The sequence below is a fragment of the Plecotus auritus genome, assembly GCF_963455305.1.
Source record: "Plecotus auritus genome assembly, chromosome: 7".
Taxonomy (NCBI): Eukaryota; Metazoa; Chordata; class Mammalia; order Chiroptera; family Vespertilionidae; genus Plecotus; species Plecotus auritus.
In genome coordinates this window covers 121,271,497-121,559,854 of record NC_137774.1, presented here as the reverse complement: position 1 = coordinate 121,559,854, position 288,358 = coordinate 121,271,497, and the positions used below count along the sequence as shown (strand labels likewise).

The 288,358-nt window shown below is 38.9% G+C and overlaps 6 protein-coding genes and 1 pseudogene across 15 annotated transcripts; 5 read left to right on the top strand and 2 right to left on the bottom strand.

Annotated features, from left to right (window-relative positions):
* Positions 1 to 55,373: 55,373 nt before the first annotated feature.
* FAM81B (family with sequence similarity 81 member B) lies at positions 55,374 to 109,441 on the top strand (the record flags this gene model as incomplete). The annotated part of the gene is made up of 10 exons (XM_080681130.1): positions 55,374 to 55,416; positions 55,852 to 55,949; positions 59,035 to 59,099; positions 69,725 to 69,968; positions 75,912 to 76,030; positions 87,924 to 88,053; positions 97,235 to 97,341; positions 104,994 to 105,129; positions 106,878 to 107,073; positions 109,308 to 109,441. The coding sequence occupies exons 1-10, from the start codon at positions 55,407 to 55,409 to the stop codon at positions 109,439 to 109,441; spliced, it is 1,239 nt and encodes a 412-aa protein (XP_080537256.1). The 5' UTR covers positions 55,374 to 55,406.
* Positions 91,500 to 92,354, top strand: LOC308254484 (peroxisomal biogenesis factor 19-like; annotated as a pseudogene). The gene has a single exon. The product of its transcript is annotated as a peroxisomal biogenesis factor 19-like (transcript).
* A 7,807-nt stretch (positions 109,442 to 117,248) lies between the features above and the next one.
* Positions 117,249 to 191,614, bottom strand: SKIC3 (SKI3 subunit of superkiller complex). Of its 6 annotated transcripts, XM_080681658.1 has the most exons (44): positions 191,496 to 191,587; positions 190,901 to 191,030; positions 185,092 to 185,163; positions 181,462 to 181,616; positions 179,982 to 180,072; positions 178,575 to 178,718; positions 177,416 to 177,507; positions 176,924 to 176,999; positions 176,244 to 176,384; positions 173,357 to 173,455; positions 173,140 to 173,248; positions 169,863 to 170,003; positions 168,497 to 168,598; positions 167,513 to 167,652; positions 165,330 to 165,416; positions 165,140 to 165,243; positions 164,541 to 164,667; positions 163,782 to 163,961; positions 163,330 to 163,454; positions 162,173 to 162,426; positions 160,292 to 160,394; positions 157,198 to 157,374; positions 156,965 to 157,109; positions 156,721 to 156,799; positions 156,573 to 156,634; positions 156,398 to 156,454; positions 154,953 to 155,021; positions 153,011 to 153,085; positions 152,269 to 152,410; positions 149,702 to 149,795; positions 147,393 to 147,470; positions 145,040 to 145,164; positions 144,111 to 144,234; positions 140,545 to 140,766; positions 139,597 to 139,669; positions 136,872 to 136,925; positions 136,581 to 136,692; positions 132,240 to 132,368; positions 131,903 to 132,024; positions 130,051 to 130,209; positions 127,545 to 127,697; positions 123,353 to 123,483; positions 121,311 to 121,434; positions 117,249 to 119,422 (listed from the first exon to the last, which is right to left on the bottom strand). In XM_080681658.1, the coding sequence occupies exons 5-44, from the start codon at positions 180,069 to 180,071 to the stop codon at positions 119,351 to 119,353; spliced, it is 4,692 nt and encodes a 1,563-aa protein (XP_080537784.1). In that variant the 5' UTR covers position 180,072; positions 181,462 to 181,616; positions 185,092 to 185,163; positions 190,901 to 191,030; positions 191,496 to 191,587; the 3' UTR covers positions 117,249 to 119,350. The 6 variants fall into 6 exon arrangements, with proteins under 6 accessions (XP_080537784.1, XP_080537782.1, XP_080537783.1 ...); XM_080681656.1 differs by lacking the exon at positions 190,901 to 191,030 and having other exon boundaries at positions 191,537 to 191,614; XM_080681657.1 differs by having other exon boundaries at positions 190,901 to 191,564.
* A 112-nt stretch (positions 191,615 to 191,726) lies between these two features.
* Positions 191,727 to 223,928, top strand: ARSK (arylsulfatase family member K). The gene is made up of 8 exons (XM_080679476.1): positions 191,727 to 191,974; positions 193,852 to 193,981; positions 198,156 to 198,315; positions 212,002 to 212,284; positions 214,253 to 214,424; positions 218,063 to 218,287; positions 221,285 to 221,509; positions 222,779 to 223,928. Exons 1-8 carry the CDS (start codon positions 191,837 to 191,839, stop codon positions 223,126 to 223,128), a joined length of 1,683 nt encoding a protein of 560 aa, XP_080535602.1. The 5' UTR covers positions 191,727 to 191,836; the 3' UTR covers positions 223,129 to 223,928.
* Positions 223,929 to 228,451: 4,523 nt separating this feature from the next.
* On the top strand, positions 228,452 to 238,292 carry GPR150 (G protein-coupled receptor 150). The gene is made up of 2 exons (XM_080679477.1): positions 228,452 to 231,714; positions 238,214 to 238,292. The coding sequence occupies exon 1, from the start codon at positions 230,219 to 230,221 to the stop codon at positions 231,485 to 231,487; it is 1,269 nt and encodes a 422-aa protein (XP_080535603.1). The 5' UTR covers positions 228,452 to 230,218; the 3' UTR covers positions 231,488 to 231,714; positions 238,214 to 238,292.
* Positions 238,293 to 242,792: 4,500 nt separating this feature from the next.
* On the top strand, positions 242,793 to 252,054 carry RFESD (Rieske Fe-S domain containing). Of its 4 annotated transcripts, none has more exons than XM_080681665.1 (4): positions 242,793 to 242,905; positions 248,498 to 248,680; positions 248,790 to 248,824; positions 250,191 to 252,054. In XM_080681665.1, exons 2-4 carry the CDS (start codon positions 248,503 to 248,505, stop codon positions 250,452 to 250,454), a joined length of 477 nt encoding a protein of 158 aa, XP_080537791.1. In that variant the 5' UTR covers positions 242,793 to 242,905; positions 248,498 to 248,502; the 3' UTR covers positions 250,455 to 252,054. The 4 variants fall into 4 exon arrangements, with proteins under 4 accessions (XP_080537791.1, XP_080537792.1, XP_080537793.1 ...); XM_080681666.1 differs by lacking the exon at positions 242,793 to 242,905 and adding an exon at positions 242,997 to 243,417; XM_080681667.1 differs by lacking the exon at positions 242,793 to 242,905 and adding an exon at positions 243,795 to 244,570.
* Positions 252,055 to 252,481: 427 nt separating this feature from the next.
* On the bottom strand, positions 252,482 to 274,955 carry SPATA9 (spermatogenesis associated 9; the record flags this gene model as incomplete). The annotated part of the gene is made up of 5 exons (XM_080681664.1): positions 252,482 to 252,879; positions 257,232 to 257,327; positions 267,315 to 267,542; positions 274,628 to 274,716; positions 274,895 to 274,955. 5 exons carry the CDS (start codon positions 274,953 to 274,955, stop codon positions 252,601 to 252,603), a joined length of 753 nt encoding a protein of 250 aa, XP_080537790.1. The 3' UTR covers positions 252,482 to 252,600.
* Between the last annotated feature and the right edge of the window lie 13,403 nt (positions 274,956 to 288,358).

Below are 288,358 nucleotides of genomic sequence, written 5' to 3'. Positions count from 1 at the left end.
ATTTGAAAGGCTTTTGTACCTTTCCTTTGTTAGGCAATTTTATTTTGCCTTTGCCATCTTCAATATAAGATATGTTATTGTGCTATGATTCCTCCATTTTTTGAAGTTTCAAATTATAATAATTAGTGTTTACATTCTTCTTGTTAAAATGTTTGAAATGAATAAAACTATTGAAATAAAATAAAAAAAGACCGTACCCTTTTATGTAATGATGTTTACTTTGAATTTATATTAGTTCACACAAACACTCCATCCATGCTTTTGTTCCAGCCCTCCGGTCCAGTTTAAGAACCCATTGTGGCCCTCGAGTCAAAAAGTTTGCCCACCCCTGTTCTAGATCATGCAGGAAGAACAAAGGGTAAAATATTTAACTGCAGCAGTGTTTGATTATATTCTGTGCAGTGAGAAAACCTGAAGTCATTTTCAAGGTACACCATTTCTTACTTCTTTTCAGTTGGGTCAAGTTTCTAAGCTTTCTAAATCTCCATTTTCTGGCTAATGAAAATAGGATTCCACCAAGTCTTCTATCTACCTACTCCAGGACTTCTGTGAAGATCAAATGAGATGAGGCACAGGAAAATACTTCACAGACATTTTGTTAGTGTAAAACGTTTGCACCTGGCTATAAAGCAAGTCGTGTTCCTGGGCTGAAGAAACTCCAAGGAGGTTAGTCGCTAGGGAGAGGAGGCTGGGCGTTGCTACGTGATGTCATTACCTGGCGCCCACAGCCACCATTTCTGGGCTGGGCTGGACTGTGGGCCGCATTTTGCACCATGGGGTCTTGGCAGCGTTGGCTGTGATTTGGTGGGCTGTTGCTCTGGGATGGTGGCAGGGCCTGTGTCCCATGTGGGGGGAGCCAAGTGTTGCTTTGTCGGTGCCAGGTCTGCAGTGCCGTTTCTTTGTAAATGGCCAGTGAGCGCCATGGCAGCTCCTGTGTTGAGCATCGGCCCCCTGGTGGTCAGTGTGTGTCATAGCGACCCGTTGGACAGTCGGAGGGACACTTAGCATATTAGCCTTTTCTATATAGATACTAGCCTCTCCCAGTCCCAGATGCCAAAATCACTATGAAAAGGGAAGATCAGTATGGAAACAAGCACATAATTCATTCCTGCGGGGCACAAAGATAATCTCCCTCCCAGGTCTCCCTCTGGCTCTATCTTAGCCTTTGCTGTGTAAGTGCCAAACACCTCAGTTTAAAAGGAGCTAAATTATCCTAGTCCTTCACTAATTGATTTCACAAGGCTGAGACTTGGCCTTCACCTGTGAAATTCCCTTTTCTGCCCTTAAAGTTTATTATGTTTTCAAGTACAGGACGGAACTTTTCCCATAATTAATCTGCAACCATGTTATAGTTCTACATAACAGCACAAAGACAATGTTGATGGTTGCTAAAATTGTTCTTATAATTAATGAAGCAAACCCATATGAAGTTAAAAACTAAGTCCATACTCCCTTGCACTGGAGATTTCTCAATGATAAAAATTCCCAAATAATCCCAAGAGTTTTATTATACTTTTATCCTTCAGGTTTTTTTCTGCCATACTATTATGTCATCTCATGTACATTTTTTATCCTTTGAAACAGGACTTTTTCTATCTAGAGGAGCATGTGCAAGCTTTTTATTTTCTTTTGCTGAAGATCTATACAGGGTGCCTCTACTTCTGAGGAGATCACAAAAAGATGTTCAACTACACAATTCAGGATTAAACGTGCCAGAGAATACTGTTAATGGTGATGATCACCATTCTTTTCTCCAAACCTGTGCTTTACCATGGGATGGAAGAAGATGGTTAAACAAATAATGATACATCAACCAATGAAATGCAGTATCTTCATTAAAATAAAAAATCGGTAAGCTGTTAATATTGTAAATGGAAATATGTAATAAAATGGTGTTCATTTTTAAAGTGCAAAATATAATGTGCATCTGTTTAAAATTATTACAGTTTATTTATGTGAAGTCTGCTTTCTTCAAAATATATTTGGTCACTTTGAAAGATATATAAAACATGACATGATAATATAAATTAGAAGAAATTTTAAAAGTAAAAGGAAATAAATTATAACTATGAAAAACATTAATATCTAAGCTAATGAAATTCAGAAGTTAATTTAATGAAATAAAGTGTTATGTTCCCTGAGTTGTTTTTTCTGTAAAGTCCAGTGCAAAATAAAAATATTTTTCAGGTACAGTTCATAGAAAATGCTCCAAATAACTTTATGAAGGAAGTTGTTTCTCTGAGACAAAAGATGTGCTCTGAGCTCATAGGACTAGTGTTTCTGAGATATATGCTTTGAATATCAGAAAACTAAGGACATTGTTGTAAGCATGATTCTTTGGGTGTTGGTCCCTTCTTTTTTAATGTAAATTCTATCAATATAAATTAAACAAACATAAGAATCCAATATATTACATAAAACACTACTTCTGTCTTCCTCTCTTAAAAACAAAAACAAAAGAAAAAAACAAGCTTTAGTCTTGTCATTTTGGCTCTGTGGTTAGTGTGACGCCCTGTGGACTAAAGGGTCTTGGGTTTGATTCCCTATCAAGGGCATATTCCTTGGTTGCAGCTGCAATCCCTGGCCCTGGTCAGGGGAAGCAACCAATTGATGTGTCTCTCATCAATGCCTCTCTCTTTTTCTCCCTCTCTCTCCTCCCTCCTTTCGAGTCTCTCTAAAAAATCAATAGGAAAAATAGCCTCAGGTGAGGATTTTAAAAAAGCTCTCAATAATGATTAGTGTCTGCTTTGTACTTTGGGGATAATTATTCCCCCATTGCTGAAACAAGCTTTTTCTGGTTCTAACAAAGCACAGCACATTTAGAGGTAAATTACAATTGTCTCAGCAAATCACATTAAGTGCTAAATTTATCTGGATAATCCAAAACAACTAACAGGAAATAAATGTTTTTAGCTCTTAAGAAACTAGAATTCTCAATACCTCAGCAAAGTATTTTAACCCAATGAAAGTGTTCCAGAGAAGTGAGACTAAAATATATATCACTACAACTTGGCATATATTCCATACTAATTGCATTTTAGTCAAATTAACTATGAGAAGAAAATGACTCAAAGCTTCTAATATATTTAACTATCTACAAGATCACTAAGTCCCCTCATGTTTGTTTCTTGCTTTTAATAAATTAGTATCTTTTTTCTTGTAGAAGCAGTTTGGCTCCTGGGAGGCCTGAGGAGAGGACGAAGGCCAGTGAGAAAGTTGAGCATCTTCCATATATAAGTCCTCTGATGCCAAGGAAGCAACAAAGAAAGGAGAGCAGCTGTGGCTCAGGTCCAAACAAGGACTTCAGAGAGCGAACCCAGCAGGAAAGACAGGATGCACAGGTATGGCCCCATTCAGCTAGAGGTCAACCGGCCTCATGTAAGATGGTCTAATTTGCCTGATGACATAATCCCCAACCAGCATCCCTTGCAGTTCATTTCTAAATCACAAACACCATAGGAGAATGAATCCATTGAGACCAGTCTCAGGAATACCCCTGAATACCAACCTGTTAACCATTTATATCTGCTTGAGTTTCCTGGACTTTTTCAGTTGTAGTCTATCTCTTTTTTTCTTGTCTTTTAAGGGGCTTTTTTTTTTTTTTCTGGCATCAGATTAACAGCCTTCCTTTCCATGAAATTTTAAATATATGATGTCTACTATGGTTAATATGAAAAATGCTTATGGAGAAATCTATGGTTTAATTTCCAGCCTCTCTATAAAAGCACAGGTTGAATTCATTATTATTACTCTAAATGTTATCATTTAAAAAATTTTGTTAGAGTTTAATTTCCAGGAGGCCAGAACCAGGAGAGCAGGGACCATGTCTATTTTGTTCACCGCGGTATAGACATCACTTAACAGAGTGTTGATAGGACAGTGGCTCAACGTTTAGATTCCCCAGTGTTGGGTCCATTCCAGCCTGAGACATCAAGAGAGAATATGATACTGTGCAAATCAATGACCTGCCTTTCATCCTGTCAGCACAGTGCAGGCAACTGAGCAACGTGGATGGAACTAGGCTTTGGGGACAGCCAGAGCTGGCCTCAAGATTCTTCTGTCACACACTAATAAGATCAAAAAGTCCAAGACTCTCACTTTCTGGGACTAGCCTTTCTTTGACTATTTAAATAAAATGACATACTCTGAGAGAGGTCCAATACCTCCCCAGTATTTCTGAGGATTTTAGGAGAGACCTTCACGTTTCCATTCTTTCTTGCTTTAAATTCTTGCTCTGAGTTTGATTTTCAACCCCCACTCATATCTGCTCTCCTGTAACTGCTCTCTTTTCACCCTAAACATGAGCCACACAACCAAAACCCTATCAACACAAGACTCTGAAGTATAACAAGGTTTTACTACATTTTGACTTCAACCAAGAATAATCAAACATAGTGCAAAATACAGCTTTGAATTCAATGCAGATCTCACATGCTTTGACCAATCAGATGATCTTTTCTTCCTCATATTCTGATTTGCTACTGGGTGCCTGGCCATATTTGGTCTCCCTGCAGTCTTCCTTTCTCTTCATTTATCTGTCGTCCAGAAATCCTGTCTTCCTCTCCAGTCACTAGAGATCAACCTAAAAATGTGTTACTTTATTATGCAGAGCCACTCCATTTCTCAAAATTCATCTTAGACTGGTGGTTGGTTCCTCTACAACCAGAACAAGCTCTCTTCCCTAGAAATGAAATATATTGCTGTCTTGGAATGTTAATGCAATGACTGTAGTCATCTTTTTGAACAGCATTTTTTTTTCTTTCCATGACCTTAGCCACATGATTGTGTGCAAGCCAATTAATTTTTCTGAGCCTCAGTTTATTTTCCTACTTCGTTTAGTTGTTATGAAAATTAAATGTAAAAGCCCAGCCTGACACTTGCCAAGTGATAGCTGCTAACATTAGTAGTCATTGGGAATTTCCCTTGGAAAGGGTAATTAATAACGGTACCACTTGAGCAGTATTAGCCGATACCTCCAGCCAGGAGCTGATGTGCCAGGCTGAAGCTGAGGACACCACTCTCTGGCACCAGGGACTGCATTTCCTGGTCCCTTGGATGTCACATTTTCTGGCAAATACCTAGTTAGAAATTTTAGGCAAATCGGCACTTTCAAGAACTATAAATATCAACACCACCTCCCAACAGCAGGGATGGTGTTTTATCTTGCTTATGTTGTTTACTTCTTTCTCTCAGAGAAGAGAAGCGAGCTGGACAGAGGCCCAGCTATGTGATACACGCTTTTGCAATCCCCTGCCTACTATTGTATATCTGCTCCGAGAATAAACTGCAGTCACAGTTTAACAAGGATTTTAATTTCCCAACGAAACAAAAGTTATACCATAGATAATCTGCAAATCATTTCAGCTGACAGATTAGTTCATGTCAGTTAATGTCAATAAAAAAGGAGACAAATTTAAAGTGAATACCAGGGACTTGAATCAAGTCCCATCAGCCTGCTCTTTGTTCCAAGGTTATCCGCATATCACAGTGACCCAAGGTGTTCTTTAGACAAAGATGTTGTTCTCTCCCTCCCCCTCTTCCTTCCCTTCTCTTCTCCTTTTCCTTCTTTAGCTCCCTCTCTCTCTTATATCTTTTTTATACATCCCAGGATTATTTTTATTCTTATAGGCCTTTCTCTGAACCATAACATAGGCACTTACTTAAAAAGGAGATGACCTACATAGCTTTGGCTTTGTGGCACTGTCCTGGGCACCCAATACATGCCAGGCTCTCTGCTGTGTGCTTTACATGCATAATCACTTTACATGCATAATCTCAATTTCTTCCCCAGCAACACAAGGAGCTAGTCAGCCTTGGGCAAACTACGGCCCGTGGGCCGGATCCGGCTGTTCTATCCGGTTCTCTTGCTCTCCCCTCCGCTCCTTTACTTTGAATTTATATTAGTTCACACAAACACTCCATCCATGCTTTTGTTCCGGCCCTCCGGTCCAGTTTAAGAACCCATTGTGGCCCTCGAGTCAAAAAGTTTGACCACCCCTGATGGCCTACCCATTTTAAAGACAGGAGACAGAGAAGGTAAGGCACTTGAGTAGTGTCCAAGTCAAGTCCCCTGGTTTTCACCACATTCACTAGAACACCAGAGGCTGACATGACCTGAGCCTTTGCTCTACAATTTACAATGAATGTACATCTGCACATTAGCTCAAAGGAGATTCCTACTTATAATGAAAGAATTCTACACTTCTTAGTGTGAAACTGTTCACTAGTCTACATGTATTTCCAAATACATTAATCTCTACCTAACTAGGGATAGTGTGGCATTCTTGTGGAATGCTGGAATAATCCACCAATTCTGGCTAATTTGATAAATTATAAGGTGCTATCTGGTACTACATGGGCAATTAACATATTTAGAGTCCTAGCAACTACCTCAGCAATGTAGTAATCAATCATTCCCAGCCTCTGTTCTTTCCAGTTCAGCCTACATCACAGTGCCTTTTACTGTTTTAATTCCCTACTCAATTTCATGTCTTAAAAATTACCTTTCTCCCTCTGAAGTGCCTCTGCTTAACATTCAAGGCCATGTACAATCTAGTCGCAGTGCAATATTTCAGCTTCATCTTCCACCAGCCCCCACACCTGGATAGCTTTTCAGTCAAGTGAAACCATTCAAGGTGCCACTCACATGACCTTTGCTCTACAATTTACAATGAATGTCTGAGTTCAGGGTGGAATGGAGAGTACATTTATCTTGAATAAAAAGCAACAGAATGTTACCACTTATTCCTTTTAGGGTGGCTATGACAAAAAATGGTAAATAACAAGTGTTGGCAAGGATATAGAGAAACTGGAGCCCTCATGCATTGCTAGCAGGATAGTAAAATGGTATAGCCACTAGGAAAACAGTGTGGTGGTTTCTCAAATGGTTAAACATAGAACTACCATGTGATTCAGCAATTTTACTCTGAAATATATATACAAACTAGTTGAAAGGAGGGACTTGAACAGATATCTGTATATCAACATTCATAGCCGCATTACTCACAATAGCCAAATGATGGAAACAACCAAATGTCCATCAATAAATGAATGAATAAACAAAATGTGATATATACAAACAATGGAATTCAGCCATAAGAAAGAATGAAATTTGTGCTACAACATAGATGCACTTTAAAAGCATTACACTTACCTTAATAAAGAAAATAAATAAATAAATAAAAGCATTACACTTATTATAATAAGCCAGACATGAAAGGCCACATATTTAATGATTTAATTTTTATGAAATGTCTGGAATAAGCAAATCCATAGAGACATATACCAGGCTAGAGGCCCAGTGCACGACATTCGTGCACTTGGGGGGAAGGGGGGTGGTCCTTCAGCCCAGCCTGCGCCCTCTTGCAGTTCGAGAGCAGCCAGCATTCGGACATCCTTAGTGCTGCTGTGGAGGTGGGAGAGGCCAGCCATGAGCCTGGCTTCTGGCTGAGGGGCACTCCCCCTGTGGAAGCTCACTGACCACCAGGGAGCAGCTCCTACGTTGAGCATCTGCCCCCTGGTGATCAGTGCACGTCATAGCAACCGGTTGTTTCGCCATTTGGTTCATTTGCATATTAGCCTTTTATTATATAGGATTAGTGGTTTCCAGGGGCTGGGATCAGGGGAATGGAGAGTGACTGCTTAATGGGTATCAAGTTTCCTTTTGGGGTAATGAAAATGTTCTGGAACTAGTGCTGATGGGTGCACAACATTATAAATGTACAAAATGCTGCTGAATTGTACACTTTAAAATGGTTAAAATGATAAATTTTATGTGTATTTTATTACAATAAAAATTTTAAAAGTCTTCATAAATGACTTATAAACACTGCTCTATTTGCTCAGTAACTCATTTATCTAAGGATGCTTGCCTTGAGGAGAGATGCACTCCGAGCTAATGCAACTAATGTTTATTTGAAATTGATAAAAACAAAAAAGTACCATCAACTAATGTGAAAGCAAAAGAACTGGGTCCTCTTTTTTTGTTATTAAAACTCTAAGCAATCCCAGCTGACATGGCTCAGTGGTTGAACATCAACCTATGAACCAGGAGGTCACAGTTCGATTCCCAGTCAGGGCACATGCCCAGGTTGCAGGCTCAGTCCCCAATGTGGGTGTGCAGGAAGCAGCTGATCAATTATTCTCTCTCATCATTGATGTTTCTAGCTCTCTCTCCCTCTCCCTTTCTCTCTGAAATCAATTAAAAATATATATATGGCCTGGTGCATGAATTTGTGCATGGGTGGGGTCCCTCGACCTGGCCAGCGATCGGGGCCATCTCGCTCAGTCCCAATTGGGGCCGATGGGGGCCGACTGGCTGGGGAGGGACTGAGGGAGGTTAGCCCACCGGCCCCAATGGGGGTTGATTGGGACCTGCTGGCTGGGGAGGGACTGCAGGAGGGTTCTAGGGCATGTCTGGCCCTCTCACCCACTCCCGTGGGCCAGACCCCAGCAGCAAGCTAACCTACCAGTCAGAGCTTCTGCCCCCTGGTGGTCAGTGTGTGTCATAGCAACTGGTTGAGCAGTCAATTGAATGGTTGGCCAATGGGTCGGACATTTAGCATATTATGCTTTTATTATATAGGACTAGTGGCCCTGTGCATGAAATTCGTGCACATTAAAAGGGGATTAATTAGAGGAAATAATTTAATATTGCTATTTGCCCTTTCTGTATAATAGAAGTGTCAGAGATGAAAGAAAATTAGTAAAATGTATATGAAAACCTTCCTCCTGTCAGTCTGGGGCACACCATGGGACCCAGAGTCAAGTCCCCGCCCACCCACATGTGCCTCAAAATCTTGTGAGACCCAGACCCAGCCAGCACCCCCCCACCCCCACCCTCATTGGGATAGATCCAGACCTGGCTAGTCCCACCCTTGTCAAGCTCCGCCAGGCAGGGAACATAGCCTTAGGTCCCCTGGCCCAGTGCCAGGACAGGGGCGTGGCCTGAGGTCCCCCAGCCCAGACCAGGGTGGGAGGGCGAGCCTTGAGGTCCCCCATCAAGCCCTACCAGGTGTGGGACATGGCCTGTGATCCCCTGTCAAGCCCCGCTCGGGGGCATGGCCTGAGGTCCCCCGTCAAGCCCTGCCAGGCGGGAGGGGGGGGGAGAGGGGGTGCAGCCTCAGGTCCCCCTGGGCGGGAGGCACAGCCTGAGTTCCCTGACCCAGTACTGGGGGTGCACCTTGAGGTCCTCTGTCAAGCCCTGCCAGGCAGGGGAGCACAGCCTCAGGTCCTCTGGCTCAGTGCTGGGGTGGGGGGTGCAGCCTGAGGTCCCCTGGCCTGGTGCCGGGTTGGGGGGGCGTGGCCTGAGGTCCCCTGTCAAGCCCTGCCAGGTGGGGGGTGAGGCCTGAGGTCCCCCGGCCTGGCGCTGGGGCGGGGGGAGCAGCCTGAGGTCCCCTAGCCCAGCACCAGGATGGGAAGTGCACCTTGAGGTCCCCTGTCAAGCCCTTCTGGTTGGGGGGCATGGCCTGAGGTCCCCTGGCCTGTCACTGGGGTAGGAGGAGCAGCCTGAAGTCCCCTAGCCCAGCACCAGGAAGGGAAGCGCACCTTGAGGTCCCCTGTCAAGCCCCACGGGGGCGGGGGAGGGCGTAGCCTCAGGTCCCTGCTGATTGCTTGTTAAGGCTCCTTATGGGAACTTGGCCTCAGCTGGGGGTGCAGCCATCTTTGTGACGGAGTGATGGCTAATTAGCATATTCCCTCTTTATTAGATAGAACTAGTGGCCTGGTGCACGAAATTCATGCACATTAAAAGGGGGTTAATTAGAGGAAACAATTTAATATTGCTATTTGCCCTTTCTCTATAATAGAAGTGTCAGAGATGAAAGAAAATTAGTAAAATGTATATGAAAACCTTCCTCCTGTCAGAGTCTGGGGCACACCATGGGACCCAGAGTCAAGTCCCTGCCCACCCACATGTGCCTCAAAATCTTGTGAGACCCAGACCTGGCTGGCACCCCCCCTCATTGGGATAGATCCAGACCTGGCTAGTCCCACCCTTGTCAAGCCCCGCCAGGCAGGGAACGTAGCCTCAGGTCCCCTGGCCTGGCACCAGGACGGGGGGGCATGGCTTGAGGTCCCCCAGCCCAGACCGAGGTGGGGGGGCATGCCTTGAGGTCCCCCGTCAAGCCCCACCAGGTGTGGGACATGGCCTGAGATCCCGTCAAGGTCTTCCAGGTGTGGGGGAGGGGCGCACAGCCTCAGGTCCCCTGTCAAGCCCCATCGGCACGGGGTTGCAGCCTCAGGTGCCCCCTGGGTGGGGGGCACAGCCTGAGTTCCCCTGACCCAGCACTGGGAGTTCACCTTGAGGTCCCCTGTCAAGCCCCACCTGGTGGGGGGCATGGCCTGAGGTCCCCCGGCCTGGTGCTGGGGCTGGGGGAGCAGCCTGAGGTCCCTTAGCCCAGCACCAGGACGGGAAGCACACCTTGAGGTCCCCTATCATGCCCTGCCGGGTGTGGAAGGCGGCCTGAGGTCCCCTGTCAAGCCCCATGGGGGAGGGGAAGGGCGTAGCCTCAGGCCCCTGCTGATTGCTTGTTAAGGCTCCTTATGGGAACTTGGCCTCAGCTGTGGGTGCAGCCATCTTTGTGACGGAGTGATGGTTAATTAGCATATTCCCTCTTTATTAGATAGGATTATATAGGATTCTTGAGAAGCTTCATGACAGTGAGCTTGGGCCCAATCTCACCATGAATAGTAACATTTCAGACATTTATCCATTGCCACTAATTACCTATTAACCTATTAATCAGTAATAAGGAATGAAAAATACTTTGCAATCTATGCAAACTTAAAGGTAAGGACAGCCTTGGTACATTCACACTTTTCAGGAACTGGTAAACAACTACAAAAGTTGTTCAGCAAATCAAATCCAATTCAGCAGTTAGTTCCTATAAAAATGGATTTTCTTTCCAAACTTAGGGCAAATATAATCAAAAAAGAAAACATGCACTCCTTTTACCATTTGGAGTAATATGCTGCATAAAATTTACAATAATTAGAACTTCAGCCATTTATTAAGAGATATAATTGGTTGGAACAGAGAAGCAAAGAAAAACACTGTACAATTTAATGTTTGTCACTCTTCTCCGTTATGGTTATTGCTTTTTGAACATCTGACTCCAGGACCTTTCAAATTTATTCATTCAAATATTACCTGAAAGCATGGTGCTAGGAAAGATAGAGCACATATTGCATGGGAGAAATAGCCATGACTTTTTGAAACTAGAAGATTCAAATTAAAATCCTTCTTCTGCTTCTTTCTAGCTGGAGAAATGAATTCCTTAGTCCTGGTCCTACATGACCCCCATTTGTAAAATGGGAATGACAGAACAATCTGTCCTATCTACTTCACGAGGTTGCTCTGAAGATTAAAACGAGATTTATATAGAAGATTCTTGCAAAGTCTCAGGAATTAACAGCACCGGCACCTCTGGAATAGAGTAATGGGACCCTGTCAAGAGAAAGACTGCCTGGAAGTCTCCTTAAGAAGTTAGGGCTCCTGGTCTTCGCTTTCCCCATTCTACACAGGCCAGCTTCTCTATCTCTCACACACCAGCAGAAGGCAACGCAGAACCCACCCAGCAAACGGATAGTGAAAAGGCCTTGATGACATGGACACTAGACTCTACAGAATGCTACCTGTTTTATTGACAAGTATTTTATCACCTGTGCCTATAACAATGTCCGACACATAGGAGGCACTTGGTAAATATTTGAGCTTCAGATACAGCATTATCCCTAGGCTTTTCAATTACATGGGCCAATCGTTGTTGTTTTTTTAATGACTAAGCCATTTGGAGTCTAAAATCCCAACAAAATAAAACATTCCTGAGGTATTCCTTCCCCAGTAAAGCCTGTGCTCATAAGGTAGCACAATACTCCATCTGCCCTTGGACTAGGTGAAGTAAATCCAAGTGCAGTTGTCTGTGACTTAAATTAAAAATCAAATGATAGCTCTTTACTACCTTATCTTTACTTACAGCTAATCCAACACTCACTCTCTTCATACCTGCTTTCCTTATGATTATCCAATTGATTTTCTCAGGAGATTGTTAGAGGAAAAAATCTCACCCTACAAGATGAGCAGAGAGTTGATGTTCTTCTGATACTATAGGGGAGGGAGCAGAGACCACGTGTGGATGCCCAGCTCCATACAAAGGGCTGAAGAGTTCTTAAGAGCTGGGATGGGGGGGGGGGGGGGGGCGGGTCATAGGCCACCTGTGTTTGCTAATTGGCCTTACCCAAAGGAAAAGTAAAGTTTTCTCACATCTTCAAGATTGGAGCAAGATGCTAGAGAAAGTTAGGCTCCTGCCCTCCTGCAGAGACTGGGAGAGATGGGGTCTATCACATTCGGCAATTACATTTCAGAGGGAAGGCTCCCAGGTTCTTGAGAAAGGCATTCCTGGGCATAAAACTTTTAAGAGGCTTTTTAAAAGATTTACTTCTCAACGGGGCAGAGAAAGAATTTGCAATGACAAATTTTCTAAAGTAAATGCACTAGAAATAGGGAGGTCAGAGGCCTAGAGTCAGGAAGAAGCCTGTCTAACATTTGGTCAAGCTAAGGGAACTTTAAGGCCATCTTGGTTAAGGCCTATGAGAAAACAACAGCAAACTGATTTTTTTTTTACAACTTAAAAAACATCTGTCAAAGTGGTCCAGTTTCACTGGATTTCTTCCTAAGAGAAATAAAACACCTTAATTATTCAGGAAAAATTTATGGGCAGAGTTAACCTCATGTTCAGCAAAAGAACTTATATTCCCCTGCCTGATGCCATTAGTCTTCTTGGGATGCCGTGAAATCTGTTCTGAGTAGAGTAGACAACCTCTCACAGAAATTTCTCCTGAGTTCAAACACTGGCTGCTATGACCTGAATACAACAATTTTGGAGTCTTACCAACACAGAGGGAAAGATTCAGTAATAGAAATCAAATAAAGCCCTTTTACTGCAGTCATTTATAAACTTATTTGGTTGGGGGAGGGAGAGCTAATGAAATGTACAAGCCATATTAAAGAGAAAACAGAGGTAAGGAGTTGAAGGAAAATCTCACTCTTCCCTCAAGCTATGAAGCCCCTCCTGGATTTCCTTCCCTTCCTACCAGGCCCCTTGGTCAATCAACTCAATGATATCTTCCAGCTTCCTCAATGTACTTACCTACTTGACCTTGTACCTTAACCCTACCCTAAAAATCCCTAAACTTGGATCTTTTCAACAATTTACTTTCTCTGCCATTACTGCTGCCATGTTTAATTTTATTGGAGAGATCTCACAACTTTTATCTACTGGAAGCATTACATTTGTAAAGTTTCTACAGACAGAATAATGCCCCCCACAAAGATGCTCACATCCCAACCCCCAGAATCTGGGAATATGTGACCTTACTTTCAAGTGTTATTAAGTTAAGTCTTTTTTTTAAAAATATATTTTTATTGATTTCAGAGAGGAAGGGAGAGGGAGAGAGAGATAGAAACATCAATGATGAGAGAGAATCATCGATTGGCTGCCTCCCACATGCCCCCCACTGGGGATTGAGCCCAAAACCCAGGCACATGCCTGACTGGGAATCGAACCGGTGACCTCTTGGTTCCTGGGTCGACACTCAACCACTGAGCTACACCCAGCTGGGTGAGTTAAAAGTCTTAACACTGGGAGAATATCTTGGATTATCCAAGTGGTCCCAAGGGTCAAAATCAAAAGAAAAGATGTGACAACAGAAGCAAAGAGATGGAGTGGTGTGCTTTGAAGATGAAAGAAGGGGCCACAAGCCAAACAGTGCAGGTGTTTGCTAGAAGATGGAGAAAGCAAGGATGCAAATTCTCCCCTGGATCCTCCAGAAGAAACACAGCCCTGCAGATACCTTGAGTCTAGCCCCATAAAATTTAGCTCAGACTTCTGACATCTCGCACTGTAAGATAATAAATATGTGACTTTCCCAGGTAGCTGCCAAAGATGGCAGAAGGGTAGATCCCCCTGCTCAATGACTGATGCCATCTCCTGGCCACCAGGGGCCATCATAAGCAAGCAGGTACTTCTGGGCCAGAAGATGGTGGTCATGTACTATAAGGGCATCAACATTTCTGGCAATTTCTACAAAAACAAAGGTAGACCATTCAAGGTGTGCTGCCCCGCAAGACCCAGGGAAGCCAGGCAGCCCTGCACCCCCTGGGTGTCTGATGGGATCCTGTTGCCCTATGATGGGAAAAAAGCAGGTGGTGCTTTCTGGCGCCCTCAAGGTTGTGCACTTAAACACTTCGTACAAATTTGCATATCTGGGAAGCCACAAGGTTGGCTAGAATATCAGTTGGTGACAGCCACCCTAGAAGAGAAGAGGAAGAAGAAGGCCAAGATCCATTACTGGAAGAAAAAAACAGGTCATGAGACTATGGGAACAGAACAAAAAGAACATGGAGAAGAAAACTGACCTATACTCAGAGCCCCTGAAGACTCATAAACTCCTGGACTTCATCCAATAGACTTTTTTTTAAATATATTTTTATTGATATCAGAGAGGAAGGGAGAGGGAGAGAGAGATAGAAACATCAATGATGAGAGAGAATCATTGATCAGCTGCCTCCTGCATGCCCCCTATTGGGGATCAAGCCCACAACCCGGGCATGTGCCCTTGACTGGAATTGAACCCGGGATCTTTCAGTCCGCAGGCAGACGCTCCATCCACTGAGTCAAACCAGTTAGGGCCACCCAATAGACCTTTTATTCTGTATGCTTGGCCTGGCCTGGCCTTCCACAGTGAAGTGGAAAAAAATGAAGAGGGGAATGTGCCATGAAGTCATAGCAGAGTTAGGGAGAGAATAAATCTGTAAAGAGAAATACACTATACAGGCTGGATCAGAGTCCCAGGGGCACCACAGTGAGAGGATTCAGTCCAGGTCCAGAGCCGGATCCCCTATAACTCTGTCAAGTACAATTTCTCTTGCTCAGGTGAACAAACAGGCCATTCTCTCACAGCAGAACGTGGCTGGCCCCCCAGGCTTTCCATTCAGTGGCAAGGGCTCCGTCTGTCTACTTAATGGACTACATTCTGAAAATAGTTCATGCTTAGATGCCTACAACAAACCAACATTTCTAACTAAAGTAACAATGAGTTAACAATACCGAGTTAATTATTTCAAATGATTTTTCTCTTAAGATATATTCACTTTGGACCATATATAACCAAGAATCTGCAAACCATGTTTTCTAAAATTATGAATGCTAACATTTCTATATTCCACTTATAGGGTGAAACTGTTAAGGGCATGATCTTTGGAATAAAACTGTGTGGTATCCAGAATTGTGCCCCCCCGCAAAAAAAAATATTTGCTGATGAGAATTAACTTTGCTCATCAGTTGACCTTACAATACAGAGATCATCCTGAATTATGTTATCAGAAGGGCCCAGGAAAAGGACTCAGCTTGCCTTTGCTGGCTTTGAAGGTGGAAGAAGGGGGCCAGGAGTCAGGAAGGTAAGCAGCCTCTAGAAGCTGGAAAAGGCAAGGAAATGGAGTCTCCCCTTGAGCTTCCAGAAAGGAATGCAGCCCTGCTCTCCCTTGATTTTAATCCAGGGAAACCTTTGTCAGACTTGTGACCTAAATTGTTGTTGCTTAAGATGCTAAATTTGTGACCATTTATTTTGGCAGCAATAGAAAATTACATGGGTCAATTTCTGACTATCATTTAGCACCCATGGGAGTTTGAAAACGTTACTTAACATTTTTATTCCTATTTATCTGTAAAATGAGATTAATAATACTATCTACTTGAGGATGAAATAATATTTAAAACAATGCCAGATGCATATTAAGTACTCAATAAATGTTAAATGCTGTTATTGCAATTTTATTGTTGTTTTGTATTTACCTTCCTCTTTGATGTTTATCATGATTTGACCTGAGAATTATATGTCAAATGTCTGGGGTTTTTAAAAATTAATTTGAGCAGCACAAGAAAAATGCCTGCTAAGTTTTAATAGCTTTAAAGTCCTGAACTGCCTGGAGTACCTTCTTAGGATGTCTTATTTTTAGCTTTGAACACCTAAATCATCTTGCTTATTTCTAACTTGCTAGGACAAGCTGTTCTACACCATTTTTTAAAAGAACGTTTTTATTTCTTGAGGACTTAATTACAGTGCTCTGGTTGGTGAGCATGGTAAACTAAGACCTTGAAATAAACACAGTCATTTCAGTTCTTGATACAACGGAGTGAAAGTGCATTCTCTGATTAGCTTGTTGGCATAAGAGTGCACCATGACAATGGGATAAAATTAGTCACACTTGCCAATGACCTAATACTTAGTACAGATTTGGCCTTTTCTGAACCTTTCTTTTTGAAATATATTGTGTTGGATATATTTGGTGTGTTTATGGTACATCTAGCCATTTTATTTGGGAAATGTAATAAGTGTTGGCAGTATTTGATTAACTTAAATAATTTACATTGTCACAAGAGAAAAGTTTTGTTAGACACATAAAACATAAAGTCCTTTTATTTTTAATAGGTTCTGGGATTCTCTGAGAGATCCCAATTCTAAGCAACATTCATCTTCATGTATACAAAGAGTGAAGAGTCCTATATTATTAATAACTATACTCTCAATAGTTATTAATAATAGAAATGTCTTTTATTGTTACTGACAGCAATATACATTTGAAAGTATAAAAAAGCACTGTTTAGAAAAGAGGTTTTAGCAATTCACCACATCTGTATTAGTTTCAATAGCTGGCGAAAGGGTATAGATTGAGCTTCCTTATGTGCCACTCACTCATTGATTTATTCATTCTTCCAACAAATGTTTATTAAGCTGTGTAATGTTCTAGGAATTATGAAACTCCCTCAAAAATAAATCATGTAATGTTTAGGAATATAATATATATATGGTTTAATTGATTTTAAAACCCACAAAATTCACAATAGCGCTGCCTCTAGGGAAGGTAGAGAGGTGGGCTGGGAAAAGAATGTGCAGGTAGCTGCAATAGTGTGGGCAGTGTAGGATTTCTGTGCTGGGTGGTAAGTCTTCAGATGTTGGTTCTATTATAATCTTTTATAATATACATACACTTTATTTACAGTCATTTTATGTGTCAAATATTCATTTTAAAACAGAACAACCAATTTATGCCTTAAGGAGGTTGTAGTCTTGTATGCTCTCCAATAACTTGACTATTTCTTATATTTTGCAGTGTAACCATAGCCTCTCAGCCCTCAATTTCTAGGAGTGTTGCCTCTTTCTTTAGGGAAAACAAAAGCTATATACATCTAATTTTTTTTTAAAAAAAAATCCTTAACAGTATTATGAACTCACATGTAATTGCTCATCCGTATTCAAAGACCTGAGGATCATCACTGTGTAATGAGAGGAACAATGGGTGCACTTGCTTGCTTCCTGCCTGTTCCCTGCCAGTTGAGCTTAGGGCCAGGGAGTCAGCCCCAGCACATCTCATGTATAATTCAGTGTGAAATAGTCGAAAGTCAAGTTCTAAACCCAGTTCTACTAGTAAGTCATTGCATGACCTTATGTAAGTAACAAAATGCTCTGTATTTATTTGTTCATTTATATTATTTAATGTATTGCAGAGACGTTGGTTAATAAGGCTATATAGGTTTCAAGTGTGCATCTCTATGACACATGATTTGCATACTACATTGTGTGCCCACCACCCAAAGTCAAATCATCTTCTGTCACCATATATTTGGCCCCCTTTACCATCCTCCACCCTGCTTCCCTCAGGGAATACTGTTGTCTGCTATATATATTAGTTTTAATGTGCATGAAATATTACTATAAGTACTCACAAGGATCTACTACCCTGGTGACATCTGAGGAGGGGAAGTGGGAGACTCAAAGGCAGAGGGAGATTCCCTGGGAACCCTTCTGTACCTTTCAAATTTTGAACCATCAAACATATATCCTATTTGATAAAGAAATAATAGATGGATGAATGAATCACAATATCTGGCATAAAATAAGTGTTCAAAAATTCATAGCTTTCATCCCTGGCTGGTGTGGCTCACTTGGTTAGAGCCTTTTCCTGTGCACCAGAAAGTTGTGGGTTTGATTCCCAGTAAGGGCACATACCTGGGTTTTGTTTCAATCCCTGGTCAAAATGATCAATAGGTATATCTCTCTCACGTAGATGTCTCTCTCTCTCTCTCTCTCTCTCTCTCTCTCTCTCTCTCTCTCTCTCTCTCTCTCTCTAAAAATCAAACAAACAAAAATCCTTAAGTTTTTATTCTTTGCCAACCCCACCTAAATTATTTTAAAACTAAAATGTATACATTTTAAGCCTTTAATAATTAGTCAATAATTTCAAATATTTGATTTCCTAGTTTAAACAAAATAAACAGTAGCCCTAGCCGGTTTGGCTCAATGGATAGATCATCGGCCTGCGGACCCCAGGGTTGCGGGTTTGATTCCTGTCAAGGGCAGGTACCTCAGTTGCAGGTTCTTCCCTGGCCCGGGCCCTGGTCAGGGCATGCGCAGGAGGCAACCAATTGTTGTGTTTCTCTCACACTGATATTTCCCTCTGTCTTTTCCTCTCTCTTCCACTCTCTCTAAAAATCAATGGAAAAATATCCTCGGGTGAGGATTAAAAAATAATAATAAAATAAAATAAACAGTAAATCTACCAGTTTTTTAAATCCATATTTTTCTATGGCATCAATTGCAGAAAATAAAATAGAATCCTGTATCTTTCAGCAGGTTCTGAATACATATATATATATATATATATATATATATATATATCCCATTTCAGACCCAAACTGAACTCAAGGACATTAGAAATGAGAGAATAAGCTCAAGACACCTCTGTACTTCCCAAAGGAAACAAGGTGAACTCTCTGCCTGCAGAGCCCAGCCACGTCATCGTTTGGATTCAGCCTCCTCTCCCCATCTGACCTTTATGGTCACCTTCGAGCAGCACAGACATTCCTTAATTGAAGAGCCAACAAACAAGAAAATGTTCCAGGAAAGGGAAAAGGCCAACAATGCTACAAATCCAGTAATCCAAGCAGTTGGGCGTATGGACATAGTAATTCAATTTTATTATATTTTCAATTTTTACTCCAATTTTTCTATTGGATTAAGGCAATCTCCCTTTACCTCTGACCTACCATTCTTCACCTCCATTTCCTAGATCATTTTAGATTGTTAATATGCTGGAATAGTTTGAGCCATTTGGTATTTCCTATTTCTACTCTCAGGTTATCTGCCTTCTTAGTATTTTCCATCTTTACGAGTGTTGGTTCTTTTTTAAAAAGTAGATTGAGCACTGGCCGGTGCTGCTCAGTGGTTGGAATGTCAGCCTGCACACCAAAGGGTCACAGATTAGATTCCCAGTCAAGGGCACATACCTGGGTTATAAGTTCGCTCCCCACCCTGGTCTGGTCAGGATGGGTGCAGGAGGCAAGCAGTCGATGTGTCTCTTTCACATCGATGTTTCTCTCTCCCCAACTCCCTCCCTTCACTCTCTGAGAAGCAATGGAAAAAGTATCCTCATGTGAGGATTAACAAAAATAGATTGAGATATCACTGTTTTTATTTCCTTTTGACTTCATTTATCACATCTATCATGCTGCTTGATAAATATTTAGTCAACAAAATGTGTGCAGATATAGAGATTATATGATACAAGACAATGAAAAGTCAATAATAACCATAGAAAGGATATCGAAGGTGAAGCAGTGCAGTCTTGCTACAGGAAGCACATGCATGGGAGAAGAGGAGGAGCTGTGGGCCCAGAAAAGGAGGAAGCTCCTGTGGTCGGAGGAGGCTGGAAAGGTTTTGTTAAGAAAAGGGCCTTGTTGGGAGCTAAAGGATTGGATAAAGGAATGAAGAGAAGAGAACTTCCCAGGTAGGAGATTCAGGGTGGGTAACGATATGGAGAATGGAAAAATCTAAACCACATTCAGCCAGGAACTGTCAGCTTGAAGCAATATTTCCCAAAGTGCGGACCATGTAACATGAAAAGTACTAAATGATGTTAATTGATACAAGGAAAATTATTTCATATTTTTTCTTTATTGATTGAGAGAGAGAGAGAGAGAGGGAGGGAGGGAGAGAATGAATCATCAATTTGCTGTTCTGCTTATTTATGCATTCATTGGTTGATTCTTCTATGTGCCCTGACCGGGGATCAAACCTGCAACCTTGGAATATTGGGGACAATACTCTAACCATCTGAGCTACCTGGCCAGGGCTATTTCATATTTTAATAGTTGAAAACCACACATATAAAGAGAGGCTAGACTTATCTAAAACAAACAGAAGTAAGGAATCCTACTCGTGAGTTCCCACCTTTAGTCAGCATTACATCTGACACTTCAGGTTCCTCAGGAAGTTTCCCAGAGTCCTCAGCACCCATGTAAACTCCAGGACCAAGGACATTCTGATGGAGTGCAGCAATAAAAGAATCTCAGGACTAGAGCAACCATTGTAAGTTTCCCCCATACTGGAGACCCAATACCCCCATTGTACTCTGCCTGGGAGGGCCAGGTGGGGGCTGACACCCAGACTGAAGATATGGGATCCTGAAGGGGTTCCGCTATTTGAAGACTCAGGGTAGTAAATTTATTTCAATTTTTAAAGTGAGGTGTCTTGGCCAAAACCGGTTTGGCTCAGTGGATAGAGCGTCGGCCTGCGGACTGAAGGGTCCCAGGTTCGATTCCGGTCAAGGGCATGTAACTTGGTTGCGGGCACATCCCCAGTAGGGGGTGTGCAGGAGGCAGCTGATCGATGTTTCTCTCTCATCGATGTTTCTAACTCTCTATCCCTCTTCCTTCCTCTCTGTAAAAAAATCAATAAAATATATTAAAAAATAAATAAATAAAAATAAAAGTGAGGTGTCTTGGAGGAAAAGTGGTCAGTAGTAATTTATAAAATGAAGAAAATGAACGAGGTCAGTGGTTACCAAATTTTTGTGGATCTTATGCAGTACTAAATTTTCAAAGAACAAAAGAAGATATGACGAAAGTCCTAAAGGTTAATTTTGCCAAATATGGCAGGGGTTGGGTAATTTGTCACTAATCCTGCTTCTCCTTCCTCCTGAGCACACAGCTAACCTGTATGTCTCAGCCTCATTTGCTATTAAGTTTGGCCACATGGTGAATTCTGGCCAATGAAATGGGAATAGAAGTGATGTGCTCCACTTCCAGCCATGACCAATAAAATGCTCCCTCCTTAAATCTTCCTTCTCTTTCTACGCTTGCTGGCTGGATGGAGAAGACTTTGGGGACCTAGGTGAGGGCAGAGCCACAAGGTGGAAGGAGGCAGGTTCTCTGAGTTAACATAATACTCCCTGTATTCAGATTTCACTTGAGGAAAACAAGATATTTAAGAATTACAGAAGTTGTCATTATTTACCATAACATATATACCAAGTGAGGACATTTAAAAAGATACCATCTGCTATCACAAAGAAAGGACATTTTAAAATAAAAATTGTAGGAAGCATCCAATCTCTAGAAACAGGAGCAGTCCTTCAGATTGAAAAGCTAGTTCTCTGAAAAACTCATTGCCTTGAACCTGATTTTTCTTATTTCACCATGAATGAGTGATAACTTCATTGCAGACAGTCATTGGTCCATGAACCAACATTGAACCTCTGGGACACATGACTCTCCATTCAGTCAGAACTCAAGTGACAGGCTGAATTCACCTGCTCAAGTAAAGTTGCCAGGGGACAGCCTCTCTCTATCTCTGTGTTGCTTCATTTCCAGCAGGCTCTGTTTACATGGCAGCGTCCAGTCTCCAGGCTAACATGAGCATAGCTCCTTGAGAAGTCCCAGGGTCACTGAGTGCTCACCCTAACCAAACACTGCAGCCAGCAGGACAGGAGGTACAGTGTGGCCAGGCCTGGGTCACGTCCAGGGCTGATTCCCCAAAGAAAATGAGTGTGTTCTGTTACCCAAAGAAAGAAGAATGAGCCCCCTGGGGCCAAAACAGCAGCTCCCCACTACAGTTCCCAGTGCCCTTCCAGTTCTGAAGTCCTGTTTGTGACTGGGGCAACCTGACTTGGAGAAGCTGAGAGAAGATCACAGTACCACCTGGGATTCCTCACAGTTGGTGCCATAATGTGCAGAAGACCTTCAATGAAAATTCTGCCTGGCTTTTCAGTGGGATTTAAAACAAAGTGTGGGAGAAGAATTTTAGTTTGCAATGAAGCACTTTGAAGATGAGGGGCAAATGAATAATAACCAAGCAGGCAATATATATCAAATAAAATGTGTTCTTATCCATACCAAGATAGATGTAGATGCCAAATTCTTGGGCTTAAGCAGGCTTATTAATGTAAAATGTGACTTTGTTTATTCGTAGGAGCATAGAAGCAAATGAGATAAATTTGGGATAATTAAAAACGTGGTTTCTCCATCTATCATAACATTTCTACATACTATTAGTATCATTCCACCTGTAAGAAAAGATTCAAGCTAAAGATATCCAATACTTAGTATTATCGAGGCCACATAATTGTTTTCTCTCCTGAAATCTGTTGCCTTCCTTCATTCTTAACTTGCTGATTCTTGGTATAATTAAATGTGCTTTTTCTTTACCCAGATTAGTATAAAGTTTCAGACTTTCAATTCAAGTCCAATAGAATTTAGTATCTCTCCAATTCCTTTGAAAGACCTGCACTATCATTTTGGTTTCTTTCACTCTAATCACGCTAGGATACTGGATTTATTTTCCTATTTCCAACAATCTAGCCTGGACTCATAAAATGTAACCCAATATATACCTGCCAGAAATAATTAGACAATGAAGAATTTTCAAATCTAGTTCAGATAAAAACTACAATATTATTCTCCATTCAATGGTGTTCTTCAGGCTATATTTTCTTTTCATCTCTGCTGTCAGAATTCAGTTAAGAGCCCTTCAATACAAGTGCTCAATGTAGTAATAAATTTTTTTCTGCTTCTTCTGTTCATACTCTTTTCTCCCAGGCAAACATAAAGGCTAGGTCTTGTCTTTATTGCTTCAAGACTCTCTGCCTTAAATCACATGTGACATTGCACTTTTATATTTTCCCTCAAAAAGAGGGAAAAAATCTATAATACTACAATCTGCTTGCTATTTCTAATCAACCTGTTTTGGAAATCAAGTATTCATAATTATTAACTATGATGATCAAATATAAAGATAAAATTTGCAGATTTTTCTAAGATAATTTGACATTTCTAAAGTACTGTGAATTAATCAATTATTCATTCTTTTAACAGATGTCTTTTGAGACCCTGATTTTGCCAGGCATTACGGTCAAGGAGCTGAACACTAGATCCTGCCCTCATAGAGATTATATTCTAGAAAAGGAAGCAGGAAGTAAACACATGAACAACCACAACAAAATGTTTTGTGAGAAACAAACTGGGTAAAGAGGATGAGAGTAACTGATGGAGAATACCTAAGGAAGTCTTCTCCAAGGACATAACATCTGAACTGAGACCAAGGGGATGAGAAAAAGACAGCCACACTATGGAGCTGTGGGGGGACTATCTTCTACCAGTGGTTCTCAACCTTTCTAATGACGCAACCCTTTAATATAGTTCCTCATGTTGTGGTGACCCCCAACCATAAAATTACTTTCGTTGCTACTTCATAACTGTAATTTTGCTACTGTTATGAATCGTAATGTAAATATCTGTGTTTTCCAATGGTCGCGACCCACAGGTTGACAACCGCTAGCAGGGTCGCCTAAGACCATTGGAAAGCACAGATATTTACATTACGATTCATTAACAGTAGCAAAATTACAGTTATGAAGTAGCAACGAAAGTAATTTTATGGTTGGGGGTCACCACAACATGAGGAACTGTATTAAAGGGTTTCGGCATCAGAAAAGTTGAGAACCACTGTCTAGGCAAACAGAACACTTGAACAAAAGTCTAGAGGCTGGAAAGGGTTCACCAAAGTCAGGGGACAGAAAGCCAGTGTGGGTAGATCATCATCTTTGCTCATCTCCATGATCACCACAAAGTCCAAGTTAAAAATACTTTCCTTGTATCGAATGCATCGTTTTAATTTCCTGGAAAGTAACTTACTCCTTAACTTTAATAATGACTTACACCATGAGGTAGTTCTGAATTCTCTGATTGAGTCTGTCTTTAACACTAGAGAAGCCTTTTGAGAGTCAAGCTTTTGAAAGCGTCAGCTACCACTTCAGTGGTCAGAAAGAGTTAATACACCTCCTAAAATGCCCAGTTTACTGCCAGGAAATCCTATATGCCCTGAGACAATCTGCCTGGGTATTTGTCGTCATCTGGTATTTAAAACAAAACCCATTGTGCAGAACTGGCCAGTATTTTAAAAACTAATACAACCGATCTAGGTTTCAAATGCATACATCCGTTGAACTAGGCCTTTAAGTGCCCTGGTTTTAATACCATCCCATCCTAACAAAATGTCATGTAAAAAAGACTAAATGAGCAGGGCTTGACTGTCTCTTTTGAGCTCAGCAGGATCCTACTGTCTGCTCCATCTGCTTCCTATAAGTACTGGGCCAATCAGGAATCAGCCAGTTTGAAGAGGACAAATGCTGACTGCTTCCCCAGCTCTGCTCCAGTTCTGTAGCAACAGGCAGAAGATGCTTCCTGGGCAAGGAATGGGGTAATCATTAAGAGGATGAACTTTGACATCAGGGAGACTTGAGTGCAAATTCTAGGCTGGCACTTGCTGGCATTGAGAACTCAGTCCCCAGGTAACTTACCTGACTTCTCCAAGATTCACTTCTGGCAACTGTAGAAGGATAATAACTACGTATTTGATTTGTTGTGAGAATTAAGTGCAAGAATGTATATAAAGTATGTGGCATGTACTGGGTGGTCAACAATAGCAGGTATCATTTTTATTAGTCTTGATAATAAATTTTATTCTTCAGGAGAGTAGAGGAATACCTGCTAAGCAATTTCCATCTTCATAGATACAGCAGGTGTTGAGGGTATATAAGTCCACCAACTTACCAAGTCTTCCTTGTACTAGTTCAGTTGCTACATCTACCCTGTCCCCCTTTATCTAAGGCTAGTTTACCTCAGAAGGGCCACTGACCTAGGGCCCCCCAGTGTTGAGGGGCCTCAGATGTAGACACTTTAGAGAAATGCCCTGCAAGGTTATTCCAACATGACCTTCTTACTGCCCTGTGCCTTCTCTCCAAGGGTCACCTGGATTCCCCAGTGGGAGAAATTAGCAGCTAGTAGCAACTTCTCTTTACTCGCCAATTCTAACACAGCTCTGTTAAAGCACTGTCTCCTGAATATCTGGTGATCTCAAAGTTTAAGAGAAATTAAAAAATAGCTGCTTCTCTGAACAGATTGTTGAACCTCAGAGGGAAAGCAGGGGAGGGTGGGTGGGAAGAGATCAACCAATTAAGTTGTATGCATATATGCATAACCCATGGACACAGACAATGGGGTGGTGAGGGTCCGGGTGGTGGGGGGAGGGGAGAATAGGAGCGAGCTGGAAGAGGTTTATGGTGCGGGGGGGGGGGTGGGGGGGAGGAGGACCTATGTAATACTTTCAACAATAAAGATTTTTTAAAAATAGCTGCTTCTCACACATGACCTAGAACGTTCTACCCTGGATATAGAGGGGAACACTTGAAACTTACAAGTGATTTCAAATACTCATCACTTAATAGCACAACCTGCTATCCATAACTTAGTAACAGCCAATCAGCTTATGAACCACTCTGTTTCTTCAAATCAAAACAGGCTGTTAAAATGCCAAGTTGCCTATAAAGAAAGAATTCAGGACTTGAAACATTACTTTAAAGTAACAACCTGGAGAAAAACAATTCCCAGTCAATTCTGAAGATCCCTCTACTTGGTGCTGGCACCTTCCTCGACCACTGATAATGGGCTTCCAAAGGCCAGGATCCCAGCAATGGCCCCAGTGGGCTCTGCATCCATATCCAGCTGCCTCTACCTGGTGATGTGAACATCGACAGGAAGCTTTGAGGCTCTGTCTTCCAACCACTTGTGATGTCTTCTTGGCCCATAACCCAAGGCTTTAGCTCCATTTTAGTGATGCATTATCTGGAAAGCCCTCCACCTAAGAACTTCTTAGGGGAGTCATCCCTGTGCCACAGAAACACTTGAGTACATGGCAGTGACAGAGTCCACTCCCACAGCTGCCAGAGCTTCTGCCTCCCTCTGCCCTCACCTCTTGCCACTCTGCTCCTTACTCAGCCTTCCTGGCCTTCTTTCAATTCTCTCACACAACCTGTTCCACCCTGCCTCAAGGCTGGGAACATACTGTGTGTGTGTGTGTGTTTTTCTCATTGGAATGCTTTGCCACATACTGTGTGTGTGTGTGTGTTTTTCTCATTGGAATGCTTTTCTCATTGGATCTTTGCAGGATCCAGTGCAAACCTAAAATGCAGGCATTTTTCTTCAAACCTTATCAATAACTTAAAGATGGAGACAGTAGAGCTTCCCACCAGGCTCGGGACCCTTTGTTCAGGCTCAGAGCCCTGAGCAAATGCACAGGGCTTACCCCCCAACCGCTGGCCCTGCTTTTTCTTCTGCTCTTCACATGGCCAGCTCATCATCACTGAAGTCATCATGGCTAGCTATTCTCTTTCAGTTCCTTTTTATTTTCTTTATAGCATTTATCACACTTTTAAATATTAATGAATTAATTACTTTTGAGGGAGTCTATTCCCCCCGTTCAACATCTCTTTAGACTGCAAGTCCATAAGGACAGAGACTATGTGTAGCCTTGACCATGGATCCCTAATACCTAGAAATGTGTCTGGCATATGTAGACATTTAAACACATGATGCGTGAATGGGTTAATTTATGTCCCTCTTCTTTCAGCTTGAAGCTACTTGTAATATTGAAATTTCAGTGCATAAAAAAGCAGTCAGTGCTTATGTTCAGTCAGTGGAGTGGTATTCTCTCCTCATCTGAGAAACTGGTTCTTGTTTCCCAGCTATGGCTTGCTTTCTAGAATCATTTCATTGCTTTTATGATTTCCAGTTCACCAAAACTTTCGTATTTTTCTTGTATAAAGAACACATCCCAGTCTATATTATCATCATTTATTTTTCAGCAGTTTTACCATGAGTTTTTTAGGTGTGATTTTCTTTGTATTTAACTTGTTTGAGGTGTAATGCTTCTCGAAACTATGGCTTGATTTCTTTCATCAGTTTTAGAAAATTTTTCAGGCATTACCTCTTCAAATATTTCCTCTGCTCCACTCTTTTTCTCCTTCCCCTGGAATTTCGGTGGAACATATACTACCTTTCTCTGTATCTCCTCTGGGTCTTTCACTATCTTCAGTATTTCCAACCTTTTGCTCCTTTGTACTTCATTCTAGATATTTTCTTCTGATCTATCACTGTTCATTAATTCTCCCTTCCGTGGTATCTGCTCTTCTGTAAAGTCCAACCTTGGAGCCATTAATTTTATTTTTTTAACTTTATTTTTATTGTTGACACTTTTACAGATATCCCCATTTCCACCCCTTTGCCCACCTCCACCCTGCCCCTGCCCCTTTCCCTCTGGCCATCACCACACTGTTGTCTGTGTGTATGGGTTATGAATATGTGTTCTTTGGCTAATCTCTTCACCTTCTTTCACCCAGTCCCCCCTCCCACCTCTCCTCTGACAGCTGACAGTCTATTCCTTGTATCCATGCCTCTGTTTCTATTTTGTTCATCAATTTATTTTGTTCATTAGAGTCCATATATAAGTGAGATCACTGTATTTCTCATTTCATTTTATTTTTAGGTCTTTACAAAAGTTCTTAATATTGTGTTTTATTTCCTTAATAAAATTATGTAGTTTTGAATTATCTAGATCCAGTGAGGATCTATTTTAGTTTGTAGTTTTTAATCAAATTCTCTAGTTTCCTTTTATATCTTTTTTATTGAACGCCAGCTATTATAAATTTTAAATAATAGATGTAACTTGAGCCCTATTATATCATTATCTTTCTCCAAAAAGAATTTACCTTTACTTCTGGTTAGCACCATGAAGGATTTGCTTAAAACAATAAAGGGTTGAAATTATTTGAACCTGGGCTTCAGCACCTGAGAGCACTAGCCTAATTTCTACACACCCTTATTTGGGTAGTGGGTGGATCTGTGAAGTGCCAATTCAGTGCATACAGGTTTATCAGAGACTTGCTTCCTTTCATTTTTCTCCCAGCCACATGAGTCTGTTGAACTATCTGTCAGCTTTTCAGGTTCTCAACCAACATTTCTGGATTTTGCAGGTAATTTTGGAAAAGCAGACCAAAATTCCAAGCTCACCTCTCTGAGTTTACCTACCCTAGATCTTAGTCCCATAATTCTTTGCAGCATTGGTAGCTCTCTGATGCTTTCAAAAGATTATTTTCATATTTTGTTCAAACTTTTTTGTTGTTAATGGAAATTTTACCATTCTGCCTTTATTAGAAACTAAAGTGTGATGTCTATGCTTTTAGATTATCAGCATAGTTAGGGTAAAAGTTAATTAAAGCTATTCTCTCTGTGAACTAAGAGTATTCAAAAGTTTTAAATCTGAAAAATCTAGTAGTACCTGAAATTATTTTAGGTGGCAAACAAACTTTTTAATTTTAATATGTATGTATCGATTTTTATAATTGCCTTTCCTTTATGTAAAGTTAAAAAATTAGTTGACAAAAAATTAATGGGACAAAAGATGGTGCTTTAATTTTGCAGAAATCACTGATATCATTCACAAGTAACTGCAGTTTAAAAACACTGAACTTAAAAAATAATTGTGGGCAATTTAAAAGTGGGAGAGAGACTCCTTTCTTGGCTTTCCTCTAAATATACATTAATTATTCATCTTGGGCCCTAACTTTAAATCAGCTGGCCTCTCTATTATAAGAACACTGGTGACTACGCTGGGCCTGCCAAAATAATCCAGGATAATCGCCATTTCAAAATCCTTCACTTTCCTTGGTCAGGTGGCTCCGTTGGTTGGAGCATCATCCTGTGCACCAAAAGGCTGTGGGTTCACTTCCCAGTCAGGGCACATGCCTAGGCTGCAGGTTCGATCCCTGGTAGGGCACATATGGGAAGCAACTGATGGATGCTTCTCTCTCACAATGGTGTTTCTCTTACCCTTCTTCTCTAAAATCAATAAACATATACTCAGGTAAGGATAAAAAAAATATCTCAATCATATCTGCAAAGTCCCTTTTACGTTGTATGGTAACATAGTCACAGATGGCAGATATTCAGTCCACTACAGTGGGTCAATCTGAGCACTTATTCCCCTGACCACAGAGATTTTTCAAGCATGAGAATATAGCTCAATCAGAGACAATTAGGGGAATTTCTAAAGTTGGTATGTGGATGTTGAGAAATTTAATGTCTTTCTACCATTTTTGTTTGTCTAACACACAGTGAAGGACCATCTTGCCTGACCATGGATAGAGACTGAAGCAGACTCATCTCATTACCATCACGGGTTGATTCATTCTCTTTAATCTAATTTGATTTTTTAAATTTTTTTTTGCTTACTAATGAAATTGCTTATCTGTCAACTTATCTCTAATTTACAAATCAGATGCCAGGTTATTATATTATCCTGATTTAACTGATTCATAGGGAAAACCTTATTTTGTACTCACATTTTGTGATCAGAATTTCTGCTTTTCTTCACATGAGGAAAGAAAGAAAAAGAAAAAGCTACATGTGGCATCTTTGCAATGAGAATGTGGCCGCACCTTTCCTCTTTATGCCAAAGTTCTCTTCAGTAGCAGACTTCTTTTCCAATTATCTTTGCATTTTTAGCCTTAATTTCTTTTTCCAGAATGACTCATTTGTTTAATTATCCAGTAACATTCATTTCAGTAAACTGAGTTGAGATACTATCTACAAGGAGCCTAAGTGATTTTCTAAAAATACTATATCCTTTGTAGAAAACAGAACCCTGAACAAAATTTAAACATGGATTTTTTTTAAAAGCATCTAAATTGCTTTCATAATAAGAATCAACATTTCCCCCTTCTATTTAGAGATTTTCTTCACAGAATAGCTTACTCCATGGGAAAATAAATTGAAGTTTGGGTCAGTTATCAACATAGGTCCCTGAGACCTCCTCTCCCCCACAACACTCACAGACACAGACATAGACACACACACACACACACACACACACACACACACACCTTTAATTTATAAAGTTAATGTCTAATTCAGGATTACTTTCTACTTGTGATGTCTCAGGTTATTATGTACCAAGTCCCATACATTTACTTCAGACTTTAAAGCATCTTTGGTATGGCCAGCAGGTCCAGTCTGCCTTTCTGTGACCACCCTGGGAACCACTAGCCCAATCAACCAGTCACTGGCAACAGGAATTTTAGCTCTATTGCCAGCACATTTGCTGTTGACAACATTTTTATCTGACTTCTGCTAAAATTAACCTCACTTGGAATACAGTCTTTCTGTTTCATACATATAATTACTGGCCTTAGAATGCCTTCCCAAAGCTGTTGTTTATAATTACTCATGTAGCAGAAAATACACAACTTGCTTCTTGAGAGCAAAGCAATGACAATTCAATCCTGTGGCAGGATTGGGCTGAACCAAACAGCCAATCAGAACCAATAACCTTCAGATCAAGAACTTTCACTGGAACTGTTGGGAAGCTCTCTTTCTACTGAGATCGCTGAACTGATAAGATGAATGTCTAGATCTCTGAGTGGCCATCTGACCACTGATGGGAGGAGCTGCCTGAGAATGAAGCCAACCCAGAGGAAGCAGAACCAGGATGGAGAGAGCCAATCTTAACACCCTCCTATGACCGCTGGTTCTTGCCTAGCATGTTGCCTAGACTTTACAGTGCTGGGAGCTAGTAAGCTCTTTTGCGTGAGTCATTTTGAGTGAAATTATCTATAAAATTACAACAAAAAAGACTTCTGAATCATAGACAAGTAATGAGACCAAAATGGGTCGGTAAAATCCTTGGCTTTCAGGGTCAGATCTGTTATTACTGAGTGTTGTTGACTCAATAGGGGTAAGAGTTACTATATGCTATACAAAAGAAATTGAGATTCTCATAGTGTGTCAAGGTTAATGTCTTAGACTCCTGATTGTAGTTGTAAACAAAGAAGAGTTATATCTTCCATTGTGCCTGATTAATCTACAGTCCTTCTTTGCTAATTGAATTAATTTGAGCTAGATTAATGATACCATCCGTTAATTATCATTAACGGTCAACCTCCTATAGTAAAGCAACCTTCCATGAAAAACTTAGTTGACAGTTTTAAGTGGAAAGACACAGTTTTTTTGCAGCATTCTAATAAATTGGGTTTCTATATGTACAATAGTCACATTTGGAACTTATAACACAATTATTGAAACTACTCATATTGGCATCTCATATATTTTAAGGAAGCTGAATGCCCTTCATAGCAAACAGAGACAAATATTCTATTTTATGATGACAAGATATAGAGTAAGTTTATATTTAACTTATAGTAACTGTTCTGAAACTATTTGCCACAATGTAATGGCTGATTTAAGTCTTGTCTTCTCAAATATCATGTCAACAGACTGCCATTCTTTCCTGGTTCTTTATAAACAACTTCTAGTTGGAACTGAAAATCTACCAAATTCAGTTATACTTTCTAAACAAACTTGATTTATATAAAATAAGCTTATAATTTTTGGATATTCACTTGGAAATTCCTATAGGATGCTCTATCTCACAACGCATATTGTTATCTGAGCAGCATCAAAACCCCATAAAGTCATGCAGAAAAAAATGTAAAAGATTCTTTACCAAGCACATTTAGAACCACCACCCTTCACCATGTCTTACCTAGAGAACTCAGGTCCTGACCACCTTGTGCTCTACTTCTCATCCATGAGGTCACATGCCTTTTGGGGGGAAAGTTTGACAAACAGCATTGCTTTGGACTCATTCTAAAGACAGAACCACCTTGACTGACTGAAATAATTCCTTTCTTGATCCACCTGTAAGTGTCAGATTTCCTCCCCACAGAGGCTCCATGTACTGCAGACTGAGAGGGCACACAGGTCGGCTCAGCAGGAATTCCAGAGTCAAACTGCTATAAATAAATACAAGTCGCCTTTCTGCTCTGTGGTTTGGTAATTTGCATCTATGCATTTCTATGTTTGGGTATCTGAGTAACGGGACAGATAAATCCATATTGACATTCGATGAGGCATGTGATCTTCTAAACACTTACAGGGGCAGTACGCTCTTTCATTATTTTGGAACAGGAATTACAAAAATAATACATAAGAATCAATACTGACCAGGATAAAGAACAGTGTTTAAAAAGTCTTTTGAATCCAACTATCTAAACTATTTGTGACTAACCAGAGGTAAACATCATTTCAAATACTTTTCTATACATAACATACAAATGTAAGAATAGATAGCTACATAGATACATGGAAATACTCTTTCTTTTTTTAAAATCAAGAATAAAATCTAATGTAATATCAAACATCTCCAAGCTTCCTTTAAGCACCAAGTACTTTACCCACCATTTTATTTATCTGTGAAAATGTGGGGCTCTTTTTTCTCTAAGGAGAACAAAATGACAATGAAATCCCCTTTCAGAGATTGCACGGGAGCAGTCAGGTGAGAAACCCGAGGTGTTTGCTGAAACTTCCACAGAGCACTGGCAGATCCTGGAGCAGACGGAGACTGTGGGAAGCTGAGGGCTGAGAACATGTGGAAATAGAGGAGGCTTGCAGGCCTGTTAGTTTGAACAAGAAGGAAGTACAAAGATTTTGATCTTTCACACTTGGCTTACCTACTTTTGAGTTATGGTCTTGTTTGATAGATCCTTTTACGTATATTAAAGGTGAAATTTTGTCTTTGAATATCCATGACCCTATTTTGAACAGAAAACAAATACCAGATACTCTAATAGGTTCTGGAGATCCACAGCTGAATCCAAGACCAGCTGCACATTCAAGATATTTCCAGTTCCCTGGAAGAAACAGCACTCCATTGAAAAATGACAGTACGATAGGTAAGTGAAAGTCACTTAGAGGGGGTTCTTGGAACAAGAACAAAAAAAAAGTGGCTTAGTCCAAGGCACTTCAGGCAGACGGAGTGGTGTGTGCAAAAGACATGGGAAGTGGCAACACATGAGTCATTTCTGGAATGGGAACTAGTCCCTCAGGCAGAGGAGGCTGCCTCATCAGCATCCCTGTCTGGGTTTGCCAACTCATGTTCACACCTACAGGCTGACATTGATTTCCTAAATTGAGAAATAAGAAAGAGGAAATGTCTGTGAGGGCTTTACCCAGTACCAATCAAGTAACTGTGACATCCTGAAACCATCCTGGTATTCAGGTTAAATGTGCTCCACACACACACACACAAAAAGTCATCTCACTTTCTTTCTAATTCATCAAAGACTGGGTGTTTGCTACAGGCAAGAGACTCTAGTCAACTGAAGCAATACACTTTCTGGTCCCTGTCCCACGCTCAGACACAGGCCTCTCATTAATCTCTTGATTTGTCCTACTTAGAGCATCCAGAAGAATAATGTTTCAAATAAACTTACTTTTAAATTTTTAAAGGGGCTTTTAAGATATCCTTGAGTAATCTTCAGAACACTTACCTAATAATTTGGGGAAAGGGGGGAAAAAAAGACACAGGTTTTAGAAATTCCTTCCCCTTAACAGGGGTGGGCAAACTTTTTGACTCGAGGGCCACAATGGGTTCTTAAACTGGACCGGAGGGCCGGAACAAAAGCATGGATGGAGTGTTTGTGTGAACTAATATAAATTCAAAGTAAAGGAGCAGAGGGGAGAGCAAGAGAACCAGATAGAACAGCCAGATCCGGCCCGTGGACTGTAGTTTGCCCAAGGCTGCCTTACCAGGATATTTTCTTTAGGTTGGCTTCTTCCAGACCACCAGCATTAGCTGGAACTTGTTAGAAACAAAATTTCTCCAGCCCCATCCCAGCCCCACTGAATCAGAAACTTGTGGGCTGGGCCCAGTGGTCTAACAAGGCTCCAGGTGATTCTAATGCAGGCTCAAGTTAGAGAGCTGTTGTACCAACATATTAAGAAAGGGCCTGGAAAAGCTCACAAACCCACAGATTTTCTCATACAAGACTGCCACGTATGTTACAAAAATGTTTATCACTTATATATATTCCTTGAGATAAATGCACAAGCCCTTTAAAGCGACCATATCTTATTTGAGGGAGTCATGGCAATAGACTCATCAGAGAGGGGCCTCAGGGGTCATCTGTTGCCTCCAAGCTTCTTTCATTGATGAGAAGACTGAGGCCCAGAGAGGCCAGGGAACTTGTCCGAGGTCATAGCTGACAACAGAGGGCAAGGTCCAGTCTCCAGACTTTTTGACAGAAAAATCAAGGTCTACGCCACAAATATTAACATAATTGCACAAATAAATTCAGTTCCTCTAGCAAAAAACAGGGACTCAAAGAAATGGACCAATAGTTCTATTATTTTAAACAGTTTATTTTCTTATTAGGAAAGTAATGTGTGTTCATTGTAGGAAATTTGGAATTAATAAAATACATAAAGACAAAAATCAACTATAATTATACTGAGATAAGTGCCTTAACATTTCAGTGTGTGTGTGCATGTATGTGTAAATGTGTATATAGAGTACTCATGTAGAATATATATGTGTGTAGAGAATGTATATAAAGAATTTTTATATATGAATTATATAATACATATAATTTATATCTTTTTTTCACTTAATATTTCTTCTGTAAACAAAATCACCATTTCAATGATTTATTTGTATTTCACCAGAATCTATTTTTTAAATCTTCTTACTGTTCCATATTGGTGTGTTTTTTTCCAATGTTTTTCTCTTGTAAATAGGAAAGAGAGTAAAATGTGAAGTTTCAATAAGATTCAGGAAAGGTGCATTATATAAGCAGGCCAGCATGCAGTACCAAAGATGGGACCCTTGGCAGCTGGAGAACTGAAAGACTGGACCCCCAGGAGATACTAAGACGGGGGGGAGGAAATCCCCAAGAACAACTAATCATTCACAATTTTCCTGGGCATGTCCTGTGTATGAATGTGACAACCCCATAAAGAGCACATAGGTTCCCCAACCCCCCTCTGTCTCATTACCCTTAGGCAGAAACTATTTTTCCAGAATACTTGAGTCAAGTGATAACAAACCTCTTCAGTGTTTCATTTATCTTGGAATAGACAATTCAATCAAGACAAGTCTTCAGAATTCTTGAAAAATAGTACACATTTTTCCTCCTAACTATTCTTAATACCTATTGATAACTTTCATCTGAATAAAGCCTCCTATTTTTTTTAACTCAGTACAAAAAAAGGTGTTCTCAAATAATGATGGATAACCTACTTATATCATAAGAAAATAAGAGTATATTGCTTCTAGCCTAAAAGACTATGTCTAGGCTGCTCAGCTACAGTGTTCTCTAGTTATAAAATATTTATAAAAGTAATTTTCCTATGTTTTGCCCTTTCAACAGGTTGGCAATTATAAAGATAGTGTTTTGTGTAGGAACTACATTTGTATTTTACTAGTTCAGCCATTTTCCCAAGTAAACAGCAACCTTTTCCTCATGGGCCCTTACCCAACATCATGTTTTCAATTCCATCCAAATTTTAGAAAGAATTTTTACACCTGTTTCATGTAATAATGTTTTTAATTTTAAATACTATTCTGATCTTCAATTTTTATGTTTGCCTTTTTTACTCTTTTCTTGTTTGCAGCATTTCTAAAAGACTGGTGTGCTTTTAGATTTTGGATTTTGAATGTCTGTTAAAGAGAAGATGCACAGCCCTAACCAGTTTAGCTCAGTGGATAGAGTGTCGGCCTGTGGACTGAAGGGTCCCAGGTTCAATTCTGGTCAAGGGCATGTACCTTGGTTGCAGGCACATCCCCAGTAGGGGGTGTGCAGGAGGCAGCTGATTGATGTTTCTCTCCCATCGATGTTTCTAACTCTCTATTCCTCTCCCTTCCTCTCTGTAAAAAATCAATAAAATATATTTAAAAAAAAAGAAGATGCACAAAGATTCAATCATGCAGAGCACCAAGCCTTCCCTTCTGAAAGACTAGACAGATATTTCGGTGTCAAACTTGAGTCTTAGCAGAGGGACCAAGCTCCCCAGCAGTTGGTATTGATGCTGGTCCTATACCTCTGGTTGGGGAGAGGGTCCCATGGTGGAAGTCCACCAATGAAGATGCCATTGATCCCTAAGAGAATTTCCAGAAAATTCCTTTCTGAGCTTTTCACTGAGATTTTTCTCAAAACAAATTCTCTAAGGCAGTGTTTCTGAAAGTATTCTATGGTTCACTATTTCCCTGGGATGATAATAATTCTTTCTCAATTTAAAATAAATGAAAATTAGGTGGTTATGTAACTTTTGAAAATATGGTTAAGCAGTTTGACATGCTCAAGTACCTGCTGAAGAGGGAGCTAAGGGAAATGGTGTTTCCTAACTGAATTTGACCACAAAACTCTTCTTTCAAAGAAAAACTATTAAATGTCCCAATGAAGAAGTTTAAGCCGCCAAGACAGCTTCAAAGGTAAATTGGCTCTTCTTCTATGTCCTGCTCCACTCCCAGTTACCCTTTCCCACTATTCCCTGCACCCCTTCTTGCTGGCGAGTCTCCAGATTCCTTTACCCTTAGCTGTGTATCCTGCCTGGATTTGCATCACCAGGCGCTCACCCATGTGTTGCAAAGCCTTTTCTTAGTGAAAAAATGTAATTGTTTTATTCTCTTAAAGGACTGGTAGCTGCTTCTAACATGCTCTGTGGCACCGCTTTATCTCCTTATATATTTCCTCCAGGTGTCTTTCCCATGCACACACATGTCTTGGCTGAAATCAGTGGAATTTTTCCCCTCTTAATTGGATTGTCTCATCCATGTCTATGTTTCAATAGTGATGGCTTCTTTCAATAGGAGCTATGAAATGTGCTCTGCTTCCTGTCAGGAGAAAGAGTGAAGTTGAACAAACAGCCAGCTTCTCTCCGTGTCAGAGGTGGGGGTATAAGAAACGTCATAGCCAAGCCTCTACTACTAGCCCCTGCATCTCATATTTCTAATCCCTTCATCTCTGTCCCCTGAACCAAAACACTGGCTTCCTGCTACCTAAGTGTAGTCTGAAACCTCAACAGCATGACTTTGCTCTTTCTTTGGATCATCAAATTGAAATGAGAGAAAAGTAAATCTCCTATATGAACCATGCTGTTACACTTGCTCCCATTGCTCCTCCTTTGACCTGACCTGGCCAGTAATTCTGCCAAGAGAGCACCTGTCTGTAAGGTCTGAACCACCAGCCCCGCATCACATTCCAGAGGACTCTAGGGTGACTGACCTCTGAGGGGTTTCCTAAGACTTGGGACTCTCAGTGCAAAAAGCTGGACAGTCCTGGACAAACTGGAATTGGCCACTCTGTTCTCAAACCAATCACCTTTGACAGAGTCTTTCCTAGTAAAAGTACAAAATTAGGGCAGAATTCTTTTCATGAGATTCCTACTTGAAATTCTTGCTAGGAACCAGCTGGAGCTAGGCCAAGACCATGACTCAGTGGGGAGTCTGGCTCCTCCCTTCCTTTTCTCCTCCCTTTCAGCACCCCCAAAGTCCCCCCTCCCCCAAACCTCCTCTTTCCATCCCTATGTCCTTCAAATCTTGGTCTCAGAATGTCCCATCTTAGTTTATTGTTTCCTTTATCATGTCATAAACATGTCATTCTAATTAGGAGAGTCAGCCAGAGACTCTCCTTGGAGTACTACACACAGAGTCTGTGCTGTAAGATGTCCCTTGGGATCAGCTGGCACTTCCATCTCCTTGCAGTAAAGCTGATGTTCTTTCTTCCTAGTTGTCATTTGTGACCAATGGGGCTGATGAACTCTCCTGTACTGGTACAGTTCCTCCCAGAACTGCCTGGCTGACTCACTGCTTCCTGAATCCATCCTTCCTCATGTATACAGAGAGAAATACAGGTGCATACTGAATGGAGAGTACTGAATAAAGAACACTGAATGCATATGTGTCAATTTCTCTCTACCCATTTCTTCCTCTCTTACAGCAAGTCCCTAACAGAGAGACATACTACAAAAGTATGATTCTAATAGGACAAGCCACAGCTATTCAATAATGAGAAAACGAATCTTAAAGGTTAATGAAAGTTGCTGTAGGGAAAATGGATCTTGGCTCAAATACCCAGGACTGCTTCCTGTTTGGAGGTGAAAATTTACTAGTAAGCTTTCTAATGTTCAAATGGTCTGTAATTAAGTTGTTGTACTTGAAATGGCAAGGTTTTACCTATGTTCTCAGCCTAATCATACTTTTGTTACTAGGAACATTTTCATTCCGGAAGCTTTAAAAACCTGAATTATTATAAAAGGTACATAAAAAATTATTAAGTTTGCACTTTGGGGAAATTATTCCACATCTCTTAAACACCACAAGTCCATGAGTAGTTACTGAGGAATTCTGAAATGAATTTTCTACTGCAGAGAGAGAAGTTAATTGAAGTTTATCCAAGACTATATTTATCATGCTCTATCAGTATATGAAAAAAAATCTGTGAATATATAAAATTAAATTTGGAATTGAGACCTAAAAGTATTGCTAAGATGAGGTAATTTTTTATACTTTCTAATGTACAACTAACCATTCATAAAAGATATTTAAAACATTAAAAACTAGTCCACATCAAGTGATTCAATGCTTATATCACAAATAAAGTCAGTGGGCTGTTTTATACCTTGACTTGCTTACTCAAAGCTTTTAATAGCAAATATGACATTTACTTATTTGTACACCTAAGATCTAAACAGTATGATCTACAGATATGGTAATAATACACTTTTTATTATATCAATTAGGATATTTATATTGCAAGTGACAGACAATCCTATTCCAACTGATCTGTACAATAAAGGAATTGCACTGTTTCATAAAACTTGAAAGTCTAAAATAGAGAAGTTTCCAGAAGTTATCTTAGTACACAGTGAAGCCACCAAGGCTCTAATGTTTTTTCATTGTCTGCCCTGCTCTTCAAGGTTTTGCTTTACTGTAAGACTGGAGTCATTACCCCAAAAAGGTTTGTTTTTTACCAAAAGGTGGATGCTGTGAAATCCGCAGGGCTTCCTTCTTCATGCTCCTCTCTTATGTCCAGTGCCTACATCCATGTGCTTGGATCTCTGCCTCACCACATCAACCGGGCACAAAACCATGACTGTTCACTGGTTTCCAAAACAAACAGACAGAAATACCATTCTCCCCAAGTACTTAATGAATCTAGAAACCAAGATTTGAAGTCAAAGGTAGGGTCACCTCGAGCCCAAACTGGTCCATGCCTAGACGCTCTCTCCTCAATCTTTCGCACACATCCCCGCTGTTCTCTTCGCTCTGAGGAGCAGAGTCCTCCCCAGCTTCCAGAAGAGCGGCTTTCCCCACCATCCTCTCAGAATCCAGGTCACTACCAGGCACACTCCCCAGTGGTTAATGAAGGCATTACCCTTTAAAAAGTGGCTGGCTCCATCTGGAGGCATACCCCCCACACTAGTCATATAGGGGAAGGGCCCCTGCAGGGACTGAGACCTGGAGAGGCACAGTATCATGCCCCAAACCCCTGCTGTGTGGCAGCAGGTTCTAGGCCCTTCCACCCGAGCGTGCTGCCCAGAGAGATGGGAGAAAACAAACTCTTATTGGATATTTGGATGACTTTTGACAGTATTCATCATTTGGTCAGTACCATTATTATATGTATTTAAGTGTTATAACGTAAATATCTTTTATTCTCTTTCTCTCAATTTGGACAAATTGAAACTCTGCATTATTGAACAATTTTCTTTTGTTACCTAAACATAGTTTTATTTATTATTACTTAAACATAACAGGCTAACAAAGAAGTATCCAGTGGAATGCCCAAGGATTTTGTTGAAGAGATTTAAAAATAAGTAAATATATGTTTATACATGTACCAGACAGACATACACAAATCAATTCTTCTTACTTTCTTCAATATAGTTGAAGTATTTTCTCATAAGTATCTTCACTAACCCTCTTTAATTTTACTTACTTGTTAAATTATCTAGACTCTTGAGCTTTTTAAAAAGAGCTTACCAAAAATATTAGCAAAAACTTCAATCCAACCTCCATATTCCAGATGCTACTAAATAAACTTAAATTAGTCAAGTTTTACTCAATGTTATTTACATAATTTTACTTATTCTGTGTTAAACACCCAATATTAGATTACATTGTTGCATTGTTTCTCAAAACTGCCATTTTAAAACTAAACTTGCAAATATTAAAAATTAATTATGAAACATGTTTGAGAGGTGACTGGAGACATCTGATAGGTAGCCTGCTTTCCCGCATTCACCCAGGTGCTCCCACACACCTTACAACTCCCAGCCCAGCTCCCCTTCAGACCACTGGCTGCCACACTCTTTCCCTGCCTTCTGCACTTCCCAGGCCCACACCCTCTCCTTTCCAGTGAACACGCTCTGCCTCTTAGCTTTGCCTGAAGCCAGAATGATTGGACCCTCTGCGTGATTTAGCAACAATGAATGAAGAGCACAGGGAACCACATCTCTGTTGCTTTTGACATGAGCCAAGATGGAAGGCAGGGTCTCCCTGACAACATACAACTTCAAGAACAGTGTCCAATATTAGGCCAAAATGTTGGGAAGTAGGGGAAATGAGATTATCTGTTTCATACATTTTTATAGTCTGAATTTCACTGCTTCTGACAGCCTGCGTGGCTCAGCAGTTTAGCATCAACTTATGAACCAGGAGGTCACAGTTCGATTCCTGGTCAGGGAACATGCCTGGGTTTCGGGCTCAATCCCCAGTGTGGGGCGTGCAGGAGGCAGCCAATCAATGTTTCTCTCTCCCTCTCCATCTCCCTCTCCCTTCCTCTCTCGGAAATCAATAAAAATATTAAAAAATAAAAAAATAAATTTCACTGTTTCTAAAAAAGCACTTTAGAGTGAGATGCATTATAAAGCCATTCCTTGAAAAATAGTGTATTTTTGACCACAATTAAAGAAAATATAGAATAAAAAGCATAATTACGTTTAGCTAAAAACTGCCTTAAGAGATACTGTAGCAAGCAGTTTGAGAGATGCTTGGCTCAGAAATCATTATGTTTGTTTTATTAACTACTACCTATTTCTCTGCCAGCCTATGCTTATATAGTCATGAGAGAGAGAGAGAAGATAGAAATAGTAAGACAAAGAATCAGACTCTGTCTCCATGATACCAAAGCAAGGACTGCCTCCTTCTACCTCTTTCGCCACCACTGGGGAGCTGGTAGTAGGAGAGGCAAGAGCTGAGCGGCTCTGCGGCACCATGCAGGTGTGATGCAAGCAGCTCTGATGACACTTGTTTGAGTGACACCCTTACACCTGCGGGGCCACCTTTGCTTCTCCATCACTTTTCAGCCCTTAAACAGCCCCATGGAATACATCATCCGAAATCCACATGTTAATCAGATGGGGGAGGGGTGCGGACTGTAGTGAGAAAATTCTAAAAACCCGGAGTTTAAGTGAATTTATTTGGGTAGAGTTTACCTGCCACAAAATACACCCATTTTAAGTATATAATTCAATAGGGTTTGACTAATGCTATACACACCTCTGTAACCACCATTATAGTCAAAATATAAAATATTTCTATTGCTCCAGAAAGTTCCCTTGTGCACTTCCATGTAAATGCCCACAGGAAGATATTTTTTAAGTCATAGAACACTTATTTGAACATTTTTAAATTGAAGAAGCGAAGAATCTGGTCACTTGCCAGAAACAACATTTAGATCTTCAGTTCTTAACCTAAAATCGGATAACACTTCTCTGAGTACAGTTTTCACACAGACTAGCTACTAATCAGTAGCCGTTGCCACAGAGCTTGCAAACCTGGCTACAGTTGAAGTGTAACCTTCACCCAAACATCTGAGTGGAAAAGGGTGTTTAAACCTACTCAACATATTCTGAAGTTATAAAGGTCTCCTACTAAGGCTACATGGTAGGTAGTTAACATGGGTGAAGGGCTGGCGGGGGGGGGGGGGGAAGGAAGCAAAATGGAAAGGGAAAAAAAAGATTCCGTTAAAAATATGATATCACATTTATGCATTTATGTAAAATAATGTATATATGTATATATGTGTAAATTGAGTTTAAAATGTAAAAAATAAGCCCTAGCGGGTTTGCCTCAGTGGATGGAACATTGGCCCATGGACTGAAGGGTCTGGGTTCAATTCTGGTCAAGGGTACCTACCATGGTTGCAGGTTTGATCCCCAGCCCTGGTCAAAGAGTGTATGGGAGGCAACCAATCAATGTGTCTCTTTCACATAGATGTTTCTCTCTTTCCCCTCTTTCCACTCTCTCTAAAATTCAATGGGAAAATATCCTTGGGTGAGGATTAACAAAAATAAAAAATAAAATGTAAAAAATAATTACAGAGACACCTCAACTCTTACAAAAATGTTTAAAGTCTCCTAGTGAATCCCCTTCAAAACATTTCTTGTTTCATGTCTCATCAAATAATTTTCCCTCCCATACTAAAAAATAAAAGCAAACTAAAATCTACAGCAGTCAACAGAGGTGGGGCACAGACCCTCACCCCCACAACTTTGCAGGGGCCTGATCCCTCCCCCCTTCTGAGGGAGGTCTCCTGCCCCCATGGCTGCTTCGCTTCCCATGCCCAGCTCAAATCGGGACCCAGGTAACAGACAGAGACTTGGCTGACAGCAGCTGCCCTCTCACTGCAACAAGACTTGTTTGAGTTGTCTTGTACCCATGGTGTGGGGAATTGGGTTTTTGATATCTAAATCCAGCCTAGCACCAGGAATGCTCAGGGCCTACTCAAGAAGGCAAATAATCCTTCCCACTAATATTTACAGGGTAAAATAAGATTGTTGTTAGAGTATTAAATTTGACAGTAAAATAATAGTCAAGTTCTCAGACTAATTTAAATTGGCTAATTGAAATAAGCGAATATTCTAGAAAAATTAATGGTACTGGACAAAAAGCTGTTCCTAAAGTGTTAACTAAAATTTTTATTGGTAGTTCATCTCATGGTAAAATTGCATAACATGTAATGAACCTAAAACAGTCATATTTTAGTGCAAAAAATTAAAATTTAAAAGCTATCAAGACTACATTATAAAATTTCCAAAAGCCTCCTAATATTTAAATCAAAAAAGGGGGGATAGTTGAAGATTATCATGTAAGGAAAAATATCCTGTAAGTAAATTATATCTAGAAAATTTTTACTTTAGAAAATTAACTTTCATTTGTAATGCCAACAGCAAGACACCCATAAAAAACACATGGTGTCAAAACAAGCCAAAGGAAAATCATTTGGGCAAAAAATGAAAAAGGTTCCCAAGTCAAATTTATAGAAAAGATTCCTTTATTAACTTTTGGTCAAGAATATGTTTGTATATTTTCAGAAAACAACTCCAAGACCATGTGGATTCCTGCAACAGAGAGGAATTGACAGGACTGCTCCAGCCATGAAGAGAGAAGAGAAACAGTCCAGAGATGGAAGACACTGACAACGCCTTGCCATACTAGCAGTCAGCAGCTGTGGGTTGCTGCAGGTTGCCCAGGACCAAACCAGAGAGGGTCGGACCTGCATTACCACCATTTGTCCACCATCCAGAACTGAAATATCATTGCTGACATGTACACATAAGGAACTGTTTTACATTGAAATTGGTACTCAAAGAACTGTTGGCCCAGAAAGAAACTCACTACAAACTGATTCATTTGCCTCTCAGCATAACCATTGTTCCTTGTCTCATTTTTGGTTCTTATAAGTGTATTTCTAGTATCACATGATTTTGCTCATCTAGGGGAAATGATGAGCAACATAAACTGATGAACAAAAACAGACCCGGAGACAGGGAAGCATCGATCAGACTGTCAAACCTCAGAGGGAAGGTAGGGGAGGGTGGGGGCAAGGGGGAGAGATCAATCAAAGGACTTGTGCACATGCATATAAGCCTAACCAGTGGTCATGGACAACAGGGGGGTGGGGGCACGCATGGAAAGGGGTTTGGGATGGGAATGGGAGGATGAGGACAAATATGCGATACCTTAATCAATAAAGAAATTAAAAAAAATCTAAAGCAGATTATTGACTGATGGAAATCGAGTCTGAGATTTGAAGTGAAAAGTGCTTTGTCAGCCTGAAGCTGAACATATTGCTCCAAGAGTGCTTTGCCGCCTACTTATCCATTGATCAATAATAGATCAGACAAGAACTTTTCCTGCTACTACTTTCTAAGAGGGGCGGAGATTCCGGCAAGTAAGGAACCCAACCAAAATTCCCATTCTAAACCCCATGCCCATCTCTGTCGGGTGGAATCTTGAAACATTCTGGAACTAGCAGGCACGTTCAGCCTGCTTACTTCAAAGCAGCATGCAGCTAGCAAACGCTTTTGAGTTCTAGTATCATTTCTTTCAAAAATGTAAAAAGTGGTACACAGAATTAGAAAATGAAAATATGGCTGAAGTTTAATCACAAAGAGTCATTGGTAAGGAAATCACGGTAAATTGGAAAGAAGAAAAAGTTATTCATAATTCTACCTTCCCAAAACAATTAAAGCTTGATAAAAATCCTTTTGTAATGTTTCTGAACATATTTAAAATCAAACTGTATGTTACATTTTGCATCCCAGTTATCCACTTAATTATCCAAATTTTAATTAGGATAAATAATCCTATATAATGAAAGCCTAATATGCTAATGTCTGACCATTTGTTCAACAGTTTGACCAGTCACTATTACATACACTGACCACCAGGGGGAAGATGCTCTGACCGGTAGGTTAGCTTGCTGCTGGGGTCTGGATCAGGACTGGGCAAGATGGGCCAGATACACCCTGGAGCCCTCCCGTGGTCCCTCCCCATCCCCGATCATGCACCGGTGGGGTCCCTCAGCCTGGCCTGTGGGGATCGGGCTGAAACAGGCTCTGCGACAACCCCCAAGGGGTCCCGAATTTCGAGAGGGCGCAGACCAGGCTCAGGGACCCCACTGGTGCATGGCACTGGGCCTCTAGTTATTAATAAACATCATTGTTAATATTTGTAACAATTAAGTCATACAAAATAATACTCGGCATTTCCTTAGTGTTGAACAATTAAGACAAATAATTATTTTTTGGTTATTTTAACACTATGATAAACATGTTTGTTTGTCTTCTTCTGTATTTTGGGATAGTTCCCTAGAACATATTTCAATACGTGCAATTTTTGCATTAAAATGTTATGTCTCTTGCTACATATTTTCAATTTGCTTTGCAAAAATACAATAATTTTTAAGGCAACTTAACAGTGCGTATCAAGATGCTTACAAATATTCCTACTCTTTGATCCATTATTTTCTTAGAAAACAATCAGAGATATATAAAAATTTTTGTGTACAAAAATGTTGTGTACAATGATTATTACATCAGCAGAGGCCCGATGCACAAAATTCGTGCAAGGGGCTCAGCCCTCACAGCCCCAGATGCCTCAGCCCTCATAGCCCTGGCTTCATCCAGAAGGTCATCTGGAAGGCTGTCCGGATGGTCATTCTGCTATTTGATCTAATTAGCTTATTAGCTCTTTATTATATAGGACTAGAGGCCCGATGCATGAAATTCATGCAAGAGTAGGCCTTCCTTCCCCCGACTTCCCTCCGGCACCCGGGACCTGGGCTTCCCTCTGGCACCTGGGACCCGGGTTTCCCTCCAGCCACCAGCAGGCACCCGGGATCCAGGCTTCCCTCACAGCCCTGGCTTCCAGAAGGATGTCCAGTCTAATTAGCATATTATGCTTTTATTACTATAGATTATTTCCACTGCCAAAATATTTGGCCACAATCTAAATGTCCAAAAATTAAAAAGCAGTTGAATAATATTATGGTAGCCATAGAATGTACATTTTACAACCATTAAAATCCCATTTTCAAAAAATACACAATAATAGGTGAAATGTCAAAATACAGCATATCATAAAGTTACTCTCAGAGCAAGTTTAAATAAAAAGGTCAGGATGTAGAATTATATATGTATATATATATATATACATATATATGATCTCATGTATACATATATACGTATGTGTTCATAACAAAAAATGCTAAAAACACATTAAAATACTCACAATGATTATTTCAGTGATAATTTCAGAGGGGATGATTTTAAGTGTTTCTGCCTGTATGCTTTGTTATATATTTACATATTCAGTATATTAATCCTTTATGGTATTTCTACAATATATCATATTTATGCATTTATGTAAAATTACATATCTATGTTTATAAATGGAAATAGAATATAACATTTTAAACATAAAAGTAATTACAGAGATACCCCAATTCATACAAAATAATTTTTCAGGGTTTATTTTTTTGTGTCTTTATTTTGTTTTGGACAGAGAAGTTGATCACTTTACATGGGTAATTTTTCATGTTACAAATACAAAATCACCGTGCTGAGAGTTTCGTTAACAAAGTGCCATTGAACGCTTCAGCAATAATGTGGAATCAGAGGCTCAAGCTTCCAAATGGTTCAAATGGTTACAATGCAATTCTAGACACAAAAAGAAAAATTCAATACAGTTTTCCATGGGAACTAAAGATTTTAATCATAGTTTTTCATTATTGTCTTAAGTTTAAAAAAGAGTTCCTCCACAAGGAAGCAGAAACAGCATTCATACATTTGCCTGTGTTTACATTTCACCAGCCTCTTTGGGGGCTTTGTTCTAACCATCAGCACAACTACGGGACTCAAGGACCAGCCACTCAGCTCTTCATCTCCTGTAGGGTAAATGCTAAACTCCTTAGTTTATCTAAACAAGACTCAAGCCCCTTTGGGGTCTGGCCTCTACTCACTTTAACAGCCTCATCTGATTATCAACCCTCCTGTTCCTGACACTCTGCTCTACTTGCCATGGGGATGGGCATTCACTGAGTGAAAACGAGCTTCTTCTATTCTAGGGGGGGCAATTCCCACAGGGCCACGGGACTCCCCTCAGGTCACCTCTTCCAAGAAGTCTTCTTCCTTTCCTCCTCCCCTTTCCTTCCCACTGTAGGCTGCTGACTGCTCTCCCCTGGACTGCCAGAGTCTTTGCTTTCCTCTAAATTGCTTTTATCACACTTCATCTTGAAAGCCTGTGTACTTATTTTAATTCCCTTGTAAAATGTCAGAGAAGGCAGAGGCTTTTTCCTGTTTTGCTCATTGCTATATGCCCGGTGCCCAGAAAAGTACTTAGAAGGCAGCCAATAAAAGTTTGAAAGTGTGTAAGACTGACTGCCAGAATAAATGAGTGAATGACTGTGTGGATTCAGCAGAGAACTTGAGCATCTAACACACAAGGTGCCTGGCCAGGGGCAAAAGTGATGCCAAGAGGAAGGGGCAGAAAAGCATGAGGTTTTACAGAGACTTCAAACACAAGTAGCCTGGGAAAGAACACAGACTTTCGCCAGACACACTGCTGTATGATTTTTGAAACAGTTTCTCAATGGTATTTGTAAACTGGGATACTCAACTCATTCTGTTATTTTGAGAATTACCTGAACCATAAATATACAAATACATGCACACAGTGCTTTGTGGATAGTAGGCATTCAGTAAATGTTTGACTTTTTTTCTTATCCCTTTGTGTTATAGTTTGGTCTAGTTATTTCTATACCTATGAAAAGCTGATCACAAATTTCTAGAAAAAAAATGTACTGGACAAAATTATTTTTAATTTTTTAAAAGATAAACCATGCTATAAGGGCAAAGGGAAGGTACCCAAACTCCTGCAGGTCAGGCCTCCTGGCAAATAGATGTGGGTGTGTAGCACATGTTGAAGTAATGGGCCCCAGAGGGGGTTTTCAGGGGTGAGTTTTGTATGGCACAGAATCTCACATATTTTAATGGTGAGACATAAAGTTATTCTCAGAGCAAGGAAAACCTTCTCTCTTATGGATTTTATTACCCTTTCTCTTGATGGGACAAACACATACAATATTAAATTCTGTCCTAGAGCCACTTGGCTAAATGTGTGGATGCCTAGGGCCAAAAATACATTCATCGATTTGGGGATTAAGACCTACTTATATGCTTTTCAAACAGATATTTCTGTTCACCTCGAAGCACTTGTGCTTGTGTTAGGCTGGATGGCTGGGGGCACTGGTCTTCTACGCACAAAAATAGACTCCTCGCGATCATTAGAGCAGCAAGTAGGATTGCTGGCCGTGACCAGCCTGTGCCTGGCGAGCTGACATGCTCAGGGATGAGGAATGTAGGGTTTTTAGAGCAGACTGCTGGATCCACAGGCTCACTCAAGGCCTCCCTGGCAGAGCAAGGAACCTCGCCACAGCAGAGATTTTTGCAGAGAAATGAGGGAAATAAGTCATGGCACGAGAACAGCTAGAATAAATATTCCTGCTGCCAGTAGCATAGAGACTCTGTAAACTAATTTAACAAGCACAAGCTTTTATTGCCTCCACAGAATCTCATGGCTCCTATATCTGGTGGCAACACAATCAATCGCTACTGGAATTGTCATTGTCTTTGAATTATTAGCTTACCTACCATTGTATTGTATTATCAGCCAGGTGGAATTTTGTCAGTGTTTTTAGTTGTTGTATTTTTTGCTTATTTTGGACTTTGTTTGCCCATATGGATGTGTGACAGACTGTGTTCAAAGGTGGATCCACCTTTCTACTGTGTACTTTATCCTTCAGCATTTTCATTGTAAATGATAAACGTTATTATATTTTAATGCATCCCTCTTCTTCATTTGGTTAGTCAATGTATTTGGCTGATATTAACCAAAGCCAGATAGAGAGCAGTGGGTGTTGGAGGCAGGAAACACAGCTAAGGGAGGTGGGAATTCATCACAGTAGCTTGGCTACAATTCAGTGTCTGGGGACAGGCTGTTTGTTCAAAGGTGGGAGAGAGAGAAGTGGTAACAGGGAAGGAGAGAATGGAAACGAGAGCCTGGCTGACAGGTGGAGGAGGAGGAGAAGCTAGGTATAAACACAAGGTAGGAATGGCAGCAAATTGCTGCTTGGCACCCTAGGGGAGACTGCCGGGTAGCCTGTGGTTTGGCTCTGGGGGAGGGGCAGATGGTAATTAGGATAGAGGAGGTGGTTTGAAAGGAGAAAGCTTCTCCAGCACTGCTACCCTGTAGGAAAACTCACATCCACACAGAATCTAAGACACTGAGACACAGCTGGATGGCTGGATGGCTGGATGGCTGGATGCCTGGATAGATGGGTGGGCAGACAGACAAACAGATGATTGTTTATAAGAAGACAGTAGCAATTTGAGGAACACCAAAGAGGACCCTGACCAAAATTACGTTCGCTGTGGGCCTTCAGGGATGCCACCCTTACAAATTCTTTCCTTTGCGTGGTTCAGGGTGTGGTCCTTGGGTCTCTGGATCAACATGAGCTTGTTTAGAAACTCGTGGGAGAGGGGACTAAGAATCTGCAGTTCAAGAAACTCTCCAGGTAAGTGTTATACATACTGATGTTTGGAATGCCTGGGCTACAGCATCATCTTTTGTCAGGTGTGAAGTCCATACTGACATCAGATCTTTTTTAATGGGCCACTGGTTAAAAGTCAGACAGGAAGAGAATAGGATAATAAATATTTTCTGGTGGAGAGAAGGGCCTTTCTAAGTGTCAGTGGATGGTCCGAAGCAGTAAGAACTCCTGGAAGTATCCTCAAGGTTGTTATGGGGGGAGAGAAAAGTCAAATTACCCTGAGTGCCACTCGGGTGTTAGGGACTAATATATTTTCCAAGGTTCAAATAAAGTGCCCACTCCTTCACAACTCATGTCACAGTCACCCACCTAACCCCAGAGAGAAGTCACCTGTGCTTCTGATGTGTAGAATTTTGTCTACACATCTTTATGGACTTCACTTACTCATTCATTTAACAAATACTTATTGAGCACTTATCCAGTGCCAGACATGGTTGTAGGCATTGGGGCAGAGTTGTGAACAAAGGAGACAAAAAGGTCTGCCCTGTGGAGCTTAGATTCCAAAGTGGAAACACTTAGTAAGAAAAGTAAATACATGTCAGATAAATGCTAAGGGGGAAATACAGTAGGAAATAGTAATAGGAAGTGGGTGAATACAAAAGGAAGCTGTAATTATAGATAGCCCTGCAAGACCTCTTTGAGAAAGTTATGTTTAAATTAAGACCAGAAGGACTAACGGAAGTGAGCAGAGGGACTACCCAGGGAAAGTGGCATTTAAGCAGAGGCAACAGCAAGATTGAAGGCCCTGAGGCAGGGCCTGCCGGTATGTTCCCAGTACCCAGGTGGCCTTTTCGGCTGGAGGAGAGCAGGCAAGGGAGAGCCCTAGGAGATGAGGTCAGATGGCTCTGAGCGGACCCATCACCTGGGCCTCGGAAAGCTTTTGTAGATTTTAGAAACATTTTGTCCTTTACAAGATGGAAATTGGTGAAGAATTTTGACCTGGTGAGTTTTATGGTCACTGTTCACTTTGACAACATCCCTGGTTATTTTGTTGAGAATAACTGATGGGGGGAAAGTTTGATAGAAGAATATTTTTCAAAAGCTATTGCAATCATCCAAGGGAGAAATAATGGTAGCTTGGACCAGTGTGGCAGCAGAGAAGGTGGTGAGAGATGACCCACTCTGAATATATTTTGTAAGTTTGGCCAATAGGTAGCGTAAGAGAGCACAAGAGGCCCTGACGGGTTTGGCTCAGTGGATGGAGCATGGGCCTGTGGACTGAAGGGTCCCGGGTTCGATTCCGGTCAAGGGCATGTACCTTGGTTGCGGGCACATCCCCAGTGGGAGGTGTGCAAGAGGCAGCTGATTGATGTTTCTCTCCCATCAATGTTTCTAGCTCTCTATCCCTCTCCCTTCCTCTCTGTAAAAAAATCAATAAAATATTGTTTTTAAAAAAAGAGAGAGAGAGAGAGCACAAGAGGAATGAAGAAGAACTCTAAGGTTTGGGGCCTGAGCAACTGGAAAAGGGCTGTTGTCATTTGTTGCTATGGGAAAGGCTGTATGGAGAACAGCTTTGGGGGAAAAGGTAAACACTTACACACTCAGAGGTAGAGTGAGCAGCTCTGCTGGTTTGCCTGGGGCTGAGGGTTCCCAGCACACAGGACTTCTGAGAAAACTTGAAGCTGGCTGAGATGACTGACCACCTGCTCAGAGGTCCGGGAGATGAATGAGAACCCGGTGAAAAGGAATAGCAGAGCCACAGGAGACATGTTGCCCTGGGAGCCAAGTAAATAACAAGTTTCAAGTAGAAGACAGCTCTCAACTCTGCCGGGTGTTGCTGATGGGGCAGTAAGATAGGGGCTGATAGTTGACCACTGGATTTAGCAACAGAGAGGTCACAGGGAACCTTGCCAAGAGCAGTTTGAGTGAAAGGAGCGAGACTGAAAGCCTGATTTTAGTGATTCGAGACTATTTTAGTCAGCTCAGATGGCTCTAACAAAAACACCATAGACTGTAGCTTAAACAACAGAAATGTATTCTCACAGTTCTGGAGGTGGGAAGTCCAAGATCAAGGTGCCAACAGATTCAGTTCCTGGTGAGAGTCCTCCTTCTGGCTTATAGACAACTATCATCTTACTGCGAAATCACACTTTGTTCAGAGTGTGTATGTGTGTGTGTGTGTGTGTGTGTGTGTGTGTGTGTGTGTCTGTGTGTGTGTGTGTGTGTGAGAGAGAGAGAGAGAGAGAGAGAGAGAGAGAGAGAAAGAGATTGATTGCTTTTTCTTCTTATAAGGACACCAATCCTCAGTCCTATAAGATTAGGACCCCACTCTTAAAATCTCACCTAACCTTAATTACCTCCTAAAGATCCTATCTTCAAATACAGTCACACTCCAGGTTAGGGCTTCAGCATATGAATTTGGGGAGGGACACAATTCAGACTATAGCTAAGAGAGAAATTGGGAAGAGCAAACAACACCCTCGGGAAGTTTTCCTGCATAGAAAAGGAAAAAAGTGAGTGGTAGCTGAAGGATATATAGGATCAAAAGAAGGTTGTTATTTGCTTTAAGGTGGGTAGAAGGGGAAAAGGTATGTGTTATGATGATGGGAATAATCTGGTAAAGAGGGAATGGGGTCCCTAATTAGGTTAGAGGGAGTGGGACCTAAGGACAGCTGGGATGGACTGAACAAGGAGCAAAGATGGTTCATCTTCTGAAACAGGAGAAGACACAAAATGTGTGGACACAAATTCATATAGGTCCATAGATGTAGTAATTCCCTTCCAATTACTTCTGTGTTCTTGGTGAAATAGAAAAGAAAGGTCATCAGCTAAGAGTGATGATGATGAGAGGAGCTGACGGCAATTTGAGGTCAGAGGAAAGGGTAGCAGAGTCTGCTACAAAAGTAGGAGAGTGGTGGACCAAGGGAATGAAATATAAGTGCTAGGGAGCATTAGGGGCCCACTTAGCACTGAGCAGCCCTTTAGAATGGAAGTCAAACACTGGCACCTTAGCACAACTCATTACGATGCATCCCTGGAAGGAAGTTGCACAAAGAAGATGGGAAGACTTGGGATCTGGTCAGATTTTCACCATTTACTTATGCGAGTCCCTTAACTTCTCTGACTCCCCTTGTATTTTTATCTGTAAAATCAGGATATTCACATCTGCACTGCCTTCCTCAGAAAAATCATGAGGTGGAACATGAGGGATATCTTCAAAAAGATCAATTGCTAAACACATCAAGCTTACTTGGATACAATTAGAACAGCACAAAAAGGTGTGAGGCCCTAGGAGTTCCCAGGTCGAAATGTGGGAAAAGAGAAAGAAAAGGAAGTTGAAGCGGACACACTCTGCCAACAACTACAGGCTGCTGTGGCCCAGGGCTGGTTGAGGCTAGTTCAGCTGAGGACACAGCACTCAGCAGACACCCAAGGTGGGGGCTGCCACTGGCCCCTATACACTCTTTTCGTGAGTTAGAAATGGGTGCCCCTTCCTCAAGACCCTTTACTTCCACTTGTCAAAAACTTGTCCTGATATACCTACTTTCTTAGAATAAGATATTTTCTTGATCTATTCCTGATAAATTGTTGAAACAAATGTGAAAATCTAGTGTTATTGTGTGAATCATGCCCCCTAGGGTTGTGTAGTGCACAACACCACACAGCAGTTCTGTCTTGGTTGACCTTCAACACTAACCAGCCCCTTCACTGTACACCACCTCACGATGAGTCCTTCATGTCTATATATAAAATAATATAAAATATAATGTTTTTAAAATCAAAATTAAACATTATTGGTTTTTGTGCTTTAGACTATATATATACTCTTGGTATGCCTGGATTAGAAATGATCTTTGAAGATCACTGACTTCCAAAAAGAATTTTAACATGTACATTCAAGCAGGATGGAATTTAATGGTACATATATATTATTTGCACTGTTCTGTTAAAAACTAAGCAACCATTTAAAGAACTAACTAGACTCATTTCATTTGGGTCCATTTTTCTAGTCAAATCATATGGATTAGAAGCTGAATTTAAGGAAAGTTGTTCAGCAAGGTCAAATCCAGTTTTCCTTTCTCACACAGACTTTGTATCTATTTCTTGGATAATTGCCACCTTGTGAAATAATCACTAGTAATAGTTCTAGCTTAGTGAATTCCTGGTCTGGTACTCAGCTGAGAACTTTAAGTGTATTATTACACTTAATCCTATCAACCACCTTACGAGACCACTGTTATTCCCTCACCTTACAGATGAGAAAGCTGAAACTTGAAGAGGTAATCTTGCCCAAAGTAAATACCAGGAGTCAAGGTCTCACTCTTTCTCTTGGTATCCATAGCCACCTGTCCTCTGTCACAAGTGTGTCATTCTCCCTTGACACTTGATTAAATTATTATCAGGATAATTAAATGAGCCTTTTGGACTGCTTCAAGAATCATTAAATACCGTATCTCTTAAGTTTTTAAGGGCCTAGTTTAGCACTCGAAGACATACCATTGAAGCCAAAACCTATGGGTGGTATTTATCTGTGGAATAAAAGTTTAATTCAGCATCCTAAACACCATATATTCTCAGAGCAAGGCAAACAGAGCACCATAATTTGAAAAGTAACTCGGACAATAATATAATTTAAAGAAAATATTTCAGAGATGAAGTAATTCAAATCTTTTTTTTTTTCTTGGTCAAATAACTGAACAAAATTTCCCGTACAACGCCCTTCAATATTTTAATTTATTTAAAGCCCTGTCCCAGCTCACCTGTCATTCCTGCACTCTTTTATTTTTTTTAATATATTTTATTGATTTTTTACAGAGAGGAAGAGAGAGGGATAGAGAGTTAGAAACATCAATGAGAGAGAAACATCAATCAGCTGCCTCCTGCACACCCCCTACTGGGGATGTGCCCGCAACCCAGGTACATGCCCTTGACCGGAATCGAACCTGGGACCCTTCAGTCCGCAGGCCGAAGCTCTATCCACTGAGCCAAACCGGTTAGGGCTCCTGCACTCTTTTAGAAACTCCCCCTACTGGCCTAGAAGTGTTAACTTCCTTTTAACTAGCATACTAGAGGAAAATTTTGAAGTACTGCAGTAATTCATTTTCTTTGTCTACTTTTTTTTCTTTAACCCCTCTAGCTCATTATTTTGTTTTATTTTTTCAGGTACAGTGGATATTCAAAAGTGTTTTCTATTATTTTCAGGTGTACATAGTGGTTAGATAATTATATAATTTATAAAGTGATCCCCCCACCCCTGATAATTCAAGTACCCAGTTGGCATCATACCTAATTATTACATTATTGACTATTCCTTATGCTGAACTTTACACCCCATGACTATCTTGTAACTACCAATTTTCTTTGTCTACTTTGATGGAAACTATTCTTTTACTAAACTGTGAAGGTGAAATCAGAAGGAGAGTATGACATATCAGTTTTTAAATGGCCACATCCCATCCAATGAGACAAAGAAGTGAAGGACCCAGTGATTTTTTTTTAAATATATTTTATTGATTTTTTACAGAGAGGAAGGGAGAGGGATAGAGAATTAGAAACATCGATGAGAGAGAAACATTGATCAGCTGCCTCCTGCACACCCCCTACTGGGGACATGCCCGCAACCAAGGTACATGCCCTTGACCGGAATCGAACCTGGGACCTTTCAGTCCGCAGGCTGACGCTCTACCACTGAGCCAAACCAGTTTCGGCAAGACCCAGTGATTTTTAGGACAATGAGCATTAAGGAAGACACTTCAAGATCCTAAATTTCAGAAATTTACAGACTTTAAGTGTGAGGGCCAACCCCATTGACATCACAGATTCTTCCTGCAGTCACAATGCTGCTGAGCCATCCTGGAAAATACTCCAGAAATAGAAAGACTTTAGTCAGGATTCAATCAATATTCCTTAGTACTCTGGCTTTCAAAGAAAGAAAATTTTTTAAAGTCTCTGTTTCCCTTCAAAAAAAATCAAGTCAATAAAAAATAAAGCCAGGAAATCAAGCATCATGAGTTCAGGTATTTATCTCATGGATTACTCAAGGTCTCTGAATTTCTCATACTTTACTATCTGACTTATATTTCATATTATATATAAACAAGGTAATAAATCCCAAAGAAAACCATTGGATGGTTTGGGCACAATAGGGTGAGAAATCATTCCATATTATTTTAGAATAGTTTGATCTAAATGAGTGCATTTCAGCCAAGTTTTCTAAATGTATAATGGAAGTACCTGAGATGATAAGCTCTTCTAGCTGACTATAGATGTGAGTGGAGGGCCTTGGGGTGGGGCGATTGGGGTAGGTAAGCAGGAAAGAGGGGAGTATAAACCAAATTGGAAGACTCCCTTTAACCATTGCCATATGTACAATAATACAATTTAAAAAAATTACCACTGCAGAAATTCATGTGCCATAGTTCCTGATCTGACTCAGCATTCTGGTTGCCTAGATACAGATATAAACAAAAGTGTCTCTCCGACTGCAGAGGAACAGCCAGATGAACCTGATGGCCCCCTTCCTGGCTCATCCAGTGACCAGGAAAACAAAGTAAGTACTTTTAGCTAGTCTTATTAAAGATAGAATATTTTGTTCACCTTCTTTAAAGCTCAGCATTGCTTAGAGACTTCTAAGGAATCCTGGAAAAGTTGTTTTTATTTTCACTCTGCCCACATTTCCTGTTCGTTTGTTGTTGTTTTTTTTTTCTGCTTTGACAAAGTGACTAATGGCAACACAAGCTGAAAAAGCAAAAGGGGCTCCATTTTCAAATACATTCATTGGACTGACATTTAATATGTATGCTAAAAATTAACAAAATTATTTTTTAGTGAGATACAAAAGAAACTATGATAAAGTCAAGGTATAGATGGCATCTGTAACATGAAAAAGAGGTCAGCTAAATGGAATGTTTCTTTTATTGGTACTTGTCATAGCTTCCCCATTGGTGAAAAAGAACATTCAAAAAAAGAAGTGTTTTCAGATGTTGCTTTTTAATTCCCATGACACCTGACCAGTAGGTGCAGTTTCTTGTGACGGAAAGAGCACTGGGAAGATAGCACAATGTCAAGCACTGATATTTTGTTTCTAGTGGCTGTACCACACGATAGCTGTGTGACTTGCAGCAATGGTCTTAACGTCTCTGTTTCTTTTTCTGTGAAACGGGCTAATTAAGCCTGTCATTCAAAGAAGTAGGGTTTGATTGGGCCACTAAGGTAAAGAGCTTAGCGTGTAGGAAGGACTCAGTCAATAGCTATAATATAATTATTATCATTACCCATATGATCTTGAATAAGTCCATTACTTCTCTGCTCCTCAGATTCATTACCTATAAAAATAATCATCTTAAATTCTTTCTGTAATAAAGAAGGATTTCATTTACTTAAAATAACTGTTATTCTTTTGATAAAATCACATGACATATGGACGTATTTTTTAGGCAATTAAACCATAAAGGGCCACAACGTTTTCAAGTATTATTCTGCAAAAGTGAAAACTGATGCATGTAAAAATTCCCATAATAAGCATCAAGTTGTTTTATGTAATAACATTCTAGCTTGTAGGAATAGGGATGAAACAGAGCTGAAACAGAAACTCCCTACATGCAATTAGCAAAGTTATTAAATTTACTGTTAGATATATAAAAAAATTGCACAGAAATAAAGAGGAAATATATGCCATAAAGTTAACGACTTTTGCTCAAAGCAGAATTATAACTGAAAACATTTTTTCTGCATCTTTCATTTTTCTATATTCTTAAAAATTTCATCCTTTATCAGGTTTAACATATGTTTAAAAGTTTATGACTTGTAGGTGTGTTAAGAGGATGCTACTTATGGTTTTCCAAATAAGACTAAAAATTAATAAAATAAAAATAAAACATATGTAGCCAATTGTTTCACTTGAGAAGGAAAAAAGACGACAATAACCCAGTAATTTAGTGTCCTTGGACAAAATAGTCATCATTACTGTCTCATTCCACAAACACTTACCAAAGGGCTACTAGGTGCCACACTTATAGGGACCAGCCAGTTGCTGAGGAAATACCACAAACAGACTCCCGCAGGCCAGGGGCAGCAGTGGAGAGCTGAGGAGGAAACAGCTGGCATTAGTAAGTGAGGAACCCAGGGTCAGCACTGTTCCAGCAGAAAACTGGGGTGAAAACAAGAACAGGAGCAGGCCAGTCGTGGTCTCTAGGGTGTGAGGGTGGTTTGCACAATATGAACCTGGGCACCCAGTGGATCATTATATTCCTTCTGTAGGGAAAGACCAGGCTTCAGAGCAGCAGACCCATTGCAGACCCACTCAGCAATGGGGGGAGGGTCTAAAGCCTGTTCTGCTTGCCAGGCCAGGCCAGGCCAGGTCAGGAGAGCCTTTCTGTTGTTAGCTTCCTTGGTAATTGACTTTTTTTTTTTTTTTTTTTTTTTTTTGTCTCACTGGAGGAGCTAGATTTCCAATTAAGTTTCTTAGGCCTTAAATTGAGAATAAGTGGTAATTCCTTAAGCATTTGCAAAATGAACAATTTCTGTATGTGGGTCTCAACATATTCTGCTCACCATCGCATTATACAATAACATAAAGCAAGAAAAAATATCCTAGGGACATATTTTGTTTAAGTTTTAAAATGAGATGGGATTCCACTCTTCTCTCCTATTGAATCTAGTTCAGTGACAGGTTATTAAAATGAAGATAAAAATGTGTCCTGTTCTTAAACTTAAAATAAAAGAGCATTAGAGTTGAAAACAGTTTCATAGCATATGCAAACACAGTGAGTACATTTTGATCCTCTTTCTTCCTACAAATGCTGCAAAATTATGAACTTTAATGCAAATAGAACTTTCTAGTGATGCCATTTTTTAAAAATAGCTAAGCATTCATATGGTCAACTATGTTTAGTACTAGTAAGTTATGTACATAACTGTGCTCTGACTTTTTAAAATATATGTTTTAATTTATTTCAGAGAGAGGAAAGGAAAGGGAGAGACAACGAGAAACATCAATGATGAGAGAGAATCATTGATCGGCTGCCTTCTGCACGCCCCACACTAGAGATTGAGCCTGCAACCCCAGGCATGTGCCCTGACTGGGAATCGAACTGTGACTACCTAGTTCATAGGTCAATGCTCAACTACTGAGCCACACTGGCTGGGCAACTGTGCTCTAACTTTTATTTCTCATTGGCTATAATAAACTGGCACCCAGTTTTATTAGCAAACAAAACTGCCTCGATAGACTAGTTTTATCATTTTGGGCTTTTTTTTTTTTTTAGAAAATTAGCTGATTTCCCTTGGAATTCAGTATGTCAGGAATAATTCACTCTGTAAGGACTTCTTTAGTAACTCAGCCAATAATCACTGGATATTTCATTTAAAAAGTATCTAAGAATAATCTATTACTTTGACCTTTCCCAAAAGTTTTTCCTATGATACCAAATCTGTGAAATGCAGCTCCCCGATGTCTTCCCAGAACTTGACTTTAGTTTTGGTCTCTAGCAATACAAAAGGGGCCTGTGCAAGATTAACTGGGCTGATGGTCTATGATCTATAGTTTTTAGTTTAAAATTTAAAAATTTATGTAAGGATAAGATAGATAGGAATTTCCCCAATGGTACATTTTAAAGCCATGACCTTTGTTTTAGGTAAGATTATCTCCAGTCAAAATGTCAACCAAGAACTCTACAGATCTAGTTGAATATGTTGACAAGTAAGTCTAAATTATAACTAGTTTTAACTACTTACTGTATTTAATGATTCAGTTAGAGATTAAAGGGGTTGAAAAAGATCTTTAGTTCATCCAAACTAGTTTCTGATTTTGAAAGAGACTGCATTAAACCATCTGAAAAAGACAAGCCTCTCTATCCTATTCCTTTCTGACAGAGCAAGCTGATTTTACTGTCTGCTCTTTAATAACCTCCCTAGGTTCTCATATATTTATGAATGAAACTAGAGGCCCAGTGCACAAAATTTGTGCATGAGTAGGGTCCCTAGCAGCTGCCAGCTGCCAGCCGGGGCCTTCCTTCGTTCCGCGCCACCCTGATGGTCAGCACACGTCACAGTGAGCAATCGAACTCCCAGTCGATCGAACTCCCGAGGGGACACGTTGCATGTTAGGCTTTTATACAGATAGATAATACAGCATAGGCAATGTGTGACATACTAGTACAAGTTCTGACATATGTAACTATGACTTTACAAATAAACCAAATAAATCTTTTAACATTTCAAGATCAAAAGTCAGGAAAATTTGAAATATATTAAATTAATCATCAGAAAATTTTGATTGAGCTGTGTACAGTGCCTCACCTGGAGCTCATCCAGGGGAGGCCTACAGAAGAGGGACAACTCTGGGGAAGTGGAAACATAATCTGCTAATGACACATGTGCAATGTCCAAAAGATCCTAGAATTCCAGTTTGAAAAGGTGAGATCACAACAGGCAATGCATATTAATTCTGTTGTTTTCTATTCCATTTGTCAGAGGAGGATTTATTCTTTTTTTTTTTTAATATATTTTATTGATTTTTTTACAGAGAGGAAGGGAGAGGGACAGAGAGCTAGAAACATCGATGAGAGAGAAACATCGATCAGCTGCCTCCTGCACACCCCCCACTGGGGATGTGCCCGCAACCAAGGTACATGCCCCTGACCGGAATCGAACCTGGGACCCTTCAGTCCGCAGGCCGACGCTCTATCCACTGAGCCAAACCGGTTTCGGCAAGAGGATTTATTCTTATACATCAATTAATGTTTGCAGAGAACTTGGGATTTAGTATCGGGCTTTCTACAGTTTTCTGTGTGACCTCAGTCAGTCTCACAATGTCTTTGGGCTTTGGTGCTTTCATTTGCCAAATGAAGAGGTTAGATGAGACGCTCTCTAGGACCCACTGCAGCTTGTAAATAATTCTGGCTCTAAAACTATACATCAAACAACAGGTGACCTTGAGAAAAGTAAAAGTTCTTCTCTTTTCTGGGCAATCTCTGCCCCCTCTATAAAATGGAGTGAGGTTTTAAGGTGGATGGTGAGCAGCCTGAGCCCCAAGGGCTGTCTTATTCAAGGTAAGACCCAGATTTCATTTCCAGGATGTGGATTAGAAAGATGACTCTACTTTCTATTTCTCAGCTCTGCCCACAATTTCTCATAAATATTCTTTTATGTAGTAAAGTAAATGGCTAAGATTTAAGAACATACATTATTTGCCCAGGGGATTTAATTTTGAATGGAAAACAAATTCCACCCATAATTTTTTTTTTATTTTCTTCAATCGACACTCTTTAAAACATTTCTTACTATTGAATCAAATAATTTATAAGGTCTCTTCTGTCCTTAAGATTCTTTGGTCTTCAAGAATTGGTTATCACCATTTATTCACTTAACAAATATTTACTGAGTATCTACTAAGTGCCAGGCACTATGCTGGGCACTTGGAGAGCCATCAGTGAACAAAAGAGACAAAGATCCCTGCCCTCATGGAGCTTCTGTTCTGGCAGGAAGAAGGGAAACACATTGTAGAAAGTCTGACAAAGGTAGGCCTCATTGAGAAGTTGACATTTGAGTAGAGACCAGATGAGGAAGTTGGCCATGTGGACATCTTAAGGAAGAGCAAAGTTTCTAAGGCAGGAAATTCCTGTAGTGTGGCAGAAACATCAATGAGGTGAAGAGGGCTGGAATTAAAAGGAGAGAAGTATAAACTTGAACTGTGATGCTATCTTGATGAGGGGAAATGAAATTGCTTTGTAATGAGGAGCTGTCTGCACTGGGCTTTAGCCAATATGTACCTCAGGTATTCTCTCAGTAGTACGTTTTGGGAAGATGAAGGTCTGGCTGACATCCAAAGAATGGCATTTAAAATTTAGATACATAAAACTATCAGTAAGTCAAATGGGCAAAATAATCAATGATTAATGATTTCTCTTTGTGGTAGAATATGGCATTCAGGCTCTGGAAAGTATACATCTTCAAGATCTTCTTCTTAGTACCATGGCAGATATTTTATTAGACCGTGATGTATTGCTACATGATGGAGATGGATATTTCACATTACAGTACACAAGAAAGGAAGACAAAACGCTGTTGTTTGAGCTTTCTATGGGATAAGTCATGTTAGGTTGGAGATCTTTCAGGTTTTGTTTTGCAATATCATATCCTTCTTTGAGAGCAATTAACTCCCACCTGCTTGCCTCCATAAAAAAACAAATCCCAACAGGTACATCATTAATTCTGTAATTTTATTTTTTAAATATATTTTATTGATTTTTTACAGAGAGGAAGGGAGAGGGATAGAGAGTTAGAAACATTGATGAGTGAGAAACATCTGTCAGCTGCCTCCTGCACACTCCCTACTGGGTATGGGCCCACAACCATGGTACATGACCTTGACCAGAATCGAACCTGGGACCCCTGAGTCCCCAGGCCGACGCTCTATCCACTGAGCCAAACCGGTTAGGGCTCTGTAATTTTATACTTTAAATGTACTGAACAAGAGGAGTTTGCCTCATACAACTTTTCTCCATAAAACACCCCCAATCAGTCTTCTTATCCAGTCTCCTCCTGGCCTGGCCACTGTTTCGAGTCCTCTCCTTCCCAAGCCCCTCCATGAAGACCTCAGTGCTGGCCTAACCCTACCGGCCTTGGTCTACTTCCTCCCAGACTTCACCCACAGAAACACGAATTGCCTCCCTCACCTCCCTAGAGCATTCAGCCCTCTGTAAAACTAAGCAATGGAGGCTGCTGTAGCCATCAAAATCCATCTGCCAGGGGGTTATAAATAAGCAATGGAGAAACTTTATAAAACATATTTTCAACTTCATTGCTACACACACACACACACACACACACACACACACACACACAGAGTATCCCAAAAAATGTATACACACTTTGAATAATTATTCATTCCCATGGGTTAAATCTGAAAAGAAACAAACATCAAGTGAGCTATCAGCTGCTAAGTGTGTATACATTTTGGGGAACACTCTCTCTCTAGATAGATAGATGATGGAAAGATGATAGATAGATGATAGATAGATAGATAGATAGATAGATAGATAGATAGATAGAGATTTATACTATATAGACATTATATATGGCAGGACTCTGCACTGCTCATGTAACTAGTCATATATTAGATCTCACAAAAATGAAAGTTTTCATAAGTTATTATGCCCTTTTGTGTTCTGGAAAGGGGTTAAATTTTCAAAATTTTGTATTTTGAGAATTATGGGTTGCCAAAATGGTTCTCAGAATCTTCTAAGTAAATTTAGTTCTCTATTCGCAAGAACAGAACAGGCAGAGAAGTGAGAGGCTATATGCACCGGCGCATCTGCCAGCAACAGCACAGCTCGTGCAAGTCACACCGAACTACAGAGAAACAGAATTCAGAGTTTGTGGAAAATCTGTGCAGATTCAGTTGCCAGCTGCATCATCAATGATTTATGTAATTCCCAAATCTCTCTCTCTGAAAGTCCCCCAGGAATTCTTCCTCCTGTGGTTAGTAACTCCATCTGGACTCGTCTGGAATATTCAGTTAAATTTCCTTTCACAGTTAAAGTCACATATGAGTCCCACTGATGTAACACATATACAAAGGAATGAAGCAGTGGTTTTTATTTGGAAAAGAATCATGGTGGCCACATTGTGCTGCAGCAAAAGGCCTCAGCTTTAACCTTTGGGTGACCTGATGATTTGGACAATGGTATCATTGGGAATCTCTCTGAGAAAACTGAGACTTCACACATTTGTGCTTCCAGTTGTTGATTTAGAAAAAACTGACTGGGAAACAACATTCTCTTTTCTTCTGGTAAATGGAAATAGGGGGAAATATAAGCTCTGTGTTCCTCTTGTAGGAATCATGTAGATAGAACCAAACAGAGCATCATTAGATGCTTCATTAAGCATCATTAGTAAGTGGTAATAACACTCCAACTAATAGTAAATCTTAGGTATAAAAAGAAATTTCAAAGAGGAACACCCTCCACTTAAATGTAAGATAACTTTATAATACAAATTTTAAGGAAAAGAAATAACCACAGTCCAGAATTTATATGTCACTTAATGTCCTCATGATTTCAGGCAAATACATTTACATAGCACTAGGTGTGCCCTCCTTAGCGGCTTCCTTCAGGGTGCCCAATAGCAACAACATTGAACCAGCCATGACAGGCAGGACCACAGACTGGCATGCCTTATTTCACTGACCCGTCTGCTGCCTTAGGTCTGCTTCCTTATCTCTTTCCAGCACAATCTTGACACCAGCCAATAGCACATTGGAACAATGAGTGCACATGGGTCCCTCATAACCCTGGACAGCAGAGCAGCTGTGTGGCACATGCTTCTCACACGTCATCTCAGAATTTACAACTATACAGTGAAGTAGGCCCTGTTGGCCCTGGTTTAAGATGAAGTAACTAAAACACTTGGTTGGTAAGTGGTAGAACCTATATTCTACCCTCAGTCTATCTTGCCTTCCAACGTGCCAGGCTGCTTCTGAATCCTATATAATGGAAAGGTAATATGTAAATTGACCCTAACGGTGGAACAACCGGGCACTATAACGCACATTGACCACCAGGGGGCAGACGCTCAATGCAGGAGCTGCCCCCTGGTGGTCAGTGCACTCCCACAGGGGGAGCGCCACTCAGCCAGAAGCCAGCTCATGGCTGGCTGGCGCAGCGATGATGGCAAGAGCCTCTTTGCAGCAGCCTCTTTGCAGCAGCGCTAAGGATGTCAACTAAGCCATTAGTCGGACATACCCCGAGGGCTCCCGGCCTGCCAGAAGGATGTCTGACTGCCAGATTAGGCCTGATCCCCCAGGGAGTGGGCCTAAGCCAGAAGGTGGATATCCCCCAAGTGGTCCCAGACTGCGAGAGGGTGCAGGCTGGGCTGAGGGACCCTCCCAAGTGCACAAATTTTTGTTCACCGGGCCTCTAGTATCTATATAACTTGAGAGCTCATATTCCATCTTTCACACGTCAGCAATTAATTATATACCCTGCCTTTTCTTATTACTGATTCACACGACCAGCCTTACACCAGTGCTGTTCAGTCTTTAGAATACATTAGGATCACCTAAAAACTTATTTATTTTTTAAATCTTCACTTGAGGATATGTTTTTATTGGTTTTTAGAGTGAGAGGAAGGAGGGAGGGAGGGAGGGAAAGAGAAATATCGATGTGAGAGAGAAACATCAATCGGTTGCCTCCCGCATGTGCCCAACCAGGGATTGAACCAGCAACCTTTTGGTGTATGGGACAATACTCCAGCCATTGGAGCCACCTGGCCAGGGCACGTAAGTGCTTATTTAAAATACATATTCTTGCTCTCCCTTTCACACCCACAAGATTATGATTTAGTAGGTCTATGGTAGAGCCAATGAATCTGCATTTTAACAGCATTCCTCCCTTTCCCACCCCCATAATATTAATTCAAGTTTCTTTGTAGGAAACACTGAATTAGACTAATTTCCTTGGGGGATGGAACTATAGTATATTGTGTATGGACTAGAGTAGACATTCAGTAAATCTGACTAACTGATATATTTCTATTGCAACTGAAATTGTTATTGGTAAGTTATTGATATAGATACAGTGTTCTCAGCTGCACATAAAAAATAAACACCAGACAAACAAACAAATTCCAACCAAAATGGCTTAAATGTAAGGACACTGATTAGTTCACATAAAAAAAAAAATCTAGAGTTTGATTAATTTAAAGGTTTAGCAACCTCATCAAGAACCCAAGTGTTTTCTTTCCTTCCTCCCTGCCATCCTCCTTCCCTCATTACCAAGTGGCTTTAAGTTCCAGTTATCCAGCACAGACATGACAACATCCAGCAAAGAGAAGGACAGTTTCCTCCTGAGTGTCTCTTCTTGAAGGCAAAGAAACCTTACCCAGAAGCCCCACGGCAGGCTTCTCCTGGAGTCTCACTGGCTAGAGTTGCTTCACATACTCCTACCTAAACCAACTGCATCCCAGCCCAGAACAACAGGACCACCATGATTAGCTTGCCTCCCCTGAAAGACACAGGGGGCAGGAGGATGAAGCAAATCAGGCAGAAGGGAAGGATGACTATTGGCAAGGTAACCTACAGTGTCTGCCACACTGAGAACTCCTCAGAGAAAATCTAAATGAGAGGAATGCAGCATAATTTACAAGGCTCTGTATAGAACTGAAGACTGAAGATCAGATACACTTTCACTGGCAAATTCAGGCTGCACATTGTCTAGAGGCGAGAAAGAAGCACTTGCTCAAGAAAAATAATGAGTGAATTTGCAGTCCACCACTAAGCTATGTGTCACCATCAGCTGGGCCCGACATCCTCCTCCCTCGGCCTGTGATTCATACATCCAGGGTAGCACTGTCAGCACGCTGGGGTTTTTAAGAGAATGGATTTTATCTAGACAAGGCTCTATTTGGTAATTTTCCAGAAGAACATTTTGAGTCAAATCTGATTAATGAAACCCCTTAGCAAAGCCTTCTTCATTGCTCAGATGTGCAAGTGGTAGGGAAGAGGAATCTCACCCAGGCAAAGGTATTTTATGCTGCTTAAGAGAGGAAACTGTAATCCTTGAAGCTCTTAGAACCTGTAGCTTTATGAAACCATTTTTTCCTCCAATTTTCCAACAACTGAGCCTTAAGTGAACAAACAGTCCAGCTAGAGAAGTCAGTCAGTCAACAAACACTCACTGACCACCTACTATGTGTCAGGAACTCTTTTCAGTGTTGTGGAACAAGTTAGCGTGCCTGCGCAAAGGGAGCTTTCATTCTAGTAATGGAGGGAAGAATATAAACACAAATAAGAAGATAAGTTTGGGTAATGACAAATGCTATTGAGAGGATGAAATGGGTTATTATGATAGAAACTGACTGAGGGGAAGGCTTGTCTCAGGAGGAGACATTGGAGGTGAGACCTAAACAATGAGGAGGCAGCCAGGAGTGACTGCAGAGAAAAGCTTTCCAAGCAGAAGAAACAGCAGGTGCCAAATCTCTGAGCTTGGAGCTAGCTTGTTGTTCGAGGAACAGAAAGAGGGCCTGTGTGGCTGAATGAAAGGGAATGGAGGGAATAGTGGGAGGAGATGAGGTTGGAAAGGCAGGCAAAGATTGTATTCTCAGAGAATGGGTAAGCCACCAGAGGGTTTTCGTAGGCAAGTGCTGTCATGTGCACTTTAAGAAAGACCCCTTTAGCTGCTGTGTGGAGGATGCAGTCTTTGTCAGGAGGGAAAGTAGAGGAGATAATAGTGGCCAAAACCAAGAAAGGAAGAAGTAAAGAAAGAGTGGATATGGAGCTTGGGGACACGTCTGTCTGTCATTCTGCTACCACTATATTAGGTCACATGAGTAGTGTTAATCAAATTGTGTCCCCTGCTGCTGCTGATTATCTCCTAGAAAGACAGGAACATGAGAGTTAACATTTGATTTTGGAGTCAGACATGAGTTTCAAATTCTGACCTTGCTATCTCCAAACTGTGTGCCCATTCCTTTTTCTGCCTCATACATTTCCTTCATCTGATCTCCCAAGTCTCTAGTTTATTCTTCAGTTAATCCCTCTGTCATCTTTATCCCATGTTTAATTTTTCTTTATTTCAGTTATGTTTTTCATGCCTAATATTTCTACTGGCTTACTTTTTATGTTTTCTAGTTTCTTGTTTTTATTTTGCTAATATCTTCCCTTATCTTTTCTCTTAATACATTCATTAGCTTTTTAACAATTTCTTATTGTATATATTTTTTATTTATCTCCTGTAGGAATCTGCTGTCCAGGAGCTTGTTTCATTGTTGGCCAGTTTTTTAAAAGACTGTGCTCCTCAAATGTCCTGTTCTTTTGGCCTGGGAGTTCACTTGCTCCCAGGGATTTCAGCTAGATGTTGGTCTCCAGTGGAGTATTGTCAGCTGCAGTGAGCAGGTGCTTTCCTACCTTGGGGACTGTGGAGGTAGACCAGTGTAGAAACAGCTGCCCAAGGTCAGTTGTTCCCCAAATTGGTTGTTATTATTGTTTCAGTTTCTTACCAATACAGGCCTCTCTCTGCCTTGCCTGATCTTAGTCTGAAATTTGTCCCAAGGCCATAAGGGGAGAAGCAAAAGCAGAACTACAGTGGCCCCTCTTCCCATTTTATGCACTTACAACTACGTCTGTCTCAGGCACCTGACTGAGGTCGGGCTCTCCAGGAAACAGGCTCAGAGACAGAGATTGGTTTACTATGGAGTGCTCTGGGATGCATACCTGTGCAAGTGAAGGAAGGGGAACAATTGAGAAGAAAGAAAAGTGATGTGATGGAATGCAAGGAAGTATCAGCTGATCCCAGGAGCTCTGGAGCCGGGATGGTCCTCAACGTTGTTCTGAGATAGAGCAAGTGTGTCAGGCCTTTAGACCCAAACACTGCCCAACATGGAATTTGAGCTGCCCTAGGAAGTGGGCATGGCCTTTGGCACAGTGTCTTCTTCACCAAGGCAGTTTCCAAAGAAGGCTAACAGCTGAGGGCTGTCCGCTGGCAGCACTCCCAGAAGCTGGGGAGTAAGTCCCCCGTTCCTGGCATATGACAGTACCCACTACACCTCCCACAGTCACCGGTATAAATACCACCCACTACCCAAGGGGGTTTTCCCGTTTTCTCATTTTCCCCTTTCTAGGACCTCTGAGATTTTAAGAGGGAGGGGAAATGGGAGAGAGTGGTCATGCAAATTCAGCAATTTGGTCAGGACCATGGTGAGCCCAGGAACTTGAACTCCCCAGGAGCTGGAACCCATTTCCTTCCTTCCTGTGCTCTGCCTCACCAGCTGTCATGTTGTTCAGGGGCAGATTACTTTACTGACTTGTTCACTCTAGACCTCAGCTCTCACTTGCTGAGAGCTTCGATTTTCCTGGGGAGCTGGAGCTAAGAGGATCCCCCGAGAACCAACCAGGGCTGAGCAGAGGTGCACTGTGTCTGAATGAGCCTCACCCATGGGCTCTGAGTAGCCACAGGAAGCCCTGGCCACGGGGGATAGCAGCATATTCCACGGGCCCCAAGTTTGTCCTGTGAACCCCACAGAACCCCCATCACTTCTCAGGCCCTAGACCCTCACCTCAGAACGACTCCAGATTTGCTTTCTAGCAATATTGTACTGATGGCATTGGGAGAACGGGGTGCAGGGAAAGGAACAGCTAGAGACAGAAGCCATTTACATGATGGTGACAGTGTTGTTTTTTAAATGTCCGTAAATCCATTTTTTAAAAGGTTAAGCCCAATTCTACCACTGCCCCCACCCAAGAGTGTAGGCTGAACTTAGTGACCTGCTTCTAAGGAACACACTAAAGCAAAAATGCAGGTGTATGACTTCAGAGACTAGGTCACAAAACTAAGCAAAGTAAATTAAAGAAAAAGACACAACAAAAGTAGCTAGTCCTTCAAGAAGTTTATCTGTGAAAGGAAGGAGTAACACACTAATGACAATGGGGCTATCAGGATCTTATGTTCTTTACCTTATTACTAAACTAGTCCCCTGGTGCACAGATTCGTGCACATTGAAAGGAAATTAATTAGAAGGTGGCCGGTGGGGCAGGACTGGGCAAGACAGGCCAGACAGGCCCTTGGAGCCAACCTCCCATGGTCCCTCCCCAGCCAGCCACACCTGGGGCGGCACTGCAGCTCAAAGGGTGTCTGCTGAATGAGTGGGGTCCCTCTGAGAGATGGGGTACCTTGGTCTGGCCTGCGGGGATTGGGCTGAAACTGGCTCTCCGACATCCTCTGAGGGGTCCCGAGGACAGTTCTCGGGTGACGCACCCTGGAATTGGGCTCCCTCCTCTCTGGTTCCGGGGTGCGTCACCCAAGAACCACTGCTGCCAAGTCACACCAGCTCAGCAGCTTCTGCGTTGAGTGTCTGCCCCCTGGTGGTCATTGTACATCATAGCTACTGGTCAGATGGTCACTTAGCTTTTTATATATATAGATAGCCCTAGCTTTTGTCTTTTCCTCTTACTCTTCATTGAACTTCTGACTCATGTGTTAATCTTGGCCTTTGAGCTCTCATTTCTTACAGCTACAAGGAAGCAGCCCTGTTCACAATACAGAATTAACAAGTATTAAATTTATGTGGATTCAACTTGGCTTGTTAGAATAATAGGTAAGATATAGAACAATTCATGCTTGAAACATGAAAAATGCATGCTACAAGATCAAGGAGTAGGTCAGAACTGCTTTTTAGATGAGATATAAACCAAGATTCTAATCATGCAGGTGCTCAAGTCCTACTTCTCACAGGTGAGAAAATGCAGAAGTGAGCATACAGAGTACTGGTGCTGGCTCCTCCAAGCTCATTCTTATAACGGCCCTGGTGTTGTTTCCCTTTCCTGACCAGGGGTCATTCTTTCCTTCCTGTCATTCCAAACACCCAGAGAAGTCAGATAGAAGACAAACTGCACAGCCAGGAGCGCACCATAGCTTTCCTCCTTGAGCAAGCTTTCCGCATCAAAGAGGACATATCTGCTTGTCTTCAGGGGACCCAAGGCTTTCGAAAAGAGGAGCTGCTTGCTAGGAAGTTACTGGAAAACCATATCCAGACCATCACCAGCATCGTCAAAAATCTCAGCCAAAACATTGAGGTAGTTCTTTATTTCCCATATGTTGGCATCATTGCTTGTCAAAGACTATCAACCACCAATGTCATTTTTCAGCTATAGAAATCAGTTGCTATTTTTTAAGTTTAGGTGATTACAATTTAATTACCTCTGAGGAAAACAGTTCAATATTCCAACTGCTCATTTATGCCAAAAAGTAAAAGAAATTATATTCAAAAAATGTTTGTTGAACATCTATGTGACAACAAAGACAACTGTTTTTAACATTATGTCAAACATTATGCTAAGCTGCAGTGGTCGGCAAACTGCGACTCGCGAGCCACATGCGGCTCTTTGGCCCCTTGAGTGTAGCTCTTCCACAAAATACCATGGCCTGTGTGAGTCTATTTTGAAGAAGTGGCATTAGAAGAAGTTTAAGTTTAAAAAATTTGGCTCTCAAAAGAAATTTCAATCGTTTTACTGATGATATTTGGCTCTGTTGACTAATGAGTTTGCTGACCACTGTGCTAAGGTATTTACCTAAGGTGTAAATCTCCAAGATTATATTAATGCAATCATTTCAAATAGAGGTTTTTATAGTGTATTGTTATTGCTGGTTCATAGGCCCATTACAATCTGACCCCCAAAATCTCTCTACCCCATCTACCACTGCTCTCTCCTTCACTCTGCCCATATTGCCTCCCTGCTCTTCCTAGAACATACCAAACACTCTGGCTTCGTGGCATTTGCACTTGCTACTTATTCACTCTGGCTCGATCATCTTCCCCTCGAAATTCCAATGAAATGTTCTTCACTCCCTTCAGGTCCCTGCTCAAATATCTCCTTATCAGAAAGGATTTCCTTGACATGCTATGAAATAGCACGCAACCCTCCCTCCTCGCCCCCCGCAACAGTCACAATCTCCCTTAAGCCCTCTGTTATTTTTTTTTCTTTTTTGTATTTTTATTGATTTCAGAGAGGAAAGAAGAGGGAGAGAGAGAGAGAACTATCAATGATGAGAGAGAATCATTGATTGGCTGCCTCCTGCACACCCCACACTGGGGATCAAGCCTGCAACCCAGGCATGTGCCCTAACTGGGAATCGAACTGTGACCTCCTGGTTAATAGCTCGATGCTCAACCACTGAGCCATGCCAGCTGGGTAGAAGCAGAACTTTTTGAGGTTACCCAGAGTTAACAGAGGGACAGTTCTTAGCCAGTTTTTGTCTCCCAGGCTTTACTGGAATTGAGTGTTATTGTAGGTTAAGTGGAAGACTCCTTTGGCTGATTCTTCATTAAAATTGGATCTCAGGGGAGTGGTGATTGACATTAGTCACTAGGGAGAGACAATCTGATCACCGGAAATATGAAAGATGCTATCACATGTGACTTTGTTTGCAGAACTCCACTGAAAACAGCAGGAAGGAGATTTGAAGCAAAGCCATTTATTTCACAGAGAGGGAAGCCCACACCTGAATGCCAAGGAGAGACCATGGGGCCAGAATTAGAGTGAATAGTTTCCTGAGTGGTCAGAAGTGAAGCCCTCCGTTGTTTTTATCCGTAGCACTTATCGCAAACTACCACGGTCTATATTTGTTTATTGTTGCTTTTTCCCCTTCTACAATATAATGTCCATGAGGGCAGGGACTTCGTTTTGTCCACTGTTAAATCCCACACCAGATAATGAGAGTGCTGGTAGGTAGTCAGGACCGTAAATATCTCCTGAATAGCTGAATGAATGAGTGAATGAATGAATAAATGATGTTTAAGGTACTAAAGGTAAACTAGAGTTTCTGATCAAAAAAGAAAATGCTTGGGTTAAACCATGATAGACAGGTTTTAACTACAGATATTTCAGCCCTGTTTTTAAAGTGCTGATGGGCTTGACTAATCTGGGGTAGCAACTTTCAGACAAGGGTTTCATAGAATACAATTTAGAAAGCTGGCCAAACTGTGTGGAATTATCATGAGAATTGATAACAATTCTCTCCTATATGTCCTTTTATCAGAGCAAATGGGCTAAACAAACAAACAAAAAAAATGAGATTGACCCATCAATGACTTCCTTATGACACTGTATTTAAGACTAAGAATACTGTATTTATTAATTTGCTTTTAATCTACAGGGTGTGGAAAACCCCATAATGCACTTGGAAGTGTAGGAATTTAAAAAATCTTAGTGAACTTTTAAAAGGCACTTTATTGGTACTGAGCATATACTGAATTGACCCCAGGGCCTAAAAGTCAATGCCACTTGTAAAATTCCTGGAAGCTGTTCCCAGGCATAATAAAGTGTCATGAAAGTGACAAGAGAAACAGTGCCTTTGCGATGATGAGAAAATCAGGTAAGTACTAATATAAGATCCCAACTTAGCAGTCAAAACTTCTTGGTGATTAGAAAGAGAACAGCATTCTCAGAAATATCAAAATGCTTCTAGGATATTCTATATTTTGATCTGAGTACTGTAGCTGTTACATAGTTGATTATATTCATCAAAATTGTTTGATGAATTATATTCAAATTATCTTTATATGTACACTTTGATTTGTACATTTTAATACATATTAATTATACACCAATAAAACATCTTAGCGTTAAGAGAAGAAATGGTCCCAAATCTCTAGAAGTTTCGCTAAGAGCTTCTTTTTTCTATAATAATCATTTTAGATTAGCTCTGAAAAAAGACAAAGCTGAAACATTTTCCAAAAATTATGAAATCTCAAAATATTTACAATCCTATTAAAGGTTTGGCATATATAGGAAAAATGAGGAGGACTGCTCTGATTGTGCAGAAAACTGAATTAGAAAATGTTTTAAAGGCTGAAGACAATATAGTTAAAATATTATGAAGAAGAACCCCGCCTGCATGGCTCACTGGTTAAGTGTCGACTTATGAGCCAGGTCTCAGTTTGATTCCTGCTCAGGGCACATTCCTAGGTTTCGGGCTCAATCCCCAGTGGGGGGTGTGCAGGAGGCAGCAGATCGATGACTCTCTCTCATCATTAATGTTTCTATCTCTCTCTCCCTCTTCATTCCTCTCTAAAATCAATAAAAATATGTATTTTTAAAAAATATTATGAAGAAGAAATTATTAGGCTACCTTTAGTAAATAACTGACTATCAAGTAATAAGCATTTTGTAGAGGAATGAATGCTATTCAAGTATTTTAAAAGAATCTAAACTCATTAAGCAGATCAGCCTATTTTCGAATTAGCCAGCAAGATAGATCTAAGTATGAATGGAAAAATTTTATAATTAATCATAATTGCAGCCGTTAAGTTGCTTGTTCCTTTTTAAAATCGTTATTTATTTTTTAACCTGCCAGCTAATTATGTTTTAAAATGAACTTATTTTAAGTTTAATTAATTTAAAATTTTTAACTCGAGAAAAGAATTATATGTGTAACATTGCTTTATTGTGTTTTTCCCCAACTTACAAAAGTAATACTTGTTCATTGTAATTATTTTGAAAGTTTAAGAGAAAAAATTTAAAACTTGGGAAAAAATTTCTCACAATTCTAGCAACAAATTGTAATCTCTACACTCAGATGTATCTCCCTCTAGTCCTTCCAGACATTTCATTCAGGAAGCTGAGAATACTTTTGTAAGCACAATCTTGAATATAAAATTATGTCATAAACTCTTTTATATGTCATTAAAAGCTCTTTGCATGCTACATACACCACGACTTGCCTAATTATTCTCCTAATATTGAAATATATTTGTGCATAGATATGTGTCGGCATTTGGATTATTTCTATACTACATATTCTTAGAATTACCAGGGGATGAACACTGTGAAAACTTTTGATGCATTTTTCTAAGTTGGTTTCCAGAAAGTTTATCATTATTTATACTTCCATTAACATTATATGAATGTGCTTTCTTCACTGTGCTGATGCCAGCCTTGAGATTTATTGTTTCAATCTTTGCTAATATGATGGGATAGAAATGAGATCTTTTTTTCATTTCTTAAAAGTGACATAATTATTTGCATTTTCTCTGTCAATAATCTGTTAATGTCTTTAGTCAATTTATTTGGGGGAGAAGTTAGTGCTTTTTAATTTTTATTGACTTGATGTGCTTTTTTATTAATTAAGAATAATAACCAGTGGTGCATTAGTAAGTGTTTAACAATCAGCAATCAATTTTTTCTGGGTGATAAAAATATGATTTGCAGTGTTTGCCTGTTTGCATGGTGTAAATACTCTATGATTGATTTTGAATACCAACAGTATGTTACTGAACACAAAGATGAGAAGAGGTAAATGTGGTTGACTCTCGCAAACAGGTGCATGCTGATTGTAGCACAGCACTAAAACCTGCGGCATTGACAGTTGTTATGTTTTCCCAGTTTGTTGTTTTTATCTTAATTATATTTATAATGTTTTTATAAGCTTTTTATAAACTTAAACATTGAAATATTTGGTTTTGTGGTTGCTCTCATTACTTTTAAAAATACAAATTTCTTTATTCAAAGATAAAATAATCTCCTCTATTATCTGTCATTTTTATGGTTTAACATTTTATTTAGTTATATTTTTTCTAAAATCTACATTGATGTATGACATAAGGATCTAAATGGATTTTCTAAATAAGTTACCAGAGAGCCAAATACCATTTGTGAAATTCCTTCCTCACTGATTTGTGAGTCTCATATATAGCCTATTTCTTTCTTAAATTTACCAACAACTTAATTCCACTTATTTAGCTATACATATCTCTGTAGCTACACTGATTTATTATCCTTATTTTATAAAATTTAGTAGGGCAAGTTCCCTTTCATCACTGTTCTCTACCAAAACAAAGCATAACAACACCTATTGTTATGATCTGAATGTTTGTGTCCCCAAAATTCATATTTTGAAATCCTAATGTCCAATGTGGTGGTATTAGGAGGTGGGCCTTGGGGACGTGCTTAGGCTGTGGGGGTGGAATGTTGGTGAATGGGATTAGTATCCTTATTAGAGATCCCATTCACCAACATTCCACCCCCACAGCCTAAGCTCCCTAGGTGGTTGGCAGTCTGCAACCCAGAAGAGGGCGCTCACCAGAACCTGGCTGTGCTGGCACCCCGATCTTGGACTTCCAACCTCAAGAACTGTGAGCTACCCAGCTTGTGGTATTTTTATATGTATAGCAACCCAGACTACGACATCTACACACATGCAAAAACAAATAAAAACCAAAAAATAAAAAATTCTAGCTAGTGTTTTCGACACTTTTTTTATTTTCAATTAAAGCTTTATTTGCTCTCTAATTGTCTTGATCTGCCAGCTTATGATTCTGTATATGGTCTTTGAAATTTCTATAATTTGTTTGCTACAAAATGTCTTCTTTTCCTCAGAAAATTCTTAAATATAAGTTTAAATATAGTCCAGGCCTTGGTCATACACAGCAACTAAACTTGGATGTTTTTCCACACCACAAATTTGTTTTCCAAAGTCCCACACTCTCACTGTTTTCTGACTAAATATAAATTATTTTTATATATCCTGACTTTACACTGGAATTTGTTTAAGTGACATCATTTTATTTTCTATGGGCAAGCAAAATTTTTTCAATTATTAAATTAATATTTATATTATTAGTGCAAAAATTTTTCAAAAATTCTGTTCTTGGGACCTCCAATCTGGTGGTATAGAGCAGTCAGCTCCACTTCAGAACACCACAACATAATGAAGACATGACTAAGGGCGGAATCTGAGTAACATGTCAGTGTTTAAACACTGAGAGATTTAACATAAAATCTGGAGTTCTGGCTTCTGTTTAAACACTGTGAAACCATCATTCCCTCCTGGCAACAATCAGCCAGAATCAAGCCATCGCTGCCTCCCTGCGATAAAGCAGGGATCGCTTCTCTCTGACATTGGACTGTCACTATCAGCCTAACTAGGAAATGCATTCAATTGTTTAACCTCTGCTTTAAACAATATTTTCTTACCATGTGTGAAGAGAAATTAATAGGAATTTTGACTCAAACTTACAGATTTTAGAAGACCAAATAAGAGTCCGAGACCAGGCGGCCACAGGGACTAATTTTGCAGTACAGGAGCTAAACAGCAGACACCTTCAAGGAGTTGGAGACCTTCGAGGAAGAGTAGCCAGGTGAGAAGCAGCACATTAACTAATTAATGTTTACAGTCAGTTCTTGGCCACTGGATTCTCACTCCCAAATAAGTTCCATGTTGTGCCGAACAAGGTACTGTCTTTATATTAAGCTTAACTTAGGAGATGATAGTTGTAAAAGTGTGTCATAGAATTTGAAAACCTCATGCTTCCTTGTGAGATCCAAGGTTACAGAAAAGCGCCCTTAGACAGAATGTCTATCAGGAGTGGGCAAACTTTTTGACTCGAGGGCCACAATGGGTTCTTAAACTGGACCGGAGGGCCGGAACAAAAGCATGGATGGAGTGTTTGTGTGAACTAATATAAATTCAAAGTAAAGGAGCTGAGGGGAGAGCAAGAGAACCCTCCGCTCTTTTGGCTCCGCGGGCCGGATAGAACAGCCGAACGGGCCGGATCCGGCCCGTGGGCCGTAGTTTGCCCACGGCTGGCTAGTTCAATTCTTGTCTTTACAGCCCTCAGTGTCCAAATGCCAACATCCAAAGACAGACCTTCATAACCACATATAAAATCCCTAAAGGTATCAAATTCTGATTAAACATTTAAAATATATAAGAATTACATGTAAAATCTAATGAAAGGCATCTACTGCCAATGCATACAATTTTGAATAACATCTTATGTATGAGATTTCTAAATCAAAAGAATTAATGGTATACATTCAGTAAATACGTTAGGCATTTACAATGGCAGGACCACTCTGGTAGAAACATCAAAAATGGCTGACCATGAACACCTTCCCATCTCTACATCTTCTGCCAGCACCTCTTTCCTTACTCCTGGATTACCCCTACCTCCATCTTGTTCATCACTCTGAAGTGTTAATAACCAAATAAGAATTAGGTGATTAATACATAAGACAAACTTCTCCATCCAACTCAACAAAAATGTATTAAGCACTTATATGCCAGGCAGTGTGATAGGAGTTAGGGATTCAGCAACACAGTCCCCATTCCTATAGCTGTTTACTGTCTACCTGGGAAAACAAAGCCACAAATATAAGTAATGAGGTGAGCACTATAAATGAAAACCTGGTGCTCTGGGAATATCCAAATTAGATTGGGGTGCAGGGGAGGCTTCCTGGAGGAGGTGACACTTGAGATGAGTTGTGAATGATTTGGGTAGCAGTCAGCTAGACAAGGAAGGGTGGGAAAGGTACTTCACATAAGAGGAATAACAGGTTCAAAAGAACCAAGGATGACTTATTATGACATGTTCAAGGGCCTACCTGTGAGAAGAGTATTTTAGTTCTGATATTTTGGGATTTGCATTTAGGGAGAGATGGGAGATTGGGAGATAAAGCTAGAGAAGTGGTTCAGAATTAGATGATGAGGGACCTCATGAATTAAGCTAAAGAGTTTGAACTTTATGTAGAAGGTTATACATAGCCATGGGAAAATTTTAAGTAAATGGATGACATAATTTGTAGTGACATTCTAGTGTAACTTAATTGATGGGGTACAGGAAGAAGGAAGCCTATGGCAGCAAAAAAAAAAAAAAAGGTAAGGAATGTCAAGGGCCTAAACTAAGCCCTAGCCATGAAAGTTCAGGCCAGCTAACACAACACAGACTTTAGGGAAGCATAATCTACAGGATAATACCTGTGTGTATACATATATATATATATATACACACACACACACACTATATATACACATTATATATATACATTATATATATACATTATATATATACATTATATATATATACATACATATATGCATATATAATTAACTATACTATGTATAAAATATATCTTACTAGAGGCCCGGTGCATAAATTCATGCATGGATGGGTTCTGGTTGGCCCGCCCTGATCAGGGCCAATCAGGGGCAGGGCCAGCTGGGGGGGAGGGACCATGGGCGGTTGGCCAGCCAGCCTGCTCCCTGTTCGAACTCCCAGTCTAACTCCCAGTTGAGGGGACAATTTGCATATTAGCCTTTTATTATATAGGATATTTTTTAAATATATTAAATTCCTACTTTATTATATATATTTGATACGTACAAAAGAATTTATCATTTTTATGTAAGTTATGAAGCAAGATAATAAAACAAACACTCTACTTAGATGTGCCATAATTTTGCAAAGAAGATAAATACCAAACATCTGTTTTGAATGAAACTTGTGATTTGGCTCCATTTGGTGGTGTACTGATAACACTCCAACCATTTATTTCCTTCTGCAAACTATTTACAAACCTCTTATTTTACTCTTGCAAATCCTGTCTTATATACAAGACAAAATAACCAACAGATTTAATTGAAGCCAAGAGAGAAATGAAATACTATCAAGGAGAAGATGTACAATTTTCTTTGCTCGTTCTTTTGTGTTTTTTTTTCTTTTTTAAAATAAAAAGTGTGTATATTTAAGGTGTACAACCTGATGATATAATACACTTGTCCATCATGAAATATTTACTACAGTCAAGCTAATTAACTTTCTCCTCATATAGTGCCTTTTTTTGTGAACAGAGCCACTGAAATTTACTCTTAGTACATTTCCACTCTTCAATATAGTATTAAATACTAGTGGCCCGGTGCACAAATTTGTGCACATTGAAAGGAAATTAATTAGAAGAAACATTTTAACATTGCTATTTGTCCTTTCTCTAAAATAGAAGTGTCAACCAAATTCATGATCAACAGTGACAGATTGAAACACACACGTGCAATTGGTGCCAGTGAGAGCTTTATATGTATCGTGCATGTGCGAGTCAACTTGGCTATATATATATAAATTAAACTTTTGCTTAATTAGACCTGCTTTCTAATGTAGCTAAACTTTTTCCAGCCCAGTGAAGCACCCCAACTTCTCTTTCAGGTAATTGTCAGCAACACAGCAGTAAATTATCAATACAAAGCAGATTATTATTGTAGATCACGCAGGGAGAACAAAGGGTAAAATATTTAACTGCAGCAGTGTTTGACTATATTCTGCGCAGTGAGAAAACCTGAAGTCATTTTCAAGGTCCATCATTTCTTACTTCTTTTCAGTCAGGTCAAGTTTCTAAGCTTCCTAAAACTTCATTTTCCAGCTAATTAAAAGAAAATAGGATTCCACTGAGTCTCCTCTCTACCTACTCCAGACTTCTGTGAGGATCAAATGAGATGAGGCATGGGAAAATGCTTCACAGATATTTGGTTACAGTATAAAGTGTTTCCACCTGAGGCTAGTTGTCACTAGGGAGAGGAAGCCAGGTGTTGCTACTTGGCGTCATTACCCAGGTGGTCAGACCCTTAGCATATTAGCCTTTTATATCGATAGAAGATTAGGTAGTTATGATGCTGTAGACCAGTGGTCGGCAATCCGCAGCTCACGAGCCGCGGTTTGCCACTCTGTTGACTGAGTTTGCCGACCACTGTCATATACTACCCTTTACCTCTTTGCACACAATATGCCATAATTGCCTAATCCTCACAGCTTCCAACTACATGGTAACATTTAGTCTAGTCCAGTGGTCGGCAAACTCATTAGTCAACAAAGCGGCAAACCGCGGCTATATACTATAGGTCTCTAGACCAGTGGTCAGCAAACTGCAGCTCGCAAGCCACATGTGGCTGGTGAGACGCGGTTTGCTGCTCTGTTGACTAATGAGTTTGCTGACCACTGCCTTAGGGAAAAACACTTAAAAAGCATTTTAATAATGTACTAATGTCTTTAACCTGAAGTAAAAACTTCTGGGTAAGGGTAATGCCTTACAGCAGTGGTCAGCAAACTCATTAGTCGACAGAGCGGCAAACTGCTCTAGACTGATGAACCCTTAACTAAATTTTGTACACTTTGACCAACATCTTCCCATTTTTCCCACCTTTCATCCCTGATAACCACATTCCACTCTGTGCCTCTGTGTATTTGACTTCTTTAGATTCCACATATAAGTGAGATCATGGAGTTTTTGTGTTTCTGGGTCTAGCATATTTTACTTATAATGCCCTTCAGGTTAATACATGCCTCAAATGCTAATATCTCCTTCTTTTTTGAGGCTGAAAATATTTGTGTGTGTGTGTGTGTGTGTGTCACAATTTCTTTCCATTCATCCATCAACAGACACTTAGGCTGTTTCCATAGCTTGGCTATTGTGAATATTGCTGCAATGAACATGGAAGTACAGATATTTCTTCCAGGTACTGAATACATTTCCTTTGGGGGTATACTGTTATTCAAAAGAGGGATTGCTGGGTGTTATCTGTTTTCAGTTTTTTTGAGGAACCTACATACTGTTTTCTATAATGGCTGTCCCAATTTATGTTCCTGCCCACAGTGTACAAAGGTTCCCTTTGTTCCATATACTCAACATTTCTCTCTCTCTCTCTTTTTTTATATATAATAGCCATCCTAACAGGTCTGAAGTGATATCTTATCATGGTTTTGATTTTCATTTCACTGCTGATTAGTGATGTTGAGTATCTTTTCATGTACCTGTTGGCCATTTGTCTGTTGTCTTTGACAAATGTCTATTCGGGTCCTTTGCCCATTTTTAAAAAATATATTTTTATTGATTTCAGAGAGGAAGGGAGAGGGGAGAGAGATGGAAACATCAATGATGAGAGAGAATCATTGAATCATTGACTGGCTGCCTCCTGCAAGCCACCTACTGGGGATCAAGCCTGCAACCTGGGCATGTGCCCTGACTGGGAATCAAACTGGCGACCTTTTGGTTCATAGGTTGATGCTCAACCTCTGAGCCACACCGGCTAGGGCCAGTGGTCGGCAAACCCATTAGTCAACAGAGTGGCAAACCACGGCTCACGAGCCGCATGTGGCTCGCGAGCTGCAGTTTGCCGACCACTGGGCTAGGCCCTGTGCCCATTTTTTAAAATAATGTGGACATTTCAAAGCACCTCTTTGTTTTCTGTGGTCCCAGGGCATGCCCACATGAACCCCATCAGCTCTCAGAGAACTGGGAACCAGTCTGCCAGGTGGCAGCTACAAAAGGTGAAGTGTTTGATGTGTAGTTCAAACCCTCCACTCCTCAGGAAGAAGTTGGGATTTGGGGGCTCCCTTTCAATTGCAAGGCACTGTGCTAGGGATGGAGTTTGTGGGCATTAGTCTCAGCTTTTCCTATCCATTTCGATGTAGATATTTCCTTATTCATCCCATATGTAAAGAGTCTCTAAACTAGTTTCCATCTTTTTCTTCAGAGGGAATTGATCCACAGCAGCGGTTTATTTGGTGTGTCTGAGGGAAGAGTGAAAACCAGGAGGCTCCTATTCCTTCACCTGCCCCACAATTGCTTACTTACCTTGCCCTTCAACCTTAAGCAGTGGTTTGAAGACAAGGTCTTATTTTTCCTTGAAATGTCTTCCTTTTATGAAAGTTTCTTCTATCTATTTAACTAAATAGATTGTTAATTTTCATTTCCCTGCTGATTCTATTCTGCAACAGAATCTGGCTGAAAGCCCTAAGGCTTAAGTTCACTTTTCCTCTCCTCTTCCTTGTCTGTATTTTTGACATGCAATTGACTAATGGACAAACTGAGGCAGATTAATTACTATCTTTCCACATATATTGACCTTAATTTCAGTTAGCATTTTGGCACAAGTGAAATTAAGTTGATTTTTTAACATAATTCTTAGCAAACATTTTATTGCTTCATAAATCAAACTCTGTATTTGATATCTATAAAGTTTTACATTTGACACCATATTTTCCATCCCAATAAAGTGGCAGTCTAAAAGCCAGTACTTCCAATGAGATGGTGTGCTCAGAGTTGTCTGCCCTGCTTCTGAAGCCCTCTCCTCTATTCAATAGATTAGCTACATACGGAAGAGGAAAAGGCGAGCATGTAAAGGGATGGCTCTGACTTGCCCTCTGCAGCAGCAGCCAGAGGAGGCCAACCCGCTGGGGCCACCTTTGGCTATTTGGGACCCTGCGACAAATCCACATATGAAAAACATGACAAATTGTGTTCGTGTGAGATTAAAAGCAAAAGGCACCCCCCTCGAAGAAACAATATTATGGATATTGTCAACTTTTCAAAGGTAAAGAGTGGGGACTTCTAATTAAAGATAGTACAGATATGTTTACTCCACTCTTCTCACTTGAGATGTCTCAATGCAAGTTAAAAATAAAAGGAAAACAAAACCTCCGTCTTTAATATAGTATGGAAGGTGCCAGAACCGATGACCCCAGCAGAGCACACTTACCAAATGCTGGTATTTGGACTGATAGAGTCCTCCTCAGACCTAAATACAATGATTTCCTTCAAAACAAGGCTCATAATCTTGAAAAGTGTAGGCCAAATAATGTGAATAGAGCACCACTACTGAGGGGCTTGGGTGGCTTGCAGGAGAGATAAGAGATGCCCCTGTAGAGGTTCAGGTCAGCAACACAGAACGCTGGGGAGGGGTAGCTGAAGACGTTAAGCATACTACTCATCATCTAGGACCTACCTCCCTCTTTCCAATTTATGCCCGAGAGAAACTGGCTGAAGTGCAACAAGATGAGGAAGGAGAGGAGGCTAGTGTCACAACACAGAATCTATGACAATGATCTGTTGTGAGATACACAATCTGGTTTTTGAAGAGAAAATGGGGAGATGTGCCCTCCCCCGCCCCAAAAAAAACCACCTGACTAGGGAAAGAATATGATCCTGCATAGAGGATATGATCTGCTCTGCATCAAACCACATACTCGCTAATCTGCAGGTAGCTGGAACCATTTTAAAAAGTAAGAGTGGTAGTTAGGAAGAATCTAGCCTGTACATGAAAAATCACCACCACCAACATCGATGATATACAGATGATGATGATGATAGATAGATAGATAGATAGATAGATAGATAGATAGATAGATAGGTGATAAAGATTGATAGAAACATAAGGCTGATGAATACATCTTATAAGAGGAATTACCCAGAAAAACACAGGAAGGGTTCAAGGTTTCAAAGAAATTAAGACCAAAAGAAACATAACAGATTGCAGATTGAACAAGTACATGTAATTTTGCTTCTTCCAAAAGCCCCACAAATCTATAGTAAAAAGATTTTCTCTTTAAAACATCAATTCACAAAGACTGGGGATATCAGCACAGAAATATTAAAACCTAGAAAACAGATGGACATGTGGAAACTGACAGACATAATAAAACCAATTTTAAAGCTCTGAGGTAAGCTGAAAATGATTTCATTTTGCACCACAGAATTCTGAAAAGGTTTAGGAGTTGGCTGTCCCAGGAGCCTCTGAAACTAGGAGTAAAGGTGGCACTTGCCTCTAGGGAGCAGGATTGAGAGGCAGAGCAAGGAACCACTATAATTATTAGCCTGTTAGTTATTATTGACTTATAAACTTTAGGCATATTTTACTTTGATAAAAATATGAGGTAAAAGGGTTTCCCCAAAAAACAGATGATCAGATAAAAGGAGATAGGTAGACTAATTACTCAGGGATAAGGGGGAAAAAATAATTAAAATATTACAAAGATTAAATCTAGTTTAGAAGTCCCAAGATAGGAGAAACCAAGATGGCGGCATAGGTAAGCACTAAACTGCTGCCTTGCACAACAATTTCAAAACTACAACTAAAAGACAGAACGGACATCATCCAGAACCACAGGAAGGCTGGCTGAGTGGAAATTCTACAACTAGAAGGAAAGAGAAAAGCTCCGGAGAATCAGAGGAGCGGCAAAGGGCTGAGGTACAGAGACATGTGTGCAGAGAGGAAGGGCGGCTGAGTGCCTGGCTGACTTTCTCTGGTGGGAGGGGGAAGGAAGCCCCCAACTGCACTGAACCCCGGTTCCGGCTGCACTGAACCCCAGTTCTGGGCGAGCCCCTGGGGACCCACGCTCTTACGGGGGGGAATCTGGACTGTCAGGCGGAAACTCAGGGGAGCAGCAGAAGGCAGAGGTCTGGAGGCGCGTACGCAAGGGCAAGGCTGATGGAAAGCCAAGACTGTCTGCTCCACCCTGAGACTCCACCCCATCCAAGCTGAGCACAGAGGCTTTTGCAATTTTGCAAGTCTGATCCTATAAGGCTGTCTCCAGTACTGAACTTCTCCCAGCGTAAACATAGCTGATCCTCACAGCCAACTGGCCTGGAGGTCAATTCCTCCCAGTGATACCAACAACAGTCAAGACTTAACTACAACAAGGCTGTACACACAGTCCACAAAGGGGTGCACCAAGAGTGTCCACCTCAGGTTAACTGGGGAGGCCGACACACTGGGCCATATAGGAAACCTAGCACACAAAGCTACCCTACCAACTCAGGGAAGCAACGAAAATGTGGAGACAAAGAAACAGATCACAAATGAAAGAAATGGAGGAAAACAAATGACTAGATATAGAATTCAAAACCACAGTTATAAGGCTTTTCAAGAATGTCCTAGAAAAGGCCGATAAATTTAGCGAGACCCTCGAAGATATGAAAAAGGACCAACTAGAAATTAAACATATACTGACTGAAATAAAAAATATTATACAGAGACCCAACAGCAGACTAGAGGAACACAAGAATCAAGTCAAAGATTTGAAATACAAAGAAGCAAAAAACACTCAACCGGAAAAGCAAAAAGAAAAAAGAATCCAAAAAGTTGGCGATAGTGTAAGAAGCCTCTGGGACAACTTCAAGCGTACCAACATCAGAATTATGGGGGTGCCAGAAGAAGAGAGAGAGCAAGATACTGAAAACCTATGTGAAGAAATAATGACTGAAAACTTCCCCCACCTGGTGAAAGAAATAGACTTACAAGTCCAGGAAGCGCACAGGACCCCAAACAAAGGAATCCAAAGAGAACCACACCAAGACACATCATAATTAAAAATGCCAAGAGCAAAAGACAAAGAGAGAATATTAAAAGCAGCAAGAGAAAAACAGCTAGTTACCTACAAGGGAACACCCATACGACTGTCAGCTGATTTCTCAACAGAAACTATGCAGGCCAGAAGGGAGTGGCAAGAAATATTCAAAGTGATGAATAGCAAGAACCTACAACCAAGATTACACTACCCAGCAAAGTTATCATTCAGAATTGAAGGGCAGATAAAGAGCTTCACAGATAAGAAAAAGCTAAAGGAGTTCATCACCACCAAACCAGTATTATATGAAATGCTGAAAGGTATTCTTAAAGAAGAGGAAGAAGAAAAAAGTAAAGATAAAAAATATGAACAACAAATACATATCTATCAACAAGTGAACCTAAAAAACAAGTGAATTAAAAATCTGATTAACAGAATAAACTGGTGAATATAATAGAATCAGGGGCATGGAAAGGGAGTGGACTGATAATTCTCAGGGGGAAAGGGCTGTGGGGGGTGCAGGAAGAGACTGGACAAAAATCGTACACCTGTGGATGAGGACAGTGGGGAGGAGGTAAGGGCAGAGGGTGGGGTGGGAACCAGGTGGAGGGGAGCTATGGGGGGAAAAAGGAGAAACAATTGTAATAATCTGAATAAAGATTTATTAAATTTTAAAAAAAGAAGTCCCAAAATAGAATAAATACAAATAAAGGTAATAGAGTTATTTTTTAAAAAAGCATGAGCAAACCACACAAAATAAAGAGAAAATGTTTTTCAATATAAAAATACTTATAGAGAAATGATATTTATGGCAGACAAGTTAAATTCATTCCACATCTACCTGATAGGAGTTCCTGAGGAAACAACAAAACAAATTCTTGAGAAGAAAAATACTCAGGGATATAAGAAATTTGAATGTGTAGCTCGAAATAAAAAAAACTGTAACCCTGGAAAAATTAATATAAGAACAACTAAACCAAGATATCCTGGTTGAAGTTAATGAAAAAGAATCATTAGATATCTAGGTTGACAAAACAGATCACATGAAACAAGGAAAAAAATGTAGTCACCTCAGATTTCGCCACCGTAACCAATACCAGAAAAGAATGGAGCAAAACCCATCATGCTCTGAACAACAAGAAAAAAGTAACCCAGTAATGTTATGTTAATTGAGTTACCTTTCAAGGGTAAGAGAACAGATAGGCATTCTCAAGCACTCAAGAACTTGATGATTCCAACACTCCTAAGGCCTTCTTTTGAAATCTGGATGACAAAATCTGGCCATTCAAGGAATTAATCAATATAAGGATCTTAGGGGAAAAAATCATGTTTTAAGAAGACTGTCAATGAACACAGGATCTAAATGTAGAATGAAGATTAAATAACAGTGGGAAATCTAGTAACAGAACACTGTGTAAATGTCATATAACTTGACATTTTAAAATAGCAGATTATGAACAAAAACTTTTGAATAAACAAGTATATAAGCTTATTTCCTCAAGTTTTGGCATATGGTCAATAAATAATGTCTAAAGTTGAAAGGGTAGGTATAAAAAGTCTGAGTCCAATCTATGATAGCTTTTTATATAACATTTTTTAGAAAAAATATCTCTTATAGTGAAGGTGTGTGTGTGTGTGTGTGTGTGTGTGTGTGTGTATAATAAAAGCCTAATATGCAAATCAACCAAACGGCAGAACGACTGGTTGCTATGACATGCACTGACCACTGGGGGGCAGACGCTCAATGCAGGAGCTGCCCCCAGCCCACAGGCACCAGGCCAGCCAAGGCAGGTGCCAGCGAGGGGCCCCCCAATCACCCCGCCAGTCACCCCACAGATCAGCCCTGATCGCCAGCCAGGCCTAGGGACCCTACACATGCACGAATTTCATGCATTCATTGGGCCTCTAGTATATATATATATATATATATATATACACACACACACACCAGTATATATATATACATCTACAGGCAGTCCTCGGGTTACATTGGACTCGACTTACATTGTTTCATGGTTACATTGCCATCTCCCATTTACAGTATTTATAAAAAAAAAAAAAAGTTCCATCATTTCGATGTATGTACATATGTGCTTTATGTTTTTTATTATTTATTTACCACAAGTAAAGGTCAGAAATTGTTATCTTTCTTTTAAATTTTTTTTACTGTTTCACTTCATTACTGCCGTATATGTGCTCCATGTGAGTGACGTAGCTGCTTATGTAGATGGGTTCCAACTTACGGCGAAAATCGAGTTATGTCGCGCCATAGGAATGGATCTCTGACATAACCCGAGGACTGCCTATATATATACTAGAGGCCAGATGCACGAAAATTCGTGCAAGAGTAGGCCTTCGTTCCCCTGGCTACCGGCACCATCTTCCCTCTGGCACCCAGAACCCGAGTTTCTCTCCTCCGGCCGCCCACAAGCACCTGGGACCTAGGCTGCATCCCTCCTCTGGCCACCCGCAGGCACCCGAGACCTGGGCTGGCTTCCCTCTGGCCCTGGCTTCGTCAGGAAAAATGTCTGGAAGATGTCTGGTCCAATTAGCATATTACACTTTTATTATTGTAGATTTATAGATGTATATATATATATATATATATATATATATATATATATATATATATCTTAAGTTCAGCAATTTTTAACTTTTTTACTAGTTACCTTTTCTTACATTAAATTAAAATTCAATATAATATTTTAACTAAAATCGGCATATATACATAATATAAATATTCAAAATTTATTTGACTTATAGAATTTCTATCTTCTGTGTATATATATGTATGTATACAAACACACTCTCTCTATATATATATATAGGGAATATTCCCCAAATATAAAAACCTTTTGGAACTCCTATGACTGAGTTAACAATAGGTTGAAAAACCTAAAATTTCTCCCCTGTCTTCACCTAGTCCAACTCAGTTCTCTGGTTTGGCCCAGAGTATTATTATCTAGCCTGGTTTCTCTGCCATCAGGAAGAGAAGAGGAAAATTAAGAAGAGTCCTATTTATGCTCCTACATCTACCAACTCATTATTCAAAGAAGTTTAGAACTTTTGCCATCAAATGAATGCACAGATCCTACTGTAATATTTAAAATGTTATGACCAATGTCCATCTTGCCACCAGATGCGATGCCAGCATTGTGAAGCTTTCTGGAGACATTCATTGCATCAGGCACGAGTACCGGCAGATTGAAAAAACAATTCAAGAGCTCATATCTTCCCTAGAAACTGTTTCTAAGAACTTGGATATGAAGGTAACTGAAAATGATGGAATTCTTATATTATGTGTTACTGCCCGAAGATCATTATAGTTTATCAAAATACTCAGTCAAGTGGTAATTGTTCAAAAGAACTCTTTACTTCCAGAGGGTTTAACTATGACAGCTCGTGCCCACACACCATGAGTACTGTCAGTTCAATCAACAAGCATTTAATGAGTGTCCCCTATTGTATCACCGCATCCCCCATCAAATATGCCACTTGATTCCTTCCGCTCTGGGTTCCCCTCAAAGAGTGTAGAACTGAGAATTATAAAAAAAGAATTTCCCATGGCAGCTATTATTATTCAAGTCCCAACATAAATGTGAGTTGATTATGTTACATCCCTGCAATGGGTATTATCTCTTACATAATAATATACAAGATCACTGGCCTGGATGTTAAAGGCCATCTCTACACTGACCCCTGCTTATCTCTTTGGCTCACCCTCTGTGCCTCCTGGTTCACCTTTTATACCCAGAGATACTGAACTACCTGCAAGGAGGTCCCCGTTCCAGTACTGCACGGCCTCTATCTTCTTCTTGTTTGTTTCTGCCTAAAATGTCTCTCCCCTTTCGTGTGCAGTTAGTGGTCTGACCAAAAGAGCCAGTGCAGTCTCTGTGCCCCACTTTGCCACATGCCTGATGTGAAACAAGCACATCTCTTCTAAAGCTGTTTAAGCAGAACGAAGTGGAAGTTCTTTGGAAACTGGGGATGATGAAAGTTTGGTGTTTGATTATTTGCTTATTTGCTTCTGGGAGCCAGTTTATCAAGAGCAGAAGGTTCACAGGAGTACTCAGCATTAGGACTATGTGCAAGTTTACTCCAGTCCCCCGGGGATCCGCTTGTCCACCCCCCTATGCACCCATCTAATTATTCCTAATAGTTTTTTGTGTACTCTCTTCGTTTTTCAAGGTACTCAATTCTGTTAACAAATATGACAAATTTATCTCTGGTTTTCTGATTTAATACCTAATTACTTTTTTCTTAAGGCTTGACCAGAACTTCTAGAACATTGTTAAATAAAAGTTGTCATAGAAGGCAAACTTATTTGGTTCCTGATTATATTGGAAAGGTTTTTGCTGTTAGCTGTTGATTTGATATATTTTTAACCATGTTAAGAAAGTATCCATCAATTCCCACTTTGTTTTCATTAGGACTGAACATTTAATTTTACCAAATGCCTTTTAGACATCAACAAATATGTAAATCACCACATCGATTGTTTTTCAGTTTGGTTTGTTTACTTTTTTGGCCTTCTCATGTGCCGTGTCATTACATTTCCCAATACTAAAACACATTCCTGCATTTCCGTAATAAAATCTATGCAGTCCCTGTGTAATATTTGATTCTGTATCTAAGTTCAAAAGTGAAGTGACATTGGCCTGTAGTTTCTCTCCTTAGTTTTTTTTAAAACAGGTAATGCATACATATGGTCCAAAAATCAAAACCATATAAGATAATGTATCCCGAGAATTTTCACTCTTACCTCTGTCACCAATTATCACATTCTTTCATGCCTCTCATAGGTAATCATTTTTACCAATCTGTTGTGGTTCCTCTCAATATGCCTTTATGGAGATACAAGCAAATGCAAATACACATTCTTATTTTCCCCTTTATTACACAAGAGATAGCATATTATAAATATTACAATGCATCTATCTCTTTTTTCCCCTGAACAAATATATCTTGGAGGTCCACCATATCAGGACATGGAGAGCTTACTCATTCTTTGTAAACAAGTGCATACTCTTCCTTTGTATATACTAGTTCATTTCACTCTCATCAGGGACATTTGGGTCTTTTCAATATTTTGAAACAATGCAGGAATGTATAACCTGGCACTTAAGGCATTGTGTGTATATGTAGGTATGTCTGCGAGAAAATATCAGAAGTGGGATTGCTGGGTGAAAAGTACATGTGCTTGCTATTTTGAAAGATCTTGTTCCCTGCAGGAATTTTACCATATTGCACACCCACCAGCAATAAGTAAAATGTTCTATATTTCCATTGCCTCACCAATGACTATTGTTCGACTTTTCAATTTTGCCATTCTTATAGGAAAAAGAGAGCATCTCTGTGTTTTAATTGGCCTTTCTTATTATGAATGAGATTGAGCATCTTTTCATATATTTAAGAGCCATTTGTCTATTTTTTTCAGTAAGCAGTCTGTTCGTGTCTTTTATCCATTTCCCTATTGGCTTAGTTTTCTTCTCAGTTTCTAGGAGGTTTTATATATATATTGCAAATAGATTTTCCCAGTTTGTTGTCTTTTGACATGCATATGATCTCTATTTGTAGCTGAATTTACCCATCTTATCTATTGTGGTTTCTGGAATTTCAAGTCACAGAAAGAGTTTCCCTACACAAAGGCTTGAAAGGATTGCTCATATTTTCTTCTAGCATTTTCAGTGTTTTGTTTGCATTTAAATACTTGATCCATTTGGATTTTTCTTAGCATAGGATGTGTCTTTATTATTTTAATTATTGAAACCTTATAGTATTTTTAATGTCTGATAGGGCTAGTCCCTTCCATTGCTTTCTTTTTTCCCTTTTCTGGGTGATAATTGTTTTTGTACATGATTTTAAAAACCTAATTCCAGCAAATAATCAACAAATACACTTTAATTTTATTGAATCATAATAAATTTATAAATTAACTTAAGCATTGACAGTCATAATGCTGAGTGTTTTATCTAAAAACATAGAATGTTTCCCATTTGTTCAACTTTGCTCTTATACTCATCAGGAGGGGTTTCAAATTTTCCTCATATGATTTTGGTATCATTTCTTCTTAAATATATTTCAAAATTTTATTTATTTAGTTTATTGTAATGGGGTTTCATTATATCTTCTGACTAATTGTTAGTTTTATATTTGAAGGATATATTGATTTTATTATCCACTAATTTAGTGAATTCTCTTCTTGATATTAGTAATTTTTCAGTTGTTTTTTGTTTTCCCAGGCACACAATCATATAATTTTTAAAGAAATTTACCTCATCTTTTTCTATTTTCATACAAATAATTTCCCCCCTTTCCTAACTGCTTTTATTAATAACTCCAGTATAATATTAATAGAGCGGGGGGAAGGAGGGCTTACTGCTTTTGTTCCCAATTTTAACAGAAATTACTCCTCTGTTTCCTTTATGAAGGGAAAGTAAGTTTACTCTATAAACATGCTTAATACACAACTATTCCTATTTTATTAAGGTTGTTTATTTTTTAATCAAGAATTATAAATGTTGTTAATGGCCTCTTCAGCATTTGTGGAGATAATCATATGAGGTTTCTCCTCAGTTTTACTAGCATAATTATTCACGTTAATATATTTCCTATTATTAAACCATCTTTACTTTTTAAAAAATAAATTGCACTTGATTATATTTTTTATTCTGCTGCTGGATACTGTTTGCTGATATTTTATTTAAAAATCTTGGGGGACTGTGGGGTTGGGGCCGACGCGAGCCAGGAATTGGAAGAGCTTCTGGAAAGTGCTCTGGGTGATTTCTATAAGGCCTGACCCTCCCCAGACCCCCTCCTACCACCATGGCCCCTGATGCTTCAGGGCCCCAGAAGAGGTGGCCAGGAGACACTGCCAAAGATGCCCTCTTTGCCTCCCCAGAGCAGTTTTTCCAGGGACTACTGAGCTGGCTTCCCAAGCCACTGCAGAGTTAGAAAAGGCAATGAAGGAGTTGGCTGAGGAAGAGCCCCACCTGGTGGAGCAGCTCCAAAAGCTCTCAGGCTGCTGGAACAGAGCAGTGATGTAACTTCCCAACAAGAATTCACTTCTTGCCTAAAGGAGACACTACGTGGACTGGCCAAAAATGCCACTGATCTGCAGAACTCAGGCACGTCAGAAGAGGAGCTGCTGACCAAGGCCATGGAAGGGCTGGGCATGGAGGAAGAGGATGGTGAAAGAAACAGCCTCCCCATTATGCAGAGTATCATGCAGAATCTACTGTCCAAGGATGTGCTGTACCCATCCCGGAAGGAGATCACAGAAAAGTGTCCAGGATGGTTGCAGTCACCGGGAATCCCGACCTCCAGAACAGTTTGGAAAATATCAGGAACAGCACCGTGTTATGGGCAAGATACTTGAGCAGTTTGAAGCTGAGACCCCCAGAAGGCTTGTTTTGAGATAGTGCTGGACCTTATGCAGCAGCTACAGGATTTAGGCCATCCTCCAAAATAGCTGGCTGGGGAGAAGCCTCCTGGCCTCAACTTTGACCTGGATGCCCTCAATCTGTCAGGCCCACCAGGTGCCAATGGTGAACAGTGTCTGATCATGTGAAACACAACACATTCCCTCCCTGACTGCCAGTCATGGAGAGCGTCAGGAGAGCCACTGGGAGCTGAGGCAGAAGTGTTGTCGTGGGAGTGGTCTGCCCGCTGCCTTCTGTCTTCCCACCCAAGATGGTGCCATCTCAACTGAGGCTTTCCCTCTGACTTCCTAGGAATAAGACCTATTCTGCAGGCCATTTCTGGGAGCCCTTTTGATTGTGGTTCCTGCTGCTAGCAAAGGCCCAGCTACCTACCCGGTGAAGGAAGGCATCCCTTGTTATATATGGCCACACTGATGTTCACCGTTGTACCCAGGGTCTTTGTGCCTTGTCTCCACTCCCCTTTCTTGGAGCTGGGGAGCAGGGACAGAATCTTTACTCTTATTTCAGTAGTTCTCTTGGGCAGGGCCTTTGGAAATGAATGGGGAGAAACTTAGCCTGGGCTGGAGCCACAGGTCTGTCACCATGCCCTCTTGCCTTCAGGCAGACCTTTCTGAATTCCCTGAACGGAAAGGAAGCAGAACGTTTTGCCTCTCTTCACAGTGGGGTTGAAAAAGAAGCCCTGGGATTCTCCTCTCTCCAGGTGCTGAGTCCTCAACTCCCTGTTCCAGCCCCAGCACTCAAGTTGCTACCCTTTTTCTTTCTGCCACGCTATGTGATTAGGGTGAGCCAGCCCTCGACCTTCCTTTGCCTCTCCTCTTATCTCCCCTCTTCCAAAAATACCTGTTTATTTCAACCCTCCCCTGAGCCCAAACTGTGACAAAGAAGAGCCCATCCTATTTCCCCTCATCTAGTCCATCTACCATTCTCACTGGCCCCCTCCTCTCTCCTTGGCAAACACATGTAATTGTAATGTCAGGTCTCGGGAATGAATGATTGTTCTTCCCCAGATACATTTTGGCTTATTTGAAACAACTCCTTTGAGTCCGTCCCTTGATTCGGGAAGTGGTTTGGGAAAGGGTGGGGTGCAGCCTGGGTCCTTTTTGCAGACTAATAAATATTTTAAGTTAGGAGAAAAAAATAAAAATCTTGATCAATGTTTATAAATGAGATTAGTCTCTAGGGATTTTGTGTAGTATTTTCAGATTTTTGTAATTAATGTTGTACTGACTTTATAAAAATATTTTTTTCCTTTCCTGCAGTTTGCTTTGCTGTTCATTTCCTTACTTTTTGCCTTAGTGTATTTATATTCTTTCTTTTTTTACCGATATAATTATTTATGACTACAAATGTTCCCTGAGCATTCATTCATTCCTATATCCCTTGGGGTTTGCTATGTAATGTTCTCATTATTGTTTCCTAGAAAGTTTGCAATTGCATATTATGTTTTTTATTGAATAGTTTAGAACAGTGGTCGGCAAACTCATTAGTCAACAGAGCCAAATATCAACAGTACAACGATTGAAATTTCTTTTGAGAGCCAAATTTTTTAAACTTAAACTTCTTCTAATGCCACTTCTTCAAAATAGACTCGCCCAGGCCATAGTATTTTGTGGAAGAGCCACACTCAAGGGGCCAAAGAGCCGCATGTGGCTCGCGAGCCGCGGTTTGCCGACCACTGGTTTAGAGGAGTTATTGTTGGTTTTTTCGCTGAGTAAAGAATTTTCTGTTTTGTTATGTTAGTATTCATTTTTAATTGTACTTTGTTGTAATTAAAATTTGTTATATGATAGCTTTAGTTTTTCGAATATTTTGAGAGGTGTGTGTGTGTAGCTGGAGAGTAAAATTCTGTACATGTTCTAAAAGAATGTATGTTCAATACTTTTAGGGTGCAAAGTTCAGTTGAAACCTATAAAAAAATAGCTTATTTGTTAGGTCTTTTTAATCCTATACTAGAGGCCCAGTGCATGAAATTTGTGTGGGGGTGGGGTGGGAGGGTCCCTCAGCCTGGCCTGCAACAATGCCAGCATCCTGTGCCCCGGCCTCTGGCCAGAGGCCCCTCCCTCCCTCCGTGTGGCCGGGGCCCGGGATGCTGGGCTTGCGTCACCAGGGCGACACCGCCAGCATCCTGCCCTGGCCACTACAGGCGCCGCCATCTTTGTGACAGAGTGATGGTTAATTTGCATATTACCCTTTTATTAGATAGGATTTTTGTATCTCCTTTTTCTGTCTTAGATTGAGAAAGGAGAATTAAAGTATCTTATAATTATTGAGTTTCCATTTCATCTATAATTTCAGCTTTGTAAATATGTTTACTATGTTATTTGGATCATAAGATATTTATAACTATTTCATCTTTTCTTATTCCTAATTTTGATATTTTTGTTTTCTCTTTTCTTCATGTTTAGAATATAACAAACTTTGCCTAGTACATTTAAAAAAAAACAGCCCTTGAATTTACACATTAATCCCATAATCTTTTGTTTCTTAACTTTTTTAATGTTTGTATATTCATTTTATATTGCTGCCATAACAAATCAACCACACACCTAGTGGTTTATAATAAAACAAATCATCTCCACTTAGGCAAGACAGTATAGTCTCCCTATTTTAAGGTCTGCAACCTTAACCACAGCTGCAATTCCCCTTGGCCATCTAATATAACATAGTCTCAGGATCCACAGAGAGGGCATGGATGTCTTTGTGAGCCATTCTGCCTTCCACAATTTGTCCCTTTCTTCCTCCTGCTTTCCTTTGGTTAGGTTTATTATTCTCTTTTTAATTTTGTCGACTGAACAATTAGTTTATATAGCTTCATTCTGCCTTGTATAATTACGGAAACTTTTAATACCACACATTTACCTCTATAGATGTTCTGTGTCCTTTTGATATGCAATGTTCTCATTATTCTTTCCTAAATTACAATTGCAGGGTTGATTTATCCTTTGACACTTGTGTTAGTCCTGTGAGAAGTAAATACCATTAAAGAAGTACATGTGCAAGAGATTTATTGAGAGGGACAAGAAACTGAAGGGAAATGGGGAGGGAGCTGGAGGAGATGGAGCAAGACATCAGACTGCAATACAGGTCGGACTTCTGTGAAAAAGACGGGAAATGAAGGCCTTACACTGAAACCCTATGTTAACGAAGTTCCATCAGGTTCCTTGAGCCAATCACACATCAAAGGCATACTACTCAGGCATTGGCTGGAGCAGCCAGTGGGAATCGTACATGGTGATGAGTTTTAGGCTCAGCAGTCAAGGTCCTTGGCCAATTATGCTCCTTGTAATAGGATATCTGAGAGGCACATTTTCATGTGAAACACTGGAATTAAACAACATAATTAAGTGGGTGGTTTTATTCAGATTATTTGAATTTTGCTTCTTTTTACTTATTCAGTTCTAGTTTCAGTTCAGTATAGTTAGAGTTAATGTATGTGCTTTTTCTTCTTTTGGAATAATTTGAAAGTTTCTTTATAGCCACGTGTGCTTGGTTATTGCTAATGTTCAGTGGGCACTGGGAAAGAATAAATGTTTGCAAGTCAGATTGGTATGTAAATCTATTAAACAAACTTTTTATTTTTCCTATCTTTCTATATCCTTATTTATATTGTACTTATTTCACCAGTAAAGAGTTAAGAAAAGTCATTTAAGATCACTAGTATATCATTTCTGTTAGTTTATCCTTACAATTCTTCAACTGCTAGTTTTTAGTTCAAAATGTAAGGTAAATATAGGTTGAAAACTTTATTTTTCACTGTGGATTCTACTTTTAATCTATAAAAATGACCATCTTTGTCAGTTTAACATATTTTGCCTTGAATCATATTTTATCTAACAATATTGCCTGGCATGCTTTCTTTTTTCTTTGCTTCTGCCAGGCATGTACTTGCTTATTATTTTTACTGTTAAAATAATCCTGCCTTTACGTGTGCCTCCTATCAAAAGCCTGTTTTAAATGTGTCTCCTATAAATAGCCATTCATGTGCTATTGGTTTCCCACCCAACGTTTATCTCTTCCAGCCCTCCCATTGTTGCCCCTTTCTCTTCTGAGAGAACTCTGATTTTGTTAAGTGGCTCCTCTCCTCCAGGTGACCCTCTGTTGCAGGAGTGAAGTCTGTTTGGCCAAAGCCAATCATGGAGCTTCGTTCCCCTTAACAGTGATTACTTTAGGCATGATTATGTCTAGATTTTCCAATCCAGTCTTTTTACCTAAAGGAATGTCCTCAATGTTTCTGACATTGTAGAAGGTACTCCCATCCTGGCTTTACGTGCCCTACAGTCATTTCACTTGGGATTCACTTGTGCTCATGTCAGAATCCCACCTGGAAATTCCTGAGGCCTCATCTCAGGCCACTCATGTGTGTTTTTCTCAGACCCTGGTTGTACTTTTAAACACTTATTCAGTAAGTATTTAGTGAATATTTACCATTGGCCATCAAATGTGCACTGAGGATGTAGTGGTAAAGGACACCATGGTTTACATTGTAACTGGAAAGACAAAGTAAAGAAATAATCAAATTAACAAATAGCTAGCCAGTGTGGGTCAGTGGTTGAGCACCAACACAGGAACCAAGAGGTCACCAGTTCAATTCCCAGTCAGGGCATACACCCAGGTTGCAGGTTATGATCCCTAGTAGGGGGCATAATGATGTCTCTCTCTATATATCTTTCTCCCTTCCTCTCTCACTAAAAATCAATAAAAACATTATTTTTAAAAAACAACAAATAGCTAAACAAACTAATGTCAATAGTAAGCTTTTGTGTATCATTAGGCAGCCTCTTATCAAAAGAATATTAAAGACAGCAGAATGAATACTCCATTTTTCTTTCCCTGAAGATGGTTATATAATTATTGAATCATTCCTTTGGGAAAAAAAATCATTTTCAAATGAAAATGTGTTTTAGACTCAAGTCTGCTTCCTGGCTCCTTTAGGAATGAAGTATGATTAATGTAAGGGCTAGTGGTTTTGTTCACACACAAAAAAAGTTCCTTTTTGTACTTTCATTAGGTAATGCAGCTCTTAGGAAAAATAGAGGCTTCCAATTCTGAACAAACCTCAAATTTAAAGATGGTCCAAGGGGATTATCGCCTTGAAATGAACCTTTTGGAGTTCAAGTAAGTAAATGGAAGATATTTAATTCTGTTAAATGCATTCTAAAGCGTTTTGCCTAATGAAAGCATTGGCATTAAATAACAACCTACCCCAAAATATAAACCTGGTCAAGAAATAAAGCAACGAAACTGATACAGAGAATATTCTCACTAAAGTAGCTTATGCAATATTCATAATAAAAGAAAAAATATTAATTTCATCATTCTTTTTTTGTATCATCTCAACTGAATTGATATACTCACTCAGATCTTTCCTATAGAGAAATTTTAACGTATCATCAATTGTGTATTAAAATGCCTCAACGTAAAGCACTATTGAATAGACATCGATTGCACATGATTATCAATTAATTTTTAAGACAACTTTGATTACAAGAGCATTTTAAAAAGACTTTTCTAAGATTTTTTTCGAAGATCCTCTACTTGTTCCTTTACATTAGCCCTCTTGAAGTCCAGTCTCTATCCCATCTTAAATTGAGCTTTTTCCCTGTGTAATGGAGAAAGCAGTAAAGGAGACAAGAATCCACAAATATTCAAATTTCTGGCCTCCTTATCCTCAAATCTTTGCTTGTTTAAATGGCCACATTTCATGGGATTCTGGTGCAGGCAAAGGAGCATTCTAGTCACTCGACTGATGCTGCCTTACAGCCCCCCGCCCCCACTCTTGTTCTTTTTCCTATCTCACATCACTTGGATTTAATGCCTCGACCAAATCTAATAATCTAGTATTCTCATAATACTCAGCTTGCTCCATTTTCCCACCCCATCTCTACCATATTTCAAGAAATCTAAGTGCCACTGACTATAAGATGTACCATATATTTTTGCACCTCTGTGACATGAAGCTAACAATTAAACCATAGTACACCTAACTTTAAGTCACCTCACAATTTTAGAGATGTTAAATTGGGAAATGTGTCCTAGGAACAGTATTTATAACTAAAGCTCAGAGAAGAAAATGTCTTGAGTAAAGGGAAAACACCCACTTCATTCATACTCCAAAAAAGCATATTATGTTCTTAAGACCTAGCACACAATGATAATGCTCAATAAACATCTGTGTGGTGCTTCATCTAATTCCTTTCGCTTTAAATTAAGATAAAGAAAAATGTCCATAGAAAAGTAAACCATTTCTAGAAGTACAGTTTAAGAATTGATTTTACTGGGGGAGAATGGGACTTATAATCTGAAATGGAAGACTGGCTTAAAGAGATGAAGTGTATTAACAAATAGGAAAGGGGGAAAGGCAATGTTTGGATCTAAGGCTAACTGCTGTACTGGTGATGCTGTGTACTTTTTCTGTCTTTAGTCTTGTGGGAAATTGGCTTATAGACAAATAATCTAAGTAGTTAAATCTGAATGTCGGCAGTTTTTGTAATAGTATAAACTTGAATCTCTTTCTCACTTGAAATAATGAAGTTTTAAAATTTCATTAGTATTACTGTAGGTTATAGTGAGTTTATAAACCAGATTTTTCCCTAGGCAAATATTTATCAGTTCTAATGAGTCAATTACACAATTGACTCTTTTTTATTTAAACTTTCTCCATCATTTTTAAATTAAAAAGTAATCCCATTCAACCCAGTAATCCCACTTCTGGGAATATATCCCAAGAAACCAGAAACACCAATCATAGTGGCACAATTCACCATAGCTAAGATTTGGAAACAGCCTAAGTGCCCATCAGCAGATGAGTGGATTAAAAAACTGTGGTACATCTACACAATGGAATACTATGCTGCTATAAAAAAGAAGGAATTTTTACCATTTGTAACAGCATGGATGGACCTGGAGAGCATTATACTAAGCGAAATAAGCCAGTCAGAGAAAGATAAATATCACATGATCTCACTCATATGTGGGATATAATGAACAACATAAACTGATGAACAAAAATGGATCCAGAGACAAAGAAACACTGAACAGACCATCCAACCTCAGAGAGAAGGCAGAGGAGGGGAGGGGGAGAGATCAACCAAAGGACTTGTATGCATGCATATAAGCATAACCAGTGGACATGGACACTGAGATGGTGGGGGCTTGTCCTGGGGGGCAGGAGTGGCAGGGGGGGCAGGGTGTTAATCAGGGGGAAAGGAGACATATGTAATACTTTAAACAATAAAAAAAAGTAATATGCATTCATTATAACAAACACAATGAAACAAAAATAAAAAAAGAATTCACCATTTCAGCTTCTTAATGTAATCAATGCTAACACACCTTCCTCCTTTTTAATATAAATACAGGATGTCCCAAGAAATGTATACACACTTTGAATATTCATTCCAATGGGTTAAATCTGAAAAGAAAGAAGCATCAATTGAGCTATCATCTGTTAAGTGTGTATACACTTTTTGGGACACCCTGTATATAACAGAAAGAGGATGTTTTTTGTGTGTGTATTTATATTTATGTATAACATGTATATTATATGTAGATATATAAATTACTCATATATAGAGAGAAAGCATGGAGTTTTTTGTTTGTTTTTAAATATATTTTTATTGATTTCCAAAGGAAGGGAGAGGGAGAGATAACAACATCAATGATGAGAGAGAACCATTGATCAGCTGCCTCCTGCATGCCCCCTACTGGGGATTGAGCCTGAAACCCCAGCATGTGCCCTGACCTGGAATCAGTTCATAGGTCAACGCTCAACCACTGAACCACACTAGCCAGGCAAAAGCATGTGTTTTTTTTAATTAATTCTATACACATTACTCAATAATTTACTCCCAGTACATCTTGGATCTCTCTCTAGATCAATGAATATTATTTTTCAAAGCTGTATAATATTTTAACTTACAGATATGCCATAATTAATTCAATCATTTATTTTATTGATAGATTTTTTTTTCAATTTATGGTTACCATAAACCAGTGGTCAGCAAACACATTAGTCCACAGAGCCAAATATCAACAGTACAATGATTGAAATTTCTTTTGAGAGCCAAATTTTTTAAACTTAAACTTCTTCTAACACCACTTCTTCAAAATAGACTCGCCCAGGCCGTGGTATTTTGTGGAAGAGCCACACTCAAGGAGCCAAAGAGCCGCATGTGGCTCACGAGCCACGGTTTGCCGACCACTGCCATAAACAAACAGAAAATTATTGTGTGTATATATCCTTAGATAACCTTAGATATATGTGCTTTTGTTTCTACAAGCAACATTCCTAGGTCAAAGATATTATGTATTTATCAATTTTTATAAAAATGTAGCAATTTACACTCCCATCAGCAGAGTGTGAGATCTTTCTCAACATTCTTACCAACACTGGAATTTCTCTTTAATATTTGCCAATTAAAGAATGGAAAACAACATCTTCTGTTTCATTTGCATTCCCTTCACCGTTTGAATTTTCTTTGTGCATTACCCATTCTTATCATTTGTCAAATTTTGTATTGTGATTTTCATAATATTTAAATCAATTTATAGAATTCATTTACATCAGAGATATTCACCTTTAATGGAGATATGTATTGCAAATGCATTTTCCTCAACAAAAAGACAGAGATAGGCCTCTTTTTTTCAATCAGAGCACTTGTCAAATCAAAGTAGATGGTGCATAAAATTTGTTTTTCTTTTTTTTTAAGTGTTTCTGATCAAAGAGATTAAAAGCATTTTAATAACATTGAAGGGTAAATTTAATTTTCCCATTTAGAAAATTTAATAACAAATTCAAGTTTAATTGGTCAACTAAATATATTTTATATTGAATTTAAGTCACAGTATTGTCTAAGGGTTTGCTAGTGAATTCCTGGGACTTTGGCACTGATCACTAGACCTAACAAAGGTGACACACAGGCTCTGTAATTCGAACCCTGCATTGAGCCTCTTTTTTCCAGAAGGGTCTTAGATGGTCAGCTAAGTAATGACCTAAGTAAGCCAACAGCTTAGTGCTTACAGAGCAAGTCTGGGCCATCATCAAACACAGCTGTCTCTTAGTGCAGGTTTGGCAGAGGCGGCACCTACCAGTCACTCCTCTGCATGGCTCCTACTGCTGATGCTGTCTAGGTGATAGTGATTTATAGGAAAATAAATAGTATTTGACTGTTGAATCTCAGAGGGGTGGGTGGGTGGGAAGAGATCAACCAAAGAACTTGTATGCATACTAGTATATGCATAACCCATGGACATAGACAATAGTGTGGTGAAGGCCTGGGGCGGGGATGTAGGTGCGGGCTAGAAAGGGTCCATGGGGGAAAAGGGGGGGCGTCTGTAATACTTTCAACAATAAAGATAATTTTTTAAAAAAGAAACAGTATTTGGTCAATGAAACAAATGCATAGACTTGAATTTTATTGTACAACTTTGAAAATGCTAACACAGTGGAAAGTTACAAACTATCCAAGGCAAGGACACATCTCATTCATCTTTGTATCCTCAGCACCCCTTATGTAGACACAAATAGAAGCCAATGAATGAATGAATGAATGAATGAATGAATGAATGAATGGTTTTGAGCACCTATAATATGTGTTTTGGAATATCCAAAGACATAATCATAGCCACATACAATTGGAGAGAAAATGCATAGTGACAAGCTAAATACAGATAAAGCAAAAGTTAAGATAATGTTAAATGAAATATATCAGTAGGCAGAAATGTTCACCCAACTCTGTAGAGTGGGTCCCACCCCATTTTAAAGATGAGGAAACATAATTAAAGAGATTAAGAAATTTACCCAGCCATGCAGCTAGACCAGTGTCTGATGACAAATTTCAGGTTATTTTTGTTAAACTTTGATGCTTCCATCTCATAATTCCTCTTATTAGTAAACTAATCCTGTATGAAAATTTAGGGAAATAAAAGATCACATCTGCTTGAAACCAGAAAGGTATGACGCTGTGAACATACTGGGACTTAAGCTCAAGTACAATTTGGAATTACCAGGAAACAAGTCTGCTATCAGAGTGGAGTTGGAGTTACTTTTTAATTAATGTCACTAATCAGAAATCACAGAATACTAATAAGAAATTACTTTAAGGTGCATAAGTATACACTTAGCAGAAAAATTATTTCTGGAAATTAATTCCTTGCTTCTGACATGTCCTCATTTGTGTATGCCAACCATACTGGAGCGGTCACCAGGATGTTTGCTCCAAGCCTCACACTCTGCCCTCATCATTCATTCACTTTCCACACAGCTCTGCCCTGGGCTCTGCTGTGCCTATAGATCCCATTACATTTTCTTTTACTCTTTTGTAACTTCCCCCTTATAATTGCCTTTGGTATGTATTTTAACGTGTATAAAAATTAAGGAAAAAAACAACACCCAGCCAACATTATCCTAGTGAGGTTTCTGACCATAATTTAAAAATCTGACTTTTGTGTTTTGAGAAAAAATAAAGAAGAAGCTGTCTATCTAAATATCTATCTATACATACATACATCTACCCACCTATCTATCTATATATGTCGACATCTAATAGAAATATCCCCATAACCACTGGAATAGAGGCCTTAGGAACTAAAATGTGAAAACCATTCAAGATAACTCATCTTGTTGAGACTTTAACTGTAAGTTCTACAATTACAGAATAGTTATTTTCACATGGTAAATCATGTCTGTTATGTTAGGGAAAATCTAAGGAAAGAAAAAGATTTACATAAACTTTTACTTTATCCTTTTTGTCTTTCAAGGAGAATGCTATTTAAATAATGCTTTCGTAAACTACCGACAAGAGTCTGACTTCTGACTGTTACCAGGAAAATGAGTCTCCAATTACAGGCAAAATCTGTAATGAAAGGATCATAAGTAGTGATTCATTCTTTATGGCTTTATTTAAATTTCAGAATTTCAATTACTGACATGCCCTTCCAGAGATATTACTTGGGCACATTGGTTTTCAGAGGGATTTTAATATTGTATCTGTGATGAGAGTAAATGCTTTCATTTTATTTTCACACTAAAGGCTGAATTCTCAATTGTAAAGCTACACCTGGGTTACCTGAGGATTTACCACCCCTCCTTAACCATTACTATTAATTAATATTTCCAACAGAAACAGGGAAGGAAAGATGAAAATCAAAGATTAGATCTTTAAATAGCTTGGCAAGTCTATGATTTATTTGTGAACAGCCCTACTAAAAGGTATTGAATGAGGAAAGAATTACTCATTTGTTCATTTACTTAGCAACTCTTTATTGAGCACTTTCTATATTCTAGCCATTGTTCACAGCCGTGAACCAAGTAAAATTCTTGCCCTCGTGGAACTTAGGTTCTAAGGTGTCTTTTTCAGGAGAGCTAGAGAGGCATATACATGCAGTATATGTTCAGCATGTTTTAAGCAGTTTCCAGTGATAAATATCACACACTAAATTATCTGTGTAAATTTTTTCCTAAAGACATTAAAGCAACTGTTATTTCAAGCCACAGTAATCTGAATATTTCCAATATCAACATGCATTATTCCTGCCCATCTAATATTTTGCCTAGTCTAAAAGGGAATTCTAAATTGACATCTCACCAAGAGCAAGTCACATACAGAAACCACTCGCCAGACCCATCCTCATCCCACCTCTTCTCAGTCCTATATTTCTTAGTCATTCCAGATGTGGCTCCCCTTTCTGCTCACACCCTCAGCCACTCTACAGTGACTTTTACCACTTCCATTTTTTAAAATCCTCCATTTTCTATTATTTAATATTCCTGGGGCGCATCATCTGGATGCCAGCAGTCCCTCCTTGCACCTTTGCCTATTTCTTCTGTTTGTGCCCTCCAGGAGTAACTCAGCACCACTTCAAGCCCTCCCCCTACCCTGCCCCGAAAGAATCCACTCAGAGACCCATGGGTGGCAATGGGCACTTTACTGAAGATTTCACCAGGGACAGAAAAGACAAACAAGGAACACTCTGCTTCCCCAAAGTCCTCTGGGGCTCTGTTCCTTCTCCCTTCCTCCTTCCTACCTCTGCGTTTTCTCCGCTCACTTAAACAATGTCTGGCCCAGCTCCTCTCCCAGCCTCCTGGTGGCCTGTGTACAGGAGCGGTTCCCTCCATGTGCCCACAGCTAAGACTGTTTCCCACACTTTCTAATAAATTTTAAATAAAAAATTACATTTAATGACATGTGAAGAGAATAAGACATTTATATTTCAGCACATATAAAGTTAGATAAACTACAACCATGCTCCTTTGTTAATTTTTTTTTTTTTTTTTTTTTTTTTTTTTTTTTTTTTACAAATAAGCTGGTTTGTGTCATCCGTGGCTGCTTTCTGGCTGCAATGGCAGCAGCAAGAGCTCAGTGGTTGCAAAAGAGACGGACCAAAAAGCCTGAGATATTTACCGTGACCCTTTACAGAAGTTGGCAACCCCTCTCCCCAGCCCAGGTGCCTTAGCAAAGTGTTGCTTCCAGACACACCCATGCGCCCAGGGCTCGGGAGGACCCTGCCTAGGTGGCACGTGTTTCCGTCTCCTGTGCAGGTGTTTTAGGGCGCGTGGAGGGGGATGGGCAGCAGCTGGGCTGAACACCCGGCCCAGGACGGATCCACAGTGCGCTCCCCGGACCGCACACCACCCCTTCCGTACTTGCTACACACACTGACCCTCATCATCTGAAAACAAAACAACACACACGCAAAAGAAAACAACCTACAGATTTTCTTCAATACTAAAATGTACTTACTAAAATAAAACAAAATTTTCCCCTTAGACTGAATTCACTTTCAAATAATCTGTATGAGGAAGTTGAGAAAAATCAAAAAAAGACAGAAAGCCAGCTCATCAAATACGAGAAAGACCAGCTGGGCCACATGAACTCGTGTCTGAAGCTCCTGCAGGAGAAACTGGTAAGGAGCCCTTCCTCCGGAGCGGGGCTGCTGGCCGCTGCCTGGGGTCGGCCTCCGCGAGGTCCGGAGGCGCGTCCACGTTCGGGCAACCTGAGTGCCAGGAGCCTGCTCTGGGGGCGCACCAGGCTAGGAATCCAGACGCCTGTCTTGCGTCCCTGTTTGCTGTTCCCCAGGTCTGCTGAGAAGGTGCTCTACCGCTCGTCAAGGGACCAAAAGACGGTTTAAAAATCCAGATTCCGCGTCCCAGCCCAGAGCTGAGGCATCAGACATGCCTGGCAAGGCCTCCCCGCCAGCGCCCGGGCGGTGCTCAGACACAACGAAGCCTGGGACCTTGTGCCTGAGACAAGCCGTGGCACCTCTCCCGAGAGCCTGAGCGGATGGAAGGTTTTCAGAACCCCTTTTCCAGCTCAGACCTCGTGGAGACCGCTCTCCCCCTCCGCGTTGGGGGGAGGAGGTGCAGTCTAGGGGACACCCCCGCAGGGCTCCCTTCTCCCGCTCCCGCCAGCAGGCTGTCCACGCTGCTGCGCCCGCGGGAGAGCAGCGCAGGCCACCAGGGTGCTCAGTGGCTGCCAACCTTGCAAGCCATTCAAGTCAGATGTTCCTGGAACTTGGGGAGAAGGGCTTTAGGCAGCCCCGTAGATAATGCTCCTGCCACCTCCCCCGCCCTCACCCCCGGGTTTGTAAGTAATTGGTAGAGACAAGGTCAGAGAGAGGAGAGAGAGGAGAGAGAGGAGAGAGAGGAGAGAGAGGAGAGAGAGGAGAGAGAGGAGAGAGAGGAGAGAGAGGAGAGAGAGGAGAGAGAGGAGAGAGAGGAGAGAGAGGAGAGAGAGGAGAGAGAGAGAGAGAGAGAGAGAGAGAGAGAGAGAGAAGCATTACAGCTTTATCCCTGACCAGGCCAGGGAGCCAGGTGCGGCCACTCCTGCAGCCCGGTGGGCTCGGGGTTGTCCTACCTGAGTCGGGCAGATGCCTCCACCAGTTCTGGGCGGCACTGGGTGGCCACAGGATCACCTGCAGGCAGAAGCTCTGGACTCCACCCTCCAGAGGCAGGAGAACCAAAGGGGTCAAGCCTGTTCCTGCTCCCACATTCCTTCAGGGCAGAGGGGAGGAGCAGAGAAGCTACTTAGCCTCCGGCTGCTGCAGTTAGAATCACCTGGAGCACTCTTAACCTGGATCCATTGGGGGCTCCATCAGAGACCAATTAAACCAGAATGGGGGGGAGGGGCGGGGTAAGCCTATGGTCTAGATCAGTGGTCGGCAAACTGCGGCTCGCGAGCCACATGCGGCTCTTTGGCCCCTTGAGTGTGGCTCTTCCACAAAATACCACGGCCTGGGCGAGTCTATTTTGAAGAAGTGGCGTTAGAAGAAGTTTAGGTTTAAAAAAATTGGCTCTCAAAAGAAATTTCAATCGTTGTACTGTTGATATTTGGCTCTGTTGACTAATGAGTTTGCCGACCACTGCCTTAACACTAGACTGAAATTCCAAATCCCCCAGGTGTCTCAGCAAGGCCACAGCCCTTTCTTTCCTTTTCCTCCATAACATACGGCATTGCAGAAACTACAAACCAACCAGGCCAAACAAAGGGATGAACTCTTATACTTGGGAGCATAGTTTTAGATACAAGGGAACTTTGTTCGAATGTTCATGTTTCACATGGAAAAGTGATTTTGTTAAAAACATTCTCTAAGCTGAACTACGAAGCCGCATAGATTTTCTTGTCTGCAGTTTTATCATGTGTTATCTTTTCTAGGAAAAGTCTGAAAATAAAATGGGAGAAAAATTACTGCAGCTTTCAAGCAAATTAGAGAATTTCATTAACACACACAAACAGGATGCAGAACTAAGCAAAGTTAAGCACATAGAAAATAAACTGTATAAAAAGATGAGCCTACTGGAAAAGCACATCTGGGATGAATTAGAGAAAATGCAGAGTGAATATCAATCAGGTGAGCGGTACCTTTAATTAAGTTAAGAACAACAGCCCTTTCCTAGCCAGCCCCTCAGTTTTCTATGTTGTGCTAATGGCTGGCAATTGATTTTGTCATTAGTGACATCCTTTTGTATTAACCCAACTTTCTTAAATATCCCATAGAAATGCCAACATATTGAAGCATCCATCTTATATAAATACTGCTGTTTGAAATTTTAACCCTGCTATTTGGCTTCTGTAAATTCTTGCTTGCTAAGACTACTCCCACTTCAGAGAGGCCATTAAACCTTCCCCAGACAAGGTTATCAGTGCTGGCGCCAGGCCAGGCCTCTGGTTGAGGTCTCAAGGCCCCATCACATACAGGCTCTTTAAGAACTTGCAAAAGGGGCCAGGAACACTCCATATTTGGGAGACAAAGAAGGTAAAAATGTATAAATAGGGAAAATTCCTGCATGTTGGGGCCCAGAATTTGAGAGACATTCTCCTCTGGACCCGCCCGTAATAAATGTAACTCCATCTCTCTAAGTATTGCTTTGTTCTTCTTCGGTTTTCTGTAACAATATCATGGGAAGGTATATAAGTTGAGGTTTTTGTTTGTTTTTTTACTCTCTAAAATCATAGAATTGTTGGACCTGGAAGGTCCTTGGGGATCATCAAGACGTGGCTTGTGGGTATATCATAATACAGGGAGCCTAAATCCAATGCCCCGCATTGAACTTGCAGGTAATAAGCCTGGACAGATGTCAGGAGCCCTGACATTTAGACATAAGTAGGGAAGATAAATGAACAGAGTCCAGAATAATGGCTGTCTTTCTTCTTAAGGAGGCAGCAGTGTCAAGCTGAGCTAACATCAAAAAGGATTAATTTGAAAGGCTCATCTAATTTGTCAAAGCAAAGGACGTGGATAGGTGCTGTGGAGCAGCCATCTGCCTCCAGCCACAATTCTGAGGGAATTACCAGGATCCAGAAGTTTCCTTTTATTATAGAAAGCCCCACTCATTTTCTGTCCTCTAGATCTTAGAAAAGTGTATGTCACGTCTACCTAATTTTGATCCTGTATAGAGGTGCCTTGAAGGTATCGTAGAAAACCATCATGGTCTCAGTCTGCCAGATGTGGCTGGCATATAAGTGAAATTCTCTGTCTAGAAATCTGACCCTCGCCATCTCTATCTCCAACTCACACTGCCAAATCAAAATAATGAATTATCTGGTCAGAAATCATGTCCCAAACATAACTGACTCTTCTTTAGGGGTCTGCTTCCTACTTAATTACCAAAGGTTTAATTTTATTCATTCCAGTAGTACAACCACAACATGAGCTCAAGAGGGGTTTGCAATCTAAGTGTTTGCGATCTCTGCATGTTAATAAGTGGAAGTTTAGAAAACAGGGACTCCAAATTAATGGTTTGCTCCTTCATGCCTTTAATAAAAATGTGTTGAGAAATAGCTATGTGAAAGGCTCCGGTAAATAAGAAATGGGCTAGCCCTAACTGGTTTGGCTCAGTGGATAGAGCATCGGCCTGAGGACTCAAGGGTCCCAGGTTCAATTCCGGTCAAGGCCATGTACCTTGTTTGCAGGCACATCCCCAGTAGGAGGTGTGCAGGAGGCAGCTAATGGATGTTTCTCTCTCATTGATGTTTCTAACTCTTTATCCCTCTCCCTTCCTCTCTGTAAAAAATCAATAAAATATATTTAAAAAACAAAAAGAAATGGGCTATACCTAAGAAGCTTTATATCTGGTAGGTAATGACCATAAGAAATTAGACTTTAATAAGAAAGATATAAAGTGCTGGGGGAGGGGAGTGTGCAGCAGCTGGTGGCCACTCTTTAGGTCCCTCAAACAAGTTGATGTTAGAGAAAGTTTAAAATCTCATCTGAGATTTCAAAGGTCTTTACCTTCAATTTGGTAACAAGAATAAAAAAAAGATTATCCAAATCTCTTGTCAAAGTGTACAGAAAGAAAGCTATTTTAAACTCCTCTCTTGAAATATGGAATCATTTCATTCTGCAATATATTTGGGGGGAAGAAAACAAAGGAATTGAATTAAAATTCCACAATGAAGCAGATAAAAGTTGAAACACTATTACTAATGCATCTTCATGACATACAAGAAATGATTACACATTTTTAGACTAAATGTAATGTGCTTTGAATTAAAAGATGATCAATTATGGACTTCTGATTAACAACTTCTGTAAAAAACAAAAGTTCCAATGCATTGTTTAAGTATACTCATATCTTCTTCCAGGATTTAAATCAATTCATGACTCTCTCAGCTCCCTCCAACAAATACAGAAAACAAAGATGGATTTAGAGATACATAAAGTACACAAAGACCTAAAGAAATTACACCGTAAGATAGTTGATCTCCAGGAAGTGTGAAACTTCCCAGTCTTCTTTTTCACCAGCCAATGGAGTGGTTTGTTGATAAAAGTTGGGAAGAAGAAAGTTAATATCTAAGATGTTTATTGCTTCCTCTGTCTCTGTATTTCTTACCACCTTTTTAAAGGAGATGAATGTATTAAAGAAATCCAATAAAGCAAAGAAGCTTGATGAGGTTTTCATTAATTTATTAATTTAAAAATTAATGATTTTTTACATACATGCATTTTTATTTACCTACAAATAAAAAAGAGCAATCTACATAATGTAACTGAGTCAAGTAGGGCAGATGTGATACATTAAAGAATGGCAAGAGCCGAAACCGGTTTGGCTCAGTGGATGGAGCGTCAGCCTGCGGACTGAAAGGTCCCGGGTTCGATTCTGGTCAAGGGCACGTACCTTGGTTGCGGGCACATCCCCAGTAGGAGGTGTGCAGGAGGCAGCTGATCAATGTTTCTCTCTCATCGATGTTTCTAACTCTCTATCCCTCTCCTTTCCTCTCTGTAAAAAATCAATAAAATAAAAAAAAAAAGAATGGCAAGAACTGTGGCAAATTGGAGACCACTTGTCCTGTCTAAAAAGAATAGCCACTATGCAGTTCCTATTCATTATTAGCATATACATAATCCATTATTGCCCAAAATTTCATTTTTCAAGAGAAACCAGAAATCTGGGTTTTATAGATGTGGGAGCCCTGTCTAGAGTGCACCAGGCCTCTCTGAGCATGAGAATCCTAGTCAGGATGTTCAAGGCTAATTTGCTATACGCAGGTGCAAAAGCAAAGACCCAGCAAGCTATACACCATGCAGGCGTGCCTTTCTGTATTTGGCACAAAGCCTCTTTTGTTTGAGCTTGTTGTGAGCTTGTATATAAGTTGCCACTGACCAGCCTGTTGCCGGCTGCTTTGCTTGTAATAAAGCATGTCCCATTTGCCTGCTTGTACCTATGTGTTCTTTGTTTCCCGCACCCAGAAGAGCCAAGTCCCTGGTTGAAGAGCTTGCCTCTGACAATATGAAACCTCTCCATTTATAAGCATTAACAACAGTTGGCCCTCCATATCCATGGGTTTTGCATTGGTGGATTCAACTAAACTATGGGTGGAAAATAGCCCCCTCTCCCCCAAAAAAAGAAATTTCCCAAAATGTTCCAAAAGAGCAAAACTCGAATGTTCCATGCACCAATCACTATGCTGAATCCATGAGAATGAAGTAATGTGTAGGCATACCCTACTGTAGTCTATATACAAATATAGGTTACATGCAAATACTATACCATTTTATTTAAGGGACTTGAGCATCCTTGAATTTTAGTAACCTCCCGGCTAGGGGCTGGGAGGGTGGTCCTGGATCCAATCCTCCCTTTCCCACCCTGAGGGTACTGAGGGATAATTATACTCCCTAAACTACGAGGGAATGTCCGTGAGCAGATACAGTCCGTGGGTTGTCAGTTTGCAACTTCTGACCCAGAGATTTTTGTTTTCTAGCAATCCCAATATTTGTAGCAGGTAATATTGATTCATTGTACTCAATATGTATCAGAATTATGAGCAACTAAGAGCTAACTCATTAAAAAAAAAAAATACAGCAATTTCCATGAAAAACATCCAACATGATTTCATCTAGATGCTATATTTAAAGGCACTTCAAAAACACTAGTTTCCTATAAAATTAAATCATGTATAACTTCTAGATATATTCAATGTAGAGCCTGGTATTAGACAGTAAAATTGATAACAAAACTATTCATGTTCTGCACTATTCTCTAGAACAAGGAGTAATTTCTCACCTCAAAGTTTTTCGTAACCTTGGCAAGGGGACCTTTGCTTGCAGATATGTGGTCACGTAAAGGGTGTAATGGGAACACCTGGAAGAGCCATTTGGCATAAGAAAAGGATCTAACTGGAAGGCTCTATGTTATACGTAGGCATTAGCCAAGGGAAAGGGGCTAGATATCGGTAGATGTGGGGGCTCAGGTGGAGCAGCCTGAGCAAAGACCTGGTGGCCAAGACCACGGCGCACATGCCAGGAATGTCCCCAAGACTGTACACACACCCTTGGAATAATTACAAAGGTCGTGTTTATTAAAATACTTTCATCTTCACAATTGAGCTCTCAGCTGTTTAAGTGTATATACAATTTTGGGGGGATACCCTGTATGTGTCAGAGGGTGAAGTGTGTGTGGTGAGGGTTGGGGAAGAAGAATGGGGGAAGTACACAGTGAAAGAGAAGGCTGTGGAAGTTGGAGGTGAGCGTGGGGTGTCTATCACAACAGGCCTTGTAACTCATGTTGAAGAACATGGGCTTTATCTTCAGAGTTTAAAGGATTTTCAATAGGAGGATGACAACAGATTTGCATTTTAGAGAGATCTCTGGTTGTAATGTGAAGAAATATTACAGACACTGGGAGAAGCAAACCTGGTGGGAAAGGAGGGAGATGATACAGGAGGAAGAGGACAGTGAGCTCAGTTTTAAACTAATTGATTTTGAAGTGTCTTTGGGATGTCTACGTGGATATGATTAGTGGTGAGTGAGAGATAAACACCAGGAGCATGAGATCTGAACTGAGGATTTAGCACAGAAATGGTTGTTGGAGTTATGGGTGAGGAAGGGATTGTCTGGGGTTGGGCGACGGAAGGGGACATGAAGATTTCAGTGAACAACCGAGACTCGGGAAGAACTCCAGGGACACCAGACACTGACAGGACAGGCGGGAGAGGAGCCGTGAAGTCCCTAGGTGAGTATGTGTAGGCGGCACTGAAGAGGGAGCAGCGTCGTTTGAGGGTTTCAGTCTTCCGTGGGAGTTTCTGCTACCTGATGATGCCAATAACCAACTTGGAGTTCTACCAGTGATACTTTAAAACCTACTGACCCCGTAAACTCAAAAAGTTGGGTAAACCACACAACTCAGCGGGCAATGGTTGTAATACCTTCCTGAGTTCCTTTCCAAGCCGTAAAACAAGTGCATCTCCTCCCACAAAGAGAAGGTAGCAAGCCCTCCTGGGAGAAGCAGGACCATTGCCAGGAAAAATATTAGGTTGTTTTGGCCCCTACCCAGCTACGAATACAAAGTCATAAAATTTCCTAACTCCGTGAACTAAATTTCCATAACACCGCTTCCATCCTTGGCAGAATTCTGCTACTTCATTTTCTGAAGGTATTTACACATGATAAATGGTGTCAGTAAAAATTGATGTGCGCAGCAGTATGTCATAAACCAGGTTTTCTTTTACAGTCCAGTAGACAAACTGAGAAAACAGAAAAATAAACTAAACTTCTGTGCTTGGAAGTTTTGGAAGAGACTTGAGGTATGAAAGACTTGAGTTTAAAACCAGGGCCACCCAGTCACTGTCTGTGACTTTGTTATCTTCTTTAACTTCAGAGTCTTAGTTTCCTCATCTTAAAATGGGGGAGAGGGGGCTTGGTTAGAGCATCATCCCATACCCCAAAAGGTTGTGGATTTGATTCCCAGACAGGGCACATACCTAGATTGTGGGTTTGGTCCCAGGTCGGGTTGAATGCAGGAGGCAGCTGATGTTTCTCTCTCACATCAATGTTTCTCTCTCTCTCCCCTCCTCCCTTCCTCTCTCTCTAAAATCAATAAAAAAAAATCCTTGGGTAAGGATTAAAAAAATGTGGGGATAAAAATACCTACCTTGTACATTATTGGAAGAATTAAGAAAACATTGAGCTATTTCTAAGCACTGGATGAACTAATTTAATACTCCAGACAGATGTTAGAGACACAGAGACATTAGGTAATTATGCAAGGTTTCACTGCTAGTAGGAGATGGAGCCAGGATTTGAATTTAGCAATTCAGAGAATTACTCTTACTGGTGAACATTCTGCTATATTGTTTCTCTAAATATATGCACAGCATCTATGCAGTGTCTGATACCTAGTAGCTATTGCTCTTGATAAATTGTACTGATTAATGATCTATAATAATAAAAGCATAATATGCAAATCAACTGAACTGCTGAACAGCGAAATGACCATCCTGACATCCTTCTGGACGAAGCCAGGGCTGCAAGGGCTGAGGCAGCCAGGGCTGTGAAGGCCTACTCTTGCACTAATTTTGTGCATAGGGCCGCTAGTAATAAAGCTTTTGAGTTTTATGGGAAAGACAAGTTCCATGGTACTCTTCGTCCAACTCTAATTAAGATCAGTATCTAAAAATATTTGAGTTCAAAAGGTCCTTTTACTATATATGAGAAGAAATACCTTGGCTTGCAATAATTCTAGGAGTGGAGCAAAGCAGAAAGTGCAAAATATAGATTTCTCCTGGAACAAAATTAAAATGAGGAAATATCCCTCTACTTTAAAAGCACTTCTTTCTCTTGTCTCTGAGAAGGGAGGCTAACAGCTGATGAAACATTATGGTCATTGACTGGAGATGGGCAAGGTAAAAACCATTAGTATCCAACTCCCAGCTGCCTCTCCGAGAATAATGTACTCCATTCACAAGGGAAACCTTCAGAGATGGACTTCAAGTGGGAGGTGCCAACATGGAGGCGTGTGAATGGTGCTGAACAACTGACCCCTGCAACCCAAAACCACTCCTACACCAAGGGATCTAGCTAGTCTTTACGCCTAGATTCTATCACCTAGAACTTAAAGGCTTTTAAGTATTTACAACACCCACATAAAATCCTCAGAAACAAACACACACCCATGAGCTGTTATGAGAATGCCTCCATAGGGATTAATTGGAGGGCAAGGTCTTTCAAAACCAAGAAAGTGCTAGGTAGTCAAGACATGGGAGGGCAAAAGGGTCTACTTTCCTTCCCAGGGTCTTAGTTATTAGAGCTGATTCACTTTGTACAGTGGAGGTCTCATTGGAAAGGGGCTCTATACTAAGGTTTGTAAGCACAGGGATGCCCCCTGTGCAATGAAAACCAAAGTTGCTGCTTCTTAGGTTCTGCACCAAGCAGTTTATTTCAGTACTAGTGGCCCAGTGCATGAATTCGTGCACCAGTGGGGTCCCTCAGCCTGGCCTGTGGGATGGGGCTAAAACCGGCTCTCTGACATCCCCCAAGGGGTCCCTGATTGTGAGAGGGCACAGGTCAGGTCGAGGGACCACACTGGTGCACGATCAGGGCCGGGGAAGGATGCGGGAGGTTGGCCAGCTGGGGAGGGACCACGGGAGGGCTCCAGGGCGTGTCCAGCCTGCTTGCTCAGTCCCAATTGGCCAGACCCCAGCAGCAAGCTAACCTACCTATTGGAGCGTATCCCCTGGTGGTCAGTGCACATCATAGCGAGTAGTTGAGCTGCCTTAGCATATCATTAACGTACTACACTTTGATTGGTTGAACTGGCAACCAGACACTTAGCATATTAGGCTTTTATTATATAGGATTATATAGGATTTTGCTTCATTCAGCTCACTTAGGACATAGAAAATTTTGGTAACTAGAACAACAGGATGCAGCTGTTGGAAGTGTAGCACACTTTTTTGGCTTTTTACAAATTCACATTAAAATGAAAGGCCAAGAGATAAGACTGACTTAGTCACATGCTCATTCAGTATTGAAAATTTGAAACATACCACTTAGGTTTTGTTTAATTTAATGCAGTTTCTTTTAAGAAGAGTGAGAATGACATACTTAATCAACTGTGTTGGTGATACTGGGCTATAAGTAGCATGTTGAGTGAGAATAGATAGTATTACAGAAGTGAACAGCCACATATTCTTAGTCAACTACTTTTGACATTTGTATTTTCACAGTAACCATTTTTAATAAATCATCATATTTATCTGATGACCCCCTTTTTAGCAACAATTTAGATGATGATCCCCAATTTCAGTGATCTGGTGAAATTGAAATTCAATGGAATGCATACTCATTTTAACAGTATATGCAATGAGCAATGTACTAACTTTCTATTGCTGGCAAAACAAATGATCACAAACTTATTGGCTTAAAACAACATAAACGGATTATCTACAGAAGTCCCACATGGGTCTCACCAGGCTATATCATCAAGGTGTCAGCAGGGCTGCTTCCCTTCCTGGGAACTCCACAGGAGAAAGTTCCCTTGCTTTTTCCAGTTTCCAGAGGCTGCCCTTATTTTACATCTTCAAGGTCAGCAAGGGAAATCTCTCTGACTTCTGTTGTCACTTCTCTCTCCACTTTTAAGGTCTCTTAATTAAAACGGACCTACCAGGATAATTCAGGAGCATCTCTCCCTCTCAAGGTCCCTACCCTCAATCACACCTGCATAACCCCTTTTGCCATGCATTTACAAGTTATAGGATTAGGGCATGGATAACTTTGGGGGCTATTAGTCTGCCTACCATAAGCAGACATATCAAAATAAGCATTTTTTCATTATCCATCTTCTCTCCAGAAAAATTAATATAATTTAAATATGTTTTTATAATAGGTACTAGAGGCCTGGTGCATGAAATTCGTGCACAGGTAAGGTCCCTAGGCCTGGCCGGCGATCAGGGCCGATTGGGGCCTTCCGGCTGCTGGCCGGGGCCTTCCTTCCCCCAGCTGCCAGATGGGGCCTTCCTTTGTTCCGCACCACCCCCTGGTGGCCAGCACATGTCATAGCGAGCGGTTGAACTCCTGGTTGGTCAGACTCCCGAGGGAACAATTTGCATATTAGCCTTTTATTATATAGGATTATATACAGGGAAAGTATGTGGTGAAGCATGAAGCCCAAATGAACTTTTATACTGATTCAAACTGGGGAGAGATCAACATGCAAATTATTTCAATAGTCCAGTGATGTAATGTAGAATCCAACCCCTTTTTTCAACGAATATAACAATTTTAATTATCCCTTTCCTGGTATTATTTCCCTTCACTAAAACAAATAGGTATTTTCAATTCGAAGTTCAAAATATAAGATAAAAAATATCAAATGTTTCATAACAGCTTTTTATTAGATACTATTCTTAGGTTTCTTCAAAACATTTTGAGGTCTAAAGATAATTTAGCAATTATAAAAAAATGTAGTTGTGTGGGTTGTTTAGGTACATTAGAATTTAAAACACTGCTCTTCAAAAAGTTCCTATTCTAATCAGCCAAAGAAAGGAAAAGCCCATTATTACATAGCGACAGGGACAGCTAGGAACTGAATGGTCTCTAAGTGCAATAGAGCAAGATACTATAATTTCTCAACCAAAAATAAGGCATATACCCTAGCTAAGGAAATTTTCTGACTTTTTGCTTTATCTGTATGTATAAAGTCATATATATATGAAGATTATTGTACTTGTATCTGATATACACTGTATCTTTTTAAAGTAAAAAAAAACTACAAAAAAATGTTCTCCTTCAAAGTGAAGGTCAGTTTACAACCAACAGCTGTTACCCCTGGAAACAAGCAGCATGGGAGCCTGAGATGTTTTCACCCATCCGCCAATCAAGTGTGAGAAAGGAAGACCTGGAGAGATAAGGGTCTACTCTGCCAAAACGACGCTTCCACATTTTTAATGTGCAAAATTTGAAATGGATCTGCTAGCCACAATGACTGATACATAAATTATGCTTCCTTTTGTTGTGCCTATACAATTTCCCCAAAGCAGAGATCAAACTTTCTATGGGACAACCAAATAATGTATCATTTCATACCCACGTATTACTTATCAGTGGATATTTTCCTGTTTCATACTGTTTTAATCCCTTAATGTACAGTAACTTGAGTATTTCTGTCCAATGCTGTTCTATGTAGATTACCAAGTTGAAGGAAGTTTGTCAACTCATTTTATAAAGTGAAAGAGTATAGCAAAGGTTGTATTTTTATCCTAACCAGAAATTAATGCAAGAGACACCTTAAGAAATATATGATCCCAGATTGTGTTTCAATAGTTTATTCATAAGCTGAACTGTATTTCTATCACAGAAAATGATTATCAGATGCCAACCTAGTCTATAAACATCTAACTAATCAGTAATAGCCAAATGGTAGGTAAAAATGAGCAGAAAAAGCACTATAATTCTCAAAAAAATCTAATAAAAACAATGAAATAATATAAATGCTAAATATTGGTACTTCAGGAAATAAGATTTAATGTAAGTTCTCTAATTAAGCTTATGTATAAACTCTGAAGGGAAATTTCGGCTACTTTTAAAATTCCTAGAATCTAATAGCACTGATTCACTGGGAATTTCCTTTGCTTTAAGCATACTGTTTAGCACCACTCTCCTTTGCTAACTAGGCTTAAATGGCAATGTTTAGAACACTTAGCATAGGTCTGCATGAAGTAAGGTCTGTAAAAATTATACAGTGATTTAAGGTTCATAGTAACTGGACAGTAATTTGAAAAGAAGGCCATTAACAAGAAGAGGATGTGTGTACATCTATATCAAAAAGAATCACCTGAGATAGGGTCAGGTTTTTTCCAGTCTTGCCTTCTAGAAAACCTGGGTCTGAGGCCCCTGGAGGCCAAACTAGGAAACAGTTACTCTTTGATTGTAGGCCTGGAGCGAAGGCTAACCACTCCACATCACAGGCGAAGTTACCTTGTGAAGTGATCCCCAGGGAGCGGATGGAGACCTAGGCCTGAATCCCAAGCATTAAGCAGATGAGAACAGCCTGCGCCCGAGGTAAAGGCTGAGTGCTGCCCTGAGGGAGCAGGAGGCTCGGGCACTGGCTGCACTGGCATTTCGCAGCACAACTGGGCTAAGTCTACAAGCCAGGCTGTTAACGCACAGAAGCAGTGTGACATACGTGAGGGTAAGAAATAAACGGGGAAAGAATGGCAAGTTGCCTAATCTTGTTTAAAAAGAGAAATAAAGGGGAGAATCATTATTGGATTAATCTAGTGGTGCACAAACCTGAATGGGCATACGAATCTCTCAGGCACGCCCTTAAAATGCAGAGACCTAGGCCCCATCCTTAAATATTCTTATTCCACAGGTCTGAATGATGAAATATTCAGCCAAAGTTGGGAATTCATCAAATTAAAAGTAGTTCAACAGATTAACCTCCGAAGTAAAATTTAATTACAGAATATTATCAACTTATCTCACAAAGTAACATTGTGAAGGTACTGGCATGGAAAAACTACATACACAGAATACAACCACACATTTTTGTACAATAAATAATATATGTAAATGTTTAAAAACATTTTTAAAACACTAATTCAAAATAAGTGACATACAGTTTTTTCGAAAATATATAAATGGCTTTTTGAAAAATTGAAATAAAATAAGTAAATGTGCTCTCAAAAATTTAAAAATTATATCTGATATTGATAATATAAAGAAAATAAGACAATATATTTTTTTATTTCAGAAAATTCAAGTATTTTCATCATAATTGAAGGAATTACATGATCCATTATTGTCAGCATTATATTCCAAAAATTTCCATTCATTTTTTTTTGAAATGCAGTCATACACCTGAATATCTTGAATTATATAAACATGTCTATTAGCAATTTAAGATTCACCAACACTTACATCATGCTTTATCGAGGTCAACTACTAGTAAAATAGGTCATAAGATTATTCGGATTTTATGATGAGCTGGACTCTAAAAATTCATAAAAGAAACTAAAGTCTACATTGTGCTAATTTGCTTTTGCATATTATTTAGAAAACGACTATTAAGGCTTTATTATAAGGGATCACATAAAAAATCCTATTGTGCACCATGCAAAAATGGAAAAAATAATGCTTTACAAATAACTGTTGAATAACTAAGGGAATCATGGTTTTTAGTCTTATTACAGACTTCTCAAAATCAAAGCTGTTTTTCAGATTAAAGTTACATTAGAGTTAGTGGAAAATTACAGCCTTAGTTTAAGAACTTAAACATCTTCAGATTTAAAAAAAGCAATGAGTAACACATAGTTTTTAAAAAAAATGTTGCTTTGGGGAAGAGTATTGATTCATTGTTTCACTCTAACAGCTTTTTCTTTGCTTGCTTTATATAAAAAATACATTGTTATTATGAGGACAGTTTTTGATTCAGATCCAGTGCTCTTGTATCTCCATGAGTTTTGGCGTTGTTTACCAGCACCTGTAGGAAATCACAAACAGGAACATTACTATTTTGTTCATTAACAATATTTATATTTAGATTCCAAATTTATATTTAGAAGCCAAATATGCCTAAGAGCAGCAGGCAATATTAAATTACACAAAAAATGTGACTGTGCAATCTTTCAGTCATTTTTGCTGAAACAAATTATTCAAGCAGAGCAAACATCAGAGATAAACACAATTTATTCAAATGCTTAATTCGCACAGATGCCAATATTTTGATGGTTACCACTGTCGGCACTGTATAAAATTAAAGGTTATGTCTGGCAGTTTTGTTTACAATACTGTCACCTCTAAATACTTAGCCTCCAAAGACCATTTTATGCATAAAACTGTACAAATGACATTGTTCTCCTTTAAAACCACAGCTTAGGTTATAAGTTCTATCAAGAACCTTTCGATGATTTTCAGCAATTCCACAAAATAGAAGATTTAATTTCAGTTGATCATTCTATTAACAGTTTTTGGTTGTTCATTTTCCAACACTGTGAAGAGACCGAGATTTTGCTCTACTCGCAAGGTAACAAGTTAGCTCGCCATGGTATTACTCATGGTACAGCCAACAACATGAGCATCAACATATTTGCATCTGTTCCCCTTGCCCTCCAAGTCTCACGGGGGTGACATGAATGGACATATATTTTCCCCCATACATTCTGTGGTGTATTACAAGAGGGGAACCCTGAGCCTAGGAGACTTGAGTCTTTTATAACAGGCAGTAAGCAGGCTTATCCTTTGCTCTGGAGGGAGACACATCTCTGTCTCCCAAGGCTGTCACTACACATACACCCTTGAAAAGATAGTCTGGAACAAAGGGCAGTCAGGCCCTCAGCTCATAGGATGTTTAGAACTGCAACAGACGCATGCGTGGTGAACTGTCTCCCAAGATTCATACAAGTTCTTCCTTTCTGGTTTGCAATATGTTTGATTATAATGCCTTTATCCTAACATTGTTTTCATTAACATTTCTTTAATATTGTATGTTTCACTAAAAGGCAAACAGTATTGCCCTAACCGGTTTGGCTCAGTGGATAGAGCGTCGGCCTGCGGACTCAAGGGTCCCAGGTTCGATTCCGGTCAAGGGCATGTACCTTGGTTGCGGGCACATCCCCAGTAAGGAGTGTGCAGGAGGCAGCTGAATCGATGTTTCTAACTCTCTATCCCTCACCTTTCCTCTCTGTAAAAAATCAATAAAATATATTTAAAAATAAATAAATAAATGGCAAACAGTATTTCAAATGCTGTAGATATTTTTTATAAGCTTCTCATTAATTTTTATTGTTTTAAAAATTGCTGGCTGAAGTTCTGAGAATCTGAATACATGTATGTATTATATAAACTGTATTTTAAAAAAGAATTGTAGATGCATATGTTTACATATTTAGGTACCAGAGTCTAAAGAAGTAGAGTAGAAATTGTTCCAATCATTTTATAGAAAAAACAAGATGTAGTAAAATAACTTTTCTGAAGATAATATGAATATACTATTAAATTTTGCTGCTTCTGAATGTATCTTGTCTACCTATTTGCTTCCATGGCAATGATCACAAGATACCACAACCAGCACCGAGCACAATTGTCTATCTTCTCTTCTGCTACATATCACATGAGGAGGATATACTTCCTATAGGTTAAATGAGTAGTTCTCAGACAGGGATAATTTCAGCTCAGGTATACTTGGCATGTCTAGAAGACAATCTTGGTTGTCACAGTTGGGTGGAAGAAGGAGGACAGTGCTACTGGGATGCAGTGGTTAGAGTGGTTAGGGATGCTGCCAAAATCCTACAATGCAGAGGACAGCAACCCTCACCCCTCTTCCAACAAAGGTCCAAGATGATATATTCTGAATAAAATCAATGCCTTACATCAATGAGCTCGCCATCATTTTTGGCATGTAAGTGCCTCAGTAGGTACCAACGTGCAGTTGATACAATAGATTTGGGATAGCCAGGCTGATACACCAGTCTCTCCAAAAGTCGCCGTGTCTCTCTGGGAAAAAGATATTCACATTTAGTCCAAAGCATATACGTTAATATAAAGTATTTCATACACTAGTCTCTCATACACATTATCTTTTTTATTCTTTTGTAGACCTGTTGCTAATTATGAATTTCTTATACTTATAACAATAAAGTTAATAATGGTTAACATTTATACAGTGCTTATTATGTGCTACGTATGCCTAATGTTTTACATATATGGTCTCATTTAATATTCACAACCTTATAAGGCAGATTGCTGTTATTATTCCCATTTAGGCTCATTCCAAATAGAATAAAGAAAAGGTCACTATTTTATGAGCACTTCTGAGTGCTCTACCTCTAATCTTTTTTGAAAATAGGCAGAAGATAAATAAATCAGTAAATTATACATAGTGTAGAGTGGAATAAGAAAAAATAATCAACATCTATACGAGAGCCTAAATGTATAGTATCAGGCTTTTAGTTTGTTTTCCAGGATGTGTACAATGTGGGAACCCACCTAATAACAGACTGATTTACAGCTGTATTCTAATTTTTTCTTTCCTAATTTACTATGACTCCAAAGACTTCTGTACTGGTAGAAGAAAGAGAGTGGTAACTCAGAACTGCTGAACAGGAGGATCTTCTAAGTAGCACTGGTTTGAAGCAGGAGCTAAAGAATTTGTCTTGAGGATGCTCTTACATAGAAACCACAGAGTGAGCACACTGTTTTCTCAGACGGCATGTTTATCTGGGATGAATTTAGTGGCGATAAAAGTTATGAGAGGTACTAACAGAGATTACGAGGGAAAGGGGGTTAAGGCCCTCTAAGTAACCCACACTGAGCACAATCAAATCTAGCCTAAAACATTTTTGGTAAAAATCAGTTATATAAAAATTGGCCATAAATAAATATTAATAAATGGTGATGAAATTGCTGATTAGCCATATGTCTTAATTCTTCCTTCACTCCTATTCTGTGATGTTGAATGTCTCTGCCACATATCTATATGCATTAAGCTCTATGTCTATACTACCTATTTTGTGCCAATAGTGTATGCTTCTAAATCCATGGCTGCCTTGCATTATGTGTGAAATCGATTAGAGCTAGATACTATTCTTAGTATTTTGAAACATTCTTGCCTGATTTATCATCCATATCACCTTGAAGTTTCTTTTTTTTTAATGTTACCTTTTCTTATTTTTTAAATAAGTTTTTATTGATTTTTTAGAAAGAGAGGAAGGGTGAAGGATAGAGAGATGAAAATGCTGATAAGAGAGAAACATCGATCGGCTGCCTCCTGCATGACCCCTACTGGGAAACGAGCCTGCAACCTGGGCTTGTGCCTTGACAAGGAATCCAACTGGGGACCTCTTGGTTCATGGGTCGACACTCAACCACTGAGCAACATTGGCTGGGCTAAATAACTTTTTAAAAATTTATTTCTGACCCCATCCCCACCCTCCAATAAAAAGATTGCTAATTTTTTTTTTAATCTGAGAAACTTTTGGATTTTCTTGATATAAAACTCACATTATTTATGTCTCTGCCTTTTCCATGTGTATTACCTTTTTCATGGTGTACTGCCTTACAAGAACTTATCTCAATCAGCCTTGAACTTGGGTCTTTTCAGTTTTGTTTGTTTCTAGCATCCACATTACACAAGTGGCTCTACCAGTAAAGAGCAAATTTCCAGGCCTTCTTCACTTGAAAAACTGTCATGCCAAATCTCATATTCTGTATCTGTGTACCAAACTATTTTAAAAAACAAATGTAAAGCTTTATTTTCTTCCTTACTGGGTTACTAGAAACAGCCTTTCTAAAGTAGATGCAAATATATGAGTAATGGCAAAGTTGTTAAACTCATTCTAAATCTTTCTTTGCTTCCCAGAAGGATTAAAAGTAAAGAAATATTTCCAAGGGAAAAAACAAAGATTCTTCACACCTTGCCCCCATTTTGCGGTTGAACTGTAACAAAGCTTGTAAAAGGATAGCCAGTGGACAAAAGCAAAGCTTCAAGGCCTCAGTTGTAGCTTCCTGAACCAAGGATGGCCAGTGATCATTTGAAATGTTGGCCTGTAAAAATATAAGACAAATATCAAATCAAAGCTTTTGACATGTTTACATTAAAAGAATGCAATTCAACTCTCACTTATTGAATGCCTACTTGTCCAAGTTGGCATGTAAATGCTATAGGGAGCATAATTCTACAAAACAATTGAGATCTGATCCCTGCCCTTAAGGAGCCACATAACAGAGTAGAGTGGAATAAAGGAAAGTTTCAACCAGCAGACATCACTTAAAAATGCTAAAATATTTGTTAAGAGAAAATGCACAATTCTATTATATAGGTGAATAAAATCTATCACTTACTAAGCCTATGGTCAACAAATACACAAAACTAAATTTAAAAAGTGATAAATATAAAGTTCCACATTTCAAAAATTATCTAAGGCGAGAGGAAAGGCTGAAATGAAATACTTGAACACACTACTGAATTATGCAGGAAGAAAAATGCATTTTAAAACTTTCATTAAAAAACTCAAATTGTAACCAAGATCTCATAATTACAGGTAGCTAGAATACACATTTTAATAAAGTTAAAATAATGAGTCAATGCATAATCCATTTAAAAAACTAAATGATAAAAGAAGAAGAGCAATAAACTTTGAGGGTAGTGCAGGCAATAGTAATTTGTGTAATTAAGAAAGAGGAAGCTATAAAGATAATGAATTTGAAAATAAAGAACACAGGTTGTGAGGCATCATCTATAAAGACAGGAGCAATGACACTTAGGGTATACCTGACAAAAAAAATAAGTCAAAACCCATACTAATGTAATTATTCTGAATAGATTTGTTTTAAACAAAAAACACAAATTCACTGGCTGCTTTTATAATATACCCTATACATTCCAAGACCGCATATAAAGTATTCTGTAAAGTTAGCCCAAAGATTATTACATAAGGTAACTGGTATGCTAAACAATATGATTAGAATGTACTTATTCTTGTCTCCCATTATGTCTTTAGAATTTATTATATAAGGAAGATTTTTCCTCTGTTCCTAGATATAAATTTCAGTAGGCCCCATAACTCCTACAGCCACTTTTTACACTGATTTATAAACACAGTCTTAATTAGAATGTCCTCTTCCTTTCAATACTTCAATCTTCATTTACTAGTAAAGATAATATTTGCATCCCACTCCCATTTCCTCAGCGCCCAGCTAGGATATGGTTACAGGCAGCAGTAGATTGCTTGTTCATCTTCCCAAAGCTCCCACCTTTTCTTGCTAATTGTGGTTTTAGGCCCATATAGTAAAATACCAGAAGTCTGCATTTGACTGGTGCCATTGTAAGATGTTAGCTCTCTAGGCCTAACAAATAATTAAAGCCTTTTCTCATCCAGACTTTCTTGGCTTTATCAGAGATTCCCAACTTCATGAGTAGTTTCTTACCTGCAGGACAGTTATGTAACCTCTGGGGCCCAGTGCAAAATAAAAAAGCAGGGCCTTTTGTTAAAAAATGATTAAGAATTTCAAGAAGGCAACTGTAGAACATTAAAATTAAACCAAGTGTGGAGCCCTGTGCAACTGCATAGGACCCCCACCACCACCCCCCGCAATGAAACAGTCCTGCTAATCTGAAGTTCCACTGACTTGGATGAATGTATGTTATTCCACTTAATCTTTTCACATCTTTACAATCTGGAAACCTCTAGCTTCCTTTCTCCTGAGATCTCATCACTCCTCTAGGTGGCCCTACTGGACAGGATCGAAGAGAACTCCACTCTACTCTCATACTTGGCATCACTCATTCCTGGCTCTGAGGACCTCCAGGAGTACAGCTGGTCCCATGCTGCTTCTTCACTGCCTCCATCCTGTACCTGGACATATACTCCTACCCACCTCTGGGATTCACTCACTGCCATTCACTCTCTCCCAGAAGCATGCAGTCATTTCCCAAAACACTAGCAACTCTTTTTCTCTGTGCTACCACAGCAGATGGAGAGCCATGGCTTCTGAGGAATGTGTCAGATACCTGTCCATGTGCTTTTAGACATGTGCCTCCAGGACCTCAAAGGTCAGACATCAAGGCCTCCCTCTCTCTCACAACCCTTCCTTCCTCGTCTTGGTGGGCATTTCTGTGTGGAAATGTGCCAGAGAAAAGATGGTGAAGGCATCAGGACTCTAAAGAAATGTCTTCACAATCCTTCTCCAGCTGTAATCTTCTAATCTACATCTTTCAGTTTAATACCCTATTCATATATACCACACATACAGTAGGCTCTTATAAAACGGTCTAATTTTAATATACCACTCTTCTGCACACTGCCATCTAGCCACTATAGAAATATGGCATCTTCCTGTAATAATTGTTGGGTGTCTAATCTTACTGGTATAACTTATACTCTTTTAGTCTCACTTATTTTTTGTTAATTAATAAAAATTATTTAGTGGTGTGCTTGATTTAGATAGTGCTTTAAGGTTCACAAATACATTTGTAAATGTTATGTTATTTGATATTCATAACAACTCTATAAGAAAGCAAAGCAGTTATTATCTCCACTATTACAAAAAGAAAAAAAAGTGAAGGGGGCAGACTCTAAACAGCTTAATTGGCTGAATGTTTCACAGGTAGTGAAAACCAGGAGCAAGATTCTTAGAAAAAGGACTTTTGTGGTGGTAGTTGGGGGTTAGGGCAGGTATATACGGTTATTACTATACTGCAAACTAACTTCCTCATCTGTAAAATAAGGTTATTGTGCATATTAAGTTAGTTAATATGTGTGAAGCACTATAACAACAGTGTCTAGCACAAGCCAAGTGCTAGATATGTTTGCTATTATTGTTTTATTCCAGGTCAGATTTAATTTCCCAGCATTCAGAACAAACAAAACAAGCACACCACTAAATAATTTATTAACTAAAAATAATGTTAGACTAAAAGAATATATACTTCTCCAGTTCACATATTTAAGAGCATTTATAGGTGCTCTCTGTGGCTTCCATAGCGCACCAGCTACCAACGTCACAAAGACCTTTGTTAAATATAAACGTGGGACAAACATTTAGTGGTATACAGTTACCGTTAACCACGATTTCTTTCCACCCAAATCACCTCAAATTGACTACCATTATTATTTGTGCATTTATTCAAAAACCATTTATTGAGGAGCTTTTAGGTACAAGGCAGAGTGGTAAAGCAAGGATGCAAAGATGACCAAAATATGTCCCCTGACCTAAGGAACCCCCAAACCTCTATAGCACCAAAGCTAAAAATGTCCTAATTCTTATATTTCTTTGTAAAACTGTCTGGTTAAAACAAGTAAACAATATTAACAGTGGATTACTATTGTGAAAGTATGAGTGAATTCAGGCCTGTCTAGGACAATTTCTTCTAATCTTTTAAAACAAAAAAAAATGACAGTTTACCTTTTAATTACAGAAGTAACATGCATATGATAAAAAAATTCAAACACTATCAAAGGAAATAAAATAAAAAATTATCCTCTACCATTCCTTAAAGACCCCCCAGTGCTATAATATCCAAAGTAACTTTTATACCTTTTATATAAAAGTATGTACACACATACACAAAATGCATTCAGAGATATGTACTCTTAAAAATATATACCACACCCAAATAAAATATCATACACCTTGTTTTGCAGTTTGCATCCCCACACATCCATGTAAACATTTATCTTGAAGAGTTTTCCACACTAGCATATAATACTTTTAGATTAATAAGCCTAAAATAGGATGTCAAGTAAAAAATTACCAGATAGCCCTTTTACAGAATGTCAAATTGAACTGAGAAATGAGTGAAAATGTTAATTATCGGCATCTCTGTCACATATGAGTGACTGGGTTAATGTATATTCTACCATAATCCAACTTAAAATTGGAATCTTTTTTTTTTTTCTCTAAACACTGAGAAGATTTGGCTAGAGTCTATGGGTTTATGTTACTCTTATGTCCACCAAGAGCCCAAATACAAAGTTTATCAGGAGACCACACTAAAGGCAATGAAACAATAGGAACTCACTAGGATATCATAATAGAAAAAGCTTTCACCTGAAAGAAAAATAAAAGAATCAATTTTCATGATCACAATTACAACATGGCCTTACCATGCAGACTTCTAATGCGAGCAGTGCTAGCCTCAACAGACTCGACAGCTTCCCACTCCAACTGCCCTGCTGGGATGCGACTTGTAGACTCTTCCTATAGCACATCTCTGCAGCACCCATCATTCCTTGAGACTGATATATGTGCGCCAACCACTGAGAAACAGAAAAAAGAAGCACACAAAAGGTTTTAGTTTAGTACACAATGTGATGTTCTACTTCCAACAAATTCAATAAACTTTGATGAAGTTACGTTTTTTAAAATTATTGGTAAGTTTTGTGCCCAAAAACCAAAAATCCCAGGTTAAGAGAGGAAATAGCATTCAACAGGAAGAAATAACACTCCTACATTTGTATACACCTAATAACACGGAATTTATGAAACAAAAATTGACAGAAATAAAAGGAAAAATAGACAAATCCTTAATCACAGTTGGAGAATTGAACACACCTACCTCAACGATTTAAAAAAAAAAAGAGAAAAATTAGTAAGGGTATAGAATATCCTATATAATAAAAGCCTAATGTGCTAAGTGTCCAACTGTTCGTTTGACCAGTTGCTATGATGCACACTAACCACCAGGGGGCAGATGCTCCGACCAGTATGTTAGGTTGCTGCAGGGGTCCAGCCAATTGGGACTGGGCGAGATGGGCCGGACACACCCTGGAGCCCTCCCACGGTCCCTCTGCTGGCCAACCTCCTGCAGTCCATACCTGGCCAGCTGGCCCCAATCAGGACTGGATGAGATGGGTCCCTCCCCAGCCCTGATCGTGCACCGGTGGGGTCCCTCAACCTGGCCTGCACCCTCTCGCAATCCGGGACCCCTTGGGGGATTGTTGGAGAGCCGGTTTCAGCCCGATCCCCACAGGCCAGGCTGAGGGACCCCACCGGTGCATGAATCCATGCACCGGATCTCTAGTTTAAATATAATGAACCAGCTTGATTAAATGAAATATTTAGAAGACTGTACTCAGTAACTGCAGAATACATATTCTTTGCAAGAACCTTAAGAGAATGAAAAATTATAAGGCAAACACTTTCATGAATAGAAGTACAAAAATGCTAAACAAACATATTAACAAATTGACCCCAGCAATATGTAAAAGGAACATACCTATACCCTATGACCCAACAAAAGATGCATCCAAGGATGGACACAGCCAATATTAATCAGAATAGCCAAAAGTTGGAAATAATCCAAATGTCAACAGTAAAAGGAATATATATTATAGTATATTCATAAAATGAAATTTAAAAAACCTATAGCCACATGAAACAACTAAATTAATCTCCTAAATATGATGTTGAATGAAAGTGACCATATACAAAAGAATGCTCCAATTAAATGAAATTTAAGCACAGACAAAACTAGATAGAAGTGCTAGAATAGTAGGCCCCCCTCTTGCTTTGAAATGGGGGAGACCCAAAGTGAGGCATGGGAAAGGCCGGCAGGTTGATGGAAATGCTCTGTATCTTGGTTTAGGTAGAACAGCCCTAGCCAGTTTGCTCTTTCTCCCTCCCTTCCACTTGTGGTATTTTAAGTATTGTTTACACTTCATTCTTTGTGAATTATATGATAACACACACACACTATCTCTTTATTTGACAAGGTATTTTTACCTTTGAGAAAGAATATGAGTGAGATCATCAATATCCAGTTGACCTTAATTAAAGTATCTTAACTCTCATATGGCAAACTTACTCTAAGAGAAGAAAAGAAGCACCATTTTTCTTCAAGGATTAAAGAGGAGACTTAGCTAGCATAAAAAATGCCCGTAGATAATCTTTTTAAGCAGGGACATGAAAAAGTTCATATAATGAAAGATCAGAATATAAAACTATTGTAGTAAAATAAACTTATATAAAATCTACATTTAAAAAGCCCTTATGAAACTTCCTCTGGGATGCAGAGGGAAATATAATCAATTGAATAAAGTAATTATTGTGCTTTTTGTATTTTAAAATCAATAAGAATAAAGTACATACTCATCACTGTGTATTTGTTATTGTGGATAACCAGAGCCAGCTAAAAGGGCAGACAATCTGTTGATCCAGGCATCATTCCTGAAAATAACTATTTCTAAAAGCACTAAATTACCATTGAAATCTTGGACATAAGTGAATTATAAAGTAGCTAAGGAAAAACTACATATGCCCTCTAGAGGCAGAATTAAACATCATTATAGTAACCTTATTATAAAAATGTTTGTAATACTTCTTTAACTCTCTTACATCAACCTCATGCAAAAGATAGTATTTTCAGCATTATTTTAAATTAATAAAACATATAATCAACAATTAAGAAAGTTTTAAAGTATTATAGCAACAGACCCAAAATTAGTATTCAACTTCCTTAGTTCCTTTAATCACAGCACCCTTTAAATCTTGAAAATGAGAGATTCATGGTGAGTTCAAAGGCAAGACAAATAAAAATGGAGCATATCCCTGACCTCAGCTAATTCAGAGTATTTTAATTCAGCGCTCATTGTAAGAAAGGAGAGGATGTACCTGCCACGCTGGAACAGAGGTTGAGTTGGACATAACAGTTTTTTGCAGCTCTTCAAGGACAGCATCAGGGAGAGGCTTTTGTGATTCCAGGAGTGGTTTACACTGCACTTGTCTCAAAAGTAAGATAACAGCTGGCTGGTCAGGGTTACTTTTTAAATTCTAAATGTAAACCCCAGATAGAAATACATAAAATAGGTTAAAATAGGTTAAATGTTAAATGTAATAGGCAATTAAGCTATTCCCCATGTTGGGGAGGGGAGAGGGGAATCTAAATTTGACCTTTTCTTATTAAAATTATAAACTGAAAAAGTAAAATAAATAAAACACTGAACATCTTGGGAATATCAAACTCTACATATAAATAATCTTTAAAATCAATAATGCTATTATTGTAATATATAAGTCATGTATTATAGATTTATGTTACCTTCACTTGGTTTATTCTCAGGTGATATCTTAAGAACTTTAAGTTCTGAATGTAAATGGCAGAACTAAGAATATATAAAATTAACAGTGAAGGCTAACACTACACCTTATTGGAAGAAACAATCCTATGTAAAAAAGAGCTGTAATTTTTTTCCTTCTTGAACCTCTAGATATTCATTGCATGTCCTTCCATCAGGCACAGACTTCATAACATTGGGAGTAAGAGAAATGACCCATTTACCCATTTACCAAGCATGTACATACATACATATATGTATTGTATACATGTATATGTGTCTCCTTCCATATATACAGATGGAAGAAGTTAAAGAAAGTTCTCTACCCAAATCCTTCCACTGTTGTTTTAAATATTTCTTCCTTTATAGCTTGTATCTCAATAACATGTTTCTTTCTGTTGTTGTTTTTTACTAATTAGGTCATAGTCTTAAATGTATTTATTTCTAAAATGTACTTGATTGCTTTTTTTTCTAAGTAAGATAGTGGAACAACAAAATGACAGGAAAGGTTCGTAAAAGTATCTCTAATTCTGTCAGATAGAGCATAGCCAACTGTCAATTTATGATTACTAAACTCTCCCTATAAAATACTAACCTGTACTGAACAGAGATGGAATTTCTTAAGTAAAAGAGAAAGTTTATTACTCTGCTTTTCAGAGAATTCAAGGGCCAAAGAGATCTTCAAAGACCCATTCTTCTTTCTCTGAAAAATTTATATTGCTCTTTTAAAAAAATTTCTAGTAAGACAACACAATCTCCCTGGTAAATATTTATGAAACATAATATTTTCAGGAAAAGTGATGCTTAAAACTCTCCTAACCCATTAAATTATTTCTGAGTAGTTTTTATAAAACTGATCTATTCATTCAGTAATTATTTATTGAGCCCTTACTATGTGCTAAGTAAGGTGCTAAGAATTTACTCACAGAGCCTATTATTCAGGAATGTAAAAACTATACTCTGAAAAGAGTAAGCAGAAATAAAAGAAACATATTGGCCCCCTAAAGGTACCAAGGGAAAAAATCTATTAAGAGCTTAGATCCTAGAGTCAAACAAATGTGAGTTCAAACAGCAACTCCATCAATTTGTAGCTGTGAGCTTCTGTGCAAATTCCTCTCTAAGCCCTAGTTTTTCCATTTGTAAAAATGGGGATAATTATAAATACCTTTGCCATAGGATTGTTGTGAAATTCAAATACAAACTACTAAATGTAGTGACTGGCTTATGGTAAATACTAATTAAATGTTGGGTGCTATCAATAATAAATGTTAGGGGCTATCATCATGATTATCATTATCACCACCGCCACCACTACCGTGTGCTCTTTAAATAACAAGCACTCTATCTGAAGTTATTTTCCAAATAGGATAAGAATCTATAAAACTCAATGCTCAATTCCATAACAATACCTTTGTGCAAAGGGCTTCAGCTTCTGATATTCTTCCTGTGTCTACTAGACCAGTGACAGCTTGGGAGAGAGACCACTTTTCCAGAGATTCGTTGTAACTTTCGAAGAATTCTTTGTCTTTAACTATAAACAAAAAAATGTCAGTGTTACTTTTTCTGCAATTTATAATGTGTTCACAGAGAAGGAAATAGTTGCTAATAAGGATCACAATAAGACTTTGTTAGATAAGACCATAACAGCCTTTAGTGTAGAGCTAATTGTTCCCACTACCTCTTGGTGATATTCTTTTGAGTACTTTATCTTGAATTTATCATTACAAAAGGCTGTTTTAAACTTACTTGAAGCAGAAACAGCAGATAACAGTGCCAAATACAAATCCATCCTTTTTGGCTGAGTGTTGTTCACTAGAGCCAGCTTATCATCAGCATAACAAGCTGCCATTAGCCCAGCCCACATAGCAGGATCACCTAAACATAGGAAATAGAGTTAGAGGCCTTGTTAATATTAACATATTGCTAAAAAACTACCAAAAATGATAGTTTACAAGCACACACAAAAATTATTTTTATCTAGAAAAATTCCATTTTCTTAAAAGAAAATTAAATTATACTTGTTTTCAGAAGATGCATTACTATATTCATCCTTCAACATTTGCCATTGTTATCAAACATGTCAGAGGATGAGAAATATCCTATTAAGCTCTTCTTCCAAGGCTAGTTCAGTTGTCTAGACTGCTATGCTACTGTGGAAAGGTCAATTATATTCACTTCAATTGGACAAGTCTCATACCAGCATGCACTTTCATCAATCAGTCCATTTTAAAGGCTCAGTCATAGGTAAAGCAAGGTAACAATTTCTCAGTTCTTAAGAAAAGTTTGAGCCAAAAGAAAAGCTCAAGACAACTACATTTTACCTATGTTCTAACAGCCAAGCATGAAAGACACTTTATCATTCCAAGGGAAGCAATTTAGTATTATATATCTCTTCATTCATTTGATCTTTCCTTTCTTCCTTCACATCTTGATAGAAGCTTCATGGCATTAGGGGAAAGACTGATAGAAGCAGGTTAAGGAGGTAATAATACCCAGAAAGAGATTATGAGTATAACCTCCTCTTTATAACAAAAGTAGTTGTGAAAAAAGAAGCTAGAAGAAGACTTGGAACTTAGGTTTTTAAAATTTGTTTGATTTTTTATTTTATAAAGAACATTTTACAGTTCAATTCAATGATTAATATTTTAGTCTTGAGACTCTTGAAAAGCAAATAAATAATTTAAAATTTCCAAAAGGGGGTGCTAGTTAACAATACAGTAATTTAAGCAAACATTTTTAGCTTTAATTTTGTATTTTTTCATATCTAACTGCCCCATTTAGCATGTTTCCTATCAAATGTCTGAAATCTATATCTTTTTCATTTATAGATTATTAGTATTACTGCTAATAGTACAAGAAACATTAGAAATCTTATACAAATCAAAAACTTTTGCAAAAAAATTACTTATCTCCATATTACAAAATAATTTCTGTCCCAGATAACTACCTTCTTTTTTAAAAAAAAAAAAAATTATTATTTAAGATATTACAAATAGTAGTACATATGTCTCCCCCCCCCCCCCACTCCCCACTGACCTTCCCCCCCCGGTAAGAGACCAAGCGGACTTGTATGCATACATATAAGCACAACCAACAGACTCAAGACACTGGGGGCGGGGGGGACGAGGGCAAGTAACTATCTTATTTTAAGTACCATAAGACATATTTAAATTCCAGAATAAAGAAATGGGGACCATTCCCTAGAATTTATAATGTGGCTGAGTATTAGCTTTGGGTTTAGGTCTAACATTGACAATTATGTGGCAGCTTTTCCTTTCGGACTCATTTTTCTATAAAACAAGGCAACTGAACATGCTATCGGTTTACAGTACTACCAACTGAAGTGGACTCAATTTCTGAATATTGATTTACTAAGATACTGAAAAACAGATTCCTTTAGGGCTTTCTAGTATTTAGATTTTGGTGGAGCAAACAGACATTAGTTGCTAGATATTTCTTCTATCATAATTCAAAAGAATTGCTGTTTTCATTAACTCTTTCATAGATAATCAGCAACTCAAATTCCCTAGGAAACAAAGTAATAATATAAATTATATATATAATATTTAGATATATATATCTAAAAATATTTTAAATATAATTTGCTAAAAAATACCTCTTAATATCACAAAAGCAGTAATCTAGCAAAAAACTGGATTTCCATCCATTTAATTCTAAATTCTTGGGATTATATTTAAAGTTCTGAAAAGATCCCTTGTATTTTTTTTCACCTAAAGATCTACAAGAAGGTGGAGAGTTACTATATATAACTACAATTATATTCACTTTCATTGGACTCCAAGGACATATCTCAAACAGGTACTCATCTTTATTACTCAGTCCCTATTTTAAGCACCTTATATGATGACTCTGCTTCCTTGGGTACATATTTCTTTAGATAATATAGGAAAATCAGAAAACATCATTAGAGAGGACCTTATTTAGGCAATCTTACCTTTCTAAAGTTTATGCCACTTAACACAATCAAAGGCTAAAAGATCTTCTGTAACTGTGGATCCACAGTAAGAATTACTGAGGGTACTTGTATGCATACATATAAGCCTAACCAGTGGTCACGGACAACAGGGGAGTGGGGGCATGCGTGGGGAGGGGTTTGGGATGGGAATGGGGTGATGAAGACAAATATGTGATACCTTAATCAATAAAGAAATTAATAAAAAAATTTAAAAAAAAGATTCTACAAACGTAAAAAAAAAAAAAATTACTGAGAGTAATTCTATCTAACACTTGCTTGATAAAACCTCCAAAAATCAAAAATATACCCAATGTGTAATATAAATAAACTCAAATGTTTAGGGTCTCCTTTTGTTCTGATTATTTCAAAAACAAAAGACATAATAAACAATAAGATACTGGTCTGTTTATTTTATAAAAATGTCTGAAATATTAAATATTTGCAGTTTAGTTAGAATCTTTACAATGTATTATGAAGATAACATTGAACCTGTTCTTCGTATAATTGCTTCCCATCGGTCCCTAGCCAAAAGCAATAGCATTTTGATCTAGTAACTGTTTGAAGTGCTCTAAGAAAATAAATTGTTTAATGCTGCATTTCATATTAAAAATAATATATAAAAATATATCTCATAACCCTACACTGCTACACATTCTAGTCCTCTAGCGGTAGTGGAAGAATGCTGATGCAGTCCACATGCAGTTCCTTAGTACCTTTTGTGATAGATGGGGTGTACATGACACAGCTGCTTAGAACTGAGAGCTAGCTTGGGTGAGGCTAGCTAGCATTTTGGCATTTTAAACCACAGAAGGCATACTTCCAATCTTCAAGGAGGTAACTACACATAAAATAACTAAATATGTTTATTAAATAATTTATTAGCTATAGGTAAACCTTATTAAAGCCTGATAGAAAATGAAAATAAAACTACCTCTTGAAAATATCTATCTATCTATCTATCTATCTATCTATCTATCTATCTATCTATCTATCTAAAGCCCTAATATGCAAATAGACCAAACAGTGGAACAACCAAACAACTGAACAACCGGTTGCTATGATGTGCACTGACCACCAGGGGGTACACGTGGAACATGGCGGGCATCAGCAGCAAGCGGCAGAGCGCGGAACATGGCAGCTGTCAGCCGTGGTGGGATGGTGGAGCAGGTGAGTGGGGGCGCCGGACCAAGGCGGGGCGCCGGTCGCTGTCATCGGGGTGAGCCTCTGGAGGTTACTGAAAATTCTTTGCTCCTGCGTGCCACGGTCCCGCCTGACCTGCTGCCGGCACCAGCCCCGCTTGCACCCACTGCTGGCACTGGCCCCGATCGCTCGGCACTGTCAGCGGGTATGAGCAGTGGCTGCCGGCCCCAATCTCCCCTCAGGGCTTCTCCACCTCCCCCTGCTCCTGAGGTATGATCGTGGCCAGCAGCTGCCTCTCACTCCTGCTGCAGGCGCTGCAGCCAGCGCTCACTCCTGCTGCCAGTGCCCGGCACCAGTCCCGATCACTCAACACCATCAGTGGGTATGAGCGGTGACTGCTGGCCCCAATCACCCCTGAGGGTCTCCACCTCCCCCTGCTCCTGAGGGGTGATCAGGGCAGCAGCTGCTGCTCGCACCCACTGCTGGCACCAGCCCCAATTGCTCCGTGCTAACAGTGGGTGCGAGCAGGGCCAGCGCCGTCAGCACGTGGGAGAGGCGGAGGCAGGTGCGGGGCTGCCAGCCAACAAGGGACCAGGGGCCATGGCAGGAGGGGCAGGGTGGGGGCACGGAGGATGAGCTGAGACCCACCCCTGTGCCCACCGCCTCACAGCCCACAGTTCCTTTCAGGGTGCACAAATTTGTGCACTGGGCCCCTAGTATAATTCAGATTTTCAATAACAGATAATAAACTACCTTCAAGCAAACATTCTCTTGAGCCTGCTTCAATAATTGATTACCTCTTAGTTACCACTAGCCAAATGTAGATAATCAAATATTTATATGTAAAATCTTCAAATATTTTCTTAAAATTTCCTTGTCTTATTTCATAAAAATACAAACTTTGCTCCTATAAATCACAAATGAAAGATGAACAGAATTCTAATTAATGAAGTGGGTTGTATTATATTCACCTGGAGAAAGGAAAGTTGCCTTCTGAATGGTCTTTAGTGCAGTATTTTTTTCATCTTCTGCTGAACTGCTTCCCATAGCCAACTGATTTACTGCAGTGTACAGTAATGCCTTCTACACAAGAGAAAAGAAAGGTATAAACCAATTCTCTTCAAAGCTACCTGCGTTCAATGTGACTAAAAGTATGACTTTATTGAATATGATGTGACCCCTAAGCCGAGGAAGAAGAATTATTCTTTCATCAAATATATTATTTAACAAGTACAACATTCCCTTTACTAGGACAAACTAACCTTTCCATGATTTGAGTCCAGAATATGAGCCACATTTCCTGCTACAGCGCCTCCCTATAATAAAAAAGAATTAATTTTTTAAATAAAACTGATAAAAATCTCTATTAAAGCATGTGAAAGGTTCGGTTTTATCGCATTCACAACTTCTAAACTCCTTAAGTATCAACTTATTATTAATGTTTTAAAAGACCAGTTTAATATTTTTATTTAAAAAATCCTTTTTTTACTATAATCATTTCAATTCTGCTCTTTAAAGATCTAAAAGTTCTATGATTTTACATAGTACCAAATAAACATACATATTTTCTAACAATATAAAAGACAGTAAAAGAAAGACTGAAAGAGAAAAAAAGAGAGAATGGGGGTGAGAGACCACAAAACCTATTATAAGATAAACTAACATGGTTTCTCCACAAAAATACAGTATTTTAAAAACTTCTGTATTCCCTAGTAAAATGAATAAAGTTCAGAGGAATAAAGTTAATGAAGCTCATCACTGCTTCAATAATCAACTCAATACTAAAATGAGGAAAACATATGCAGCCAGGTCAGCATGGCTCAGTGGTTCAGAGTCGATCTATGAACCAGGAGGTCACGGTTCAACTCCAGGTCAGGGCACATGCCCAGGCTGCGGGCTCCATCCCCAATGTGGGGCGTGCAGGAGGCAGCCGATCAATGATTCTCTCTCATCATTAATGTTTTTCTCTCTCTTTGTCCCTCCCCTTTCCTCTCTGAAATAAAAATATATTAAACAAACAAACAAACATATGCATAATAGTTTTCATAAAGTTGATTTGAAATCCTTCATTTTTTAAAATTCAGTTACATATTTTACCTGGAAAAATGTAAGGATGGTTTCATTTTAAGTCAGAAGTATACTATAATCTTCATTTAATATCAGAAGTGTGTAAGTGTATCAGAAATGTTTTTTTTAAAAATATATTTTATTGATTTTTTACAGAGAGGAAGGGAGAGGGATAGAGAGTTAGAAACATCAATGAGAGAGAAACAACCCCCTCCTGCACACCCACTGGGGATGTGCCCGCAACCAAGGTACATGCCCTTGACCAAAATCGAACCTGGGACCCTTCAGTCCACAGGCTGATGCTCTATCCACTGAGCCAAACCAGTTAGGAACAGAAATGCTTTTAAAACAGTATTTTAACACATAAAGAATGCTAAACTAAACTTTTTAAAATGTCAATATGAAACAATTAGAAGATGGATTAAAAACAAGAATGACAACACAGCAGAGGAGGATTCAGAAGTTACATTTGGGATTACACTTACCATAGCCCAGCCGTGGGCAAACTACGGCCCGCGGGCCGGATCCGGCCCGTTCGGCTGTTCTATCCGGCCCGCGGAGCCGAAAGAGCGGAGGGTTCTCTTGCTCTCCCCTCCGCTCCTTTACTTTGAATTTATATTAGTTCACACAAACACTCCATCCATGCTTTTGTTCCGGCCCTCCGGTCCAGTTTAAGAACCCATTGTGGCCCTCGAGTCAAAAAGTTTGCCCACCCCTGCCATAGCCACTAAATGTGATTTTGCACAAGTTATTTAATCTCTATGTTTCAAGTGTCCCCCTTTATACAATGGACATCCATTGGACCTACTTCATATGGTTGTTGGGATTCAATGACAAACTACATAAAAATGACTAGCACAGTAGCTGGAACATAATAACTAATTCCTTTCAGTATCTAATAATGATGGTCTTCTGCCATTTGCAGATCCTAACAAATCTGAATTTTCATTTTGAAGGACTCATGGGCTAGTGGGACAAAAAATCAAAGCCCAGTACTCACATAAAAAGGGGGAGTATTGGGAAACCTATATAAAAATAAGCTGAGATCCCTCAGGTGAAGCTGAATCAGAAGTAAACCAGGTTTCAAATGACCTTGAAATCCAGGCACAGAGTAGCCTAGTTGGTCCAGAAACCTCAAGTTCTCAACTTTGTTTAAGGTGGTTCCAGATTGGTGGAGCTCTCAAGCACCTGGCAGAAAATAAGTGCAATTTCTATCTATAGAAAGGTGCCTAAATCCTAGGCTGCAAATTATTTTCAAGTATACAAAATCAAGTAAACAAAGCCATGTGTGCGAAAGCCAGTAGAAACAACCAACGAACAGGCCCACACAGACTTCAGATATTGAAATTTTTAGATGTAGTAAGTCTTCAAAACATATTACCTACTATCGTTATGTTTACCAACCAGTTAAATAAACAATGAAAGCTCATATCAACCATAGAAGTTAACAAAATACTTCATAGACTCCTGAAAAATATCTGGCTTTTATGAACTAAAGTACAGTATGTAATACCCTGCATAGAAAATTGATTTGAAAATGTCAATATAAAACAAATAGAAGATAATCCTGTTTAGATTTACATTTTTTAAACATTGGCAGTGTTCTAGTTCTTGTATTCTTATATTTAAGAAGGTTTTAAATAAATTTATCTTTGGGGGTTCAAAACACAATAGATAATGCTTATTAAGTGGCAACATTATAAGCATAATCTTATCACATAGTCATTAACAAAATCTGTATGCCTTCAAGAGTCCATCTAATTCTCTCCATCGTCCATAACACCCAAAGCAGTACATAAGTACATGGAAGAAACTCAATGTACTCTTTTTGAGTAACTATTGGAAATTATGGTTAAATAACAGAACTCCCTTGCTGCATTAATTTTTTAATCTCTTGCCAGAATTTAGAACGTTACTCACCTTTGCATTTCGTTGTGCATACTGAGCAACCACTCGGGACAACAGAGACCAAAGAGCAGGATCGGCTGGGTTACTACAGAGATCATCAAAAGCAAAGGGCTTAGAGATGGGAGTTACTTTAACCACAAAAAGTCCAAGCAACCAGCATTTTATCTAGTACCTAAGCTTAAAATCCTTTAGACAGCTAAAACAATCTATAATAATAAAAGCGTAACATGCTAATTAGACTGGATAGCCGAAAGACCTTCTGGATGTCATTCTGGACGTCCTTCCAGACGAAGCCGGGGCAGCGGGGGCCGAGGCAGAGGTGGTTAGGGGGGATCAGGCAGGTAGGCGAGCGGTTAGGGGTGATCAGGCAGGCAGGCAGAGTGGTTAGGGGCAATCAGGCAGGCAAGCAGGTGAGCAATTAGGAGCCAGTGGTCCCGGATTGCAAGAAGGATGTCTGACTGCCAGTTTAGGGCCAATCCTGCATGGATTCCTGTGGGATCGGGCCTAAACCGGCAGTTGGACATCCCCTGAGGGGTCTTGGATTGCGAGAGGGTGCGGATTACGAGAGGGTGCAGGCCAGGCTGAGGGACCCCGCCCAACCCCCGGTTTTGTGCACTGGGCCTCTAGTTTCATATAATTGTCCATGTGTGTCTTAATTTTTAGAAAACATATTTTATATCTCTTTTATACAACAATCCTTATTACTTGAGAATTAGTAAGGGCTTACATACTAAAAGTTTGGAAGGACAAAATTTATGTTCTCTCTCTTTATTAACTGAATTAAAAAAAAATCTTCATAGATGAAATAATATGATTTTATGGGCAATTTCATAAAAAACACATTTTGGTTTCCAAATGTATATGCTTATCACCTCATTTTATATTCCTAATAAGATCCAAATGTCAGAGACCACCTCATCAAGTATAATTCAACCCCAAGTTTACAAGCACAGAATTTACCTGTGAACAGCTTTAGAAGCTTGTCTCTGCACTGCCACACTGCGGCCTTGCAGCGCATAAATCGCTGAAGTAAGAAGGCACCTCTGATAATCATTGTCTTTCTGTTTGACGTGCTTCAGTAACTCGTTAAGTGCTGCTTTTGACAGTGTAACATCCTGCATTGCCAATCCCAAGGCACACAGAGCTTGAAGGCTCTCTATGGTTGGCTCCTTTAAGACAGAGCTATAAATATATTTTTTAATTGATGACTAGTTATAAATACAGTAGTCTGTAACTATCTATTACAACATATTTAACATCTAGTAGGAAAAGCAATTTACTTCATTATTTAGCAAACTAAGCCCAGCTTTGAGATAAATGTAAGAACAAACTGCTTGGCTTCTTGTAACAGCAATTTCCCTGACTGGCCTTTCACAGAGCAGCAATAGCCAAATTTATATTTTGGTAATTATATCTAAGTTTTAGAAAAAAACTTAATATTTCTAGTAATAATTATGAATGTTGTACTATAAAAAAAGAGAACATCTAAAAACTTTTTAAAGTTTATTAAAATATAATAGAAATATTTAAAACATTACAAAATAATGCATAGGTAATTCTGGGTTTTTACAATGATTGAGGAGTGTCCTTAGCATTTAATGAGTGGGAGAAAGAGATGTACTCTTCTTGCAATGGGAAAACCATTCTGTAGTATGAGTATTTGTACCACTGAAAATGCCAATGAAGCACTTAGTTGATAACCACTGTCTAATAGCATATCTTAATCATCGATTGCTTTTGAAAAAATTAAGACTAACTTTCTAAAAAAAAATCCAGAAGTCAAAAAATACTATACGAATAACCACATATATCATCGGCTGTTATTTTTAACTTATGCCCAAAATATAGAAACAGATATAACTTATATTGGTAGCATTTTTTTTTTTAAATACTCAACTTTAAATTAACTTTATCATGTTAACTTGAAAAAGGAAAAAATCTCTTTGGGGATGCAAAAGGCCAAAAACAAGACAGTTACAACTGGCTTCATTAAATTTTAAGATCCTACTAGATCAGGTGACAAATTACTCATTTAAAAAATGAAGAAGTAGGGAGAAACCAAGATGGCAGCATAGGTAAACACCTAAACTGCTGCCTCACACAACAATATCAAAACTACAACTAAAAGACAAAATGGACACCATCCAGAACCACAGGAAAGCTGGCTGAGTGGAAATTCTACAACTAGAAGGAAAGAGGAAAGCACATTGAGACTCAGAGGAGATGCAAAAGGCTGAGGTACGGAGATGTGCGCACACACGGAGAGGACGGGCGGCTGAGTGCACGGGCGGCTGAGTGTGTGGCTGGCTTTCTCAAGTTGGAGGGAGACAGAAGCTCCCGACTGCACTGAACTCCAGTCCCGGGCGAGACTCTGGGAACCTAGACTCATTCGGGGAGAATCTGGACTGTCAGAAAAAGAGAAAGCACACTGAGACTCAGGGGAGCTGCGGAAGGCAGAGGTCCGGAGGCATCCAAGCACAGCGAGGACTGACTGCTGAGTACACAGGTGGCTGAGTGCGCGGCTGGCTTTCTAAAGCGGGAGGGAGATGGAAGCTCCCAACTGCGCTGAATTCCAGTTCCGTGCGAGTTTCTGGGAACCCAGACTCATTCGGGGAGAAACTGGACTGTCTAGCAGCGGGCAAAACTCGAGGGCGGCTTTCTCTCAGAGGTGCTTGCAGCGATTACCGAGGGACACTGAGACCCAGGGGCCTCCGAGGGCAGGGCTGACGGGAAGCCAAGGCTGTCTGCTCTGCCCTGAGACTCCGCCCCATCCAAGCTGAGCACAGAGGCTTTTGCAATTTTGCAAGTCTTGTCTCATAAGAGTGTCTCCAGCACAGAAGTTCTCCCAGCGTAGACACAGCTGATCCTCACAGCCAATTGGCCTGGAGGTCAATTCCTCCCAGTGATACCAACAACATTCAAGACTTAACTATAACAAGGCTGTGCACACAGTCCACAAAGGGGTGCACCAAAAGTGTCCACCTCAGGTAACTGGGGGAGGCTGAGCCACTGGGCCCTATAAGACACCTACCACACAAAGCCACTCTACCAACTCAGGGAAGCAGCAAAACTGCGGAGACAAAGAAACAGATCACAAATGAAAGAAATGGAGGAAAACAAATGACTGGATATAGAGTTCAAAACCACGGTTATAAGGTTTTTCAAGAATTTCCTAGAAAAGGCTGATAAATTTAGTGAGACCCTCGAGGATATGAAAAAGGACCAACTAGAAATTAAACATACACTGACTGAAATAAAAAATATTATACAGAGACCCACCAACAGACTAGAGGACCGCAAGAATCAAGTCAAATATTTGAAATACAAAGAAGCAAAAAACACTCAACCAGAAAAGCAAAAAGAAAAAAGAATCCAAAAACTTGAAGATAGTGTAAGGAGCCTCTGGGACAATCTCAAGTGTACCAATATCCGAATTATGGGGGTGCCAGAAGAAGAGAGAGAGAGCAAGATACTGAAAACCTATTTGAAGAAATAATGACTGAAAACTTCCCCCACCTGGTGAAAGAAATAGACTTACAAGTCCAGGAAGCGCACAGGACCCCAAACAAAAGGAATCCAAAGAGGACCACACCAAGACACATCATCATTAAAATGCCAAGAGCAAAAGACAAAGAGAGAATATTAAAAGCAGCAAGAGAAAAACAGTTACCTGCAAGGGAGTACCCATACGACTGTCAGCTGATTTCTCAACAGAAACTATGCAGGCCAGACGGGAGTGGCAAGAAATATTCAGTGATGAATAGCAAGAATCTACAACCAAGATTACTCTACCCAGCAAAGCTATCATTCAGAATTGAAGGTCAGATAAAGAGCTTCACAGATAAGAAAAAGCTAAAGGAGTTCATCACTGCCAAACCAGTATTATATGAAATGCTGAAAGGTATTCTTAAGAAGAGGAAGAAGAAGAAAAAGGTAAAGATAAAAATTATGAACAACAAATACATGTCTATCAACAAGTGAATCTAAAAATCAAGTGAATAAAAAATCTGATGAACAGAATAAACTGGTGAATATAATAGAATCAGGGGTATAGAAAGGGAGTAGACTGACAATTCTCGAGTGGAAAGGGGTGTCGGGGGTGCGGGAAGAGACTGGACTAAAATCGTACACCTATGGATGAGGACAGTGAGGGGGAGGTAAGGGCAGATGGTGGGGTGGGAACTGGGTGGAGGGGAGCTATGGGGAGAAAAAAGAGGAACAAATGTAATAATCTGAACAATAAAGATTTATTAAATTTTTTAAAATGAAGAAAATAAGTAAATAAATAAACAAACACAATGCACAGGATGATTTTGAAGGACTGGATGGATCCAGGACTAAGAATTAAGCCATGATCTCTAGTTCCACCTGTGACCATCAGTTCAGAACCAGGTGGGTCTAATCTCTTTTGTTCACCAAACAGTTCCTAAAGCATTGTGAACTTCATTTTACATGGCTCCAAATTTGAAACCATTATTTAAGTATTTAGTCATGTTAAGTTAACTGTTTACATCAACCACACATACCATTTAAACAGCAATGTCTTGGCTACATCCATTTTTCCTTGTTTATACTCGGTTATTGCCAGAGCTGTCAAGATATGGGCTTTGTCTTGCTCTGATTCAACAATAGACAAGGCTCTCTCATAGGCTGTTATATAGGGTTGGAAACAAAGGAAAACAATATAAAAGAAATCCTGATTGACAATCAGATTTTTCCTTTCCTAATTCTATTTTTCAAAAGATCTAACTTAAACTATATCTTATTGTTCCCTTGTTTTCAAGCAGATGAAATAAAAATGTGTAATAATCTTAACTGGGTTAGCTGTTCCAAGGTGATTCTGGGGCTAACATTGGGATTATTATATGATGTCCCTAATTTCTATCTTCAGAATATTGAGAGGGTTCTTAGTCACCATCTTCAAAACAAGTGAAGGCCTGTAGCCACAGAGATAGCACCAAATTCCATGTGCAGACCAGCAACTCCAAATAGATCCTTACAATGAGCTGCTCACACAGAGGTTGGGCCCATATATGTGAAAATGCACTCAATTAGCACCTTTGCAGAAAACAAAATATACTATTATTAACAATGGTTGAGATCTTCATTTATCAGAAATTTACATTTAAGCGCTGTGAAGTAGTAAATACCTGCTTTCAAAAGCTAACTCATGTCAACCATAAGTGATCTTGGGGCTCAGTTTCCTTGTCAAAATAATGAAAATGAAACACAGCTAATAACACTGCTATAAGTACTATTCATCATAATAACCTACTAACTGACAGATAAAAAGTTCCTAGTATTATTCCTGACTCCTAGTCAGATGTTCATAAACATTGCAACCCATACCCCCATCTCAATATTACATCTTTCTTTATGTAAGGTCATTGTGATCAAATTCCTCTGAACCCTGGAAAAGTAAGATGTGACCTTCAGCTTTAAGCAACATACTCACCTTTACTGCTCTCTTTATACAGACCCTTCATAAATAAAGCCAGTGCAAAACCTATGATGTCTTCTAACTCTTCAAGGGGTGTTGACTTAAAAGCCTGGATAGCTTTATCATATTCACCAATGGAACTAAGAAGCAAAACAAAACTTACTTTTAACATAAAAAATAATTCTGGCTTACATCATCAAAATATACAGATATTATTATACCACGTTTCTTCTAATGACTTTACTTCATCTATCAGAGTTAAAGCTGTAGAAAGGACTTAAAATAAAAAGCATATCACTTATTTCACATAGGATATACTAAGGGGATTTAACTTTACACTTTGCTTCTTTTAAATAATATGTGAATATGACTAGTTTTGCTAAAGTGCAAAGTGTTTTAAAAAAACAAACGAATTAAAATCCAAAATTATAAAAATAATTTCAAGTTCTTTTATACAGAAATCTACATTTTTAAGCTTAATACATTAAATATTATTCCCATAAGTATGGTTCTAGAACCTTGGACAAGCCCAGTAAGTAAAAAAATTCCTTAGTCAGAATCAAATCTAGCCTTCGTATACACTGTTTGGAGGGCACATAGAAACATTAAAATTCCATAGATAAAACTATACATGCTCTTTTCTGTACTTAGTAGGTATAAAAGTAAAAATCTGTTACATCTGATACTAAATGTAATACTTTTTTAAAATATATATTTTATTGATTTTCCACAGAGAGGAAGGGAGAGGGACAGAGAGCCAGAAACATCGATGGGAGAGAAACATCGATCAGCTGCCTCCTGCACACTTCCCAGTGGGGATGTGCCCACAACCCAGGTACATGCCCTTGACCGGAATCGAACCTGGGACCTTTCAGTCCACAGGCCGACGCTCTATCCACTGAGCCAAACCAGCCAGGGCTGTAATACTTCTTAATAACAGAAAATAACTTGTTTTGCTTATTTAAAAATGAAGAGAAACTGCCATCACCTGGAATAGAAACACTGTATATTTGATATTCTTACTTAGTATCCATCACTATAACCAGAAGCCATTTCTATTTTTAATGTGTTATTGGAAATCTTTTCATAAAATTTTTTAAATCTTGCGAGTGGGTGGGAACTAAAAATACAAGCAATCTTTGCTTCTGAAATTCATTTTACAAAGGTGAAAGAATTTTAAAATCAATAAAGTCAAATTTTTTTAAAAAAATGTATTTTATTGCCAAAACCGGTTTGGCTCAGTGGATAGAGCGTCGGCTTTCGGACTCAAGGGTCCCAGGTTCGATTCCGGTCAAGGGCATGTACCTTGGTTGCGGGCACGTCCCCAGTGGGGGGCGTGCAAGAGGCAGCTGATCGATGTTTCTCTCTCATCGATGTTTCTAACTCTCTATCCCTCCTCTCCCTTCCGCTCTGTAAAAAATCAATAAAATATATTTTTAAAAAAAATAAATAATAAAAAAAAATATATATATATATATATTTTATTGCTTTTTTACAGAGAGGAAGGGAGAGGGATAGAGAGTCAGAAACATCGATGAGAGAGAAACATCGATCAGCTGCCTCCTGCACACCTCCTACTGGGGATGTGCCCGCAACCAAGGTACATGTCCTTGACCGGAATCGAACCTGGGACCTTTCAGTCCACAGGCCGACGCTCTATCCACTAAGCCAAACCGGTTAGGGCAATAAAGTCAAATTTGATAAATATTTTGATAAAGGCAAGAGTGATACTTTAGACTGTTTAAGAATAAATACATTCAATTTGGGGGCAGCTCTCAACTTGAGGAATGCTTCCTTAGCTTCAACTAAAACCTTACCCCCATAACACCTATTCTCTGGTCCTAGTTCTGTCCTCTAAAACAACTGGGTTCATTTTTAATCTTTTAAAAATATATTTTTTGAAGTAATAAGTCTTTGAGAATCTGAAGGAAGCTATGTGGCTCTCTCTTCACTCACCAAATGCACACACACAGAAATTTTTATGTACTATTTCAAAAGAATTCAGAATGTTTCTGAATTCCTAACGTCCATCCCCAGTTTAAAAATATAGAGGAAATCAGAATAAATCCAATTCTTCCAATTAATTAGGCTTCTACTTTAGAGACAGCAACTGCCTCTCCTCCAAATGTTCTCTTATGTAGTTCACAGCTATCAGTTCTAAACCTGCTCCTCATAAAGCACACTGGAGTTAGGTATTGTCCCAGGTACAGGAAACTGTTAACACAGCCTGCCTTTCTGGGAATTATGTATCCTGGGGGAATGTCACCAGCCCACTATTCTAGAAACTTGTCATCATCTCACTAGTTCCATAGCTTTCACCAGAAATATCAAGTAGGTCACAGAATTAATGGGGCAAAAATATGCTTACCATAACAATCTGCCATAATTTCTAATTGCATCCTGATAATTAACTTGGTCTTCTGCATTCTGTAACAACAAAATTGCCCTAAAAAAAAAAAAAAAAAAAAAAAAGGCATTTTAAGTTATCTATATGCAATAGCATTTTTTCACCCTTCTTCATTAATTGAATCTACAGATTTTTCCTTTTGTTTAATTCTACTATTTCTTTAATGCTAAGTTATAACACCTATTCACACTTTATTAAACTGGTACCACAAAAGAATACTTAATACTTAGATTTTAGATTGTCAGGAAAATTACTTTAACAAAGTGAATCTTATAAGTGAAATCATTTATCTCTTTCTCTCTCTTTCTCTCAGGTTAAGGAACAGTTTTAAATATTCCAAAAATTGTAATCTAAGAATGGAAAAACAACTATGTTGATGTCTTAAGTTCTGACATATTTGAACTACATAGAAACACTCTAAAATATTTATATAATAGTAGTTTGAGTTAGGAGGTCAGGAAATTGATTGCTTTCATGTGCCTTTAACGGTTACAAACAGAAACATATGTGAGCAATACTGAGTTCAGAGAAGGGAAGGTGTTACAAGGAGTCCTCAGAGGCTTAGAATTAATTCACCAACATGCTGACAGCCCAGATTTTTACCTTCTACTGCTCAGTCCCCTTTGGGCAAGCAGGGAAATGTTTAACAACTAAAGGAATGAAATATTTAGTAATATTTTATTTTATTTTCTGTTTAAAAAGGATTAGCCAGGAAGAAACACCCAAGAAAAGCTTCTACTCCCCCTGATGTTACATGAAAAACAAAAATTAGCCAGAGAAGTCTAGGAGAGAGTATTGTAAAGACAGTACTATATTAAAAACTATACTTCTGGTTAGATTTAATACCTAACTTGTAGTTTCAAGCCTCAAAAACCTGTGTAAGGCAAAAACCACAGTAATGAACAGGTAAGAAGGAGTGGTACATATCCAAGTGACTGTGGAGTTGCCATTTTAGGCTGAAGGTATAACCAGTATCAGATTCATAATGTGATTATAATATGTACCCCAAAAAAGTAGTGAGCACTCTAAAGATTTCTAGTTTTCTGTTTAAAATTTCCTGCTCACTGTTGTATTCTATCATATTTATACAGTTTGCTTACAGGTAAGTTTATTGTGACAGTGAAAGAAATATAATTGTGGTTTTTCATAATCCTCTCCACTTACACCTGGAAAAATAACTTCATTATATAACCTCCAGTACCATCTAGTGATTACTCCTTTGAACTACAGAGAGACCCATTAAAAAATGGCAAAGTATTTAGGAAACCTCAATTATTTTTTTTAAATCTAACAAGGCCTCTTCTAAAAATCTATTTATTTAGATTGGGGGCACCTCAGAAGTTCAGCAACCAGGTCTTTTAACTTTTCATCTGGTCCTCACAAGATCAATAGTTATTTTCTTATTCACGAATCAAGTAATTTGCCGAGAATAAAACTTTAAGTTTATTTCCTTTCCTACTGTTCTCCTGTCTGGGCACTGCACTTGAGCACATGTCCTTGTTTCTTCAACATGCTAAGTGCACTCCTGACTCAGAGTACTTACTCTTGCTGTTCCTTCTGCCTGGAGCGCTCTTGTCCTGACAACCGAATGGCTTGTGGCTTCACTTCATTAAGGCCAGGCCTCATTTGCGTCCTTATTAAACCTACCCTTCTTAAAACCTATCTCAAATTCAGGGCCTGCCTCTGTAATTTCTGGTCCTCTACTTTGATTTTCTTTCTTAGCAATTATTACCATCACAGATGACCTACTAGCCTATCATGGGCCTCCCTGACCTGAACAGGAGCTCCATGAAAAAGGGGCCTGTGTCTGTTTTAGCTCACTGCTAAGCTCCAGAGCCAAGGACACTGCTTGATTCACAGCAGTTCAACAAACATGTACTGATGTGTAAATATAGAGTACACTAAAGTGGCTCAAACAAACATATAATGTTCTGATTTCTTCTCTGAATAAATACATGTATTTAATAAAGCTAGACACAGTCTAAAGGGATGGATTTTTCTAAAACAGAATCTGAGGGTTTTTTAGTTTGGTTTTCCTTTTTCTTTTCTCTCTCTCCTCTCTCTCTCTCTCTCTCAGGTTAAGGAACAAAAACCAAAATATAGCTGAAAATTTGAACTGCGTATTTTCACCTTCATAGATGTAATAATAATAAATAAAATACTAGGAAAAATGAAAACATTTATTTAGTACCTTCTTCCTGAGAGTGAGTCTAAATAAAAAAAGGCCACTAACATATAAGGACGGCATTTTGGTTAAAGGCAAAGTTTACCTGTGGAGTGCATCTGCTGCTTCCTTTTTCAGCTGTAGATGTTCATTTAAATAACTCAACATTGTGAGAGCTGGAGCGTAGTTTGGAATTCTTTCTGGAAATCCAAAAATATCTATTCTTTACATGTACATAATGGTTGTGTTTGTAAGATATTAATTTTATTTTCAATTTTTTAATGTTTTAAACAGATTATCTCTTGAAATCTTTGGCATTGTTAAGACTAGCAGTCTGATTATCTTGACTATAAAATACCAGTAAATCATTTCATAATTCTTCCACATTTTTCAATAACATTTATAGTTACTACAAATTATAATACTTCCAAATTATTCAGTAACATTTATAGTTACTACATACTTTAAGTGTTTTAAAGTTTAAACATTTTTATCCCTAATGGTATAATAATTTGAAAATGTACCTCATGTTAAAACTATGCATTTGATTTATAAGGAAAATTCAGTTCTTCAGCTAATCACGTAAACCTTCCCATGATTAATTTTTCTTGGGGGTTGTGTTCCAATTTCTATGTATGTTTTTTTAAATAACTCAGTACCATACACTAGAAACAGAGGATGACTTTGGTATTGCCAATGCAGTATTTTGAAATTTTCATGTCAAAAAAGATCATGCATCTGATGATGTACAAAGAAAACATCTGATCTAATTAAAAGCTGTATTAAGAAGCAGGCCTTCAAATCCCTTAAATTGTTTAACAAAATATAGTGTAATCATATCATAGCTTATGTGATGGTTATATTCTAACATCAAAGCATAAGGTGTAATCATTGTTGGGGAGCACACAAGACTTGGTTGGAAAGTTTATAAGGAGGACATTCTGATAAAGGGGAAGTGTGTGGAAGGCCGCCTGCCCTGTTTATCAGAACTCTGACTTACAAGGCAGCACCCCTAATTATTCCTGACCTTTCCAAACAAGTCTGTGCACGTGTAGACCCCGGGTGCTTACTGAAATCCTTATCCTTAATCCCTGGATACCCTTGCCTAGAGGACAATGTAAACACATGCGTCCTCCCAAGATTGCTCACCCAACTGACTGTATCTAAAGACAAAAACTGCAATAAAAGGCTAATGAGGCAGGCAATTGCTGGTCAGCCCTGGCAAATCATATCATATTTTATATGATGGTTAGATTCTAACATCAAAGCATAAGGCAAAAATCACAGTCAAGTTATTCTTGAAAAATCCTCAAGTTACCACACAAGGAGAGGGGCACCAAAACGGAGTCAAACCGAGTAAAAGGAGACGGGCCTTCCATCCACTCGTCCTGAAGCACCCAGGGACAGGTGAAGACACTGTACTCTCCCTCTCTCCTCTCCTAATTTATTCATTTTTGGCTAAGCACATATAGTTGAATTTGTTAAATGAATATGTTATCATTATGACTCCACTATCGAGTTAAAAATGTAACTGTGTAAAACTGTCAGGAAATGATTTGTTTGTTGCTCTAGGAATCTGAATTTCACAGAAAACTCAAGATTTACTTACCTCTTTATGAAAATCCTTCATAAATGTTACCCATTCTGTAAGGAAACCTAGCAATGAAATTTCTGATCATATGCTTTCACAGAGGCTCTAGGTATTCATTAGAGTCATTCATTTTAGCATGCTAATAACATGTGGATGCCCCAAAGTGCTGACTTTAAAATAACTGCATTCTTCTCAAGTGCCCCAGGCTCAATGCAGGAAGAGTATTATAACCCTTCAATATCTATGATGAGGCATTTTCTCTTCAGCTTTTCACAATTTATTTGATTCTTTATGTTATTCAACTGCCAATATTCCTGCTTAAATGCCTTGTTTCTTTATTCGAATTTTGTCAAAAGATTTTAAAAAATACTAGCAAAACTAACATTTCTTGAGCATGTAAGGTATGCCAGTTACTCCGCACATTTTGTAGTGTTTATAGGTAAGAAAACTAAAATTCAATTTGGTAACATGCCCAGGGTTTTATTATGGCTACTAAATGATAGAGGGGAGATTAAAATTCAATAGTAGTTTTATTAAGGAAAGGAAATTATTATAATAGATGGTTAATAAAACTTCACCATTTTATCCTTTTCCTAGGCCTAAACATATTTTTCCAGTATCTTAAAGAAAAATCAGGTATTAAAGTGGGAGGTTAAAGGCACTGGGTTTGAAACTTAAAGCACATTATCTCATTTAATTCTCACATCTCTACAACTAGGTGCTGTTATCTCTACTTTCCAAGGTTAAAAGAAGTTAAGGAAAGTAAAATACTTGGCCTAAGACTGTAGCAAAAGTAAATGGCAGAGCTAGAATAGCAGCAACTCAGGCCCTTTAGGCTCCAAAATGTTTCCAGTACAACATGGAAATCACTTTTCTCTTGAATCATTAGCTAACATTTCATCACTCTTCAAAGTCCTTACTAAAGTTTAAAAAGTAGACTGCTTGGCCACTGGGGGTAGAAAAGGCAAATTCATGTCTTAAGGAACACTAATATTTAATTTGGAATTAACTAATTTAAAAAATTCATTAAATTATTTCAACAGTTATTAAAATATCTTGCCATCATATAACAGGTGCCTTACCTATGTATTTACTCAAAACAACCTGTGCTGCTGGGATAGCATTCATCTGGAGGATGTTGTACCGGTACAGTTCTGTTTCTCTGTTGCTTTTATCTTGCAATGTAGTACAGACCCAGTATGCATAACCGATTGCTCCCTCGGTCTTTAAAAAAGCCGAAGTTAACAAGTGGACATGGAGTAATAAATATATCAATACAAAATGAAGAAATGAAACAATGCACTTCAATACAATTAATAGCACACCTTAGTTTTCTTTAAGTTAACTGTTAAGTACCTTTACAGGGTCACTATGATATAATACAGCTAAGAACATATTTAAGTCACTTGCTTCAACCCTAAGTAGAAGAATCAAATGGGATAAATTAAGTGCAGAAAACAGAGCCCGCCTGATGGCTTAGTTTGCTGCTTTTTAGCACCATTCCCATAGGTCAGAGTAATAATTACCAATCAAAAGAATCGTAAAACACTTTCATAAATAATCTAGAAATATCAACTAAGTTAGTACTTATCTTATGTTTATTTTTTTCTAGAGTCTCGGTTTCTATTCTACATGACTACTATTGAATCTACTGAACACCAATGTCATTTCATCAGATCTTTAATTAAGATCTGCTTTTGAGAAAGAATAAAGAGTAGAGACAAGTTCTGTCATTAACATCTGATACCACTAAATATCCATTTTCTCAACGAAGATAATACTTTTCTCATTAGTGAATCCTAAGATGAATGCTCAAATTCTTACATGCATACTGAGTTCTGTGGTGTGCCTGAAAAGATCCATGGTGTCGTAACTTCCAACTGTCTCTGCAATAAGAGCCTATAAAGAAAAAAGAGGTTTCTAACATGATTAAAAGGAGTAATCATCATCATCAATCATCACCATCATCATCATTATCATCAATGAAACTGGAAAAGACAAAGGTTTAAAAGCTGTGCTTAAAAGCAAAGTTAATTTCTAGTTCAGTCTTGGCTACCATATTCCCATGGCTCAGAGGACAAGAATGACTTATTAAATTGGACCTTAAGCAGACAAATGCTTTCAGAATGCCATCTGCAACCTCCTCCCTCTCCTCTCACCCTTGATTGATTCATACTGGTATTTGTCTGGAATAGGATTCTTAATCACAGGGTCAGCTCAGATTCACCTGTGTAGCTTTTTTAAAAGAAGGTCCTTTCCCCTAGTTTCCATAGATATAGGGTAGAGTCACAACATGTTTATTTTTAAAACCGCCTCAGAATTTTAAATAGTATACCTATGCTATTGACTTTATGAGACTATGTAATAAGTTAGAATTACTTTCAAGACCATCTATCTTTTAAAGAAATCAGGGTTTTTTAGTTAACATTTATAACTAATATTATTAAAAATTAATATTAAGCCTCACTTCTATTGTTACTATTTTAATTAAATTTACTAGTTATTTCCTGAAATAAATTATTTTTAAGAACTAAAATATCTGCCCTGGCCGGTTTTGCTCAGTGGATAGAGCGTCGGCCTGCGGACTGAAGGGTCCTGGGTTCGATTCCGGTCAAGGGCATGTACCTTGGTTGCAGGCACATCCCCAGTAGGGAGTGTGCAGGAGGCAGCTGATGGATGTTTCTCTCTCATCTATGTTTCTAACTCTCTCTCCCTCTCCCTTCCTCTCTGTAAAAAATCAATAAAATATATTTTAAAAAAAAAAAGAACTAAAATATCTGAAAAATAAAGAAAAATATGTTTTTCTGACAACATCTAAGATGAATGAACCTAGAGCAGTGCGACATCTGGATCAGCAGCAACAGCATCCCTTGGAACAGTTAGAAATGAAAATTCTTTAGCCCCTTGTGTCTAATAACTTACATAGACATTAGTATAGTAATGCCATTGCTCCCACATGCTACCACAGTTAACGGGAACAGGAAGTTTGCCTTGCTAACTCGGTTTATTCACCAATTAGCTAGAATTAGACCCAAGAGTTAAAAATACAATAAAAATTATCAAAACCCAGTTTAATGATTTTCTGATATGGGTGATGCCTCTACTATTCTCTGAACAAAAAAAAATCAACCAATTACTAATTTCTCAACTACACAGGATTTAGAGGCTACCCTTTCTAATCCCCTTCTTTTTCAGGTGAGAACATTGAATCCAGCAATTTTTTTAAGGCAAAAAAAATAAAAAAATTAGTCAGTGACAGACTCAGATCACTAACCAAGTATCCTGATTCCTATTTGGCAGTACAAAAAAATCTAAATTTGGGGGGGTTGCAGACTCATATAAACAAGTGCCAAATAAAATTATGAAAACTTTTCAGAAAATGCGAAAACAATCAAAATGATATTATAGATTTTCATTTGGGAGAGGAGTAAATGTGCATGAACATAGCTCTTGGTTTATTCTTTAAGCATAATAATGTCAGACTGATGGGGTTAAAAGCCTCTCAAATCAATGCTTAATCATTACAAGCTGTATGACTTTGGGCACAATACTTAGTTAGGATCTCTGAGCTTCATTTCCACATCTATAAAAAGTTTAACAACTACCACCAACTCAAAGGACTGATGAAAGTTTAACTGAAATAATGTATACAAAGAGCCTGTTATTCTTATTATCACTGTTATTTAATTAATAGGTTATTTATACCACTTTATATTAATAGGTTATTTATGTCAACAGGATTATTAATAACTAAATGTTATCTTACTTGTCCAATCCAGCACATTAAATAAGATGGATCAAGGGACTGAGCTGTTTTGAAAGCTTCATGAGCTTGCTAGAAAACAAAAACAAAAAATAGCATATCAAGTCATTTTATAAATTTAGTATTAAATTGTTTATGTTTAAAAATCATAAAGTAAGAGAATAAGAAAACCGAGACTTATCAACATATATGAACCTAAAATTGCTTAAACACAATTAACAACACTTAAATCAGTGCTCCACCAGAGCACTCCTGGGTACAACAGATTTCTCTACAGGTTTAGGGGTTCTGGTCCCAGTGAAAGGGCATATAGATGTTCACCTTACATTTGGTAGAACTTTTAACGAATTACCCATACATTTGCTAGGTTTGAAGAAAGTAAGTAAGGCTGTATCTATTCTCCTCTCTCTGAACTTAGCTGGGAGGAAGAACTAACAACCAACAAAGTCTGAGATATGTAACTGCTAATAGACAACAAGAGTGGTTGACATAATCTGTGCTAAGCAGTCAGGAAACTTTAAAGACACTGTACTTGGGCACATTAAGTTGCATGTCATTTTTTTTCCCTGCTACAAAAAAATAACATTATATGCTGCTTTCTATCACTTTCTCAATAATCTATGTGTGGCAGAAAACAGTCTTATTTTTCCTCCAAAAAAGTAAACTAATGGGCAACTGCGTCATGTTATCATAAAACCACATCCATGGTTTATTAACTAAGATCTTACTTTGTTTAAATTTAAAAAAATATTTTTTCATATATACTAAGATCCACATTAATATTTTTCTTTGTTCTATTTACAATCTTCTAAAGCAATCTCTGCTGTGACTTAATGTATTCCTAAGAATATTACTAACACTACTTTAAAACGGTGATTTTTGATATGCTGGCTGAAACGAAACAGTACAGATGTCTGTGGATTTGTAGAAATTTCTAAATATCACCTACAAACACATGCCCAATTTTCTAACTGTTTGAGTATGACAAATTACATTGTGGTTTATAAAGGGATTAATATCAGCTAAAGCCAAATATAAATCACCCAAAAAATGTTAAATTTAAGCTGCTAGAGGGTACTAATCATCTCCCTTATTTCATCACCCTACCCTCAATACCACCTACATGGGACTCCCCTTACATGTGTATAGATTTTTATAAAAACAAAAAATACCCAAATAATTCATATAATTGTTTTAATCTCTAAATGAAAAACCAAAATAATTATAAAACCATAAATTTGAGTGGTATGGAAAGGAAAATAAATCTTACACATTCATTATTCAATAACATAAACTGAATGTCATTAATTATCTAGCATATTAGAGAGCATACTGGATAGATAACAATGTATGAAGTATTTCTCCACAAGAAGTTGTGCTATTATGAAGAGATCATGTATAGAAAATGTTCTTTACTTTTAATATGACAAAGCAGTCAGCACAGTTACCTCAATGTTTTCATTTGCAAGGTATAACACTCCCAAGTTGGTCCATGCAACAGGATTCTAAAATATATATATATATGTATAAAAATTAGGTCTCTTGTCTCTATGGAAGTCTCAGAAAATTATTCACACTAAATTTCAAAGTCCTTTTTCATTGATAGACACATAGAACACTCACAATTTGCTCTGACTGGATTGATTTGATGAAGCAATGCTGAGCAAGGGCATAATTTTTAATACCTAAAAAATACAGAATTTAATGAAACAACTTTATTACCTGAAATGAGCAATCTTCTAAAATTACTGAAGTGTTATTCAATTCTTACCACTATAACATGAAACCACACCAAGAGCATTCCAGTATAAGTGACTTTTACTGTTGAGTCTCACTGCCTTTTTCAGACACTGAAAAATAAAGTTAGATTACTTTTTAACTCTTTGAATGTCAGCAGATATATCAAGATAACTGTGGTTAATGTAAAAACACTAAAGTTATTTTCTTTATCAATAAAATTTGTCAGAAAAGCACTTCACTTTTTTAAGTTTATGAAAAATTTCTCAAAACCATACATGTAATGATTTCTCCAACAAGTCTTTAAGATCATTCATGTTGCTGCCAGTTTCTGCTAGATGTTGTGCTTGACGATAATAATTAATTCCAAGATCACACCATGTATTAGATGTAGACATCAGTTTTAATGCATGCCCGTAACACCTATGGAAAAATAAAAGTGGATGTTAATTTTTTTTATCATGTCCTTATTCAATTTAAATGTCATTATCTGGCAATCTTTGTAAATTACCTCCCTCCAAGATGGAGGAGCTCATTTTTCTTTAATACTTGTTTTCCTTCTTTCTGGCCTAGAAGGACTCCTAAAACATTAACATTCACTTTAGATGGTGAGACAGCATGCAGACTGGTACAAGCATCCCCAACTAGCTTCCAAAGGCAAGATACATCAGCTCGATGCTGCAGAGCCCTGGAAAAGAAAAAGTGTAATTCTTTCAAATTATTTCCAAAAGTAAAGATTATCTCCCTCGTTATTACTTACAATTAAAACAGAAAAATTATACATACAATCCTGGTTAAAATCTACTTCCTTAATTAAATGCAGCGAATGATTTACTAAATTCCTTCTAACTGAATTACATCTTATCACCTCCCTAATAGGAAGAAGAAGGGGAGAGGAAAGAGAAGGAACTGATTGTTTCGTGTATTTTTTAAAATGTTTTTATTGATTTTTTTTTTTTTTGAGAGACAGAGAGGAAGGAAAAGAGAGATAGAAACATGGATGAGAGAGAAACATTGATCGGCTCCCCAGGGGGGATCAAGCCCACAACCCGGGCATATGCCCTGACCGGAATTGAACCTGTGACCTCTTGGTGTATGACACTCAATCAGCTGAGCCACATCAGCCAGGCAAAGAACTGATTGTTTTAAGTTAAGAACCAGAAACTTTACAAACTTTTTTTTGGTACTCTTCATTATTTTTGTTAGAAGTAGCAGAAATCACATTAATAAATCAGTAAGTCTTTCAGAACCAATTTATTTTTAATATTGACTTTTTAAAAACTATGCTCTTTGTGTTTTTGTTTGTTTGTTTGCTTGCTTGCTTAATAACCAAGCAGTTCACTCTCTTGTTTCACAGTGAATTATTGTAAACTCAAGTTTTTGCTTTCAGATCTTCAAAAAAAAAAAAAGACTAGTAAATGTATAACATACCAAATATATTTGGTAGTCCAAAGGACTTTTACTCTGAGACCAATTCCAAAAATCAAAACATAAAAATGTGAAAACCCATATTTATTGAGGCAAGTAAGACTGAAAGGACAAGCTCAAAAAGTAAATAGCAATATTAATTATGATGATAAAGGGAAGTTCTTTTTAGAAAGAGAAAAATCTCAGCTATACATTTCTCTTCATTTTTCTCTTCTTGAGATCTTATAAATAAAACACAGCAATTTCATTTAAGCCGAACTTTGATAATAAGCTATCACAAACAGCTATATTACTGGCAGATGGACAAGCAGATGGAACATTTTTCATAGCCTTTCCCATTCATGGAGTCCAGCCAAAAATCATTTTCAAGTATCTTCCAGGGAAGTTGGAATAATTATTGCAGTTATCACTGAAAACCCTTGCGATGACCAGGAAGAAGGACAACGCTATTTCTAGTACCTTTGCCTAAATATCTTAGCATAATTTCTAAAATTAACAGTATGAAAAAAGAAAATAGATACAAACGAAGAGAAACAATTTTGACAGTCTATACACTTATCTCCCTTTAAATTCAATAAAAAATATCTGTGAAGTGAAATAACTTCTATCACACATAAGAATTGTGGTAGTGTGAATTTTTAAATACAGAAGTAAATATAAATTTCGGGATTATCATTTATTTTTATTAATCCTCATTGGAGGATATTTTTTCCATTGATTTTAGAGAGAATGGAAGGGAGGGAAGAGAGGAGAAACACTGATGTGAGAAAGCAACATCAACTGGTTGCCTCCTGCAACCACCCCAACCAGGATGAGGAACCTCCAACCCAGGGTGAGGAACCTCCAACCCAGGTATGTGCTCTTGACCGGAACTGAACCCAGGACCCAAAGGGACACTAATCACTGAGCACGCCAGCCAGGGTGGGGTTACCACTTTAAAAGTTTTATATACCGCCTTATAATTGGTTGTGAGTGCTACATGCTTCCCAGAACAAAATTTCCCAAGCTAAGAAAGGCAGTATTTTTAGCTCAAGTATCATCGTTCCAAGGTTCACCATGTACTCTTTTTTTTTTTTTTAATATATTTTATTGATATTTTACAGAGAGGAAGGGAGAGGGATAGAGAGCTAGAAACATCGATGAGAGAGAAACATCGATCAGCTGCCTCCTGCACACCCCCTACTGGGGATGTGCCTGCAACCAAGGTACATGCCCTTGACCAGAATCGAACCCGGGACCCCTCAGTCCGCAGGCCGACGCTCTATCCACTGAGCCAAACCGGTTTTGGCTCACCATGTACTCTTAAATATAGTTCCAACAAAGTATGCCTTCTTCACAATACCTCCCTCTTTGGAAAGAGCTATATCATGTGGGACTTCAAAGGTAGCAATAAAAATCAGTGGGAGAAAAAAGGCTAAGGTTCTCATTTCATATTTGGTTCATATTCAAAGCAAAGCAACCCTGGAGCAACCAAATCAAGAGGGAACAGAGAAGGCAAGTAGGAAATGAAAGGAAGGGACACACAGAAAGACGTTTAAGAGCAAAAGACTTCAAATGTTTGTCTAACTTGCAGACCTTTTAAAGCCATTTACCACAAATAACGCTTCTACCCAGCTCAGTTCAATAAAATATCAGATTTACTCAAATTTCTCTGATTCCGTTCTTGTTACTAGGCGTCACATTTTTCCTACACAGATTCTCTCCAGGAGCAATCAGATTATTCATTTCGCTTTACCTCTGGCCCAGTCAGTAAGCCTAAAATAAGCCCTTACCACTGAAAGAAAGCACAGTGTGCACATGAAGCCCTATTTTCTGCTCATTCCAATTTTAGATACATTTCTAGGCCTCCTACAAGAACACTAACCCAGGGTTTATCAGAGCTGCGGCTCCACTAGCAGATGGCTTCTTCCTTCCCACCTTTCCCTATGTGTCCAGCATGTCACCTACTTAGAGCAAGACATTATACCTGTTCCCCAGTGCTAAATTAATACAATATATATTAGAATATGTTGTAGAATTGGATTGCCTGTTATTCTTTATGCTTGATATTCTGAATAATGGACACTATATCTAACAAAATAACACAGAATGTTTATTCTACATAGAATTTATTCTAAATTTGGCTTTATTATAATATTAAGAAAATAAACACAATGAATAATAAGAATAATACTAACCAAGTAAAATATTCCAGTGCTTTTTCTATGTACTCGACAGCTTTCCCATCAAGGTAATCGACTAGCGCTGCTTTTGCCATCATGAGATGGCATTCACCCAAACCTAAAACCAGGGAAGTTTGTAGTTGTTAAAACATGTAAAAAATACACTTAGCATATTAAAGACACTTTCCAGAAAAAAAAAAACTGAATAGTATTTTATAAAAATTATTTTAAAGCATGGTCTTGCATATATTTAGTAAGGAATTCAAATGGCAGGGCTCTACTGGAGTAAACAGGTACTAAAAAAATAAAAACTACATATGGAACCCAAGAATTTCATTGACTTTGGGCAAGTTACCTCTTAAAACCTCCGTTTTGAAAATGGGGATATTACCTAAATGCCACTCTCTATCATTTTATTACTTACTAACATTGTAAAACAAAATCTTATTTTTTTAAATGTTCAAAACTATATAACTACCATAAAGATTAAATGAAATAGCAATTTCCTTAAGTGCTTAGTAAACATTTAATTAATGTCAGTTCTCCTTGAGCAGTGGTCGGCAAACCTTGGCTCACGAGCCACATGCGGCTCTTTGGCCCCTTGAGTGTGGCTCTTCCACAAAATACCACGGCCTGGGTGAGTCTATTTTGAAGAAGTGGCGTTAGAAGAAGTTTAAAACATTTGGCTCTCAAAAGAAATTTCAATCGTTGTACTGTTGGTATTTGGCTCTGTTGACTAATAAGTTTGCTGACCACTGTCCTTGAGTTTTAAAAAATTAGGAAAAAGGTTTTCAAGGCTTAAATTTCATGTCACTTAAAACATTTTCAAGGCTGTTGTATAGCTACCTCAGCTTAAGTATGCCTCTCCTAATGATTCCCAACACTATTTCTGATTTAAACCTCAACTGTTTCTTTAAAAAGGAAAAGGAAGTAGAGAAAAGCATATGTAATGATTTTGGTTAGTTATAACAATAAAAATTTGATTAGATATGAATGATGATCTTTTACTTTATATTACTAAAATAATCTATGGAGAAATTGATTTAGATACTTAAAAAATAATGCAAATTGCCTCTAAAATATTTTAAAAATTGAAAAAATGAGCTCCTATAATTTACAAAGTAAATAAAATCTATTAACCTACTGAGGATACAGTGAATTACCAAAATATAATAGAAAACTCTTGTTTTAGAAATCCATTTTAGATCCAATATCTATCATATTTGTCTAAACGTTAAATCTCTGTCATATTACTATTTACTGTTATAAAACAAGTCAAATCTATATAACAAGCAATACTATAAAAGGTTCATACTGAATGCTTACTGTTGACTAAAGTAGTCCTTTTTTCTTTCTTTTTTAAATATATATTTTATTGGTTTCAGAGAGGAAGGTAGGAGAGAGAGATAGAAACATCAATGATGAGAGAGAATCATTGACAGGCTGCCTCCTGCATGCTGCACACTGGGGATTGAGCCCACAACCTGGGCATGTGCCCGCCCTTGCCCGGGAATCGAACCATGACCTCCTAGTTCATAGGTCGATGCTCAATCACTGAGCCACGCAGGCCAGGCTCTTTTTTTTTCTTTTAAATATATTTTTATTGATTTCAGAGAGGAAGGGAGTAGAGAGATGGAAACATCAATGATGAGAGAGAATCACTGATCAGCTGCCTCCTGCATGCCCCCTACTGGAGATCAAGCCCATAACCCAGGTCTGTGCCCTGCCCGGAAATCAAAAGGTGACCTCCTGGTTCATGGGTCAAAGCTCAACTATTGAGTCACACCGGCCAGGCAAGAAGTCCTTTTTACAAGTTACTAAATACATTTAGGAAATTCACTCAAGGATTTTGTACTTTAGTATCACAAAAGTCAAAGGAGCTATTTAAAAAATTACCTTTCAAAGCAGGTACATAATCTTCTTTCGTTTTAATGATCAGCTGGTAGTGAGCTACAGCTTCCTTATATTTGCCTAGGATTTGCTGTATTGCTGCCACCTTAAACACACTGTATGTGGATTCTGGGTTCAGCTCACTGGCTTTTGTGAAGGATTTCAAGGCTGTTGTATAGCCACCTCTGCTTAAGTATGCCTCTCCTAATGATTCCCAACAATTGAAGTCCTTTGGGTCTGCCCTTAATGCTGCCTGTAAACTAAAATTTCAAGAAACAATAAGAGAACTAAAAGTAATAGAACTACTTCCACATCTGAAAGGGAAATATAAAATAAATAATTCAACTGAATCACACATATCCATGCTTCCTTCTATTTGTAAAAGTGCTATATATAAAAGTGCAGGTATATCTGTTCCTTTATAGCTTTGAATATTTCTTAATACTAAGAAATTTTATTACAAATTCAAAATAAGTAAGAACAAACTAACTTTTTTTTAAGAAGTGCTAATCAGAATTTCTTTTTTTGACTACCTGGAAAAATTTCATTCTATCCTACCAGAATATCTCAATATGCCTCATCTCCAAAACACACCAATCCTACCAAAACAGAAATAATCACAGTTAGAAAACAGGAATAATGCTTTAAATTTCTGATTAAATTCCATTTCCAGAAAAATTTTTAAATGCCTATATTTAGATATTAACATAAATCAGAAGCAACTTTATCTTTATTCAAATATATATACTTTACCCTTAAGTGTACTTCAAACCAAATGACTAAAAATGAGCTGCTCCAAATGCCCTTCAAGCTGCTAATGTCTCCACAGCCCAAAAACAATGTATGTCATTGGGAGAACAAAGGTAATAACCTCAGCTTTTATCATTCCTTGAATTTCTATGGAGAACCTACTATATGTATGATACTATTAGACTTCACTAGATTGGCTATCTCCTTAGCAACAGGACATCATTTAATCCATTTCTGCAACTCCAGTGCCTTAAGGATAATAAGAATCAATCAACCTTAAATAAATTTTATTATTTCCTCCCTCAAAACACAACCGGGCATGAGGCAACCTGTAAAGTTCATTTCGGGTACAAATGGAGTTGAAGAAACCATTAGGCTGTTTAACAGAGTTTAAATACAGTAAGGTGCCTTACTCAGCCACTGCTTGAGAATGTTGACCAGCTTTCAAATAGTACAGTCCTCGCCTAAGCCAGGCCCATTTGGCAGTTCCAGCACTTGCCTTCTGAGTTACTGTTGTTAAAATAGCTAAGGCAGTTTCCTAATAAGAAGAAAGTACTAATATTAGAGATATCAAATATCATAAAAATACAGAACACTTACGTAAAGTACTCAAATATATTTTCATTTACCACTTCTGGTTTTTTAAACGTATACTGGTATACAATGAACTACAGTTTCAACAATAAATGATGAGGATTTTAATGTCTGCCAAAGGAAAAAAATTTACAAACAGTGACAAAAAAATTTCTATTGCATCTACAAAATATAATAAAAATAATGTGTAAGTATACATATATAAAAATGTTTTTATTTCTACACTTCACATAAAAACAAAAGACAAAAGCATTTATGTTATTAGACATACCATCTCTTCAAGCTCCACACTTAAGTCAACAGCTGCAGCTCCAGATTCAGCATCAGTGTCATCCAATTCAAAAGCTTTCCTATAACATCCACGAGCTCTGTTTTTATCTCCTGCTACATCTCTGTAATAATGACCTAAATAGCAGAAAGCTTTGCCCATATATGTATCCAGTCTGGCAGCCTTCCAATTAAAAATTGATAATAACAGAATATTAAAATTTGTTTGGAAGGGTCCCTTTAAAAGCACAAAATATAAATACACAGATTAAAGAAAAAAAAAGGAACAGGTGTATTAAATATATATAAAAATATGCCAAAACACCCTCTAATGTAAGATTTAAAACAGACATGAAAACTAGCCGTCACTGCTTAGTGTAAGTGTAAAAATGTTATCTTTGTTTAAAGAAATGTGAAATTTGAATTATCTGCTTTTATTAGTCAAAATAAGAAAGACTTTAACATCTAGAGTTACATAGGGCTCATATGCCCATAAAACTACAGTGAAAATTACCTAAAAACTATGTTTTTCAGAGATAATTGTGTCTTATTTCCATAACACATGATTCTTAAATAAGTAACTATTATGGCTCAATTTTCTCCTTGAAAATCCATATAACATTATCACAAAACCATATGTGTGAAAGATAAAACAGGAAAAACAGTTCAGTAGTAATTTTAAGTACCTAACTTATATAATTATTGTTTATGAATTTATAATGAATTCATTTTAATTAAGAATTGAAAGTAGCACTTATATTACCTTTAAAAAGTGGGTAAGAGCCTTTGTTTTATCTTTTCTTGTTTCTTCACCCATGAACCAATATGTTAACCCAAGTTGGTAATGATATTCAGCAACTTCAGCATCTTTCTCAAGAGCTCTGTGAAAACTAAATCACCAAGGGGAAGTAAAAAATATTAAAATATATATGATATAGCAGACTCCTAGTTGAAGCAATCAAAGTTTGAATGATTCAATGATGCTGATTTTGAAACAAGTCACTACTTCAGGATTCAGATTATAATGAAAAAAAAAAAAAAAGCAACAGGATTTGTTTTTAATAATAGGAACTTTAAAAAGCGCAATGGCCTTTAGCACTACCAATGTGCTAAGTGTTCACACCAAACATTATGTTTGCTTACTGAATATGATAATCAGGTGATCACATTTCAAACTCATCATGGAAATGTTTATAGTTACTGTTTTATATGCTAAATACATTTCTTAAAAATACTAATAAAGCTTACAAAGATCAAATTTATACAAAACTAGATCTTTATCAAGCCCATTTATTTTGAATTTTTGAAAAATGTAAAAAACTAAGATATGACTTGATCTACGAGCAATCTATATATCCTTACCATTTTTCTGCTTGTAGATAGTCCTTTTTGGTAAAATGAATAAAGGCCTCCAGGGCATGAGCTTCAGCTAGGTCAGGGTAAGAAGAGAGAACGTCTTCCATAATCTATGAAGTAGATATCTGTCAATTCCATAACCAAATAAAAATAACAACTTTTTAAAAGAATCTCACCTTGAATGAAAAAAACCGACCTTTGAAGCTTCTTTTAATGAGCCTTTGTTCAGATAGGCCAAGCTTTTGAGAACCAAAAGTCCTGGGATATTATTTGCATCAGAAACCTAGAAAGTAATTGCAAAGAATTGATACAAATCTCCTTCAATAGAATGCAGCAATATTTGCTTTAATTAAAGAATGACCATAGAGGAACATAGAATAAAGACACAGATGTCCGGAATTCTATCACTATTAATGTTTTCATTCTCTATAAACTTATTAGAGAAAATTTCAAACACATAAAAAATTATAGAAGAGTATAATAAAACCACATGTACTCATCATCCAACTTCAAAATTATTAACTCAAAGCCTATCTTTTCTTCTCTATACCTCCACCCATTTCACTATACTCTTTAGATTGTTTCCACATATTTTAACTTTTTATCTAATATTTCAGCATCTATAACTAAAAATTAAGTTCATTTTTAAATAACATAATCATTCTACCATTATAAACATCTAAACAAAACCAATACATCATTAACATCAGCAAATAATTAGTATTTAAAGTTCTCAATTGTCCATTTGAGTAATTTATTTATTTTAATTAAAATCTAAACAAGGTACAGATATTTCAAGTAGCTAATAGGTCTCTTAAGTCTCTTTTAATCTCTAGGATTCCCTTCCATCTCTTTTTTTTTCCCTCCATTACAATTTAACTGTTGAAAAATATGGGCCATTTGTCAGCTTCTTGTAATCTGATTTTTTGCAGAAGATATTGTCATGGTATTGACCTGTCCCTTCCTCTCTTGTGTCTTCTGTATACTGGGTCTAGAAGCTTGACCTGATTCAAGCTCGATGTTTTGGCAAGAATACCTCACATGGCCTTGTCCTTGGTTATGTCTACTTGTCTGTCTTTTCGTGATTCTAGCAGCCATCGATACTCGATGCCTAGATCTAATCATTCATTACAGACTGCAAAAATGATGATTATTTTTCTCACTCTATCATTCCTTTGTGGAATACTTCAACAAAGAGAAATTTTCCCTTCTCTCTTTATCTATTTGATTATTCTTAGGAACAGTTCATAGAGGGGAAGCAGGATAACTGCTGTAATTCTTTCTTTTCAATTGGTTCCTTAGCATCCTTCAAGGATGCTTTTATTTTTTATTTTTTATTTTTTTGTATCATCATGAACACATGGATTTAAACAGATTTTATGCCTTTCAATTCACTGCAGTTACTTGTACTCAAACTATCCACTCTTCAGCCATTGAGAATCCCTCATGCTCGTTCCTGAGCTCTTCTGACACAGTGCTGGGATCCTGTTAAGGTTTCCTTGCCTTCTAGCATTATAAGATGTTCTGGGCTCATCTTGTACATTCTCTATCTCAGACCTGGACTCTACCAGTTCTCCAAAGAAATTTTTGTTTTCCTTGTAATAAAATAATATTGGAAAGACCTTACAGAGCATGCACACAAAACACAGTTGGTCAAAAGGCAATTAGAAAATAAGAAAATAAGGTATTAGTTCTTAAAGGATGCTGACGATTGTGCCAATTTTAAAGAAATAATATGAAATGCAAAGCCCTTTAAAATATACAAAAAATGACTTTTTAAAAGTCAAAACCTTGCAATATACTGAGTAAAAGAATTTTAATTTTAGATTAAAAAAATGCTTTTATCTGACAAAAATCTTTACCAAATAAAGATACCGTGTTGTTATAATTCATAATTTACTAATTAGGTTTTTTGCCAGGGAATTATAAATTGCTTGAACCAAAAACATTAAAAAATCAATTTCATTATTTATTGGTTTTATTGAGTAAAACCAATAAATAACATTCTCTACCATGAATCTACTAGTCTCCTTAATTATTCTTGTCAGTAACTGATAAAATACTTTCTGTAAGAAAAAATTTAAAATCCTAAATTAGTAATAATTAAGTAGTTACATAACAGAGAAAAAAGAGAAAGGATAATAAGAGCAAGAACTAAAGAGAGAAATTGTATCATATGAAAAGAATTGTAAGTACTTAACCAAGAAGCAAATATGTAACTTGAAGAGTTTCCAATTGCGTGAATGATTTACAAAAGTGAATTCATACTTCTAACACAAAATTCATGTAAGTAAATACTTATAGTAAGGAAAAAGTGATTGATGCCTCGTTGATTGGAAAGTAAGAAAGTTGAAGGAGAAAATTCGATGATAAATCTACCTGGTCAAGAGTACAAATTGCTTCCTCTGCAGATTCATTATCTGGGAGTTTAATCAAAGCCTCTGCTTTCAAACGAAGACAAAGATTCTTCTGATGAAGACTGCCACCAGACACACCAACATTATCTATGTTCTTCAGAGCTGACAAAATTAAGGACATCTGAATGAAGACAACTATATCACTTCATATTTTTTCTTTTTAAAAGACATATAATAAAGTATCATTACAATAAGAATAAATTGCCAAAGCAATATACATGAAGAATAATTTAAAGCTAAGTATAAATTCTTCCCTGATCTATATATGGAAATATCTGAATTTAAAACAGATCTAAATTTAAAACCTTTATATTCCCATAACATGATAAAACTGAACATCCTGAAACACAACAATGGCTACCCCTATATGCTATATACCAAAGGTTAGCCCTTAGCCAATGCATCTATAAGAAGCAAATTAAGGATACTGGAAGGAAAAGAAGCTGAATTAGAATGGACCAGGATGAACTGTTTCTCAACTATAGAGGCTGGGCCTCCAGCTGTATCACAGCAGTGAATCACTTTTTGTGATTTTCTATCCCATGCCATTCAAATAGGCTCCAAGATGCCTTTCCTTATCAAGAACTAGTGAAGGCCCCCAGCTGGTTTGGCTCAGTGGATAGAGCGTATGCCTGCAGACTGAGGGGTCCCGGGTTTGATTCCAGTCAAGGGCACATGCCCCGGTTGTGGGCTTGATTCCCCGTAGGGGGCGTGCAGGAGGCAGCCAATCAATGATCCTCTCATCATTGATGTTTCTATCTCTCTCTCCCTCTCCCTTCCTCTCTTATATCAATAAAAAAAAAATAAATTTATATTTAAAAAAAAAAAAAAGAACTAGTGAAGGCCCTAGGACACACCAGGCTATACCGGTTTTTTTGAAACCACTATCTTTCTCCTTGAAGATGAAAAAAACAGGGTTGGCCACACTTAAACATGGCAAAAATACCTTGATTGCATGAAAGAACAGCTTCCATAGGTCTATGCATTTTGACTTGGGCTTCTGCCAGATGATACCATCCAGTTGTGCAGAGAGGGCTTTCTTTTAACCCTAAAAGGATAAAAGCAAGCACAAAATCCAGTTTCCATAACTAATGAGATGAATGGCACCACCATCTACTCACCAAATCAGACTCCTCCCACCCTGACTGATGTTGCTCAATGGTTAGAGCACTGGCCCACGCACTGAAGGGTCTTGGGTTCAATCCCGTCAAGGGCACATACCTGGGTTGCAGGTTCCATCCCTTGCTCCAGTCTGGGACTGTGCAGGAGGCAACAAATCGATGTGTCCTTCTCACATCAATGTTTCTTTCTATCTACCTATCATCTATCTATCTATCTATCTATCTATCTATCTATCTATCTATCTCCCCCACTCCCTCCCTCTTCCACTCTCTCTAAAAATCAATGGAAAAATATTGAGGAGTGAGGATTAATAATAAATAATAAAACAAAACAAAAAAGCAAATCAGACTCCCCTGCATCTCCCTTATCTCTCACATCTAATCAGTCACAAAGCCACACTGTTTCCAGGCACCTATCCATTTCTCTACCATCGGACTAATCACACCTCCATCATCTTTATCCCAGATCACTGCATCCTCTAGGGGTCCTCAAACTTTTTAAACAGGGGGCCAGTTCACTGTCCCTCAGACCGTTGGAGGGCCGGACTATAATTTTAAAAAAAGCTATGAACAAATTCCTATGCGCACTGTGGGCCCAGGACGAGTCGGCTGCTAAGCAGGACAGGCAGCGGCACCCGGCGGGCTGTAGTTTGAGGACGCCTGCCACTGTGGTGAGAATATTTCTAAAAATACAAATGTCAGTATGAAATTCCTCTGCTTAAAACCTTCCACGGGTTCCCTACTGCCCTTAAGGTGCTTAACAAGGTTTGTAAGCCCCTTTTCAGCCTCAATTCTTGCCCCTTCCTGCTGCCATACTTCATTCGCAAACCTGGCCAAACCACAAGCAGTTTCCTGAAGCCCAGCTTTCCTCTACCCTCAGGCTATTTCATTTGTTGACCTGAAATGCTCCTCCCAATGCCAGGCTTGTATCTGTCATTCAGATCTCAATTTGAATATAAGGCTGGAATATTATTATCCCTATTTTATAAATGAAGACACTGAGACAGAGAGAGTTTATTTAAGTTCCCCAAGGTCTTGAAACTAGTAAGTGGCAGAGTTGGAATTCAAACTTAAGCATACTCCCCAGTATGTAAGTTCATTGTTTTTCATTCCTATCTTAAATATACATTCCTTAAAGAAAGGGCCAAAGATAAATACCTGCATGTTACAAGCTATCCACGGTATACTTACCTTCTCTTAAGTTCCTATCAGCATCTTCATACTTTTTCTCTTGTAATGCTTTAATGCCTAAACCAATGAGGCCTGGACCACTTTTTGAATCCATTTCCACTAGTCTACAACAATACTGTTGTCCCTCATCAGTAAGAATTCCTGGTATTAAAAGAAAAAGTTATTAGCATACATATATCAAATTTCTAAGCACCAAAACCTACATAACTTAAATTTCAAAAGCTGTCTTAAAAAAGAAAATGAAATGGCTATTAAAATTTCACCTTTAATTTCTACCCATCTGAGTCAAAACTCTCTTACTCCACAAAAACATAATTCATGACAGACTATCTTTGCTAAACTAACTACTCTTATTAGAGGAAACCCTGGGATAAAAGTGCATCTTTCCATGTTCATCCATATTTAGGGTACCAAAAATGCACGCGCGCATGCACACACACACACAATGCACACAGGTAAGCAAAGTGTAGATAGGTACTTGAAAATAGTTTCCAAAAGCCTAGGATGAACACAAAAAACTTTTAAAACAAGGCAAACTTTCCTAACATGTCCCCTTTTGTTAATATCTGGGAGCACAATTATAGAAACAAAAAGGAAGGATTACATTCATGTTTAGCCCCGTGTAAGATATTCTTTACATATGACCAAATGGCACTTAGAAGAATTCTCTATAGTATTCCTGAAAACCATCAGCAGCAATAACACAACTGATCTTGTATAGAGAGACAATGAATCAAACTGTATATTTTAAAAATCCATTTTACTTTCTATAAATTTAAGAAAAGAAAATAAAATTGAATTTAAACAGAGACAAGGAATAATCCAGCTTCAACCCTCAATCCTCCTCTCCTCCATACTAATTCCTGTTGAAAATACTAGTTAAATAAATGTAGAGGATGACAATTGATAGGACATCATTTATTTAACTTATCTGCTCTTTTTAACATTTAAAAGATTCCAAGATTCCAGATTTAATGGCTTTAAACAGACTGACAATATTATATTTATTTCTCAATAAGGCAAGCCAGACTTAGGGCTGCTGAATACTAAATCTCCAAGGATAAAGGTACTCTGAAGAGTTTCAGGGTAGACACTAAGTAATACCAATGAAAATTCTGTTTCCTAAAGTTTACTACCAAAAAAAAGTGAGCTTTTTAAAATAACTAATTCATTTCTCACATCCCAAAGAAACTGATCACTACTATAGAATTTTTATTTTAAATAAACCTAATTAGAGGGGGAAAACCAGCATGTATTCATTTCTTTATTTTTGCCTGGATTTTCTAATATTTCTAGAACACAAAATATTAAGCTCTTCAGACTAAAGAACCAAGCTTTCTTATCCTCCCCGATTTCAGCAATATAGCAAAATAAAATAAATGAAAAAGGTCATTTAGCATGAAATAACATTCATCAGATGACAACTGTGAAAGCCATTCACTATTTGTTATGTGAAGCTTTATTAACTGAGTCATTCTGAAAATCAATCTTCAAGTTTCCACATGCAAAGGAGGACAAATAAGAATGAAATATATTTGTCCCCAGTAGAAAAGAAGTCAGTGATTCACTGCTGCTATCAAGTTGCAAATTCCACAGATACTAACTAAAGTACTCTGGAGAAGGATAGAGACCTTGGAGATTTTCAGAAGTTCTTAATACACAGAAAGTTTGGTTTAGATGAACAATAAAAAGAAAAAAGGAAACAATAAGCAGTTTCCTACTGTCCTGCATTAACTATTTCAACTTCCACTCCAGAATACTGATTACATTAGAATGAACTTAAGCCTAAACTGCTACATTCCACAGATTCTTACAACCAAATACTGAGCAGGAAAAGCACTCTACTTTGGTGTACCATATGTGTAAATATCCACCCAACCACTTCCCTTTGCCAGGATACAGAACTCTCCTTCAATTCTGCAAAATAACCACCCCCAACGCTTCTTAAGAAGTTTTTTTTCACATAAATCAACACACTCTCTAATCAGTCAGCATAATCACTTTGCTATCTCTTTATTAGAGAACTTTGTCAAATACTGAATTTAGGTGGAAAAGTCTGCAGACTATTTGTTGATCTTATTTCTTCTATATTTTTGTTGGCTTTTGGAATATAAGTGTTTACTTGACAAATCAACATTACAGGCATAAATGTGTTTATTGAGAAAACATTCAATTCTGGCATATGAAGAAAAGGTCAAGAATGAAGAAAAGGTACAAACCACTAATAGCTGAACAGGCAGAGAGAGAAAAGAGTGAATATTAGCCATCAATTTCTCTTTTTTTATTAAATTTATTAGGGTCACATTGGTCAACATGACCAGATAGGTGTCAGGTGTGGGTTTCTATGTTACAAGATCTGTCTATTGCACCATGTGCCCACCACCCAAACAGCCATTATTTTCTTAGCAGCAATTTTTACAGCAGAAAAGAGGTGGAGGGATGAGTACCAGAGGCAACACAATAAGTCCACTTATATTGGAAACACCTTGGAACTCCTGTAAAAATTTGAAGAAACAGGGTGATTTTGGAACTAAGCTTCCTATTATTGAAACACTCACAAGCAAACTCTTTATACTGAAAGTCTCGGCATGCCTCATCCTTCCTGACCTCAGTTCATTGTTCATAATGTTAACTAGCCCTTTCTTATAACCCTCCTGCCAGGTGACACTACTGCAATCCTTCTCCTCCCCTCTAAAAGCTTACCTTCCCTTTACATGCTTCCACTTCCTCCCCTTAAATGAAGTCAGTCAAGTCCCTGGATTACTTCTTTTTATACCTGCTAACCACTTCTTCCTATTGCATTATTGTAATCTAAGTTCCATTCGATATCTCAGATTTTAAAACCTAATGCTTCCTAATCAGCAGCTGCAAATCTCCTTTCTGGAGAAATGCTCTTTGGTTGCCTTCTGTGTTGTTTTGCAGGTTCCCAACCTTCCTCCCTGACCTCTCCTCTTCGCTGTCCTCTAACCAACAGGAGTACATTTTACCTCCTCCTGTTTATCTATTTTCCATTGAAAATTCAAGACCTTCTTCATTCCCCACCTTCAAAAAGACTTCACTGATCAACAACTCATAATTCCTCTGCATCACTACACTTTCCTATATGTATCAGTCTTTCCATGTGCACAAAGACTACATTGTACTTCTTTTTATGTCCAGAAATACTGAAATAATACCTTACACCTGGTAGGCACTAAAACCATTTTTTATCCATAGTAACATCACTCAACACATTCACACACCTCTAAGACACACACTGTAATAAAGAAGAAATTACCTGATTCAATTAAATGCAAACAAAGCACTTCTAATGGATATTGCACAGTGGGGTAGATGTTTATCATTCCTTCACAGGCCTTCTTCAACCTAGCAGTCTCATGAGGAAACTTGAAAATATAAAAGTAAAATTAACTAAGTAGCAATAAAATATACTTCTGGACACTTTCCTATTTAGAATAGAAAACTCACATTAGAGATTTTAAAAATCAACTTACTTTGGATAAACACTGAATGAAATGTCTATAAAGTTCTTGATGATCTTCACTAGGAATCTTATCTGATAAATCCAGTGCATTCTCAAAAGCAGTTAAAAGCTGAAACAAATAAACAAAAAAACTATCATCTGTAGCATATTTAAATGACAATGTAAAACAATTGAACGGTGTAAGACTCACACAAGCTACACACTCAACCAACTGCAAATGCATTTTATGGTATGGCCCTGATCATTTCAATGAGGAAAAACATGTATTTATAAGTTTTGGAATACATTCTAACTCCACTAGCTAGGGGACTGCACTGAACTAATAAGAAATAACTATAAATTGGCAACATTAATTTAACAAAATATTCTTATAAGTTTGCTGTTCCCTACAAAGTACTCAACCAGAGAAGTACAGTCTTATATGATAATGTAACAGCTACTGCTCAGATTATTTTTAAAACATCTCTTCTGAAACCACCAGCATGTTCTTTAGAACATCTTTAATGGAAGCAAATTTTTAATCTTAAAATATGTTTTATGAAGTTAAGTTACACTTTTGGTAAAAGAATACCAAAAATATGACTATACAATAATAAAATAATTTTTATACAGTATCATTAACTGACTTTGAAAAAAATTCCAAAAGAAGAATTCTAAATGTTTTGAGCCAGAACAGCAATATGAGAATCTAAGGCAAGCACTTTAAAAGATGCCATTCATTTGGTTATGTAAGTGCTACAGTTTTAAAAATATTTCCTATGCCTCTGTAACGAAAACTCATAATACAGTTTACTATCTCAAATTTTCTTTATAAAGCATGGTATAAAGTTCATATAAATAAAGTAAAATTTTACTAACTTAGTCAAGCACAAGGGTTTATAAAATTAAAAAAGGTAATGCAAATAATCCACATGGAAAATAGATGATACACTTGTTTCTGAACACACTTAAATAAAGCAGTTATCATTAGCATTCAAGTTGAAAATAACCACCCTCAAATATCCTATCGTATTTTTAATAGTTAGAAGCCAATTTTTAGGATAAGTATAATTAGTTCTCTTTCTTAAAGAGATATCTAATAAAGAGGGAATATGCTAATTGACCATCACACCCACAAAGATGGCGGCACCCACAGCCAATAAGGAGGGAATATGCTGATTGACTGCCATGCCCTCAAAGATGGTGGCGCCCAGTCCCCTCAGCTCCACAGGGCGGCAGGCACACAGCACAGCCAGGCCGGCCCCCAGCTGGGTCCGGCTGCTCCGCGCCTGCCTCCGGAGTCCCCCAGTCCCCTCAGGGCTGGCCTGAGGAGCAGGCAAGCCTCGGATGGTGGCTGCCTAGCTGCCCAGGGCCGGCCCGAGGTGCAGGCAAGCCTTGGATGGCGGCTGCCCAGCAGCCCAGGGCCAGCCGAGGCTCAGGTAATCAGCGCCAGCCAAGGCTTGCGCTGCCGGCAGTGGCAGCAGCAGAGGTGAGATGGGGGTGTCGCCTTCCCCTGATCGCCGGGTTGCCTACCGCCCCTGAGGGCTCCTGGACTGTGAGAGGGGGCAGGCCGCTGTGAGAGGGGGCAGGCCGGGCTGAGGGCCCCCCTCCTCCAGTGCATGAATTTTCATGCACCAGGCTTCTAGTAGTATAAATAATTCACAAAAACATCTTACTTATTTTGGTACGTGTTTGATTTTCTCGTAACCTATACTATTTCAAGGAAAATAATGATGTCATAACATGAAGATACAAATTAAGATAAGTTGGTAAGTCACCTTATTTTGTCACTGCTCAATTTTTTCCACAACTAAATCTATATATACACAGATAAACCAACACACAAACAACTGCAAAACTTATTCTCACATTCTTATCCCCAGCTCTTAGGGTACCCACCTCACCCAGTAGGCTCTTGAGAAACATTTTGTTTTGTTTTCTGTGTTTGTTTGTTTTTTACTTGATAAACATTTTTTGAATAAAAGAACAAATTAATGAGCAAACAAAGGAACAACATACAAAGAAATGAGCTTCCCATCCTATATAGAGCCCATTATTGCTTACATTTAAAATTTCAATTCAATTTAAAAAGTGTACACTGAGTGGCTTCATACTATAAGAAACTAAGTTTATTTTTAAACTTAAAAATATAAAAAAAATAGAATAATAAAGATATTCCCAATTATGGTTCAAAACCCATGTTTTTTAAGTTATTTTCAATTAATTAGTATTCAAAATGCACTTATAAATACTCTAAATAAAATACTCTGGTTGAATTGTTAAATCTCAGTGATTTAGTACTCTTAGTTCATAACATGCCTTTAAGGCACAACTTTTTAGAAATTACAGCAATTTTGTGAAAGCCAATTTCATAGTCTCTTTTTTACTGTGAAAAAATAACTGAATATATCTCCTATGAATATAAGGGATTAAAATTCTGATACCCTGAATACCAATTTCACTCTGTCCAGACTTAATATAAGACTGTAAGCCAATAATTCTGACTTTACAGGAAGAGCCTCTAAATTTAAAATTAAACACTTACAAAATATCTAGTCTGACATAAAGTACTTTTCTATATTCTACATAAATCATTACCCTTGCCCTGGATGGTGTGCTCAATGGTGTTTAGAGTGTCAGCCCCTGAAACCAAAGGTCAAGGGCACCTACCAGGGTTACAGGTTCGATATCTGGCCAGATAGGGGCTCATGCAGGAGGCAACCAATTGATGTGTCTTTCTCACACTGATGTCTCTCTCTCTCTCTCTCTCTCTCTCCCCTCTCCTCCCTCCCTTCCACTCTCTCTAAAAATCAATGGAAAAAATATCTTTGGGTGAGGATTAACAAAAAATATATAAATAAGTAAATATATCATTATGCTTGCATTTTCTAAATTCAGGGGAATAAACAGGTCAATACCAATTGCTGGGTCTCATTATTCTGATCCTCAGTGCTCTCAGCCAGCAACTGAGTCAATTTCCTCCACAGCTGATGAAGCTCTTGGTTGTCTGCACCTGCTTCTTGCCGTATCTTTATCAATTTGTGCCATGTTCGAGCCACCTATTGAGGAAATTTAAAATGGTTATTTTATCTTAAATACTAAAATGTCAATAAAGAAATAAAATCTGCAAATAAAAATATTTTTATCTGCTAATATATAAAAATAGCAAAAGCACAGAACTCCATTATTATGAACGCCATAAAAAATAAGTTGATTGGGTAAATTTACATAGTTCTCATACTAGAAATATTACTGAGCTACCAGAGTAGATACAGGAATAATGACAACATGTCCCAATCATCATAACTTATAGCATCAGCTACAGAGACACAGCAAATAGGCCATTATATTCTACAGATAATGCTTTTACTTATTTTATTAATTCCTGCAGTTTCAAAAAGCTTTGAAAGTTATAATACCTAAAATTTGAATTCTAGTTTAGTTTTCAAATCATTGTAATTTATATCATCCCTCTAAATTCTTTTAATACCATACAACATAACAATTTTTTAAATTTTCCCATAAGCTAAATGAAAGCTTTCTCCTAGTAATGGTTTATTAAAAAGAAATATACTACCGCAGAAAATCATTAGCCAACCTCTATGTGTTTCTTGTCTTGGTAATACAGATCCACAAGTTTCTTACAGACATCACACCACTTCTGTTTGTCAACACTTAGAATAAAAAAAAAAAAAAAGCTTTTGAATCTAATTAATAAAAACAATTGAAGGCTTAGAACATCAAAAGTAAATACCTCAATAATATTGTCAGTTACTACTTTAAATCAGTACACACTACAGCATTCATATTACAGTAAAATTTTATAAAATGAGACTCATAAAAAGAAAAGATTTAAGAAAGATTATCTTCGATTACACTGACTGAAAATAACATCCAAGTTCCCAAATTAGTTAATCTTCTATTAGTATTTTTATTGTTTTTATCACAATCAAGAGATTCTGCTATAACTATCTGAAAGAAAAATGTTTCCCGATTCCCAGTACATGATTAGAGTATTTCTATATAAATTTAATCAGTTTTCCTAATTCATGCTTTTAAAGAAACTGGCCTTTCCCCACATATTGATTACCTTTCATAAAGATCCAGGAGCTTTTGGTAAACACCAGGTAAGTCATCCTTACCATTTATCTGATTACATTTCTCATACAGGCTTGCTAACCCCTAAAAGAGGAAGTAGTAGAGATTACTCTTCCAAAAACATCTAATGTTCTTGCATTTATTTTGCTAAAGTGACAATCTATAAAGGTTATTCATAATAAAGATAATTATAATTAATAAATGAAATATGTCTGGGATTTGCCTACAAATAATTGGGAGTTGAAGGGAGTAGGTGCAAGTTTAGATTTAAAAAAATTGACTGAGGGATTTTTATTGAAGCTAGATGATGGGCATAGAAGGACTCATACCATTGTCTTTTGAAAATATATTTGAAATGTTCACTACAAAAAAATATGTTTTAATGGTTATTATACAATTTTAATCTCTAACACATTACCATATAACACTGCTTTTATATGGTGAAACAAATACAAAATCCAAGTAGTCTGTAGAAATTGTCATTTTTGTTTCAATAAAGATCAGATATCCTATACCAATCAGTACATAATAAAAACAAGCACCCGTATAAACATGTTATCAGATACCCTCATTCATGTTCATGCTCTTGTTTATATAAACCTGAGACAAATGGGTTCATGTACTCCAGAGCTTACCACTTCCTTTTAATCACAGTTTCTAAGTTGTGATTAAGATATGGAACAAAGTGATTAAATATGAAAAATTTGGAGACCATTAAAATAAGAAAAAAGACCATTAAATAAGAAAAAAGAATTTAACCTGTACTCAAAGATAGAGAATTGCAAATTTTCTGTTATTTTATTTTTAGAAAACATTAATCTACATTTCTTTTCTCTCAGGTAAACATAGAGAATATTCTTGATAAATCTTTCATATGCATATATAATTAGTGGGAGATTTACATAATAATGTTTCAATTCCATTCCTCACATTTGGAAATAATTCATTGGATTGTTAAATAGGGGTAAATAGCATCGTTGGCACCACTTTTTTGAAAAGTATCTTCAGGTTTAAAAAAATAAATTTCAATTTTTTTCTCATGTGGAGTTAAGTGGAGGTTTAATTTTTTTAAAAATAAAGCTGTTGCCTGTAATTTTAAAAATGAGAAAACAACTCTTTCTTATAACATGAGGAAAAATATTTTTACATACCTGCCAAGCTAGTAATTGGTCTGGCTCTAGTTCAGCCGCTTTCTTATAGGCACCCTGGGCCTGATCAGGTTGTTCTAGCTCGGCTGCGGCAACACCAATAAATACCCAGGCATTATAGTTATTTTTCTCTTGTTTTAACACTGTCTGATTTAAAAAATTAAAAGAGCAGGTCATTAAATTTTGGAAGTAATGGACAAACAACAAAAGACAGTCTATCTGAAGGTCAGAAAATCTACCACTAACTAGACAATCTTTAAAATGTCATTCAACCTCTGGTCTTCAGTTCCTCAGCGAGGGAGGGAGTTAGACTGGATCAGTAATTTTAAGGGGTCATAAATATGACGTATATTTTTTTTAAAGCTGCCCAAATAATACTAATGTCTCACCAAATGCGTCCCCTTGTCCCTTAAGAATACTGGGTATAAAAAGAACAATAAGACTGTTCTTAACACCCAACCATCCTGCCTGTCTCCATTCCACAGTGCTAGTGAACTCACAAATTGTTTTCCATATCGTTTAAGATTAAATGATATGTTTGTTTTCCCATTATGAATAAAAACTACTTCATACCTCTTTTTTCTAAATTTATTTTTATTTAAGTATAATTGGTATACAATCATATATTGGTTACATTAGTTTTAGGTGTACAATATCGTGATTTGACATTTTTATGCCTTACAATGTGATCACCCCACTAATTCTAGTAATCATCTCTCACTGTGTAAATTGATCACAATATTATTGACAATATTTATTTTACACCTCTTTTGTCTCAAACTTCCTATCAACTCCTCTTCCACTCTCACCTTATATTTCACTAAGAAAATAGAAGTCATCAGAGGAGATCACCCTCATTTTCCCATCCCAAATCTCCAACCTTGACAGCATGTGGGTCTGCATCTACTTTCCCTCCTTTTAAGATGGAAGAAGTTTCAAAGAACCTCCTCTTAAGCTCAGGACATCATCCTCTCTCACCTTCCCAAGGACTTCACTCCTACTACTCCCTCTATCTCTCCTGCACATTCAATTTCTCCTTCTGGACTGGAACATTCCCATCAGCATACAAAGGCACTTTAGAATCCACAAACCAAATAGAATTAAAATGTCAACACACTATTAAAGAATGACAACTGTAAGATACAGTAGAGTCCCACAGTAAACACATCAAAAGATACCTAAGAGACATTCAGGTTTTAAGAACTTGGCTTTGATAAATTGCCAATACAGAGAAAGACAAAATTAAGTGAGACAGAGCAGCTTATGGCAGCATAACCACTCTAGCTGTTCTACTAAATAACCTTACTACCTTTGTTATATATAAACAGTAAATGGCTCCTGTATCATGAATTGATAATGCTTATAAAGAGGTAACACACTTTCATTGTGGAAGAACAAAATATCAGTTACCTTACAATGTTTCAAAGCTTCTTTGTATTCTTTGTTTCTGATTGCATCTCTAGCACTTTTTAGGGCAGTCTTCACTTCCTTGCTAGACATTCTGTCAAAATAAAAAGCCTGACTGAATGTACAAAAATAAACTGCCTAACTACGACAGCTCCAGCAAACTTAACCATCTGAAAAAGGCACATGTGATTCCTTCTACCAGGAATACTCTTTCCCCCTTTCATATACACACAGCTTATTCCCACACCTCTTCAGATTTTCACTCAAGTGTCACTTCCTTAGTGAAACCTTCACTGGCCACCCTATTTAAAATGTCAACCCTGCCTTAACCCACTCACAACCACCCAATATTCCCTTAACCTCCTCTCTAACAATGCATTTATTTTTCTTCAAAGCATTTATCATCATCTTATACACTTATATTTTATACACTATATATTTTACTTAATTATATTATTTATTATCTGTTTCCAACCCCATCAGAACATAATTTTCACACAGGCAGGGATTTTTGACTGACAAAGTGTACACATTAATAAATATTTGTTGAAGCTCAGTTGCATTTGAATTATACTCACTCTCCACAAAGTAGGCTAAAACAACAACGATCCTATGGACCAGGACCCAAAACACATACCAATTTCAATTCAATTCTACACTAAGCAAGTTAGTAGAATAAGCCCAAGTCACAGAGTATGAACACTAACACAAATTTCAATAACTCTGATATAAGAGTTTAAGAGAGCATTCTGTTTTTAAGCTAAGTCTCTTTAATATATAAATCAGGATATTAACTTTCTTCATAATAAGGGTTACTTAGGATTATAGTAATATAGTATTCTTCGTAATATAGTAATCTTTGAAAAGAAGTAAATGCAATGTTTACACTTAAATGAAGGTGATGAATATGCAAGTACACAAACTTCAGTCATAAAAATATATCAATTGGTAGACAAAGCATTTCTTCATTTAAGATATAGTACTTAATTTTAAGTGAACTAACATATCTGAGATTTCACAACTTATTCTGATTTACCAGTAAACAGGTCAAATTTAATTACAATTTGATGTTGAAAAAAGAAACATTTGTATTTTTTGCCAACTTCACTGAACTCTAATATCATCAGGAAGGTAAAACAAAGCTGCATAAACGTTAAGTCGTTACAGACTGCAGATGTTCAAGGCAGCAAAATGAACAAGGCAGATGGCTTGATGACCTGGTACATCAACAGTCCTTTCTATCCAAAAGAGGCTGAGGTAGAAGCACAAGATCAAAGAAGTTACAGAATTTTAAAAAATCCTTTGACTTAAGAATGTTAGATTAAAAATAAAATAAAAGTTAAGATATCATAAAATCAATTTATATACAGCCAGAACCAAATTCCCTTAATTGACATAAAAATGACTTTTCACCTAATTACAATAATTATGTAAGTAAAGCAACATATTTCATATACTATTATTTTAGAAACTGCCCTCTTACTTGCAATTATCTTGGTATAAATTTATAGCTGGAAACTTCAGAAGGATTTTTCCCGTAGTTTACCAATCTTGATTGGAGTAGGCAACAAATTTCAATGCTGATTTCACAATAAGTTTTTTCATGCCAAAGTTATCTTTGGTGGGTAAACCTGCAGACTAAAAAGAAAAGAACATCAATGATGATAACATCTAATCTAAACTAATAAAAAAAATCCAGTAACAAAATCAAGAGTTCAAGTTAAAAAAGAACAAAAACAGTTTCAAGATAAAGCCAAGCAAAAACAAACAGAAGAATACAACTTTTCCAGGACAAATATCATCTTTCTATCACCCAACACTGAACAAGGTAGAACCAACCAGCACCAACACTCCCAAGCTAAACATAGCATACTATCTAATAAAAGAATAATATTCAAATTGACCATACCTCCGCTACACCCACAAGCCACGCCCACCAGCCAATCAGGAGTGAATATGCAAATAAACCCAACCAATATGGCTACGGCCACAGAGAGCAGGAGGGAGGCTTGGGTTTCCCCGGCAATGAAGGAAGCCAAGCTTTCCGCACACCCTGGCGGGCCCAGACCTCCACTCCAAGCTACAAAGTTTCAATTATAGGAGATAAATAAAGCCAAAGAGAAATGGTGGCAGCCACGGAGCTGGAGAGAGCAGGAGGCTAGGGTTGCCCTCGGCGATGGAGGAAGCCAAGCTTTCCGCACACCCTGGCCTGCCTTGGCCTCCGCTTAAGACTACAAAGTTTCAATTATAGAAGATAAATAAATCCCAACAGAAATGGCTGCCACCACGAAGGGAGCAGAAGGCTTGGCTCCGCTCCAGGCTACAAAGTTTCAATTGTAGAAGATAAATAAATCCCAGATACCAAGCCTCCACTTGGGTTGCCTTGTTCTTTGTGGCCGGCATGCAAAGCACCACAGGCCCCTCGTCCAGGCCGCCCCACGCCCCAAGGGAACCCCCACCCTGATCCAGAACACCCTTCAGGGCAAACCAGCTGGCCCCCACCTGTGCACCAGGCCTCTATCCTATCTAAGAGAGTAATATGCAGATTGACCATCACTCCAACACACAAGATGGCTGCCCCCATGTGGTCAAAGATCCTGCCCCCTTGTGGACACAAGATGGCCACCACAAGATGTCCAGCAGGGGAGGGCAGTTGGAAGGGACCAGGCCTGCAAGGGAGGGCAGTTGTGGGCGATCAGGCCAGCAGGGGAGGGCAGTTAGGGGTGACCAGGCCTGCAGGGGAGGGAAGTTAGGGGTGACCTGGCCTTCAGGGGAGGGAAGTTAGGGGCAAACAGGCTGTCAGGGGAGCAGTTAGGCATCAATCAGGCTGGCAGAGGAGTGGTTAGGGGGTGATCAGGCTGGCAGGCAGAAGCGGTTAGGGGCAATCAGGAAGGCAGGCAGACGAGCATTTGGGAGGCAGCAGTCCTCGATTGTGAGAGGGATCCCCACCGGGATCAGGCCTAAATGGGCAGATGGATATCCCTCGAGGGGTCCCAGATTGGAGAGGGTGCAGGCTGGGCTGAGGGACACTCCCCACCCCGTGCACGAATTTCGTGCACCGGGCCTCTAGTATGACATAAAAGAAATAGCAAAGAAGGCCTCTCTAAATCAAGCATATGAGTCATTAGTGAATCAAATGCTAAACTAGGCATAATGACTGCAAGTGCAACAAGAATTCAAAGAAAAGTATGGTGTGAAGTAATTAACAGCTACCAGATGGCGAAGACAGGACTTGAGAGTGGATAGGTAAAGTAGAGCACCAGATTACAGAAGACCTTCATAGTCAGACCAGTTTAGACTTAAATATAGCAGCAAACACAGAGCTGTTAAATGCTTCTAAGTAGGCTATTTTTTAAGACCACTAGAGACAAACTCCATTCCTCTCTTGGTAACCAATACTAATGTTCAATACCCTTCCATATCTCTATATGTCTCCATATGTAGCTACACTTACTTATGTAAATACAATTATTCTTGCTTTGGTGGAATCCTGCTTTCTTCTCTTCCTATTCCTTCTTCTTTGATTTGGCATTTAGCATAATATGCCAGCAATGAAGCCCTCTGTTCACCTAAAATATACACTGAGTGGCCAGATTATTATGATCTCTGAATGCATAATAATCTGGCCACTCAGTATATATCCTATATAATAAAAGGCTAATATGCAAATTGTCCCCTTGACCAGGAGTTCGACCAACAGGCAGGCCAGCCAACCGCCCATGTCCCCTCCCGCTGGCCAGACCCCACCCATGCACAAATTCATGCACCTGGCCTCTAATATATATTTATACACACACACACACACACACACACACACACACACTGAGTGGCCAGATTATTATGCATTCAGAGATCATAATAATCTGGCCACTCAGTGTATACACACACACACACACACACACACACACACACACACACACACTGAGTGGCCAGATTATTATGCATTCAGAGATCATAATAATCTGGCCACTCAGTGTATACACACACACACACACACACACACACACACACACACGTATGTTTCAGGGGTTTAAGTAACTTTCTTAAAGACAAAAAAAAAAAAAAATCTGCTACTTTCTAGCCCTGAAAACATCTTCCTCTTTTGGGGAAGTAGGGTGAAGGGAGAGGCTTATTCACTCATTTCCCAAACAAAGCTTTACTGAGCACCAACCATCTACTAGGTACCATCAAACCCATTTCCTGTCACAAAGTAAAAACCTACTATCCAAAAGAACTCCAGGTAATCCCATACTCCTCTATTTGGGATACTTCCCTCCATTCTGGGCATTTCCAACACTTTAAAGAAAAATCTAGCTCTCTTACAAGTGTCTAATCTTCTCCCTCAGCCCCGCACTCTTTCCCCTTATACCTCTCCTTCTACTTTTCTCTCCTCAATTTCAACTGACTTTTTAAAAATAAGAGCATTCGTTTTGCACATTTTCACTCAATAAACGTTTTCTACTACCAACTGAAAAGGTTTTAACTCAGCATACCAAGCATAAAAAGTAGCAACAACTTCACTTTCAAAAAGTTAGAAAGTGACAACCATGCCAAATAGAAAATGATATACCTCAAAACTAATAAATAGCCGAAACCGGTTTGGCTCAGTGGATAGAGCATTGGACTGCGGACTGAAGAGTCCCGGGTTCGATTCCGGTCAAGGGCATGTACCTTGGTTGCGGGCACATCCCCAGTGGGAGGTGTGCAGGAGGCAGCTGATCGATGTTTCTCTCTCATCGATGTTTCTAGCTCTCTATCCCTCTCCCTTCCTTTCTGTGAAATATCAATAAAATATATTTAAAAAAAAACAAAACTAATAAATAGAGATAGGTGGAGTAATATATCCTATACACCCAACTTGAAGCTATGGAACCTTAAGCTATATTCAGTTATGCAGCTACAAAGATTCCACAAAGCAAAAATAATAACATTTACAAATAATAGTAACAATAATGACAATGAAAGTAATTACAGAAAAGCAAAACTGATACCTTTAAATGTAATAAAAGTCTAAAAGTATTTTGTGATGACTTTTCTTATAGAAGGAATTGGTAAAAACAATCATTTAGTAAAAGACTCCAATTACCTACTATTGAGCATTCTAAGCACTTACCTTTTACCTATTATCACTAGCTCTATCTTCTTTCTGCATTGAATTTCAGATTGTTCCTTAACCGTTATCCATCTAAATTAGTAAAACATGAAACATTAGGCACATATAAAAAAGAGGACACACCCAAAACCTACTGAACTTTTTTTAATATATTAGATTCAAGTTCAATTTTCATATAACTTAAAACATGAGAAATTATTATGTACAATTTTTCATTTTTTCTTTCCCAAAGAGACACTGATCTTAATCTCCAACTTTCAAAATTAGTCTAAACCATGTTCCTGTAGCCTCAGGAGATAAAAGGAACTTCCATAAACAATCGAGTTCTGAAAAAATATTCCAGGAACACAAACTACACTAACTTCAATATAAAAACTGAGCCAAAAGAGAAAATTGTCTATTTCTGCACTACTTTGTTTTGAATCTAGGACAATTAAGGGCACTTATTTATACCCAAACTACACCAAAGTGATCCTTGTTCTAAGCCATATAAAGCATTTAAATATTTTTTAAAAGATGTATTTCTTTACTTTTCTTTTTTTTAAATAAATTTTATTGATTTTTTACAGAGAGGAAGGGAGAGGGATAGAGAGTTAGAAACATCAATGAGAGAGAAACACCGATCAGCTGCCTCCTGCACACCTCCTGCTGGGGATGTGCCAGCAACCAAGGTACATGCCCTTGGCCGGAATCGAACCTGGGACCTTTCAGTCCACAGGCCGACTCTCTATCCACTGAGCCAAACTGGCCAGGGCAAGAATTTAAATATTTTTAAATGATGCCCACATTATGCAATTAGAATACTGTAGTTCATAAGTTAATGAAAATAGAGATCACTTTTGCTGAAACCGGTTTGGCTCAGTGGATAGAGCGTTGGCCTGCGGACTGAAGGGTCCCGGGTTCGATTCCGGTCAGGGGCACGTACCTTGGTTGCGGGCACATCCCCAGTAGGAGGTGTGCAGGAGGCAACTGATCGATGTTTCTCTCTCATTGATGTTTCTGGCTCTCTCCCTTCCTCTCTGTAAAAAATCAATAAAATATATTTTTTTTTAAAAAAAGAAAGAAAATACAGATCACTTTTTTAAGATTAAAAATCCATCTAAATAGCCATCTAAAATATTGACACAATTTCTACATAACTACAAAGTCTAAGTATTTTTTATGGCATCCCTGGAATAAATTTTGTCAAACAAAATTAATCCAGAATGCTTCATGGAGAGAATAAAGTGGTTTTGAAAAACTGAACAGATTTTTTAAAATACATTTATATTTTTATTAATTTTAGAGAGGAAAGGAGAGAGAGAGAGAGAGAGAGAGAGAGAGAGAGAGAGAGAGATCAATGATTAGAGAAAATCATTGATTGGCTGCCTCCTGCATGCCCCCTAAAGGGAATCAAGCTCACAACCAGGCATATGCCCTTGACTGGAATCAAACCCGGGACCCTTCAGTCCGCAGGCCAACACTCTATCCACTGAGCCAAACCAGCTAGGGCTGAACAGAGTTGTATTTTTTTTAAAAAATATGCTACTTGAAAACTAGGAAATGAACAACATTTAGATGAAGCAGGTGGGGATGAACAAGAAACAGAAAGCGAGTTTCTGGACTAAACATGCTATCAATATACTTAAATTGAATGATTAGTTCCACAGAAAACCATCTTACTGTAAAGAAAACAAAAATTTGTGATCCAAACAATGTTAAGGAAAGTAAACATTAAAACAAGGGGTGGGGAGGTAAAATAAATGTTAAAACCTGACTCTTCACATCACTAACTTCTTTAAGCCCTCTTCCAGTTACACTTGATTATTCTTCTCATCCAACCTATTTTAATTTATTACTCAGTCACTTCAACTCTGTTCTTCCAAAATACCCCAGATTTTATCAGTCCCTTTATTCTGCCATATCCACCCACCAAAGCAAGACTTAATCTGGTTGAGAAGGGGCTTAGGAACCGGATGGATCTGGGTTCAAGTGCCATTAGACCCTGGGCATCTTATTTCATAACTCTATGCATAGTTCTTCGTCGGTAAAGTAAGGATTACATCAGTTAACTGATAGATACATAGATGAAGTGCCTGAACACAATACATATAATGTCTGTTCTCCTTATCTACTGCCACCCTCTAAATCAGGGGTGGGGAACCTTTTTTCTGTTAAGGGCTATCTGGATAATTACAACATTATTCACAAGCCAGACAAAATTATCAACTAAAAAATTAGCCTGATGCCTGGCCTGTGAGGCGTGGTGGTTGAGCATCGACCTATGAACCAGGGGTTATGGTTCAATTCCCAGTCAGGGCACATGCCTGGGTTGTGGGCGTGGTGCCCAGTAGGGAGTGTGCAGGAGGCAGACGATTACGATTCTCTCTCATTACTGATGCTTCTCTCTTCCTCTCCCTTCCTCTCTGAAATCAATAAAAATACATTTTTTAAAAAATTAGCCTTCTATATTTGGTCAAACATTTAACTAACTCACCCGTAATGAATGCCTTGGCAGGGCCAGACCAAATGATTTCGTGGGCCCTATATGGCCCATGGGCCGGATGTTCCCCACCTCAGCTCTATATCAATTTCACTACTTTTTTTCCATTCCTAATCCACAGTGGTTATTATATACTTTCTCTACACATATAAGGTCCCCAAGCCTCTCCTTCCTGGACCTCTCAAGAAGCAACCTTCTTGCCTATGTTCCTCAAAAGATGGCTATCATTAAATACAAGTATCCTCTTCAAATTGGTCAGTGTACATACAAATACTAGATTAAAGCCTCAACAGACACCACTCCCTCTTCTGAACCACCGAAGCATTTATTGGTTGAGCTATTCAACTGACACTTAACAGATGCTTTTTATTATTCTGTATAGATGTGTCCTGACTCCCAAGTCAAACAAGTCCCTAAATAAAGGTAACATACCTTGATGTAATGTACATCATTACGATGATGTAAGGAGTTCCTTACATATCCAACACCTATTGTGTACTACGATCTTCCAGCTTTCAGAGCCTACTCAAACACACGGAGTTTTCAGTTCCCCCCAAAGCAGTAATTCTCCATTTGCTAAAGTGGGAGGAAGAATCTTCTTTTCAACATTAGCTCACATTCCTTTTTTCACCAGCGCCAGAGCTTCCACCTCTACATCTTTACTCTCCCACTCAGCCTGCCCACATTTGCTTCTGTTTATTCAAATACTACATGTAATTCAAGTGTCAAGCATAAAGCCTTCTCAGATGAATCTCACAGTAGTCCAAACTTTATAATTTATCTATACCAACATTTCCAAAAATGTATCCCAAGAAATATTAATTGCTTAAAGGTGTTAATATATAGCCTAGTGATTTTGTGAACAGTGCACATTATATATGTCACTCTTTGAAAGCCACATGCATTTTAGCCTTTTAAAGGCTCTGAGAAGTCCTAAAGACCCAAACCAGCAATTCTACAACTTATGTTACTATGAAACATTTATTTCAATGAACAACAATTAACATTGTGAAGCAACCTAGTATTCTCCAAAGTACAATTGGGATTTGTGGTTTTGAGTTTTGGTTTGTTTGGCAATTAACAACTTTTTTCTTTCTTTTTTTCCCCTTTGTTGCTCAATCCCTCCATGACCCATGCCCTCTGCCCAGAGCTGTCAGCCTAGTCATTAACTGTACTTTTTGATACCTTTTATACTGTTATTAAATTTACAAGTGTGTGTGTGTGTGTGTGTGTGTGTGTGTGTGTGTGTGTTTTCCCTGGAAGTTCCTTAGGAGCAAAGACTATTTACACTACTCTTTTAGTTCCTAGTATCTGGCACATTGTGATATTCAACAAATGTTCACCAAATCGCTGCAGGTGAAGACAATACTACATTTAATCCACAGTCACTAACTGGACATTAAAAGAAGTATGAAGAACTAAAATCTAGACCAAGACTTTTATGAACTGCACAGTTAAGTATTTCACTAAAGCAAGCAATTCCTAACAAACAAATCTTTAATCAGGGGTGAGGAATCTTTTTTCTGCCAAGGGCCATTTGGAGATTCATAACATCATTTGTGGGCCATACAAAATTATCAACTTAAAAATTAGCCTGCTATATTTGGTCAAACATTTAAGTAACTTACCCCTAATGCCTTAGCAGGGCCAGACCAAATGATTTCCTGGGCCTTAAATGGTCCGAGGGCCAGACATTCCCTCCCTCCCCCACTTTAACTGATGACTTAGACATGTAACGCAGCCCCTACCCTCATTGAAACACACATATACATACATGTACACACACAGAGATGCACACTCACATCTCAAAAGTTCCTTTTCTGATAAAGTTACAATTAGCAAAAATGCTCTATGTGCAGAGAGTGATGAAAATAATGAAGAAACCTGAAATTATATAATAACTAGTTGAAGGAACTGGGGAAGGTGTTGGGGTGGGAGGAAAGGTGGGGAAAAGGTGAGAAGGGTAGTTTAAAAGGAGAGATTATTCATGGAAAGTGAAGAGAAATGGATGAATGTATGGTTAAAAGTAGAGAAAGGCTGACTTCAGCTCAAAATAAGGACTTCTAATAATCAGACCAGTACAAATGTGGAATGGCTGCTCATAGGAATTGTGTTTCCCATAACTGGAAATGAAAAAGCACAGACTGGACAGCCCACTGGCGATAACAATGTAGGACAAATTGAATGTCAGATGAGAAGTTAGACTAGAAGCCTCTTAGAGTCTTCCAGTGTATGTGTCTGGGGACCAAATACGCATCTCACTCCAGTCCAATTCAACACTTGCCCCCACTGACATTGTCAAGGGAAGAAAAAGGGGAAAAAAGATGTATTCCGTCCGGCTGGTGTGGCTCAGTGGTTGAACGTGGACCCACGAACCAAGAAGTCACCAGATCAATTCCCGGTCAGGGTGCATGCCCCGATTGCAGACTTGATATCCAGGAGACAGCAGGTTGATGTTTCTCCGTCATCAATGTTTCTATCTCCCTCTCCCTCTCCCTTCCTCTCTCTCTAAAGTCAATTAAAAACATATTTTAAAAAAAGAAAGAAAAAGGTGTATTCCTGTCATCCTGACTGGAAATTCAGAATACATGTCCTACGAAAACAAGATCAGAGAGAGTAAATACAGTTCACAGAATCAGTAATGTGCCATAGATAAAGGACATTTTTGATTAATCTAAATGTCAGCCAACATTGTTCCTATGGTAAAATGTGTTCAACATTCCAAATTAACTCAGAAAAAAATGTTAAACACATCCTGGTCATGAAAGAACATTCCTATATCACCTTCCATGTTGTAATATTATTTCACTTTTTTTTCCTTAGCATTCCTTGTGGACAGAGACTATTGTGTATATATCTGTATTCACCACAGATCTTTGGCATGCTGCTTGGTTAATAATTCTGCTTCACTAAAAGTGAGTAGACTCAGGAGAATGTCATGAAATTTTGTAATTAACTAGACAGAGTACAGCAGTGAGTTAGGGTACAGATTACTCAGATTCAAGTCATACTCAGACTGGCTCCCTGGATAACCTTGGGCAAGTCATTTAATCTGTCCAAGCCTGTTTTCTCATTGCAAAATGGTGAGGATGATGGGAAATGTTCCATGTAAAAGTACTTGCCACACAGTAAATGCTCAATAAATGTTTAGTATAATCCTCAGAACGGAATAAGTGTTATATATTAAATAAGGTCAGCCCCTTACTACTATTATTTTGTGCAAAAACAGTCAGATATTAGTATTAAGAGTTGGTTTTACATTAAGTACTGCAACTCCTCCTTTCCCTGTCATATTGATACGATTAACATGATGTACAAATTATATACCTGAAACTATAACAATGAAATCAGGAATTTGGCTCTGGGACAGAAATCCGTTTCTTCCAGATTTTCCAAAGGACTTCAACAGTCAAGAAGGAGCTGTGATTCTTCCGCAGCAAAACAATGGGTTCTGAACCTACGTCAATTAATCGCTCACGTCACACAGAACCACACTTCTTCCTCCAAGAGGCTGCTGCTCATTTCTCTCCTCTGCACTCTGAAAGCAAGATGCACCTAAGCTTTTCCCTGCCTAAGACCTGAAACTTTACCTCCCAGGCCCCGCTCCTCACCCCACCCGAGTACAATAAATTCTAGCTGCACCGGCAAAGGCAGGAGTAAGATGAGGCGGACTGCAAATTTCCCTGGGGGAATGGACTCGAGGGGCCTCACTGTATCCATATCGCACCTGCGGCGGTCCAGTCGGAGGCCTCCCAAAGAACCACCGATCCAACCTAAGTGACAGAAGCGCCGCCACCTCATCACCTCCCACTTCACGGTCCCGCTTACAACTCAGCCACGCTTGTTCAGCGCAAAACGAGCACCCTCGGCCCCCGACCCTTTCTCTCTCTACGTTTTCATTTCAACTATTTCAACCACCTACCAAGCCCAACTTCTGCAAAAGCGACAGCGACCCTAACTCACCTGGGTCAGATGCTCCTCCTACAAACTAGTCTGGAGTCCGAGCGCATGCGCATTTCCCCAGGCATGGCTCACGTGACTGGAAGTAGCTCTTAGTTTGCTCGGTATTTGATTAAAAGGTCTTAACATGATTAGGGCGGAGAAGTCCACCTGTGCGCATGTGCTCACTCTGATCCTGATGGGAGTTGTAGTTCTGCGGATGACGCGCAGGGAGGAAACAAAACTGCGATCCCCGCCCACCTCTTCCCTGGGGGAGGAAGCGGGCCTAGCGCCCAGAGACCCGGCTCCCAACTTCTCTCTGCGATGCTGCTGCTGTGCGTGTCGGTGGTCGCAGCCTCGGCGCTGGCCGCACCAGCTCCCGGGACTAGCTGGAAGGGGCGGGGAGTTGCTCAGGAGCGGCCCGATGCGCCTAACGTGGTGTTAGTGGTGAGCGACTCCTTTGTAAGTACCGAGAGGGGGCGGAGGGGCGGAGGGGCGGCGGGGCGGCGGGGCGGCGGGGCGGCGGGGCGGAGGGGATGGCGCACCGGTCCCGATCCACTACCCGCCCACAGCCTTTCCTGTGCTGCAGGCTTTGGGGAGCAGAATCTGAAAACTTGCAAACTTGTTTTACCCTGATGAAAAGTAAAAAGTGCATTTTATCTTGAGGCCCCGTATACACACACGTACAGTACACCACATAGATATGCATATAATACATATAAAACAATAGTGAATGAAATGTGCTCTGATAGCGTCTTTGCAAATCTTTTGATATTTTATTGCTAACCTCGATTCACTAAATTATTTTACCACTATGAATGAACGGTCAGTCTATAACCACGTTTGATTTAATAGTAGAGGAAATAACATTCTGCATCTCCATAAAAGCTTGTTAGTTTTCCAGCGGTCATTCCCCACTTCACGACAAGTTTTCAGGAATTTGTGTTTGGGTGAGAAGTGAAGAAAATTAACGTGTTTTGTTGTTGTTGTTTGCCCACGTATCTGATAATCCTGTTAGTGCTGATTTAAGTTCATTAGTTGATATAATTTGATTCACTCCCTGATGATATTCCAGGGAAATTGTGTGTGTGTTGTTGTTGAATCCTAAACTTGAACAGTTTTTGAAACTTTGCCCAAGCCATCAACCAAAAGAATATTACTATCAATATTACCTGATACTTGGTATTATTCCATGATCTTAAAACTAATGCCTGGACAAATGTTTGGTTACTAATTATAACATTAGTTCATTATCACTGAGAGTTAGTGTGGTCACATAGATAGTTGGTGTTAAGCATGGCTGGTACTAGAGTGCTTTTAATCACCATTGTTGTATTGCCTTTCTCCGACCTAGACTGACCCATGATGATTAAAGTTACATAATCTGGATACGCCCGTAGGATTTGTTGAGAATATTACTAAAGTAATCTTTATGGTTATATAAACTTACGGAACAGGCAGTATTGGAGAGTAACATGTAGGAGTTCATTAGGGAGTGCTCTTGAGAGCAGAGGGAAAGGAAGGACGCAGGATTGTACAGATAGAGAAGTTGTGTTTTGTAGACATGGCGGCCTGGGTTGACTTTATGGGTAGTTCTCAAACTAGTATGATACCTCAGAACTGATTCCTGTGGGGTGAGGCGCCAGGCCTTTGTACCCTCATGTTGGATGGCCATTGGTTATGGGCTGCTCTCAGAATGGGGCATGATCTTGGGCAAGGTAACTTTCTTCAGCAGAGGCAATCTTTTGTTTCTAAAAGGAAATGTAGGGGGTGCATCACAACATACCTAGAAACTTCCAACGCTGACTGGGTCCTTCTCATTATCAAGGTCTCATACTTCCCAGAGAAACCTTCCCTGTCCACTCTATCTGAAGTAGGTCTCCCTTGTTATTCTGCGTCTCAGGTTTTTTTCAAAGCACATACCACAATTTGTAATTATTCATATTTACCAGTATACTTTAGCCTCCCCCACTAGATTAAACTTGAAAGGGACTCTGTTTTATCTCCAGATTGTATCTCCAGATCTTTCATAGATCCTGGCACACAGTAAATACTCACTAAATATTGGTTCAATCAGTCCATCATCCTGCAAAAGAACTTTTCAGAAAGTCCGTTAATTTATTTACTCTATTCTAATGAATCTAAGTGGAACACTGAATTGAATTCTCTGGATTTTGAGCCAGATACTGATATCACTATCTATACTTATTTTAATCTGTTGAGGATTTTAGGGTCATATTGAAGTCCTTTGATGTTTATAAGTTTTAAGGTTAAAATTAAAGGAAACAGTTTTCTTTTTTCATGATGCAATCAGTGTTAATTAAATTTCTTCATTCCAGGATGGAAGGCTAACGTTTTATCCAGGAAGTCAGGTAGTGGAACTTCCTTTTATCAACTTCATGAAAGCACATGGCACTTCCTTTTTGAATGCCTACACAAATTCTCCAATCTGTTGCCCATCACGTGCAGGTATGAACATGCTTAATATTAATGAAAGAAAGTGGCCACAGCTGAAGATAATTTTACAATTTAAAAGATTATTCCCAAGAGTAGTATAGCAAGTAATATTTGGCATTTAATTAAAAAATTTTAAGTGATATGTGTTTTATGTATTGGGTATTGGGGTTATTAGATTTTCTAATTTATTTTTCCAGAATAGAATTTTTATCATTTAAAATGCTGTTTAGTTCATGTGTTACTGTTTCATTTCCTACTGATTGAGTGACTAAGAATCTTTTGACCAAGCAAATCAGGAAATATTTATATTTCCTGTAAGAGTTATATTTCCAAGGAAGTTTTTCAGTAAGAATACAAGGAGTTGGGAGGGGACTTCAGAGTATACCATAAAGTAGTTAGAACTTGTCATAAATCAGGTTTATCTGAAGTTTTCCGTGTTATTTCAGATTACATCTCTTCAGGCTCAATTAACTTCTATCCCAATCTAATCATTTTATTATAGTAATTTAACAAATAGGTATAGTTTTAATGGCAAAAGTTGTTTCAGTGACATTAAGCCATGAATAACTGAGAAACGGGAAAAAACTGCCATTCTTATATATTCTGTCTCTTCTCTGACAGTTGTTTTCCTCATTCTAATATATGATTGGTTGCTTTGGAACTCATAAATAGCATTCAACAATTTGCTTTTGTCTATAAGTTCCCAGCATGATATTCTCTGTGATTTGAGTCATAAGTTTCTTTGCCTACATTTTCAGTACTATTAACTATATAATCACCAATGATTAAAGGAATCCTGAACTATATTATAAATTATATTTCAATGATGAAGGGCCAGGTATATTAAAAAATAGTTTTGTTACTTTTTTACATTTCCAGAACGTATTTAACTAAAAATTTACGTTTTCAATCCCCTTTCTCCCTCCTCTCCCCCCCCCCCCCCGCCCCGCCATCCTCAACCCCCATTTCTGACAATCACCGGCAGTTGAATTTGGTTCTTTTTAGATTCCACATATATGTGAGATGGTACAGTATTCAGTACTTTAACTTACTTCATTTACTATAATGCCCTCAAGGTGCATCCATTGTTGCAAAAGCCAGGATTTCCTGATCTTTTGATTTCCTGATCTTTTATACCTGAATATTAGGTAGATGATAGGTAGATATCACATCACATTGATTTTATTCATTTCTTGATGGACACTTAGGTTGTTTCTATCTTGGCTATTGTAAATAATGCAGTGAGCATGGGGGTGCAGATATTTCTTTGAGCTGGTGACTTAATTTGCTCCAGATGTATACCCAGAAGTGGAATTGTTGGATTGATTATATGATTGTTCTGGTGTAATTTTTTTTTAGGAATCTCCATAGTAACTTCCTCAATTTTCCATAGTGGTTTTACCAATTTAGATTCCCATCACCATGCATGAGGGTTTTCCTGGGTATTCTTTTCTCCATGTCCTAGCCAATGCTCGTTATCTCTTGTCTTTTGGTAGTAACCATTCTAACAGGCACAAGGTAATATCTCATTGCAGTTTTGATTTGCATTTCCATCATGATTAGTAATATTGAAAATCTTTTCATGTACCTGTTGGCCATTTCTAAGTTTTCATTGGAAAAATGTTTATTCAGATCCTCTGCCCATTTTGTAATCAGTGTTTTTTTGTTTGTTTCTTGTTTTTTGCTATTGAGTTGTAGGAGGTCTTTATATTTTCTGAATATTAACCCCTTATTCAACAGATGATTTCAAAATTATTTTTTCCAATCCATGGGTTGCCTTTTCATTTTATTGATAGTTTTCTTTGCTGAACAGAAACTTTTAATTTTATGTAGTCCCATTTATTTATTTCTGCTTTTCTTGCCTTTGCTTTTGGTGTTAAATCCAAAAACTTGTCAAGATCAGTGTTGAGGACCTTACCTACTATGTTTTCTAGCAGTTTCATGGTTTCAGGATTTATGTCCATGTGTTTAATCCATTTTGAGTTGATTTTTGTGTATGGTGTAAGATAAATGTTCACTTTCCCAAACACCATTTATTGAAAAGACTAGCCTTTCCCCATTGTATATTTTTGGCTCCTTTGTCATAAATTAATTGACCATATATGCATGGGTTTATTTCTGGGCTGTCTATTCTGTTTCATTGATCTATGTGTCTATTCTATAACAATAATATACTAGTTTGATGATTATAGATTTGTAATATAGTTTGAAATCAGGAAGTGTAATGCCTCTAACTTTGTTCTTCTTAAGATTGCTGTGGCTATTTGGGGTCTTATATGGTTGCATACAAATTTTAGAACTGTTTATTCTATTTCTGTGAAAAATACCATTGGAGTTTTGATAGGTATTACATTGAATCTGTAGGTTGTTTGGGATAGTATGGACATTATATGAATATTATTTCAGTCCATGAGCACATATTATCTTTCCATTTATTTGTGTCTTCTTCAATTTCTTTAAACCATATCTTGCAGTTTTTAGTGTACATATCTTTCACCTCCTTGGTTAAATTTATTCCTAGGTATTTTATTCTTTTTGACACAATTATAAATGGTATTTTTTTCTTAATTTTTCTTTCTAACAATCGATTGATTTGTGGATTTTAAACCATCTTTGCATTCCTGAAGTCCAATTGATCATGGTGTATGATCCTTTTAATGTACTGTTGAATTCTGTTTGCTAATATTTTGTTGAGAATTTCTGCATCTATGTTCATCACAGATATTGGCCTGTAATATTTTTTTGTATTGTTCTTGTATGGATTTAGTACGAGGCTAATGCTGGCCTTATGAAATGAGTTTGGAAGTGTTCCCTCTTCTATTTTTTTTTTTTTTTGAAGAGTTTGAAAATGACTGGTATTCTCATTTTAAGTTTTGGTCCTGGACTTTTCTTTGTTGTGAGGTTTTTTATTACTGAGTCAATTTCCTTACTCATAATTGGTCTGTTCAGATTTTCTATTTCTTCATGATTCAGTATTGTTTGATTGTATGTTTCTAGGAATTTTTCCATTTCTTCTAGGTTATCATATTCCTTGGCATATAACTTCATTGTAGTCTCTTATAATCCTTTGTATTTGTGTGGTATCAGATGAAACATCTACCTTTAATTTCTAATTGTATTTATTTCAGTCCTTTCTTTTTCTAGGAAAGTCTAAAGGTTTATTTTGTTTTTCTTTTTTAAAACCAACTCTTAGTTTTATCAGTCTTTTTATTCTCTTTCATTTATTTAAACTCTGATCTTTGTTATTTCTTACTCTTACTAACTTTGGGCTTTTTTTCTAGTTCTTAAAGATGTTCAATTACTGTTCATTTGAGCTCTTTCTTTTTCCTTAATGTAGATGTTCATCACTATGAACTTCCTTCTTAGAACTGCTTTTTATGCATCCCATTAATTTTGGAATGTCGTATTTCCATTTTCAATTGTTTCAAGATATATTTTGACTTCTCTTTTTTTTCTTTGACCCATTGGTCGTTCAGTAGCATGTTGCTTAATTTCTACATATTTATGAATTTTCCAGTTTTCTTCATTGTAGTCAGAAAATTGCTTGATATGATTTCAATCTTAAATATATTAACACTTGTTTTGTAGCCTCTGATATGATCTATCCTGAAATGTTCCATGTGTACTTGAGAATAAGATATTTTTTCTGTTGCTTTTGGATGAAATGTTATTTAAATGTCTGTTAAGTCTATCTGGTATAACAGGTAGTTTAAGTCTAGTGTTTCCTTATTGAGTTTCTATTGCTGTTGAAAGTGGGGTATTGCAGTACCCTAGTACTATTGTATTGCTGTCTATTTTTCTCTTTGGGTCTGTTAATATTTGAAGAAGGATTTATTGAATAAATAGTTGTAGAAAATGAGATAATGAATCATGAACTACTTAGTGATTATTTTTGTGATTGAAAGAAGACTCTAGAATCAGACAGGCCTTATATTTATTTCCAGCTGTATTTACCTTAAGCAACTTAACCTATAAGCCTTAGAGACTCACCTGTAAAATGGAAATAGTAACTCCTTGATAAATGAGGTAATTAGAAATGTTAGGTGAAGCACCTAATGCAGATATGTTTTATTCCAGAGCATGAGCTCTAAACTAGTAGACTCTATTCTCTCTTGCAGTAATTGTCTTAATAGTTAATGCAAATTTTTAAGCTTACACTGATCCCAATTTCTTCTTTTTCCCCCAGCAATGTGGAGTGGCCTCTTCACTCACTTAACGGAATCTTGGAATAACTTTAAGGGCCTAGATCCAAATTATACAACATGGATGGATATCATGGAGAAGCACGGGTACCAAACACAAAAATTTGGAAAATTGGACTATACTTCAGGACATCATTCCATTAGGTAAAAAATAAAACAAAAAATAGTCCTCATAGGCTTTTCTCCGCTATATCACATAAATGTACCCTTTTTAACTTTTTAAAAATTTCTCTAATAAGGTAAAATTAAATCTCTTAATCCCTCAATGTGTTAATTTGGTTAAAACATTAGCTTTCTTTAATCTTACTAAAATATTAAATTTGCTAATATGCTGATAATTTTTTCTTAAATATTAAAGGCCATTAAGATATCTATTAATTTGTTTAGCCCGTGATTTATTTTTACTGAAATTTTGTTATATAATGGCTACTTTATTATTTACTTTACAGTTTTCTTGCTACTTGTTTTTGTGAGTTCATTCTAATGTGAGTCTATTATAACTTCCTTTTTTTTTTTTCCATTTTACTAAATCCTCAAAACCAGGTAGTCAAGCATGGTTGATAATAGTAGAGATCTAAGAACAGATTAACTACTTTTGAATTCTAGTTTCTCTGTCGTCTACTAACCTGTGGTAGTTTAATCTTGGAAACATTATCTAAGCTCAGGAACTTTAATTTCTTTGTTGTAAGGATAAAATGAAATAATATATGCTGAAAAGATCTAACACAGTAGGTCTGAAACTTCTATCCTTAGAAAGACCTGCTTTCAAAGTTGGCCTTGGGCTGACATCTGGAAACTTGAATTTCAGGAGTGTTCCCTGTATTCCCTAACTGATCAAAAGACTTACTGTGTACCTAGAGTGTGTATATAATGTGGTTTATTCTGAACACCTGATTTCACTCTGGGAGTCTGCAGTTTTGGTATGTTCTAGGGGCAGAGGGTGTCTACATAATCAGCCCACAATGACAACTTGGGTATTAAGTCTCTAATGAGCTTTCCGATAGACAGCACTTTACATATATTGTCATAGACAGATGCTGGATGAATTAAGTGTGTCCTTTGTGACTCCATTTGGCAACTTATACCTTGTTTCCTGTGGAATTACCCTAAGCATATTTTCCCTTTGCTGCTATTGCGTTGTGTCCTTTTTGCTGTAATAAATCATAAGTGAGTAAAACTCTTTGCTGGCCCCATGAGACCTCCTAGTGAACTTAGGTGTGATCTTAGGTCTCCCAACACTTGTGACTCGTAGCATAAATATATATGAAGACCTCAGAGCAGTACCTCTTGCCTAACAGGTGCTAATTGAGGGCTATGGTAAATATAGTAGTGATGAGGATGATGCTAATGATTATAATATGAGCCAGAGAAATATATTCAATAAAAATAATGGTGCATGTAGTGAGATAAATAGTGTTCCCCAAAAATTCACATCCACCCGGAGTTTCAGAGTGTGACCTTATGTGGAAATAGATCCAGTCTGTAGATTCATTTGGAGGCGAAATCATCCTGGACTTAGAGTGAATCCCAGTCCTATCAGAAGAGAAAAGGACACACACACAGAGAAGGCAGTGTGGAGACAAGAGACATAGTTGGAAGTGATCGCATCTAAAATCAAAGAATGCTAAAAGATCACAAGCCAAAGAATGCTAAAGATTGCCAAGAGTTACCAGAGGTTAGGAAGAAGCAAGGGGATATTCTTCCCTAGACCCTACGAGCTACGGTTCTCAACAGGTGTGCTGCGGCACACTGGTATGCCGCAAGAATTTTTAAAACATGCAATACCTGAGTACTTACGGGCACTGGCCTGTTCTCCCTTAGATTACCAGATTTAAAAAAAAAAAATGACAACAGCCAACACAACAATAGCCGTCTGGTGTGAATGAATCAAAAGTATACCTACTTTTTGTCAGATGGACAAAAAATATATTTTTTGGTGTACTGCAGAATTTCTAGCCTCCAGAACTGGGAGGGAATAAATTTCTGTTGTTTTAATCTACCCAGTTTGTAGTAGTTTGTTAGAGCAGCCCAAGGAAACTAATACAATGACTTTTGGGTAAACAGATACTAAAATAATCTAGAAGAATCAGAGTGAGCAGGTCTTCCAATAATGTCCTTTTGTTCAACCCCTCATTTCATCATGATGTTGATGAGATGCCATAGGACAGTGGTCGGCAAACTGCGGCTCGCGAGCCACATGCGGCTCTTTGGCCCCTTGAGTGTGGCTCTTCCACAAAATACCATGTGCGGGGCGCGCACATACAGTGCGATTGAAACTTCGTGGCCCATGTGCAGAAGTCGGTTTTCGGCTCTCAAAAGAAATTTCAATCTTGTACTGTTGATATTTGGCTCCGTTGACTAATGAGCTTGCCGACCACTGCCATAGGAACATAATGCTTTTTTGTATCAATTGGCCAGTGGTAAAACTGGTTTTGTTATATGTCATTTCACTAAAGTCACAGAAACCATCAATGATGTTAAGGGAGGACTTAAGGCTAATCCAAAGTAAAATACAACTATTCATTTTATCTTACTTTAAATTTTTCCTCTTTGTTCCCTTAATCAATCCAATAGTAAAAAGAATCTGAACTTGAACCCCTTGAACTCCCTGTTATCATAATTCTGTGTGAAATGGTTAAAATATGGCCTGAATGTTGTTATTCATTGTGCTAATGCTTGGAGGGGGCAAGGACCCTGCTTTTTCATTGCTTTATTCCCACTGCCAGTAGTGCTAGTGCATTATAGGCACACAATTAAATGTTTGTTGAATGAGTAAATGGAATAAAAGTTATATTGCTCTACCTATGGCTTAATACTTGATAAGCATTAATGTTCTATTTAACCCAGGGTCATAGCACCTGTTCATTATTAGTGTTTTGTATATATCTTCAACTAATAGAATATATCCTCTTTTTCAGTTTTTTACTATTTTAAGTCCTTAATTTTCCTAAATGCTTTCTCATGTGAAATTCTAAAATTAGAAAAAGGAAAAGTTGATATTTCAGAGGTCAGAGATGGTTCTTAGAATAATAATTGCTTGCAGCATATTTTCATTGTGCTCACTCTCCCACCAGAACTTAGGAAATTGAAATAAATAATCAGGACTACTTATATGGGTACTGTATATACCCACACAGTCATATGGCTGACAAGTAGATCAAGGTTTCTGTTAATAGCATGTCTAAAAAGGTTATATGAATTATGGTACATTATCTTTCAGATATTTCTGTGAAAGTTTAAAAATAGATCTTAGGGGGAAAAGGTCTCTTAATATCAAACTTCATAAATAGGGGCATTCATTGTTTTTGATAGATGGACTCTCAAAGTTAAAACTCAAGTTTTTATAATTCTTTGTGCTACATTTACCACTGAAATTGGCTATTTTTGACCCTGCTTCTACTTTCAGCCAGAAATACCAGTGTTTTAGTTTATTACTACAATGCCTCACGTGTCTCTTTCAGGCATAAAGTGATGCTTTTTTCTTGGACCAGTGTGAGGACACTGGTCCTGCTATGTGCCCCTTACTGTATATCATATACTAGTACAGTGCTGCACCACACTGGGAGCTCTAAGGGCCACACACTGTTTCTTCCAGACAACTGTTAATCAAGTGTTGGTGGTAAAACTCATTAAGATACCACATACTGACTAAAGACCTTGAGCAAGTTTCATCAAACGAGCTTACACTAGATGACTGTGAATTTCTGGAATTCTGTGACTTGGATGGAGTACAGTTAAATGCTTTATGAAGTCCTGATATTCATCTGCCCCCTCATATTATATGTATTGTGCTTATTGTAGTTCTATTTAGGTTCATATTTGCTATATCTTCTTAGCAATTGAAAGGAAACATTTTGTATTTAATTCATTAGATGTTTTCATCATGTTTGCTATCAGGTAAAACTTTTTTGCCAATATATTCCCAATATTTAAAACAGTGGTTCTCAATTGAGGGCTATTTTCACCCCAGAAGATATTTGACATGTCTGGAGACATTTGGGTTGACACCACTGGGAGAATGCTACTGGCACCTAGCGGGTCGAGGCCAGGATGGCTGCTATACAGTTTATGAGGCACGGGACAGTCTCCCCCTCCCCCCACAGCAAAGAAGTACCAAGGTCAAAATGTCAGTAGTTCTGAGGATGAGAAACTGTGATCTAAAACTATGTATTTTATACTCATCAGCATGGCCTTAGCAGTATATAATTAATATCACACTGCATTTTTAATTTTAAATTTAACTCTTCTACATTCTAAGGGATCAGACCCAATTGACATTAGTTATGTCAATTTTTTTAGAAGTAATGAAACCAAAGAAAATGTTAATTTGTAAGTGTATCCTATCTAATAAAAGAGTAATATGCAAATTGACTGTACCTCCACTATATCCACAAGCCATGCCCACCAGCCAATCAGGAGCAAGTATGCAAATTAACCCAACCAAGATGGCTGTGGCCACAGAGAGCAGGAGGGAGGCTTGGGTTTCCCCGGCAATGGAGGAAGCCAAGCTTTCCGCCTGCCCTGGCTTGCCTTGGCCTCCACTTAAGGCTACAAAGTTTCAATTATAGAAGATAAATAAATCCCAACAAAAATAGCTATGGCCACAGAGAGAGCAGGAGGGTACCCTCCGCTCAAGGGTACAAAGTTTCAATTATAAAAGATAAATAAATCCAAGATACCAGGACCTCTGCTTGGGTCGCCAGGGGGGGTAGCCGGCCTGCAAAGCACCACAGGCCCCTCACCCAGGCCACCGCACACCTCAAGGGAATCCCCACCCTGATCTGGGACACCCTTCAGGGCAAACCAGCTGGCTCCCACCTGTGCACCAGGCCTCTATCCTACCTAATAAAAGAGTAATATGCAAATTGACCATCACTCCAACACACAAGATGGCTGCCACAAGATGGCCAGCAGGGGAGGGCAGTTGGGAGGGACCAGGCCTGCAAGGGAGGGCAGTTGGGGTGATCAAGCCTGCAGGGGAGGGCAGTTAGGGGTGACAAGGCCGGCAGAGGAGGGAAGTTGGGGGTGACTAGGCCTGCAGGGAAGGGCAGTTGGGGGGGGACCCAGGCCTGCAGGGGAGAGCAGTTAGGGGTGACCAGGCCTGCAGGGGAGCAGTTAGGGGTGACCTGGCCTGCATAGGAGGGCAGTTGGGGTGACCAAGCTGGCAGGGGAGCAGTTAGGCATCAATCAGGCTTGCAGGGGAGTGGTTAGGGGGTGATCAGGCTGGCAGGCAGAAGCAGTTAGGGGCAATCAGGAAGGCAGGCAGGCGAGCAGTTGTGAGCCAGCAGTCCTGGATTGTGAGAGGGATGTCCAACTGCCCGGATCGGGCCTAAACGGGCAGTCGGACATCCCTCGAGGGCTCCCAGATTAGAGAGGGTGCAGGCTGGGCTGAGGGACACCACCCCGTGCACGAATATTGTGCACTGGGCCTCTAGTGCAAAATAAAACCTTTGCTTAAAATGTATTTGCTGTTATTATATAGTATTTTGCATTATGTAATTGCATACATATATTTATAATAAATATATAATAAAATATATACAATCAGTAAAATTATGTATTAATAACAATATAATTAATATATGTGTTATTAAGTATAATATTATTATAAAGTATATTGATATTATAAAAATATTATCCTTTATGATAAAAGCCCAGCAACTGAATGGCAGAACGACTGGTTGGCCAGTCTCTATGATGCGCACTGACCACCAGGGGGCAGACGCTCAATGTGGGAGCTGCCCCCTGGTGGTCAGTGCTTGGCTGACTGGGATGAGTGGCTGCTCCCGCTGCCAACCCCGGACCAAAGGGCAGGAACCCAGGCTGTGATTATTGCCTCGTCGTCCCAGGCTCCTCCTCTTCGCTCCCTGCCACCTCCTCCGGACACCTGCAGGCCATGCAGCGCTGCCACCAGGCTCATAGAGCTGACCCCAGAGGCTGGGAGGCGGGTTTGTGGCAGCAGCGGGACTGAGGCCTACTCTGTCGCCTCTCAGGACGATGCAGGACCAGGGAGCAGCCGCTCAGAGGGCGGGTCCACAGCCGCTCGGCAGACCTGATGAGCAGTGCTCCCACAGCAGGCTGATCCCTGCAGGGCACGCCCCCCACCAGTGCACGAATCCCATGCACTGGATCTCTAGTATGTCATACCTTATAATATTAATATATTTGTTTAATGGCAAAATATCCATGATTTTCATCATACCGTGTTTCCCCGAAAATAAAACATCCTCCGAAAATAAGACCTACTTACAGGTTTCCTTCTGAGTGAAATATAAGGCATCCCCGAAAATAAGGCCCCAGGCTCTGTCTCAGAATGAAAATTAATTTACTGTAAACTGGTCGCTAGGGCCGCCCCGACTGGCATCTAGCAACCAGTGACGTTACGCGGAGTCCTGACGTCACTGCTGTGTGGAGGCGGAGCGGAGGTCGGAGTGAGCGGTGAGCGCGGGGCGGGAGAGAGGAGGAGACTTTCGCAGATGCATGTAGAAGAACAGGAGGATTAGAGCGGACGGGACGCGGCGAAGGTGGCGAGTGCTAGTCTGTCTCTGGTGACACTACCTGATGCTCGCGGCCGCCTTCATGATGACTGAAGGTTCTCAGTCAGTGGCAGACCCTGCTCCAGCCCAGATCCAGGCCCCAGCAAGCCCAGTGACAGTCCCCAGGCAGGCCCCAGGGGGTAAATGTCTGATAAAGGGGTAGGGGGGATGTCTGGTGAAGGTGTTCAGTGGCACAGGGGTGGGGGGAGGGGGATCACTTAAAATGACACAGGAGGATCAGGGGGGCAATCAAAATGACACAGGAGGATCAAAAGGGGTTACTAAAATGGTAATCCCCCCTCTGATTCTCCTGTGCCATTTTGATTTCCCCCTCTGATCCCCCCCGTGTCATTTTGAGTGATCCCCCTCCCCCCACCTTGATACCCCAATTCCTTTTTTTTTACCCCTAGAAATGAGCGCAAAAAGAAAAAGCTACTTCGTGGAGTACAAGAGAGGAATCGTGGAAGACTCTTGGGGCCAAAATCTTACTGCTTTCTGCAAAGAGAAGATGTTGAGTATCCAATTGGTCCAAAAATGGCGAGCAGAGTATGGTAACCTCATTGAACAAGTGGACAAGGGAAATGCTAAAAAGTGCAAGTGTGGATCAGGTCGGCAACCATTATTTTCCGAGCTGGAAGACCTGATCTGTGAATGGGTTGTTGACAGGAGAGCAAAGGCTTTGGTTGTGAATAGGGCTCAGATTCAAGAATTTGCCCTTGCAATGGCACCACAGTTTGACATAGCCCCCGAAGACTTCAAAGCATCACAACACTGGCTGGATAATTTCCTTCAGCGAAGTGAACTGTCTTTAAGAAGATCTACAACATTGTTTAGGTTGTAAGATACTCAAGTTATTAAGCGAGCACTTGCATTCAAGTTCTTTATTGATGATGCTGACTTCTCTAACTACAATCTTTCCAACATGATTGCTATGGATGAAACTGCAGTGTTTATGGGCCAATCATCTCAAACAACAATTGAACAGCAGGGTGCCTCCTTAGCATACATTCCCTCCACTGCTTACGAAAGTGCACGTGTTTCCTGTATTTTGGCAATTCGTCTGGATGGCACTAAAATCCCACCTTTAATCATTTCTAAGGGCAAGAAGGAAAAGATTGAACGTGTTTTGGGCGTTTTTATTCCTGAAACTGAAAAAGCCTGGGCCACACAAGCAGTTATAAGGAAGTGGGTCAATTTAATGCTGCCGCTTGTTATGCGCAGGATCCAAAGAGGTCCGCTAGTCTGGGATGCAGCCAGCACTCACCGCGCTGAAGACATGAAGACATTTCTTCACGAAAGAAAAATAGATCAGATAATTCCCGCAGGAATGACGGCCTATCTCCAGACTCTTGATATTGCAATAAACAAGCCATTCAAAGACAATTTGCCCATGGAAATTAATGACTACATTGAAAATAGAATGGAGAGAAACCAGCGTGGAAACTTTGAGAAACCTAAACTGCAAGAAGTTGTGACTTGGGTGAAGAATTCATGGGAGAAAATCACTGACAGTTGCATTGCAAATGCACCGCGAGCAGGATACCTTGACAAGAAGTACTCATTTAAAGACAGTGCTATTGCTAAACATGAGAGATTTGGTCCACTGATTCTGAAAGAAATGGAGTCACAAGAAATTCACCAGAAAATTCAGGAATTGGATTGTTATGATGATGTTCCAGAAGATGATGACATGATTGTCATTGAATAAATGAGTAAATTCTTGATTCTGTAGGATTCACAGTTTGTCTGGTTTGTGTTGACAACTACCGTACCATATACAGGTAATAAATTTCCTTTATTTTCATTTAACAATAAATGTGTACCATATTCTTCTTCATGGAAAAATAAGACATCCCCTGAAAATAAGACCTAGCGTGTCTTTGGGGGCAAAAATTAATATAAGACACTGTCTTATTTTCGGGGGAAAAGGTATTTACAAATAGCTTTATGACTGAAAAATAATTAAGGAACAACAGCTACTGTAATTTCACACACAAAAAGAAAATAGTTGTAATTAATAAAATTAATCAATGAGAACATTTACATATATTGAGTATTTATATAATGTATATTGAAAGGTGATGTTCCAGTCTGAACTTGCCAGAGTTTGATATTATTTATTCAACTAAAACAGACTGTTTTTGTGTGTGATCATGTATGTAAGGAAGATAGATGGCAGCCTTTAAGTGTTTTTCACAACTTTGAGAGAAGAGTATTTCATGGGAAAGGCTATAGATTTCTTTTTCTCTTACAGAATTTGTTAGGCTGATCTTATTTGCAAGAGCATTATTCAGAAATGTAATTTTTTCATGAAAGAGACTTACCTGAGACAAGTTACCTGTTACAATCCCATCAATAATGATGAGTGTGTGTGTGTGTGAGAGCACGCATGCACACTTGCACAGTAGAGAGAGAGAGAGAGAGAGAAATATGGATCTTCCCACAGTCTGAGATAGTTAATTATCTTAGGAACCTTAGGAAGCTGAAAGTTTAATTCTAGGCTCTTAATTCAGTTTGAAAGAAAACTTATTTCTCACCAATTTTAATTGGTTATATTTTTTCAGATGAGATTGTCACTATGTAAATTAATCCTGTGCCACCTGTGGACTGATGGTATCCAGTGCTACAGCAGTAGAATTTGGCACATTGGCACAGAAAACCCACACAGCAGTGGCACATATGCAAATTTATGCAATAATTAGTTGGTAACGTGTTAGGTAGCTTTATTTTCCATTTTTAGTGAAAGGAGATTTTGGTGTTAACAAGAAATTAATCAAACTGCTGATTGTTAGGAGAGTGTGTTTAGCCATCACCTTGTTTTCTGGAATTGAACCAAGGTAGAATAATTCTCCTATTTATGGGCTACTATGGAAACTATTTTGATTATTCTGTCTAAATTTGAGGTGTGTTTTTTTCATAAAATAATTACTGCAGTGTTATTTAAAGCAGTGCATCTCAAACTTTAACATACATAAAAATCACCTGGACATCTTGTTAAATACCCTTTCTGATTCAGTGGGTTTGGGATGGGGCCTGAGACTGCATTTGTAACAAGCTCCCAGGTGACGCTGATGCTGTTGGTCCATGGACCACTCTTGGGAGTAGCAGGGATATAAAGAACTGGACCTCAGCTGGCCAGAGTGGCTCAGTGCTTGAGTGTTGACCTAAGAACCAAGAGGTCATGGTTTGATTCCCAGTCAGGGCACATGCCTGCGTTGTGAGCTCCATACCCAGTGTAGGGCGTGCAGGAGGCAGCCAATAAATGATTCTCTTATCATTGATGTTTCTATCTCTCTCTCCTTCTCCTTTCCTCTCTCCAATAAATAAATATGTATTTTTAAAAAGAACTGGACCTCAGTTATTACCTTTTCAGGATGAAGGAGGACAAGGTGTGACCAACTGTGAACACCTTGATCAGATGCTTGTGGTTATTCTGTGTGTTTCTTTGAGAAGAGAAGCCCCTCTTACATTTCTGTCAAGAGTTGAAGGAGATCTTGGACCATTTAGGAAGGGTACTTAAACAAAATGACATTGAAGCCTCTCTAAGTTTATAGAGAACAGTCTCCTTTGAGATAAGTATACTCCACATCTGAGCTCCCACCTGAGGCTAAATAAGAGTGTTCTCCTTCACTGTACACTCATAAAAGAAAGAGAATGGGAAAGGCAAGTAACATATTATTGTGACAACAGTTTTGACATCATGGATCCTCTGAAAGCCTCTTGGGTCCTCGCAGAGATCCCTGGGTCACACTTAAAGAAATACTGGCATACGGGAAACTACACACTGTATGTTCATGTCTATTGTAAATTTACAATGAGAGGACCCAATGAACCATTATCTAAACCACAGTAGTCGTGGTGCCTTCCCATTAGTACAAGTTCTTTTTAATTGTCCTGATTGAAACTGAACTCTTGATATTCCAGACAAAGCACATAGAAATGGAAAAGAAATAAATTTGTTCAAAATACCCACATTGGGCAAATAATTACAAAATTTATATTTGGAGGAGGTTATAGCAATTAATGGTCGGGAGGGTGCAGAGAAAGAAAGCACTTAGAACAAGACAAAGAAGTAGATCTAAGCACATGGCCAAAAGACACTATTTCCTGGTGCAACAATTTGGCCTAATTAAAAAGGGCCTGGAGACATTGGTTGCTTAGTAAAGAGAATTATAATTTTAAAAGCGTTATCTTTCTGTTACAGTAATTATAATAAACTAGAGGCCCGGTGCACAAATTCATGCACCATTGGGGTCCCGAGGCCTGGCCTGTGGGATCGGGCCGAAACCAGCTCTCCGACATCCCTTGAGGGGTTCTGGATTGCTAGAGGGTGCAGGCCAGGCTGAGGGACTCCACCAGTGCACGATCAGGGTCGGGAAGGGACGCGGAGGTTGGCCAGCTGGGGAGGGGCCACAGGAGGGCTAAAGGGCGTGTCCAGCCCGTCTCGCTCAGTCCTGATGGGCCAGAACCCAGCAGCAAGATAACTTACCAGTTGGAGCATCTGCCCCCTGGTGGTCAGTGCACGTCATAGCGAGCGGTTGAGTGGCCTTAGCATATCATTAGCATATTGCGCTTTGATTGGTTGAATGGATGACCAGACAACCGGACACTTAGCATATTAGGCTTTTATTATATAGGATTATAAAGTTGCATATTCACATTGTCTTTCCCTATTTTCATATATATATATATATATATATATATATATATATTGATTTCAGAGAGGAAGCAAGAGGGAGAGATAGAAACATCAATGATGAGAGTATCATTGATCAACTTCCTCCTACACACCCCCCACTGGGAATCAACCCGCAACCTGAGCATGTACCTTTGACCAGAATTGAACCCAGGACTTTCCAGTCCGCAGTCCAATGCTCTGTCCACTGAGCCAAACCAGCAAGGGCCCCATTTTCTTCATTTGTGTTATTGCTGACCAGGAGGAGTGTTGGGCTGAGAAAACAGACCGAGCTGAGAGTCACAGCTCCTATAGCAGCCACTGCTCATACTGTGTTACTGTTCTTCTAGTGCTGAACAAGAGCCCAGGAGGCTTGGGATGGCCCAGGAGTAGTGAGAACGAACAGTCAACGTTGATTATAATTATTAATATTATTGAATACCTAAAATATACTAAGTGATTTTAGATTATGGAGAAGTAAAATTTTACTTTATACTTAGGCACAATGCCTGAACATGGATCAAATAACCAAAATGTTACTCTCTTAATCAGATAGCTTACTCAAGATTCCTGAGAGAGCCAGAAAAGAGGAAAAATTGACAATTATGAGAATGGAACTTTTACCTTCAACCATAATCTTGTCCCAGCTGCCCTAATAATGCTGAAATCATTTGTTGTAACTCTACTTGAGTACCAGCAGTGGTAGGATTCATGCCAAAGGCACACATAACCATGAATTGACAAAAGAGGATGCCACTAATACAGGAGAGTAAGTCACATGTTATTTAGTAAGAGGGCAAAATAAAGCTAAATTTGAAATTAGCCATAATGATAACATTAGATCAAAATTAACTTGATTTGAGCCTTTTAACCCTGACGGGGATCAATCTATGTTTTTAAAAAGATCTCAGGAACACAGAGAGGGAAAAACATAGGGAAGGGGACTCCAGCACAAGTACTGCTGGTGTAATAAACCCCTAACATCCACTCTCTGCAGTAACCTAATAATGGCCACATACAGTGAGCTTTCAGCAATGAGTTAAGCAAAAGACTGAGAAACCAATGCTATATTGTTTTCATAGTTATGATATTGTTTTCATAGAACTTACTATTTAGGGCTTTCTATATGCTAGATAGAATTGATTAGAATCTGTTAGATGTAATTCCACCAGAATCCTACTTTTCATTATATTTATCAAAATCTATTGCATATTTGCTACAAAAATTATATTTTTATTGTGTCTGTTTACATTTCTTGTCTTCAAAAGGCAGATAACAGCCGAAACCAGTTTGGCTCAGTGGATAGAGCGTCAGCCTGCGGACTGAAGGGTCCCTGGTTCGATTCTGGTCAAGGGCATGTACCTTGGTTGCGGGCACATCCCCAGTGGGAGGTGTGCAGGAGGCAGCTGATCGATGTCTCTCTTTCATCAATGTTTCTAGCTCTTTATCCCTTTCCCTTCCTCTCTGTAAAATACCAATAAAAAAATATATTTTTTTAAAAAAAGGCAGATAACAGTTCTCTTTTAGCTCATCTATGGGCCATCAGTCATTTTAGGTGGTTTGAAATTCCCCTAACATGGGAGTTTATGTTTTGATATAAAATATTCTTTGTTTCTACATTGTTATCTTATAAAAACAAGCTTCTTAGAAATGTCCATGACTGCTTCCTAAACAATTATGCCAACTAAATATTCTTATACATGTTTTGAGAAAAAGTACTGCTACTTAGCTTACCAAGTAGTTAGATAAAACAGACTAAAGATTTAGAAAAATTGAATTGATTGAATCATTTAACTTTTAAATCAGCTAATGAAAGTATATTTAGTTTCTAATGGATAAGAAATTTGTATCACTATTAGTTTAGACAGCTTAGATCATAGTTAAAATTGTTCTTATAATGAGAAGGATAAAGCTAGAAACAATTTAAAACATTAATCTTCATAAACACATAAGGTACACCTGGGAGGTAGGATTTTAAAAATATAAAGATTTAGTGGCAGGAGAAAATTATAGTTGCTTTGGCTAAAAATACTATCTTCTTTTAACAACAACAACAAAAAAGACAAAATGCGAGAAAATTAAAAAGTCCTAGGAATCCAAAACATCTTTTATTTTACTAAATATCTTGTTATTAAAAAAGTAACCTTTCTAAATAAGCTAAGTTTTAAAGAACACATAGGTGAATTAATACCTTATTTTTTCTTGGTTTTTGAATTTGTAATGCTCAATAACTTTCTTAATGAGATCTATTAGTCTGAACATTTATAAGACTGAGTCTAAAAATTGTTTTTCATGCCATGCCATGCCCAATCTCAGAGAAAAGATTTCAACAAATATCGAGTGTAACATTTGCTCTAAGCTTTTTAGAGATATCTTTATCTGGTTAAGAAAGGTTTCTTTTACTCTTACTTTGCAATAGTTTTCCCATGCATGGATATTGTATCTCCTTTTTTTGTTAATAAGGTGAAATATGTTGACTCAATTTCAAATGTTAAACCAAAGTTTTCTTTAAAAAAAAAAAAAAAGGAAATCATTTTCCATGTTGCTTTCTTATGTTTATGCTTAGTTTTTAAGATTTTGTAAATACCTTACAGCATACCTGTCTTTTTGACTCCCCAGCAATCGTGTGGAGGCATGGACAAGAGATGTTCCTTTTTTACTCAGACAAGAAGGCAGACCTATGGTTAATCTTATCCCTAACAAGACTAAAGTAAGAGTAATGGAAGGGGACTGGAAGACTACAGACACAGCAGTAAACTGGTTAAGAAAAGAAGCAGTTAATCACACTCAACCATTTGTTCTATATTTGGGATTAAATTTACCACACCCTTATCCTTCACCATCTTCAGGAGAGAATTTTGGATCTTCAACATTTCACACATCTCTTTATTGGCTTAAAAAAGTAAGTACATTACGTGTGCTCAAAACTAGAAGTTAACATTGTATCTGTATGTTACTGGTATTTACTCACTGTTTCTTTTATTATCACTTTTAAAGAAAAACTTACATTTTGAGTATTCTCATTAAATCAAATTGACCAATAGCTGGTTGACAAAAGCTGAAAGGGCAATTTTATAGAAATAAGGTAAGTGTTAAAACTTAGAAATCTACTGCTGAATTGAATACATTTGCATATAACAGGTCTATTAAAAGAGAAACTGAAAGATGCTCTCTAAGTGCAGGCAGTATTCACTGTGCACAGTTAAGGATTGAAAAAAAATGACATGCCAGATGAACTGCTCAAAGAGATCTTAATAATCAACAGGGAGAGTGACCATTTTTTCTAGGACTCAACACATTTGTCAAAACATTTAAAACTCTCTTATTTGGGGTTAAAAATGTATAGGGAAATGAAAAACAGTGAAACCAATATTTATTTAATGCACTGTAACTAGAAACACTGAGAATTAAAGTATTTGCTTTTATGTAAAAAAAAAAAAAAAAAAACAGAACATATCAAGAGTAGTTTGAATAGGGCTTGCCTTCGCATTATATAATTTAGATATGGAGCAAACATCTTCTCTATATCATGGCATATTGTCAGATACATAACTGAATTTGGATTGCCTTCCAACATTTCCCCTTTGCTCTTTCAGTGTTGTAATATATTTCTGAGAGTTCCTTTTCTGTGAAGATTTTTGCCACTGTCACTTCTGCTAGGACATGTTTGCCCTTTCTTTGCAGTGACCTTCCTCATTTACATAACGAGTGTGTCTTCACTAAGTTCCTCTGACTGCCTGTGTAGCAGTGTCAACCTTCCCACGTCAGCTATTTCTTCTATGACTCCAGTTAACGTTTGAATCAAAGCTCACTTCCAGTGATACCTCTGTTTATTTCTTTATTGTACATTCATCTTCGTTAACCAGTTCCCTCTTTTGATCATCCATTTCTATCCAATGTCGCGTGGATTTCTCACCGGGAGACGGAGGCAGCACAACTACACAGTGTGCTGTCTGTGTGTAGAATGGACAAACGATGTGCAGTGATCAGTCAGTGACAGGCTTTGAAAGAAATGGTCTGATCAGTCCCTGATACACATCTTTCATTCATATCGTGATTTGTAGACTGAATAGCTAGCAGCATATGACTGAAGGTTTGTACTTTATGCACTGATCCACAGTTAATATACCTTGGGAACTAAAATCTGAACCATGCAGAGGGAAGACTGTCTGTGTTTTGAAACATGTCATCTTAAATCGAATTGAAGTTACTTAAGCAACTCTAATCAGAATCACTATTTAGTGCACCCTATTTTAAAGGAAATACTGTCCAAGTTCCAAATACATCATGTCTTCTTAAAAAGTTCTGACTGGCTCCATCTTTAAAAAATTCGTCTGGAGTTAGTACTAGCATAATGAAATGAGTCAAATAACTTTTAAATAAATAGTAAGTAGGTATTTGAATTTTTTTAAGTTACTTAAATATATGACTTAAATCTTAAGTCTTAATCATTTTCACCAAAACTGTAAGCATTTATATATATGAAAAAGTTGTATTTGTTTTTACCAGATATTTTGCTATCTCACTAGATATTGCCATTTTTACTAGTGAACTATTAGAGAAAAGAAGTCTACAATTTTAGGGTGTTGATCTGAAATTTGAAGTGATTATATAACTATCTTAAAGTGCTCAGACCCTTTTTCTGTACTAGAATACTGCCTAATATAGCTCATGTCATTTTCATATCTGTTTTATCATTAGTGGGAATATTGACTATTTGTTCCTAATTTATTTATTTGTTTTACTATTTTCAGTACATGATTCATAATCATTCTTTTCTACTATCCTGAATAATTAAGGTATGTATGTCTAGTTCACCACACATACTAATGAGAGGAACATTACTACTTTGTTTTTCTCCCCTTTTTAGGTGTCTTATGATGCCATCAAAATCCCAAAGTGGTCGCCTCTGTCAGAAATGCACCCTATAGATTATTACTCTTCTTACACAAAAAACTGCACTGGAAAGTTTACAGAAAGAGAAATTAAGAATATTAGAGCATTTTATTACTCTATGTGTGCTGAGACAGATGCCATGCTTGGTAGGTGCTATAATAATTAGCAATTACATGAAGAAAAAGTATGTTATTTTGCCAACAAACCATGATTATGCTCGTTGGTGACTTGAATGAAATCCTGAGATGATTTTTTCTATCAGTTGCTTAGATACTTCAAACTTAGGATTATAAGACTCACATATAAAAATTGGATAATTTGCATTATTAATAGTAGAATAAAAGCCGTTTCTATTTTAATTATTTATAAATTAATAAATGCTCAGATTTTTTCATATGCAAAGAAAAGGTCATTAAAGGCTGTATCATCTGCTTGAAACAAAACCTTTTACCAGCTTTAATCAGTTATCAGTACAGGCATACCTCTTTTTATTGTGCTTCACAGACACCTTTTTTACAAATTAAAGGGAAGACCCTTCACCATCAAAAGGATTACAACTTTATTGTGATACTCGTTTTATTGTGCTGATCTGGAACCAAACCCTAAACATCTCTGAAATTTGCCTATATTCAGCCAAACACAGATACACGTGTGACAGGTCATTGTAAGGCAACTTAGGTTCTAGGAGATTAGACAGTTTAGTTGTAGAATCTTGTGACTTTGCCCAGACTAATACTGCAAAACAAATCCATTCTCCCAGGCCCCTCAGAGCAAACTTAACTAAAGGTGAAGTCAGTTTCCCCATGTGTATTCTGGTACAGAATCATTTTGAAATTCCTTCTCTAATTCAGCTCAAAACCAAACCTGTCTCTATAAGATGACTGTCAAGAAAGTGTTTGTAGAGTTATGGCGGTTTCCAGTTCAGGTGGAGAAACCCTGGTTTAAAAAAAATACACATTTTTATAACATGTTCTTTTCACAAAACAGTATCATTTATTTTGCTGCACATTGGAGTAGAATGTAATTGCATTAGTGAAGTATGGGTCAAACCTTTTCTGTACAAAGTAAACTTCAAGTGTGAACAAGTGAATGGTTGTTTCTTAAAAAGCATTTATTGGGCAAATATAGAAAAGTATAAAACAGAAAGCAAAACAGCCATATGGATAAATTATTTATAATTAGTATTAAAAGAGTCTAAAGGACCTTCCAATTGCTTACTCTAAAATACAAATAAGATTTTGAGTCAGTTTCTTTATCCTTAAATCCACACAAATGTTGAATTATATCTACATATTTTCTAATGTTAGTGATAGTCACCCATTTGCACCTTGAAAATCTCTTTTGAATGTTTGCTGCTATCCATTCTTCCACGTCTACTAAAGTGAAATAGGATGTAATGTTGCTGCAGGGAGTGTGGGAATACTACTCTTGAAGTCTCTTCAGGCAAAAAAACACACACACACACACAAAAAAAACGCAGCAGCTCACTTCAAGTTACAAAGGTTATGAAATATATTGTATCCTTGTTGTTAAATCTATAACTGATTTTGTCACCAAAGAGTATTATGGTATTACTGTTCACAATGCTTGTTCAACAAACACTTAGTGTCCCTTAGTAATCAGGCACTATTGGGCACTGGTAGTATGAAGTTGAATATTATTTTTTTAAATCATGTATTAATTAAAAACCCTTTAGCCACGTACTCTACCCGAGGGCCTTATAGTCACTGTTCCCTCTCCCTGGGATGCCTTCCCTTTGCTTTTTACGTAGCTGACTATTGTCAGTCTTTAGCTGGCAGCCTAAATATCACCTCCTCAGGGTATCTCCCCAGCCACTCTAAGTTAGTATACCAGCCCCATCATCCTACTTACTCTTGTTTGCTTACATCATAATCTTTAATTATTTTGTTGATTTATTTGTCTACTGTCCACTTCCCTTGAAGAATATGAGCTTCATGAAGGCAAGGACATTCAGTCTTTTTTTTTTTTAATCCTAAAATATACTTTATTTCCTTTTCTTTTTATATATATTTTTTTAATTGTTTGAAGTATTACAAATAGTAGTACATATGTCTCCTTTTTTTTCCCCCATTGACCTCCCCCCAGCCTCCCCTTCCCCCCAGTACATGCCTTTACCTCCCCCCCCCCCACCGCCGTATAGGGGACATTCAGTCTTATTCAGCATTGTATTTTAAGTGCCTAGCTTTGCAACCATAGTGCCTGCCACATGGTAAGAACTCAGTAAACATTTACCAACAATGATAATATATTGTTGAAACTACAGTAATATACAAGTTGTAGAGTCTTGGAGGACAGAGTGATTCACTCTACCTGGGGGAGTGGGGACTGCTTCACTAGGGAGGAAAGGCTTGACCTGGGTCAGAAAGGAAGAATGGCAATTTGCCAAGTAGATGGTGGAAGAAAAGGCATTCAAAAATAGAAGGCAGAATATGTACAGAGGCAAGAAAGTCTAAACTAACTGTTATTAGTTCAGGGAATTCTAAGTAGGTAGGGTTGTGAAAGTTAAAGGTGTAGGGGAAGCTGAGGGGGCTGAGCTTGGAGGGTGGACAGGGGCTTTGTGTGTTGTACTAAAGAATTAAATGATAGGAAACTGTGAAAAGGGTCTAAACTGGGTGTGACATGATCAGATATTTTAGAAAGCTATCCACCAGAATGGTACAAGGAATACTGTGGAAGGGAAGGAGGAGTGCCAGCAAGATCAGTTAGGAAGCAATTACAGTTGTCCAGCTAAAAGATCCTCATGGTCTGAACTCTGTAAATAACTCCATGGAGCCTTGGTCTCAGTTCTGACTAGACCTCTGAATCACCTGTGATTTTTTTTGTTTTTGTTTTGTTTTGTTTTGTTGTGTGTGTGTGTGTGTGTGTGTGTGTGTGTGTGTGTGTGTGTTTTAAAAAAAAGAGAACCCTGGATCCCAGATTGAGGAACTGCCAAAATAGGGATGACTCCTCTCTCTGGACTGTGCCTTGCTGTAATTCTTAATTATAATGAGGAGGAAGATTCAGGACACTAAGAAACAGGGACTGTCAGAGGAATGTTACTGTCCAGGTATTCCCCTTCCAAGAATATGCTACATCACACTCATATACTGTCTATACTACTTCCAGTCCTTCTTCAAAAATGGAATTCCGTAACCCTCCACCACCTTCATGGGCATGATCTGGTGATTGGGGATTTGGGAAAAGGGTTGCAGGGAAGAGGAGTTCTGACCCCTCTTATCACCTCCCATTGGGCAGCAATTGTGGGTCAGTGTGACATCAATCCTTTCACTATCGGACATGTATAGAGTGCTGATGTCCAGACCTGTCTTTTTATCATTCCAGTCACTAAAGGGAAAATTTCCCCCCTATTCTCTAATCCTATATAATAAAGAGCTAATAAACTAATTAGACCGAACAGCAGAATGACCATCCGGACGACCTTCCAGACAAAGCAGGGGCTGCGAGGGCTGAGGCAGCAGCTGGGGCGGCTGCGAGGGCCTACGTTTGCACAAATTTTGTGCATCAAGCCTCTAGTAGAAACATGAAAAGCATGCCAGCATGACCTTCAAATAAAGAAACTATACTATAGGTATTATATTTTCTCCTTCCTCTCTCATCTGTCCACTGAGGAACAGGCACAGGAAACAGTATTACTTAGGAGCAGTAGATAATATTCAGATGTTAAGTAGCATCCTGACAAACTCTTATAGGATAGAGTTGTGACGAGCTTATTATGATAGAATAAAGCATTAACTAATTAAGATTTATCTTGATTATATTGTAGGTGAAATTATTTTGGCTCTTCGCCAGTTAGATCTTCTTGAGAAAACTATTGTCATATACACCTCAGACCATGGAGAGCTGGCCATGGAACATCGTCAGTTTTATAAAATGAGTATGTACGAAGCTAGTGCCCATGTTCCACTCTTGATAATGGGACCGGGAATTAAGGCCAACCTACAAGTATCAGATGTGGTTTCTCTTGTGGATATTTACCCTACTATGCTTGGTAAGTAATCCTATCTAATAAAGAGAGAATGTGCTAATTAACCATCACTCCGTCACAAAGATGGCTGCACCCACAGCTGAGGCCAAGTTCCCATAAGGGAGCCTTAACAAGCAATCAGCAGGGACCTGAGGCTATGCCCTCCCCAGCCCCTGTGGGGCTTGACAGGGGACCTCAGGCCACATCCCCCACCCAGCAGGGCTTGACAGGGGACCTCAGGCTGGCAGGGCTTGACAGGGGATCTCAGGCCGTGCCCCCCACCCTGCGGGGCTTGACAGGACCTCAGGCCGCCTTCCACACCCAGCAGGGCTTGACAGGGACCCCAAGGTGCGCTTCCTGTCCTGGTGCTGGGCTAGGGGACCTCAGGCTGCTCCCCCCGCCCCAGCGCCAGGCTGGGGGACCTCAGGCCATGCCCCCCACCAGGTGGGGCTTGACGGGGGACTTCAGGCCGCGCCTGCCACCCCGGCACCAGGCCGGGGGACCTCAGGCTGCACCCCCACCCCAGCACCAAGCCAGGGGACCTGAGGCTGCGCCCCCCTGCCTGGCAGGGCTTGACAGGTGACCTCAAGGTGCACCCCCAGTGCTGGGTCGGGGGAACTCAGGCTACGCCCCCCACCCAGGGGGGACCTGAGGCTGCACCCCCCTGCCGATGGGGCTTGACAGGGGACCTGAGGTTGTTCCCCCCTCCCAGTGCTGGGCCGGGGGACCTGAGGCTGTGCCCCCCCCCCACCTGGCAGGGCTTGAGGGGGACCTCAGGCCATGCCCCCCACCCAGCGGGGCTTGACAGGGGATCTCAGGCCATGTCCCACACCTGGCGGGGCTTGATGGGGGACCTCAAGGCACGCCCCCCACCCCGGTCTGGGCTGGGGTACCTCAGGCCACACCCCCCATCCTGGCGCTGGGCCAGGGGACCTGAGGCTACGTTCCCTGCCCGGTGGGGCTTGACAAGGGTGGGACTAGCCAGGTCTGGATCTATCCCAATGAAGGGCGGGGGGGGGGAGGGGCGGCCGGGTCTGGGTCTCACGCGATTTTGAGGTACATGTGGGTGGGCGGGGACTTGACTCTGGGTCCAGTGGTGTGCCCCAGACTCTGACAGGAGGAAGGTTTTCATATACATTTTACTAATTTTCTTTCATCTCTGACACTTCTATTATAGAGAAAGAGCAAATAGCAATATTAAATTATTTCCTCTAATTAATCCCCTTTTAACGTGCACGAATTTCGTGCACTGGGCCACTAGTGTAAGTCTATAAACCTTTATTTGTAATAATGCTGGAGCATGAGTAAGCAAAGTAATCAGAGGCCCTGCTGACTTGTTTATAATCTTGAGCAACTCCTCTGTGATTCAATCTATATCTGAAATATGAGGATAATATTCCTCAGGTTCCTTTGGCCTTTACTCTCTGTAATCATTTTTCCTTCCAGAGATTCACAATCAGGATATGACTATCGAATAAGCCACTTAAGATATCTAGGTTCATAACTTCATAGATATGATTGTTTAATTTCTAGCAATGCAGATATACTACGTATTACTTTCTATTTTTTATTAGAAATATTTAATTAGACCTAAAAACACAGAACATTGAAACCAGAAAGGGGTGGAGAGGGCAACTACAGGCTAATTTTGGAACTATCCTGAGTACCTGGCCATAATTAATGATAATTTTTCTATAGCAAAAAGATAGTTTGAATTTAAAAAAAACACCTTAGAAGCAATTTTTACATTATATTATATTTAAATACCTCTTTTTTTTTTACAACCTCTTTTTAAGTTAGACATTTCTCATGCTATTGTTTATATGTCTATATTTGATGAGGAAAAAGATAAATTATTTTTCCTTAAATCAGTATAATCTGGGATTTATCAACATATGTTCTGCAAAATACTAATTCCTCAAGGTACTACTTGTGGGTAAAAAAAAGTTTTGTTATCAAATAACTTTGGAACACATGGAATACTATACACCACCTCTGAAGGTTTATGATATGTATCAGCAATAAATTTACATTTACAATAAATTCACCTATGTAATTTTAACCATTGTTTGCAAACAAGTGTGACTAATAAACCGCTTCTTATATAGGTGTTATTAATATCTCATGGAACAAATGTGAAAAACAACTGTGCTTTTTAATCATTCAGAAATAAAGGACTGATGATATAAATTAATATTTGTTGGGGGTTTCCTGTGTGCCAGGTACCGGTCTCAGAATTTCATATAAATTATCATATTGAAACCTAAAATAAGCCTATGAAATACAGGTATTATTATTATTCCCTTTACAGATGAGGAAACTAAGATTCAGAATAGTTAACATGCCCAGGCATGGTTATTGGAATAAGCACTTGGATGCAGGCAGTCCTTTCTAATGAAAGGGTAATATGCAAATTGACCGTCACTCTGACACACAAGATGTCCACCCCCATGTGGTCAAAGATGGCCGCCACAAGATGGCCAGCAGGGGAGGGCAGTTGTGGGTGATCAGGCCAGCAGGGGAGGGCAGTTGGGGGAGACCAGGCCTTCAGGGGAGGGCAGTTGGGGGCAACCAGGCCTGCAGGGGAGAACAGTTGGGGGGACCAGGCTGGCAGGGGAGGGCAGTTTGGAGTTAACGGGCCAGCAGTGGAGGGCAGTTAGGGGCAATCAGGCCGGCAGGGTAGCAGTTAGGCGTCGATCAGACTGGCAGGGGAGTGGTTAGGGGGTGATCAGGCTGGCAGGCAGAAGCAATCAGCCAGGCAGGCAGGCGAGTGGTTGGGAGCCAGCAGTCCTGGATTGTGAGAGGGATGTCAGACATCCTTTGAGGGGTCCCAGATTGGAGAGGGTGCAGGCTGGGCTGAGGGACAACCCCCCCACCCGGTGCACGAATTTTGTGCACCGGGCCTCTAGTCTACTTATAAAATACATGTACAGCCTCTGTGACCTTTAATGATGTCATTAATGAATGTCCAACTAATAAAAAAATGAGTTATTTTAAAAGATTGTATTATTTGTGTTATAGACATTGCTGGGATTCCTCTGCCTCAGAACCTAAGTGGATACTCTTTGTTGCCATTATCATCAGAAATGTTTGAGAATAAACATAAATTAAAAAACCTACATCCACCCTGGATTCTGAGTGAATTCCATGGATGCAATGTGAATGCGTCCACCTACATGCTTCGAACTAACCAGTGGAAGTATATAGCCTACTCTGACGGTGCTTCAGTATCTCCTCAACTCTTCGGTAAATTTGTTCATATATTTCCTAAGTGTAGTATGATGTGTGCTGAGCTGACCTACACAGTGTTGCCTAAGAGATCCAGTAATCATTGTTACATGAATATCTGCTGCTTCTCATGGTGGGACAGTCTACAAACGATTGCCCATGTGAGGAGCAGATCCTTTGCAAATCACCTTCTGTATTCCAAAGCTAGTGCCCTAAAGCTTCTGATCTGAGACTCAAGATCGAAACCACTGTTTTTCTCTGATCAAGGTGTCTTCTAATGGTTATCTTTCCCAGTCAGTAGTTAACACCCTCTCATTATACCTTGCTTTCAGCTGTTCTGGAGGATTATTACCTATCTATATATATATAAAATCCTAAGCCACCGGTCAGCTGGTCAAACGGTCGATCGGTTGCTATGACACGCACTGACCACCAGGGGGCAGATGCTCAATGCAGGAGCTGCCCCCTGTGGTCAGTGCACTCCACAGCGGGAGCGCCACTCAGCTGACCTACGGGCGCTAGATGCTGGGCTCACAAGCTCATGAGCGCAGCTGCGGCTGCGTGAGCCTCTCCCACCTCCGCAGCAGTGCTACCGGCAGTCTGACATCCCCCAAGGGGTCCTGGATTGCGAGAGGGCGCAGGCCAAGCTGAGGGACCCCACCGGTATCTTATAGAGCTTTACAACACTAGTAGATGATAGCATTATCCTGCAAAACGCCTCCTAGCTTCACTATTCTGTGAATTAATTTTAAAGCAGCATTATTAGAATTGAGGTTTTATTTATCCCTTGCCTCCTTTTTGCACATACAATATGTACTAATGCCATTATTAATATTCATTTCTCCCTACATTTCCTTCCTTGTTACAAATGTCAAAATTATTAACTCAAAATAATTCTTTAGTTCGGGTTGTTGATATGGGACAATAAAGCATACTATTCTTTTTTTTCGGCCTGTCAAAGTAAGCAAGGCATCAAAGTCAGAAAGAATTAGCGCTAAGCCAGCTCACTAGTGATAAGGATTTGACTGTTTCTGCCATCTAAGTGTGGATTAGAAAAAATGGGATAATGGGATGATGGTAGGGAGATAATTTGAGAAAACATTCAGAGAGGTATTTAACTTTTGGTATATTGTTTACCACTTATACTGGCCATCATCGTACTCTACTAAGAGGAACTGAAAATAAAAATAAATTCTAAAACATCATCTGTCACAGAGTAATGACATTCTAAAAAATGTTCTTGTTTCAGGTAATTATTTTGACAAGTATTTAATTTTTTTCTTTCAGATATTTCCTCAGATCCAGATGAACTAACAAATATTGCTACAAAGTTTCCAGAAATTACTTATTCTTTGGATCAGAAACTTCGTTCCATTATAAACTACCCTAAAGTTTCTGCTTCTGTCCACCAATACAATAAAGAGCAGTTTATCAAGTGGAAACAAAGTGTAGGGCAAAACTATTCAAATGTTATAGCAAATCTTAGGTGGCATCAAGACTGGCTGAAAGAACCGAGGAAGTATGAAAGTGCAATTGATCAGTGGCTTAAAACCCATACGCCTCCAAAAAATATCTCAACAAAAATAAGAAATAATGTTCTGGAGCTATATAGAAATATGTTAAAAGATAATGATTAATTATGTGTTTTACATGTTAGTTTTAAATGTAAACTTTTATTACAGGTATTTTTACTTTTAAAGAATGTATATTATTTTAAACTAGAAGCCCAATGCACAAAGATTCGTACTAGAATGGGCTTTCCTTTCCCTGGCTGCCGGCACCGCCTTTCCACTCCGGCCCCTCCTTCCCACACTACCAGAGGCCCTGAGACACCTGGGTTGGGGCAGAATGCCTGCGTCGTCACCATGCAAGCATCCCGCCCCTGTCACTCGGTGGCTGAGTATGCAAATTAACTGCCATCTTTGTTTGGTTAATTTGCATATCACTCCTGATTGGCTGGTGGCATAGCAGCGGTACGGTCAATTTACATGTTTGTCTATTAGGTAAGATAAAAAATCATAGAATTACATATTTTCAAAAATGATTACTAACATCTCATTCTTAGCAACTTCTTACAACTTAATGGAAGTATTTAAAGGATAAAATCAGCCTAACCGGATTGGGTCAGTGGATAGAGCGTTGGCCTGCAGACTGAAGGGTCACAGGTTCGATTCTAGTCAAGGGCATGTACCTTGGTTTCAGGCACATCCCCAGTAGGAGGTGTGCAGGAGGCAGCTGATCGATGTTTCTCATCATTGTTTCTAATTTCTCTATCCCTCTCCTCCCTTCCTCTCTGTAAAAAATCAATAAAATATATTTTTTTTAAATCTTTTTAAGGAGAAAATCAAATAGAATATAAAGTTACATTCATCTGAATAATATAAAATGTAGAATAACTTCAACTATTATTACTTATGAACCATAAAATAGTAATTTGTGAGTATTTGGTGGTATCTGATGAATTATTTGTATTTGATGGGACATGGACTATTTATGTTTATGTGGTGCGAGTATTTGAAATAATTGATGGGATATAGACCCTGGATATGACTGACTTTATTATTGCTTTTTAAAAATGTATCAGGTTGGCAAAGGATGTGAAGGTATTTCATTGCTGGGTACAAGCTTTAAAAGGTACAAAGGAGTTAACAGTGAACATGAAGTTTCCTCTTTCCCAGTCACCCAGTCCCCCTTCCTGGAGCCCACTCCTATAACCACCTTCCTATGCATTCTTTTAGAGACAGACCATGCATCTACAAACTTTATACTCTTAGACACACACACACACACACACACACACACACACACACACACACAAATGGTAGCATACTATACAAAAATATTCTGCATCTTGCTCTTTTTCTTCCCCCACTTAACAATAGGTACCTAGAAGTGAAATTGCTGGTACAAGACCTATGTCTAGCAAAATTACACAAAATACTACCAAATTACCCCTAAGAAATGATACCAACTTAAATTCTCACCCAGCAATGAAATACCTTCACATCCTTTGCCAACCTGATAAATTAAAAATATATTATTACTTTTATGAATAAGGTATAATTTCATATGCTTATTAGCCATTGGAATTTCCTTTACAATGACCTATCCTATTTTTCTATTCTTTGCCCATTTTTCTTTTGATGGTTGGTCTTTTTTATTACAGATATGCTTTAGATATTAGATCTTTGTAAGAAAAGCTGAAAGGTGTTTTTTTTTTTCCTTTTTGTAATTTATCTTTCGACTTTGTTGTGGTGTTTTTTACATGTAGAAATTGGTATTTTCATGCAATCAAATTTATGAATGTTTGCTTTTGTAGCTTTGGGATTTTGTCACATACATTTAGAATGGTCTTCCCCACTTATCTTCTTTAGAGTTTTATTTTTCATCCTTCTTGACCCATCTGGAATGGTTATCAATTAGAGATCTAACTTTAGTTTGTTTTATAAAATGGCTATCCAATTGACCTCTCGCTGAGTAAACTAACATTAATCCCATTGGTTAGAAAATGCCACTTCATTAATAACATCTTTTATTGAATAAATTATCTTTTCATCTATTGATTTAAAATGCCATTCTTTCAGAACATTTTTCATTTTTCAATGGACCATTCTGATTTGTTTATTGGTGTGATATCTGGTCAGACAGGTCCCTTTGCAACAATTTTGTTCTTCAGAATTGTCCTGGCTAATCTTTTTTTTTAGTAATGTTTTTATTGATTTCAGAGAGGGAGAGAGAGACAGAAACATCAATGATGAAAGAGAATCATCCATTGGCTGCCTCCTGCACACCCCCTACTGGAGCATGTGAATGGGAATCAAACCTTAGTCTCCTAGTTCATGGGTCAATGCTAAACCACTGAGCCACACAAACCAAACTGTCCTGGCTACTTATATTTCCCATACAAATTTAGAATAAGTTTGTCTAGTTTGAAAAATGAAAAATCTTGTTAGTCTTTTCATGAAATCATATTAAATCCATAGCCAACTTTAGGGAGAATTGAATTCTTTATGAAATTCAGTTATTCTAGAGTATGCTTTTCCCTTTCTTCACATCTTCTATGATAACATTCAGTTTTCCTAAAATAGATCAGTATCTTCATAGAGATATTTGGAAAGTAGGAACCTTTTAAAAAATACCACCTAGGTCCCGCTCCACACCAATTGAATTAGAATTCTAGGGGTGGCACCTGGGCACTGTTTTGTACTTATGTTGTTTTGTTTATTAAGCTCTCCAGCTGATGATCCTAACATATAGCCAGAGGTGAGCTTACTCCTAGTTGTTTTATCATTTGTTGGTGGTGGTGCTATTTTTAAGTGGATCTTTCTTCTATTATATCTTCTAACTGGTTATTGCTTATTTATGCAAACTCTATTTCTATATGTTTATTTTGTACCAAACCATTCTATTGTTTGCAGTAGTTTTTCAGTGGGTATCTTATGTTTTCCAGATACAAAAACTAATCTGTAGACAATGATTTAATGGTTCTTCAGCGAGTTTGTATGAGGTTACCTTTGTAGTTATGTATAAATTGCTGAGAAATAAATTTCACTTCAGTTATATTCTGATGTAAAATCCGTAAGAAAAACATCTCAGTCTTAGATTATTAAGGTTAAAGGTAAAATATGCAAATCTACCTTCCATCTCCTGATTAAAACTAAAGAACATAAAATAGCTAAGGCGTGGATGTATGTGCTAATTTTAGGAAAAAATGAAACAATAATCATAGAAATATGGTTCTGAAAAAACAGGCATGTGAAGATAAATATAATCCACTTGTTCTACCCAAACCCTTTAATATGGACCCCTTGTTAGAATTTACCAAGCACTTGTAATATTTTAAATATGTTAGGTACAGAATCATAATTAGGTATATTTAATTTTAAGGACAATATCTAATTCAAAATGGCATCTAACATTCAGAAAAACAGAAAAACTTGCAAGACCAAGACAAATTACTTAATGCCAGAAACTGAGTGAAACCAACACAAACTATAGACTGGATTGAGGACAATATTTGGGCTTCATTTTTAACTACCTCTACTGCTACCATCCTGTTACAATCTACCATATTCTGATGTTTAGAATTTTGCAATAGCCTCCTAAGAGGTTTCCCTGAGTCTAACCACTGCTGATTCTATTAAAATATATCCAGTCACATCACTGGATACTCAAGACGCTCCACTGGTTTCCCATCTTACTCTTTAAAAGCCTAAGCCAAGGCCTAGAAGGCCCTACTGATCTGCCAAACATTATCTCCTGCACACTGCCACTTAGTTCACGCTGCTCCAGCCACACTGACCTCCCTGTCTTCCGGCACACCAGGCATGCACCACCTCAAGACCTTGGTGCTTGTCAATGCTTTTGGCCTGGAATGCAGTTCTGCCCTCAGATTTCCACGTGGCTCCCTTTGTTACCTTCAGGTCACTGCTCAAATTCTACCTTCTCATAGGGCTTCCCTGCTTTATTTTTCTCCATAGAAAACATCACACCCACACAATTTAGTGTGTGTTTTGCACATTTAATTTGTTTATAGTGTCTCCCACACCTCCTTCCCCACAAGGATGAAAGCTCCATACAGGAATGGCCTTTTGTCCTGCTTGTTTCCTAAAGTAGCCCAAGTGCCTGACACATGGTATAAGCTTAGTACTTGTTGACGTAATATGAGTTAGAATTAGAGTTTTTCAAATATCACATTGGAGGAGAAAACTAACACATTAGGTTATGGCAGGGCAGGGGGTGAAAGGGAGTAGCCTTCACAATAAAGCAGAACCTTCTAGAAACAGTAAATTCTAGCAAAATTCTGCACAGGACAGTTGACAAACTCTATCCCTCTTCGTTTTATCTTTTTCTATGAAAAAGGCCAGATACTATTTTAAGCTTTGTGAGCCATATGGTCTCTGACAACTACTCAGTTCTGCCCTAGAAGCATGAAAGCAGCAACAGACAATAGTAAATAAATGAGCTTGGCTGTGTACCCAGGAAACTGTTTACAAAAACACAGGATTCGATCTGTGGGCCATAATTTGTTAACCGCCAATCTGTAACAATGGTTCACAACTTTGCTGCAAATTAGAACCACCTGACTGTGTTTAAAGAATATCAGTGCCTGGCTCTCACTTCCAAGCATGGAGAGTTTTATTTAATTTAAAAATGAAGAAATAACAAACACTATTTTTTCATATAAGAGAATGACAAAAATTAACAACGATGGGACTCATGGGGAAAAACACACATACATTGCTTGTGCACCATGTATTAAAATGCTCTAAAAATACATGTGCTCTGCCCTATCAATTCCCATTCTAGGCTTTTATCTTAAGGGAATAACTGAATGCCAGTAACTGTATGGAAGAATGTATCTGAAGGGAATTATTTCTAAAGTGAAAACTGGAAAACATTTGTCCAAAAATGGGGGGCTATTTATTTTTTTATTTTTTTTATTTTTTTTTTAAATATATTTTATTGATTTTTTTACAGAGAGGAAGGAAGAGTGATAGATAGTCAGAAACATCGATGAGAGAGAAACATCGACCAGCTGCCTCCTGCACACCTCCCACTGGGGATGTGCCCGCAACCAAGTTACATGCCCTTGACCGGAATCAAACCTGGGACCTTTCAGTCCACAGGCTGACGCTCTATCCACTGAGCCAAACCGGTTTTGGCAATGGGGGGCTATTTAAATCATTGTAATTAATTTCACATTAAACATAATTATGTCACATTTTTTACTGACTGACATAGACAGCTGTCCAAATATAATTTTAAATGAAAAAAACAGGATACAAAATGTTATATATTTTTGTAAATATATAGATCTAGTCATTATAGTCTGAAGGATATATAACTTGAGTATTAATGTTATCTCTGCATGGTATGTTAAGTGTTTTTGTTGCTAATCTGTATTGTCTAAATTTTCTGCAATTAATATGTACTGTTTTTGTAATAAAATAAATACTTAATTTTGAAACATATATGTCATACATCACCAATATTTAGACAAACCAGCATTATGTGCCTTGAAATGATTACACTGAGGACAAATTATCTCCTATGTAGTATTTCTGCCCAAAAAGTCTAATCCAGATTTAATTATGTGGAAACAAATACAACGTTAGAGACAGTCTACAAAACATGTGCCATGGACCCTTCAGACCCATCGGTGTCATGAAAGGAAAAAGGCAAAGAAACTTCTAGATTAGCCAATAGAGAAGTTCTAAAATGAAATACAACTCATGATCCTTGATTGTGCCCAGCACAATGGATGAAAATAAATGCATCTCCATTAATTCATCAACTCAAAACATATTTCCTGAAACCTACCATGTGTCAGGCCCAGTGCTAAGCACTAGTGAGATGATGATGAAAATTATAAAGTCTCTGGCCAAAGGACAATAGCTCAGGAAATTGGATTATTACAGCAAATGGCAAGATTGTCATTTGCACCCACCATGCCCTCCTATCCCATGCACCTTGAAGTGCCAAATGTTGTCTCAGCCTGGGTATGTGAACCCCAACAGACTCCCAGATCAGGCAGTGCAGGAATTCTACTTTCAGGGTGACTAATGAGGGTGCACAGAAGACAAATTGATGCTTCCAACAAGAAAACAAATTTGTGAAGATGGAGGGCTAAAATAAGAGGCAGCATTTAACCTACACCATTTCCTGTAACTTGGATTTCTTTTTTAAAACTTGGCTGCCTTGTTATTTTCTTAGTCACCTTTTCTCTAAGCTTATTGGAAGCATAGTCCCTCCTAGCTACCTCCCACCTGCTGGAAGACAGAATCAAGAGAACGAGAAGCCATGGTGACATATCATCGCTGCATGAAAATATTAGGGGAAAAGTAACATGTACTACCATTTGCATAAAACCTATTGGTGCCCTCTTCAGACTAATAAAATGAGTTTTATATCACCCAGAGAGCATCTGTGATCCTCTGCTACTAGTAATGAGTATTTGAAACTAGGTATCTGCAAACCACTGCAACTCCTAATTGCCAAACATCACTGACTTTAGTCCAAGTAAATCCTCTCATTGTTGGCCAAAGATACATCTTTATTAAAGATTCATCTAATGGGATCCTCTTTGCTCAAAATGCTGTTAGGTTTCTTGTGTTTGTTTTTCTCCTGCTCGTACATATCCACAACGTCTCAAACCTTCTTTGTTTTTCATCAAAACTGGTTTCTTGTTTCTTGCCCCCCCGCCCCCCCCCCCCAACCCTTACTGACAATCATGGAACCATTTTGAAGGGTACAATCTCAGTCAGGAGCTTCATCTTTTGTGTGTTGGTCTTGGGTTAACATGAGCCTTTAAAACGGCCCGGAAAAACGAACTTCTGTCCAGATGGACTCTACGGGTAAATTGGGAACCCTGGAGCTTCCAGAGCCCTGTGGTATGAGGCTCCTGCGAGGGCAGCCTGGGGGCCTTGGCAGAGATGGGAAGGGGCGAAGGACTGGGAGGGCAGACACGGAGAAGGTGGAGAATAGGAATCATGTGTGCTCCTCGAGTGTACAACCCACATTCGAGTGACAAGTGACGAAGGCAACCTATGAAAAACATCTAAGCACAAATATACCGAAATCCAGCTGCCTCTCCGTGCATGTGGGTTTTCAACTAACTTTGGGAACTGACAGATCCGGCATCGCGCCCCGCGCAGCCTCGCCTCCACCTCGGTTTCCTACGCCCTGCCTCAGGTCTTCGGTACCTGCTCTTCCTCCAAGGCAAGAATGGAGTATCATTCCTTCAGCCTCCCAACTCTGTCGCCGGCGCCCAACCACTCCGCACCCATCTCTCTGGGCTGGGGTCTCAACCTGACTTCCGGACGGGAAGTCCCAGCTCCGGGGCCACCGCCGCCCGGCCCGCCTAGCCGCCTGGTCTACCTGGGGGCCATCCTGGTGGTGGCCGTGGCCGGCAACGCCAAGGTACTGTGCCGCCTGTGTGGCAGCGGCGGGCCCTGGGCGGGTCCCAAGCGTCGCAAGATGGACTTCCTGCTGGTGCAACTGGCCCTGGCCGACCTGTACGCGTGCGGGGGCACCGCGCTGCCGCAGCTGGCCTGGGACCTGCTGGGCGAGTCGCATCGGGCAGCGAGCGACCACGAGTGCCGCTTCGTGCAGCTACTGCAGGTATCCGGCCGGGGTGCCTCGGCCCACCTGGTGGTGCTCATTGCCCTCCAGCGCCAACGCGCCGTGCGCCGTCCCCAGGGCCCGCCGCTGCCCGCGCGCATCCTCGCCGCCCTGGGCTGGCTGCTGGCGCTGCTGCTGGCGCTACCCTCGGTCTTCGTGGTGCGCGGGACAGCCCCCTCGGCGCCTCCCGCCGCCCGCGCCTGGCACGGAGAGCATCGCTGCCGCGGCATCTTCGCGCCCCTGCCGCGCTGGCACCTGCAGGTCTACGCGCTCTATGAGGCCACCGCAGGATTCGCTGCGCCGGTCGCGGCCCTGGGCGTCGCTTGCAGCCGCCTGATCTGCGCCTGGTGGCAGCGCCCGCCCCCGGCCCCATCTGCTGCGGCGCCCACGTCAAGTCCTGGCCAAGCCCCGGCCCACAGCGCGCTACCGCGCGCCAAAGTACAGAGCTTGAAGATGAGCCTGGTTCTAGCGCTGCTGTTCGCGGGCTTCCAACTGCCCTACTTTGCTGCCCGGCTAGCAGCTGCGTGGTCGTCGGGACCGGTGGGAGAGTGGGATGCTGAGGACTTGGCGGTGGCCCTGCGACTCGTGGGGGTGGCGAACAGCGCCCTCAATCCCTTCGTCTACCTCTTCTTCCAGGCTGGCGACTGCCAGTTCGGGCGGCGGCTGGGCAAGCGCCTGGGCGCTGACTGCTGCGTGCGGCGGGGAGTCTCGGAGGACGACGAGGGGCCCCAAGGCCTCCAGGCGCTCCACCGCCACCGCTGGCCCCATCCCCATTATCACCACGCTCGGCGGGAGCAGCTAGAGAAGGGCTGCTTGCGCCCCCCGCCGCCACCCCCCTGGCCGCTGCCCTGCTCCTGCGAAAACGCATTCTAGGTGGTTCGTGGCCAGAGACAGGTCATCTGTCGCCGCGGCACAGCCTCTAATCACAGCGGGCCGGAGTGTCTCCGAGAGAGTGACTCTGAAGCTGTCCACTTTCTCCATTCTCCTGATATATTTTTTTGTAATGTTTACATTTTCCTACATTCTTCCGGTTCCTTTCAGTTCCTGTTCTTTTTTTCCCACTTGGAAACGAGGGAGCAAGCCTTTGGGAAATTGTAAAGGTTGTAATTCTTTTTTAAGTTCTCTTTTACGCTCCCATAGGTTTCTGGATAACATCCTCTGTTCTAGCTAAATTACCAAGCTTTTATTTGCTGGGTTATCATCTGTTTTTACTTATTTTGAGTTGTGCTTCAATCAAGTATACCTTGGGGACCAATTTGCCTTTCTTTCCAGGAGGAAAATCCCCACGTTGCTCTCCCCAGGAGCCTGGAAATTGTACCAGTGGTACTGTGAGAAACGTAATTGTGCTGTTGCTTCACGGCACAATTAGTGCTGTTTTTGTTTTGTTGAGGTGGGGGGTGATGTGTAGTGTTTTTGTTTCATGGTAGTGTGTTTTCTCAGAAGAAAATCAGTGCAGGTCTTTATTTACAACCTAGCTTCCACTTCATTAGAAGTTGGACTTGTAGGAGGGAGACATAAAAGCTTCCCTTAGTCCCTTTCAAAAATGCCTTGTTTCAGTAAGCCCGTGGTAGGCAAACTGCAGCCCGTGAGCCACATACGGCTCTTCGGCCCCTTGAGTGTGGCTCTTCCACAAAATACCACAGCCTGGGCGAGTCTATTTTGAAGAAGTGGCGTTAGAAGAAGTTTAAGTTTAAAAAATTTGGCTCTCAAAAGAAATTTCAGTCGTTGTACTGTTGATATTTGGCTCTGTTGACTAATGAGTTTGCCGACCACTGCAGTAAGCAATTATCCCTGAGCTCAGACCAGCCTCGACACTGGAGAAAAGCAGCACCAAGTGGTGGGTACGGGCGGGGCTCCCTGTCCCAAGGAGATTAGCAGCTAGGAAGGAAGCTATGACCTCAGAATGCTGCATGTACATATAAAACTCCTTTTTTAAAAATGAAAGTAGTGTCTATTGGTGTGGATTGCTGAGAACAAGGTCAAGGAGTAGATTTAATTGGTACCCTCCTCTTGGTACCCTCCTCGTTAACTGATCTTGGTTCTACAGCATTTATGAACAATATATCCACTTGTTTGCCAGTGTCCTTCAGCTGAGAATCTGCAAGCTTTCCATTACAGCGTTTCCTGTACATGCACAAATGCAAAACTAAGATGCAGAAAGGGGTAAAGATTGGTAAAATTCACTTGCAGAGTCAATGCTCTCTCAGGTCTTCATTTTTTTTCCCCACTGATACAGGGTAGGGCAAAAATAGGTTTACAGTTGTTCCTAAGGAAAATAATACGATTAATAAATAATAATACAAGACACTGTTTCACATACTCACAACTGTAAACCTACTTTTGCCCCACCATGTATATTCCAAACTCTTAAACAACATACAACACAGAGTAGGCACTCAACACATATTTACTGAATAATTCATCATATGCGTTAGGCATATGGATAGAAGATTTACAAAAAGAAATATCTGTTAGGCTTGAAACTCCATAGTGTTTTCCATGGTGGCTGTACCAGTTTACATTCCTACCAGCAATGAATGAGGGTTCCTTTTTCTTCACAACCTCTGCACTTGTTATTCTTGGCTTGTTGAGAATAGCCATTCTAACAGGTGTGAGATAGTTTTGATTTGCATTTCCCTAATAGCTAGTGAAGTTGAGCATCTTTTTGTATATCTGTTGGCCATTTGTATGTCTTCTTGAGAGAAGTGTCTGTTCAGGTCCTCTGCCCAGTTCAGTAGTCAAGCAGAGAGTACCTCTCCCTCCACCTTTTGTCTATTCAGTCTCTCAAACTGGGGAGGGCAATCTGATTTACTCAGTCTCTATTCAAATGCAAATCTCTTCCATCAACACCCTCCACGCACACCCAGAAATAACATTTAATCAAATATTTGGACACCCTGTAGCCCAAATTAACACATCAAATTTACCGTCACAGGAAACTATTAGGTCTCCTTATAACTTCATCCCTAATGGGAAGTCTCAAATGCCTATAAATTTTTACTTTTCTCTCTGAAAGTACTCAAAGTGACATATAATTTCATCTAAGTAAGGACCAAAGGATACAAGTGATTGAAAATTTAGCCTATGCCATCATCCATGAGGTTATACTAACAGAAAAGATTTGGGTACTGAACATTCAAGAGCTACTATGCAACCTGCAACTTCCATTCATCTAGCCCCGTGGTCGGCAAACTGGCTCGTGAGCCAGATGCGGCTCTTTGGCCCCTTGAGTGTGGCTCTTCCACAAAATACCACGGCCGGGGCGAGTCTATTTTGAAGAAGTGGCGTTAGAAGAAGTTTAAGCTTAAAAAATTTGGCTCGCAAAAGAAATTTCAATCATTGTACTGTTGATATTTGGCTCTGTTGACTAATGAGTTTGCCGACCACTGATCTAGCCAATGAAGTCACGCCACTGTTAAGCTTGAAACTCCTTAGAGTGGCTTCCTTGCAAATGATACAGTAAACATTTCCTCGGCTAGCTGGATGGAGAGTTTTAAGTGTATTTTGAATTTTTTTAAGATTTCATTCTTCATTGAAATCTTTATTATTATTGTATATTTTTTAAATGTACTCACCAAGAGCCTACCCTAGACCAATGTGTCCTACAGTATACTTTGTGAAGCAGCAGAGGCAACCATATTAATACAGTACAAATAAAAAAATAGTTCTATAGTTAAGTATTTGGAACAGTAGGTTAAATAGGGTTTCTCTCCTTTTTTAACTTATTATAAAACTAGAGGCCTGGTGCACGAAATTCGTGCACTGGGGTGGGGTGTGTCCCTCAGCCCAGCCTGCATCCTCTCCAATCTGGGAGCCCTCGAGGGATGTCCGACTGTCCGTTTGGGCCCGATCCCACTGGGCCTCACAATCCAGGACTGCTGGCTTCCAACCGCTCGCCTGCCTGCCTGCCCGATCACCCCCTAACCACTCCCCTGCCAGCTTGATCGATGCCTAACTGCTCCCCTGCTGGTCTGAATGCCCCCAACTGCCCTCCCCTGCTGGTCCAGTAACCCCCAACTGCCCTCCCCTGCAGGCCCTGTCGCCCCCAATTGCCCTCCCTGCAGGCCCTGTCGCCCCCAATTGCCCTCCCCTGCCGACCCGGTTGCCCCCAACTCCCCTCTCCTGCTGGCCCGGTCACCCCCAACTGCCCTCCCCTGCCAGCCTGATCGCCCACAACTACCCTCCCCTGCTGGCCATCTTGTGGTGGCCATATTTGACCACATGGGAGTGGCCATCTTGTGAGAGGGTATGAGGGTCAATTTGCATATTACCTCTTTATTATATAGGATATACAGAAAAGTTGAAGAAAAAATACAAAAGAACACCCACACATTCACCACTGAGTTTCAACAGTTAACATTTTAAAATGTTAACATTGTTAAATACAGTTAGTTGTTTTTTTGTTTTGTTTTTTTAAATATATTTTATTGATTTTTACAGACAGGGAGAGGGATAGTGTTAGAAACATCGATCAGTTGCCTCCTGCACACCCCCTACTGGGGATGTGCCTGCAACAAAGATACATGCCCTTGACCGGAATTGAACCTGGGACCCTTCAGTCCGCAGGCCGATGTTCTATCCACTGAGCCAAACCAGTTAGAGCTAGTTGTTTGTTTTTTAATAACTTGAAAATTAGTTGCAGACATCATATGCTTACATTTCACCTCTGAAAACTTGAGTATGTATCTCCTAAGACATGCTTGCATAACCACAGAAGTATTATCACTCTTAAGAAAATGAGCATTAATTCCCTAATATCATAATACCCAGTTCATATTCAAATTTTATCTTTTGTCCTCAATATAATTTGTAAAGATTTTTTTCTTTGGGACTAAAATATAATTACAGTCCATACATTACATTTGATTGTTAAAGCTCTTTAGTCTCTTTTATTCTAAAACAGCCTCCCTGACCTTTTTATTTTTATTTATTTTTTATAAAGTACACAGAAGCCAATTTATTATATCCCCAAAATTAATAATATTCAAAACTTTAGAATCCAGCATAAAAAAATGAATATAAAGCAATATATTTGCCAAATCCTGATGTCAGTTATAGCATTAGTAAAATTCCAAACTACTGAACAGAAGCTAAAGGGGCCTGAAAGGCTGATGTGGAGGAAGAAGAGGTTTAGATGCCATTGTTATAGCACAGAGAGGAAAAGAGAGGGCGCTATAGAAACATCAATGATGAGGGGGAATCACTGATCAGCAGGCTCCTGCAAGACCCATACCTGGAATTGAGTCCCCAACCAGGGCCTGTGCCCTGACCTAGAATTGCACCCTGGCCTCCTGGCTCATTTATCCAAGCTAAACCACTGAGGCAAGCCAGCCAGTGCTTTCTCACGTTTTCTACAGTGTACGGCTTTCCTCCACTATAAAAGTCTCTGATATCCAGTAAATTTCGCGCTATAGGTACAGAATCTTGCACATGCTCTACATTTGAAAGATTTCTCTTCAGTATGAAGTCTCTCATGTACAGTAATACATTAATGGCTTTTAAAGACTTTACTACATATTTCACATTCATAAGGCTTGTTCCCAGTCACATTCTGTGATGTTCAGTAAGTTCTCACAGCTGGTCAAGGACTTATGAGACTCCTCATATCTGTAATACTTCTCTCAATACTACTCTGCTGTACAAGAAGGCAGGAACAATGATTAAAGGCTTTGTTACATTTTTACATTCATAAGGCTCCTCTCCAGTATGACCTCTCTGACGTGCAGTAAGGTTTGAGGAGCTGCCAATGGATGTGCCACATTCTCTTCATTTATGTGGATTCTCTCCAGTATGAACTCTCTGATGCGTAGTAAGATTTGAGGACCATCTAAAGGCTTTGTCACATTCTCTACATTTATAAGGCTTCTCTCCATAATGAACTCTCTGATGATAAGGTGTGAGGACCGGCTAAAGGCTTTGCCACATTCTCTACATTTATAAGCCTTATCTCCAGTATGAATTTTATGATGGCGAGTAAGTTTTGAGGACTCACTGAAGGTTTTGCCACATTCTCTACATTTATAAGGCTTCTCTCCAGTATGAACTCTCTGATGGCAATTAAGGGAGAAGGACTGGCTAAAGACTTTGCTACATTCTCTACATTTATAAGGCTTCTCTCCAGTATGAACTCTGTGATGTCGGTTAAGTTTTGCAGACTTACTGAATGCTTTGCCACATTCTCTACATTTATAAGGCTTTTCTCCAGTATGAACACTCTGATGATTTTTAAGGTTGGAGGAATCGATGAAGGCTTTGCCACATTCTCTACATTTACAAGGCTTCTCTCTAGTATGAACTCTCTGATGGGTAGTAAGGTTTGAGGGCCAGCTAAAGACTTTGTCACAGTCTCTACATTTATAAGGCTTCTCTCGTGTGTGAACTCTCTGATGATAAGTAAAGTGTGAGGACCATCTAAAGGCTTTGCCACATTCGTTACATTCGTAAGGTGTCTCTCCAGTGTGAATTCTCAGATGAATACTAAGGGTTGAGTGTCGGGTAAAGGCTTTGTCACATTCTGAACATTTATAAGACTTTTCTCCCGTATGATTTCTATGATGTTGAGTATGTCTTGAGGTCTGACTAAAGCCTTTTCCATTTGCCCTGAGTTTGTAAAATTTTGCAATAGTATGAATTCTTCCCTTATGTACAATGAGAGATGAATGACATTTAAAGGCTTTGCCACATGCTTTACATTTGTAAGCCTTCTCCCCAGTATGAATTCTCTGATTTACAGTGCAACCTGAAGGCCAAATAGATGTTTTACCAGAATCTTTACATTTATAAGGTTTTTCTCCACTACGGATTTTTTTTGCGTCTATTTAGATTGAATATTTGACTGAAGACTCTCACACACGGATTCCATTTGTAAGCCTCCTCCCCAGTATGAATATTCTCTTGTTCATTGTAATTTGATGATTGCTGAAAAGACTGGACATTTACTTCCTTTGTGTGTCTTCTCCACGATAGGAATAACCTGATGTATGTTGTGATTGGACATTTGATCAAAGACTTTCCCACTTTTATAATGGTCCTCTGCAAGCTCACTTGAACGATGATTAAGATGTGACTCTTGCTTAACGTTTTTCCAATGTTCAATCCACTGATAACTGCTATCTCCATTATGTGTACTCAGTATTATTTCAGAGAATAAATCTTGTATTCCGGGCTTTGGCATAAAGGCCTGGTTATCTTTAGGTGGAATAGCCAGAGAGGCCAGGTTGCTGTAGTTCTCCAACATCACATCCATGTATAATTTCCACTGAGCTGGGTCCAGGCATTCCCACTCCTCCTGAGAGAAATCTACGGCCACATCCATGAACGTCAATGGTCCCTGAGAAGCAGCCATTTGGTCCTGGTCCTGATAGGGGTCTGGGTTGTTTTCTCAGGTGACAATATGTTGAGTCCTGGAATGTGCCTTCAAAGGCGTCCGCACAGCCTATTAATCAGCTCACTTCACACTCACAGGAGGATCTGGAAATGAGGGAAAGGCCACTCCCTCCTGTCCTTTGTCACAGGAGAGAGTCAGGAACAATGAGCTCCTACATGGAGACCACACTGTGAGGTGTTTTATTTCATCTTCATGTGTCTCTCCTCCCAAAGACATCCAAAAACTCCACTGTGAGAGACTCTGGAGCGGAGACTTCAACAAGGACTTCAGTGCCTGCAGCGCCCCTCAGCCTTCACTGCTGGGAGGTGGATGGAGAGCATCAGCTTTAAAGCACAAACACCCTCCTCAGGGAGAACCCGCCATCTTCCCTCCCTGACCTTTTTAAAAAGGTATTGTGTTTTGAAGAGACCAATCCAGTTATCTTGCAGAATATCCCACATTATTAATTTTTTTAAATATTTCCTTATGGTATCTTCTAACTTATTCATCTTTTCCCAACAGGTTTCTTTACAGAAGTACCTCTCAGAGTCAATATGTTACTGTACAAAATTACTCTCCAAGTGGATACCTTTTAGGAGCCTCTGCTCTCTTCACAATAACCCTTTCTTTGGGAATTGTCCTCATCTACAAACTGAAAACACACACACATATACACAAGCCTCTAGAGTCACATTTCGACTATGTAACCCCACCTTTGGGGCTAGCCCATTAGAAACACTTCCTTGAAGACGAGTGCAGATATAAGTGATTACAGAAATTTGGACAGTTTTATGGAAGAAGATGAGAAAAACCAGGATTAAATACCCATTGTTTATAGGTGAGTTTGAAAGTGATACAGTTATTGTAGTTGTAATGTCTATACCTGAGGGAACAGGCAAGAGAATTGTGTTGAGTTAGGTCCTAGAGGAGATACAATCAAGATGACACACACTAAAGTCAAGTCGGTTGGACAATACCAGAGCAAGTACTGGTCTGGCTTAGATGTTGGTCTGATGGAAGGTTATCTCCTATTGGTACCATCCAACTTTAGGAAAAATTGTTTTTGCACAGTGCATTATTTATGCAGGCTCAGAAAAAAAAACCTGGGCTAGAAAAAAGTGGAAAATAAAACTCTTACCATTTGTAACAGCATGGATGGACCTGGAGAGTATTATGCTGAGCGAAATAAGCCAGTCAGAGAAAGATAAGTATCACATGATCTCACTCATATGTGGAATCTAATGAACCAAATAAATGGATGATCAAAAATAGACCCAGAGTCATAGAAGCATGAACAGACTGTTGAACCTCAGAGGGAAGGCAGGGAAGGGTAGATGGGAAGAGATCAACCAATGAACTTGAAAGCATAACCTGTGGACACAGACAATGGGGTGGTGAGGGCCTGGGGAAGGGAGGAGGGTGGAGGGGACAGGAACTGACTGGGAGAGGTTAATGGGGGGGTGAAGGATGACTATGTAATACTTTCAACAATAAAGATTTTTTAAAAAGAAGAAGAAACACAGTGTCTGTAAAAGCACGTGGCAGAGGTATTCTTGCTCCCTATGACCAGAGGAAACCAATGGAGCAGTAGCAACATCAGAGTAAAAAATGTGCACAGGTGATACCCCAGGTGGCACAAAGGTGAGGAACACTGGAGAATCACCTCTGCAAGCAAGTAGCATAAACTTAATTCATTCCATAACAAGAGGAGCTGAAATCAGCCTCTGTGTTAAAGACTTAAAATGCCACTCGAAGCAGATGTGGAGAATTTGGCACTCTATCGACTCTCCCTCAATGCAGCACACCCAGCCCAGAAATACCAGGCTCTGTGGAGTATTAGATGGGAACCTACATCCCTTACCCTGTGGTCTCATGTAAAGGAATTTCAATTAGACTAACACTCCAGGACTCTATCCCCTATTAGGGTTGAAGGGGAACAGTTAAAAACAAAACCAACAAAGATGGGCAATGTTGTCACTTATGGAGATGGCAGGAACAAAGGAAGTATAGGTATGTTTATGGGAGAAAATTACTTCAATTCAGAACACATAAAATTTGAGACAGTTATGTATGATAGATTAAATATGCTATGTTGCAATCATAAACTGAAATCTTATAATTTCAGTGGCTTAACACCATAAATGTTTATTTTTCACTTAAGTTACATGTCATTTATAGCTTGGTAGAAGTTGGTGAGTTGGGGGAGAGGGGGTAGGCTCTTTTCCACATAGTCACTCAGGGACCCAGGCTGATGGAGACTCTACCATCTAGAACAGCAGTCGCCAACCGGTGGTCAGTGAAATCTGAAAGGTTGGCGACCGCTGGTCTAGAATGTCAATTGTTGTGACAGAAAAAAGAGGTGACTGGAGAAGTCTTATATCAGTTCTGCTATGCTTAAGTCTAAGGTGCACTTTCACTCACAGTCCATTGGCCAAAACTAGTCACTAGGTCTCAATCAAGTGTAAGTGGGGTTGGGAAACATGGGGTAGTAGATGGGATGTTTGGTGAGCACCACTCTTTCTGCCACAATACCCAGGCTGGAATATCAGGCAGGTATGAATATTGTGCAGACTTCCATTTACAAGTCATAAGCAGATAGGTGGCATTTAAAGCCACCCTCACTTTCTCATAATCTGAATCCCAATGGACTAATAAGGGCAATGTTATCATCTTTTTTCTGGTATGAAGGAATAGGAAATCCAGATTGATGGATATTCTTCAAACTTCCCTGTAGTGAAACTGGCAGCACACAGATTTTTTCACTAGCTCACAAGACAAGACTGGCTTAGGATTGAAGGCAGTTTTTGAACCTTTCTCAGAGGAAGGACTTAGTCCTGGAAAACCCTGCCTAGAAACAGCCTGATTGTCAGAGCAGAGGAGTGAGGCTCAAAGGTGAGAAGGGACAAGTGAAACTATCTGCAAAGATATTGAGGGGCAAGATCACAAAAGAAAAGCCAAAGTTTTGTGTGGTAGGTAACAAAACTCCTGCCAATGGCTACCACTAGGTGTCACTAGTAGGGAAGGAAAGAATGAAAGGAAGAAAGTGCCTCCAAATGGCCTCAGGTGGACCTTTGTGGGAGCTGAGCCTACACTGGCTGGAACTGCTCTAATGAAAAAAAAAAAAAAGGGAAGGGAGAGGGGGAGGAGAAAAGTAAAATGACAGTATGAATCATGAATTTTATTCTGAACTGTAATGACTTTCAAATGGACTTTATGTGCTCCTGCTTTTAACTCATGAGCATGCCTACACTGCATGCATGTGTGCATGTGTTTGTATAATTGAGTCTCCAAGTGGAGAAAGGTAGTTTTTTCAGCCTCCCACTACAGCTTTCAAAGTGTTTTATCCTTTTCATGACTAATCACATTATTACTTTCAGTGGAGATTTAAAAAAAAAATTCGCATTTCTCTCTCATTCTTGTGTATGTATATATTTATGTATAACTACTGAGGTCTTCAGTTTATTCAAAATCAGATTTAAGGTCAGTGAATCTAAGATGTGCCTTATCTTAATGCCCAGCTTATGCCAAAGCAAAAAAGAACTTTTCATTAGAAATAGCAAACCTTACTTAGTCCTTCAATGACACCAGCTGAGGACTACTAACATATTCCATGTGTCAATAAAATAATTTGGGATTGCTAACAGATAATGTAAATTATAATAAATCCGAATACTTTTTGTTATCACTTTGGTAAAGCAATTCTTCAAAACTAGATGTTTAATTTGTGCTTGAATCAGTGAAACAAAAGGTTAAACTGGAAATTATCCCATAAAATACAATTATCACCCTAAAGCTATATTAAACATAATAAAAATCTGAAGAAAATGACATTGTAAGCAAACCCATTATTCTGGGCTTCTCAATCTTTTATATGTTTTGGCTCAGAGGGAAAAAAATGTCATTTGCATGGCATTTTGGGATAAATGGAGAAGGCTTCTGGGTTTCAGCAGCCCAAGGCCCTATTGGCAACTCAAGGATCTGCGATCAGTGTATCAGGATATTAAACATAGATTGTGGTTTTCAACCTGAGGTCACACTGGAATCACCTGGGAAGTTAGAAAAAATGTATCCGTCTCCCCCTCAGGATTTTTACTTCATTGGTCTGGGCATCAGGACTTTTTAATACCCCCAGGTGACTCTAATTTAAAGTTTAGCCAGAGTTAAGAACCACTGCATTAGAAGACAGTCAAGGACGTTTTTTAAAAAAAACCACACACACAAAACTATCAGAGCATCTAGCTGCCAGTTTTGAACACAAGTATAAGGTCGTTGTTGCTTTTTCAATTCGGAGAAGTATAAAGAGAAAAAACAAAGTTGCAAAGTTCAAAATATGAAAGTGAAAATCTTTCCTCGTTCCTCCAAAAACCCACTAAGTTATTTTTTTAAAGAAAAAGCTATGTACATACCTACGTATTTGTATCTCGAGAAACATTTTTTTACACTAAAGAAGGTACACATAGTATTCTATGGCTACAAGCAATTCACATGTCTACACTGTATTTCCTGTGACCATTCCCTTGCTGATGATCATTTAGCTATTCTCATTCTTCCTTGCAATAAAACATCTTTATAAATGGATTACATGCATTGTGACTAACGTTTCCAAATGTTTTTACAAGGTAAATTCCTAGAAGTGAGATCGCTGGGTGCATTTAAAATTTGGATAAATGTGGTGAGATCAAAATAAATGGATGCCACCTACGTTTGTGAAATACAAGATTAATAAGACTTGGTTCGAATGTCCGGGCAGAGCGTGGTTGGACCGCGGTCGCTGTCCAGTGGCTCCCGGAGACAGGCGCGCCGGGGTCACGTGGGCGGCTCGCCCCGCCTCCGGAGTCTCGGCCGGCTCCCGCAGCCCCGGCTCTCGCAGTAGCTTCTCGCGGGGTCCGCGGCGCCGTTCACGCCGAGGCGAAGTGAGGGAGAAGGTAAATTCTGTTCCGGCCGCAGAGTCGGGCGACCGGGCGTGAGGCGGGACGGGGATCCCGGGGGCCGATGCTTCCGGCTGGGAGGCGGGCCTGGGCTCGGACTTCCGGCGACGGCGGCGGCTTTAACTGCCTGGAGCTGGCGAGGCAGGCTGTTGTGTGGCTTTTGGCCCCCCCCCGACCCCCCACTCCTCACCCCGGCCGTTCTGAGGACCGCGGTCTTCCCGGGCCTCGGCCCCGCGTCGGTTAACCATTAACCCCGGGGGCAGGCTTCAGCCCAGGCCCAGGGAAGCCCACACGCCTGGTTCACCCTAGAGTCCGCGCCACACCGCGAGCCTGCCGCCTCCGCTGGGCAGACGGGCGGTTTTCACCCGCTTTCCCAGCCTTGTGAGCCCCGAGGCATGAAAACGGCGGCAGGGTCCGCCTCTGCATCTGTTCGTCTCCTGAAGTGTGCAGGCAGGACAGTCCACATCCGGTCGGCCGCGCCGGGGACTGCAGACCGTCTTTCCTAAAATGTTCAATAGCTTGGAGTCCTGTGCCCCTAAGCGGGCAGAGCCGAAGGACCACGGCCGGGCCCTGCTCCGAACACCGGACTGCAGTGGCGGGGAGTCCTCACCGGAGCGCACGCGCAGCCCTTCCTGTGGCGCCGTGGCGCGGAGACGCTGGTCTCGCAGAGGCGGGGTTCACACCCAGGGAGCTCACCTGGTGATCTCCTCTCTGATGCCCCAGGCTGTGGTAGCCGATTCCGTAACGGCTGTGCGACTTGGTTAAATTATTGGGGGAAAGCTTCCTTGTTAAACATGGGTTGGCACAACTCTTACACATTAGCGTTCCTAAATTAAAAAAAAAAAAAAAAATGGAGGGCCACCATCTGTGGTGATCTATATGGTGAGAGAGAGATTTTTACTTTGCTAAACGGTTTGGTACCTTTCAGGTAGTTTACTTGCAGGCCACGTGTTTTTGTAAGTCCATGGATACTCCTTCGAGGAAAGGGTAAGGTGTATATTTCAGCGTTCACAAACTTAGACTCACAGGATCTGGGTTTGAATCGTGACTGCTACTTCGTGAGCTGGAGGAAGCTTTTGTTTAAAAAGAGCCCTCTGCCCTTGGTTCCCTGGTCTGGAACATGGATACAGTGCCGCTGGGGGTTTGTGAAGATCAGTGAATTTATATACGCAGAGCCCAGGCGTGGGCACGCCCTGAAAGATGGCTAGTTTCATCTATTATTCTGCCATCCAAAGAGCTGGCACAAAAGTACCACCACAGGTATTTCTCTTCTCCGAACCTTAAAGCAAAGCCGACACCCGGAGCTGTACATTCTGACACTATGTAGACCACGTCTCCAGACTCCGTAAAAGCGCCGTGGTCAGCGCTCCGGAGGAGTAACAAGTTCCTTTAATCTCATGTCTCTCTTTGTCCCCAGTGTCTTATGGAAACTGAATTACTGTCTATTTTTAATTTAATCTGAATGGCTTCCTTATGCCGGAAAAGTAGCTAATAGAGATTGGGACCCATTTAACTAATTTGTGATTTTATGTGGTGTCAACACCTTTAGAAACCCAATTTTAGGCACGAGTCAAAAAAAAATCTTTCTCAAAGAGTGAACTGTGGAACAAAATGGCTAAATTTTTTCAGAAGGACGTCTTCCTCATCTATCCCGCAAACTGGGTAACCTGTTTAATTTTTCACTTTCTTTTTATTCAGTTAAGATTCTACTATCTTAAGGTTGATTCAAAATAGAGGAAATGTGTGTGGGAGCATCCGAGTAGTGCATCTAAGTAACAGTAGTTAAGGTGAATACATTGACTCTTAATCGTTCTCTGAAGGGACCAACCATGATATTCACGATATGGTTAAGAATAATACGGTGTTGATTATAGCCACCAGATATCATAAATAAATAAATAAATAGATAAATAGATAGATAGATAAATAAATAAATAAATAAATAGAACCATTTATGATGCATATAGGGAAGAATTATTTGAAGGATGAGATAATAGTTTCCTAAGCAAAATGAAAGACTATAATCATAGTTCTCGGAAACCTTTATCATTAGCCCCAGCTTTCTCTGTTCATTTCTTATCAGCCCCTGCAAAGTTCACTACAGTTACTTTCTTTTTTTGTTTTTTTTAATTGAGGGCAAAATCCTGCAAAGACTGCATGTTCTAAGAGACTGAAACTTGAGGGAGGATTGTATTTGGTTCTCATTTATTTGGGAGTGGAAGAGAACTTATTTAACATTTGATGCTACTCCACATCTCATGTATTTTGTTACTTGCTTGATACTAGTATTTCTTTTCTAGCTTTTTGCCTGGAAAAAGAAATAGAACTATTCATTTATTTCCTCCCCTAATGCCAAGTTTTGAAATAAGCTGTACAAAATTCTCAAATAGTCCATTAATGACCTATGCACAGGCACATTCTCTGAGGATAGAAAGTGCCATTTTATCCCATTTTTCTTAGATTTTGGATTAGTTGGATCATAATTATAAAGTAGGATACAATGTAAATTTTGAAAAAGAATAATTTACGTGTGAAACTAAATGTAATACTTTGAGATGTTTAAGAAAATTTGTATTTACCATCTCCTTGCTTTTCTTTATAAATTTACTCTTTATACAGTATCCATGAATAATATTTTTGGTTTTGCCTGTTTTTGCATTTGATAAAAATATTTTTAATTTTTTTTCATTTAAAGTTATATTTTTTAAATCCAACCTGACATAGCCATACTACTGCTACATTCCATTGACTGAATACAAAAAAAATTATCCATTTCACTGTTGATTGATTTTGAGTTGTTTCCTGCCCAATTTTGCTATTGTAACCTTTCTTGTGCATGTCCCCTGGTATACCTGTGAATGTTTCTCTATAATACACAGAAAGTGGGATTATTGGGTTATGGATATGTTCAACTTTACTAGGTAATGCCAAGCTGTGGGGAGCACTAATTGATGCCATCACTATCAGTTGCTCCGTATCCTTGCCAATACTTGGTATAATTTTTTGCCAGTCTGTTGGGTAGAAGATAGTATCACATGTGTTACTTTGCTTTTCACTTCTTTTACATTTTCCTACTAATAAAGTGAAGCGTCTTTACATGTGATTAGTGGCCATTCAGATTTCCTCATCTGTGAAATGTTTGTTCTGTATTTTGCCAATTTTTCTGTGATTATTTGGTATTTTTCTCTCTGGTTTATAGTTCATATATTCTGAATCTTAATCCTTTGTTGGTTAAATGTGTTGCAAATTCCATGTTTCTTGCTTTTTCTTCAGCCTATTTCCCCCCTTTCAGTTCATCTTTCTGTTTCCATTTTTCTTATCATTTTTGCCCTTCTGTCTGTTCTGTCACAAAATGTGATAAAGGGCTGCACGTCCGTCCAACACTGTGGAGGTAATTACTACCACATGAGCAACTTGTGTACTTTGGGTAGCTTCCAAACTGTTTAGAGATGTAGTATTCAGAAAATCATGGTCTTTAAAAAAACAACACTATATTTTTTGCTTTTATTATGACGAAATAATTTTTCAACACACACACACACACACACACACACACACACACACACACACACACACACACACCTCATCCTATACTTTAATTTTGGAGCTCAGGCTCTAATATCTGTCTTCCTTATGGCTCAGAACTAACTTAAAAATAGTGATGTATAAATCCCTTCTATTTAAAGCTCGTTTCTACATATTGACATAGAGATTTTACTTCTTAATCATTTCTGCTTTATGAACTTATTTTTTTTAATTTGATCCTCACCAGAGGATATGTTTTTATTGATTTATTTTTATTTTTTTTTAGAGAGGGAGAGACATCGATGTGGGAGAGAAATATGGATCATTTGCCTCCTTGTACTCCCCAACCAGGGATCAAATCCGAAACCTAAGTATGTGTCCTGACGGGGAATCAAACCCACAACCTTTTGGTATATGGGATGACACTTCAACCAACTGATCCACCCAGCCAGGACTGAATTTATTATTTAAATGAGCTATCCTTTCATTTGAAAGTTGCTGAGAGAGTAAATCTTAAAAGTTGTCATTACAAGAGAAAAATATTCCATAACTATATATACTGCTGGTATTAACTAAACTTATTGCAGCGATCATTTCACAATATATATAAATATCAAATCATTATGTTGTACACCCTAAACTAACATGTTGTATGTCAGTTATACCTCAAATTTTTTAAATAGCTAAATGAGCCAATGCTCTGTTCCTACTAACATTTCCAAACTTCTAGTCAGCCATACAGGATTAAATAAGTCTTTAGAGAAACCACTAGAAGTCCTGAAGACTATGTTCTGAAAATATACAGAAGGTGTCCTTGAAAGGGTTGCTTTCAAAGAAATAGGCTAAATATCCGGGATGAGAAAAAATATATTCATAATACCTGCAAATTCTCTACTAAATCTTTGTTTGGCAATATGAGTTTATATACTGCTGTAAATTAACTGAAGAGAAGTCATCTCTTTGAATGCCCAAATGAGGCAGAAGAAAGTAATGACAATTTCTTGACTTAAGAAAGAAAGAAGTGTTCATTCACACCCATCCCCTTCTGCTAGAATAGTTGTCTGGTTGCTCTGTAAGAGCTGGCTGTCCATGCCAGGCAAAACCAAGTGAGCCAACCCAGTAATTTCACTTCTGGGGATTTATCCAAAGAAACCCAAAACACAAATTTGAAAGAATATATGCACCCCTATGTTCATTGCAGCGTTATTTATAATAGCCAACCTATGAAAGCATCCCAAGTGCCCACCAATAGGACAGTGGATAAAAAAACAACTGTGGTTCATATCTACAACGGAATATTACTCAGCCATAAAAAAGAATGAAATCTTACCATTTGAGACAGCATGGATGGATCTAGAGGGTATTATGCTTAGTGAAATAAGTCCATCAGAGAAAGACAAATACCATATGATTTCACTTATGTGTGGAATCTAAAGAACAAAATAAATGAACAAACTTGAAACAGACTCATAGACCCAAACCGAGAACTGGTGTTTGGAAATATAGTCAATAATATTGTGTAACTATGTATGGTGCCAGTTGAGGAACTGGAAATACTGAGGGAAACACTATGTAAATTATGATTGTCTAACCACTGAGCTATACACACAAAATCAATACGTAAAGAAGAGGCGGGGTGGTGGTGGGGGGGAGTGACACACCTCAACCCAGAGGTCCAAGACTATCCAGACTATCGTGGAGTCCTAAATTCAACAGGATAACAACCAAATGTTGTTTAGCATTGAGTTTGATCGGGAATAAAAGGATAGTGAAACTTTAGTCTTGTGTTTCAAGAGTTCTGAAATATCCACCTTACACACTGAAATGAATCTAATACAAGTCCAGCTTTAAAGTGAGGAGTCCTCCCTAATTTTGGCAAGCTTTAAAAGTCTGTAACTCAAAATCATGACTATAATTCAGTATTTTAAAATGTATTATATAGCTACAAAAAATGCTTCTATCAGTCTCAGAGAAATCAGACTTACAATATGATTATCTCTGAGTTAAGTTATAGTCTGACTAGTGAAGGCCACTTACCAATTTTGTTTTTTCTTTTTGGTTCAGCTAGCATGGATCTTGATAGCCCTGAACAAGATCCTGAAATGAAGGAGGAATATTCTTCTGTCTATGTTGGCAGAGAAGATGACATTAAGAAATCTGAAAGAATGACAGCTGTTGTCCATGATAGAGAAGTGGTCATTTTCTACCACAAAGGAGAATATCATGCTATGGATATTCGCTGTTACCGTAAGATTTTATTTTTTATTTGTAAATCTTGTATTTGTTTGCTAACCACAAAACCAAAAATTTCATGGTTTTTTTTAGTGACTACATTTAATACTCAATTTCTTTTCAGACTCAGGAGGACCTTTACATTTGGGAGAAATAGAGGTATGTAAGATTATTCTCAAAAAAACTCAAATGTTTTCTATTTATATTCTTATTTCATTCTGTAGTAAAAAATAATTTACATTTGTCTTTGCACTATATTTTAATGCTTCTAGTATAATTGCTAATATTTTAGGAATTTTCAGCCCTACAATGTAAAGAAAACCATTTCACAGATAAATGTGAGAACTATGTATGTCTTCTGACCTAGCGATTGCACTCTGAGATATCTACCCTATAGATATAATTGCACAAATGTTTAAATGTATATAGGAGATGGTCATTGTATCATTAGTTATTGTAATTAAAAATGACAGCAACCTAAATGTTTTAACAATAGGAAACAGTTTAAATAAATTATGAATAGCCATGCTGTGGAATACTATGTTTTTCTATTTCATGGGACTGATAGCCCTCTCATTCTCTCTCTCTCTCTTTCTGACTGGTACAAAGTACAATCTTAAACATAGTATTCTACTCTCTCTACACTTCATATCTACCTAGTTCCCCACCTGCCCTCATGTCCTCATGTAAAAGGACATGTGTATTTAAATTATGAATGTTAATTTATAATTTATGAAAATATGAATCTTTGCTAACAGTTTTCTAGTGATATAATGTCAGTATTACAGCACTTCATGTGTTTTAAAAAATGTAAGCACCTGGTGCTGATAAATGTGGAAGTATTTCTCCCAATTTCAGACCATGACAGACCTATAGAGCTGTAAGACCTTGCTACTCAAAGTATGTTCCATAGACCAAAGTATGTTCCATGTGTCACTTGGAAGCTTCTTGGAAATGCAGTATCTTGCGTCCACCCTAGGCCTACTGAATTTAAACAGAATGTTGGTGACTCCTGTGCTCTTTTAAATTTGAGAAGCACTGTTTTAATACAAGTAAGAAGTTGAGAATTGACTACTTTGGATCATAAATTGCTCTTCAATTAATATATGCACTCAAGCTTTTAGTAACCTCTCTTGAATTATATCTGAAGCTTACCATTCTTCCAGCAGTTAGTGAAAATTCCTTAAGAAGTATCTGAAGCCATTGCCTCATTTCTGTCAAGGAAGTAACATTGACATCTAATATAGGTAGCAGCACAGCTGCAGCAATAGGTATAGTTGCTGAGCTAGTAATCTTCTGGCAGAGCTCTAACACACTGAGATTCTCATCAATAGCAAAAGGGATGATGTGATGACTGCTAAGATTAGATCCTGCCTTATGCTGACTAATTTCTAAATGGGAGGGAAAAAGAAAAGTCGTCTTGTTCTTTAACCTGGTTCTTCTGCAATAGATTCCGTTGTGAGTCTGAGGTTTATTGTGAACATTGGAAATATCACACTATTAAATCAATTATTTCCTTCCCTAGGATTTTGATGGACGACCGTGTATAGTTTGCCCCTGGCATAAATTCAAAATTACTTTGGCAACAGGAGAAGGACTATATCAGTCTATAAACCCTAAAGACCCATCAGCAAAACCCAAGTGGTGTTCCAAAGGAATAAAGCAGAGGATTCATACAGTGACAGTGGACAATGGGAATATTTATGTGACTCTTTCTAATGAACCTGTTAAGTATGACTCTGATTTTTATGCCACTGGAAACTTCAAAGTAATTAAGACTCCTTCCTGATAAAATCACATGGCAATGAAAAGTGTGTATGTTTTAAAAATAACCTTGCTTCAATACCAAAGATGATTTTTTCCAACATAGGCACATTACTTATCTTTAAAAGTCATACAGTTCTGATAGGTTCAATAGCACAAGTACTGAGTATGAAGTCTATAAAATGGATAGGTCTGGTATGTGCACTTAAAGAAGGATGAAAGTAATTTGAACTAAAATGAAGAAAAGGTATAAAATAAGACCTATTAAGAAAAATTGTGTGTGTGGGGGGGTCCTTATTTGATGTAGCAGGTTTTATTTATCATGGAAAAGTTGAATATATACAAAGTATAGAGAATTATATAATAAACTCTCATCACCCAACTTCAGCAATTTCAGCAGTCTTCCATTCTTGTTTCATTGATACCTCCACATATTCCCTACCTCTCCTATTTGATTGTTGTTACTACTTTTTAGGTAAAATTTAAATACGTTGAAATGCTTAAATATTAACTTCTGTCTTTTCAAATGTGTATATAGCAGACTTTTTACACTCGAAAATTGCCTCCAGAAATGCTGAATTTAAAAATAAGAAGCTTATCAATGTGCTAGACATCAAAGCCACGTAAATCTTGGCTCAGTTTCTCTGGTCAAGACACACCGTCTCAACATAGGAAGACACACACAGCTGCTGCCCGGCCATGGGCGATGTGAAGTCTCCTTCCTACTCAGTGAGCAAAGGTACTTCGAATGCCTATATGAAATTTTCAAGTAATTGTTTGTTTTTGTTTTTAGAGAACTTGGTGCATGTATGTACAACTTAGTGTTTCATGTAAATGTTAGAGAGGGAAGAAATGTAGGGTGTTGTTCCTCAGAATCCTTTCTGCAAAGTTTATGTTAAATGGTTTACCCTGCCAATTATTTTTGGCCAATGCTGTTCTGGTTGCCTGATTTCCGGGGTGCTGGTCATCTAAAACTTGACAGCACATAGAATATAAGAACAAGTAAAAACAGAAAGTCATAGCTATTCATAGCAGAATATGAATCTGGAGAAAAACAAACCTTGTCTCAAAGCATAGCAGTTTTCTTAGTGGCAAAGGATCATATTACAGCTCCAAACCTAATACTTAGCATTCTAAGGGACCCACCTGGACTCTGTTCCTTGGTTATTGTAAAAATAATAAATGAATATAGTATCTTTAAGGCTCTGCTTATAGAGTACTTTGCTACATATTATTACATTTCCTTTTCTGGTGGAATATGGGCAGCATGAGGTAATACAACACTTGCTACTCATTTCTCAGACTACTACTAAAAAGCCAGGCTTGGGCTTTATATAAATATTGTTTATGGCAGTAGCTACTCACCAGGTATAGGAAATGTACCACCTCTAGAATGGACACATCCCAGCTTATTATATCAGATGCCAGTCCTCCAATGAGCAGGCAAGTCTTAAAATTTTAAGGCATGGAACAAACCAAAGTACCTCCTGCAGGCAAAGCCATGGCTCTAGTTTGCAGGCTCACTTACAGAGCATTTCCTCTCAGGATCCAGTGGCAACAATGAGTAATATGGACTTGATTTCTGGTTTTGGATGTGTTACTCTAATCTGAAAATAAAAAATGTCATGTCAAGTCCTGTCCTCAACATTGTTTTATAATAAATTCCTGACATCTATGAATTACAAAATATTCATACTTTACCAGATGAATTACAAAAGAAATGAAATGGGCAGACTCAAACTATCCAGCCTGTAGATAGAAAACAAATATTCTTTGAAAAATGTCTCTAAAAAAGATACGTAGCATTTTTATAGAGAAGGTTTTTTTCCTTCCCAGAAAAATAATTAGAAAGATTAAAACAAGTCTTTAATAAAAATGTATTGTACATACTCCTATATTATAAACCACAGCATAAAGTCTAACCCACCAAAGTGTAAATTTTCACATTCATTAAAAAATAATCAGATAGTCATAAATATATTCTACATCAAGATTCATTTTGTTTTCTCTACCATATAAATACTTGAAAATGACATTTTACTAGTTCTTCCCCACCCTTTTTAAAAGCAGAGTAGTCAGTATATGAAAACTAGTTTCCTAGTTTTGTCAGATGAAATGTTATTACATAGATAACTCTTAAGCTGTTCAGTGATATTTATGTTCAGATTTACTCATTCATTTATTTCAGTTGATTGGTCAAACACAGAATGTAAAACCTGGATCTTATTACTCAGCATATTATCAGGAAAATCAGAAATATTGTCTGGCTGATCCAGTAATGAACAATAAGATTTCGCTTTGATTTCACCATCGGGAAACATAGGCTCAGAAAGTGCAGGCTCAGAAAAGGCTTTTCTAAGATGTTTGCTCTCCTCTTTGTTTTGCCTTATGGATTCTTCTTCTTGGAAAATTTTCTTTACCTTCTCCAGAACAGCATTAACACAGACTGTCTAATAATGAAAAAATATTGAAAAGTAAAGTTTCTTTTTAAGCTATTAAACTTGCAGATAAAAAGCCCAATAAAATCCTATATAATAAAGAGCTAATATGCTAATTAGACCTGACGGCAGAACGACCTTCTGTAATGACCTTCCTGAACAACCAGTGGACGGGGCCCGCGAGGCAGCGGGCTGCAAGGGCCAAGCCCCTTGCATGAATTTCATGCATCGGGCCTCTAGTGTTTAATATAAAGTCATTAATCTACATATTCTAATAAAGAAGCACTTCCTTTCTGGAATCCCGGGCACATGGCAAACATCACGAGATTGATCCTTGTTCTGAATATACAAGCACCATAATCTAGAAAGAAAATTAAAACCTAGTATAACTCAATAAAGATATGCTTTACATCTTTTTTCTCAATTCATTAATGTTCTATATATTTATCCTTTGATTTAATTAAATGAAACATTTCCTTTATTCTCCTGATTTAATTAAATGAAAATTTCTTCTGAGAGATGAAATGTCTCCAACATGTTAATACCTCACAGTAGGTTTTCTGTTTTTGCTTTTTTTAGCCCCTGGACTTTGCTTATACCTGTGTGTACAACTGGAAGGGCACAACCATTTTGATAAAAATTTAGTAAGCTAATTGATTTCTAAACAGACGTGATCCACTTCCCCTCAAAAAATTCCACTTAGTACTTTAAAAAAGTGTCAAAACATATAGATAAATACAATTCCAAAAACAGAAAGCTTTGGGTTCATGATGACATTGTAAATCCATTGTACAAACCTGGGAATGCCAGCCTAACTCCATACTTTTAATTAAGAGTGATATTTAAATGTCTTTATCAATTAAGGCAACTGCAGGTATTTTTTTACTTCCATCTGAGTATATCCAAACTTAGAGCTATAAAACTTGAGGAGCAAACAGCTTCATGCATTTATCCCAAATATGATCATTTTCTGTGTATACCATGCTATGACAAAAGTTTGGGAAGCCCTATCCTATTTAATATATTTATTTTTCCCTCACCTACAAAATTTTATCTGTGCCCATTCTAACCATTTCTGTCCCAGTTTTAGAAAACGAAAGAAAGTTCTCAAGATGGTTACCTCCAACACTTTTACTACTAAATCTAATGGAAACAAAATCCTCACTTTTCTTGATGACTCACTCGTCTTGACACTTATCAATCTAAACTTCCTGAGTCTATTTCCTTGACACTGTTTCTCCTGATTTTCTTCCTACTTTTCTGATTATTGCTTTCTTATCTCCATGGATTTCATCTCAGCTCATATTAATGTTGTTGTTCACATTTCTGCCAACTTTTCTCTTGGCATGGTTCTAGTCAGTGTTAATTTCCAACGTATATGTTATATGCCTTCAAAACCATAATTCCAGATCTGACCACTCCTAGGTCTTGCTTGGATGCATATATGACCAATTATCAGATAACCAAAAATTGTTTCTATTACCTGCTTAGAAAGTTTATAGCATGACAAATCATGTGAGATTATTTCAAAAGCCTTTGGGGACATTACAGTTTAATTTTGGTTTTAGGCTTCTTTTTTTCTTTTTTTTGTTTAACATAGTTATTTCATCCAACCCATTTTTTGCAGTGTATTTGTATTCTAGCTGAATTTGTATTCTATCTGAAATTCACACTTAAGATATTGAACACATCTCAAAAATTTAAAACACTTTTAAAATATTTATTTGATAAACTCTGTTCTTTAAAAAAAACTGTATATGTGTTTAAAATTAAGTTTTTTTATTTTTTTAAAAGGTATCTTGGGTATTCTTGTCTCATTGTAATTCCCTATAAATTTTTCAATTAACTACTCAACTTACACACACCTGCTCATATTTGAATTGGGACTGCACTGAGTCTAGATTATGGGGAATTTTCATCTTTATTATTGTGTGTTTCAATATGATAAAAATATTAACATAAATGTGCAAGACATCTAACAAAAAAGCCATAAAAATTATTAAGATAAATTAAAGAAGACCTAAATAAACAGAGATGCCATGTTCACAGACTGAAAGGAGGACTTATTCTGCCAATTATTAAGACTTATTATTAAGCGTCTTTAAATCACAGTGTTGAATTGGTACAAGAATAGAGAAATAGATCAACTGTATAGAACAGAGAGTCTACAAATATACCTACATTTGTAAGTTCACTTGATTAAGAACACAATAAATGTTCTTGGGCAATAGTAAAAGGGTGTTTTTTTCACCAGGAAAGTGAGTCTGTTCAATTGGATACCCATGGAGAAAAAATTTGACTCTTACTTCATACCAATTCCTAAAAGTGATAAAGCTCCTAGAATACATCAGAAGTAAGAGTTTCATGACCTTGGATGTAGGTCAAAATTTCCCAATTAAGATATTTAAATCTCTCAACATAATGGAAAAAGTTAATAAACTAAATTATATTAAAATTAAGAACTCCCATTTTAAAACAGGAAAAGGTAAGTCCTAGAATAAAATAAATTTGCCCATATGTAACCAAAAGAGGGCTTGTTCCTAGTATATTTTTCTTTTTTTTTAAATTTTTTTATTGATTAAGGTATTACATACATGTCCTTATTCCCCCATTACCCCCCACCTCCCATTCATGCCCCCACCCCCCTGTTGTCTGTGTCCATTGATTAGGCTTATATGCATGCATGTAAATCCTTTGGTTGATCTCTCCCCATTACCCCCACCCTCCCCTGCCTTCCCTGAGGTTTGACGTTCTGATTGATGTTTCTCTGTCTCTGGATCTATTTTTGTTCATCAGTTTATGTTGTTCATTGTATTCCACAAATGAGTGAGATCATGTGATATTTATCTTTCTCTGCCTGGCTTATTTCACTTAGCATAATGCTCTCCATCTCCATCCATGTTGTTGCAAATGGTAAGAACTCCTTTTTTACCTCAGCGTAGTATTCCATTGTGTAGATGTAACACAGTTTTCTAATCCACTCATCTGCTGATGGGCACTTAGGCTGTTTCCAAATCTTAGCTATTGTAAATTGTGCTGCTATGAACATAGGGGTGCATATATCCTTTCTGATTCTTGTTTCTACCTAGTATATTTTTCAAGTACAAATCAAAAATAAAAAGGATAGACAATTCCCAATAGAAAAATAAGAAGATACTTTAACAAAAATTAACAAAAAGGATATTCAAATGTCCAATTAATGTATAAAAAGGTACTCAATCTCATTAATAAACAAGGAAATGTAAATTAAAACCACAATGTGATTATATAACATATATACAAGAATGACTAAAATGGAAAAGACAATACAAGTGTTGGTGATGATATTGAGCTACTGGAATGAATTGTTAAAACCATTTTTGGAAAACTATTTGACAACATCTGTATAAGATGAACATGTACATATTCTGTGGTCCAGCAATTTCACCAAAAACATATGTATAAGAATATTCATAGCACCTTACAATAGCCAAAACTGTAAATATTCTAAATGTTCAACAGTACAATGAATAAATAGTGATAAGAGTCAATCAATGGAATACCACACAGCAATGAAAAGCAACAAACTACTTTTACAAGCATCAAATGAATGAATCTTAAAATGGTAGTGCTGAGCAAAAAAGGGCAAATACAAAAGAATATGCCGTATATAATTTTATTTATATACAATGCAAATAAAACTATGGTATTGGAAGTCAAAATAGTGGCTGCCTTTATAGACAAGGTTAGAGATTATGAGGGGGACAAGAAAGAGACTTCTAGAATGATAGTAATATTTTGTTTCTTGATGTGTGTGGTACGTAGGTTAATAGATTTTGTGATGATTCAAGCTGTACTTTTCTCTTTGTATGTTATACTTTTTTAAAAAATTTAAAGGTAAGTATAAATGGAAATAGATTAAAAGAAATAATCCTTTATCATTTATAAAAGCTTTTATATTGTCATGTTTTTTGATGAACACTTTTTAATTACAGCACTTATAACTCAAAATACACTTAATTTACAGCACTCATAATTCAAAACACACTAATATTTGTTTTCCCCAAATCACAGACTTAAACAATGGGATACTGCATTTTAGCCAACCATGGATGGCACAATGGCCGAAACAAAACAGCTATGGCTAAATGAAAGCAAAAACCACAATATTTTGACCAAGTGGTAATAAACTTTATAAAAACAAAATAATTTAAGTTATTTAAGCAAATTAGCTTTTAGTGATTGAAGTAAATTTTTAATGTAAAATTATTTTGTGTAACAAGAGAATAGTACCTTGGTTTATGAGTAGAATGTACAGTATACCTTTAATCTTGCATAAGATAAGAATATTTATTTCTAGATTCTAATAATTTTGCTTAACTTACCAAATAAATTAGTGCTGCATATGAAGCATACATTATGCTAGTTAAAGCAGTCTTTGCTGGAAAGGAAATGATATCAAACAAAGAACCCTTTCTAATCTGCAAAAACAGAAGAGAGTTTTCTTGTTAAAACAAGTTTTCAATGTTACAATGTTAAATTTTACAGTGTTATTGAAAAATGAGAATTTATGTATTTTTTCCAAATAAAGTCATCCACTTTAGATCGATCTGGTTTTTTTTCACATTCTAAAAATATATTCGTTTATTTTTTTCCTTTTTTAAAAAGATACTTTCTTTTGCTCATCAAAACCTGCAACATGTCAATTTTAAAAACCTTGCGCTGGCCGGTGGTGTGGCTCAGTTGGTTACAGCCTCGTTCCGTGTACCAGAATGCAATCAATGTTTCTCTCTCTCCCCTCCCTCCAACCCTCCTGCCGTCCCTCCCCTTCCCTCCGTAAGATCAAATAAAAAATAAAAATCTTAACTTTTTTTTTTACATTTACCAAGTGTTCACTAGGGGGTGCTGCTGTGCATGTTAGAACAACAGTGTTCAAATTTATGTAATCATCCTTTACTACATTATTCATTTCTTCAATTTAGCAAACAGTAATCAAAACACTGAACATTTCCTGGAGATTAATGACCTGCTTGGAAATGTTAATCACAAGTCTGCTGAAGGCCAGCCTTAATCCTAGATGATCATTAAGCTTTAGGAAATGCTCTGTGCTCGCATCCAGCATGCTTTTTGAAACCAAGAGAAGGTTTACATCAATAATGGGTTTGTTTTTCAGATGTTTCCACCTTCTGGTAATAGAAGATGTCCCTGCCTAAAACAATCATATTACATATTCGATTCAAGGGAGCTGTGGTTTCATAGGCCACTTCTATCGCCTTGAGTGGTATCAAATGAGGACATTAGGAAAACCATTCCTTTCCCAGTCAGCAGTGCCGTGGCCGTTAGCCATGCTCCTCTGAAGTAACAGCTGAGCTACTTGATGGCTTCAATAACTCCCGAAAGGTACAGGCTGTAGTGGATAAAATAATGCACACAAACTACAAGGAACAGATATTTACAGCATTGAAAAACTGGAACAATTAATTATAGAATGATTAGGTAAATTACACTACATCTACTCCATGGTATATTGCAGCCCTTTCAAATGTGTTTCCAAAGAACAAACATTTACGTGGCACTGTGTACCAGGTCCCGTGCTAAGTACTTGGTATTGTAGTAAACTGTTTTTGCTTACTGCTGCCACTGCTGAATGGTGAACAAAATTGCCATCTTATTTCTTAAGAGATTTATGGAATGCTGAAGCAAAAATACTCTCTAGCCTAGTAGCTAAGAGATGGCTGGTGATGGGAGGCCTTTCAGGCCATACCAACTCTTAGATATAGGGATAGGTAGGGGCAGTTTTAGCCCCCTCATTCTATGTGTCGTTCTGGAAATTTTCCCAATGTTCCTGGCTTCTGAAAAGATTTTCCAGGAAATAAAGCACCTGTTGCTGTTTTCCTCTTGTAGAAGAATCAAAATGATAGCATGCCTTTGAATCCCACTGTTAGGCTACAAGGAGATGTTACACTAGTAGAGAGCAGATGCTGACATTAGGAAGGAAAGCAGATACACTCCAGCAAAATGCCTCCTAGCAGAGTAAAAGATTATGAGTTTGTGAATATATAAATGCAAGTGAGAGGTCCATATTTAATAACTGGTAAGCCATATGCAGTACAAATAGAAGTGTCTGAATGTATAAGTCACTCTTTGAATGCATCTTTCTCTTTCAGATTTTGTCCTTCACCTAAAGGTAATTAAAACTGATTAGTTTCAAAATAAATTACGCATTTGATACATGTTATGCTTCTGAATGATGAATCTGTATATTGCCTAAGGGTCAGTTTTTCACCATTCTAATGTTTTTAATAAATACTTGCTATTCCTTTGACAAATCATCCTTGTAGAAAATACATTTCCTCCAAAATTCATGGCTACAGACAAGTGGCCATTCTTCAATTTTATGACTCACTTGTAATACATGTTTTTCATATTATAAGCTACCCTGTTTCATCTTTGGCATGCTATGAGCAGGAATAGTGTATGGTAAAACTGAGATAAAGAGAAATTTGGTAAATTGAAGGCTTTATTTAGGTGGTCTTGGCCTATTTCAGAAATTTTATCTTAACCTTGTTATATTTTATGTCTTTGCATATTTAAAAGTATTTCATATCAGCATTATGCTCATATATTTCTTTTTTTAATGTGGTAATATTACTACATAAGATATATGGATACTTCAACAGTAAAAACATTTCAATATTTAAATTTCCCCCACATAATTTTGACTGCTTCATCTCATAAAAGAACTGTGTTTATCTTATTTTCACTAATAATGGGATAAATCACCAAAAAAAGGAAACTAACTATAAGCAGTTTAGAAAATAAAGATCCATTTACAGGTGACCTGAAGGTTAGAGTATTACCAGGTCCCACTTAGTTTATGTTTTCCAAAACCATCTTGGTGAGGGATACCAAGGGAGTAATAGGGAAAACTAACTCAGTGACTCACGAGTAAGTGTTGAAAGAAATACTGACTACTGAATATTAATAGGTCCAGGAAAAAAAGTGTTTCCTATAAGTTTGGGAAAGTTACATGACTATGTCTTTGCTTAGCAACTCACAATGCTCATGAGCACAGGAAATGCTCCTAGCAGTCCACATAGAGTAAAGAAAGTTATTTGACTTTGTTTATCCTAGTATTAACGTCCTATGGAACACTGGTCTCAAATAAGCTCTTAATTGGGTGGTCCTGTAAAAGCTCAAACGTCCCAGCCTCTTGGCCAAACTGCAGAATTATGTCTTCAAGATTTCAGTAGTTCTGCTTTCTAGGAATGGTCCCTTTTCCCAGGTCTTGAATTACACCACCTAAGAGAGCCTCATGGCAGGCTCATCCAAGGACCTACAGAAGTGCCTGATATTTGTGAGGTTTGTAGTTTAAACGCAAAACTGTAGTCTACACCAGAGGGTTGGGGGTAAGGAGTAAACTTTATTTAGAAAAACCTGACCCTCATCTTGGAAAAAGCACTACTAGTCACTGGGGTCCACCTGTGGCACAGACCTTTTAGAGGCTGTTTTCTTCACTTTGCCTGCACAAAGTAGAAACAGTTATCTCTAATGCCGGAAGTGCTCCCGGTCCTGTGGCCCTGCTTGGCCTGCCAAAGTCAACAACTATGTCTGGGAGCTGACGTGTCTTGGCCCAAGTCAGCATTCAAAGCTGATTATCTAGGTCACTGCAGCTTAGAGCAGCTTACAAGGCTTAGCAGATGCATCATTCTGTGAGCGCTGGTGCTGGGAATGTTGACAACCATCAGGATATTCTCCGCTCAGTTTCCCATTCCTGAGGCCCCTTATAGAACTAGCACAGTGGTCGGCAAACTCAGTCAACAGAGCCAAATATCAACAGTACAACGATTGAAATTTCTTTTGAGAGCCAAATTTTTTAAACTTAAACTTCTTCTAACGCCACTTCTTCAAAATAGACTTGCCCAGGCCGTGGTATTTTGTGGAAAAGCCACACTCAAGGGACCAAAGAGCCACATGTGGCTCGCGAGCCGCAGTTTGCCGACCACTGAACTAGCAGATATATCAGTACAACCTCAGCCCTGCAGAACCTAGAATGTTTTGAGGAGCAACCTGACTCAGCACCCACAAAGGTGCAAAGCAAGTGCCAGGTGCCAAGGAAGTCTCTTTTAACAAGATGTCCAGCTGGAACCTCCTAACCCAAACTCTCTGTGCTCATGTCACAACACGCCACCAGACTCTTCAGGACACCTGTATCAGTTGGGTCTTTGGGTAATTTATATTTGCCACAATATCTTTGAATATGTAATTGAAGATATATAGCCAGTGTCCTAATGAAAATACTCCTTTATGTTCTTGAGGGAGGCAATCTGCCTGAATGGTGTTCCCAGCTACATAATATCCAACAGAGTTTTGGTAGAATCATTCAAGGTGCTCTGGGTACACCATCCTCTCATGAGACAGAGCACATGAAGAGGGTCTTTGAACGTACCTAAACATAGGTTAACGAGGCTGCTTCCTTTCCTACATAAAGCGATGCCCTCCATGCATCCACAAAGCCTATCTCCTTGCAAAGTAATTCCAGATTTCACTCCTTTTACTTCTACACACCACAAAGTTCCACCTTGACACAGGCAGCCTGGCAAATCTTGAAAGAATTCATGTTGGAATTCACTCTGCATAAGCTGAACTCCATCGCATTGGGACGGCAGCCAAGCAGTGTACCAGGGCTGGTATAGCTCCTCTGTGCTATGCCACTGACATCTTGACACACTTTGGTACCATTGACCAATCCATTGACCTCCACACCACCTATGTTATTCTGTTGTTCCTTTGACTCTCCAGGCCATTGTCTTCATTGTTCATACTTCTCTTTTAGTCATCACTGAGACTTTCAGATTTGAGATACAGTATGTTATTTTCTTCCTTGATGCAAGTTAGTTTCCTCTCGGTGGCAATTCTGATTTTACATCCTAGCTAATGCATATTCCCCAAGTAAAGCTTCTTCCTCATTCCTACCCTCAAGGACCCAGGAACCTCTGACTTGGTACTTTCCCACTTGTCTCATGCCAGCCATTTAAAACTACTTACACTTCCTAAGTAAGGCATGCTCTTGATTGCTTCAGCATTTTAATATACACCGTTCTCTTCCTGGAATGATTCTCCCTTTGCAAGGCTAATTTCTCCTACTTCAAGTCTCCGGTCAAGTATCACCTTCTGGAAAGCCTACACTGACTACTCTTTGGAATGACATGCCCCTTGTTGATGCTTCCATAGTGCACTTTGCACACTTTGGTGATGTAATTGCTACAATCTACTAGCATTGCTTGCTTGCCTATAACACCCACACTTCACAGGCCCAGGACAAGACATCTATGAATGCCTACTACCTAAGCTAATGATTTTACATGTCAGGTTTTCAAAAATATTTGTTGAATGAATGAAAAAGTAGAATTATACTTTACTTACTTCCAAAACCAATTCAACCATCTTATACTGAAATTTATAAAATATATTAAGAAGTAAAGCTGGGTCCTGGCAGGGTAGCTCAGTTGGTTAGAGTGTCAACCTGATATGCCAAGGTTGCAGGTTTGATCCCCGGTCAGGGCACATACAAGAATCAACCAATGAACAAATAACTGGAACAACGTATCTCAATATCCACCCCAACCTGCTAATAAAACGTGTCCTGGCTGGTGTTTCTAAGTGGTTATAGCATCAGTCCTCAGACATAGGGTCCTGGGTTTGATTCCTGGTCAAGGGCTTGGGCCTGGACTGCAGTTTCAATCGGCCCGGCTGCTCATGTGGGAGGCAACCAGTTGATGTGTCCCTCTCACACCAATGTTTCTCTCTCTCCCCTTCACTCCCTTCACCTCTCTACCCCTCCCTCCCTCCCGCTCTTCCCTTCACTCTCTAAAATAATCAACAGAAAAAATAAAAAATATCCATGGGTGAGAATTAACAAACAAACAAAAAAAGCAAAGCTGAAGGATATCTGGTTCCAGCAACATGGCAGAGTTAATGGAGAACCACACACAAAAAAACCCCTACAAATTCTATGTAAATTCATACACCAAAAATGTAATATAAAACTGAGAAGAAAAGAAGAAAGGAAAGAAGGAAGGAAGAGAAAGGAAGGAAGGAAGGAAAGGAGGAAGGGAGGAAGGATGGGAGAAAAGAAGGAAATCCCCTTGCCAGGAACAAAGAGGAAACTAAAAACTGGAAGAGTAAGTATCTGAGTTTATATCCCAGGAACTCTGGGGATGTCATTGGACCCTGAAATAACAGCTGGGGCTTGAGTTTCAATAAAGAAATTAGAGATGAGACTTAGATGCACGAGGTGAGGAATAGGCCTTTGGGGAGTCTCAGTGAAGGTGGGACTGGGACAACTGCATCCACCAGTCCAGGAAGAAAGTAAGGAAGCTAGGCTCCACCAGGGGCCGATACCCCTGGAGCACTAGCTGAATCCTTAGAGGAACAGTTCTAAGAGACAAGGAATTTCTCTTTTTAAAAAATCCCCGTTGAAAAAAACCTTTCAGTTAAATAAAACAAAACATCAAAAGAAATTATCTACTATGAGTGAGACATAATATATATCACAATAGTCAGGAAGATTAGCTTCCCCCAAATATCTCATAGAAAAATCTTTTAAAGAACCACAAAGAAGTGTTTAAAATAATTAGATTTTTAAAAAAGAAATAAACTCAGACACTTTGAAAAGAAAAAAATTGGACCTTCGGAAAACACCAAATAGAACTTCTGGAAGTGGTAAGTATAATATTTGAAATTTAAAATACATTAAGTAAGTAAAATAGCATAGTAGATACAGCTGGAGAGACTTGATTAACTGGAGGATAGCTCAGAGGAAATTATTCAAAATGCATTTAAAAAAAGATAAAGGGAAAATACGAGGACATTATATATACAAAGAATAAAGTGAGAAGGTTCTAAGCATATTTTAATAGGCATCCCAGAAGAAGAGATTAGAGAAAATGAGAAAGAAGTAATATTTGAAGAAATAATGACTAAGAATTTTTCAGAATTGAAGAAATTACCCTCAGATTCAAGAATCACAACGATCCCCAAGTGTACTGAATCTAAAAAGCATTTGACAATCTATAGATATAAAAGCCAAGTGACCATAATGGTGGAATGACCTGAACGACTGGAATGACTGGAACAACTGGTTGCTATGACACACACTGCGGCGGCCAACCAGCTCGATCAGGGCCCTGATCAGTTCTCCAACCTCCCACAGCCCCTCCCTGCCCCACTGACCCAGCCCCAATCGGCCCCCATCGGGATGGGCAGCTGGACCCCACCCATGCACGAATTCCTACACCAGGCCTCTAGTAGATAATAAAATTGAAGTCGTGCATCCCTCATGACCCAGCAATCCCCCTTCTAGATATACACCCAGAGAATGTCTCATACATATGCATGAGGAGTTATTTACAAGAATGTTCACTGAAGCACTGCTTGTAATACAAAAAATTTGGAAACTAAATTGTCCATCTGTCTAGTAACAGATAAACTGTGAATTGTTTTTTCTTATAATAGAATACCCCAAAGAAGTTAAAATAATAAATCATAGCTACATATATAAACCTTTGAGTAAAAAAGGAAGTTTCAAAATGATTAAGTACAGCATACCTCTTATATACTAGTAAATTTTAAGTATACATAGTAAAATACATGTATACAAATGTAGTGAAAATATAAACATATGCACGGAAATGTTCACATCAACTTCAGGATAATGATTAAATTTAATAGAAAGAAAAAGGGGCAGGATTGGGGCATGGCTAATATTTCTTTTTATAAAGGAGATTTCTGAAGGCAATATGGCAGAATATTACTACCAGGTAAATATTGATGGAACTTCTGATAAACTACCTTTCACATATTTTGAAATATTTTATTGATAACGATTTTAAAAATTAAAGCTATGTCCTAAAACAATTAGAACAAGAACAAAGGAGAAGAGATGGCATAGGTATTGATCTTGAATAGGTGTCAAAAGAGAGAGTCAGCATATGGACCTTGGATAAGTCATCTAATCCTTCAACCTGTTTCTCTCATCTCAGGTTCCTGGAATAAGTTATCACAACTAAGCTGTAAATTTACCTGTGAAACTCACTGTCAATCAAGGCAAAAAGGCAAACACATTGTGGTTTTTGTTCTTACTATAAAAGGAAACACAAATTCAACAGAGAATAGATATTATTTTTCTGCCACTGAATTTTCATTAGTATAGGAATACAGTTCTCCAAGGATTTCTCTCAGCCCTGTACAGATTGGATCTTCTGAGAAAAGGACATGGTTGAATAGCAAACAATTTGAAAGAAAGTATATTCCTCTGGAGAGATCTAGCGATGTACTTCCCAAGACATGTCACAGGGCACTAAAAATAAAGGCCTCTCCTCCTTCCCTTCCAGACACACGTGCTCTTCTCCCTCTCTCTCTCTCTCCCTCTCCCCCAACGCCACCAAACTGGGCAGACTACCAGCAACCGTATAAAAGGCTAAATCTCCTAATTTCAGGTTTTCTCTCCTGTGATGCAACTTACTGTGTACACGCAGAGATACATCTGGCTCTTAGCTCATTGCCCTGTGGGAACTGAGTGTAGAAAACTGACACAAGATATTGTGCTGGTTGCTACACTAGCTGTGAATAATAAACCATCTGTGAATCTGCCACAGGCTCTGTGTCTCTGTCAGAGAGAGAGAGAGAGAGAGAGAGAGAGAGAGAGAGAGAGAGTATAACTGTGACAGGCTAACTTGTTAGCTTGTAAATGATGTAAAAATCTCATCCTTCACAGCAAAGAGGAGCAAAGGGAAAGACAACGAATAATGTAATGGGCAGTCCCTTTAAACATGATTTCATAATGAATACAGAAATGGTCTTCAAAGGACACTTTTACATCAATCCTCTGTAAAAACGCTGGGTCTAACAATGCAAGGAAAGAAATGTCAAGGCAAAACATTAGATTCAGACAGACATTTCGATGGGAATTTAAATAATACGGGTCAGCTATATTTCTTTTCGATGATCTAAAGAGGCACAAACACAAATCATTTTTTACTTTCGCAAACATCAGATATTGTAAGAGAGCTCTTTATAATGCTGTCTCGGGCAGTTCATAGTTGAAATGTCTATTGATTTCTGGGAAATGTCAAAACCTTTGTTTAGAGAAATTCCTGTGTAATGAATATTTTGTTCATTTTAGCCATCCCATCCATTATCCATTTTCTCAGCGCAGAACAACCCAGATTTTTGTATGAGGATTCATCGTTTCCCCTTTCTCCAACCCAGATTTTTGTATGAGGATTCATCCTTTCCCCTTTCTCAGGTCATGTGGTCTGGTTGGAGTTCCAACCCCCACTCTAGGAATGCTGCAGGTAATTGAGTTCTAGACCAATCAGTGATTACCATTCCCCTGATTTAGACATAAGTCATTCTCTAAAAGTGAATCTCAGGCTTGGCCAGGAATGCCGAGTCAAGGACGCTCATTCTTTTCTGCTGTAATTCAGCCTGGAAGGATGAAACCCTGGAACAGCTGCAAATCATCATGTGACCATGAGAGAAATGTCAGTCTAAGAATGGTGTCAACACGGGAAGCAGTCAACATGGAAGCAGAACCAGGCGACAGAGAGAACGAAACAGGATCCTGAAGGCATCATTTGAGCACCTGTATCCAGCTATGCCCGAAACCTTATCAACTCTGTGGTTCATCTACATGAACTAATACATCTCCTTTTTGGCTGAACTCAGTTTGAGCCAGGTTTTCTCTCCCTTCAACAAAAGAATTAAAATTGATTTATTCTGGGGATTGATTAGATGCCAGACTTTGACGACTCTGAATCTTTTGTAACAAACATTTAGAATGCTTTGAATAATGTCCAGATTGAAAAACCCAGAGTTCTGTGACATAAAGTTTAGGGGGAATAAAGGTCGCCAAAACATTTTAAGAACTGTTATCCTTTAACAGAGCCTCAATGAAGCAATGTAGAACATTAATTTGAAATATACTTGGATGTTGTTAGGTCTATCAAAATGAGTGTATAGTTAAATATACTCAATATATTATGTCAATCAAAGATTAATTTGGAAACATAGTTTATGGGGAAATGGAAAAAAAACGATTATTTTTAAGGTTTGTTGTAGGATTTGAGGTTTGACATAAATAGTAATTTGTAGGCTTATATTTAGGATGAACCATCTGAAATTTACAGTTTTATATAATTCAATTAAATAAGAAGATTTTATTTATTTATTTATTTTTTAATAAGAAGATTTTTAAAAGTCCACATTACTTCTTCTTTCCGATTTATTTAAACCAGAAAATATACTATCTTGGAAAAAGACCCAACCATTCATTTCTCTTATCCAACTGTTATTGTTTTACATGTAGGACAACCAAATGTGTCCTACATTTTTCAAATCTTACAATTTCAAAACATTTTCTATAAAAAAGATCCACATCTTGTACAAATGCAACATTCACTCACCTGCATGTTATATAGGGGTTGCTTTGGTGCATTAACTTCCCTCAGCAGGCGGTGAGATATGCCCCTTAACTCTAAAAGTCTACAAGCAAGCCGAGGCTGCAGGAGTTTGGCCACTGATTTGGAGGATCTGGATATGCTGTTCAATCCTTGAATTAATGCTCCTCGGTTGATCTTGGCTAAAGCAATGGCCATTTTGACTTTAGATGGTTTTTTCATAGTTTCTCTTTTCTGGAAAATAAGCCTTTGAAAAGTGACTGATGTGTGATTCTCCAGAGAATTAAAATCTACTTTAGGCAGAGACCAAGTACCACATAATTGTACACTGTGCATGGTCCTGTGCATACACTCCATGTTTACTGATGATATCCCACCCCCTACAACTCATAGACCCCACCCACCATGTACTTAAATCTCTACATGAATATATGAATTGTTCCTTAGGATAACTATCCAGAATTTCAGTTATTAGTGTAAAGATATACATTTTTCCACTTTTCTCTCTAGGTTTATTTATTTTTTTGCATCGATATTTAAGAGCTCTATAAAAAATAAACAATTCTTATTCAAATATTATTCAATGCTTGAATTATTCAAATGATAATTATTATTCAAATCTTGTATTTCCCAGCTTACTTTAAACACTTTAAATGATAAAATAGAGCATACATACATAATTCATAAAACAAATACCCTATATACTAATCAACAAGCTTAGGACACTTTTACTTCTAAAAAATTCTATGCGCGTTCTGGTAGAAAAATGTGTGGCATTACCACAACACATAAAATGTAGTACTTCTCTGCTCTACCAGAAAATGAATCACAGGGAAATTACTTACAATGTGGTCAGACTGCATTCCAGGCAACACACAAGTATAGTTTCCATTCTTCCTTAAAGTAATGTTACGGGCTTTTCTGACTTTTTAGTATAAGCAACTTTGAATCTCTATTAGTTGAGTCAAAATATGTAAGTATAAAACATCTTTCCAATGAATTTTTTGGTCTGCAATTAACATTACTAGTATATATTTGTCTAAGAGCTAACATGCTGTATATTTTAAATGCCTCAATTTTTCTCCTGAAGTAATAATTTTTATTATTGTTGCTTTTGTCCTCAAAGTTCAGTCTTCTCTTATTGGTCAGCGTTCGCCATGGGAAATAAAAATAAAAAGCCATTCTAGCCTGTCAATGAGGATGTATTTCTGCAGCATGTGCTGGTTTAATCTGTTAACTTTATGGAAACGTCCCATTAGCTCACCTGTGATCTTATCCCTGCTAGTCAATATAACAGCAGAAAATGCAGTCTAAATTATGGACTGCTACAATTCCAAGCCACTTTAGAACAGAGCAATCCTTACAAGCAAGTATGTGGTAGAGAGAGCAAGCAAATAGCACGAGGTGCAATCTACTCGCTTGTGAGCATACCCATATGCGGGAGAGGAACCACATTGTCTGCAGTAGCCAAAGCTCCTGCACATACAGATTCAAGTTCTCCTGTGACCTAATGCTTTGCTGCTGTCAGGACATAGGGCAGGCCACCCCAAAATATCCCACAATGCAAAATATCCCACAATGCAAAATATCCCACAATGCAAAATATCCTACAGTGCAAAAGATCCCACAATGGCATATCAATTATTTTGAATTAAAATTACTTAAGAAACTGCTAGTGCAAGAACAACTCTGGACTCTCTCTCTCTCTCTCTCTCTCTCCCTGAAAGAAGAAGATAAATCTCCAATGTGAAAAGTCCTATTCCTGCACCTGGAGTCTAATGAGAGACATCCTTATCAGCAGAGTTAGTGAATTCAGAGCTGAGAACTGTTGTTTTTTTTTTAAAAAAATTATCATTTTTTTGTTTGTTTGTTTTACTAATTTATTACCCAAGCCCAAACTAGATTCCTCACTAATGAGTACCCAAATCTAAGTTCCTTCATCATGATAATTCTTCACAATTTATTTCTTTGTCTACAAGATGTAAAAAGCTGCCTGCATCGATCATGTCTCTGAGCATCACTGATGATCTGTTTGCATGCCTTAAATTGGTTTTTCTCCTGTTATCTGGTCTTGTGCCAATTTTATTATTAGTCCAGCTGTAAGAACTCAAGAGGGACAGAGGAAGGACTTTCCATCCCCCACACTGCACCAATTCTTCCTCCCAACTCCTCCTCAAGGTGAAGCATCTGGAATAAGTACATTCTGATTACAATAGACTGTGCTTTCTCTCATTACAATTTCTAATCATCAAGATGAGGGCCACAGTGCCAGGGCAAACAGGAATGGGACATGCGCAGTAGTTCTGCCTTTACTGAAACCTCCTCTATGTGATCATTCAGTGTTTTAGCAACCCTTCATTACTGCAGTTGCAAAACATTAACATTCTACACTTTTCCTCTTTTTGTTTTACGTTTCTTTGTCAAATGTTGGTGATCTGTACACATTGGCCAATGCACTGACTTTACATGTGTATTTCTATTAACCAATCTTGATTAATTCCCCCAAACACTATACTAAATGAGCCATTCAACTTTCCCCTCTTCTCCAAATTATCTTTCCAAATTTTTCTCTGTAGAAAATTAAGCTTATTTGTAACAGATTATCTGTTAATCAAAACTCTCCTGTAGGGTTCACATAATTTGTGTTGAGCAAAATAGTGTGTATTACAATAATGCTTTCATGCACTTTTTATTATCTTTCTCTTTTTAGTCTCATCGTGAATTCGTGGCTTTTTCCAACAAACTTAACCTGTTCCTCATCTTTGTTTCCTTTAATGTTCAAATGGTTTCAATTTAATACCCAAGGATATTTTTCCACTGATTTTTAGAGAGAGTGGGAGAGGGAAAAACAGAGAGAAATATTGATGTGAGAGAAACACAACGATTAATTGCCTCCTGAATGAGCCCCATCCAGGGTTTGGGGGCCGGAGAGGAGCCTGCAATGGAGGTACATGCCCGTGACCGGAATTGAAGCGGGCCCCTTTGGTCCACAGGCCAATGCTCTATCCACTGAGCCAAACTGGCTAGGGCCTTTCAGAGTTTTCAAAATACTTTCTCTTTTTTGATACTTTCTTAGATACCTTGGAAAGAATTACTTCTGACAACAAACTGTTTCTGACCACCTCCACTCTCCCTGCCACAAAACACGAAATCAACTTGTTACGGCTCTTAAGAACAGTGTTAGAAACCAAACCCAGCCCCTGGATGAATGTCTCGTGGTTCCTCATGTCTCTGGAATACGAAAGTGACAGCAGAAGAAGCTACTTACATTCATTTAGATGGAGAATGAGACATTCTTCTTTAAAAAAAAACACACAAAAAAACAACAAAAAAAACCAAATAAACAACAACCAGTCAACAGTTTAAGTTGATGAGTCCAATCAGTTACTTTTAAAATTAGCTCTAATAGAAAAAATTTAAATAAAACATTTCCCCCCTTTTTTTGAGCTACCAGCTTTTTCTTTTTGTCTATTATCTATGCTACATATTTTCTTACCTAGCAGTGTGTAAATTTAAAAGTTGACTCCAAATTAAGAAGTCCTCATTTCTTTTCCCTCAATTTTTTTTTTTTTTTTTTTTTACTCTTGGCATAAGTAAGCATCCTTGAATTGGTTGCAAAGTATGCAAGTTTAGATGATTATTTTTGTCATCATTATCTTCATCAGAGCATATCAACAAATATCAGAAAAGAAATTCCAACCACCACCATCACCTCAGAGACACACAGAGGTACTTAAAGACCATTTACCAAAAGAAACTTAATCAGATTGGTTCAAGAATCCCACCCCAGATTTCTCTATTTGAGCTCCATTCTTTCAATACATATCCTGCTTTCCCTTTTTATTTTATTTTCCCCAGAGCCAGGCCCATTTCTCTATCATCAGCAGTTTTAATGCTGAACTCCAATTTCTATTATGCCAGCTTTTTACTACCCTACAACTATAAAGCCAGCCTGTCAGCAAATCTTACTCAATTCTTTCTCTGAATAGCCCACTTCTCACTGTCTCAATACCAATACCCAGTCCATTGTATTTGTATACCACCATCATCTTGTCTGGACTAGTAAATTAGCCTCCTCAGTGGTCTCCCTGCTTCTGACCTTGCCTGTTTTCATTCTTTTCCCCAACACATCAGCCAGAGAGCTACAATGAAAACATATGTCAGATCATATCTTACTTTTCTTCTACTCAACTGCCTCAGTGGCTCCTCGGTGCACTCAGTGTTAAAGCCAAAGTACCTACCATGGTCGACAAGGCCCTACAAAGGACGTCTTTCCTTTACCTCTCTGGCCACCTCATCGGTTTCTCTCCTTTCTCCTCATCGTAACTTGTTGAACTTGTTAGGTACACTTCCAGCCCAGCAACTTTGCACTAGCTATGCCATTTGATCCCAAGGATACCAATGTTCTCTTCCTCGCTTGCGTTAAGTCTTAATTCAAGAATCACTTTCTCACTAAGACCCTCTAGGGTCTTAACCATCAATTGTTATCCCTACCCTTACTTCATGTTTCTTCTATGCTGTATTTTTTTTCTTCTCCTTAACACCTACCATTAACATAATATGTTTTTTCTTGTTTATTGTGTTTTCGCTTGACTAGGATTTAAGTTCTATGACAGTGTTTTATATCCACTTCGCTTACTCATCTTTCCTTAGTGCCTGGAACAGTCTGGCACCCAGTAGGTGCTCTATAAATGCAAGTTAAAATGAATGAATGAATGAATGAAGAGTATCAGAAAAAAATCACAATAATGAGAAATATCATAAATATACCAAATATTAAATTAGAAACCACCCAGAAAGTTTTCAGTGCATAATGTAGTTTGTAACTTTCACAATAATGATAGTGCCCTACAAGAAACAACCGACCAAAAATAAAAATATAACTGAATTATAGAACATCCTAGTGATAGTCAGATAGATTCCTCTATAAAAACTCCACCATCATTCCCATCATTTTTTTTTGCCCCAGGCCAGCAAGATGGCCTTTTCCTAAATAAATAAATGCCTAAAATAATAATCTTTAAATTATTTTAATACTAATCACAACGGTTAGAGATTTAAAAGACAATCCAATTAATAAAGCCCTCATTCCTTTTAGTATGTTTGGGAACTAAAGAGCATTATGAAAATAATAAAATTTGCAGCATTTACAATGTGACCTTTTAAAAATAATCTAGTTAACAGTGGAGTATTAGCATTGTTTTATGGATAATTTATTTTTGAAGAGCAAATAACTTCAACATGTTACCATATCCCCTAACTATTTAGGTTCCCTGCCAATCTCAGTAACACATTCTTCACAGTAAATGGTGGAAAAGAACAATTTTAAGTGTTTTGAAAATGAGAAATGAAGAACTTTTAACTATGTTTATATTCTCTGAGTGGGGTAAAGTTTTTGTAAGTAAATGACTTCAGTGAATTGGAACCAGGAAGAGTTCTTTCTTTGAGGATTAGAATACCAATCTATTTCACCAGAAAGCATTATCTAGTGATAATGAGGCTATGCAGAGGGTAGGAAGAGATGAAGGGAGTTGTAAAGAAACCTGCAACTCCTTTGATTAAATAAAATTCCTGTTCTCTAATATTGGCAATTGTGGAAGAATCAGAGCTGGAAGGGGCAGTGGGACTTTCCAGGTCTGTGTCTGGCCTCCTCCATGTCATTGAGGCTCTCTCAATAATTACTGCCACTACTGTGCTGGTCTGAACCATTGTACATCCCAGACCAAGCACGGCCACCTGCCCATCTCTCTTTTTTTTTTTCCTTGCGCAGGGGCCATGCTAATCTTCTCTGTATCGTTCCAATTTTTTAGTATATGTACTGCCGAAGCGAGCACCACTTGCCCATCTCTTAAAACTCCAGCGCATAGCCAAGAAAACTCTTTAGTGCTTCAAAAGACTTATCCCAAGACCAGGGGCATGTAAAGAGGGAACCAAAGAGACACTAAGTCTAAGATATGGTACAACAAAACCCAACTTGCTTTCTGGAGCTCGTAGGCCTTATCCTACCCTACTTAGATGACCTCCATCTGGATGCCATCTTGCCTCTAGGCATCCAGATAACTATTCTTCAGTGTCACCCCTCCCCAAGGTCTAGACCCAAGACCCATGCCATTTATTCAGATTTACTTGACATTCTAGGAGCATGATGTTTAATACTTTTTGGTCTAACTGACACTGCTTCCTTTGAAATATTCTTCTCTGCTCGTACCCACTTGGACCTTTGCTCACTTTGTAAACTCCTGTTCATCCTTTGACACTCAATTTAAGCATCCTTCCTACATGGAGCCCTCTCTGACCATTCTAGGTAGAGTCCTTTATTCCTCTAAACTGGATTTACCTCTTTGCATATTCTAATGCAATTACTTGTTTACTACTTAGTCTCCACTAGATTAAGCACAATGAGTGAAAGAATCCTATCATGTTTATCTCTGTATTCCCTCTCCCCAGTCCCATACAGTAGTATTTAGTAAAATACTAAATACCAGTCTGATGCCTGGGTGTCTGGATGAATGGTTAAAGGTAGCTCTAATACCTCCTTCTCTGTAATGAAATATATAGATTTTGTGATTATAGTATGTTACTCAGAGTGCTTTTTTGTTTACTTCCAGGTTTTGGCTATGTTCTTCATGTTTGACATTGCCAAAAGTCTGACTTCTGGATAAGTAGATTGTTACTGTACCACCTAACTTTACAAAGCATTCCATTCCAACTGTGGTCAAAATGACTGAACCACCACTTCCATTAAGAGCTGTGTACTTTCAGGTAAAGTAGGTTACATGTGTCCTCTAAACATGTTACTTTTTCCTGACCATATGTATCTTTAAAATTCTCTCTCTTATCCCTCTTCTAATCCCAAAATTTTATGTTTCAAATCCTTTTTGGAACAGATGTTAAAAACACATATACTTATCTTTCAATTGGTGTAATTTATGTCAGTTATGCTTTTTCACTGATTTAAGTGCCAGATATTTTAATTAAAGCACATTTAGGTATTTTTCTGATTTTATAGTAATCAAATCTAAGTAAACTACATTGCAATTGTGGCTGAGAGAGTTCTAGTTTTTCAATCTAACAACACAGTGACTATCTTTAAACGTAGTTTATTTATCTACTTCACTTCTTTGTCCCCAATCTCTCCCAATGAGTAAGAGTTGAAATTTGTGCGGTGGGGGTGGGGTGGTGGGGGGCAAGTTCGAAGTGAAATTAATGTTTTTCTAATCTTCAAACACTGACCTCAAAATCAAGCATTAAATAATTGATATGATATTAAAAATATAATATACTTCTTATAATTCTTTTCAGTTATGAAAGCACATTACCTGATTAGACTGTGATACTCTTGGGATGGTAGAAATATCATCTTTAAACTCATCTACAAGGTCCATGATTGTTTTCTGGATCCCCTCAACTGAGACAAAAAGAAGTTAAAGGGGGAAGGGAATTTTAAAAAATATCCCCTAACCATAATTCAAAATAACAGGGAACACTGGGTCCACTGCTTAGGTGGATGGAAAAACAGGCAAACCCTAGGGGGCTTTATTCCATTTCCCACACCCATATCCCCTTCACAACAAGCTTGTGTTTACTTCTTCCAGAAAAGTTCTTCAACACCTGCCCACATATCCACCCAACAGGTTTGATTGGCATGATGAGTTCTTGCTTGGGTTCCTTTTGCTTGGCAAGCTTGCAGGCCTGAGCAATGCTTGTCCTTCTCTCCCATTAGTGAGGGACGTGGGCAGCCTTCCACTCGGGAAAGCAGGGAAGGACGGAACCTTCAGCTTACTGTCAGAACTCTTTGTTACTGCACAATGGGCCTCTGAGAACTTGCTACAGAATCTTCTGAGATTACTCTGGCGTGAGAACTGCATTTGGAGGCACAGAGGAAGAGAAAGGGGATTGAAAACTGAACCGCACTAAGGAGTTCCACAATATAAATTGAATTTTGTTCCAATTTCTGCAGTGATACCTCAATTAATGGATCATCCGAGAACAAAGCTCCCTTTGAAAAGAGTTGGCATATGTTTTAAAAGAAATGCTTCACATACGATGCCAAGTGGAAAAGAAATACCAGCAGTTAATTCAGAAAGACTTCTGAACAGAACATTGTCCTTACCCAAATGAAGGTCACTAGGTCCAACATAGGCAAAATGGTGCAGCCTTTGTTTTGTTTGTCTCCTTTAAAATCTCTTCATCTTTTCCCCTCCTAGTACTCTCCCACTTAGATGACCATTATTCTCCTCCTATCAAACCTGGAGGAACTGCATATTGTACAGACTTAATAGACTACCTAGTTACAATTCAGTGTGGATGAGTTGAGTTGGTTAGCACAAATCCATTGTAATTTGAAACCTTTTCATTTAATTGTGGCTAAGTGGTTTTCTTCAGCAAGCATAAAGTGGCTGCTGGAGGTCTGTTGGTGGGAGGTGTTTGGAAAAGAGAAATGTTCATCAGAAGACTCTTCTACCAAGTGGAGCCTGACAGATTCCCGGCTTTCACACAGTCCTTAGTCCTAAGCAAGCTTCCCACCACGGCACGACCACCTGTCCTAACCTTAACCCGCCTTCCTCCCTGCTTAAGATAACCACACCCTTAGCATTTGGAAACTGCAATCATTGCCAGAAAGAATATCTCCTTATACAAAGGTGAACATACAAACTGGGGGGTCTATAAGAGAACAAAGCTCTTTATTTGCCTTATCAAGATCCTTGGCTATCAGAGTCTTCCTCAGAGGAACACCTGGCAGTACCTTCTCTTACCTTCTTCCCTGGTCTCACTTGCATCTACTCCCTAATTCTTTTTATCTATCTATTCACCCACAGGGTCCTACCTCCCAATTGGTTTCACCCACTTTTCTTCTCTTTTCATCAGTTCTTGCTCTCTGGGCATCCTATAAAATTAATAAATCTACAAGAAAAACATTTCTCATGCTACTATTTCCTACACTTTATGCATAACCTAACTATGTGTGTTATGCTAACAAAGTCCTTTTTGTCTCTTCTTTCTAATGACCCTGATGAAAAAAGACTGGGCGTGGTGGTCGTTATAAAGTAAAAAAATTCCACCCTGCCACATTTATATTTGTGACCATATGATAATGTTTTGCTTTTTATTTAATTACTAGAAGCCTGGTGCATGAAATTCATGCACGGGGAGAGGGATGTCCCTCAACCCAGCCTGCACCCTCTCCAATCTGGGACTCCTCGAGGAATGTCCGACTGCCCGTTTAGGCCCGGTAGGATCAGGCCTAAACGGGCAGTCGGACATCCCTCTCACAATCCAGGACTGCTGGCTCCCAACTGCTCGCCTGCCTGCCTTCCTGATTGCCCCTAACCACTTCTACCTGCCAGCCTGATTGATGCCTAACTGCTCCCCTGCCAGCCTGATTGCCCCTAACTGCCCTCCCCTGCAGGCCTAGTCACCCCTAACTGCCCTCCCCTGCAGGCCTGGTCACCCCTGACTGCCCTCCCCTGCAGGCCTGGTCCCCCCCAACTGTCCTCCCCTGCAGGCCTGGTTTCCCTCAACTGCTCTCCCTGCAGGCCTGGGTCCCCCCAACTGCCCTTCCCTGCAGGCCCGGTTGCCCCCAAGTTCCCTCCTCTGCCAGCCTGGTTACCCCTAACTGCCCTCCCCTGCAGGCTTGATTGCCCCCAACTGCCCTCCCTTGCAGGCCTGGTCCCTCTCAACTGCCCTCCCCTGCTGGCCATCTTGTGGCCACCATCTTGTGTCCACATGGGGGCAGCCATCTTTGACCACATTGGGGCAGCCATCTTGTGTGTTGGAGTGATGGTCAATATGCATATTACTCTTTTATTAGATAGGATAGAGGCCTGGTGCACGGGTGGGGGCCAGCTGGTTTTCCCTGAAGGATGTCCCAGATCAGGGTGGGGGTTCCCTTGGGGCATGGGGCGGCCTGGGCAAGGGGCCTGTGGTGGTTTTCAGGCTGGCCACGCCCCCCAGCGACCCAAGTGGAGGCCCTGGTATCTGGGATTTATTTATCTTCTATAATTGAAACTTTGTAGCCTTGAGCGGAGGCCAGGGCCGGCCAGGGTGGGCGGGAAGCTTGGCTTCCTCCATCGCCGGGGGCAACCCAAGCCTCCTGCCTGCTCCAGCTCTGTGGCTGCCACCATATTTGTTGGGTTAATTTGCATACTCGCTCCTGATTGGCTTGTGGGCGTGGCTTGTGGGCGTAGCGAGGTACAGTGAATTTGCATGTTTCTCTTTTATTAGATAGGATATTTATATATTTATATCCTGATGCATCTTAAGGTATTTCAGATAAAGTTAGATAAATTGTAAATGAAGATTATTTTCTTTATTATTATTCTTTTTTTTTAAAATATATTTTATTGATATTTTACAGAGAGGAAGGGAGAGGGATAGAGAGTTAGAAACATCGATGAGAGAGAAACATCGATCAGCTGCCTCCTGCACACCTCCTACTGGGGATGTGCCCGCAACCAAGGTACATGCCCTTGACCAGAATCGAACCCGGGACCTTTCAGTCCGCAGGCCGACGCTCTATCCACTGAGCCAAACTGGTTTCGGCTATTATTATTCTTTACAATTTATATTAGAATGCTCTAAACCAGGGGTGGGCAAACTTTTTGACTCAAGGGCCACAATGGGTTCTTAAACTGGACCGGAGGGCCGGAACAAAAGCATGGATGGAGTATTTGTGTGAACTAATATAAATTCAAAGTAAAGGAGTGGAGGGGAGAGCAAGAGAACCCTCCGCTCCTTTGGCTCCGCAGGCCGGATAGAACAGCCGAACCGGGCCGCATCTGGCCCGCGGGCCGTAGTTTGCCCACGGCTGCTCTATACTAATAAAGAATAAGAATTTGAAGCAGCTTGTATGTAAATAGGATGTTTGCAAATTGAGTCATTTGAAATATACTAGGGAAACTTATTCTTTAAGAGTAATCCTAGATAAATTATTCTGTAAGGTAAATAACACTTTCTAAAACCAAAAATAAATAGCTGATACATCTCTTGTAAATACAGATTTTTCAAAGATGTTTCAAAACAGGCATATTTATATCATTTTGTTTCTTCTTAAAAATTCTTTAAAAACGATATTCTACAAGTTCAGTTGGGTGCCATTATATATAGACCTGGAAAGCCCGATGGAAATCTTCAAATAGTTACAGTAAGGTGACAGGCTAGACAGGGGACAGAATTAGCAACCTCAGAATTGCTACCCCAGTTTTGGAATTGCTGATGTTTGGTAGGATGGTAGGAAGTTGAGAAGGTCAGATTTGTTTGTTCACTATTTTCACTATCTATATATATAAAAGCCTAAGCAACCATTACGACCAGATGACTGGATGACTGGACAACCGGCCGGTAGCTATGATGCACACTGACCACCAGGGGGCAGACGCTCAATGGTGGTCAGTGTACTCCCACAGCCAACCTCCCATGGTCAGCCAACCTCCCACGGTCCCTCCCCCCAACTGGCAGGTCCCGATCGGCCTTGATCAGGGCCGGCCGGCTAACCTTCTGGTCCCAATTAGGCTGATTAGGACTGGGCGAGACGGACCCCCGATCTGCCCCAATTTCTGGTTAGGCCCAGGGACCCCACCGGTGCACAAATTTGTGCACTGGGCCTCTAGTCACAATATAAGCTCCATGAGTTCAAGGACTCTGGTTGGCTCAAGGCTATATATTCCCAATAGTTAGCATGCTTTTACAATTTCACAATATTATAGTAAATATTTCCTGAAGTAATGTCTTCAAATTTGCTACTGATATCTCAGGCAGGATGAAATATTTTATCATTAACACATTTATTATGGAGACAATCAACTGATCTATAAGTGCAGAACACATAAGACATTATATATATACAAATATATGCACACATAATGCTTATCAACCATTACAGCAAGAAAACTTTTTCTCCACACATAAAGCACTGCATTGTTATCTATTTAACCCCTCAGAGTAAATACTGGCTTATGTCACATGCCCTAATAAGTGGAATTAATTAAATCAAGATAAGCTCAATAAAAACCAGAAAATAGATACAATGACAACATATGTCTTTGATTTCCCTTTCTACTTTTTAGGGGGTAAATAATACTGAGTATATTAATTGCAGATAATCTATTATTCTTTATATCTGAGAATAGAAAATAAAAGTGTAGCATGTTAATGGTGTTATTATTGATAAATATGAGTAAAGTACATGAAAATATGTAATACAGTAGATATCAAAAGAATGTACATGTGAAAAATTTCAAGATGTTTATTTTTTAGAAAATAATCCCTAAAACTGAAAACCAATTGAAAAAAAATTAGCTGTATACCTAAAAATGATTTATTTTGAGTGATGTTAGAACACAGTTGAGAAGATCCAAAGACAAAAAGAACTAAAAAGATATTTTAAATTTATTCAGTCATTTTCTTGGCAGTGTTAATATTGGTTTTCTTTGAAATTTTCCTCATACTACAGAATAAGCACACTTTTAGATTAACAATGTTATCAAGAATTTCAGTAAAATATAAAAAAAGACCTAATTAGAAAAAATCAAAGAACAAAGTAAAACATTGTAATGTTGAACAGAATTGAAAATATTATCATGAACGAATGATTTTTAAAAATACATTTCTTTTCTAGCTGCACAGACTTCAATGGCTAAAAACATCGCCAACAGGTAGAAAAGAGCACCCGGGACGCCTTGAGGAAATAGCTCCTATCAATCAGGGGCAGAAGTACAGGTGATCCAGGGAGATCTCAGGCCAGGATGGAAGAAAGTTTTTTGAAGATTAATGGGGTCTTATTAAAAGGACACAGAAGCCAGCTTAACGTGGCTTCTACGGGCCTTCAATGTGATGATTATGATTTGGGCTTTCCAATGGAAGGATCAAGTCATCATCATGCTAATCCAGTGGTCAGTACAGCATCACTAATTATGGGACAAACAAATACTATGTGTTTCCTAATATAATGCAATATGAATTAGATACCATCTATGATATATCCTAGCCAAAAATGTTCCAACGTGATCTAACTTTTAGATCTATCTTCCAGTTTCCCAGAATACAGGAGATGGATGAATAATCTAACTCAGTGCTTCTCAAGCTGTAGTAAAGAACCAGTACTTCTGTAAATTAAAAATGAATCATCTGAAAAAAGAAATGCATATAAAAACATCAAGGTGGTTTTGGTGTTTACTTTTAAACTAGAGGCCCGGTGCACAAAATTTGTGCATGGGGGTGTGTGTCCCTCAGCCCAGCCTGCACCCTCTCCAATCTAGGACCCCACCGGGATCAGACTTAAACGGGCAGTCGGACATCCCTCTCACAATCCAGGACTGCTGGCTCCCAACAGCTTGCCTGCCTGCCTTCCTGATTGCCCCTAACCGCTTCTGCCTGCCAGCCTGATCACCCCCTAACCACTCCCCTGCCAGCCTGATTGATGCCTAACTGCTCCCCTGCCAGCCTGATTGCCCCTAACTTCCCTCCCCTGCAGGCCTGGTCACCCCTAACTGCCCTCCCCTGCAGGCCTGGTCACCCCTAACTTCCCTCCCCTGCAGGCCTGTTTTCCCCTAACTTCCCTCCCCTGCAGGCCTGGTCCCTCCCAACTGCCCTCCCTTGCAGGCCTTGTCCCTCCCAACTGCTGTCCCCTGCTGGCCATCTTGTGGTGGCCATCTTGTGTCCACATGGGGGTAGGACCTTTGACCACATGGGGGCAGCCATCTTGTGTGTTGGAGTGATGGTCAATCTGCATATTACTCTTTTATTAGATAGGATAGAGGCCTGGTGCACGGGCTGGTTTGCCCTGAAGGGTGTCCGGATCAGGGTGGGGGTTCCCTTGGGGCATGGGGTGGCCTGGGCGAGGGGCCTGTGGTGGTTTGCAGGCTGGCCACGCCCCCTGGCGACCCAAGCGGAGGCCCTGGTATCTGGGGTTTATTTATCTTCCACAATTGAAACTTTGTAGCCTGGAGCGGAGCCAAGCCTTCTGCTTGCTCCATGGCGGCAGCCATTTCTATTGGGATTTATGTATCTTCTATAATTGAAACTTTGTAGCCTTAAGCGAGGCCTGGGCCGGCCAGGGCTGCAGAAGCTTGGCTTCCTCCATTGCCGGGGGCAACCCTAGCCTCCTGCTCTTTCCAGCTCTGTGGCTGTTGCCATTTCTGTTTGGATTTATGTATCTTCTATCATTGAAACTTTGTAGCCTTGAGTGGAGGCCTGGGCTGGCAAGGGCAGGCGGAAAGCTTCGCTTCCTCCATTGCCGGGGAAACCCAAGCCTCCCTCCTGCTCTCTGTGGCTGTAGCCATCTTGGTTGGGCTTATTTGCATATTTGCTCCTGATTGGCGGTGGGCGTGGCTTGTGGGTGTAGCGGAGTGATGGTTAATTTGCATATTACTCTTTTATTAGATAGGATATTTATACAGTCAGATAAAATTATCGTTTCTTTTTAAATCTTCTGGTTTTCCTGTTAAGGTAGTTTTTTCCAATCCCTAAATATATATATATATATATATATATATATATATATATATATATATATATATATATAAATTTTTGTTTTCTATCTTTAAAAAGTAATTTATTATTTAAAAATGTTCTATCTAGCCCTGGCTGGTTTGGCTCAGTGGATGGAGCATCGGCCTGCAGACTGAAGGATCCCGGGTTCGATTCCAGTCAAGGGCACATGCTCAGGTGTGGGCTTGATATCCAGTAGGGGAAAGTGCAGGAGGCAGCTGATCAGTGATTCTCTCATCATTGATGTTTCTATCTCTTTCTCCCTCTCCCTTCCTCTCTGAAATCAATCAATCAATCAATATATATATATATATATTAAAAAATGTTCTATCTATGCTTCATTTTTAATAGGCTGTTATTTTATTCTATCTGAATACCCAACTATTTTAGTACCACTAATTAAATAAGCTATTATTTTCTCATTGATATGAAATACCACATATATATACACACAGAGAGATATATATTACAAACTATTTCTGAACTTCCTATTCTAGTCCACTGACCTATTTGTCTATTTCTATATCATTACAATACTGATTTGTAGTATGCTTTATTTTCTGTTAAGGAAAGTTTCTGTTGCTCTTCTTTTTCATTCTATTATTTCTAGTAGTGCGCTCCCTCAAAACCCACCCCCCACCTAATCTTGGTTTTTCCACTAACCTCTTGGATTTCAGTATTATCGGGGAGAGGGGGGTAATTATCATTTTATTGCTTCTTTTTTCATGTCTATACCAATTATTTTATTATCATATTTAACTGCATTCACTAGGACTTCCAAATCAAAGCTGAATAATAATGATTATAGTAGAATGCCTATCTTGTTCCTGTTTTCCATCAAAATGACTTCAATATTTTACTGCATACCAAAACCTAACAGCAAACGTTATTCTAAACAGCCCTTAATGCATTTAGTTTCCTTCTATTACCGTTCTGGTTTTGTTTGTTTTTATTGCAAATGGTTGTTAAAATTTATCAACTTCTGTTTCATAGTCTAGGGATAGGATCACTTTCCCCCTCAATTTGTTGATATAATAAATTATATATTAACTTTCCTGACATTAGAAACATCTTACCATTCCTGAAAAAAAGAATTTGCATTTGATTTGATTATAGTGTATTATTCCTTTGATATTTGCAAGACTTTATTTGCTAAGATTTCATTTATACTTCTTTCAACTATATTCCTAAATGAGATTGATTCATGGCTTTCTTTTTTGTACTTAATAGTTTAGTATTACATTTGTGTGCATATGAATTGAGAAGGAGTCCATCTTTCACAAGTGTCTGGAACAAAATCAGAATTATTTGTAATTTCTTTTTTTTTCTTTTCTTGTCTTTTCCTTTTTTATAATCTATAATAATAAAAGCATAATATGCAAATCGACTGAACGGCCGAACAGTGCAACGACCATCTGGACGACCCTCCGGATGACCTTCTGGACGAAGCCAGGGTTGCGAGGGCTGAGGCAGCCTCTTGCACAAATTTCGTGCATGAGGCCTCTAGCAGAGCTATAATTTATACGCAGTAAAATTTCTTACATTTTCTAATGCTAGTAAGAATTCAATTGTGCAACTATTTGATCCCAATATTTTTAAAAGCCATATTTACCAACTTTTAAATTTCATATGTGTCCATTTGTATATGAAAATTTTCTTGGGCAGGTTTCATAATTTATGTTCTATTAGGCAATCCTCTTCTACAAAAGTTTCAGTTATGTTGTCACATTTGCATATAATTATTTTAATTTTGTAGATGTATATGGTGGATGCATATTATTTCTAATCTTATACATTTTCTTTCTCTTTTTTCTTTTTCTTTTTTTTTAATATTTTTATTGATTTCAGAGAAGAAGGGAGAGGGAGAGAGAGATAGAAACATCAATGATGAGAGAGAATCACTGACTGGCTGCCTCCTGCACTCCCCCCACTGGGGATCGAGCCCGCAGCCTGGGCATATGCCCTGACCAGGAATCGAACCAGTGACTTCCTGGTTCCTGGGTCGATGCTCAACCGCCGAGCCACACCCGGCTGGCCTCTTTTTTCTTTAAACCATGCTGGGGATGAATTTAAGATAAGTGTAAAATTTTCCCATTTTTAGTCTTTCTTTAATAATGAATGTGGCCCTAGCCTAGCCGGTTGGCTTGGTGGATAGAGTGGTGGCCTGCGAACTGAAGGGTCCCAGGTTCGATTCCAGTCAAGGACATGTACTTGGTTGCGGGCACATCCCCAGCGGAGGTGTGCAGTAGGCAGCTGATGGATGTTTCTCTCTCCTCGATGTTTCTAACGCTCTATCCTCTCCCTTCCTCTCTATAAAAAAATCAATAAAATATATATTTTTTAAAAAAATAATGAATGTGCCCTAGCCAGTTTGGCTCAGTGGATAGAGTGTCGGCCTGCAAACTGGAGGATCCCGGGTTCGATTCCAGTCAAGGGTACAGACCTCGGTTGCAGGCTCTCAGCCCTGGTAGGGGGCATGCAGGAGGCAACCAATCGATGTGTCTCTCTCACATCGGTGTTTCTCTCTGTCTCTCCCTCACCCTTCCACACACTCTCTCAAAATCAATGGAAAAATATCCTTGTGAGGATTATAAAAAAAAAAGGAATGTATTCTAAATATATATTTTACTTTATCCCATAGATATTTAAAATAGTAATTTTAAATGCTTCCATTTATTTCCTCTTTGCTACAAGAGCTATCTTAATTATGTTTTTAAATATCCAAGTAATTAAGATTTGATACTCTTATTACTTATTTCTACTTGATTGGCTTTCCAATCAGAGAATACAGCCTATAAAATCTCTACTTTCCTGATTTTAAGGTTCCCTTTGTGTCTAACTACCTGACAAAATTTTCATAAAGTTTTAAATCATACAAAAGGAAACATGTTTTGTCAAAGAATATGAAAATACAATAAACTGAGTTTATCGACTATATTATTCAATTATTTTATAGCATACTAATATTTGCCTATTAGCTGTTACTGAAAAAGAAATGTTAAGATATTTCACAAATTGTATTTTCATCAAGTTTTCATAGTGTATCAAGTGCTACAATGGATGTGGAGCTCAGAAATTCTCATGCACTGGTGTAAAGAATGTTACCTACTTTGAGAACAATTAGTATTATTAAGTACAATTAAAGATATGCATAGCTATGAACACCATTTTCAATCTTAAAAATATCCCCACTTACACCAGAAGACATGTACTAGAATGTTCCTTGCTGCACCAACTATAATATCAAGAAATATAAGCAACCCAAATATCCATCAACTATAGAATTAGTAAATAAATAATACATATCCATAATGGTTACTATATAGCAGTAAAAATGAATTATTGCTATATGCAACATCATGAATAAATCTCAGGAAAGTAATAATTTTGAATCAAAAAAAGCAAGATATAGATAAATAAAGCATAGCAAGCTTCTATTTATATAAAGCTCAAAAAAATTCAAAACTAAGCAATATGTTAGGAGTATACATATAAATGGTAAATCTATAGAGAAAAAAGCAAGGGAATGATACATATAAAATTAAAAGGATAATGAGGTATCATCTCACATCTGTCAGAGGCTACCATCATCAAATCAGCAAATGAAAAGTGCCGATGAGGATGTGGAGAAAGGGGAACCCTAGTCCATGCTGGTGGGAATGCAGACTGGTGCAGCCACTATGAAAAACAGTATGGAGTTTCCTCAAAAAATTAAATATGGAACTGCCATTTGACCCAATAATTCCACTTCTAGGAATATATTCTGATGAATCTCAGAGGAAAGGCAGGGGTGGGTGGGTCAGGGGAGATTAACCAAAGAATTTATATGCACATATGCATAACCCATAGACACAGACAATAGTGAAGTGAAGGCGGAAGGTGGGGGGAGTCAATGGGGAGAAAAGGTGGGAGGACATTTGTAATACTTTCAACAGTAAAGATAAATTTAAAAAGTTAAAAGTAAAAAATAAAAAATTAAAAGCTATGTGATATTCTCAAAAGAAAGAAAAAGAAGAAGGAAGGAAGGAAGGAAGGAAGGAAGGAAGGAAGGAAGGAAGGAAGAAAGAATTCAAGATAGTGGTTGCTACCTCTGAGGGAAGAATGAAGATATATGATTGGACAAGGGCACATGAGGTTTTCGAAGGTAATACTTTTTCTAAAATTTAATCATGTGTACAGGTGCCAATGTACTATAATTCTTTATGACTTATACAATTTATAAACACCAGAGGCCCGGTTCATGAAATTCATGCACAGGTGGGGTCCCTAGGCTTGGCTGGCAATCAGGGCCTCTTGGGGCCATCTCGCCCAGTCCTGATCGGGGCCAGGCCAGCCGGGGCCTGCTGAATGGGGGGAGGGACTGCGGGAGATTTGCCAGCGCGGGGGTGGGGGGGGGGGAGGGACCCGGGAGAGATTGGCTGTGGGAGTGCACTGGCCACCAGGGGGCAACTCCTGCATTGAACGTCTGTCCCATGATGGTCAGTGCGCATCATAGCATCTGGTCTACCGGTCGTTCTGGTCATTCAGTTGTAAAGGTCGCTTAGGCTTTTATATATATAGATGTGTATCTTTTATTTATTTATTTATTTATTTATTTATTTATTTATTTATTTATTTATTTTTATTGATTTTAGAGAAGAAGGGAGAGGGAGAGATAGAACCGTCAATGATGAGAGAGCATCAATGATGAGAGAGCATCATTGATCAGCTGCCTCCTGCATGCCCCCTACTGGGGATTGAGACCGCAATCTGGGCGTGTGCCCTTAACCAGAATCAAACCAGGGACCTTTCAGTCCACAGGCCGATGCTTTAGCCACTGAGCCAAACTGGGTAGGGCAGTATAAGTATCTTTTTAATATTAAAAAACAAATAAATAAAATAACCTAATGAACAAATTGCTGTAACAACTTAAGTGAAAAATTATCATTAAAGTCTATTCCAGTAATAATGATAAGGGAACTTCTTCATTCAATATTTATTGAGAACCTACTGTGTGTTATCACTGTTCAGCACTGAGGATTGAGTAATGAACAAAACAGATAAAAACCCTTGCCCTACTGGAGCATACATCCAGTGGAACAGATTCAAACTACTTATTTGCTATTTTCTATGAACTTACACAAGGCATTTCTTTCATTAGTAACTTGTTCAGATTTTGAGGTGAATATGTGACAACTGCAATCTATACAACACTTGAAAAAATTAACTGTATATGACATAAAATATTCCTCTGATTGAGAAGTAGATCTTATTTTAGCCTTAAAAATTGTTATAAATCTGTTTTAAATTAAAATCTTTCTTTCCTTACATCTTGCTCATTAAATCTGTAGTCATCACTGTCCAAAAAGGGTTTTTGAGCAGCAATATGTCGTCTTATAGACTCCTCCACTTTGGAATAGGCAATCTATAATTGAAGCATTTCAAGCAAAGCAATATTGAATATACACTGAGTGGCCAGATTATTATGATCTCTGAACGCATAATAATCTGACCACTCAGTGTATATCCTATATAATAAAAGGCTAATATGAAAATAGTCCCCTTGACCAGGAGTTCGACCAGCAGGCAGGCCAGCCAACCACCCATGTCCCCTCCCCCTGGCCAGGCTGGCTGGACCCCATCCATGCACGAATTCATGCACCGGGCCTCTAATATATATAAATATAAATATAAATATAAATATAAATATAAATATAAATATAAATATAAATATAAACATAAATATATATACACACACACACACACACACACACACACACACACACACAGACTGAGTGGCCAGATTATTATGCGTTCAGAGATCATAATAATCTGGCCACTCAGTGTATTTAAATACATATTAAATTATTTTAATTATTCATGATCTACATATTTTTATGCCCTTTGGTTAGAAGTCTTAGATTTACTCACACTGAACATGACTAAAAATACAGATTTTGTATTTTCACCCCTGCACTTATGATCATACAATGTATAATTTAATTGTCTAGATACTTAAGGTGGTGTCCCTGGTCAAACCAACAATGTTAAAATATAATGAAAAAGAAAACTGGTAATTTACGTAATTATAAAAAAACTAGAGGCCCTGTGCACAAAATTCATGCACGGGGGTGTGTGTCCCTCAGCCCAGCCTGCACCCTCTCCAATCTGGGACCCCTCGAGGGATGTCTGACTGCCCTTTTAGGCCCGATCCTACTGGGATTGGGCCTAAACAGGCAGTTGGACATCCCTCTCACAATCCAGGACTGCTGGCTCCCAATTGCTCGCCTGCCTGCCTTCCTGATTGCCCCTAACTGCTTCTGCCTGATCATCCCCTAACCACTCCCCTGCCAGCCTGATTGATGCCTAACTGCTCCCCTGCCAGCCTGTTTGACCCTAACTGCCCTCCCCTGCAGGCCTGGTCACCCCTAACTGCCCTCCCCTGCAGGCCTGGCCCCCCCCCCCAACTGCTCTCCCCTGCAGGCCTGGGTCCCTCCCAACTGCCCTTCTTTGCAGGCCCGGTCACCCCCATCTTCCCTCCTCTGCTGGCTTGGTCACCCCTAACTGCCCTCCCCTGCAGGCTT

Bases quoted from the DNA above. Each gene is read 5' to 3' on its own strand.
- SKIC3 (XM_080681656.1), bottom strand. From the start codon at position 180,071: ATGTCTAGCAAGGAAGTGAAGACTGCCCTAAAAAGTGCTAGAGATGCA. The intron at 156,635-156,720 runs GTAAGAATTGAA...TGTATTTTTTAG, and splicing joins TGTGGTTTCATGTTATAGTG to GTATTAAAAATTATGCCCTT. The intron at 136,926-139,596 runs GTGAGTAACGTT...TTTTTATTATAG, and splicing joins ATGCACAACGAAATGCAAAG to GGAGGCGCTGTAGCAGGAAA.
- ARSK (XM_080679476.1), top strand. From the start codon at position 191,837: ATGCTGCTGCTGTGCGTGTCGGTGGTCGCAGCCTCGGCGCTGGCCGCA. The intron at 198,316-212,001 runs GTAAAAAATAAA...TTGACTCCCCAG, and splicing joins TCAGGACATCATTCCATTAG to CAATCGTGTGGAGGCATGGA. The intron at 214,425-218,062 runs GTAGGTGCTATA...ATTATATTGTAG, and splicing joins TGAGACAGATGCCATGCTTG to GTGAAATTATTTTGGCTCTT.
- GPR150 (XM_080679477.1), top strand. From the start codon at position 230,219: ATGGAGTATCATTCCTTCAGCCTCCCAACTCTGTCGCCGGCGCCCAAC.
- RFESD (XM_080681665.1), top strand. From the start codon at position 248,503: ATGGATCTTGATAGCCCTGAACAAGATCCTGAAATGAAGGAGGAATAT. The intron at 248,681-248,789 runs GTAAGATTTTAT...ATTTCTTTTCAG, and splicing joins TATGGATATTCGCTGTTACC to ACTCAGGAGGACCTTTACAT. The intron at 248,825-250,190 runs GTATGTAAGATT...TTCCTTCCCTAG, and splicing joins TACATTTGGGAGAAATAGAG to GATTTTGATGGACGACCGTG.